Source organism: Pygocentrus nattereri, chromosome 10 (assembly GCF_015220715.1).
Source record: "Pygocentrus nattereri isolate fPygNat1 chromosome 10, fPygNat1.pri, whole genome shotgun sequence".
Classification (NCBI taxonomy): Eukaryota; Metazoa; Chordata; class Actinopteri; order Characiformes; family Serrasalmidae; genus Pygocentrus; species Pygocentrus nattereri.
This window is the reverse complement of record NC_051220.1, coordinates 28,925,695-29,214,052: the sequence shown is the minus strand read 5'-3', so window position 1 is coordinate 29,214,052 and position 288,358 is coordinate 28,925,695. Positions and strand designations below refer to the sequence as shown.

The 288,358-nt window shown below is 38.8% G+C and overlaps 14 protein-coding genes and 1 long non-coding RNA gene across 45 annotated transcripts in view; 9 read left to right on the top strand and 6 right to left on the bottom strand.

Moving 5' to 3' along the window:
* The window catches only part of LOC108428601 (adhesion G-protein coupled receptor F3-like), a 12,222-nt gene extending 6,652 nt beyond the window's left edge, over positions 1-5,570 (top strand). For both annotated transcript variants that reach the window (XM_037541776.1, XM_037541775.1), the window contains exons 8-19: positions 513-571; positions 689-813; positions 1,230-1,445; positions 1,548-1,778; positions 1,890-2,036; positions 2,264-2,460; positions 2,887-3,072; positions 3,189-4,532; positions 4,637-4,678; positions 4,765-4,800; positions 4,884-4,964; positions 5,101-5,570. In XM_037541776.1, the coding sequence (XP_037397673.1) occupies positions 513-571; positions 689-813; positions 1,230-1,445; positions 1,548-1,778; positions 1,890-2,036; positions 2,264-2,460; positions 2,887-3,072; positions 3,189-4,532; positions 4,637-4,678; positions 4,765-4,800; positions 4,884-4,946 (2,646 nt within the window). In that variant the 3' untranslated portion in view covers positions 4,947-4,964; positions 5,101-5,570. The remainder of the gene's footprint in view (positions 1-512; positions 572-688; positions 814-1,229; positions 1,446-1,547; positions 1,779-1,889; positions 2,037-2,263; positions 2,461-2,886; positions 3,073-3,188; positions 4,533-4,636; positions 4,679-4,764; positions 4,801-4,883; positions 4,965-5,100) is intronic.
* Positions 5,571-12,327: 6,757 nt separating this feature from the next.
* Positions 12,328-38,412, top strand: LOC108428712 (adhesion G-protein coupled receptor F3-like). 6 transcript variants are annotated; one of them, XM_017699940.1, is made up of 20 exons: positions 12,328-12,551; positions 21,426-21,468; positions 22,389-22,441; positions 23,158-23,230; positions 23,468-23,480; positions 23,573-23,707; positions 23,897-24,055; positions 25,389-25,495; positions 31,586-31,644; positions 31,882-32,006; positions 33,540-33,764; positions 33,891-34,124; positions 34,256-34,402; positions 34,595-34,782; positions 35,070-35,255; positions 35,383-36,717; positions 36,822-36,863; positions 37,567-37,602; positions 37,687-37,767; positions 37,925-38,412. In XM_017699940.1, the coding sequence occupies exons 4-19, from the start codon at positions 23,180-23,182 to the stop codon at positions 37,747-37,749; spliced, it is 3,105 nt and encodes a 1,034-aa protein (XP_017555429.1). In that variant the 5' UTR covers positions 12,328-12,551; positions 21,426-21,468; positions 22,389-22,441; positions 23,158-23,179; the 3' UTR covers positions 37,750-37,767; positions 37,925-38,412. The 6 variants fall into 6 exon arrangements, with proteins under 6 accessions (XP_017555429.1, XP_037397915.1, XP_017555432.1 ...); XM_037542018.1 differs by lacking the exon at positions 22,389-22,441; XM_017699943.1 differs by lacking the exons at positions 12,328-12,551; positions 22,389-22,441 and adding an exon at positions 21,271-21,288.
* On the bottom strand, positions 24,044-41,893 carry LOC108428713 (ankyrin repeat domain-containing protein 66). 3 transcript variants are annotated; one of them, XM_017699947.2, is made up of 5 exons: positions 41,811-41,893; positions 41,410-41,548; positions 40,321-40,549; positions 40,070-40,201; positions 24,044-24,659 (listed from the first exon to the last, which is right to left on the bottom strand). In XM_017699947.2, exons 2-5 carry the CDS (start codon positions 41,546-41,548, stop codon positions 24,632-24,634), a joined length of 528 nt encoding a protein of 175 aa, XP_017555436.1. In that variant the 5' UTR covers positions 41,811-41,893; the 3' UTR covers positions 24,044-24,631. The 3 variants fall into 3 exon arrangements, with proteins under 3 accessions (XP_017555436.1, XP_017555434.1, XP_017555435.1); XM_017699945.2 differs by lacking the exon at positions 24,044-24,659 and having other exon boundaries at positions 39,832-40,201; XM_017699946.2 differs by lacking the exon at positions 24,044-24,659 and having other exon boundaries at positions 39,832-40,201; positions 41,410-41,553; positions 41,811-41,890.
* A 1,277-nt stretch (positions 41,894-43,170) lies between these two features.
* On the bottom strand, positions 43,171-52,990 carry LOC108428711 (tudor domain-containing 6). Of its 4 annotated transcripts, XM_017699936.1 has the most exons (5): positions 52,627-52,766; positions 52,439-52,519; positions 45,964-52,026; positions 45,290-45,361; positions 43,171-43,421 (listed from the first exon to the last, which is right to left on the bottom strand). In XM_017699936.1, the coding sequence occupies exons 3-4, from the start codon at positions 51,962-51,964 to the stop codon at positions 45,312-45,314; spliced, it is 6,051 nt and encodes a 2,016-aa protein (XP_017555425.1). In that variant the 5' UTR covers positions 51,965-52,026; positions 52,439-52,519; positions 52,627-52,766; the 3' UTR covers positions 43,171-43,421; positions 45,290-45,311. The 4 variants fall into 4 exon arrangements, with proteins under 4 accessions (XP_017555425.1, XP_017555423.1, XP_017555426.1 ...); XM_017699934.1 differs by lacking the exons at positions 52,439-52,519; positions 52,627-52,766 and adding an exon at positions 52,854-52,990; XM_017699937.1 differs by lacking the exons at positions 52,439-52,519; positions 52,627-52,766 and adding an exon at positions 52,854-52,990 and having other exon boundaries at positions 45,290-45,358.
* Positions 52,991-54,693: 1,703 nt separating this feature from the next.
* On the top strand, positions 54,694-59,846 carry LOC108428618. Of its 6 annotated transcripts, none has more exons than XR_001857947.1 (4): positions 54,694-54,895; positions 57,243-57,272; positions 58,733-58,904; positions 59,057-59,846. It is a non-coding gene; the product is annotated as an uncharacterized LOC108428618 (long non-coding RNA). The 6 variants fall into 6 exon arrangements; XR_001857946.1 differs by having other exon boundaries at positions 59,022-59,846; XR_001857945.1 differs by having other exon boundaries at positions 58,733-58,912; positions 59,022-59,846.
* A 6,034-nt stretch (positions 59,847-65,880) lies between these two features.
* Positions 65,881-79,581, top strand: smc6 (structural maintenance of chromosomes 6). 2 transcript variants are annotated; one of them, XM_017699931.2, is made up of 27 exons: positions 65,881-66,041; positions 66,550-66,708; positions 66,799-66,916; positions 67,718-67,823; positions 67,923-68,059; positions 68,136-68,197; positions 68,296-68,376; positions 68,615-68,716; positions 68,820-68,939; positions 69,227-69,322; positions 69,480-69,626; positions 69,767-69,855; positions 70,043-70,210; positions 70,523-70,701; positions 72,314-72,515; positions 73,026-73,140; positions 73,315-73,478; positions 74,735-74,870; positions 75,515-75,595; positions 75,716-75,886; positions 75,973-76,110; positions 76,807-76,952; positions 77,032-77,157; positions 77,332-77,437; positions 77,751-77,903; positions 78,040-78,137; positions 78,220-79,581. In XM_017699931.2, exons 1-27 carry the CDS (start codon positions 66,027-66,029, stop codon positions 78,305-78,307), a joined length of 3,303 nt encoding a protein of 1,100 aa, XP_017555420.1. In that variant the 5' UTR covers positions 65,881-66,026; the 3' UTR covers positions 78,308-79,581. The 2 variants fall into 2 exon arrangements, with proteins under 2 accessions (XP_017555420.1, XP_037397763.1); XM_037541866.1 differs by lacking the exon at positions 65,881-66,041 and adding an exon at positions 66,359-66,399.
* Positions 79,258-100,145, bottom strand: vsnl1b (visinin-like 1b). 2 transcript variants are annotated; one of them, XM_037541867.1, is made up of 6 exons: positions 100,025-100,145; positions 96,957-97,072; positions 94,591-94,694; positions 86,816-86,980; positions 85,269-85,484; positions 79,260-81,369 (listed from the first exon to the last, which is right to left on the bottom strand). In XM_037541867.1, the coding sequence occupies exons 4-6, from the start codon at positions 86,975-86,977 to the stop codon at positions 81,172-81,174; spliced, it is 576 nt and encodes a 191-aa protein (XP_037397764.1). In that variant the 5' UTR covers positions 86,978-86,980; positions 94,591-94,694; positions 96,957-97,072; positions 100,025-100,145; the 3' UTR covers positions 79,260-81,171. The 2 variants fall into 2 exon arrangements, with proteins under 2 accessions (XP_017555422.1, XP_037397764.1); XM_017699933.2 differs by lacking the exons at positions 94,591-94,694; positions 96,957-97,072; positions 100,025-100,145 and adding an exon at positions 90,137-90,513 and having other exon boundaries at positions 79,258-81,369.
* A 1,199-nt stretch (positions 100,146-101,344) lies between these two features.
* afg1la (AFG1 like ATPase a) lies at positions 101,345-108,718 on the top strand. The gene is made up of 13 exons (XM_017699930.1): positions 101,345-101,459; positions 102,319-102,536; positions 102,700-102,751; positions 102,903-103,004; positions 103,087-103,217; positions 103,709-103,808; positions 103,936-103,994; positions 104,342-104,424; positions 105,173-105,243; positions 107,536-107,636; positions 107,734-107,874; positions 107,969-108,076; positions 108,237-108,718. Exons 1-13 carry the CDS (start codon positions 101,345-101,347, stop codon positions 108,363-108,365), a joined length of 1,410 nt encoding a protein of 469 aa, XP_017555419.1. The 3' UTR covers positions 108,366-108,718.
* A 462-nt stretch (positions 108,719-109,180) lies between these two features.
* On the top strand, positions 109,181-123,765 carry foxo3a (forkhead box O3A). The gene is made up of 2 exons (XM_017699929.2): positions 109,181-110,688; positions 119,645-123,765. The coding sequence occupies exons 1-2, from the start codon at positions 110,086-110,088 to the stop codon at positions 120,977-120,979; spliced, it is 1,938 nt and encodes a 645-aa protein (XP_017555418.1). The 5' UTR covers positions 109,181-110,085; the 3' UTR covers positions 120,980-123,765.
* A 2,110-nt stretch (positions 123,766-125,875) lies between these two features.
* si:ch73-242m19.1 lies at positions 125,876-157,059 on the top strand. 4 transcript variants are annotated; one of them, XM_037542178.1, is made up of 47 exons: positions 125,876-126,010; positions 127,173-127,317; positions 127,403-127,475; positions 129,261-129,371; positions 130,120-130,233; positions 130,328-130,495; positions 132,203-132,287; positions 133,189-133,340; positions 134,310-134,462; positions 134,628-134,729; positions 134,874-135,026; positions 135,131-135,201; positions 135,360-135,495; positions 135,676-135,879; positions 137,056-137,248; positions 137,464-137,591; positions 137,680-137,880; positions 137,990-138,114; positions 139,096-139,324; positions 139,716-139,918; positions 140,304-140,456; positions 142,582-142,675; positions 142,774-142,964; positions 144,703-144,814; positions 144,904-144,953; positions 145,060-145,224; positions 145,457-145,574; positions 146,287-146,449; positions 146,572-146,710; positions 147,332-147,479; positions 147,632-147,727; positions 148,176-148,340; positions 148,509-148,720; positions 151,103-151,241; positions 151,397-151,517; positions 151,820-151,929; positions 152,161-152,310; positions 152,388-152,441; positions 153,655-153,822; positions 153,921-154,073; positions 154,158-154,292; positions 154,383-154,535; positions 154,644-154,853; positions 155,623-155,743; positions 155,833-155,886; positions 155,977-156,083; positions 156,255-157,059. In XM_037542178.1, exons 1-47 carry the CDS (start codon positions 125,947-125,949, stop codon positions 156,369-156,371), a joined length of 6,408 nt encoding a protein of 2,135 aa, XP_037398075.1. In that variant the 5' UTR covers positions 125,876-125,946; the 3' UTR covers positions 156,372-157,059. The 4 variants fall into 4 exon arrangements, with proteins under 4 accessions (XP_037398075.1, XP_037398074.1, XP_017555417.2 ...); XM_037542177.1 differs by having other exon boundaries at positions 130,328-130,522; XM_017699926.2 differs by lacking the exon at positions 125,876-126,010 and having other exon boundaries at positions 127,014-127,317; positions 130,328-130,522.
* A 144-nt stretch (positions 157,060-157,203) lies between these two features.
* Positions 157,204-164,110, bottom strand: zbtb24 (zinc finger and BTB domain containing 24). Of its 3 annotated transcripts, none has more exons than XM_017699925.2 (6): positions 164,079-164,110; positions 160,362-161,277; positions 160,084-160,251; positions 159,803-159,970; positions 158,927-159,008; positions 157,204-158,824 (listed from the first exon to the last, which is right to left on the bottom strand). In XM_017699925.2, exons 2-6 carry the CDS (start codon positions 161,260-161,262, stop codon positions 157,924-157,926), a joined length of 2,220 nt encoding a protein of 739 aa, XP_017555414.1. In that variant the 5' UTR covers positions 161,263-161,277; positions 164,079-164,110; the 3' UTR covers positions 157,204-157,923. The 3 variants fall into 3 exon arrangements, with proteins under 3 accessions (XP_017555414.1, XP_037398076.1, XP_037398077.1); XM_037542179.1 differs by lacking the exon at positions 164,079-164,110 and adding an exon at positions 163,409-164,019; XM_037542180.1 differs by lacking the exon at positions 164,079-164,110 and adding an exon at positions 163,466-164,019.
* A 2,576-nt stretch (positions 164,111-166,686) lies between these two features.
* On the top strand, positions 166,687-177,302 carry LOC108428702 (D-aspartate oxidase-like). 2 transcript variants are annotated; one of them, XM_017699924.2, is made up of 6 exons: positions 166,687-166,754; positions 169,265-169,361; positions 173,476-173,659; positions 175,173-175,281; positions 175,498-175,674; positions 175,811-177,302. In XM_017699924.2, exons 3-6 carry the CDS (start codon positions 173,488-173,490, stop codon positions 176,367-176,369), a joined length of 1,017 nt encoding a protein of 338 aa, XP_017555413.1. In that variant the 5' UTR covers positions 166,687-166,754; positions 169,265-169,361; positions 173,476-173,487; the 3' UTR covers positions 176,370-177,302. The 2 variants fall into 2 exon arrangements, with proteins under 2 accessions (XP_017555413.1, XP_017555412.1); XM_017699923.2 differs by lacking the exon at positions 166,687-166,754 and adding an exon at positions 168,090-168,272.
* A 3,443-nt stretch (positions 177,303-180,745) lies between these two features.
* On the top strand, positions 180,746-187,876 carry LOC108428701 (D-aspartate oxidase-like). The gene is made up of 5 exons (XM_017699922.2): positions 180,746-180,837; positions 185,990-186,173; positions 186,307-186,415; positions 186,763-186,939; positions 187,123-187,876. Exons 2-5 carry the CDS (start codon positions 186,002-186,004, stop codon positions 187,679-187,681), a joined length of 1,017 nt encoding a protein of 338 aa, XP_017555411.1. The 5' UTR covers positions 180,746-180,837; positions 185,990-186,001; the 3' UTR covers positions 187,682-187,876.
* Positions 187,877-190,887: 3,011 nt separating this feature from the next.
* LOC108428599 (uronyl 2-sulfotransferase) lies at positions 190,888-198,445 on the bottom strand. 2 transcript variants are annotated; one of them, XM_037541803.1, is made up of 9 exons: positions 198,241-198,445; positions 198,091-198,139; positions 197,070-197,113; positions 196,691-196,846; positions 196,521-196,600; positions 194,804-194,957; positions 193,485-193,582; positions 193,159-193,316; positions 190,888-191,388 (listed from the first exon to the last, which is right to left on the bottom strand). In XM_037541803.1, exons 1-9 carry the CDS (start codon positions 198,334-198,336, stop codon positions 191,126-191,128), a joined length of 1,098 nt encoding a protein of 365 aa, XP_037397700.1. In that variant the 5' UTR covers positions 198,337-198,445; the 3' UTR covers positions 190,888-191,125. The 2 variants fall into 2 exon arrangements, with proteins under 2 accessions (XP_037397700.1, XP_017555189.1); XM_017699700.2 differs by having other exon boundaries at positions 198,091-198,411.
* A 340-nt stretch (positions 198,446-198,785) lies between these two features.
* On the bottom strand, positions 198,786-288,119 carry sash1b (SAM and SH3 domain containing 1b). 6 transcript variants are annotated; one of them, XM_017699917.2, is made up of 21 exons: positions 286,948-288,105; positions 218,651-218,779; positions 218,438-218,488; positions 218,281-218,330; positions 215,396-215,436; positions 214,857-214,943; positions 214,661-214,773; positions 213,957-214,058; positions 211,736-211,868; positions 210,105-210,502; positions 208,615-208,689; positions 207,991-208,131; positions 206,540-206,672; positions 206,258-206,427; positions 204,929-205,138; positions 204,624-204,774; positions 203,889-204,017; positions 202,197-202,610; positions 201,811-202,085; positions 200,698-200,829; positions 198,786-200,582 (listed from the first exon to the last, which is right to left on the bottom strand). In XM_017699917.2, exons 1-21 carry the CDS (start codon positions 287,443-287,445, stop codon positions 200,541-200,543), a joined length of 3,474 nt encoding a protein of 1,157 aa, XP_017555406.1. In that variant the 5' UTR covers positions 287,446-288,105; the 3' UTR covers positions 198,786-200,540. The 6 variants fall into 6 exon arrangements, with proteins under 6 accessions (XP_017555406.1, XP_017555405.1, XP_017555404.1 ...); XM_017699916.2 differs by having other exon boundaries at positions 201,811-202,610; positions 218,438-218,485; positions 286,948-288,119; XM_017699915.2 differs by having other exon boundaries at positions 201,811-202,610.
* Between the last annotated feature and the right edge of the window lie 239 nt (positions 288,120-288,358).

The following is a 288,358-nucleotide window of genomic DNA, read 5'->3' as shown; positions in this document are numbered from 1 at the left end:
ACCACTGACAGTTGACTGTGGAATATTTTGTAGTGATGAAATTTCACCACTGGACTGCACAGGTGGTATCCTAACACGGAACCACGCAGGAATTCACCGAGCTCCTGAGAGTGACCCATTCTTTCACAATTTTTTGTAGAAGCAATCTACATGCCTAGGTGCTTGGTTTTATACACCTGTGCCCATGCAAGTGATCGTAACAGGGATGCAACAAAGTTTTCTTCTAACTTTTTAATAACAAAATTGAAGACAATCTCAGTCTTCTGGCTCTGAATCAGTGCATTCTGGTGTCACTAACTGAGGTTTATAAGTTCAGAAGCATGTGAAAAAGGCTCACTTTGGCAGGCATGTCAGACTAGAACTGCAGAGCAAAACATAGTAAAGCCTGAATTCAGGACTGTTTATAAAAGTTTTAAATTACTATCATGATGTCAAAGAGCAAACACCATAATATCATATAATATATTTAATATAATATGACATGCTTAACTTAATAATTGAATCTCTTTTAGTTGGAATCTGTTTACAGTACTTTGGGCTGGTTTGACTCACTGATGATCACAAGACTCAGGTAGTAAACAATGAACAGTGGTGTTATTGAATGTGAGTGCATAAAAAAAAATATTAGTAACAGTTAATGATCACAGATAGTATCATATAAAAAGTAATTAAAAAATTCTTCTTTAAGAAAGGGCAGTGTAATTGCAGACTTTGTGATGCTACTAACTACTCCATTTGAAGTGGCTCAGTTTGAGCGAATAACAACTCAACTGGAAAAGAACAACCGTGCTACATTCAACCTCACAGTAACAGGTAATATTTTAATATTTAATGGTTGCACTTAAATGGATAATGTAGCCAGATTATGAAAATCTTCTTCTGATATCTTTGGGTATGCATGTTTAAAATGTGTTTTGTAGCTCCTAGCTAATGGTAGTTTGGTAGCTGTCTAGCCAAGACTATATATGCATTCTGACTAATTTTGGTGTTCAAGTATCAGCAATCTAGGTGAAAGAAAAGAAAATTGGCCTTAGTCAGATGTTGATGCACAGTAGTCTTTACTCACAAGCAAGGCAAACTAGTGAACTGCCAGAGAAAAATATGATCATGCTCTACTCCTGTCAAATAAAGCTCTCACAATCACAATGTCCCTGGAAAATTGTGTTTCATTGATTTATTTGTTTAAATCACACCCTGAATCATTGAATCTTCCTCTCTGGGGCTTACAGGAATCACCAGTATACCACAAATCCAGCAACCAATTCCCTATAATAATGATGTCAGTATCACATGTTGTAAACCAGAGAAACTAAGTAAACCCATGTGGTCATTCCAAAAAAATGCACAACCATCACAGAACATTACAAATGGAACTGAGGCTACTGTGATTTCTAGCTCACAACACAGCACAGTGTACATTAGTAAAACTACAGAAGTCTGGAAAGGTATGTTACTGAAAACTAGTGTTTGTGATGATATAGTGCATTTAACAGTTTTATTTTTATTACATTTATTTGGTTGATACATTGTTTTCTATTTAAATCCAGGGACATTTACATGTGACTACAAGTCTGACCAGTCTGACTCTATAAGGTATAGAGCCAGTCTGTATTTGGACATAGCACTTTTGCCCCAAATCCTTATCATCAGTGATCCCCAATTTCCAAGCTGTATAGGCCAAACCAAACTTGACGTTACAGTTCAGTGTATAATCACTAACACTACAGAGAACTATTCAGTGAACTGGATAGGACGTGAGCCTGTAAATAATAAACCAGGTAAGAATAATTTCCTCTCACAACCAGATGCATACAATCAATGCTGCTAAAATATTTTACATTTAATATTTTTAGCACTTTTTATTGCATTTATGTTTAATATGTTTAAAGACCCTCTACAGAATGGACTGATCTCTTATCAAACCCATGTTGCCAACCCTTGTGCAGAATCTTTGGAATGGGTTAATGTTACATGTGTATTTGTAAACAGACTAAATCAGACAGCAAACACCACTTTGTATATTCCTGTCATTCAGAGTAAGTGTTTTGTTATTGTTTTTGTTTAAAATAACAAATACAATGGCATTAATATTAATATAAAATTAGCATATGTAAACTTTGGTTCATCTTTTTATATATATAGAGCTAGAAACATAGACTGTTAGGCCTTTACACAGTTCATTTACTGAAGTATTGATAACAGTTCTTTAGCCAGGAAATACACTTGTATATTATATAAAATGTTATATGTTTTTTTGGACCAGAAAGCTCAACTGTTTGCAAACCAGATAATGGATGGCCTCAGGCAAAGGCTAATTTCACTGCTGTCAAGTTCTGTGACCCTACTACTGTTGGTCTACAAAAGAGAAGCTGCACAGGATATGGCCTCAGTGGAAACTGGGGGAACGTTATCTCTGAGTGTGTGAACCGAAACCTCAGGGACATTTTAAATGATGTTATGGTATTAGTTTTTTCACAATATCTCTATTTATGTGTAACAAATTTAATAAATTCAATCTGGCATTACAGTCACTGGGACCCACTTCTCAGGCCAGTTTTTGTACTTGACTTGTGCAAAATTCTTTGGGACAAAAATCAGCAAGGAACAAAAACATATATACCACCCAAAAAAGAGATTATTAATTTTGGCTTTGTAATGTTTACATGCACAAGTAGTGCTAGACTGAAAATCTGAATTAAAAGTTTATTTTATGAGTTTTTAAGTATGAATTTGTGTAAAATATTGCTATGTAGCCCATTTAGTTTACTTAGCACCACATGAAGAAGTTTTTAATTGAACTTGCTAGCCTTTTTCTACAGAACAGTCTGCCCCTGTTGTTCAGAACTTTAATCATGTACATCTCTGCTTCTCAACAACAAATAACAGGACCTTCAAAGAGGACTTGGGATTGTTGTAAACAATGCAGACAAGATATTTAGCCGATTAAAGCAGTCAACTGAACAGAAAAGCATTAACACTTTTCCAAATGTTAATGAATCTGTGGAAGTTCTGTATGTCATGCAAAACGTATCTAAAATACAGAAGTCTCAATGGAATGATACAGTTTTCCCTGTAAGTACTGATGATTCTTTTCCTATTCAAATAGTGTTTTTAAAATATATGCTAAAGACAGACTGTAAAAATTACATTAAACTCCCAGTAAAATTAATATCATTATATTTTGTCAGTTTCAGGATTTCTTGTCATCGTCAAGCAATCTTTTGAATGGCAGTCTAAATGACAGCTGGAGGCCTGTGGGAAATGTTGGGAATTTGGCTCTTAAATATTTGAGGGCTGTAGAAGGCATCATAGATCAAACAAATCTAATAACTGCACCTATGACTGACATGTCCCAGCTCCAACAAGACAACGTACAAATATTAATATATAGCAAATCTGACCCTTCGACCCCACAAACATTCAGTAGTGATTTTGGTGTCAGTGTCACTGAGATCTCATCCAACATCTCTGTGCAAACTGCATTTAAGAATCTTGGTAGCAAGTTCCCCAGTACTCTGAACAATATAGAAACTGTTCCAAGTGAAACTGTATTATCAGTCATTGGTGACAAAAAGACGAAGATCTCAGTGGAGTATAACCAAGAGAGACTCCCAAACCATGAAATGTACTGTGTGTATTGGGATGATATAAACTCTGAGTGGTCTGAAGAGGGCTGTAAATGGGGTGGTGTGTCCAAACAGATTGTCTGTACATGCAACCATTTGTCTGCATTTACAATTCTGATGGCTAAACATCCGATCGAGTTAAAGTACATGGAAGAGCTGACTTACACAGGTTTAGGTTTCTCGATCGTTTCCCTCACTCTGTGTTTAGTAATTGAGTTTTTGGTGTGGAATGCAGTGGTAAAGACAAACATTGCACACTTCAGGCACACTGTCTTAGTCAATATTGCAGTTTGTTTGTTAATAGCACACTGTAGTTTTCTCGCAGCCCCTGGTCCATCTGCAAGCCCTCCCTATTGGTGTTTGCCTCTTACTCTTATGAAGCATTTTTGCTTCCTAGCTGCATTTTTCTGGATGCTGTGCCTGAGTTTGGGGCTCCTGCACCAAGTAATATTTGTTTTTGTTCACTTGAGGAAAAAGGTATATCTGGGATTGTGTTTGTTTCTTGGCTATATCTGTCCTTTAGCCATTGTAATAGTCACTTTCATCACTTATGACAATGGCAGACCAGGATCATACTATTCTGGTGAAACCTGCTGGCTGATATATGAGGCTGCGTTGAAGGGGTCGATCCATGCCTTCCTTTTTCCTGTTTTTATAATTGTGTTTGTGAACATGTTCACCATGGTTGTGGTCATCAGCAGAATCTTAAAATCCACTTTATTGGAAGTAAGCAGTCATGATGATGCAAAGGAGGTTGCACGAAGCATTGTTAAAACAATTGTTCTCCTCACCCCTACTGTTGGAATTACCTGGATTTTGGGGCTGTTTGTGCTAATGCTTGACCTCACAACAACACCTTATGCCCAAATTGTGAATTACGCCTTTACTTTTTTCAATTCATTTCAGGTATGAATCAATCCAACAATATATTATATGTATCATAAGATTACACATGCATTTCTAGCTTAAACAAATAAATACAATGAATCTCTCACTCAATTTTCATGTAGGGCTTCTTCATACTCCTTACGGGATGTTTTGGAGAGAAAAAAGTAAGTTACTTATTGAATAGAATTAGTATATATGTATAATACATAGTCTATTTAAAACAAGTGACTGAATCCTATTTTCTCTAAAGGTTCGCAATGCACTGCTTAAGCGCTTTAGACAACAGGTACGTCAAAGTGGAAACATTTTATACACAGTTAGACAAGCTGTCAGAAATACTTAGCTTAACTGACAAAATTATCATTTCAGCATTCAGTGAAGTGTAAAAGTGAGAGCTCAACAGGACTTACATCACCAACTAATAAGACATAACTGGATTGCTTTGAAGAGGTATGTTTGTTTTTATTATAATATACTATGTATTCCTGAGCATTTGAGAGCACCGATAGTTCATTTATCACTTAATTTTTTAAATCAATTGTAAACTCAACACTTTAAATGGTTTATAAACTCTTTTTTTTCTTAGGATAAATCACAAGATCTCTCCATACTGAAAGCTGTTTCATATATCCAAGAGATTTACTTGCCTGTGTGAGCACATAACTCTGAACCAGTTTGGTTATTGTTTATCACATATTTTTAAAATACTGATTTTTCTGTAATACAGCATGGCTTGTTATCGGTGAATCTGGTATTTTATTGTTTTTCACATTCTTTAAAATTCTTTAGAGGGTCATTGTCTTGTATCTGTAGTAACTTTTTTTCAGAAGTGAACTAACAATGTAAGTGAACATGCATGTTATGAATTTAAAGAAATGTGGAGGGCAGAATTACGGGTTACAGCTCCTAAATCAGCAAAACATGGCTTCAATGTGCAGCACATATACTGTGCTAAAATTATGATTTTTGACATTACAAAATCATTTTTATCATGTTTTGGTTGGTGTGGAAAATATCTTGAATATGCTGAACAATGTTTTTTTTCATTTAGTAATTAAAACACTGCAATTCCAACAAAGTCTGTCAGATTTTTTTTTAAAGTAGTTTAATTGTAATCACTGACAATCAGTGACAGCTGCACTCAACTGCACTCCTCACTGAATGTATGCAAGAGCTAGTAGCACATTATATTTGAAAGACAGCCTACTTTTTAAGAAACTGAAGTCTTAAGCATATTAAGCAGTCCTGGTTAGCAGTGGTTAAAATGACCTGCTTTTATCTAAGTTTGACTTTAAATTACATCACGGGTATCGGACCTTTTTATAACATGACAGCTTCTAATTACTCCCCCTTTTTTATTAACGACAGACTTGATGATACTTCTTGTTTAGTTTATAATCTGAAGTTTTTTCATACTTTTTCTCTTAAATATATCTTTTTATCTTTTTCTGTTCACTTCATTTTACTTTTATTGTACAAGCCTTTTTTTAAAGATGAAAACATTGCACTTATAACGGGGAGCGAGGAGGTGGACACATATGCGGAGATGAGCGAGATTTATTATGAGCAAATCCAGGGTCATAGTCCAAATGGTCCAGGGTCATAGAGCCAACACGGATTGATCGGTGGACAGACATGACAGACATGACAGGCAAACCAGAATCCAACAGAACAAGCAGAGCAGAACAAACATGACATCCAACACAGGGCTTAAATATGACAACGGGAAGACCAGGGACAGGTGAAAACTTTCAGGGGCGGAGTCACAAAACAAGGGGCAGGACTATGGATACCAAAAGAAAGAAGCACGTGGACTATACCAAAACACAAACACGTACAGGACTGGGATTGGCCAATTGTGACAGCACTGCATGTTGTCAACAACTATTAGGAGCGAGGTGACCAGGAGGTGACCAGACTGGTGTCATGGTGTGATGATAACAACCTCATCCTCAACACGGACAAGACAAAGGAGCTGATAGTGGACATGAGGAAGGAGAGGAGACCTCATCGGCCACATTTCATCCGGGAGCTCGAGGTGGAGAGGGTGAGCAGCTTTAAATACCTGGGTGTCCACATCAGTGAAGACCTCACATGGTCACTGAACACCAAGCAGCTAGTCAGAAAGGCTCAACAGCGGCTGTATTTCCTGCGGAGGCTGAGGAAGTTTGGGATGTCTCCGGTGATCCTCAGCAACTTCTACAACTGTGTCATTGAGAGCCTCCTGACCAGCTGCATCACCGTGTGGTACGGCAGCTTGACCGTGATGGATCGTAAATGCCTACAGAGAGTGGTGAAGACTGCAGAGAAGATCACCAATTCTCTGCAGAACATTTACAACCATAGAGTCCAAAGGAAGGCTGCCTACATCATCAAACCACCCACCCCCAGCACGGTCTGTTCAAACCTCTGCCCTCAGGCCGGAGGTATAGGAGCATGATGTGCAAGAACTCCAGACTAAAGAACTTCTTCCCCACCGCAATCAGAGTTCTGAATCAGTTCTGCCAAACTTAGGTACAGACATGTGATGTGTATCCCACTGGTAAAGAACTCTTTCCTCAGGAATAACCTGCACCTACTGCCACTTTACTGTAGCACATGTTTACAATTGCACTATTGCATTTTACAACTCATTTCTGCTGCAGATAATCATGTTCCCGGCAAGGCACAGCACTAACCATCCATACCACTGTAATTTATACATTGCGTTATTTCTTGATTAATATATATGGTTGTATATATACTCTTTTTGTATTTTTTTTAATGTTATATTTGGCATTCTTAGCAAGGAGCAAAGTAAGCTTTTCATTGTATATAAGGAAACCTGTTTCCTCTGTACAAATGACAATAAACACTTAGAACTTGAACTGAACTTAAACTTTGTTTAGTAGCTTGTTGCAATGAAAAAAGACTCAGTCTAGGTGTTTTCATTATAAACTTTCCTTAAATTGTATTTATTCATTATTTTTATATTCATTATATTTATATTTACATTTCTGAATGGCCTTCTCCTGCATTTTTAAATTTTATTTTATTATATGTCTGTACTTTGGATGTGCATGCTAGCAAGGTCACTCTAAAATCTGTAACAGACTTCCTTGATACCGTACACTCCTGAATCCTGTAGCTCAAAGCTGCTTTGGCAGGTGTTTGGAGCTGCTTCTTTTGTCTCATTCCAATATTAAGACAGATGGCTAGATGGCGTAACAAAATCAGTTTCCAAAAATGGAGCTGGGTCAGCAAAAGTTTGGGGTTTTGGATGCTGCCACTGAATGTTTGAACTCACCAGGTAAATGTGCTTGACATGCTGTTATAAATGAATGCTGCTTTCACTAAATAAATGGTTAGTAAGGTAAGCCATACTTTGCCGTTACAGCAAGATTTACACATTACTTGGTGTCAGAAGTGAGTACTCAGACCAAATTTGCACAAAGAACAAAAGAGAACTGAAAAGAGCCTGGCAAGAATGGCTGATCTTACCTTAGGCTAGTCTTACCTAAAGAGCAGTTCAGTGAAATCTGCACTCCTCTAATGAATGTCACTACAGAACGACACAGATTCAACACAAGATTCCAGAGACCAGGTGAGCCTACTGAATCTTAGGTCAGTGACCTTACACATTAAAGCAAAAGCTGCAACTTCAGTGGTATAAAAGAGGAACTTATTCAAACTAGACTCAAATAATGACTAAGGAAAATTCTGCTGTGTGATCCTAAACTAACCTTAGCTAAGACTAGCAACCTGCCAGATTTACACATTAGAAGCAATAATAAAATAATAATAATAATAAAACTCACACCACAACAGCAGACACACTACTGTTGATAGTGTATGTCTGGCATCAGTGTAAAAACCCAAAGAAAGTCAGAAGCAAATATTTTCACTTGAAACTGCTACATTGTAGATGTAGCCAACAGCTAAAAGACAATTCTTTCTGTTTGATGTTGTGATGCTATGGCAAAACATTCCATTAAAATAGGTTAGAAAAACGAACTACAGAATTGTTGAAATCCACTGTACCAAAGATCGACCCTGCAGCAAAATGATCTCATACAATACATTCAAACTTGTAAGTCAAGGTGAGCAACTCTACAATTAATTTATTTCAAAGTTAACTGAATATGAAATAAACAGCAATGAAATAAACACTCAGAATGAGTAAATCATACAATTTGCAGTTCCATGTGTTATTAAGAGATGCACAACCATTACTAGGCCTGCTAGTAATACTGCTAGACTTCTTATGTATAGGACTCATAATGCTACACAAAGATTTTAATCAGCTTGACACAAATAACCAGCCTGATTTCTCAAACAAAATCCATGTCAAATATAGCAAAGCTTTTAAACAGATGAAGTAAGAAAGCTTCTTGTAACATACTTGATTAAAATAGACGCCACAGTGTAACCAGTTGTATGGCAAGCGACAAATCACAAATGAAGTACAAAACAAAGTCAAAGCAGACTGTCTAAGAATGACAGGTCTAGATATCATCACTCATGCATCTCAATAAACCAAATGAGCCTCTTCCAAAGTGGCAATGCACAAATTATTTCTGACCAAATGCAAACCAAATTTGCATAGACTTGGTCCTGAAAAGACCACAGTGACACTGAGGTGTTCAAAAACTCCAGCAGCACTGCTGTGTCTGATCCACTCGTACCAGCGCAACACACACACTAACACGCCACCACCACACCAGTGTCACTGTAGTGTGAGAATGATCCACCACCCAAATAAATATACAACTACTTCATATGTGGTGGTTTTGTGAGGGGCCTAACCATTGAAGAAGAGAGTAAAGAGGGGCTAACAAAGTATGCAGAGAAACAGATGGACTACAGTCTGTAACTGTAGAACTACAAAGTGCTCCTATATAGTAAGTGGGGCTGATAGAATGGACAAAGAGAGTAGGCACAAGGAAGTGGCTGGTATGTGTATACTGATAACATAGGTAACAATGGCAACATTATAAGAGAGTAGCAGAGACACACACACCACAGTGTTTACAGCCCCAGCTCCTTACCCACTGGTTAAGCTGTGTCCTTCTAGAACATTTGGTTTCCCAAATGTTTTACCTCAGGCATTGAACTTATCGCTGTTTAACCCCTCTTGCTCCTTATACATGTGTATATTGCCATGATGTAAAATATTTAGACTTATAAAATGAATCCATCTTAAGAGGACATGTACACACTATTTGTTAAAGAATCATCAGCCCTTTATGCTAAAACTCTCCACAGGGGGGAGCTATCAGCACTGAAGCTTTGGTGGGTATAATTTACATCATGAAGGTAGGTTGTAGCTTTTTTTAACAGTTTATTAATGTCAGAAATACAAAGGGTGGCCTTTAACTTTTGCATAGTAGTGTATATTTTAGCATGCAAGATCTACTTGCCTTTTCCCCATTTGTTTTTTGTTTTAATTTTCTTCAAATAGTATATACTTCATTCATGTATTCATTAATTCTCACAAGCACTAGAAATAATTCTTATGCAGGTTGTTAATGAAAAGTGAGTTTACATAAATGTTGTCAGATATCTTCCAGGTCAAATAATATTGACTGTTCAACATCACAACAACAATGCTCAACAATATTAATGCTAATTTGCATATTAATTATATAAATATGCTAAATGTAAAATGTATAGAAACAGATACTAGAAAGAAACAGAAGGAAAAGCACCCCCCCACACTTCTATACTATTGAGGAAACTTAAACTCACGGTAAGACGTTCTTGTGCTTGTAGAGTGAAAAGTGCTTTGTACCTTGAGTGTTCTTTGTAGCTGCATTCTTCCTGCACTTTTGCTTAGACCAGGCCACTACAACCACAGTGACCTCCCCTGTAACATGACCAGCAAAAACCGCAACCATCCCACTCAACCCCTGGGCACAGACTACCTTGCTATTGTGGTGTCCGCCATAGGCTCTGCAATTTAAATGCTACTCAGGGGCATGTGTTTCCCCTCTCCGCTAAGAAAGGACATTTGTTGTTGTTAATGTTGTTGTTACTGGGGTTAAGATGTGTGTATTTGTTATTTGTGCTTTATTGTGTTGATCTGTGAGATAGATAATGTGAGTGTTAGTGTCTACCATGGAAAGTAGATGTACGGCTAGAAGTGACCTGCCTGCAATTCCACTGCTATTAAGTAGCACTAAGCTGTTGTCAGGTAAAGCATTGGACAGGAAACAGCTGACTGCCCTCACTGATACTGTCTTGTCAGTGTTGCTGCTATGTCCAGGTGGCACCCCTGAAAAGTGGAAAGTAATGACCACCCAACTCAACTCCATTCCTGGCGGCCGAGTCGAGTACACAAGTCCTGGCTTGTGCCTATGCAGAACAAGTGAGGCTGATCGCAGTGGGAGGCAGCGGACCCGAGGGCAAGTGTCAAGACAACGCAAACAAGCAGCACCCTCACCAGTGTTGATGGTGCCAGGGATGGCAGAGATAGTGGGAGGCAGCAAAAAGGAGTGCCATTACTGCTGTCACTTTCCCCAGTAGCATTGGACTTGATGTGGTGAGCTGAGAGGACTTCCGGTGCTCAGGAAAAGGATGCAGAGCTCACGTGTACCAACAGAGAGGACACCTGTGGAGCTGCAGTTCACCTGCCCTCTAGGCTCAGAAGAGAACAGCACATCCGGAGCAGAGTAAACAGAGGAGCCATTGTGCCAAAGACACAGCCCCAGGAGAGGACAGGGGGTGCTCACAGCCTATGGAGTGGGCACCCTGTGGCACTTGTGCTGGTTGGGACCCCACACACCAGTTGAATGGAGCTCAGGATGTGGCATGCAAAGCTGCGTCTTCATGCACCTCCCCTCTCCATACACTTAACATTTTAACTTGTGTCTGTTTTTTTAGGGTGTGTGCTTTATTGCGTTGGGCTGTGGGTTAGTTAGAGTGGGTGTTAGTATCTGCCATGGAGAGATGACATAAGGCTAGAAGTGACCTGATTGCTATCCTGCTGTTACTTAGCAGTGCTGGGCTGGGGTTTTCCCTTGCTGCCTGCTCAATAAAGGAGCATTGTCCTGTAAGCGCAATGTTTCTAGCATTTTTTTCTATGTTGACACTGCACCATAGTAGTTACTGAGTGGACGCATAGTTTTAAACAATACATATGGTTTAATGGTTTAATACATGAGACAGTCGAAGACTCTTTAACTTGGCTGAGAACTGGAGTGACTGCTATCTAGTTCATTAGTCAGTGCATAACAGAACAGTAACATTAAGGTAGCCATCTGTAGTCTTAGTATACAAGAACTAATTAACTTATCCCTTCTGCACTGCCATGAAATGTAACGGTTGTCAATGTGTTTTTAGCTCAATCAGTGGAGAGAATAATGAAACTCTGACTCAGAAACTCGTTATCAACTTTAGTTAGAAAAAAAAAAATAATCTGACAGACTTATCCAGTGCTACATGGAGTATTAGTATTAACTTAGTGTAATCAAAGCTAGTTACATAATTCTCCATAAATACACTGTAAGGATAATAAATGTAATTTTATTTCTGTGCAGTATGACACAGTATTTACTTTAGTTTCTGTTTCTTTTAGTTTACAACTAGGGTTAGATGGCAGATAATACATAAATATTCTCAATGTCTATTCAAAAATTTGTAATAGTGCACTTGAAATCATGGCATCTGGAAGGCAGACATTTATTTGCAAGTTAAATAAATTGCAGAGTGAATTGGTGAAGGCATTGGAGGACACTTTTGAAAGTCAAATGAAGTTAACACTACGTGACTGTTAAGATGAGCACAGTGTACCTGATTGTTGTGATAGTTCATGAACATTGGTCTGTATGGCATCTTGAGGACCAAACTGGTTCTCTTGGCCTGTCATGCTGTATGTAATATAGTTTCTCGCTTGTGGATAAACTGGTACTGGAACATCTCAGCTCAGGAGGATGTAGTTTGCCTTTTTGTGCGGAATTTTTAAACTTTACTGCTATGCATTTATTTGACACAGCACACTTTTTCTTCAAGAAATTGTTCCAGGCTATTGTAACACTAGAAAAAGAGCTGTTCAGATAGGTAAGAAAATATTTTTTTAAAATACGTTTGTCATTTAAAAATTTCCTTTTAAAACAAACATGCTCACCAGTCAGTTCATTACAAAGCTAATGAAATGAGCTGAAAGCATGCTCTCTCCCTCTAATTCACCCATCTGTGAGGACCAGTTCAAATATCCTGAAGCTCTCATAGCGCTGTTTCCAAAATAACTGCTCTATACATTTTTCCATTAATAAATTTGCTCTCTGGTTTTGAGGCATCCAACATAACAGGAACACAAGAATAAGTTAAGAGTAACATTAAGTTAGTGTACCCAAGATTGTTCTACAATGTGTATGAATGAGCCATTTAGGTGAATAATACAAATAGTTCATAATGTATTAAACAGATAAATAGCTGTTATAAGACAATTTAAAATTTTAATCAGAAACATTTAGAAATGTATGAAAAGGATATCTGCACTGCAAAGTGCCTGTATTTGGAGCAATTGTTTGTCCAGAAAAGCTTGCCCCTGAAGCATTTAGTTACCTCATACCTCATGGCATTATTTAGTTAATAGATATATTGCCTGATTCAAAATGCCTAAGCAAAGTATCCTCTACAGAGATCACACTTCTGAGCACACAGTTACTGTTTAATTGTTGAATTATTGAAAAATATATTGAAAATATATAGGAAAAAACATAAAATGTGGCAATATGTTAAACTCAAATACATATTCATGACTGAAATTTGCATTAAAATGTCATACTTAAGTGTTCTCTTTAGAGGATGTGTTAACTCATTTTCACTTAGGAAACTGACAAAACATATTTGACCTTTGGCAAGGTACTGTACTGTAGACAAGTTGGCTTATGGTTAGCGATTAAAGCTTCTATCAGCTATAATTCCATAATGTAGTAACACACACCCACAAATAGTGCATTTTTGTTCCAAATGACATCATTCTCTCTGCCAAAATCAGCCAATATAATACACTTCAGGGTTTTATTTTCTTAAGCTTGTAACTGGACCATTCAAATGAACGAAACCAGGTTAAACTTGATTTGTGAAAAATATTAGTCTTGTTTTTGTCTGTTAGTAGCCTGTGCAAACCACCATTCCTGCCATTCTAAAATATTTAAAAATTCATTAACATATGGGATTATTTTTTTTTATTTATTTTCATTTTGTTTCACAATAGTGGCTAATAGTGTACTGTAAAGGCAGAGATATTTGATTAATAAAGTATAACCATAATCAAATAAATAGAAATCTATGCGTTGTTATATGAAGAAAAGTCCAGATATTTGCTCCTTTTCTCACTCACCCCAATGTCACCTGCTCACCCTCTCTCGCTCTTTCTCTATATCTCTCTCTCTTGGGGGGAGGGGGGCGCATTTTGAGCTTATTTAAATATATTGTGAGTATGGCCTTGCTCTAGTTGTTTAGGAACATGACACCTCACCGCATTAAACGTAATAATGTAAAACGCTGACACAGGGGCTCTGATAACTAGAGTCCTATTTTTATCTGTCAGTCATGAGTAGATCGGGGAATTATAAAATGAGAAATGGGGCTCTGAGTTTGTAGATTTCATATACAAACACAATCAAAAAACTCGCAAATTCACTCGTTTTAGGCATTACCTGATTTATGAAAACTTTTATCCATTATCATGCATAAATCAAAGAGGGTTTTCAGTTTCTTGACCAAACACTGGCTGATCCTGATACATTTAATCTGCAACGTCAAACTCTACAAAAGCATGTGAAACTGAAGTCAGTTTCTCATTCTCCAGCTTCTCGTTTGAATATTCCTGTTCCACCTTCAATGGTGCAGCAGTTACATTCTAGTGCCTCAGACACCATTTAAGGTGGAATGGGAAAATTCAAACGAGAAGCTGCTAATGAGAAGCAACTTCAGAATGTGAAAAAAGAGACATTTTACAAGAAACTGCTCTACTTTTCTGGAGAGGTTTCCAGCTGGAAAAGTGGCTACAGCTGAGCTCAAGCTTAAAGCAGAGCAAAGTAAGTTTGCGTTTTTGCTTGTATTATTTTTACCCTACACTAAGACATTAGCACATGATGAGACACATGCACAGCCAAGATGGTAAAATGGATTCAAAATGTTGTGGCTCCCAAGATGGTTTGATTTTTGTTGAAAGGACAAAATGACTCTTACTAACATTTAGTTTGCTACCCCTGCACTAGCTTTTAGTGTAGTGTGCTGCCACAGACTGTCCAGATGCTGCACTTCCGCACTTTGCAAAGTTCCGCCTGCTGCATTCCGTCAACATTACAATATCAATCATAACATTCAGAAAATCATTTTTTGACATTTGTCCACTTCCGCATCGCAATTAACTGATTTTTTTTCCCACCACCCCTGCTAATTAAGTCACCAGATCTGTGAAAAATTTCACAACTACAGTTGTGCCTGTTAGTCTTTTATTGACAAGTTTTGGCCCTAAAATATTAAAAAAAGGAGTTTTTGACCTGGAACACTTTCAGATATATACACCACCAGTAACCATGTAAACTCACTTTTGTAGACATTACCGTAGAGAGTTCAGTGTGATTGATTTGCACAGTTCTCTTCACATTTCCATTTGCAACAATAGAGTATTTCAGTTATTAGGTCAAGTGCAATGCATATAACGTGTCAAATAAAAATATGAAAGGAGGCTCAAATTACTTTAACTTGATTTGTGAAATCTTCAACAGCAATGTTTTTGTCTGCCAGTCATTTATTAATTAGCTTCTGTGCTAAATGCACAACAGTTGTGTAAGATTGTGAAAATGGAAAAATTGTCCGTTGTGGTGGAAAAAAAAAACAACCTGCGTCCAAAAGGAGTTTTGCCAGTTTACTGGATGCTGGACAAAACAGTTTTTATAATGAAGGAAATGTGTGTGAAAAATAGAAATTAAGACAGAAAAATCATGCTAAATATGAACAATTTAAGAAAAATGAAATAAAATGGAAATGCAGACTTATTGGAGCCTAAAATGGTACATGACATCTCCTCGTTTCCTTGATAGAAACAGCCTTGAACATCATGGAGATAGCTTCCAGGCACAGAAACATCCAATCTAACTAATAACCCCCACCAGACAGAGGTAGGGAGAAAGACACAGACCCTCATCATCAATAAGCGTCGAAATGCATCAACTGGATTGATAGTCGCCCCTCTAATCTATGCGTGGGTATGTTTTCACATAGGTATGTGTGTATGTGTGTGTGCGTGTATATATGTATGTGCTTGTGTGTGTGCGTGTGGGTGTGTGTTTGTCTATGTGAGTTGGAGTAGAGCCTGACTCTGATAGCTCCCTAGAACCCAACAACCTTGACCATCACAGATAAGCTTTAGGCACAGAAGAAAATCCACACACTGTAACATCTGTAATGATTATATCTCTGATTCTTTTAAAATACCATTTAATAACCTATAGTTGGAAGGGCAAGATCCCCCCAAAAATATATTGTTTGGTGGTCAAGATCCCCAGATTGCTTACAGTTCATTGTATTTAATTGTGTTATACAGCCCTGATCCCATTACCATGTGTACAAATGGGGTATTTCAATTATTTTGTCATACATTGGCACAGTATACCCATGTAAAGAGATGAAAGCAGGCTCAACTGTGAAAATTGTCACAACTACATTTGTGTCTGTCAGTGTTTTTTAATAAGCTTTTACAACATAAATCTGACTAATAGGGGGTTTTAAACTTGGAACGGTATTTCAGTTATATCCTGCCAACAAACACATGAATTCAGCTGTTTTAAGTATGACCTACTTCGTGAGAACTTTTACAGAGTTCTGTATGGTTGCTTAAGGAGCTTTATTCACAATTTAAAACAAATTCAACTGACATATGCATTGCCTGATTTGTGAAAAAGTAGATGTACAGTGGTGTGAAAAAGTGTTTGCCCCCTTCCTCATTTCCTGTTTTTTTGCATGTTTGTCACACTTAAGTGTTTCGGAACATCAAACCAATTTAAACAATAGTCAAGGACAACACAAGTAAACACAAAATGCAATTTGTAAATGAAGGGGTTTATTATTAAAGGAGAAAAAAAATCCAAACCATCATGGCCCTGTGTGAAAAAGTGATTGCCCCCCTCGTTAAAACATACTATAACTGTGGTTTTTAACACCTGAGTTCAATTTCTCTAGCCACACCCAGGCCTGATTATTGCCACACCTGTTCTCAATCAAGACATCACTTAAATAGGAGCTGCCTGACACAGTAAAGTCCACCAAAAGATCCTTAAAAGCTACACATCATGCCGAGATCCAAAGAAATTCAGGAACAATTGAGAAAGAAAGTAATTGAGATCTATCAGTCTGGAAAGGGTTATAAAGCCATTTCCAAAGCTTTGGGAATCCAGCGAACCACAGTGAGAGCCATTATCCACAAATGGCGAAGACATGGAACAGTGGTGAACCTTCCCAGGAGTGGCCGGCCGCCCAAAATTACCCCAAGAGCGCAGCGACGACTCATCCAAGAGGTCACAAAAGACCCCACAACAACGTCCAAAGAACTGCAGGCCTCACTTGCTTCACTTGTTAAGGTCAGCGTTCATGCCTCCACCATCAGAAAAAGACTGGGCAAAAATGGCCTGCATGGCAGAGTTCCAAGAAGAAAACCACTGCTGAGCAAAAAGAACATTAAAGCTCGTCTCAATTTTTCCAAAACACATCTTGATGATCCCCAACACTTTTGGGAAAACATTCTGTGGACCGATGAGACAAAAGTGGAACTCTTTGGAAGGTGTGTGTCCCATTTCATCTGGCGTAAAAGGAACACTGCATTTCAGAAAAAGAACATTATACCAACAGTAAAATATGGTGGTGGTAGTGTGATGGTCTGGGGCTGTTTTGCTGCGTCAGGACCTGGAAGACTTGCTGTGATAAATGGAACTATGAATTCTGCTGTCTACCAAAAGATCCTGAAGGAGAATGTCCGACCATCTGTTCGTGAACTCAAGATGAAACGAAATTGGGTTCTGCAGCAGGGCAATGATCCTAAACACACCAGCACGTCCACCACTGAATGGCTGAAGAAAAACAAAATGAAGACTTTGGAGTGGCCTAGCCAAAGTCCTGACCTGAATCCTATTGAGATGTTGTGGTATGACCTTAAAAAGGCCGTTCATGCTCGAAAACCCTCTAATGTAACTGAATTAGAACAATTCTGCAAAGATGAGTGGGCCAAAATTCCTCCAGAACGCTGTAAACGACTCATTGCAAGTTATCGCAAACGCTTGGTTGCAGTTGTTGCTGCTAAGGGTGGCCCAACCAGTTATTAGGTTTAGGGGGCAATCACTTTTTCACACAGGGCCATGATGGTTTGGATTTTTTTTCTCCTTTAATAATAAACACCTTCATTTACAAATTGCATTTTGTGTTTACTTGTGTTGTCCTTGACTATTGTTTAAACTGGTTTGATGTTCCGAAACACTTAAGTGTGACAAACATGCAAAAAAACAGGAAATGAGGAAGGGGGCAAACACTTTTTCACACCACTGTATGTGGTTATTGCAGGTATATCTATCTGAACTACTGTTCCATTAGTCAAAACCCAAAAGTTTAGTGCTGAAATCCCAATTAAATCCCAATATGTTGAACCATCGTCCAACCATATATCCATATGAAGCTCACGTGCTTCATATGGAACGATAAACATCCTAGACAGAGACTTTATCCACCATATGACAGAGGTTTGAAATGGTATCACTGGGCAGCACAAATACATGAAACAATGTTTTATTTCATGGCAGAACCATTACCAGCTTGGGTATTAATTGAATCATATGGTATAAAGAAACACCCATTAATGCTACATCTCATCTGAAAGTACAATTCTTCAAAAACAAATAGCAACACATTTCTCTGTTTGGTATGAAATTATGTGCTACATTGGAACACATTTTTCACATTTTTCTCGTTTCAGCATGATTTTTGGTAATGATCATTTTTGCCCTGGAAGGTCTGACCTAGGTTTTAGGAAGTGATTAAAGCAAGGCATAAGCAGTGTGTCAGATCTTCATAAGGAAGGGAAACTTATTAAATTTTAAGAGCACATATAATATCCCCTAAAACAAAAAAAAGTTTGTTTTTTTATATCTTCAAGTAAGACACTTTATTCCTACAAAACACCAATGTCAAGACACTGCCATTACCATTACTAGAAAAATAACCTTAGATCATTTAGGAGGAAAAGACCAGATTTCTGTCCTTTAGTTTTATGGTGGGTAAAACAATAGAATCGTCTAACTATAAACTTCAAGCCTGGAAGAAAGACCTACAGGAGGAAATATCTAGGGAGGAATAAAGACTTACCTGTCTGAAAGAAGTAAACAATCAATATAAATTTAAAACTTCTTCAAGTGGCTAGTTAGATGGTACATTACACCACCCAGACAATATCACTTAAACCCAAATATTCCACAAAATTGTATTAAGTCTAAAACAGAATAAAGGGACACTATTCCACTGCATGTGGGAGTGCTGTATATAGTCTCATTGATTAGCAACAATTGATTATCCTCTTAGTCCTGAATTGTGTATTCTGCATATTCAAGTTCATAAAGAAGAATCCTGTTTGATCTAGCTTGTGTGGACGAAACCAGTCCTGCGTGTTCGCTGATGCAAAACAAATGAGACGAGTAGATCAGACTGAAGTGAAACAAACGGTTTTATTACAGAATTCTGGAGAGGTTACAAACAGAGAACATGCATCATGTATCTCCCAAGTAAGCTCTGACCCCTTCTCATCTGACTCCTTTTTTATAGTCGCATGACAGCTCCTCCCTTACCCAAGATATCAGTAGATTCCATCAAGCCTCCAATGTGTGCGTTAGCTCAGCTCACCAATCTATACCATAAAAGTTTAAGTATGTGCTCAGACGTGAGCGCGTCTGCAAGGTCAGCTTAAGGTATCCCCTGTGTTTATCAACTCCCCCCGTTTTCCAGACAATGGCTCTGCTTATCTGACAGGTTGAAACTGTTATCTGACAGGATGAACATACTGTTCATATGTGCAATAACAACAATTGTGTGTGTAGAGTACTTAAATCTGGTGCACATACATACTGTAAATTCTATATATTGTTTTAAATTATACATACTGTAAATTCTATATATTGTTTAAAATTATACATACTGTAAATTCTATATATTGTTTTAAATTATTAGTAAAGTGTTTATTTTTACATAAATGGCTGCAACTGTAACAACTGCAATGTCCCCCTGGGATCAATAAAGGAATCTGAATGACTGAATGAATGACTGAATGAAACACATGTGTGGTGTGCTAAACCCAGTGTCTACTACTATTAGCTTCGATTTATTTCCTGTTATCTGACGTCCTTGTGTATTCCACCGTTAGTCAGCACACAGCCTCATGTGCTGACTCTTAGCTCTTAGAATTGGACAATATGACCATTAAGTTTTCAATGCTAAACATAAGCTTTCTTTAATAAATCTTAAAAGAGCAATATGAACAATAATAAGGCTAATAATTCTGCACTTGTCTCCTTGAAGTCAAATGTATATTAGTTTGTTCCTGGTGTATAACAGTGGTTCAGAAGAACCACTGACCTAAAGCAGCGCATTAGAAAAAAAAAATTGTTTAACTTTTTTGTTTAAAGCCAAAGTGAAAGAGTTCAGAGATGTAAGGGAGGTTTTCCTGATTTATTTAATAAGAGGGAAACTTCTGACTATAATGACTGATGATTAAATAATCGTATTTTGATATTGTGTAAATATAGCTGGAACTGTGTTTTTTGCTTCATTGTATAACTGGGTGAAAGGTGACCCTTTGGGAACCTTCGAGGCCTGGCTGAGAACCACTCCTGCTGACGTCATTAAGATGCGTTTGAGAGACACTATCTTTGTTGGCCTAGTCTTGCCAGTGACCCTGTGTTCAGTTTCTGAACTAATCAGCCTTGTTTATTCCCGTTGATTTTCAGTTTGTTCTGTGTTTAAAGGGATGTATGGACAGGTCATGTATACACAGACATTAGGTTAGAGCATCTGTACTCTGGATAGGGATTTTATTAGACAAACAGCTACTGGTATAAACACAAACAAGTAATATAAATATGACTATTTGACTAATACAACAAGGAAAAGACAATCATATATATATAAACACACACACACACACACACACACACACACACACACAGACACTTTGAACATGCAACTCCACCACTTTTCAGCTTCATGTAAAATATTTATAGCAGTATGCAGATCAGACTAATAATTTTAGCAACAGATAATGGAAATAACACTGTTACAGTAACAGGCAATGTAACCGAATCTCTGAACTGAGTAAATGAATATCTATCAGAATACATAAGATTATTCCTATTACTAATATTGTTTGTCTTCCTTTCTGGTATCGACATATACAGCATTATTATCAGAGTATTTGTCAAAATGATTTTGCATCTCTGAAAGTCCTAAACGTAAGTAAGCAGCTTTAATAAAGCATTTAAAATCATAGTTCCTGGACGGCTGAAAATAATTTGCAATGCAAACAAATTACAGAGTGAATTAGTGGAGGCTTTGAAGGAAATTTTTGGAAGTCAAATGAAGTTAACAGTAGGTTACTGTTGAGACGAGCTGAATGTACCTGATTGTTATGTGGTATTTCATGCAAATAGTTCTGTTGGGCATCCCAACAGCCAGACTCAGTTGGGTATTTACGTCCTACCCTCACCCCACTAATACAGTATCTGGCGTGGGAGCATCTCAACTCAGAAAGGTGTAGATAGCTCTTGGTTTGTGTTTAGAGCTCTTCTCAAAAGAAGTGGAAGAATTCTATAGATATTTTAGATATTTTCATACTTCATTCCTTTGATATTATTTAACAGCAAACATTGATATATTTTTGGGATTCAGGTTAGTAGCAGAAAACAGCCAAGAAAAAGAGTCTTTGAGAAAGGTAAGAAATAATTTTGTGCTTCTATGTTTCTATGATTTTAAACCAATGAAATATTTGTCTCAGCACTAGACAAAATATTGAATGCATTATTTTTTTTTATTTGAAAACTCGAGTTACCCTTTGCAGTATGTTAAAACCGCATGATGAAGAGACCAATAGAAATGGCCAGAATTACTTGACAAAAAATCTTGTTACATGAATTACAAGTTATATAGAATATTTTTCCTTCTCCTGTAAAGTTACAATTTTGGAGGTTTGTACTGACATCAATGATGTACAGCATTAAGCTAGTGGTTATGTGAGGTACTTAACTGACTCAACAGTAAGTAAAGAAGCCAAAGAGAAATGAAAAACTAAGTACTTGGTAGCTACTAATAAAACAATTATATTATAATACTGTTGTCTTATAATATACTTCATATTCATATAATTATTCTGAGGTGTGTGTTCTACTCTTTGACATCCAAATGACGCACTGATTCCATTCAGCATTTTTAGAATAGATAACAGAGACTTGCACAAAATGGCTTCAGGTGCTTCAGTGTTAACTGAAATAGAATAAAAAGTGAAGTACACACCTTAAAATGTATTAAATTAATTTGACAGGTCTGTCTGGAAGTCATAGGACTAGGAAACTGCAGGGGACAAAATGCACAAGAGTGAAACTTAAAGGGGAACTCCACCACTTAAAAAAACTGCTGAAAAATTAAGTTGTTAAGATGTTATTAAAGTCAGTCAGAGTGGTTTGATGTGAAAGGCTACATTGTAAAGAAACTTACACAGTCAAAATTGTCATGAATATGCTGCCTGATGTCTGAGACATTTACAGTAATCCAGTAGAGGATTTTGCTTATTTATGTTCAGCTTATATATATATATATTTTTTGTGTGTGTGTGTGTGTGTGTGTGTGTGTGTGCAGGGAGTTATGAGGCAAAATAGTACCTAAAGAAAAGTCACAAGGTTACATCTTCGGTATGTTTAGTCAGGGAACATAATTGCATCATAATTTATTGCAATTATGTTGTACTGACTCCAAACCCTCTGCCTCATCTCATGGCTTTTTTCATTTTATTGTTCTGTTTCAAATAATTTTATTATGAAAAAGTACAAATATCTACCTTCCCCCTAGGAAAAACATACTTAAGGTACAGATACAGATACAGTTGGACCTTAAAGACAGTGAATTCTCCTGCACTTAACATATCGCTGCTGTTGGAAAACACACCTTGTATCTCCATTTTTGTTGTTTTCAGTTTTTGTCAGAATTTGAAAATGCCTGTTGGTTTTTACATTGTTTGTGAATTTCACGATAAATGGACCAAAAGAAATGGTCCAAAATGACTCGGAAAGATGTCTAGTTCCATTGACTTGTAGTAAAGCTTGTAGTTTTTCCTTCTCCTGTAAAGTTACTGTTTTGGAGATACAAGGTTTTTTTCCCAACAATAGCAATATGCACATAACATTGACTATTTATATTAAATATTTATTCTGTGTGCAATTTATATATGTATAAAATGTATTTATAATTTGATTTGATTGCTTTTTAATAATCTAGTAAATGAGACTAATAAAGAATTTAGGGAGTGATGCCAGTCATAATGGGTGTTATAAATCACTACGATCTCATTTTCATGATCTGTTTTTGATTTGCATTTGTTTCCTTACATGAATGATTGTGATCTTTTCAGTCTCAGAAAATCCTGCCTCAAAATGAAATCCTGTACAGAGTTTATTCTCATCTTGCTGGGATTGTTTATCAAGGTTGGTCCATTTTTCCAGAATTATCTGTAAGAGAGTCTGGTTAGTTCTAACAGCAACAGGGATGGGGTTTATATGAGGCGATGGAAAATAAATACATTGCAGATAAAACATGGGTAACAAATATCACACCACTGAACATGCATCTTTAATCTTGATATATTTAACCAATGTTAACACTTTATGTTACACAGTAAACTGCACCTAACATTGCTAATTATTTGATATTTTTCTTTGTAGGCTTCTTCAGCAGGTAAATGTTATTTGCTTGTCATTGCATTAAGCACACAGCACCAAATGAAATGTGTACCTCTGTGCAACATTCTTTTTTTCTGTTTGTGCCAGAAAATTCAACACAGGTTTACTACATTGAGGTTCACATAGAAGCAGGAGCATACAAGAATTTCACAGACTTCATTGATAACCTGATTCTGGATGTGAATAGCTCAGCAACAGTACAAAACTTCAGCATAACAACAGGTAATTACATACTCAAATCTGAAAATGACAGATGATTATATTTTGGCCAGGATCAAAAAAATCAAGGTAAAAACTAACTAATATAATGTCATATTTTTGCAAATAGAAAAGTTTACTTTTTTCCTATCTTTGCAGTTCACTTGTTTATAGTGCTTAAAGTTATGTATTTTTTCTCTCTTCTGACTGTAGAATGTAACAGTCTGATCACAGGAAATGTGAACTGTAGCTGCAATTCAGGCTACAGTTGGAGTGAGGAAGTGTGTCAGAACTTCAGCCAGTGCTGCAACCAAAATGAGTGCATGTTTAATGATCCAAACCCCAGGGCTATGTGTCTCTCCAATAATAAAGGTAATACATGCTTGTGCACCATTGCAAAATATGAGATTTCTGTCAAATAAATAAATAAATAAATAAATGTCATAATTTGTATCTGACGCTGGAATCAGCCAGTCAAGTTTGCAATGTGTTTTACAAGATTTAAATGTCTGCATTTAATGTGGCTAAAAATGTTCAAGTGACTCACTGTTAGCTTAACATGCTAGAATACCACAGTGATGCTAGTGAAAATTTGCATTATCATGGCTTTTTTATTTGTTTTCCTTTTTCGTGTGTTTTTCACCATTTTTATCCTGATCTGAAGGCGTAGCAGTAATAATCATGGTTTGCTACTGAACCTTATACTACAGAAATATTTTATTTAAGTATCCCAAATTCTGTTCATACACATATGCTCTCCAATATATCTAAATGTAAGAGGTTCAGTATGATTACCAGGGGCAGGGTGCCTCGTAATCCAAATAACCTGCTCCCACAAAAGACATCTTCTAGGAATCTTCCCACAGATTTCAATTTTGATTGCAATTCTGGTGTTCTTCTGGAACTCAGAGAATCTGTTGGTCTGTCTACATCTTGCTTGCTTGCTAGTTACTTCCAGTCTTCTGTGACTTTGTGCCTGAAAAAAGTGAGGTTGAAACATAACTACATTTTATTTTTGATGAACAGCAACAGTGTTTTAAAAGATTGACACTAAAATATTGCTAAAATACTGCTAAAATATTGGATTTAAAATGTTGTTTAGCTGGCTTTACTGGGCTATATGGATCTTCATCTCTTAAATAGATAACGATCATGTCATATTTAGCCAAGCCATCGTATAAACAGTATTTTATATTTGAAAATGTATTAAAGGAAATCTGTGGGAGCCAGTTTGATTGGGCTGATGCAGCTAATAAAACTAATAATGTAACATCTATAATTTCTCAGGTGCTATGCTTAAGCTTGTCAGTGGAGTAGATGCTGAGTCATCAGCCAGTACAAGCACAGAGTCAGCTGATCCGCATCCAGCTTCAGCAAGTGCATGTTGTAGATCTTCATTAAGGTCTCATTTATGCATTTGTACTCCACAATCAGAGGCAGAAGCACACAAGGACAGAACTCGTGCTTTCCTGGGGTTCTAATGGCATTGAGTGAATTATAGCATGAGGAGCACTTGTGTTGATAGCTATATGTACTACTAGGGTGCACAGCCAGAAGTCAGTCTCTGAGCTTCAGTGATTTTTAAGCAAATCAAGTGGAGTTCTGCAAGGTTCAGTAGCTACCGCTAAGTCTGTCTGTGGAATAGCAGTTGCTCTATGCTAAGGGCAAAAAACCCAAAAATCCTTCTCTCATTGTTTTTCTCCAGTTCTTGTCAATGGATCATTTACTCTTGCTGATGTACCATATACCAGTTCCCTTGCTGAATCTGGAAGTCAAGATTATAACGCTTTTGTTGAGAAATACACTGGGAAGGTATGTATTACACTGCAAACAAATGAATTATTCAAAACCAAGCAGAAGATTCAACAGAAATCACTTTTTTACTCTGGTTTCTGTCTGATTCTGCTGCCATCCAATCTGTTTGCGCATACAGGTATTTATACTGGGCATTGCATCATTTAATCTTATTGGATAAATCATCATCAAAAGATGCTTTCTCTATATGGAAAATCCTTCAAAGCAGTTAATTTATTAATCATTCTGACAAATTACTTCAAACTGCAATCCCACATTAAAAAAAACTTTGAAGTATACACCCCTTAGATATTTATAAGGATTGTGTTATGATCTGTTTAAACCCAAAAGAATAATTAAGAAATACGCTAAATATATACAAAATAATCATTTAAAAAGTACTTTTTTCCAGATAAAAAAAAAAGCCAAGAGGTACTGTATAGGTGGAGGCTTATTGTAGCCATACCTCTGTGTTGTAGAGCAGAAAAGGATTCCATTTACACTGTTTTGAAGTAAATGTGTCCCAAAGTCTGAGAATCAGCGTGTAACATAAAGAATTGTTTTCTTTGCACATATTTTCTGCAATTAAGTAAATGGTTCTGTGTTTTAATGTAAAATATTCTGATTTCATGTTTGCTAGTCATGTATTGGCTAGTGGCGGATGCTGGTCTTTCAAGGAGGAGAAGCTCAAATTCGGCCTACATCATAAAATGTGTCGGTTTATTTATACGTAACTTCTACCCTCCGTTCCTTTTCAAGAAAATGATCTGTGACCCTGTCGTACCAACAAGTTGTCTTTTCCAGGGACTTGACTAGTGTCCTCTCAATGGCCAGCAGAGCTAGGCTGCTTAAACGGCCCTGGCCCATGGTGTTGCGGGTATAAGACTTGAGCCGCTTTAAACAGGAGAAGCTCCTCTCTACACCTGCAGATGTAGCTCCAATCGTTGCCACTAATGACAATAGTTTGTACACCTGAGGCACTGCACTGTCCAACTCCATGTCTTTCAGAAACAGCAAGAAATCACATAGCTTTTCCCTGTTGCCCTGCAAGTCCTGGTTTGAATATAGGACTTGAAGTTCAGACCTCAGTCTCCCTGAATCAAAGAACTGGCCAAAACTTTTCAGGACACTTTTGAAATGCCTCCTCTGGAAACACTTGTCTCATCTAATCAAATTTCCCTGGATTGACCAATTCCAAGAAGCGCAGACTTTCCAAATTTGCAAAACGCTGAGGTAGCTGCTCTGTGAGATTGTATAGGATGGCCATGTACAGATTTCTGTAGTGCTCCTTGGCATCCTGTAGTTGTGACAGATGGCGTTTTCTCATTGGATTAGTTTGTGGGTCTGATGTGAGATCTGCTGCTTTGGCATAAACAGCTTGGAAAGCCCCCTATGACCTCTTCTCTTTGACAAAAGCAAGAAGAGACTCAATTCTTTTCTTGCAGTACAGAACATCCATAGCTCTCTGCTGGACAATGTCAAACACTACATCAGTCTCAGAGAAGATTTGTTCATATGTGTACAACATGAACACAAACTCAAAATCCTCCAGTTTCATCAGAAGGCCTTTGGCACAGTCTAATGTGTAATCCATGGACTTATCTGCAATGATCATCTCAAAAGTTTGCAGGAGGGCATCATAATTGTTTGCCACAGTGCTCACTATCCGTGATGTGAAATTCCATCAAGTAGGAGCATTTCTGTGCAACCTTGAGCAGCCTGCAGACTCAAGAAAAGACATCCTCTTTGTGGATTTTGAGAAAAATGTGGCAAACCCAGAGAGTGATGCAAAAAATATTCTGTACTCAGATAAGCATTTAGCCCCCTGAGACAGAACCAGATTCAGTCTGTGTGCATAGCAATGCACAAACATTGCACTGGGGGCTATTGCTTTAAGTTTGGCCTGCAAACCATTGAGAGCTGAAGCCATGACAGCAGCCCCATCATAGGTTTGCGCCTATGATTTTCCCTGAAATTGTAGCCCTGCATGTTCTCATTCAAGACTTCAAAAACAGACTGAGCATCTCTTCCCCCAGAAACATAAAAAAATCCAACAAAGCGCTCCTGAACTGTACCTGTCCTATCCACATAGCAAACAATGACAGAGAGTTGAGCATGGCAAGCTATATCAGTTGTTTCATCCACCTGCCATGCAAAAAAGGGAGCAGCCTGGATTTTAAGAAAGCTCTGTTTTGTTTAACTGCTTCATTATGTTTTGCCACTTGAATGCGAGCGCCTTCATTGACTGCATGCTCAACCCTGACTCTGCCCAGGCAACTTAACCTTGCACATGCACTCACATGTTCATTGCTTTTTTCATGCCTTTTGTCCTGTCAAAGTTGGACAGATCCCCAAAACCCACTTTTGACCAGACAACACATCCCTGAGATGGTTTCATCAAGAGGCATGGCCAACAGTACATTTTATTTGTTACAGCACTTCCAGTCAGCCAGCTCACTTTGTCATACCAGGACAGCTGAAAAGACCTGTTACTTTTCCCCAACTTTTGCACCAAATTAATCTGAGGAGTTGATCTGCCCTGCTGTTTAACTCTAAGTTTTTCTTCGTAAGGAAGACTATCAAATGGCTTTGCCAAAATCCGGTTCACAACATTCAAACTGTCTACCATTATGTCAGACATACCAAGTCTCCCGGAAGTCGCGGGAGTCTCCCGCATATCAATAGTGTCTCACTGATGCCCGGAAGTCAGATAAAATCTCCCGGAATCCAGAAGTAGTGACCCAAGAGTGAACACAAACGCGCGCGCAGGCGACACAGACTTTTTTCCCCAATCGCGTGTGGGAAAGAGGGGGAGAGGGAGAGAGCGGCGCTCCCCTCGTGTGCATATTCATGAAGCGCATGCAAAACAGAAAGGGTTCTGATTGGCGTGTTCTCTCCAAAGAGTCTATGAGTTAGCCAATCAGTTTTTAGTGTGGGCGGGCAGTGTTTTTAACCCCTCCTGGACGGGATGCGTTCAGTGACAGAAGGAGCGTCATGGCGGAGGGAGGGAAAGCGGATGCAGGGCCTTCCAAAAAGAGGAAATATAAAACTCATTTTACCTCTGACTACTCTAAAATATATCCATGTCTGGTCAAAGTAAAGAACAATGCCAGTCTTCCCCGCTGTACAGTTTGTAATACTGATTTCAGAATTGTGATGTAGAAAGTTAGGTAGGCTAATGTCGAAGCCTTTGCTGTAAAAAGACGTTCTGTAAGTCTGTGGAGCTTAAAGCAAAGTTATGTTTGTTGCATAAGATGTATTGTATTTTTTATTTATTTTTTTTTGCAGTGGCCGGGGGTGGGGGGGGGGGGTGTTGGGAGAAGTGTCTCCCTGAAATTAATTTTTGCAAGTTGGGATGTCTGTTATGTACAGCTTGCTACCTAGCTAACTGGCTAGCTGGGACTGGCGCGAGGCTAGTGTGAAGTGTGTCCGCCTGTGAGCGCTTTGGGAGGGTGGAGGGGCTGGACAGAACTGCGATAGAAGTCAGAAAGAGTGATAGAAGTCAGTCTCCAAACACAAGCAGCTAAAAAAGAAAACCACCAGAAATAGAAGCTCGATTTGTCGCTAGTCGTTTTTAACAAAGAAAATGCCGCTAAGAGGATTTTAAAGTCTCCGGTTCAACTCAGAACAGAATGAAATTTTTAAAAATTAAAATTAAATGCTCCCACGGATGTTTACAACAAAAGATCGCTCATTCGCTTATTTCGCTGTCAATCAAAAAGGCATTCAGCCTCAGACAGATCATCCAATCATCATGCAGAAGCTGAGCGTCCGGGCCAGCCGAGGCCAGCCTACTGCCCCATAGACCCCCAGAGACGCTGAGCGTCCGATGGGCGGGACAAAGCCCAGCATTTATCCAATGGCTCCTCTCGTTTCGCTGCACTCTTTGCTTCGCTATTGAACTCTGTAGACGCTCAGCGTCCACACTGTTTAAAGCACTGTGAAGCTGCGGGAATGAGTGAGAGGAAAGCCGCGTCGTTACCAGTGAAAAGAAGCTGATTCTGAACAAAAGTTGAGCGCGTTGTAGCGCATATTTAGTCAATGACATGTACACACAACAGTATATATTTGATCACTTATTTTTTGACATTTTAGGGGAAGCTGAGCTTCCCTTGCAGTCTTAGAGCAATCGCCACTGGTATTGGCTAACATTTTTAAGTTCTACTCAAAATAAGCTAAAATTGCCATTACCAAAACATTTAGTAAAGTTTTGGTAGTGTTATATCTGTTTTATTAGTGACAAAATAGAATATTCAATCATTTATTTTAATGAAATAAATATATTTAAGGTAATAGGGTTAAGTAATTTAAAAACCTGAAATGTGTTTTCAACTATGATTTAAAATCAGGGGACCTTTTCCACAAAGACTCACGATTATTTCCAAGTTAAGCGACAGCACGCTAAAACTTTAAAAATTTGCACTCCATATTACTACTGCAGAAGCGATGTCAATTTGTTATAGTAGTGTACGATAATGCTCAAACAGTGACCTACAACAGCTGCTAGTTTTCCTGCATTGTTGTGACAAATAGTGAGAATAAGAAGTGGATGGAAGCACTGATTTAACTTTAAACAGAGCAAAAATACTGTAGGTGTAGCATAGCCCTGTTTTTACTGCAGTCTGCTGCAGCTGCCTCACATCAAGCAGTCTCTGTGTCTTTGTACAACATGCCAGTGATTTCTGTAATATTTCTGTTTTCAAAAGAAAGAAGAACTTTTATATGTAGCATGAATTTCATAGACTGTTATTTATATTAAGCTAGCTACGCTGGCTAGAATCCATTGCTGACAGCAGCTATTATCCCAAACTGGATTATCCGGCTAGTTGACACATTGGTTTGACCAACAGTAAAAATACTATTGTTTGATACGCTCTCAACATTGTTGCTCCACAGCAAGGGTGCTATATTCTAGAGACCAACCATAGCAGCTGGAGCTTGTAGTCAGTTTGTGGCAATGGTCGCAACATAAGCTAGTGCTGTTGGTCACTTTACTCCAATCCCACTAGTCTTGGCCTCACAGTTAATAAAGGACTAAAAGTAGTGTTACTTGGCGGCTCTAAATGCCACTGGACCAGGAAAAGGAAAAAGATGTATGGCTACGTTACATTATTACACTGCATGATATTGTTAAAAGATCTAAAGCTGTGCATAGATGTATAAGGAACATACACTGAGGTTTAAAACCAAAAAAACCCAAAATCCTTATCTGTTTTTTTCCTCCAATTCTTGATCAATTGATCATTTACTATTGCCGATGCGCCATTTACCAGTTCCTTTGCTGATCCTGTAAGTCAATATTCTAAAGATTTTGTCAGGAAATACACTAGGCAGGTGGATACCTGGCTAACATAAAGCAGCTTTCTGCTTTCAGCAGTGAATTTTGTACCCGTTTGGTACAAACAGCTAACGTTAGCTGGTTATGTCAGAGACCTTACATGGCTCTTCCCAGATCACAAACAACTATAGCTGGCTATGTCAGAAACTGGAAACAAAAATATCACAGCATTAACTGCGATGCCAATATATGAGTTAGCTAAGAGTCACGTTTTTGATTGAGCAGTTATGTTATCTGAAGTACTGCTTCAAAAAGACTAAAAGAATGATGGCTAACATAGCTAGCCAGGTAGCTATAAAGTGTAACGAAAGCTAGCTTCCTTGTTTTGGAATACAGCTACAATTGGCAGTGGCTTCTAGTCTACATCTAAACAATGTAATAATACCAAATTCATACTACATCCAGCTACGCCTTTCTGCCTATTTTTATAGTTTAGCTCTAAAGTTCCTAAAATACTATAATTGTGGTGACAGAATCTACCATTTTTACACTGATCTGTGTCAGATAGGCCACAGCATTAAACAGTGTTAATAATATGAAAACCGCTGATCTCAGGTGTATGGTCCCTTAATTGTGCATTCTGTTGCCATCAGCTAAAGCACCCCCATAGCACACTTTGGCAGCCATGTCAGACTAAAACTGTAGAGGAAAATATAGCGAAGGCTCATGAATGTCAGACCTGTTATAAAATTGCCATGTTGATGAGCTAATATAAATTAACACACTATATGCTTGATTCATATCTCATATGACAAAATTTTCTGTTTTAGCTGCAACAGGTTTACAGTACTTTAGGCTGGTTTGACTCATTGAAGATCACAAGACTCAGGTAATGGTAATAAACAGTACAAGAAATCTTTCAGATTAGAAGTATTGAATGTGCTAACTTCATTGCTTACTTTGCTGCACACATAAAAAAAACAATACTGATTTATTATATACTGTTATATCTCATGACAAAAAGTAAAACTTCAATGGCTTGTGCATATATTAAACCAGATGTAGAGACAGTCATTATTATATAAAAATAGCTGTTATAAGTAAGAAATGTTCGCCTTTTTTTAAGACAGGGCAGCATTATTGCAGACTTTGTGATGACAGTAACTGCTCCATTTACTTCGGCTGAACTTGAGAATACGACCAAACAATTGCAAAAGAACAACAATGCTTCTTTCAACCTCATAGTAACAGGTAATTTTTAATATCAATTCATTCACATATTCTTCTTGCAAGTTTTCAGAGCAACCTAATCGCTTTTAGAGATTATCACCTGGTTTTAGAGATTATCACCTGGTGTCCACCTGTGTTGGTTCATCACATATCCAGTTGTTCCTCACTACTTATCTCAATATTCATTTTGATGTGTTTTTAGTTCAATTTAGTTGTATAAATCTAGTCAAAATATCTAATATTTCTCATTGAGATTGGTGCAAGATCTTATACAAGATTATTTAAAGGACTTATATTCTACATTTTTCTTATGACATTTGTGTGCTTTTATGTACCAGAATCAGCTATAATTCATTTTATATGATCATTTTTTCTCTTTTACAAGACTGGTAACTTAGCTCTGCTCTGATTGGCTGCTTTGTATTTTATTTCATTCAAAAAGCAGTCTAGACTTTTTAATAAAACACCACTGCTTATAATTTAAGCATGAATGGGCGGGATAAAATGCCATGGGCAGTATGGAGTGAAATCTATGTTTTGTAATTGAACAATGTTTACATGCTACTTAACCAGTTTTATTTTAAAAAGGCAAGGAAAATGCGGTCCTTTGTGATACAGACCTTTTAACTTATTTATAGACATTAAGTCATTACTAAATGTAGTGAAAGTATCTCATTACATTGGCAGATAATGTTGCTTTTTTAAAAACATGTTTGAAACAAGCTAAATTATCTTCCAATATAGTGAGATAACTTTATTAAATGACAAAAATATTTAAAAAACAATAATAATAATAGTAAGTAGCAGCTATTTTCAAAATGTATATGCACTTTGAATTAGGTGATTTAACATCAACATGCACAATATATTTAATTTATATTCTAATGAGGGCCCTAGGCAGCTACGTATGTTTGCCTAGTGCAAAAACCACCTGTGTGAAACTGTGCATTCAGATTATCTCTGACTAAAATGTAGATCTCATCTAAAATGAAAAATCCTAAGCACAAAATTGTGAAGTGAAAAGAAAATTACACATAGTTTTCAAAATTTTTAGTACATAAAAATCTTAAAAGTGTGGCATGCATTTGTATTCAGTCCCCTGTACTCTGATACTCCTAGATAAAATCCAATCTAATTGCCTTCAGAAGTCACCTAATTAGTCCACCTGTGTGTAATAAAAAAACATTTCAGCCTCTAGATGTGCAAAGGTGCAGCAAAAGGTGGTCCTACAAAGTATTGACTCGGTGGGGCTGAATACATATGCATGCCACACTTTTCACATTTTTATTTGTGAAAAATTTTGAAAACCATGTATAATTTTCTTTTTACTTCACAATTACTTGCTACTTTGTATTGTTCTATCACATAAAATACATTTAAGTTTGTGTAACATGAAAGAAATGTGGACAAGTTCAAGGGGTATGAATACTTTTTCAAGGCACTGTAAAGAAATATTTCCAGCTATTTATTACAATGTGCAGGCATATACAGAAGGCCCTCACAATTACATTTTTGTCTAGCACACCCTCGGTAATATTACCATTCTTCCAACAGGACTTGTAAAAATCACCAGGATTCCACAATTCCAGGATCCAATTCCTTATAATAGTAAAACTAGCATAATATGCAGTACACCAGAGGTTCTGGGACGACCCTTGTGGTCCTTCCAACAAAATGCACAACCGTCACAGGACATTACAAATGGGACTGAAGCTATTGTGACTTATGACCTACAAAACAGCACAGTTAACATTAACAACACTATAGAAGTCTGGAAAGGTATGTTAATGAACATTGGGCTTATGTAAGGGACACTGAGTTCTTTTAAGATTTCTTACTTCCTCTTTGATTGACTAACCTGTTTACTGTAATTTACCACATAATTTACCACTCCTTCCAATACAGGAACATTTACATGTGACTACATGTCTGAGCAGTCTAACTCCATAATATACAGAGGCAGTCTGTATTTGGACATAGCACTTTTGCCAGAAGCCCTTATCATTAGTGATCCCCAATTTCCAAGCTGCACAGGCCCAAACAAACAGTTTTACATTAAAGTTAAGTGTATAGTTCCTAACACCACAGAAAACTATACAGTTAAATGGACAGGAAAAAAGATTACACAAGATATTCCAGGTAAGAATCACATTCTGTCACGCTGTACCCATGCAGGGCACATGCACACATACTTTGCTGCATAAATATTTTTTAACACCTTGCATTATTTCAATTCTTTATAACTGTACTAATGTTTAGTATGTTTAAAGTCTCCCTAGAGAATGGGCAAACCGCTTACCAAGCCTTTGAAGGAATCTTTTGTGATGAAAAATTGGAAGGGCATGATGTTTCATGTCAATTCCAAAACAGACTAAATCAGACAAAATTATTCTCTCTGTATGTCCCTATCATTAATGGTAAGTAGTTTTTTATTTCAATAAATAATAATATCTAAAGATATATTTACAGGGGTTTTGAGAGTTAAATTTGGTCTACATGGCATCTTTTTAAGAGCAAAAAATGAAAGTTTACTGTAACTTTTAGTGTTTCTTTAGCCAGGAGATACCATGGGGGAAAAAATCTCATTGCACAATTTTCTTTTGAACCAGATGACTCAACAATTTGCAAATCAGAGCTTGACTGGCCAGACGCAAAGGCTAATTTCAATGCCACAAAATTGTGTAATCCTACTGCTGTTGGTCTACAAATGAGATACTGCATGGCAAATGGCACCTGGGGGGATCTCATCTCATTCTGTGTGAACCAAGCCATCAGTAAACTTTTAAATGTTGCTATGGTATAAGTCTTTTTTACAGTGCTTTTACTTTTGTGTGATGATTTCCCAAATTAGCTTAATTTCCCAAGACTTCATCAATTCAGACTAGCATTACCCTGACTGGGACCCATTTCTTAGGCCAGTTTTGTTTTAAGGTCAATCAGTGATTCTCACGATCATAAACTTTTGGTCCAAAAAAAAAAAAAACTTGATACTAACATTTCTGCTACAGCCATATATTGTTCCAGGATTACTGTTGCTCAGAACATTAACCATGCACATCTCTGCTTTTCAACAATACATAACAGAACCTTCAAAGAGGACTTGGGATTGTTGAAAAACAGGCAAATGGTATATTTGTTCGTTTAAAGCTGTCAACTGATGATAAAAGCTTCGAAACTTTTGCAAATGTTAATGCATCTGTGGGAGTTCTGGAAAGCATGCGTGATGCATCTAACATACAGAATTCTAAATGGAATGATACAGCGTTCCCTGTAAGTACTGACATTTTTTTTTTTGCATATTTAAGGACTGAGGTTTAAAAAATGTGCTAATGACAGACAGTAAAAATTACATTAAAACCCCAATAACATTAACATTATTATATTTTGTCTTTTTCAGGATATTTTGAAATCTTTAAGCAATCTTTTGAATGGAAGTCTAAATGACAGCTGGAGGCCTGTGGGCAATGAGGGGAATTACACTTTGGCTCTTAAATATTTGAGAGCTGTAGACGGCATCATAAATCAAACAAAGTTTGCTACTGCAACTAATCAGTTCCAACAAGAGAATGTACAAGTAAAAATATACAACAAATCTGACCCTTCAACACAAAAAACATTCAGTAGTGAATTTGGTGTCAGTGTTAGTATCACTGAGACCGTATCCAATGTGTCTGTGCAAACTGCATTTAAGAATCTTGGTAGCAAGTTACCGAATACTCTGGACGGTAAAGAAACCGTTCCAAGTGAAATTATATTATTAGTTAAAGCTGACAAGAAGACGAAGATCTCAGCGGAGTACAACCAACAGAGACTCCCAAACCATGAAATGTACTGTGTGTATTTGAATGAGGACAACTCTACGTGGTCTGAAGGTGGCTGTAAATGGGGTGGTGTGTCCAAACCGAAGCTCTGTACATGTGACCATTTGTCTGCATTTACAATTCTGATGGCTAAACATCCGATCGAGTTAAAGTACATGGAAGAGCTGACTTACACAGGTTTAGGTTTCTCAATCGTTTCCCTCACTCTGTGTTTAGTAATTGAGTTTTTGGTGTGGAATGCAGTGGTAAAGACAAACATTGCACACTTCAGGCACACTGTCTTAGTCAATATTACAGTTTGTTTGTTAATAGCACACTGTAGTTTTCTTGCAGCCCCTGTTCCATCTGCAAGCCCTCCCTATTGGTGTTTGCCTCTTACTGTTATGAAACATTTTTGCTTCCTAGCTGCATTTTTCTGGATGCTGTGCCTGAGTTTGGGGCTCCTGCACCAAGTAATATTTGTTTTTGTTCACTTGAGGAAAAAGGTATATCTGGGATTGTGTTTGTTTCTTGGCTATATCTGTCCTTTAGTCATTGTAATAGTCACTTTCATCACTTATGACAATGGCAGACCAGGATCATACTATTCTGGTGAAACCTGCTGGCTGATATATGAGGCTGCATTGAAGGGGTCCATCCATGCCTTCCTTTTTCCTGTTTTTATAATTGTGTTTGTGAACATGTTCACCATGGTTGTGGTCATCAGCAGAATCTTAAAACCCAATTTATCAGAGGGAAGCAGTCATGATGAGAAGGAGGTTGCACGAAGCATTGTTAAAACAATTGTCCTCCTCACCCCTACTCTTGGAATTACCTGGATTTTGGGGCTGTTTGTGCTAATGCTTGACCTCACAACAACACCTTATGCCCAAATTGTGAATTACGCCTTTACTTTTTTCAATTCATTTCAGGTATGAATCAATACAACAATATATTATATGTATCATAAGATTACACATGCATTTCTAGCTTAAACATATAAATACAATGAATCTCTCACTCAATTTTCATGCAGGGCTTCTTCATACTCCTTACGGGATGTTTTGGAGAGAAAAAAGTAAGTTACTGATTTAGTTACTAATATAATTTGTGTGCAAAATTCCCTGCACACTAATGGGGATCCCCGTTAGTAGTCCACCATTCACTGGGATCCTACTGATTTGTTGTTGTTGTGCTGACACTAGGGACACATTTTTTTGGGTGTGTGTTTGTTTTTTTAACATGCCCCCACCCACTTTGACTCAGCACCAAAATGTGCATCACACCTATATTACACATGTGGCTATTTGTGGCAGAAGAGAAGAGTGAGAAACTCTCAGAAACAGATTATTCAAAAGGGATGCACTCACCTTTGGCAGGTCTTAGTACATGCAATCTGTGAATAACTGTTTTGTCTGGCAAAAACTCATTGTAGAGCCATGGTGTACTACCTTTCCTTTTGTTTTTGTGAGCCATGTGGCCTTTAGCATGCTTACTGGCTAGCTAGTAAATTGATTAAGTTCAGCAGTAATTAAAGCCCAGTAAATTGAATGTTATGGTTTTGAAATGTTAAGCATTTTAAAGTGCTTTTGAGACTGTAGTAGAAAAGAATATGAAAATAATTAGTAATAATTCTAAACTGGTTAGAAGTAACTGTTTTCTAGTTTGGTAGTAGCAAATTTACAGCTTTTAAATTAAAACAAAGTTAAACAAAGCGGACTGCCACAAAAGGTCTATTATGATGTCTATCAAAATTGAAATGAATCTTATTTTCTCTGAAGGTTCGGGATGCTCTGCAAAAGCGCTTTGGACGACAGGTAAATCAGAGTGGAAGCATTTTTTATATACAGTTAGACAAGCTATCAAAAATACTTGCTTATCTGATAAAATTATCATTTCAGCAATCAATGAATTACAAAAGTGAGAGCTCATCAAGGATTACATCAGCAACTAAAACGAAATAACTGGATTGCTTTGAAAAGGTATGTAACATTTACTATCTTCTGACAATACACTACATATTCCTGACCATTTGAAAGCACTGATAACTTGCTCATCACTTTGTATTTTAAAATTAATTTAAAAAGAAGATTTTCTAGCATCTCTGCTTTAATAATGGATCATAAACTGGTCTTTTAGGACAAATGACAAGATATCTCCACACTGCAATCTGTTTCATATAACGGAGGAACATGGAAGGACTATACTGGCTCATCTTTGTAAACACACTGAACCTGTATGACTTCTGTATGTTTATTATATCACATTTGTAATGTAAAACTATACATTTACTTATTTCAATCGTGAGTCACGTTATTTCAAATATTATATACTGATTTATGTACAACTTAGCATGTTATTAAACACCTAGAATTCCGTAGTGTTTAAGCCTCTTAAAGGGGCAGTTATCATGATTTGTAGATAATTCTTTTTCACAAGTATGTATTAATATAAGTGAATATGCACATAATGAATTTAAAGAAATGTATGCAGTGCCTCGAGAACGACTTAATTATCAAAAGGTATGTGGAAAATCACTGAAACATGCTACGCAGCATTCTGTACTGAAATGACCTTTTTTTACATTACAGTGGGGAAAAAAGTAGTCACCAACTGTGCAAGTTCTCCCACTTAAGAAGATGAGAGAGGCCTGTCATTGACATCATAGGTAGACCTCAACTTTGAGAGACAAAATGAGGAAAAAAAATTCAGAAAATCACATTGTCTGATTTTTAAAGAATTTATTTGCAAATAATGGTGGAAAATAAGTATTTGGTCACCTACAAACAAGCAAGATTTCTGGCTGTCACAGACCTACTAACTGTAACTTCTTCTTTAAGAGGCTTCTTTGTACTCCACTCATTACCTGTATTAACGGCACCTGTTTGACCTTGTTATCTGTATAAAAGACACCTGCCCACAACCTCAAACAGTCACACTCCAAACTCCACTATGGTGAAGCCCAAAGAGCTGTTGAAGGATACCAGAAACAAGATTGTAGACCTGCACTAGGCTGGGAAGACTGAATCTGCAGTAGGCAAGCAGCTTGGTGTGAAGAAATCTACTGTGGGAGCAATAATCAGAAAATGGAAGACCTACAAGACCACTGCTAATCTCCCTCGATCAGGGGCTCCACGCAAGATCTCAGCCCATGGGGTCAATATGATCACAAGAACGGTGAGCAGAAATCCCAGAACCACACGGGGGGACCTAGTGAATGACCTGCAGGAAGCTAACAAAGGCTACTGTCAGTAACACACTACGCCACCAGGGACTCAGATCTTGCAGTGCCAGACGGGCACTTCAAACTTTAGACGCGTCTGAAGTTTGCAAGAGAGCATTTGGATGTTCCGGAAGAGTATTGGGAGAATGTCATATGGTCAGATGAAACCAAAGTAGAACTGTGTGGTACAAACACAACTCGTTGTGTTTGGAGGAGAGTGAATGCTGAGTTGCATCCAAAGAACACCATACCAACTGTGAAGCATGGGGGTGGCAACATCATGCTTTGGGGCTGTTTCCCTGCAAAGGGACCAGGACGACTGGTCCGTGTACATGAAAGAATGAATGAGGCCATGAATTGTGAGATTTTGAGTGCAAACCTTCTTCCATCGGCAAGAGCATTGAAGATGAAACGTGGCTGGGTCTTTCAGCATGACAATGATACCAAGCACACTGCCAGGGCAACAAAGGAGTGGCTTCGTAAGAAGCATTTCAAGGTCCTGGTGTGGCCTAGCCAGTCTCCAGATCTCAAACCTTTGGAGGGAGTTGAAAGTCCGTGTTGCCCGCCGACAGCCCAAAAACATCACTGCTCTGCATGGAGGAATGGGCCAACATACCAGCAGCGGTGTGTGCCAACCTTGTAAAAACTTGCCGAAAACGTTTGACCTCTGCCATTGCCAAGAATATATAACTTTTGTTATTGACCAAATACTTATTTTCCACCATTATTTGCAAATAAGTTCTTTAAAAATCAGACAATGTGATTTTCTAATTTTTTTTCCCTCATTTTGTCTCTTATAGTTGAGGTCTACCTATGATGTTAATTACAGGCCTCTCTCATCTTTTTAAGTGGGAGAACTTGCACAATTGGCGACTGACTAAATACTTTTTTCCCCACTGTATAAGTGATTGATATTGTGTGGACAATGTGGTGAGTTTATCTGTAATTTCCTTTTATTTTATGATTAAAATATTGTTTGTAATGCCAAGAGAATCTGTCAGTTTACTTGCATTTATGGACTTTCGCACTTGTCTTTCTTTTTCGTAGAAACAAAGCATAACTTTTTCTGACTCCTTGCCCTTTTCTGCTGGTCCACTTCTCTTCTTTCTTCCTCCCAGTCATCATCAGTCTCATCTAGGGGGAGACCTTTTAGAAGTGCCATACGCCGGTGGTCCCTGCACTCAGTTTCTGCTCTGTAACAATCATTGACAGCTGCACCTTAATGTTATAGCTTATAAAGTGATTCCACTCTTCATTGAATATTTGCTAAAGAGCTAAAAGGTTTAGTGTATCATTTTGAAAGACAGCTTACTTTTCAAGGAATTGAACACAGTCTCTATGCCCATAGATTTCAGCAATCCTGATAGGTCTGTCTCCAGAGCAGTCCACCATGTCTATGGGGGCACGAACTGAATGCAAATATCGCAGCACTGGAAGCTTTCCTGACTCCGCAGCAAAGTGGGCAGGTGTCCATCCATTATCAGTTCGAAGACAAGATCTTGCTCCATTTTCAATCAGTATCCTAACTACTTCTGTCTGACCTAAAATAAGACATGGTTAAAAATATCAGAATCTGTGCTTCAGATTTGTAATTGTTTTTGTAACAGGAAAAAATAGCATAGTAAACAGCAGTCGAGTCAGTATCATGGGTGGGTGCCGTTCTGTGTTCTGTTCATACATTCTCAGAAATACAGATACAAAACTGTCACTGCGGCAGTACCTCTCTCATCACTGGCGTGGTACCTTTAGTCAAGGAACATAACTTTACCATAATATACTGAAATTATATTTTCTCAGTTGTATTGACGCCTCATCTCCAGGCTTTTAAGTTTATTGCTCTGTTTTAAAACACTTGGTTATGAAATGGTACAAATACGAATTTTTCACCTGGAAAAACGTATTTAAGGTTCACAACTGGACCTTAAAACCACTGTTGTACCTTTGAGGGAACATTTACATTGTTTGTACCTTGATGAACAAAAAATGTTCCTGCACAGAACCTTTATTTCTAATAGTGTATGCCATCCATTTGTCATTTTAAGTTTGCATTAAATAATGATGACAATGGGCTTCTGTCACCAATCATTCTTAAGAGGAAATTCATTCTTAAAGCCCACTTATGCTTCTGATGTTCACCAATGTTTTCTTTGTCATTTCAAAGCAGATATGATCCTGTTCAGGAAAGGTGCATCATATATATATATATATAGATAGATAGATACACACACATCCATATATATATATATATATATATATATATATATATATATATATATATATATATATATAAATATATATATATATATATATATATATATATAGACACACATACATATACATACACACACACATACATTATATATAGCTGAGAGTTGTTTACAGTGTCAGTAGTCCGGCCTACCTTTAGCCGCTGCCCAGTGCAGAGGTGTCTTATTGTTCCAGTCACTGTCCTTCTGGTTGGGATTGCACTTATTTCTTTTCACAATTTCTTGCACGAGATCATAATCTCCCGCTGCTGCTGCCTGATGCAATTCGGTCATCTGCGCTTAAATGGAAAAAATATGAATCGATTCGTTTGATCACACCGTGTTCAGAAAATGCATCAAAACTGTGTTCAAGTTAAACATTTCGGGGAAGTTTAGACTAAAGCACAGGAGGGAACATGGCCGTTTTTCCTCAACACAACAAGAAACGACCTAAAGCGCTTATTCAAAATCAAAAGGGAGGAAAATAATCTAGTAAGCTTGAATTGCATTTATATTCATGATCCTTAATGCATTTTTAACCAAGATGTGCACCTACCCGGTTTAGTTTAACCAACGCAACGCTTGGTGTCTTTTTTCTCTTTGCTGTTTGTGGCAACGCGTCGTTAACACCAAGACGTGCCATGGAAACTGTACGCGCTAACTTAACACACGGTGGGCATTTTTTCCCACCTGTATTCAGACTAATCCCGCCTCCTGCTCTACAATTGGCTGATTTCATAGGCAGTTCGTCTAATGCCCATGTATGAAACATTAATCAGGCCCGCAAACGTATTTTAATGTAAAATCCGTTCACAACGCGCTGCACTACATTCTCCAGCATGCACTGCACCGTAATGTGCGCTTCGACAACCCTTCCCCAACAACAATCCATGGAACAGCGGTTACAGCTCAACTCTACACAGTTCCAAACCAGTCACATCACCAAACAACTAAATGAGGTTCAGCTGATACAAACGGTTCACGTTAGTTCAGCAGCTCAAAAAACTGAGCCCAAGAATTAACTTGCAGCAAAGAAAGGATGCTAAGTGTGTAGTTCAAGCAAAAAAAAAAAAGATTTAAAAGGTTAAAAAGAGGTTCCTCCTGAAAACATTTCTGTTTTGAATATTTCGTGCAATTGTAAGGTCTTCAAGCGCTTATTTTGCAAAAATGAAACGAAATACAGATGTTCTCTGGCTCACGGACATTTTAATATGGCTCATTTTGTGGTTGAGTTTGACACTCCTGGTCTATTCCATAACAATACACTAACACTAACTAAGACCCTGAACGGGTCTTTAACGCTTAGCTAATTTAAATTTCCGCACGAGATTATAGAATTCAAACTGGGTTGTATTTACTACTGTAATTTTATATTAACTAATATTACATAACAAACAACTAATAATATTCTGTTCAAGTCCTGTTGAGCGTCAGTAGTCACAGCTTTCAGATTAGCGGTTGAGCAAAAGCACAACAGCGCACCTTTTCTCAAACGGTATTAAGCGCCTCAGTAAATTTTAAAAATACTGTCAATAAAAAACCATGAACAGGGGTGTCCAGTCTTGCCTGAAAAGGGGCTGCGTGGCTGCATGTTTTCATCTGAGCAGTTGTCAAATGGAGACCAGCTGATCAAACAAGTGGAATAAGATGTGCTGCAGCTTGTGTGGAATGAAAACCTGCAGCCACACCAGCCCATTGCAGAAAATACTGGACACCCCTGACCTATAATGCAAAAAAAAAAAAAAAAAAAAAAAAAAAAAAAAAATACTCCATCATGATCTCACATAAGATACACAAACTATTTTAACCACTTGTTGACAAGTTGCTGTTTACTGTTTCTATTCTGGACAGGGTGCATCATAGAAATAAAGTATGATTGATTCAGGTTTTACAACAAAAGCCAATCACAACTAATATTGCTGCAGATGTCTTTTATTTAGTGTCAATACTAAATACATAAAAACAGATGCAATGACAAGGAAAGTAACAATCCAAACAGTACAGGGCTGCAAGAGAACAGTGGTATATCACAATTCACATGAAAACAGTGATCATAACACAGTGCATAACTACTGCAAGATCTGATACACTGAGTATAAGTGCTCCATGGTGATGCTGTCGATGCTCATTATGTATACACCCAATATCCAACGTCCAGGTGAAGTATCTGCACGTAGAAATAGCCAATGATAAGAATTCTCCGTACATACATGTATGGAGCTGGCTAGCTATGATGCATATACTAAAGCATGCAACTAGAGTGAGAGAACATTAATGGATGAAAACACAAAAAGATACAAACTCATGAACTGTGTCTATATAATATAGACATATTACACAACATGACAAATAACATTAAATGCTAACTTAAATGCAAGAAAAACAGTTTTGGTTGGTGTGGCTCTGTTCTACAGTACAAAGACAAAAACAAAACATTATTATAATTATAAAACAAAATTATATGTTATACATCAGTGACTTGAAGGTATGTATGCCTCGGTCATTCCAAGCATATTTAAATTATAACCCTTTTTTTTAAGTGAGCAAAATTTGGCTATTTCTTGAAAGGTTGTGTATTTTTGTGTTACAAGTTCAGAGTTGATTCTATGATTTGCTAAACAGATTATGTTGCCTCTCAACATGAGGACCACAGCAATGTAGCTGTCAGTAAAGCAGAATATGAGGTTGAAATTGGAATTCAAGTATTAATCAGACATGGCCACAACTTCTTCTGTCGGAGTAACTTATTTGGCATGTTTTAAGAAGCAAGAAAACACTGGCAAGCTTGGAAACAGGCCACAGAATAGCAAAGTGGAAGGACTGCCAGACACACATTAAATCAAGAATATAAATTTTTACTACTGAACAAATGAACTCTCCAGAATGTAGGCACATATGTTTAAAATCACAAAGGAATCAATACAGATGGTTTAGACGGTTCATCACAAGAGGCAAACCATTGGCAAGCTCCAAAAACAGAAAAGCTAACAAAGTGACAGTAATGGAAAGCATTAGAGAAAAAACAGAACAGGTCACAATCCAAAGCATAACAAACCTTATTTGTCCACCTGAAACACTTCTCATTAAAAATTAGCACTCTTCAACCACTTTAACCTCATATACAGCTATTCAGTAAAATGCCATGCAAAACACAATTCATTTAAACTTTTAATAAACCCAAAAACATAAAAATAAACACACTTTTAATAGATGCCAAAGTCCCTGGCCATGGGCTGATCTCCAAGGGGTGGGGGAAAAAAAAAATCTAAACGTCCCTCCATCCAGTAATTCATACTGAAAGTCAAAGAACTCTGACTTCACCAGGAGGCCATTTTTTAATTTATTTCAACAGGAAAGAGCAAAACCACAATAATTAAAAGTCTATATTAAGATTTTAAACATACTTTCAATGTCCTATTTGTGTATGATACGCTAATTGAGTAAGAATGAGCTGGCAAAGAAAATACATGGATAATTGCAAGGTTATGCTGTCTGGTACAAGATTTTTGACCAAATTGCACATTTCATTTTATTTACATTGTACTAACAGTGAATAGACTACAACTACTGTGAAAATAAATACTAAATAATCAATTCTAATTCAAAAGGAAATACTTTAAGAGCTTTTTATATGCACACAGCAGGCAAACAAGCACTAGCGTACTGGGAGTGTTTATTTTTTCTGACTATCAAACAGATGACGTTGATTTTAGGCAGTAATCTAGCTCCTAAATCCATCCTGTATTTTGTATTCACTGTATTCACTGAATTAGTTACCTGAACCACAGATTTAACTGACCAGCCACCTAACATCATACCTAGTAGTGATTAGATCCAGATCAACTTAGCAGTCCTGGATTTTGTAAAGACCTTTGACTTGGGCAGATATCTCAACACTGGTAAGCTGTAAAATGCAGGGGTACACGTAGGAGTTTTTCACAACAGACAGGCTATTTAATTAATGCCATACTGTAATAGAAGTGGCCTTTCATTTGTATGTAATGCATAGGTTGTTTCAAACCCTGTTTATCTTACCTGCAACTTTAACAGCAAAGAGCTACCAGTCCCTCCATTGGAAAAACTCATCCAGTTCTGGTTTGTAGCCTACTAATTAATGAAAAGAAATAATTAATAAAAAGCAGGGCATCCACTAAATTTTTCACAGCAAAACTAAATAAATGCTAAGGAATTTCCAACTACCATCCCTAACTGTGGTCAACACTTGGATTTCTACAACACAATTTTTTTCTACTTGTAGTGGTTTATGTTACAAAACACACACCCACTTTAGATTAAAGACAGTAACAAACAGTAAACATTTAGTCCAAAGACATTTTAATTTACTATTTTCTGCAATGAAATACACACAATCCATACTTTCAAATAGGGGTGAGCAATGTGACTTTTCTTTTGTGATAAATCACATCATAATATGATTTCCTGAACATTGTCAGTACTTAACCAACTTACCAACTGTAATTTTTCATTACAAAAAGAGAAAACTTAGTCCTGTTTAATTGGATTTAGTGTGGTGCAATGTGTAAAATGTTGGCTAAAAATAATTGTATTCATAGTTTTTAATACATTACTAGTTATTCTTGTTTGTTCAAACTGTGAAAATGCCTTCATGTATCACAACATCATATTTTTGCCATATTGCCCACCCCTTATTTAAAAAAAAGTCAAAGAATTAAGTTGCAAATACCCACCTAAATCAGCCTGTGTAGCTGGCACAGTTGAATTTATTTCTTTGACCCCTTCTTGGTCAGGTCCATCGTTTGTCAGTTGACTGGTCTGGTAACACTTGTCACCAGTTCCACTAAATTCTTCCTTGCTTTCTGAAACATTTTCCAATGTAAGGCATGGTGCATCACCACTGACAGCATCAAGATCTGTAGCACTGGCGTGTCTTTCCTCCACCTTAACTTCATTTTTAACAGGCTCTTCATGCAATTCATCATTTTGCTTAAAGGTTTCTTCATTTTCAAAAGGTGAATTACACTGAGGCTTCATGTCACTTGTCCTGATGTTTTCTAGAGAATTATCAGGTATTACATCAACTCTATTCCCAGGAGCAGACTGGCCATTTGAAAGTAATTGTACAGAGTTGGCAATCAAGCGAGGATTTTGAGAGTTCGTTTCAAAAGCACGCGTACAAGCACTCCAAAAACTTTTCATCTGCTCATTTACAACACATTCCTTTGAGTGGACTTTGACATGATGTGAAGGAGAAGGACTGTCCAGAACATTGTGAAGCTTTTTAACTGTCACTTTCAGGGGCTTATCCACTATAAGCTCACAGAATTTGTCTGTAGCGTTATCATTCCAGGACCCATCTGAGAGGCTGAATCCTTCCAGCTGACACAGAAATGCTTGAAGTGGACTTTCCAGCAGACTGAGAGGCAAAGGCTTCATAGAGTCCACTTCAACTTCAAACTCATTTCCAAAATCCACAAAAAGCACATAAAAGGTATTTGGAGATTTTTTAATAACCTGTGCACGGTACCACATCTCATCAGTGAAGCGAGCTATGCAAGTGTCTCCTGGGCACAAACGTTCTATCTGAAGAAGATCGGTTTGTGCAGAGTTTCCAGTTTCTTGAGCAATCACAGAGATTTTGCCAAGTTCCTCAGAATTTGCATGCTGGCACCAGAAGTAATCTGGTCCAGCTATGTATGAAGCATATACCTCTACTGTCTGTCCTACAGAAATCACTGGTCTCTTGAATGGCAATGAGAAGACATCTGTAGTCTCTATCTGTATTACTTCAGAGAGCACTTGCTTTGGAGAGGCATTCTCTAGTCTACTAATATCCAAATCCTCCCATTTTTCAAGAGGAAGATCTTTACATGAACCATCTAATGCACTTTTCTCATCAGCAATTTTGACTTCCCAAACAGTTCTGAGCTCCTTGATAAACTTACAAAACAGTCTCTTTTCACCATCCTTCCCAGATACATTAATCAGTGGAGATGTTCCTTGCTCTGTTCCCAACTGAATACTGACATGATCGTCTGCATTAAGACAGCAATGGATGCTGAACCTTGGAAACTTCAAAAATTGCTCATCAAGCTTGCACACATTTATGACAGGAACAGTCGCCTCATTTCCAAAGTCCACGAATTCTATATGAACATCCTTCTCATTAGTACCTTTGATGACCGCACGATACCAGGAGTCATCATCAGGAAAAACAGCTTTCACTAAACTGCCATGTGAAACAGAATTTGTCTCAATTTGGTCACTGACTGACAAAAAGGTGGAATTTAGCTCTTCTGTTAGAGAAATTAGATCGTTTTCATCTTTTGCTAACTGAACAAAAAAACTGGAGGGGTTATTAATGTGTGAAACATAAACTTCTGAAACAAAATCTTGTCCAATGGCTGTAGGGGGGAGGTCTGTAACTTTAGGAAAACACTGTGTTGATGGACCAGAACCACTCAGACTCATTACCATAGGTTTCAGAGAAACTTCTTTAGTGATTTGTCCACAGACTTCAGTGGTGCAGCCAATCCAGTAATCTTTCATGAGGCCATTTATAAGGCCCATGCTGCACTCAACTTGGACATTGTACTGAGGACAGTTAGAGACATCGGAGGTAATATCAACATTTTGAACACTAACGGTCAGAAGCTTATCCGCCACAAGTGCACTGAATCTACCAGCAGCAGTATCATTCCAATATCCATCTGTGGGTTTGAATCCTTCCAACTGACAAAGAAATGCTTGAGGTGGGGCTTCCAGTAGGCTAATAGGTACTGCTTTGACTGATGTTGGGTGAACTTCACTCTCATTTCCATAATCTATGAAAAGCACAGAGACTGAGCTCTCACATTTATTAATAACTTGTGCACGGTACCACATGTTGTCATCTGGGAAAAGAGCCAAGCATGAATCTCCTGGGCTCAAATGATGTAACTGAATAAGATGTGTTGGTGCAGAATTTCCACTTTCTTGAGCGATCACAGATATTTGGTCAAGTTTTTCAAAGGCTGCATACTGGCACCAGAAGTAATTTGGCCCTGCAATGGATGAAGCATACGCCTCTATTCTCTGGCCTACGGAAACCTCTGGTTTTTTGTATATGCCTGGACAGACATCTCCAGAGTTGACAGTCATCGGCGTATCACAAGAACTTTTAACAGCGTATTCCATGTCTAATAATGACTCAGCCAGCATCACACCTTGATCTTTGATGCTAACCTGCCAAACAGATGCTTTTTCTTTGATAAAGGTGCAAAGCAGTTTTTTCTCACCATTTGTAACAGTGGCTTTTTTAAACAGTTCTGCCTGCTCTGTTGTCCACTCTCTTTTTCCTTCACCATCACCTACAGTAAGACAACAGTGAATACTATATCTGGGGTATTTGAGAAATTGCAAGCCTAGCTGTCGCACGTTCAAAACTGAGAGGTTTGTTTCATTTCCATAGTCAAAGAATTCCACATGAATTGTGCAATCGTTGAGTTTGTTTTTGACAACTGCCCTGTACCAAGCGCCATCATAAGGGAACGCTGCCTTTATCAAGTGACCTGGCAAAAACTGGTTAAAATCAACCAGTGATTCACAAAACTTTGAGCAATTCAGTTCATCCACAAGAGAGCATATTTCACTCTCTTCACTTGCAAGCTGAACAAAAAAGCTTGATGGGCTAATGCAGTGGGAAACATACACTTCTGAGACAAATCCTGCTTCAATAATTCTTGATGGCAGGTCTTTCAGTTTTGAACAAATGGAAACCACAGGTTTGTCAAGATCTGTTTGTTTCTCTGCTTTCTGAGATATGAAGGGCCCAGTTGCAAAATCAGTACACTGCACTTTTTCAACTTCCTTGCCCGTAAAACTACTTGGATCAGCTGATTTCCATGTGTTTCTACAATCCTGGAGTGCTTCAAGTCTGGAGTTAGAATGGTCTCTTCTCCACAAAGGTTCTGTGAATTTAGGTGACATCTTGTTTGCTACTCTTTTGGGGTTATGTTCCTTTTTTTGGATTTCTTTCCATTTCTCTTTCACTTTCAAATTTATGTTTGTTTGGCCATCATGCAGTTCCACTGATAACTTTCCAGTACGACTTTTCCCCATTACAGTGGCAGTAAACGTACAGTCAATGGCATGATTTTCAAACCAGGTGTTAAGCTCTGAGGATTCTTGTAATGTTACATTGAAAAGTCTGAACTGGACAGCCTGAAAGGGGATAGACATGTATGCACATTGCTCAGCAGGAAAAGGTAAAACATCAGATTCATCTAAAGCTAGGACATCACCATAATCTACAAAATGCACAATGATGTTTGGTTTTACAGCTTTGATTTGACCTCTGTACCACTGGCCATCATTATATCTTGCCACACACATCATTTCTGGGGAAAACGAATATCTGGTTTGCTCTGCCACAGCACAATACTGCTGAATGCCTTTGTTCAGTTTTGCAACCAGGTCAGTATTTTGTTTAATTTGACCACAGAAGTGGTTCACACCTTTCACGCAGGTTATCCAAACCTGTTCTTCTGCTCCTACATTGATACTGTGAATTGAGATAGCATGTACATCATCCAGAACACAGGGTGATTCAAGAGATTCCACTGCTGAGATATTTGCTTCTTTTGGAACAAATGCAGTGCACAAATTTGGAGCTAGAGATTCAACATCCACTATATTGAGCACTGCACCTTGGGAGTCATACATAATTGCATTTACAGTGCATTTTAAAGAGACCTTGCAGAAGGACACTGGGGAAATAAAGTCAAAGGAGTCTGACAATCCACTATCACTTAGAGCTGTACCTTCACAACTTCCAGAATGCATCTTGTTGGATAGGCTGCACTGGAAAGCTTGGCATTTCAACTTTAGAAATTGTGGCTCAATAGGACGCAAACGTTGCAACGGCACTTTCAACAGTTGTCCATAATCAATAAGGCGCACATCAGCATGAGGGGTCAGATAGTGGTTTACAATCTGTGCTCGATACCACATCCCATCATCTGGATGATGTGCCACACAGATCCTTGATCCTGTGGACAGCTGGAACTGACTGCACGAATAACATCTTTGGATATCTTCCATTAGCATCTTGAGACCTGACAGACTGCCAGCCATTTGACACCAAAATCTCTGGTCATTTTCCACATGTGACACATTAACCTCAATGACAGTTCCAACTGTAAACAAATGTTCATCAAGTACAGATTCCACATTGCATGGATAAAGGTCAGTTGGCAGACTTCTGTAAATCCTTTCTGCAGGACTGTCTCCTGTAGTACTCAATTCAGTCCTAGGAAGTCCATACACCTTGGAATTCTCAGGAGGCAACAAGTCATGTGGAACAATACAAGAGCCGAGGGAATGAACTGGAGTTGCATATCTATGCTCATGAAAATTTTTGTGAGTTTCTTGGCTTTGAATCTCAGAAGGGGAGTCAAACCAAGCTCTATCAGGAGCTAAAAGACAGTTCTCCTGGGCAGCAAAACTGTTGTTAATGTTCACATGGTCATTTCCATGGAGTGTCACATAGTAAATACCACCAGACAAATTTTGGTACTCAAATTTCCCAACAAAGATTTGATTCAGCAAAACTGATTTCAGATGCTCAATCTGAGCTGTTGTCCAGCCAAAGCCTTTGTCTTTTATACCATATAGAGAGCATTTATATGTAACAACAGGTAGTCTGAAGAATTTCACAGACAGCGGTCTGATGTCTCCCATTTTGACAAAATCTGCGATTCCATAATCAACATGAAACACCTTGGCAAAATCAAACCCAACATTTTGCTGTAGAATGGATCGATACCATTTGCCATCACTTCCTTTAGTGGCACAAGGAGATCCATCAGATGGCCTTGACATTACAGCAGCAGAGTTGCTTTCGCAGTATTCCTGAATCTGCTCACTTAGCTTCTTCAGTTCATGTGAGAAGACATGTAGTTTGCAGAAAATGCACAACGGATTAATTACTTGTGTGACTTCCACTGCCTCAATGGTTCCTGGCAACAATTCTGGGTACAAGTACTGATTGACCTTTTCAAGGTCATTAGCATGCTCTGTTTGAAAATTTGTCAAGGCAGGATGAGGCCTTGCACAAGAAACACTCTCTTTCTGTGAATGCAGAGAATTCATCACAAGAATTTGAAACTCTTCAGATGGTATCTTTTTAGCAAATCCAAATTCTTGCATTTGCTTGAATACAGTTGGAATATCAAGAATGATTATTCTGTAAGGCATCATCACATCTTGAACACAACCACAGACAGTTTTGCCAGACAAAGACTTGAGAAACTCGGAGGCAGTTGGAGACCATCTATTTTCAAGAGACAGTGGTGAGACGCTGGCCATGATAAAAAGCTCCATCATGGGTGGTAGGTTGAAAAAGCTGCTCTGACCCCATGCCAAAAACCTCTTCGATGCCCAAAGTGTTCTACCAACATCAATTAGTAAAACAAGGTATTCATCTGCACATCTTGAGAGTATCCTTGCTCGATGCCAGATTTTTTCTTCTTCGACAAGACATACATCACCTGGGCTGCCTTCAAAACAATAATTTTGCTCTTTGTAGATTTGAATTTCCTTTCTCATTTGCTGATATATTTCCCTCGTCAATTGTCCATGGTTGAAATTACCACCAAATTCCACAAAGGCACAGTGGGGTTGCAAGTTAACCCTTGTAATGTGGACAGTGACATTTGATCCTACTGTTGGCAGCACATGACGTGAACACATCTTGAACAAAAACAGGAGGTCCCTACATCCAAGAGCACAACCCGGGACAATCTAGGAGGGGCCTTTAAAAGGGAACAAAAGGGGTGTATTTTGTGAATTTTGCAAAAACAATGGACCATTTCATGACAGATTATATTGACAGGCTATTTTCTGGTCTGGTTATGCCCATAACCTTCAAGTTTCTAGAATAAAAAAATGAGGAAGGAGTCACACATTCCTGGCCATTTCTGAGATAGGGTATTCAAGAGTGTTATTGTTATTGCATAACTACCCAGACAGCAGGCAGTTCTGGGCCGATTATGGGTTTCATGTGTGAGCATTGGTTGACTACAGATGAAATACAAATGCCATTTATTATTATTATTATTATTATTATTATTTAGCATTTATTTGTGGTCCAATTCTGGCATGAGTATTGTGGGCCAACAATGTAGTCATTGCCAGACCTGTGCCACAATCATTATTTCTACTCACTTTATATTGTTTGGACCAGATCTGGGCTGAGGACCCATCTGTATACTGGGCCATGTTGTGGGACAAAATAGCCAAATGTCCCTTTTAAAAAAAAAAACACAATAAAACAAACAAATAATAAAATCATACAAATAGGCCTAAAGAGTATCAGATAATAAAAGACAAAAAAAATTCTGAAAATTTCTCACATTTTCAGGCTGTTAAGGTCTTAAATAACAGCATAACGAACGACTTCCTCCCTCTTGTACACCACTAAAGAGTTATGTGCTGTGGCCTGTTTAGCTTTGGCGTCAGATGTGCTGTCGTGTGGTAACAGTTAATTATAAGCTTGACTTTCTCCAGGACTGTGCAGCACCGCTCTTGTTAGCGTTTTTAAGCAACATCGTAGTTTAACTCAATGCGTCATTTCACTCACCTGTGCGTTCCTGTAACCTCATCATAACGATTCACTCCGACCCCAGTTGGCCTCTTTCACTGGTTCTCTGTCGAGTATGCAGCGTTACCATCAGAAACGATTTGCCACAAACACGTGACCGATTACGTCGCTGTATCGTTACAACCACGTGACTGCGGATAAAAACGGCACAGTCCACCATTTTAATAGACTCGAGTCTGAAGTTTTTATTTTTGTTAACGTGTTAGAACTGCAGTCATCCTTCGAAATAATGTGTAAAATAATTTTAAAACATTTCAGGAGCAGCCGCTTTTAATGTGTTACATGCACTTCTCGCCTCACACAGCAATTTTCTGGAATAGTTTGAACACAAAAACAGGTTATTTCTCAAAAACATTTTAAAAGAAGTATTTATATTCTCAGCTGCATACTTTTGATTGAAACACTCTTATAAATGTCATTCGTTAAGGGTTTTTTAGTAAAGACAATGAAGACATGCAAAATGTCTTGCTTCCCAGAAGCACACATATCTGTGTGATTACTTTTTATCACCAAATGCCACATTCACTAGAGCAAAGGCAGCAAAGCTGCTTCTAAACGTAACATTTTGCCAGTAGAAATTAATTTTGTACTTACATCTCGTAAAATTAATATTACCAAAAATATTAAATTTTTTAAATATTATGAGCATTTTTGTATGTATCCCATGAATGTGCTTTTCATATTTATGCTCACCTTTTCACTTTCTTTTTTAAATTAATTTTAAATTAGTCTTTTCCTTATGCAATATAATTTGTTTTGCAGTTGCTTTCATATGTGCTTGTATTTTCAAAACTTTGTAAACTCTGTAAACTGTGTGTTAATTCCCCACCAGTAAATAAATAGATAAAAACATAAATAATAATAAAATAAAACCAACAGTGGGTGTGGCCATAGGGTGAGATACCTGCCAGTCATTTTTGACTGCAGTGCACCCAATTTCTCATTGCATTTCTATTGTCCAAATGTTTATTCTACCCGTCAGGAACCAGAAACAAAACATTAAAAATATATAACAGCAGTGAAATAAAACTGAAAATGTTTTTTTTAGTACATACATCTTCAAAACAGCATAGAAATACAAATGACAAAAACATTAACATTAATTAATTAACATTAACGTTATTAAATTACACAATTCAATTCATCAACATACAAGACAATTATCTTTCCAATTAAAAGTTCAGCAGAGATCAGGGGAACGTCTTTTCCCCCGCGAGTGTCCACGTCCACAGTCTTTTGAGTTAACAGAGTATTTGTTTAGAAGCAGTTCCCAGGTAAGTTATCTCCCATTGCTCCATATTTTAATATTAACAATACAAACAGTAAAACGATGAAAATATATTTTTTTTAAGGTAAAAGCTCATTAAAGCCTCTTTTCCACTGCATGGTATGGCTCCACTCGCTTTTGGTACCAGGTACATTGTTTTCCACTGCACCCGCCAACATGTCCAACAGGGCCCCATATGGGGTTTACCTGGGTTTACTGGGCTTAAGCTGGGCTTGGGATCAAAGTGGGCAAATATATGGGCTCTGACTGGGCACCACTTGGGGCTCCCATTAAAACTGTAGAGTATAAGCACAGTTGGGTCTTTAGTGGGCAAATGCATGGGCTATCTTATGGGTTTTCATGGGGCTCCCCATGAGAAAACATTAGCCTTACATGTGCAAGCCCAGGTGGGTTATTTCTGTACCTCCCCACGGAATGTTGCTGGGGCCTGCATGGGCTGTCCATGAATCTAGTTGGGTTTTAAATGGACCTGCTCAATTTACATTGAACCAGTGATGTTTAATGAGCAAACGAAATATTTGGTTGTACTTTTTGTATGAATTTTATAAATATCATTAAACACATTAAAAGAACATTTTTAGCATTTGTACATGACAAGTTTTCAACTAATCTGGGCGAGACCTGGGGAACTGTTTATGGGAAGATAGAGAGGTGAAAGACGTTTCAATGTCGCGCCTTTTTTCCCTCCCCTCACTGCTGACGAACCATCGCCTTCAGAGCGAACGGTTTACAGGTATGTTTTTCTGTGTTACTTAGGTACTATTTCTAAAAATAAATTAATATTATTTGGAATATTACATGAAACCATATAAGATTATTCTGTAAACAAAACTGCATGCGTTTACTTGGCAAGCATTAAGTTAGGTAAAAGTCCCAACACCGCCCAGCAACGGGGTATCTAGCAAACATTTCGAGTGAATTTCCAAGCTAAGTATTTATTGGGGCTTTTTAGCTTGGTAGTCAAGCAGCTTCAAAGCTATTAAGCGACATATTGATTTTTTCAGTTTGTTTCTGAAAGTATTAGGATACTTAGTTTATGAGCACATTTGCCTAGTAACGTTAGTGTTAGCTGAACAATTAGTTAGCTAGTTAGCTAAGTATTTGCTCTTTCTGGCTCATGCTGCTGGCCAATGCTAACACGCATATAATAACACATCTGGTAAATCCAGCAACAGCGACGTAAGTATGAAATAAGGTAGCTATACTTTCAAGCAATGTTACTTTAAGAATTCATGAGTATGTGGCCACATGTATCGGTGCTCACCTTAGAAAATGGCGTTTTTGAGGCGGCTACAAGCTAACTTGCCATAATTATAGCTAATCTTAGCCTAGTCTACATGATATGCCAAGGGCTGCGGTTGCTACTTGACTTGTACGTTTAAATGTTTAAACGTTAGCTTGGCCAATATACTGTTGTGATTGTGGCAGGCGCAGCGTGACCGTCAGAAAGGCTACACTGATGATGGTGCATTAACGGGGCAGCAGTGACCCGTTGAGTTCAGTAACCTAGTTAGTTAGCTAGTTAACTAACTAGCTGTTCGGTTTAGACATAGCGGGAGAACGGCAGGATGTAAAACAGCGCTCTGTTTGTATTTTTCTCATCATGCTCGGGATTTCTTGAACCATTGTTCCGGAAATGCCGCGAATAGGTCAGTCAACCCCAGTAAAAGGTTTGTTTAACAAGCTTTCTGGCATACACAGGTGGTTGTTTGGCTGGAACACACAGAGACACGACGACATGGGTGCGAGTTATTCTGAAAAATGTTTTATATATTGTAACTTGCATCGTCTAGGCTTGGGCACTTAGTTTTGATATTCAAAGAGTTAACGGATTTGGTTGCACTTTATTGTTAATGCATCGTAGTTCTTTCAAGTCTGGTGATCTGGGGTTAGCAGGCTAATCAATCAGTAGCATGAAGGAAACTGCAAGCTGCAAACCGGGGTGTTCATTTGATAACGTCTTATCATTTAAAATGCCCATGAAATTACGTTATGTAGTTAGTGTATGTTAAACCGGTAACGGTTTCCTTGTCTGATGAAGCTAGAGTTATAGAAGCTGCACTGATGAACTAACGCTACTGTTAAAGCGTGCCAACCTTATTTTATTGAGGTAATACTGAGAGTAGAATTTATTTTTTTAGTTACACCTGTCCGTCTCCAAGATAAATCAGGTTAGTTAACCAAACGATACAGCCCACTGCCTCTGCATTCCTAATCACGTCCTTAACAACGTGTCCTGGGCAACGCGCTCATTCAGGTGCACAGAAATAAGAGACCTGGCATGAATTATGAATAAAAACGATGTATTTAATAGTTATTTCTGATGTCCATTCCAAATATTAATGTTTTTCAGTAATCCCTACCCTTTACCCAGTTTGAAGTTACAGTGTTTTTTGCATTCAAGGAATTAAATTAAGCGGTAAACGATGCTGTGAGACATGCATATTTAATTGCAGAACTTCACTCACATTCCCCTACCTCTGAAAGTGAATGTATTTGCTGGGCTTGCCATGCATGTGCGTGCATGCAATTACATTAAATCATAAATACAAGCCAAACAGTTGAATCTGTATGAAAACCTCTTGCCGATTTGCTGACTTTTCGTAATGCTGTGTATTGAAAACCTGAATAGCAATTTCACTACTCAAATTGTGTTATATTTGCAGTGGTTTTAAAAGGGTCTTTAAAAATTGTATTTACTTGAGGATTCCTGCAAACACCGTAGGTAATAATCAGTGTGTTGCTGTTATGCTGTGGCATACTTTTATGTTTGGTGAGGAGAATAATAGTTAAAATTGATGCGATTAGTGGCTGAGTGATCAAGAAATAACCAGGGAAAACTGCATTACTTGGAGGAAAAACTGTGTTTAGAGAAAGCCAAATAGCAAAATGTACCATTTTATTACAAGAAAAAAATGGCACCTCTTCAGCATGCTATAACAATGTTAACTTTGTAATAACGATGCATTTACAATGACATTGTAATTATAAGTGGATTTTTTTTTGCCTAAAATGACATTACTACTGTATGGTTTACTTGTAAAATATGACTGAAATGTCCCTCTTGTTTGACCTTCCAGAGCAGAGAAGCAGCAGGTTCAGTATATAAGGTAAGACAATTTAGGCAGATGGTCTAGTTATTGCAGTAAGAAGTTAAAAATGAAATCTGTTAGTTTTTAATTGAAATGGTGGCACATCAGGAACTCTAAAGGAATTGCACACTAATGTGATTTGGCTATATCACTTGCTGAGTTGGAACTCATTGATTGTAGCTTGATGTACAGAACAGGCTCTCAACCTTGTTCTAGTAGTCTCTGTCCTGTATAGTTCAGTGCTTCCCTACTTTAACACAGCCATTTCAGGAATTCAAGCATGTTTGTTAATTAGCTGATTAGGTGGACCAGGTGTTTTGGAGCATGAAAATGGCCAGGACAGGAAGTACTCCCAAGACCAGAGTTGGGAAAAGTGTTGAAATCATTAATAGCCTTATGCAATTAATGATGAATAATTAATTCTGTCAGAATAACCACACTTAGGCTTTGTTCACACAGCAGGTAAAAGTGGTCCAAATCCAATCTTTTTCTTTATGTGACACAAATGTGCTATTAGTGTGGTAATGTGAACAGATAAACACACTGAATCTGACATTTTTCATTTTGATTGGTAACATAGCACAAAGGCCGAAGCTCTGTCTAGAGTATTTAATGAGGAATGCAGGGAGGAGGTTCTGAAAAAATGCAGGACTTATCCTTCCACCCTCGGTAACACTTGCACACATTCTTTAGGAGCTAGATAAAGAGGGAGAACTAGCTGAAATACCCACACCTAAGGGATGTCCTGAGGGTAAACTTTATGTCCCAGAGAAATTTAGAGGCAGATTAATTACATGGTCTCATTCTTCATTAACTTCTGGGCATCCTGGGGAACAAAACAGCTCATTTTTGCCTGTTACTGGTGGGAATCCCTCAGGGAGGATCTACATAGATTTATAGCCTCTTGTTCAACGTGTGCTCAAAGTAAGACTCCCAAAATGTTACCTGCAGGAAAACTCATGCCATTGCCTCTTCCAGCTCATCCATGGTCACATTTAGGTATAGATTTCATCACAGACCTACCTCTTTCAGAGGGCTACACTACGATTCTCACTATTATCGCAGTATCAAGTTTATTCCCTTTCCATCCCTACCTAGTGTTATGGACACAGCTGTTGCCCTATATACATACATTTTCAGACATTTCAGTGTTCCTGAGGATATCCTGTCAGAGGCGCACAGTTCATGTCAAGGGTTTGGCAGGCTTTTTTCGAGCATTTAGGTGGGAGTATTAGTCTCACCTCTGGTTATCACCCACAAACTAATGGTCAATGTGAGAGAACTAATCAGGAATTGGGAAAATTCCTCCGTTTGTATTGTCATAAGAACCCTAGAGACTAATCCCAGTATCTTCTATGGGCTGAGATAGCCCAGAACTCTGCTTATCTCTATCATAGGTATTACCCCGTTTCAGTGCGTCCTGGGTGCTAAGCCGCCCTTAGCACCCTGGACTGCTACATCTTCTGATGTTCCCACAGTTGATAAATGCATGCGGCGGAGTGAGGATGTATGGGAGGAGACCAATATACACATAGAAGAAGCTTTACGATGTTACAAGGAGCAGGCCGACAAACACCTCCTATCAGCCTGGTGACTGGGTGTGGCTTTTGATTTCAGGTTTGAGGGGGGCTGCAGGAAATTGCAGCTCAGGTATGTTGGTCTGTATCAAGTTTCTAAAAAGTTAAATAATGTCACTTACCAGCTGGAATTACCTGCTCAGTATTGCATTTCCAATGCTTTTCATGTTTCTCTGGACCGCTGGAGGAGGTGCTTCCTGGTGACTTGCTACCCGCTCCCATTAGGTGGATGGTTCTCTTGTCTGCTGTGCGTGAGGTGCTGCACTCCAGGAGACGTGGTTGAGAATGGTAATATGTTATCAACTGGGAGTGTTACGGTCCCGAGGAGCATTGCTGGGTTCCTGTTAAGGATGTGTTGGATTGTGGTCTCAAACTTCCATGTTCAGTTTCCCGAAAAACCTGCTCCAAGGCCAAGAGGTCACCCCAGGGGTTCCATCTCCAGTTCCTGTCCAGTTCGTCACTTGTCCTCGCTCCCTGACTGTGTGTGGGTTCCATCTGCTGGTTCTGCCGGTCCCTCCAGTTGGGGTGTGTGGTTGGGTCACCATAGTCACCCTTGTTCCAGGCCCCCCAAGAGGTGGGGGTGAGATACTGTCACGCATCCCTCTGGCTCCCAAGCCGAAAAGGACTCCATTTCCCATAATGCTAGTGATGCTCTCACATGACTCCTAACCAGTGTCACATGACTTAAAACCCACCCCCTACACAATCACCTGTGCTTTAGCCTATATATTCCCACCCTGATGTTTAGTCCTTTACCAAGTTTTGACTAGCCCACTAGTATTTCTAAGCGTCCATTGTCTGTATTATTTCTTGTGTTTGACCTTTGCTTGTTTTTTGACTCCGTGTTTTGCCTCTCCCATTTTGTACTCTCTTTACTGGTTTCGGATCTTTGCTTGCTTTTCCACTTCGTCTTTTGGTATGCCCCCTTACTACTAATATTTTTTTGCTGGCTTGGACTGTTTTTGACCATCCCTTTGTGTTCAAGCCCTTTATTAAAACCTCCCTTGGTGTCTGATTTCTGTTCAGTCCTGACATTTGTGATGCACCTGCAGGGGCTTATATTAAATGTATCAAGGGACATACAGGGTACCACTCATGTGAATGTTGTACTCAGAAAGGGGTGTGTATCAATGGTAGAATGATTTAAGAACAGATAGCCAGTTTAATGAAATGGAAGACCAAGAGCACCGTACAAGGGTGTCTCCACTGACAGATCTTGACATAGGTTTAGTAACCACATTTGTGCTTGATTATATGCATAGTTAGAAAACTAATTTATTTGTGGCTAAAAGGTCCATTGAAATGCAGTGTGTCTGTTGGTCTTCTTAACATAATTTCAGAATGAATTAAATCTGTATGGCAGTACTTTCCAATGACCTTCTCCAGAAAACCCAGATCTTTATTAGAAGTAGCACAATGGAAAGCCACTGAATTTAAGTGATTTTTGCTTTATACCCGTCCTGTCGTGTTGTGCAACAGCTTACCAAAAGATAAGTATTTAAACTTCTTAGTGTTGTCTGTGTCAGTAAGAATCCTTCTCAGTCCCTCTCTTTGTGTACAGTACTGAGTTTATGTTGAAGATCTGCTGAAAACTTTGCTTATGTATATGGACAAGAATTTGTGGTGTTCAATGTACACTGTTTGATTCACTTGGCTCAGGATGCAAGAAGATTTGGTCTAATTGGATGTCTTAATTTTCCTTTTGATATCTTCTTAGGTAAACTAAAAAAAAAAAAAGGTGAAGAGACCTCAAACTCCTGTTTAGCAAATTGTGCGACGCTTAAATGAGACAAAAAAAAGTCAACAGGGAAAAAAAAACGAAAAACAAAGATGCCATCTCGCTGGACCTGTGCCATCAGATTACGTGAATTGCTTACAATACAAGCAGTATGGGGACAAAGAGACATCACTTGTTCAATGGAAAACAGTTGTTTTGAGCACAGTGGAAGGATTACACTTGTTAAAACCATTCTGCACACTCCATCTGGAACATATGTTGTTTGTAAATATTTTGACAAATGCAAGCCATTCTTTGACCACCCTTTGGATTCCTCATGCCTTGGGATTAAACTTGTATGGGGACTTCTTGATTAGCTGCAAGTTCTTCCAGTAACTGAGCTCACCAGAAAAGTTATTCTTTTACCGTTTCATTGCCTTGCCTTTACTTCACAACACTTAAATCACTTTTTTCTCATTTTTTCCCTACGATTTTCTTCTGTCAACTACATACTTCTAAACAGTGCAATACAGATGTTGGCAGTTGTTGAATTAAGAGGAACAGTTGCCATTATACCAAACAAGTGGCTCTGTGGACCAGAAAAAAATTAATACTACTGGCCAGTTGGATGTCAGTAAAGCTGTCAAGAGACTGTACCAACCCTCAGGAAAACTTTGAGAGGTATTATGTTTGTGTTTTGGGAGAGGTAGGTAAGTATATGTTGTGAAGTTGTCTCAGACTATGTGCTTTATCCTTTTCATTTTATCCAGCCTCTCTTTTTTTAACATTATAGTGTCTGCATCAGCATGAAGAGTCCTTGTGTTTTTCATCACCGCTTTAGGGAGGTATGCCCAAGCCAGGGAAAAACTGAAGAAAGCAGAGTGGACATCAGATCTTTAGACTGATTCAGAAGCCGAGAGAGGACCAAGGAGAAGACGGCAAGTTATGGGCCAGGTTATTTCTCTTTCTCACTCCCCCACACTACACAGTAACAATATTGAAATAGACATCAATTAAGTGTTCTTGTATGTGAGTTACAATTAAGCATCTACACAGAGCAGCAGGGTCACTCACATGTTTATGTGCCTCTTTTTTATTGCATAATTATAGCATTACTTGCATCAAGTCTTTTTTTTTTACTTTTTGATCAAGTTTTTGTGCCCACATGTCTTAATGCTTAATGCTCCCGGCTTGTGGTTGTGCATGTTGTACTCAAGTAAATTTCACTTTGCCCTCATAATTAGAGATCCACTGTGTTAACCAAATTTTAGACCACAGCAGGACGTGTCTGATTAGTAACGGTTACATGTTCAAGTATTGCACCTCTACAGACATGTCATATGGGAAGGCAAAGGATATGATTTTAAGTCTTTAGGCCATAATGTGGGATATTAAATTAAATCCTATTCTCCATTCATAAGGTTTAATGACCATATTTTGCTCAACACTAGAAAAAGGAAACTGCTCAGTTCAGAATCTGAAGACGCAAATTAAGCCTTTAAACCACCACCTCACCCACAGAGGAAGCTGCTCTCTGCCTTTACACAAAGAAATGATACAAGGCCTTCTCCTGTAACGACTCCACTTCGAACCCCACTGCAAACATCAAGGGACACATCTCTCGTTGAGACATCAACTGCGAGGCATGATGGTTTGTTTCTCAGAGTTCTTGCAGTATTTGAAGATATAAAAGACACATTGAGTGTACATAGAAGAATGCTACAGACTCTTCTTACGCAGCAGGACAAGACATACTCTGCTCTCTCACTACCAGAAGGTGCAGCATTTTCACTGAAAACTGTAGATGTCCAAGCTGTGGAACAAAAAGGATTAGAGGATCAGGAGTTTCTCATGAGTGTGGTGATTAATACACTCTCTTTTATTTCAAACATAAAAATTAGTTTGTAAACACACGTGTGCAGTACAAATATTTGTTATCACAAAGATGGCTTTAAACATTCTTTAACAAATTCTTGATTAAATGTTCTCCAAAGTCCTCTAATTCTGTAAGTGATAAAAGAACAAAATTCACTAAATAATAGTGTTGATAGAAATGCATGTGAATTAAAAATTTGAGTGATTGTTTAATTAAAACAAAGTTAAATTTATGAAATATTAATCATGTTTTGTTTTTCATCTCCAAGGTGTTTCTTTGTATGAGGGTGTTCAATATTCTTTGATAAAAGGAAGGTGATAAAAATGCATATAAACTGACATCTGAAGTTAACAATAATTTATCAAATCAAATGGACTCTCTTTAATTTGGTTTTATTTTTTGCAATCCCATCGTCAGTTAATTTTTGTTACTTTCATCCTAATATTTTTCAGTTGTGTGTCCTGGATGAAATAGTTGGCCGAACAGTTGATGAAGCAACATGAAGAATAATGGCTTTTCTCATGGCTAATGAAATGGCTTGTCAGTACAATTTTGTTGGTCGACATGGGAAAAGCCAGTTCCAAGGGCTTCATCGGTTTGAAGTGTTTTATGGTAAGAGCTACTCGAAACTAAAATGTGTAGGGCTGGGAGCCCCCAGAACTAGGATAAATTAAGCACTAGTAAATTCATAATTTTTCAAGTTTTAAACCTTGGTTAGTCTAACACTTAACAGGATTTGTTCAATTTTAGTAGCCTAACAAAGTACTGAACATTATTTTGTTTGATCTGTATAATAAAATGAAAAACTGGTCAGTAGCCTTTTACATTGTCATTCAAAAAGATATTTATAATTTTTGTAATACGTAAGAAATAATAATAATTTCCATTCTTCCAGAGTTGAAATGTATGACATGCTTTAATTTCAGGTTGATAAACCTTTTTACCACCTGCTTCTGTTTTGTCTGTTTTTTCATCTCCCTCAACAACCTGCCCTTAAGAGTAATGCTTTAACACAGAACATAAACTGAAACTGTGAAAATGTGGAAAAGGCAGTTTCTTAAATGGTTCAGTGGTCCTCATGATCATGGAGGTAATCGTTACATCAGAGCACAGCATAATTTTCACAGAAATTCTGAAAACTCTAATGACAATCCTAAAAAAGATCACATGGGCAGCATATAGAATGGCCTGGTAAGTATTATGTTGAGAATTTTGTGCATGGTTTGAGAAGAGAATCTGTCAAACAGATATGGGAATGTAGAATTTACCTTTTGAGATCTGTGAGTGTCAAGGTTAACGGTTGCTGGGAAGTCATACATTGAGGATTTTAGACTTAATGATTTCTGGTTACTTGTTAAATTATAAATACTGCTGCATAAATTTAATTGGATGTAAAATAAAAGAAATGTTTTAAATTGTTTAAACTTAAAGGGTAAATTTGTGACTGCAGAATGGATAGAAAATAAAATTGAGTTTTTTTTTATTCAGATCTTTTTTCAATAGCTGAAAAACAAACGATTTAAATAGCAGTTAAAAAGCTAAATGGCTTGATCGTAACTTACTATTGTGTTTGGCAGTGTAATGAGAATACTTGAAAAACAGTTTTTAAAGGCCTTTGGTTTGACTGCTTACAATCTGAATATATAGTTAATAGGATATAGCATGTTGGATGGCCTGTCTTTAAATTTTAAATGTTACTTCTTTAAGTCTTGTTTTAGGGACTTTTCATACTTGTGCCAGACAGATTACTTGTTTTTGATGGAATTTATAAAATGTTAATGTTTTAAATTTAAACATGAGTTTATGGCTTAATTTGCTGTTGAAGGAGAGGGCAAATATGCAGTACATATCCTTTTCCTCTAGCTGTAACAGTGGTTAAAGGTGAAAAAAACAACCTCAATGATTTTGGTTTTAAGTAAGTGTCATGTGACAGCTAATTTTCTCACCAGAGTTGAAAATGAAGTGCATGTATTACTTGTGAAGTGAAAAGTTTATTGGATTATTTACAAGGTTTTTTAAAGTGTTATTACTTTTTTAAAGAAATCTTCTCTTGACCAGTGTCTAGCTTTGTTTATAATAAATACATTCAAAGTAAGATGTGTTTTCGTTTTATATACTATCCATCCATCCATCCATCCATTTTCTAGGCCGCTTCTCCGTCAGGGGCGCGGGGGCGGTGCTGGAGCCTATCCCAGCGGTCATCGGGCGGAAGCAGGATACACCCTAGACAGGTCGCCAGTCGTTTTATATACTATGTTTGATAAATTATTTAAACATTTATAGTTAAGTTCTCAATATCGATTTTATTGCATTCCTTGCTTTATCAATAGGGCTGCATTGTTAAAATGGTTATTGCGTCATGGGACTCAATTACCACCAGTTCAGTTTGCCTAGGATTGTCGTACTCTATTCACATACTCCAACTATATGAAATCCAACTTCCTTTAAAAAGAATATAGACCCCATTTACTGTCTACCGCAATTTCGCACTGTACCCATCTTACACCCATTACGTACCGATTTTGTGCCACTCAAAGGCTCCTCATGGAAACCAAGGACAAAATAAGATGGTTCTTAAAAGGGCCCTCATGGTACCCTATGATGTGGTGCACATATGGGGACTAGGTGTCCTCAGCCCAGTTTGCCAGCAAACGTCCTGGTCTATGCCCACACTCAACACACATAAAACCCACATGAGCTCCAAATAGACGGCCCATACAAGCCCAACATGCACTACCCATTATGGTCCCACACTAAAAGGCGACGTAAACTTAAGCTAAAGTTAGCATATGTGTTTAGCGACTCTCTACGACCAATAAGGAATCTGTAAATGTTTACGTCACCTTTTGGTATCGGCTCAGTTTGCTTAGAACTTCAACGGAGGTTGTGCTAAAGTAGTACCAGGTACCAGATTTCCCTAATGGAAAACCAAAAAGGAGTAGAGTCGAGTCAAGCCGGTACCATGCAGTGGAAAACAACTTTAAAAATCCAAAATAGTTTGTTTTACTGTAACCAGGCAGCGCACTGCTGATTGGGCACGTAATGGCGTCCTCTACCGGTCTGCATTTTCTCCACTCTGGTTGTATTTATATTTAGCTACTTTTAAAGTTGATCGGCGAAACTGTCCTGTCCGAAACTAATTTCAGACGAGCCTTCACCCGCGGGATCGATATCTAGGCCATTATAGAGTGGGTCAGATTTTTTGTACCGGGATCTAGGCTGCTGCTGCTCTGTTCTTGCTGCATTTCCTGATGATGGCTTAAAGGCAATGCAGTCACTTACTGACAGCGAACTCTCCGTATGCAGTAAAATGAGCGTTATGTATTTCACCATGCTAACGTGTACCGTGTTATGTCACTGAACGCTTCTTATTCCTTGCTTGCTTTGATTATGTGGACAAGCAGAAGTAGGCGATATCAAAACAGTAGTTTCGTTCTTCTGTCTAGACGGAGAGTCTCTCTGAGCTGAGCGAAGGTGCTGAACTAACAGCCCAGCAGGTTAGCTAGCATAGCTTTAGCCACACCTACAGTTCACAACAGTAGCTAACCAGGAAGCAGCCAGCAAATATAGTTAGCTTTTTAAAACAAGACATTCACTTCCACATGCAGGGGAATGGAGTAAGTCACATTAAAATGCTCTTGGTACTGAATGCTTCTGAAATATAAAGTGGGTTAGTTACTATATTCAGCAGAAAAGTTTGTCCCTTGTCTGAAATGAAGTCAGAGCAGCGTAATCGGGTTGATTTGAGTTGACGGACTGTGTTGCCTTCAGCCATGGCTGCGCAGTGCTGAAGTTATTAGCGAGAGAGAGAAAGAGAGTGTGCGCATTTTTAATTCCTTTGTATTTCGCTTATCTCTTATCCAACTCAGTGCAATAATTACAGGTAGATGAGAGAACCCCGTTAGCGTTTGAATACTTGTTTCAGTAGTTAGCGTGAGTGCAAGGCTGTTTTTGGAGCTTTATTCGGAACAAGACGTAAGTTCATAGCTTCTCACCGCACTTTCATTATCGTTATAGCTCAGTTTATAGCTCTATTTAAATTGGCTGTGGTGAGGAAGTACGTGCACAAAGACATCTCTCCAACATCACTCAATAGAGTGATCTAGCTGTTGCTTTTCTCCACAGTTTGAGCATATTTGTACAATGAACAAGAGAAAGTCCAATGTCCAGAGTCTGCCGAAACCCAGCAAAATTTGCAGGACAGAGGACACGACCCATGTCCAAGATGAGGATGACTTTGATGAAGACGGAGGGCTTCATCAGGAGCACTCTTTTTCTACCTCGGTGTGTGAATTGAACCATTAAGTTAATAAACTAACAGAATTCTAATGATCTTGGACTCTGCGCTTAAGCCACCCTGTCTTTCCATTTTAGAGCGCAGGAGATATTGGTGTAATTGAGAGCATCACTTTGAAGAACTTTATGAGCCACCATTTGCTTGGCCCTTTCCAGTTTGGACCAAACGTGAACTTTATTGTTGGAAACAATGGAAGTAAGAATGATCAGAATTCAAGTTACTACATTTTAGCACCCTAACTCTTTGTTTGGTCTTCATCTTCAAGTCATTCAGAATGTTTTTACAGACTCAGCTTTTCTTTACACTGCTGGTGAAGTGGACCGGGGCTGCAATGAACCCACTCCTTATAAGCTTTTAAATGCAATAATCCTTTCAAACAGTAGTGGTGCCAGGGCTGCTGTTTTGGAAGAGGTACTACTAGGGCTGAAAGCTTAATTGTTTTATATTGAAATCACAATGTTAAGAGTGCAGTCTGTCAAACCACAACAGCTTCTGTTTTAATAATACACTATATTATCAATAATGCTGTCATATTTTTAAATTGGGAAATTTAACCTAACACCACTGAGCTTGTGAACTGTCTGCAAATGAGCCAGATCAGTTAGAAGTAACGAAATGTGGTGTGTATATCAACCCAAACCACAAATGGCTGGTGGCATAGTATAGTATGCTCAGAGTTCAAGCCTCAAGCCATAAAAAGAGCATATGCTGGTCTTATTGGCCACAAAACAATCCTGTACATCAGTATATGGCAAATAATTACAATTGAAATCACATTTACAATACTGCTCAGAAAAAAAAAAACATTTTTATTATATTCCCCAAATTGTTCAGCCCTAAGCACTACAAAATGGCAGGTGGGTCAAACCTAGACTTTCATTCCTTTCACTTCATTGTAGGCACTTTCACAGGGAAAGCAAATGTAGAATCCAAGTACTGATGATTTGGCTAATATTTTCCCATTTTCCTTAATATATTTAACTGTGTCAATGTCAGGTGGGAAGAGTGCAATTCTCACTGCACTTATTGTGGGCCTGGGTGGAAAAGCAACTACAACCAACAGAGGAGCCTCTCTGAAGAGTTTTGTAAAATATGGAGAGAGGTCAGTTTATTTTATGTAAAAGAAACTGGTGTTTACTAATCACTTTAACTGTCTTATGATCTTTAATATATTATGTGGTATCTGTTTTGTCTTTCCTAGCTCTGCAGAAGTCACAGTAAAATTGCGAAACAGAGGGAGTGATGCTTATAAAGGTGATACATATGGAGATTGCATCTCCATTGAGCAGCGGATCACAAGTGATGGGTGCAGGACTTGCAAAATCAAAAACAAACCTGGTAATATATTGTACTTTTGCTGGTCAACATGGTCATGTCAATACAAACCCCAAGCTCAGATTTTCTCTGTTTTCAGGTCACATTGTCTCCACTAAGAAAGAAGAGTTAACAGCAATATTGGATCATTTCAATATACAGGTTGCTTTTGCATTTTCTGTAGAGCCAAATTCAGGTTATTTTCATTTACTACATTTCTTTTATGTATTTTTTTTAAGCTGTCGTTTTACTTATTATAGGTTGACAACCCAGTCTCAATCCTAAATCAGGAAATGAGTAAGCAGTTCCTGCATTCAAAAAGTGAAGCAGATAAGTACAAGGTGAGAGCTTTTCATGAAGGAAAAGGAGATTAGGATTAACTGAATGATTTATAGCATGTACTGAACCTTTTTCATATTTACATCAGGTTATAGTGTTACGTACAAACTCACTGCATACATTAAATGCAGTTTTCTGAAGTTGTCTTTCTCTCTTTTTTTAATCAATAATACTGAATCGCTCAGTAGAATTTCATTAGCTGTTTCACTAACAATCATTGTATATCTGTTGTCTTTAAAGTTTTTCATGAAGGCAACTCTGCTAGAGCAGATGAAACGAGACTACATTCATATCAAGCAGACCAAAGCTGTGACTCGGGACCAAGTGGAAAGGCAGGAGGAGGTACACTAGTGTTGATGATTGTATTAATTGTATATATTTATACACATTATCTCATCACTCTCTTCTGATTGATTAGTAAATGCCATGTTCTATGTATTTTCAGTGTCTCAAAGACCTGAGACAATTGTTTTTACAAAAGAAAGAAAAGTATGAGAGTTTATCAGCGCTTGAAAATATGAAGCAGACTCTGGAGGATTTGAAAAAAAAAATGGCATGGTGTCTGGTATGTTTTCTCAGCTCTGTTGCATGTCTTGTGTCTCCATATTATTTTTTCCTTTAGAAAGCTTATATATGATGTGTTTGTAGCACAGTAGTAAACCGCTTGATATTCATGACCTCAAGGCTCTGTATTTAAATGTTTCAAGTATATCAGTCATCACCAATCACCAATATTACACTATATATGTTTAGAAATTCCAGTAGTGTTATGCGGTTCAAAGTTCCTGAACCTTCCAAACAGATTTATCCATGTACCAAACAGTGTCTTGAATGGTGGTTTTACTTTAACAGGTGAGAGAAAAAGAGTGGCAAGTACAGCAGTTGAAGGAAGAAATTGATAAAGAACAGAACAATAGAGCATTTGAAGAAAAGCTTCTGCTCTGCCAGGTACAAACTATTATTAAATTATTGCTCTATTCTTTGCTTACAGAAAACTGAATGTTCCTCTTTGTCTCTGTGTCACATGGATGTAAAGAGTGATTCAAGCGTACAGCCACTCTGTTGATCTGTTTTTAGACTGTGAGGTCTGTGTTTCCTTCTCTAGAGCAAAGTTACTCTTGCTGAAAAGAAATTGCGGGACAATCAGCAGAAGCTTGAGAGAGTGAAAGAGGAGGAGGAACGTCTGGCAGAAGAAAGTAGAAAAATAAAAGAAGAGGTCAAGCTCAAGAGTAAAGCTCAGAAGAGCCAGGAAGTAAGATACTGTCCTGATACAAAGCATTAATAATATAATGAGTTATTCCTATATAATGAGAAACTTTCTAGTCCACACTTTGTTCAAACCTGACTGCTGTCTACACATTTATATTGATTTTTAAAGTGCTGCTTTTTCAGGTGGTGTACTTCCGTGCAGAGAATAAATTGAAACAGTTAGAAAAGGAACAATGTCTTTTCCAGGAGAGAATTCACAAAATAAGTAATAGGTGTGTTTACATACATATGTAGGTGTTTATATAAACATAAACATATATCACATCTATTACACATATATACAAAATATCACATTTACAAACATTTTGTATATATGTGTAATAGATGTGATAGCATAATTATTCTTACAATGTAATATTTTGTGATAACCATAAATTATTGATGATTTTTTTTTGCTAGTAATGGCGGAAGGAATCGTGAGTCGGAGCATGCACAGCGAATAAAGAAAATATCTGCTCTGAGGAATCAGTTGGAAAAACTTGGGACTGAATCTATAGAACTTAATCAGGAAATCAAAGAGAAGCAGCAAGCCCTTTTCAAAGGAAGGGAAGAATATGACAAGCTAAGGTGAATCTGCATTTATTCTACAGTTTTGACACATTTTAAAAGTACTGATAATGTAGCTGTTTCTTCCTGCGTTTGGGATGGATTAGTAAGCCATAAATACAGAATACGACGGAAAGGTTAAAATGTAAAACATGATAGAAGTTGTAAAACATGACAAATGTGGCTGGCCAAACGTGACTGCTTCTGTAAGTAGCTGACTCATCTTTATTAGCCAGGTGATTGTATGCAGGGCCTTTGCCACGCATGTTCTTTAATCATTGTTTTACTGTCTCAGTGCGGTTTAATAGTGATTTTTGCTATGTAACATTTTAGCATGGAAGAAAAGAACATCCAGGTCTCTCTGGAAACCAAGCTGAAGAGGAAAAACCAACTCACAGCCAGCAGATCTAATAGACTGAGACGATTTGGAGATCGCATGCCAGAGCTGTTGGAGTCTATTGACAAAGCATACGCTCAAGGACGGTTCATTAAGAAACCAGTGGGGCCGATAGGTGACAGCTTTATTTATCACAGTACACAGAATTGTGTGAACAATTGGTGCTTTTGTTAGTTTGTTATTTTTCATGTTAATGATGCAACAATATTTTTTTTTTATCATTGACATTGACATTTACATGCATCTGATAACTGGGGAAAATCAGATTTTGTCAGTAATCCAAGCAACATGCGCATGCACTTGAGTAATAAGATAATCAAAACTCCGAGTCTACATGAGTCAGTAATTTGCAACCAGCCAAAAAACTTACAGCAAACATGACATAAATGTAATGTAAAACTCAAACTTAATGTCGTGCCTTTTTTTTCAAACATTGTGCTACTTTACCTGAAAATATGAACATGCATTATTTAGAAGATGAAGAATATTTTAATTCTTAATTGCGTCAAGCATGTAGTTTTTATCATGTGGTTGTTGTCATTACTGCTTGCTTATTTCCGGTACAGCAGTCTTGTTTTCACCCATGCACAGACTGAGAAATCTGAAAGAAATCCAAGAAAGAGTATGCATACGCTGAGAAATCTGATTACAGAGCTGAGATCCAGCTCTCTTTATCTAATTCCTTAATCGTAATTCCAGACCATACTCCGATCTAAGAAATCGTTTGTTTACATGACCATTTGAATAATTGCAGAAATCCCATTATGATCGGACTATTGAGTGCATGTAAACTCACTCAATGTAATGACATTATGCTGGCTTTCTGAGATGCAGTGAAGGAAGAAAATGACACTATTTAATGACAATATCTTTTGAATGTGTACTTACAAATAAGAACAAAAAGTATGTATTCATAAACATAATATAAAAAAGGTTTGGAAACAAAAAAAAAAAGGGAACAAAGTATTCAAACACCACAGATTAATAGCAGTTTTTTTGTTGCCAGTATTTTATTACTTTGATGTCTACAGTAACAAATAATTTGATTTTGTAGCATTGTGGTTGTGTTTCCAGAGAAGCAGTCCCACATCATGATTCTCTCACCTCCATATTTTACAGTGGGTGTACTTCGGATCATATGCACAGCCCTTCATTCTTCTAACATGATGAGATGAATTGATGCCAAGGAGTTTTTATTGTTTTATCTGTGTTTAATAATCAGTCGCAGTTATCACAAGATGCTTTCCATACTTTTTCAATTTTGTTTTTTAATTCACATTTATTTGTGCTTATGAACACATACTTGTTTGCTCAAATTTATAAGTACTAAGTTCAAAGACATAATGTAAATTTGAGGTGGATAGATGCTCTGGAAATACATTAAATAACAAAAACAAAAGTATCTAAATACTTGTTGCTCACTGTAATTACCACAGCCATCAGTGGTCTTAAAACAGGTAAAAGTTTGAGAAGAAATGTTTGGTGATGTCCTGCGAAAATGTATGCCATGTGTAGAAAATTGTTAAGAACAAACTAAATGTTTTTGAGAACCTTGCTTGAAATTATATTTATTTTCTACACTGAAGCGTAGCTTAATTTTCAAGCATTTATGGACATTCATACAATTTGTTTATCCTTTGTTTTATCCAGCTTCCTCTTAGACTTTAACCCTTTCTGTTCTGAGTGAGAAACTTTTGAATGAATTTGAATCTTTTTGTTTTTCTCAGGCGCATGCATCAGCCTTAAGGATCCTAGTTTAGCTGTGGCTGTGGAAAGTTGCTTACGGAGTTTCATGAAAACCTTTTGCTGTGACAACTACAAAGATGAGAGGGTCTTGCAGGAGCTGATGTCTCCACACTTTCCCAGAGGCTGTAGGCCACAGATAATGGTGTGCCCTTTCACAGACTGTGTTTACAATGTTCAAAGCCGGTGAGCCCCTTCTTATTTATTTCCATCATCATAATCGTAGATAATCATAAATCATAGATTGACGGTGATGGAAGAGTTCCTCGAATGTGTGGATTTCCTCAAGAGAAGTAGGAAACAGCACTGAATAGGCAAAATATTCACTGCTTATGAAACTGGCAGTTAAAACCCATTTCCTGTATTTTCAGTGGTGCAAAAGTGGGGGCAGTAGATGTCATACAATGAGAAATATTACATGTGTAAAAATGCTTTCAAAAGTTCAGGACTGCATTATAGAGCTACTAGTAAAAAAAAAAAAAACTTAATTGGACATAAAAATAAGTGTTCAGTTTTACTCTTTGCATATTGCATCTCTATGCCTAAAGTAATATACAATGAAAACGGTTTGGTGCTGATCTGTATATGTTGGAGAAATCTAAAGAATTACTTATTATGAAATGAAGATAAAATGTAATGATGAATGAAAATGTTAATTGGTAAGTTCTTTGCTTGTTTTATTTTTGATGTTGTTAGAGGTGTGCACCACCCGGAGTTCCCATCTGTTTTGGACATCCTCATCATTAACAACCCTGTGATAACTAACTGCCTGATAGATATGAGGAGCATTGAATGCATTCTTATTATCAGAGTAAGTTGATTAAACTTTTTGAGTCTGAGTAAAGTTTCTGTTAAACTATACTTGATTTTGTAATGCATGTTATTATTAGAGTCATTTACAAATTATTTAAATTATTTAAATTTAAATTTGCTTTGAAGACTGAAAGGACTTTATTTTGGAATTGGTTAAAATTGTAAAACACAGGAAAATGCTGTTGCAAGGAGACTTATGCAAGGTGGAAGGCCCCCAAGAAATTGCCGGGAGGTCTTCACTGCAGAGGGTGATCAGGTGTTTACTAATCGCACGTACACCCCCGAACGTGAAGTTATAGTCAAATACCTTGGTGGGGATCCTGAGGCAGAAATTCGGCAAGTAACATCTCAACTATTATACAGTGTTATTTTTTTAGGATTATTTTCCTACAACCCTGCTTCCAGAAAAAGTTGGGATGCTGAGCAAAATGTAAATAAAATCAGAATGCAATGAATCCAAAATATTTAAACCTTATATTTAATTGAAATAATACAAGACAAAATATCAATTGTTGAGAAATGTCATTGTTTTTTGAAGAAAATAAGTGCTTATTCTGAATTTAATCGCAGCAACACATTCCAAAACAGTTGGGACGGGGGCATGTTTACTACTGTGTTGCATTACCTCTTCTTTTAACAATGCTCTGTACATGTTTGGGAACTGAGCAGACTAAGGAGCTGTAGTTTTGAAAGTGAAATGTTTTCCCATTCTTGCCTCATAAAGGATTTCTGCTGCTCAACAGTTCAGGGTCTCCTTTGACATATTTTTCATTTTATAATACTCATCTTTAGCCTGGAGGAGGTTTTCATGATTTCATGAACGGCTTTCATGATTTCCAAAAATGAATTTTGATTTGTCGGACCACAGGAGACTTTTCCACTTTACCTCAGTCTGTCTTAAATGAGCTTTGAACTAGAGAAGGCAGTGGTGTTTCTGGATCCTGTTTATATGTTTTTTTGTTTGTTTTTTGAGTGGTACAGTTTTAACTGGTGTTTGAGGATGCAACAACAAACTCAGTGGTGTCTGAAAGTGTTCCTGAGCCCATGCAGCATTTCCACTACAAAATCACTTTTGTTTTTAATGCAGTGCCACCTGAGAGCCTGAAGATCATGGCCAGCCAGTATTGGTTTTTGGCCTTGTCTTTTGCATACCAAGTTTTCTCCAGATTCTCTGAATCTTTTAATGATATTATGTAGCATGAATGATGAAATTCCCAAGTTCTTTGCTGTTTTATGTAGAGAAGATGCTCTTGTTATACCCAATCATATTACTAACCTGTTGCCAGTTAACTTAATTAGTTGAGATGTTCCACCAGCTGTTTTTTTTTAATAAGCATTACACAACATTAACTACTTCACCAGTGTTGCCCCTGTCCCAACTTTTTTGAAACATGTTGCTGGCATCAAATTCAAAATGGGAAAACCAACTTGTTAATATTGTTATTTTGTACTATTTTCAGTTAAGTATAGGGTTTAAATGATTTTGGAAAAAGGGTTGTATTTAAAGCACAGTTGCCAAGATAATAACAATAAATAGAATAAACTTTCACTTTGAAGTCTTTGTTTGAATTTTCTTTTTCACACATATGCAGTTTGGTGCAGTCAGAAGTGGAAAATCATCAGGCCCAACTGAGCAGGTTTCAGCTTCACTTAAGTTCTGTAAAGCAAGACATTCAGTCCATGGAAGAGAAGCTGCGTAGCGTATTCATAGCATGCAAAAGAAATCAGGTACAGTCATGGCCCCTGAACATTGAAATTCTCTCCTTTACAGTTTCTTTTCATGAGTCCTTTCTATGGATGGATATGTGCAAATATCTGCAACTTGTTGTAGGTGTGGGTGATAATGATTTTGATATTGTTTTCATGATAAATCATGTCCCATTATGCTTTCCTGAACTTGTTGTGGTTGTTGTCACTACCTGTAGAACACTAAATAACAGCATGTTCACTCAAAGATTTAGAAGAGACACCAAAGTGGTATCTCTGTGTAAGATTTCTTCCTAATGTCAGTAGATTGGGAGTCTCAGCAATGTCAGAAGTCAATTTATTTTGAGTGGCATGACTGTCAGTTAAGCTGTTTTTATGTGACATGACATGGCACATCAATTAAAGGTTTGCCACAGTTAACAGGTTAGAGTTGGACGATTACTGAAAAGCCAAATAGCAAAAATGTTTTAGATGTTTGGTATTATTACTAACATGTTTATCAGGTTTATCATGTTACTATTTTCCAGTAATGTAATTCATTCTTTCCTCATGGAATAACTTCTCCACAAACACTGATTATCTTAAAGGCCTATCATGTAAGCATTGTAAACATTATGTCAGTTCTATTCTTATGTGTGTTGTGCATTCTCATTTTCATTGCATAGGAGAGCATAAATCGGGTTAAAGCATCTATAACAGAGCTTGAGAACATTGAAGAGTCTCAGACTGAGGACATCAGTTCCCTGGTGTGTAGTCAGTGATATATTCATGTTTATGCAAATATAGATCATGATGTTGAGTTACTTAAGAAAAATATCACGTCACTGACTGTACATACTCTTGATATATGACCCTGAAATTCATAGGAAGAAGAAGCTCAAGAAAATGAGCAGAAAATCGAGCTGGAGAGAAAAAATGTAAAAGAGGCACAGAGTGAATTGGAAAAGCATAATAAAGTTCTCATGGAAATTGATCGGAAGCACCAAGACATGAAAAATAAAAGGGAGCAGCTCACAGATGAAACGGAGCAGTTAAAGGTTGTTGTTGAAACTAAATTATGAATAAAACATTACAAGTCAACAAATTGTACAGATTGCTCAGTCGTTTGTTTTGTCGTGAGTAGGAGGAGCAAGTGAAAGCTGCGGCCGAGTGCAGTAAACTGGAGCAAAGCCTCAAGATTTTGGAAAAAAAACTCAAAGCACATCAGGATAACATTCAGGCCATGAGAGCTGAACTTGGCCTTAAGATAGAGGAGAAAGAGGTAACATGAAGGGGTCCTTTATCCTGCACTTGAATCATTTGGATACTGTTCTTGCAGACTTTGCAAATAGTTCCCACTTTGCTTTAGCCAGCAGAAAGATTGCAAAATATAAATTCAACATTGGAGAAATAAAGAGCAACAAGACGTTTTACCACAAAGATATACATTTCAATTTTGTTTTCTTTTAAGCTTAGAAAATTCCTTGCCCCTACCACAACGATTCAGAAAGCAAAAGGAACGTGAAATATATTATAGTGCATGACCAACACATGCCTAACTTAACAAGATACCTCAAAGTTAAGCTATCCATGTTTTCATATGAATTGTTCAAAGCACTCATAAGTTAAAGTCAATTAAATTTTGCCTCTGAACAGTTGATTAGCGTGTGGTGAGCATAATGTTAACACGTTTTTGATGGTTATTGATGTTCAAACTTCTGCATATATTTTAAGATCAGTATTGTTAGTATCAAGTAAAAAGCAGCAAACCTTTTTTGTTCAAAATGGACATAAATCCAAGAATCTTGGGAAACATTGTTTGCCCTTTTAGTACCATTTATTGAGAAGAGTTTAATTTATTGGTACCATTTATAAAGAATTTTAAGTTTGCACTGATGGATCATTCTGGAAGTCCAGCCAGAAGGCCATAAATCTGATCGCTTTAGCTTTGTAATCCCCGCTTCCTCTTTTTCATTAGGACTTTGAAGCAAAAGCCAGAGAAATCTGTCCCATTCCTCAAAGACCAGATCGGAGTGCTGAGAGCATTGATACAGAGATCATACGTCTCCGCCAAAAGATCAGTTCACAAGAGAGCAGCCATGGCAACCAGGAGCAAGTGATTAGGTACGTGTTTACCACCTGGTGGATTTTGTGTTCTATTATTCAATAAGCATAATCTAAACAATTTATTATTACTTCACAGGGAATATGCAGAGGCTCATGGTAATTACAAAAACAAATCCGGCCAAGTGAGAGATCTGAAGAGGTTCATTGATCGCTTGGACAACATCATGACTGACAGGCAGGCCCGATATAAAACACTGCGAAGGTAGTTTGTCTGATACTGTGTAATTATGAATGCATATGAGGAAATTATCTCTTTAAATGACAAAGAAGCAGTAGATCATACATAGAGTGAAAAGGATTACCCATTAACATGATGTAATTTAATCAATGACTGGGACCAAATTTACAAAATATCTCTGGTGTCCTTTTATGGCAGATCCCTCTCTGTGAGATGCAAGTTATACTTCAACAATTTCCTTATCAAGCTGCACTGCTGTGGGTCCATGATGTTTGATCACAACAATGAAACCCTCTCAATTTCAGTATGTTTTGTTTTTATTTCCTTTAACTCAAATCTGGTCTCAGGTGACCTTATACTACAGTTTCCTTGCTCACCTAGTTCAGCTCATTAAGGCTCAAATAATTAGTTAATGAGTTAGACTGAGTCTATTTTAGTATGTAGGATTATATTATATTATATTACATATGGTATAAGTAGAGTTGGAAGTCAGCTCCAGAAAAAAATTGGATTCCAGGAATTTGGAAAACATTTCAGATATGGATATTAAAGAGTTAATAGTTACTGTATTAGAACTCTGAAATCTCCCTTCACTTGAGCTAATGTGTTGGGTTTAGGTGAAGCCTCCAGGTCAAGAGAAAGACAACATCAATGACATGAGGTCTTTGTCTGGTGGAGAGCGATCCTTCTCCACTGTTTGCTTTATTCTGTCATTGTGGGAGATCACTGAATCACCCTTCAGGTGCCTGGACGAATTTGATGTCTACATGGTATGCTTGTCAGAGATTATCAGATTTTATGTACACCAATGTTACATGTTTTTAAGCAGAATACTTATTATTTATTTGTTTATCTATCTAATTATTTAGATTTGCCTATACATTGTTTTTTTTTTCTTCTGTAAAGGATATGCATAATCGTCGAATCTCACTGGACCTCCTTCTTGAGCTCTCTGAGCGGCAGCATTTGCGCCAGTTCATTTTCATCACCCCTCAGAGTACCAGGTAAAGAGCTAAAAATATCTCTAGGCATATGATGGGTAAAGCCAACAACTGAAATGCTAAAAGAAGCTCCATTTTCTTGCAGCAGTCTACCCAAAAGTCCACATATTAAAATACATCAGCTTCAAGATCCAGAGAGAGAAAGCGAGGAGGCTTTGCAAAGCACTCAGTGAAAAGATGAGACTGAAGTAAATTTCATTCGAGAGAATGAATGGTATATTTTTATACATGAATTTTATTTTATTTATATTATTTTATTCTCAGTGTTTAATATAACCTGTTAAAGCCTGAAACTGTAATTAACCAACATTTTCTACAAACAAGACAGAACTATTTGTTTAATGCTGCCTGTTTTTTGGGGCCCAGGTGTGGTATTTCCTGTGTTTTAGCTTATTATCTCCTTTTGTATCACCTGCTAACTTCCTGTTACTGTGTTGAAGGAAAGAGGAAAGATAGAAGTTAAAGACTTTTTGCCCTCTGTTTAGGGCAGGTTTACAATACAAAGATGAGTTGAGAGAGCACCTGTATTCTTTTTTGTTGTTTGTAGGGATGCAGCAATACCAATTGTCTGTTCCGAAACAATACCTGCCGATCCCGAGTGCTCATACTGATCAAAACTCGAACCTTAGCTCATTAGGTGCCTATAAATGCTCATATTTATACTGTTCCACTTTTGGGATATTTTATTTTGTTAAAAGCAGTGTTCTGTATCAGAGATAGAACATTCCAAGCTCGAATAAATGCATTTATTGGTTAGATAATTTGAATGATTTCAGAGTTATGAAATGTTGTGCTCTTTGTCGTGTTTAATCTTCACATGCTTAATTAAATTTCTAATTTCTAATTTTAATTAAAATCCTTGCAAGGATCTGCAATACATATTTTGAAGTGAGCACTGTTGTCTATTGCTTGTCTCGAGCATGAAATAATCCCACACTGCCATCATGTTGCTTGCTTCAGTTAAGTTCGGTCTACAGAAATTGCTTCATGGTATCAGTATTCTCTATTGCTGACACCAATACTGTATTTAAGTGGCAGTTTAAATAAGAGACGGATACAGAATCGGATGAAACACTAGTCACTCGGTTCTCTTTAAGTATCACACAGCCAAACACATACCATATGTTCTGAAAACAGCCCATAGACAGTTTATTGATTTGAATCACAATGTTGTCAGTGCAACGTTACATACTGAGTTGAAGACATGCCACAAATAAAACACAAACATCATATTACACAATCAAATGACTTTAAATTTGGTATTTCATTTCCATGTTAGGTACAAATATTTACATGGCAAAGATATACATCTGCAGTTTTGGGATTTTACAAACACAAGATTACTTTCTACAAGGAGGGCTTTGGAGGAAAAAAAAACTGTGCAGCATCCTGAGCCTTATTGGACATACATGGGCTTGATGCTTTTGTGTGAAAAGCAAGAAAACAGGGACACCGCATTTTCCTAGTTAGGCAAACCAAAATTGGAGGGAAACATTAGTGTCACTATGCACTCTTAATTAAAAATCCATTTTGGGGTTCTTTAGCTTGGCCTTGTATGGGGACCCTGCCTAGACTGAGACAGGACCATTCCACAGATGTAAAACATACAGAAACGGTTCTACCCAGTACTAAAACTTTCTCACAGTCCTCTTGTTAGACACACTCATTCTTCTGACAAGACGGAGGCAGAGAATCCTCCAAGCAAGATTTGCTGAAGAACCTTTTCATTAAGAGTGCAAGTAGTGAGCAACGATATATTTGCTTCAAGTGGTTAAAGTAAGTTGTGGCTCAAAGCTCTTGCAAAACCCCTCATCATTTTCCATTAAAGATGCATTAAATTACTGTATAAACAGTGGTTATTTAAATGTCACGGACTTGTGTAGAAATATTTTACAAAAAACAGTTCAATAAAAACTTATCACATTTAGACTGAGGTTATATACCAAACACATTTGTAGCGGATTGCTTCTCGATTGCGATGTGGAGGGGTGTTATTAAAGCCCTCCAAGGAAAGAAAGGACATGATAAATTGCCTTTTAAAAATGAATCGATTTAACCAAATCTACAGGCATCCATACATGCACGCTGTGATATGATTCATACATAAACAAAAAAGGGAATGAGTAAATATATAATGTGGTTTGGCAGTTGTGTGCCACTTGTTGGAAAAGCCTGTGATTCGGTTTGACTTGTCTGCTTGTGACTGCAACAGTACTGAACGACTTACGACACAGGTGTTCTAACCTTTGTCGCTGCAGAGGATAAACCAATACTAGTGTTGAATAAATGCTAAATTTGTCCAAGACGAGATCCACGACATTGTTGTCCTTACAGATAGCTTCTACAAATACACACTGTAAGTTTTTTGGGAGAGAACATGCACCCAAGGGAAGATATCTAATGGCAGGTGAATCACAAATGTAAATCTCACACATCATTAGTATTGTAACTGTTATCATTTATAAGGCCTCCTTCTATTATTTGCCAAGGTTGCCAAAAAAAGAGAAAGGAGCGATTAGGCTTACACTTAGGACATGCATGCAAATAACTTACATTTATAATCAAGTACAAGCACATTTGGGAGGTAGGCTAAATTAACCCCTCTACCCTCCTTGCTGTTTAAGATCAAAGTTGAACATACTGTATTAATAGAAATTGTTACATTTAGTGTGACATTTTGCCTTTAATACCTGAACCACCGTACGCAATACAGCAGCTATTGTGGTAAATATGATCTTTAAGTATCGTAGCCATAAATGAAATAGCCTACTGTGGAGCACTTCACTGACTAACAATGAATGGAAGAATGAAAACAAGTTGACTTATTTTGCACACCTTACATTGTTGCAGGTTTGAAATTAAATGTATATTCTTAACTCTTAGCATTTGACATTCCATGCATACTAGTTTTTCAACCACAAGAAGCAAGTTCATCTGAGTAGTCCAAATATATTTTTGTGTTAATCTTGTGGAACTGGCTGAACATGAATAAAACATTACAACATACTCAGTCCGGAGCATGCTGGCATGCATACCCTCACTTCTGCATGTCACACTGCAAAAGCAGTACGATGGACGGGTCACTCTTCGCTGCTTCTTTAAACTCATCCAGCGTGATCTGGTCATCGTTGTTCTTATCCATCTTGCTAAAGATCCGATCCACCCTCTGCTCTGGTGTCAGCCCGTCCTCATTCATCTTCATCATGATCACAGTGCCAACCATTTTGTAAATAGCCTTTAAAGAAAGCAAACAAACATATCCTTTCTTAGGCTACAGTAATAATGAGAGTCAATACAAGATTGTAGTCTTTCAAAATGACTCCTTTTACTTTTCTTTTTCTTTCATTTTGAAGGCTATCCAATTGCTGAAATTCTGTATGTAATATGTAACATTTCATGTATGCCTTCCTTTCTCCAACTGAAAATGGGCAGTATGGCTTCAGTCTGAACTGTGCCAACTTCCATCCTGGGCCAAGAGCCAAGGGAGAACGCAATTGGCCAGTTTCCCAGATGGTGTTGGGAGAAGCTAGGAGGAGTAGTTTGGGTCAGTCTTTTTTAATGGAATGATATAGTTGTCATACAGTGGTTTGCTCTCTTTTTTGACCTTTGACAATCCTCTGTTACTAGTGGCTAAGAGTCACCTTGTCCTTTGTAGACCAGGGATACAATCATATGATAAGTTGCTGTTTTGCCTCCATATTTAAATGTTTTTAAACAGAACATTGAACTGTTGGATTTAACTCAAACCTAACATCTCACTGGCGAGAAATTCAGTGACATTGCTAATTTCCCCTTTAACTTGCTGAAATCTGCTGTCAGTCATTATGACGCCTGCACGTTCATTTTGGGCACAGTAAAATGGATCAGTATGTGGAATTAAAGCTTTCTGTGTGTTACCATGATATCTGTCTCTATGGCTGCCTTTGGTTTTTCAATGAATTGGAGATATTTTGGGTGCACAAGCCAAGGGACAATCCCATAGGCCCCAAAAAGACAGGGGCCCACAGAGTGCAATTGCATGCAATTTTTAGGCTTCCTGAAAGATTATTAATTAAAATTCTTCATTAATTAAATAATCATTAGAGGTGGATAATTCAAGTCTAGAGAGTATAAAGTAAAAATGTACCCCAGCATTTTGTTCCAAATGCATGACTTCTCTAGTTAGTTTACTGCAGTAGTAAAGGAGTTTGGCAGGCCATGCGTCTTGCATTCCACCACCTGTCCAGTGTCCCCACCCCTCACCATGTAAATGTTTGGAGGTTTAGCCTTTTCACTGTGTATAAGAGTAATGAGAATTGTTTTTTTTGTTTTTTTTTATTCAAATGAAGATGCTGCTAAAAACAACTAAAAGAACAGCAAAAGAAAGGGGAAGAAAGCATCACCTGTTTTTCAGAGGTAAACATGAGTTGGCAACGTACAGTGGAGCCGTTAATAGAAAGGAAGATTGTGCTGTAGTAACTGCAGTTATCAAATGGAAATGAGCTGTGGAAACGGAGCTGTCTGAACAAAACCTCATGTTCTCCTGCAAGTTTATAGTATTTCCAAATTTCTCTCTTAGATAAATATGCTATGGACACACTCTAGTTTCCCCTTCTATGTCGGCCTGTAAGCTACATCAGAATTTCAGCCAGTTGCAGTTCAGCCAGCAACAGTATATTGATATGCAGTCTAACACACAGCCATGTTGATTATATACTATAAGTCCTTATAGAGTCTTTTCACTTGATGGCCATCTTGGCAACGCCCAGGCCGATTGCGTCCAGTCAAACAAGACCAGACTCCTAACCTTTGTTTGAATGGGGAGAGACCTATAAAACTGAAACTAAAAGCCACATTACTGTTTCAAAAACATTCTTGAAATCTCTGATAAAAGCAGCGCAAATAGTTTATAGCGTTTGTCTCAAATAATGTGAAAAAATTCAGGTTTGTCAGCTTGTTCTGGATACTGGGCATATCTCCATAACAAGGCGGGGGAGCTTTTCTCACATGCAAACTAAGCAACAGATTGACTGGCTCATTTTATTGAAGGGTGGGACTTTCCCCGTAAACAGACGCCATGTTGAGCATTCCCATTCATTTTCCAACCAGTGACCTGTCTCCTCCTTTAAAATGTCTCTGCTTATATTCACATTTACAGCTTTTTACATTCTAGTCAGGAGTTGTATAACAGAGTTGTAAAAAGAGTAGTGCTATGAACATTTTGGCATGTTTTAATGTTGTGACAGATTCTGCTAAGGGAAATGAGGCAAAGGGCCCATGCACAAAATATTCATAGAGCCCAAAAATCCTACTGGCCCTGGCATAGAATTCATTCAAAAATATCAGTTAAAACATTAAAACATTTCCTACTCTTTGGTCGTGACAATATCTTATGAGTCATTGTCCTTCTGCATGATTAAGAACTGCTCGCATTTGCTACCAACAGCATTGACATCATCAGTAAGGGAAAGCTAATCAAGCAAACATACCCGAGTCACTACACTTCTAGAATTCTCCACTTCACAAGGAAAGTGTTACCCCACAGCTTACTGATGTAACTGATGTGCAAGTGCATAATTATTGTGCTCAAAAACAAGGAATAAAAGCTGCAATACTGCAAATGGCCATTGGGAAAAGTTTCTACACAGAACAAATAAACACATCTTATTTATAAGAATCAGCTTCAAAACCAACTGTTCAAAAACGTCTAGTGCACTACATTTGGGTGAAATGTGTTATGACTTCTAAATGGTTTATACAATATATGGCCAAAAGAATGTAGACATTGTGTGTGAGAGACTATCACATTTATGTGAGCTTGTTTGACATCCCATTCCAAAGCCATGGGCAGTAATATGAAGTTTCCCCTCACCCCCATTTGTGGCTAAGTCCCCATTCATCTTGGAAGGATTCCACAAGATTTATCTGTGGGAATTTGAGTCTATCCTGTCAAAGGAGCATTTGTGAGGTCAGGCACTGATGTCAGACAAGAAATACTCGCTTGCAGTCGCTGTTCCAGTTTATCCCAAAGGTGTTCCCAAAGTGGGGTTGAGGTCAGGGCTTGTGCAGGCCACTGTAGCTCCTCTACACCAAACTTGTCATTTTGTGCACAAGAGCAGTCATGCTGGAAGAGGAAAATGCCTTCCCCAAACTGTTTCCACAAAGTTGGGAGCATATAATTATCTAAAATGTCTTTTTATGTTGTAGCATTAACATTACCAACACTTGGAACTAAGGGGCTGAACCCTGATAAAGGAGCTAGTATCTCTCCTCAATCAAGCTCTAGTGTTGACAGTATGTATTCTGATAAGAAGTATTCTCCTGGCATCCACCAAACCCAGATGCATCCATCAAACTGACGGACAGTGAAGCATAATTCATCACTCTAGAGAAGAACACATTTCCACTGCCCCAGAGTCCAGTGATGTTGTGCTTTACAAAACTCCAGTTGATGCTTGGCATTGCGCAAAGTGATCACTGGCTTCTGTGCAGCTGCTCAGCCATGGAAACCCATTTCACAAAGTTTTCAACACACAGTTCTTGTGCTGATGTTTTCAGAGGCAGTTTGTAACTCTGTAGTTTGTGTTGCAATGCAGGATGAGCTATTTTACATGCTATATGCTTCAGCACTCTGCAGCCTCACAATAATAGCACTTACAGTTGACTGGGGCAGATCTAGCAGAAATTTCACAAATGGATGTGGCATTGAATGACAGTGCCATGTTTAAAGTCACTGAGCTTTTAATTAAAACCCATTCTATTGACATTATTTGTTTGTGGAGATTGCATGGCTATGTGCTTGAGTTTATACATTTGTTAGCAATGGGTGTGGCAGAAATACCTAAACTCCAAAATAAGCAGTGATGTCCACATACTTTTGGCTGTATAGTGTATGTTAATTATGACTTTTTATTTTGGCTAGTAGTAATAATGGAATTAAGGTGAGCCTCAGCATGACTGATTTGATGCCCTGTGCACAAAGGAAGAAGGCCATAAATCCTGTCATGTCACATTTCTGTGATTTAATTTACTGGCTTATATGTAAAAGTGGCTCTGCTTCCCCAACTGGAAAAGCTGGTTTCAGAACCATACTATCATCTGGAAATCAAAACTAAATAACAAATATTAAACACTATCATTAAAACATCTGCCTACCTCTATAATTTCCAGCATCTCTACTCGGGTGATTTTTCCATCTCCATCTAGGTCATACATGTTGAAGGCCCAGTTAAGCTTCTGCTCGAAGCTTCCCCGTGATGTGATGGACAGGGCACAAATGAACTCTCTGAAGTCAATAGTGCCATCTCCATTCTTATCAAAGGTTCTGAAGGCGTGCTGTGCAAACTTTGATGCATCACCATAAGGGAAGAACTGCAAGAAACACAACTGTGTTACAGACTTGATAATGTGATAGTGCTCATTAGTTTTACGAATGTACTGTTAACATTTATTACATAGAGTGAAAATAATAATAAATACATACCAGTGCAATTAATCACTTTAAGTGAATGCTAGCATTTTAGTATTTCTGTGGGAGAAAGTGATGCTGCCTGGTTTTAAAGGAAAGGGTAATCAAAAATCTAATCTACACAATTTCCTAGGCTAATAAAGGAAGTGTTTACACTTTGCTTGAACTGTGCTACATAACATTGACATAACCATTCCATAAATGTCATGGCAGATGTCATAAGCTATTAAGACTTGTAATGACATGTTTTATTCAGTGATATAACAGTGTCATATTACCATTACTGCTAAATGTTGTGACAGATACCACAGTGTTTGCAGTCATGACAGCTATTTAGAGCATGCTTACCAAAATTTGCATGTCACATAAGCTACCATGATGTCAAACATTATAGTATCTGTCATGACAATTACTGGTAATGGTAACATGAAACTGTTACACGGCTGAACAAAATTTGTTATAGCAACTCTTGACAGCAGGGTTAAAATGGTACTTGTTGGCTACATTATCTACAAAGCTCCTGTGCAAAACTAAAGACGCAACCTTCAGACACCGAGCACCTCTCTGCTAAACAACTACAGGGAAAACTGATTCCAACATCAATGCCCAGAATGCACTTTAGGCTTAGGTATACACATGGACAAATCACCATGATGAGCTTAACATTATGGAACACCACATATGCTAAGTCACAACTGATTTACACTTTACAGTTGCAGCAGAGGGAAATATCTTTTGGGAAATTACTGCAGTCTGGGAAACATCTGAGCTATAGGAAATTATAACAAATCAATTCTATTTTTATGTAAGCCTGCTTACTAATATCTAAATGCCATCGCATAGTTAAAGTTTCTCAGTAAACAGTCCCAAGGCAGCACAGCATGAGTAATCATGTCAGAAGCACGCCTCATGGACCCTCAATATGGTAGGCGATGCAAAAGAACACAAGATGAATTTTCCCTCATAAAGATCCAGCTGAGTGTAATAAAGTGTACAATTCAGCTATGCCTTGATGTTGTGAAATTTATCGCAATACTGTTCTAATTTACAGCTGAATCTTGACTGGGTCAACTGGTGGGCATGTTCCCTTTGACTACATTATACGCTTTGGTCTGTTTGGCTTAAGAAATACTGCTCCAAACTAAACCATCCATGAATGACTAAAACATTGAGTTAGAAAATCTGTTATGTAAGATACACAAGAGCTTAATCAAACACATTAAAATTCACTCACCTTGACATACAGTTGCTGGAACTCATCCAGATTTAGCTTACCGCTGGGGCAATCTTTCAGGAAGCCCTTGTACCACTGCTTGAGCTCATGTTCATTAAACTCTGTGTTCTTCACCAGGTCCTCCATCACCTCAGGGGTTAGCTTGCTGTTCTGTTTCCCCATGATCTTTGCACAAAAGGGAAATATTTTTAGACACATGACTAATACCTGTTCAAGGGTTAGAATAAAAAAAGTCTTTTGAAAAACTATTCATCATATAATATATGCCCCTGCTCTGCACTATAGCCATGCAAAGCTCTGAGAGCACATGAGTTCAGATCAGATGTGGATGAAGTTTTTAACTGTTAATACAAAACGTGCACCATAAAGGGGTTCTTTAAACCTGTACTCAAAGAACAGTACTTTAAGTTTCCTTCTGAGGTTTAAAAATGAAATTTTTTTTCATTTCCTTTCCTGGATCTATTAACAGGGAACCTTGAAGTCTAAAGGGCTCGAACTTAACTGTGTTATGGTCTGTGACAGTGGCACATTCATTACCGGCAGATGCAATCAGTAAAGGGGGCAATATGACAATACTGTTCATTATCATGATAAATTACATAAAGATGTGCTTTTTCTAAGCATATTGTGAATGCCAGCAGTTCTTGAACATCGACAATTCCATGTTCCATTACAAAGAGAGCATAATTAATTCTGAGTGCGGTGCAGAATGTGAAATGAATAAAATCATGTATCATCAGTATTTTTGACATTAGTGGTACACTGTGCCAGTTCCAATTTATGATACAAACACAAAATACTGTGATACATGTTGTGTATAATAGAACTGTCTTTAAGTACTGAGATGTTATATTTTGACACATCACCCACCTCTAACAGGAAGTGCAATTATGTGTCTGATGTCCCTCCTTCTATATTACAGTAAGTCTGAATAACCACAAGCACATTACACAAATAATCAATAATACATTAGCTTACATTTAGCATATGCTCTTCATTTCCGATACATTAGAAATGTACAGACTGACATTCGTACTAGAGAGAATATAAATAGTAAACTTGTTTGCTGACAATTATCGTCATGTTCCTGCAACCTTAAGTACTGACGAGCTGTGCATGATAGATATATGCAGGACAGGCCAAAAAAAACTATAAACAAAAAAAAAAAACATTTCTGGAAACTAAGCTGCAAACACGGCTGTTTTCAATACAATTCTTGTGATTTCACAGCATATATATATATATATATGTATATATATATATATATATATATATATATATATATATATATGTCTATTCAATCTAGAGCACTTTAAACCCTTCCATTCAAGCGGAAGCATTAGTGTTTCTGCCAGGACTGATTTTTGGATTATTGCATATTTAAAGTTTCTATATGAAAACCAAATTTACCTGACTACCCAGTCCACATATAGAAACTAAGCTACAAAAATGGCTCATTCTGAATTCACTGTTTTTGTGATGTCATACATTCACTTATTCAACCCCACCCATTCATGCTGAAGTTATAAGGAGCAATTCAGCCAAAACCACCTTTTGGATAAGGCACAATACAGGCCAGCTCTGTTCTATTTACATATATCAAATTAAAGGTACAGTAACAAAAAAATTGTCTGTTTGATTCTAAAAGCCATAAATAGATGGGAAAATAATAATGTAAATTATTTTTAGCGCATAAATTCACGAAACTATATTAAGTGAAAACAAGAAGAATGTAAGATGTGGGCCTAAGGGATAAAGAAAGGTTAGAAAATTACACTGTAAAATGAATTATGGCTGTTTTTGGGATATACAAGCACAGAAATGTGGGATGTGGAATATGAGCCCTTTAAAAGCACCATCTTCACACATAAATTACAATACTTATTAAACAGCAACAATAGTGTTATCATGGTGATGATGACTGATAATGATCTTTACCATTGTTATTATTATTATTAGTACTAGTAGTAGTTGCATAGTGGCTTACAGTAATATAATTCACTCTTTTATTAAGACTGCATTTAAAGACTTTCTCTGTTCCTCTGACTCTGAAATGACAATATTGGCCTCATGGTCATCAGAGCTGTGATAAAATAAAGAGCCACTGACAAGTCTTTGCCTGTTCGTGATGAAACCTGTCAGAAGCTGGCCATGTCACTCTGAGCAGACCAGTTTCACGCTGCATCGCCTCGTTTCTAACAGGACCCACACATGGTAACTTGTAATGTTGTAATATGTGCGGAGAGGCGGGGGGAGATGGGGGGGGGGGCTCTCCAGCACCTCCTCATCGTTTCACTGGCTCCACTGGGCTGTTCTGTAGGCTGTCTCGTGCGAGCACTGCGCACCAAAAGCCACAGTAGCAGACGCTTTTTCAGTGATAACGTTGGCTAATTAAAGAGACGCAGAAATGGTTATTTAATTAGGCCGCATCGTTAACTAACCGCCAGGACTGTTATGTAAGAGCGCTGAGAGCTCCTCCAAGCTCCAACCCCTCACTGAATGACCTTGAGAGAGGCAAAGTGCTGGGAGACCGTCTTCCATTGCAGTCTTGCGGTGCAGCATTCAAAGCTACACTTGGCTGCTCGATGCCGTGGAGGGAAAACGAGTAAATAGAGCGGCTCGTTCAGGCTTTGCCATGTTTCGGTTAAGCTGATATATTAGCCCATTCCGCAGCGCCTGTGAGGCAGATTATGAAGGAGATTCCATTTAGGACATCCAAGTCAACACAGGCATGACAACATGAACAGGCTATTTATCACCACATATGTCGTCTTCCATTTTGGAAACGCTGGCTCTGCCATCCCTCTTCAGGAAAAAAAAACAATACAGACGCAGTGATATTGTGTCTGTGCTGGAGTGCCATCGTCCTAACATACTACAGCTGTGGCTGAAGCCCCCCCACCCACTCAGAAAAATGGCACTAAACGCAAATGCAGTTTCATGAGCAAGAGCACAGCAAGACCCTCCTTGAAGGCTGCTGCGTGCGTCCTGCACCATGTCTGCGCCGCTCATCACGAACCACAGGCTCATTTCTTTTCTATAAATCCATCTCTCCTTCTTTCACCCCCACCTCCACTGATAAACACGCATGCATGCATGCAGAGCGCGCTGAAAGCAGGCCATGCACCACGGGTATGTCATGCATGTGCGAAATCCTCGCTCATTCACACCTTCATTCATCCGTTCATTCACCCGTTTGCTGCAGGGAAACGCAACTGAGCCCCACGAACGAACCAAAACCAGACACCAGCCCGTTTCCCCCGTTTTTTCTTTCTTTCTTACTTTCTTCCCAATAGCTGCCTGTTAGCAACCGCCTCTTACCTTGCAGGAGTTTGGGAGAGGCTGATGGGGAGGGTGTGCGCGTTGGTGCTGAACGAAAACGGTCAGAAGCCTGCCCGAAAGCACGCGAAGCTGAGCCCCCCCTCACTGAACGCTTTAGCTATGTGTCAGCGCTGCTCCTCTCCTCTCCTTTCCTCTGCTGTGTTTCTGTTTTGGTTTATTTGTTTGTTTTAGGTGCTCCTCAGCTCCTGGGAGGTGGCTCTCCTCTCCAGCTCCTCGGAGGTGGCTCTCTCCTCTCCTCTGCGCTCGGGATCGTGCTGCAGCTTTGGCTCGATGGCGCGGCTGCTTGAGTTTGCGCACACGGGCTCGTCTCCTTCTCGCGGCTCCTCATGTGAGCAAGCAGCGTTATATGGGCACGCAGTGCTGAGGCATGCTGGGCTGTGCACAGGAGGCAGTCCGTGGGGGGCGGGGGGTGTTTGGGGGGGGGGGCGGTATGGCATGGCATCAAAATCTATGTTATTGTTTTCAAAAGATGTTCAGTTCAGAAACACACATTTGTCTGAAAGCATTCCTCTTTTTGTGCTAGTTTAAGGTGCATCCATCACTGACACAGACAATCAATTCAGCCTTTAATCTCCATAGAAAAGCATGGCTGATAGAATGGGACATTTAGCCATGCATGAGACTAAGGTCACCATGCTTAATACAAAGCATTGGCTTAAGGGGTACAGCACTGGGCTGTGGACTGTGTTCTCTATTGATGGAGCACTAACCAATACCTTTGGGATGAGTTGGAGTGATCCAGAACTGATCATCCAACATCATCCAACATCAGCATTAGTGAGGTCAGTGTCTGACCTCACTAATGCTGCTGTGCTTGATTGTAATCAAATCCTCACATCCAGCATCTAGTTTAAAGCCTTCCCTTAAGGGTAGAGACCATAATAGCAAAGAGGGAACACATTTCATATTAATTCAGAAATTTTGGATGAGCAGGTGTCTACAAACGTTTGGACATGTAGGATATATTGGCAGTTTCAGTAATGCTATGCATGTGGAAGAGATGGAAGGGATTTAGTGGTATTAAGGGCTACAAAACACAGGCTAAACTTGCATGTTACGCACAAGGTATCACACAATATTATTGTCTACAACTGTCTATATGATGTATAGTATCAATACATCTATAACTATAAGGGATAAATCAGTAACTATTGTTAAACTACATACTAAGTTACGTAGATATGAGGGTGAGGGACTAAAGGGTGGTCACACATACAGACCTTTGGGTTTTCAAGGATGAAACTCCTCATCCCCAATTCTTTCTATCTATCTATCTATCTATCTATCTATCTATCTATCTATCTATCTATCTCTCTCTCTCTCTCTCTCTCTCTCTCTCTCTCTATATATATATATATATATATATATATATATATATATATATATATATACACACACACACACACACACACACACACACACACACACACACACACACACACACACACATATATATATATATATATATATATATATATATATATATATATATATATATATGTAAAATATAAAACACACATTACCCGCCTTTACATAATTAGCTATCACACTATTGGTATGAGTACAATATGTCCTAAAATACATTAATATTTCTGATTAAATGCCTTCATATATGACAACTGGATATTAAAGGGCACTTTTATTGAGAGCATTGAGTACCACTCATTCAAAAACAATGATTTACAAAGTTATTTTAAGGGTATTACATGTTAATCTGATCACATCTACCTTCAAAAGGAGCACTGATTTCCTGTGGGGGAAAAACCCAAAACAGATTATCCTCCCAAAGCAAAGGAAAAAAGCAATTCTGTTAAATAATATTGTCTAACTAATTGGAACTGGAAAGAAACAAAAACGTTTGAGGTGAATATATCATTTATTTAGGCTAATAGTCATGCATTGTTGAAGAGAAAAGACTCACATGCTTCCTGAGCATATCAGTTTGAAGCCCAAACTGAATTTGCCAGCATCTTTCAATCCATGAATGATTTTCACATTACTTGAGAAATCACTAAAACAGGTGGGCTGCTAAAAGTACTGGGAGCTGAGCTGCTGCATAAGTCGTGACATGGAGAGTAGCTACATTCTACATACTAAATACTACAGGATTTGGACTGATGTGATGAACTGATAGGATGGAGTGATGGGATCCACTGAGTAGTTTTGAAGTTAATGCATCAAAACATATTGCTGTGGTTACAAAACCTTGTTCTCAAAAGGAGGTTTAACAAAACCTTGTACCCTCTCTCAAATGGTTACTTTATAGGGGAAAGGAAAATGCTCCTAACAATTAATACAAGTTGATGTAAGAAGATTTTATTCCAATAAATTGATTTCAACCATTTCTATTGGTCCATCTATGATGAAATGTTCGCACAACTACAATCTTTACAAAAGAAAGAAAAGCATATTCTGTGCTGCAGAATATGTCAGAGCATTGGTCAGTTTGACACTTTGGCATCAATGTCTCTTATCTCTCAGTTCAAGGGCCAGTTACCCATACACTGAGTAAGAAAGCCCTAAATGAAATACCCCCTTTCAATACTACAATAAACAGGGGTGTCACAGCTGGGGCAGTAATGTAAGTCACTGTCCAGGCCCCAAGGAGAAAGGAGTCCTCAAGGTGCTTGGGCTTCCTAAGCTTAAACTTAGGAATGGGAGGAACAGAGACTGCATTTGCACAGCACAAGCAAACACATTATTCACTAAGCTATTTTATTCCTTGTGATTTAAAGGGGGGCACAAGGTAATGCAATCAAAAAAACAAAAAAACAAAATCAGAGCCCACACCCCACCCCTTGTAAAACTACCATTCTCCCTTTCCATCCCCTTTGGATTAATGCTGTTATATCACCTAATTCCATCTGTAGTTGGAATTTACACACCAATTTGTCTTGTACAATGCATGAACTGTACCAAAGCCTATGAAAAAAAATACAAATCACAAATGTATTGTTTGTCAGAAGTTTATAAAAAAAACATTTAATCCAAATTGAAACTGTCTTTATAGTAAATCTAGTATGAATAGAATGTGTCTTGCTTATGAGCATAAACGACAAATAGCATGATCTGTTATATTAGCTTTGGCAGACAACACTGACATGTCCTGTATTTTCTCCATAGCTTTACTGTACAGTTATATGCTGAAAGGTATAGACATGCAGAAAATACAGGATATGAAAATGCTGATATTTATTTTGCTTTTCTGAGAATGGAGGGACACCTAGATTTAAATTTAGGTAATTTGGTCGGTTTCACAGACTGCAGTAAGGGGATATATGTAACACGGAGCGAGAAGACGGACGCATATGCTGAGATAAGCGACTTTTATTGAGGGCAAATCCAGGGTTGTGTTCATGACAGTCCAGGTTCAAAAAGCCAACACGGAGAGACTGGGGTTCAGACATGACAAAAGAAACATTGAATAAAACAACAATTAGAACATCTAACATCAAACAACACAATCACACAGGCGTACAAACAAAGACCAACCAAAACTATGAACAAACACAGGGCTTAAATAATCACAGGGATGAAGAGGGACAGGTGAAACGAATCAGGGGTGAAGTCAAGAAAACAAGGGGGCAGGACTGAACCAAAACAAATGCATGTGGAATGTCCAAAGGTAAACAATAAGCACATGGGGGAGCAGGAGGAGCCAAGCGTGACAATATAAGTGTGGATATTTGTCTATTTAAATATATGTATCTATTATATCTATACATATCTTGTTTCTACAGTACTTATTTCAGTATGTTTTAACATTTATGCATTGCAGTTTGAGTAAAAAAGAAGTCATTTTGTGATTCAGTAACTTCATTGTATGCTTTTAACATTTAAACATATATCCAATTCTACTTCCAGGACCTAAAAGAAAAAAAGCAGTCATGGGCTGGAGGTTAGGGAACCAGCCTCGTGACCGGAAGGTCGCCGTTTCAATCCCCAGAGCCCCACATGACTGAGCTGTCCTTGAGCAAGACACTTAAGCCCCAACTGTTCCCCAGCCGCTGCGGATTGGGCTGCCCACCGCTCCGGGCAAGTGTGCTCACTGCCCCCTAGTGTATGTGCTCACAAGAGTGTATGTGGTGTTTCACTTCACGGATGGGTTAAATCCAGAGGTGAAATTTCCCCGTTGTGGGACTAATAAGGGTCTATTAATCTTAAAAGTGCCCATAGTTGCATAATAGTTATATTCATAGTAGGTTGTAGTAGATATCCTAAAAACTGTTGCTGTCTAGGCAATCCAATCACAGTGCCAACAGAGGAGATAAATAAACTGGCTTATTCCTGAAAAATGTAGCTGTAGGTTCTTACATCCCCCTCCACTATCCACATTGAATTTTTTGTAGTTCGACCACTGAATGTGGCTTTAAATATTCTGATGTAAACAATGGAACAAAAAAAGGTGGGAACTAATATTTCAGTTTACTTACAACGTAGGGATCTGCAGTCAGCTTGCTAAGACGTTGTGTTGTGTTGTGCTGTGCTTTTCAGGAAGCAGAGCTCACATTCACAAGGTGCTGCTTTCCAGCCATAGCTGCCAGGAGAAAAAACAATGGATTTGAAATAATAAAGCTTCACAAGAAATGAAATAGAGCAGCAAGATCTAGGCACAACTTAAGCCTATATCTACACTATAAATTATTATGAAACCAAAGAAACCCAGAAGACCAAGAATATATTTAAAATACTCCTCTTAATTTATCTCCACAATGATAAATATCATTCATGCCTCTGCAAAAACCTTGGGTCTTCATTTTTGTTTGTTTGTTTTTTGATAACACCAGTTGAAAACTGCAGTTAACCTTTACATTGGTTTAAAATTTCATGATGGACAGACTGATAGACATGGTCCAAAAATCTTCTTATAATAAATTCCATTATCAGTTAAGCTTATTTCTATCTTCTCCTTTTTGGTGTCAGGCTCTGTCTATGCACTATCATCACATATGTATCATCACAGACAGAATATATTGTAAAAGAATATCACTATATAGAGTCTACATGGAGCACAGTATATGAAGTCAAATGATCAGTTTTGGTATTTTATAGAACCTTTTAATAGTGTAATGTTTTACTGTTGAAATTAAGTACTTGTGCATACTGGTGCATGAAATATCAAAGCATCAATGTGGTTACTGAACGCTGATTTTGAAGGCCTGAGGGCCAACCAAGTGAGGTCCTGTAGCTGAGTTATGCAATAAAAAAATTTGTTTGGGAACAACAGAAAGCTGCTATCCAAATCCAAAGATTATCAATTTAATTCAAATGCCCATTGACAACAACTCATTTTCAAGAGATATTTCTTCAACTAGTGTTTTGACAGTAGTGGAAAGTGCTGCCTAACACATCTAAAATCTCCTTAAAGCTATTTAACTATTTATATGACTTGAGATCTGGTGACTGCAAGAGCCATAACATATGATCATTTATTGTTACTATTTTTATCTTCATTACTTGATTGTGTCATGCATATATATTTGCATTCGACCTGTTTCTCATCTCATTTATTCAGTTTATTCCTTTAATTTGTCATCTACCTGTAACTGTACATACCATCACTGCTATAAATGATAACTAAAAAAAGTTTTCATCCACTTTAAGATGCACCCATTGCATGTGTGTATAATCTCTTGTATAATCTCTATAAAAGCATTGTCAATAGAGTGGGACAGTCTGGAGCAGCTGCATACAAGCCCAAGGTTACCATGCTCAAGGCCAAATGTCAGCTAATTGTTTATAAAGCCTCCCAACACTGGGCTGTGGAGCAGTGATGGGAGTGATGAAGCTTCATCCAACACCTTTTGGATGAGTTGGAGTGATGTTTGTGATCCAGAACTAATCATCTATCATTACCTAACCTTACACGTACTCTTGTGGCTGCGTGCAATCAAATCCTCACAGCAATGTCTAGGGTAAAGCTCCTGTGCCATGAGCAATCATCCATTAGTGGGCATCCAAATATGAGATGCAAAACTAAGAACCACAACAGTTTATGAAATCCACTGTAGATAAAAATAATAATCTGCCTGATTAGATTGAAGACTTACAGTCAGACTGGCCATTTGTGGATAAGGTGATGGTGTAGAGAACAATGGGATGCTCTGCTACATCAATTTTCCTGAGGACATTCCATAATTGTACGTTGTCAAAACATAAAAAGGCTGTGCTGTAGTCAGTGAAACACATGCTGACTTCTTTCTTGAATTCCTCATTATGCAATCGCCCAGGATACATCAGTAATGACATCACTTGTTCCTCTGTCCTTCCTGAATCCTGCTTGCATGTTTGGCAGTTATGAATCTGTTTAAGGCTTTAGTCTGTGTTATGATCTTGAGCCTAATTTTACTGGTGTGTGATATAAGAGAAATTATATAAAAGTTTATACATTCTTTCTGGACTCTTTCTTCAGTATTGGGATATAAACCAACCTCTTCCAATCTACAATCTTCAGATCTAATGGCTAATGCTTGTTATGTTCAAATTTCATGAAGGATGTACAAATAAAAATGGTTCAAAATTAACTGGAAAAAATCTACATTAACATGCATCGACATTAAGTTACATAAACTTCCATTCAAAGTCAAGAAGGATGATTTCCTTCTCCAGTAAATTTACCATTTTGGAGATTTTGTCCTGATAGCGATGAAATATTACACAATTTGTGTCTCTCAACTGACCTTATATGGAATTATGGAACTGACCTTAAATCCTGGTTCCCTCTTTTCTTTGCAGTCTTTGTATGAGGTAATGCTTTGTCATAATGCTTTATTAACTTCTTGGTCATATTGCCTCTCACCCAGTCTGGTGCCTTCCCCGTTTGTCTATGGATCAATGAGGAAGTCACAGCAGTTGATGGTGTTTCATTTCTACTGCTTGTCTTGTGTGCTGTTGGCGCAAGAGCACTCATTCAATCTAAAAACAGCAAAAACATCATGTTTTACGTAAAGTACGCTTGAATTTTGCATAAAGCTAATAATACATTCATTAGGTCTCTTTACAAGCATCTGTCAGCAATTTTAGTTCTAAATCACACACTAACACACCACCGCCATGTCAGTGTCACTGGAGTGCTGAGAGGCTCTTTTGCAGCTATCAAGGAACATTCCCACAACTTTGTCAGATGTCATCTGTAAGTTCTAAAAATATTTTAAAGAAAACCATTTAATTTAATGCTCAAAGAACTAAAAAAATATGTTTATCATATCAAATAATGTTCCTACATGGTTAAATGTTAACTTGTATCACATTTTAACAGCAACATTCCAAGGTTATCAGGATGATTATGTTACATGATGAGGTTTTTAGTAATAATAATGCAATGAAACATGGGTTACATTCTGCTAGCATTACTTTTAATATAGACAGCTACAGTGGTATGTAATTAATCAAAAAACAAGGAATCAATGGCAAGTTACCAATTACTTCTCTCAAATTGTAATGTCATTATGTTGCTTATTACTTCTTTTGAAAAATCACTAATCATTATTTAATTTCTATATTATATTTCAGGTTATATTGGCAGATATGGCATATTTCTTAATATAAGTAAAATTATCTGCCAATATAGCCTGAGTTGTATAAATATACTTAATAAAATTGGCAAAGACAAGTAGAAATGTCTAGAAGAAAAGCAATCTTAAAATGCAAAATATTACATGTATCAACTACAATACTTAATTTAAGGTTATTTAATTTGCACTTTAATTTTTAATGTTTTAATGTTTCAACGTGTTGCTTGGGAGCCCAGGTCTTCAACTAGTCTAAAAATATGCATCCAGGGGGCCCGACTCCTGTTATTTGCTTTTATATACAGTGTCTCACAAAAATGAGTACACCCCTCACATTTCTGCAATTTTTTTATTATATCTTTTCATGGGACAACACTATAGAAATTAAACATGGATATAACTTAAAGTATTAGTGTACAACTTGTATAGCAGTACAGATTTACTGTTCTCTGAAAATAACTCAACACACAGCCATTAATGTCTAAATAGCTAGCAACACAAGTGCGTACACCACACAGTGAACATGTCCAAACTGTGCCCAATTGTGTCCTTGACCCTTTCTGGTGTCATGTGACTCCTTAGAGTTACAAGATTTCAGGTGTAAATGCAGGGCTGTTAAATTTGAAGTTTTGGGTACAATTGCAGAGTTTGAAGAAGAGGGAGGTCAGCCTGTCAGTGCTCAGACCATACCCCGCAACTCTGTTTGCATGGCCATCGTCCCAAAAGGAAGCCTCTTCTGAAGCTGATGCACAATAAAGCCCACAAATAGTTTGCTGAAGACAAGCTGTCCAAGAACATAGATTACTGGAACCATGTCCTGTGGTCTGACGAGACCAAGATAAACTTGCTTGGCTCAGATGATGTCCAGCATGTGTGGTGGCACCGTGGTGAGGAGTACCAAGCCAGCTGTCTCTTGCCTACAATCAAGCATGGTGGTGGTAGCATCATGGTCTGGAGCTCCATGAGTGCTGTCTGCACTGGGGAGCTGTGGTTCATTGAGGGAAACATTAATTACAACATGTACTGTGACATTCTGAAGCAGAGCATGATCCCCTCCCTTTGGAAACTGCACCGCGTGGCAGTTTTCCAACTTGATAATGACCCCAAACACACCTCCAACATGACAATTGCCTTGCTGAAAGTAAGGTGATGGACTGGGCAAGTATGTCTCCAGACCTAAACCCAGTTGAGCACCTGTGGGGCATCCTCAAGCGGAAGGTGGAGGAGCACAAAGAGTCTAACATCCACCAGCTCTGTGATGTCATCATGGAGGAGTGGAAGAGGATTCCAGTAGCTACCTGTGCAGCTCTGGTGAATTCCATGCCCAAGAGGGTTAAGGCAGTGCTAGATAATAATGGTGGTCACACAAAATATTGACACTTTGAGCACAGTTTGGACATGTTCACTGTGAGGTGTACTCACTTGTGTTGCCAGCTGTGTTATTTTCAGAGGACAGTAAATCTATACTGCTATACAAGCTGTACACTGACCACTTTAAGTCATATCCAAGTTTCATTTCTATAGTATTGTCCCATGAAAAGATATAATAAAATATTTGCAGAATATTTATATATATCTTTAACTGACAATAAGGATCACTTATACTCTTCATACATCAAGTTTCATTATTAGGCAGTATCTTCTGTTTGCATGTAGAGCTCAAAGATTTCTTTAACCTTTTTTCCCTTCTAGATCATATTCGGTAATTGTGCTGTCCAAGGAGTATTTGTCTGCAGGGCTGATCTTCACTACATATCCTGCATTTCTCTATGTCAGTAAGACATTGAGATTACACTGGTAGCACACAGGCGGATATCTCATTAGATTAATGCATTCGACAGTTGGGTGGGGGTACTCGCTTTGCCATGACTACACACAGATGAATTACCATCTCGCTCACAGATTTCAGCATGATTCCCCATTAATCAGCCACAGACCCTGACCCATTCTGCACTCCAGTTATCTCATAGCTCTTCACAATGGGGGCTGATAAAAGAGATAACTGGATGCTCACAGTAGTGTATATACTTTGTGTATATTTTGTGTATATTTCTAGATATTTTGTGTATATTTTCTTTATATTTTCTCTATGTTTTGTGTAAATTTAATATATTGCAATTTGTCTATTTTACTTTTACTTATTTACTTTCTGTAGAGTGATTACCTGAGCCTCACCACAAGCATTTAAATGCATAAATGTACATGTTGTGCAAATGACAAATAAACTTGAAACTTGAACTTGAGTCAAGGACTATAACTGTTCAGCTTTGCTTTCACTGTCATTAAATCAATTACTGGATACAGTAATTCAAGGTATAGTGACCAGTATTGTTAAAAACAACATGCATCTTCTTACCCTGAAAGGTAAAGAAAAATGAAAAAACAGGTGAAAACCCAGCTGAAGGAGAATGAGTTCAGTCCTCAGCAGCTCAAATTCCCTGTAACGCTGAATCTCCAAGCTAGTCGTATTCCACAACCTCACCGTAAATGCATGATGACTGTGTGTGGGTGTTTGACTGTGTTTGTCAGAGCATGCACGCTGCACTGTGCCTTAAGACACCATTGTTGTCATGGCAACAGACATCTAGTGCCCAATGTATTTTTTGCACACTGACACAAAGTCAATATCATATAGTTGTTACTGTATATAATAGTAAAGGAATGAATATTATTAGAAGTCATGCCTGCATACTGCTGTAATTTACATATATTACATATTCAAAATGTGAGAAATTTAGGAGAGAGAGAGAGAGAGAGAGAGAGAGAGAAGGGAAAGAGGGATAAAAAGAAATCAGAGAGAGGGAGAAAAGAGCAGAGACTGAGAAAGTGAGAGTAGGCAGAGAAAAGACAGAGAGAAGGCGAGAGAGAGAGAGAGAGAGAGAGAGAGAAGGCGAGAGAGAGGGAGAGAGAGAGAGAAGGCGAGAGAGAAAGAGAAAGAGAGATAGAGAGAAGGTGAGAGAGAGGGAGGGAGAGAGAGAGAGAGAGAGAGAGAGAGAGAGAGAGGCAGAGATGGAGAGGGAGAGAGAGGGTGATGGGGAGAGTGATGGGAGAGAGAGAAGAGAAAGAGAGATCAAGAGAAATAACAGCGATAGAAGGAGAAAAGAAGGAGAAAAGAGCAGAGACTGGGGAAGGGAGAGTAGGTGCAGAAAGAGAGAGAGAGAGAGAGAGAGAGAGAGAGAGAGAGAGAAAGAGAGCAACAATAATAATACAACAATATTATTACAACAGTAATAATAATATTACAACAACAATAATAATAATATAACAACACACACACACACACACATATTGTTATATTATTATTGTTGTTGTTGCTGCTTTTGATATTAAGCGCTTTGGCGCTAAACAGTTGAATTTAAATTTAAGTTAAACTGTAAATTGAAATTAAATTGAAAATTAAGGACGAAAGAGAGAGAGAGAGAGAGAGAGAGAGAGAGAGAGAGAGAGAGAGAGAGAGAGAGAGAGAGAGAAATTACACAGCGGAAAGGGATATATATATATATATATATATATATATATATATATATATATATATATAGAGAGAGAGAGAGAGAGAGAGAGAGAGAGAGAGAGAGAGAGAGAGAGAGAGAGAGAGATCGTCTCTAGTGAAGCCACGCCCAGAACTTGATTGCTCTCGGTACTGTTCCAATAAAGTTTTCAATTCCTGAATGCCAAGATGGCAGCCGGCAGAGCGTCCTTGGTAGCTGTCAGTGTTCGCGGTCTATTAAGTAATCAATTAATAACGAAAACGACATTATGCCTTCCGAGCATCCACAACACTACCAAGCGAGGTGAGTGACTGAAACGGGGTCATTTTTAAATCTCGCGCTGACAGACACTTACATAGCGGCTTTGCTGCCCGTGCAGTAGCTGGTTAGCCGGCTAGCTGGTTGTATTGACTTGGCTGATGGAGCTTCAGCTGTCAGGACAGACTGCAGGGGTAATTTAACGCATTCGACCTTCTGCATTACATATTGTTATATATTACAATTAAAATGACGTCTCATGTCTCATTGTCCTCCTGTGAAGTTGTCTTTGTAATGGTTTATGGTGGTGAACTGAGACAGCGCTGATATAAACCGTGTTATCTGATTCTATTCAGTGGCCTGTTGATTGTTATATCTGAAATTCAGTTAAATAGTCTAAAGTCATATATGTAGTCAAGAGTCTGGGCAATATATGTTATCGTTATAAATGACGTCACGATACGCTTTGTTGAATATATTGTAGGGTTGGTTCATCAGTATTTTTGCACTCATGAAAGGACTTTATTATAGAAAGCTTATAAATAACAACCAGTACAGTACCTGCATAAACTGCATGGTAAGTAAGTAGGTGTTTGAATGTCAGCCCATTCTTCAGTGTAACTTATTATTACCATATACAAATTGGCTGTTAGTTATTACTAATTACCTACATATTTCTTCTTGAGATATTTGAGACATTAAATGAGAGAATTAATCCTGTTGCCATAAATGCCATTAGGTAATACTGGCTTCAAGTTAGATTTAAGATACTCTATTGTGTCTTTGTTGGCTTGACAAGTCCCAAAAATCCAAAAGAAAAGGCACCCTGTCCAAGATGACCCAAGAAAGCAAAAAAAAAATTTCTAGACTCTATGTCATCTGTAACCATTCTCTCCACCCACAGCATTTGCATCAGGTGTACTGTCTCAGCCCATTGAAGACTCCATCACCACAAACACTCCAAGCACCACTTTCAGTGGACCTTTAGAACATTACAACAGTCTCATCCAAAGAGGATTATTACATGAGGACCAGCAACAGAGAGCTGTTCTGCAGGAACTAGATCGAATGCAGAAGAAATTTAAGGGATACAGCAACCACTCTGCATCATTCTTTTCAAAAGTAGGAACCTTAACTTTTATTTTAGTTTTTACTTTTTCACTGGGCAAAACATGCTGATTTTTTTAACAGTCTGAAGAAAAGGTTACTGGGAAGGGAAATATTGAAAGTGCTTTGTGCTCTTACAAATAGTTTTTCACTCAGATGATGTGATTATCTCTTACAGCTATTCTCCAAACAGAAGCCCCCCAAAGGCTGCTACATTTACGGGGATGTAGGTACGTTGTAAAACAGTGTGATACAAGCTGCAGCAAATGCTTAGTACTACATTCTCTGGTTCGCCATCCTGTACTGCATTTGTTCAGCATAATTTTGGTTGAACGATCATGTTTCTTAATCATAAGTATTGTTTGAATGCTCATATTACAGGTACTGGTAAAACAATGCTGATGGACATGTTTTACAGTCATGTAGAGATAACAAGCAAAAAGAGGGTCCACTTTCATGGATTTATGCTAGATGTACACAAAAGTAAGTCTGATCTCAATTAAGGGACTTTTGTTGCACCTGAACTTTTAAAGTATATAATATTATATAATAATGTATTTCATAGGAATCCATCGCCTGAAACAGAGCATGCCCAAGAGAAAGGCAGGAAAAATGGCAAAAGCTTATGATCCTATTGCACCTGTTGCAGAGGAAATCAGTGAGGAGGCCTCCCTGCTATGCTTTGACGAGTTTCAGGTAAAAGCCTTATTTTTTTACCTTATTTGAAAGGGCCTATTAGCTACAGTTGTTTCCAACCTTTCTTTATCTCTTAGAATTAAACAGGCTGTTGTTACTGTCCCTTTAAGACTGGTATATGTAAATGTTCTGATTGGCTGTCCTGTATTTTGCATCATTAAAAAAAGCAGTCAAGACTGAAACATTCCTCAAAATGTCAGCATGAATGAGTGAAGCTGAATTTGTTGGTTGATGTGTAAAAAATTTATCACAGAAACAGTTCATTCACAATGGGCTGTTTCTACAGCTTAGTTTCTATATATGTACTGTATAGTAAGTTTCTGAAACTTTGCGTTTCCTTTATTTTTATTTTTAAAAAGTGAGGAAATTGTAGCTTTATGATATAGGCCATTTAAGATGGTTGATACAGCTGAGCACTGGGTCGTGCTGCAAAATCCTGCAGCATAGATTTTTTGCGTCAGTGTAGCTTTATTGACTTTCTTTATACATAGGTCACAGACATTGCAGATGCCATGATTCTCAAGCAGCTTTTCGAAAACCTCTTTCGCAATGGTGTTGTAGTTATCGCCACATCCAATAGACCTCCAGATGGTAAGAAGCAAAGCAAAAATGAAACTTTCAAAATTTGACATCACATGCAGATGTGCTAATCAGCTGTTTGCTTGTCTGAAACAGACAAGATTTTAAATTGTGCTGAGTACAAAGTCCTGTTTTACAGATTTGTACAAGAACGGATTACAGAGGGTGAACTTTGTGCCATTCATAGCTGTGCTTAAGGTAAGTGTTCAGCCAGTATAATTTTATATTACCGAACTAAGACTAATTCTTGGTCACTTATATCACTTTGAAAGTTTTGCTTGCAAAGAAGATAGAGCTTTATGACCGAGATCTTGCAAATGTGCTTTTACAAGGTATATTAAAGTATATTAAAGTTGTCTAACTTGTTTATCTAGACATGACAAGAAGAAACCAAATTTGAGATGTTATAACCATTCTGCTGTACACATACACATTTTACATCCAAGTATTATTAGTCAAGGGTTTGGCCTTATTAGATCTATGAAGATTTGAAGGGACTTTCAAATGTGGAATAAATTAACTTTTTTAGTTTTTTTTCCTAATAGGAGTATTGCCAAACAATTCGTCTAGACTCTGGGATAGACTACCGCAAAAGAAATCGACCCGCAGCAGGAAAACTCTTCTACCTGTAAGAAACCAAAACCATGCCTTGTAAATATGTCTATGTAGTTGAGGTATATAACCCTGCTTAGACCTAGTATTAAGATGTGTATCAAATCATCTGAGCGTGAGTGGACTGTAACACGTATAACCTTTCCACCTGGCATTCCCATGTGCCTCAAATGCATCTCTAGTGAACATGTGTGATTTGATTTCATGTACCACCCACATTTACTACATCAGTCTCTTGCTGCAATTTTTGTCACCTTGTTGGTATAAATGCAAGGGCTGTTACATGGTTTAGATGGCATGGATTGCTAATAGAACTTGTACACAAACAAGTGAGGTAACAAAAGCAATTTTTGTCTCTACTGTAATGGCACAATTGATTAAATGGTCCTTCAGCACCTTCAAGTCACATCAAGACATTAACATATTTAAATGTTATGTGGTCACATGTATCCCTGCCCTGACCACCTCCAAATGTGGTTTGAGTGATTGGATCACAGAGTGTCTCCAAGACACATTGTACCCCGTTCACACTTGTACTCAGTGTAGTCCACTTATGATTGGCTTATGTGGGATGCATGCTAATGCCTGGTGTAAATTAGGCCGATGACTGTGCACTTACCTTAGCATGTCTAAAAGTGAAATGCAAAATTCCAGGTACAGCTGACAGACCTTTTATACATTTCACTTATATAATTTTAGAGACAGTCCTATTTAAATTATTTTAAATATAATTTAACTGAACTCATTTTTGTTTTGTGCATTAGTTCGAGTGAAGACAATGTACAGGAAACATTGGACAAACTCTTTGATGAAATGGCATTCAAACAGAATGACAGTAAGTTTCTTTTATGGATAATACTTCTTGTGTTAAGTTCGAATCTTAAGAAGCATCTACAGAAGAGAGATTCAAAGCAGTTAAATTGGGATCAGGGAATAGGGTTATTGGGGGCATAATTAAAGTATTTTTGGTTGTAGCTTAATATAAAGGTGGCCAATATGGCAAAAATGTGCAGTCATGTAAAGAAGTAAGTACACACCATATGTGGACATCAGTATTTGCTCTTCAGCAAAACAGTGTGTATACATAAATGTTATGTAACAGTACAAAAAGCAATAGAAATTTGACTTTGCAATCATTTATTTAAAAAAATAACTGGATGTCAATCTTTCTCTGAAAAAGACAGGAAAGACTGAAAAAGGAAACCTGTGGCTTCAGTAACAGGCACTGTCTATTTTGGCAGAAACAACTTTATGAATTCGTTTCCTATAACTGTCAATCACTTTCTGACATATTTGAGGGGTTTCTTGCATATACAGTTTCAAATCCTCCCACACAATTTCATAAGGATTCAGATCTGGGCTTTGACTAGGCCATTCCATAACCCTCAATTCCTTCCTTTTGACTATCCCTTGGTGGATTTACTTGTATATTTGGGATAATTAGCCTTTTGGAAGGTCCACTTCTTCAGCTTAAACTTTTTTTACAGATGGTCTCATATTCTCCTCAAGCACTCTCTGACTGTCTGGGTATGAAAGAGAATTCATAATCGATTCTATGATTGGCCAGCAAAACGACTCCAAACTATAACATTTCCACCACCATGCCTTACAGTTGGTATGAGGTTCTTCTGATCATGGCTTTTGGTGCTGTGTCCACACTATTTCCATCTTTGACTTGTCTGTCCATAGCATATTGTTCTAGAAGTCCTGGTCCTTGCCTAGATATTCCTTAGCAAACTTAAGTCTTGCCCTGGTGTTGTTTTTAGACAAAGGCTTTGTCCTGGCACACCTCCCCGTAGGTCAAATTTGTGCAGTTTGTGATGAAGTTTTTGGGTTGTTAAATATTTCTTTTAGCATCTTACAGTCTGCTCCGGGGTTAAATTTCCTGGGGTGGCCTGGACAAGGTGGCAGTGGTTTTAATCTTCTCCACTTGTAGATGTTCTTCTGAACAGTGAAATGATTGATTTCCAGTATGTTGGATATCTTCTTAAACCTCAGAAAGCTCTTTTGTTCTTGGCAAGATAATACCACACACTCCAATGTGTGCAAACCAGACTAGATATCTGAGGTTTAAATAAGATGGGTTCCTCCAAGGTATTCTCTAATGGTGTTCTAATACTTGGCATGAGATTGGGTGCACCTGATTTAAATTTGACTTTCTGAAGTAGTGATATATGTAGGGGTGTAAACTGCACTACTGTCTATTTCAATTATATGAAGAATGACAGAAATCAACATGAACATCAACAACTAACAAACAAATAATACCCAGCTAAGCCCTCATGAAAAGGACCAGTTAGCTCCTCAACCAGCAAACATGTTATTTAAACATGTTCACAAGGTTTTGTTGATGGTATTGAAGGTACTGTTGATATTCTGTAATAATAGAAAAAAAAGTTTGATTTCCAGTGACCTCTTGGGTTTTGAGAACAATTTCCACCTTACCCCATGACTAAGACAAAACACAGACACTTAATTTACAGTCCTGAGACGTAGACCAGACTTGAATGCTACTCCTTTACAGTGAATATCCAAAACTGTGAAGACAGTGATTTTTATTCAGCATTTTATGCACTGCATAACACTAAATCAAATTAAACAGGCCAAATAATGCTTCCTTTGTTATGAAACATTCAGTGGGTTCTTTAAATATTTGTGCTACCCACAATATGCTTAGGAAAGTGTATTGTGACATAATTTATCACCAATAACATCATCATATGGCCCTCCCATAGCTGAACTAATGAAAGAAAAAACATTCTGTATAGTTCACACCTCTGAAACTGTTGGTGCTGTAAAGTGCAAAATAAAGCTGTGCTGGTAACAGTTCAATTTCTGTATAATAAATAGATTATGAAAGGGCTTTGTGGAGCATAAGTAGAATACCTCCAGAAGAAGGCTTTGATTCAGCATTCCATATTGATTTATGTCAGCTAAAATATTTTTTGTGGAAAATTTCTTTGTGTGTATGTGTATATATATATATATATATATATATATATATATATATATATATATATATATATATATATATATATATATATATATATATATATAAAAAAACAGTGTATGTTTTAATTACATTTTTGTTCAGCTGTATCTAAAGTAAATACATTAATTTCTTCAGTAACCCGCCCCAGGTCTCTGAAAGTACATGGTAGGACTGTGACACTGAGCAAAGCATGTGGGACCATCGCAGACTGCACTTTTGAGGAGTTGTGCGATAGGGTGAGTTTGCTGTTTTCATTAATAGTCAGGGCATTACCCTCAAAAGGAAGTCTTTTCAGGCCTACTAAACAAGTTTGTTTTGTTGTTTTATTTTTAGCCTTTAGGAGCCAGTGACTACTTGGAGATCTCTACAGTGTTTGACACAGTGTTTATTCGGAACATTCCAATACTGACCTTGAATAAGAAGACCCAGGCCAGGCGCTTCATAACCCTCATTGATGCGTTCTATGACCATAAGGTAAATATAAACTAAATCTGCTGTTCTGACCATATTTCTTTTTTTATAAAATTCTCAAACGAGACTCATGCAGTCAGGATGAACAATTTTATAGGTACGAGTGGTGTTACAGGCTGAGGTGCCATTGGAGGAGCTGTTCGTAAATGAAGGACACCACGATGATGAGAGTCACATTTTGATTGATGACCTGGGCTTAAAAAGGGTAATGAAACTATACTTCTGCTGATAACCACGAGAATGAGTTACATACTGCTTTAAAGTATAACATTTTAAAAGGATGCTACATTATCTTGTTAAAGAAGTATTTTTATATTACAAAGGCATCACTTACTCTGTTTCTCACTGTTTGGTTGGATTGTCAGGATGCAGCCAGTTCACTATCAATCTTCACTGGTGAGGAAGAAGTGTTTGCCTTCCAGAGGACAGTGTCGCGCCTTACAGAGATGCAGACGGAGGAGTACTGGGTCGAAGGGGATCGGAGCACTTTATAACACACATCATTTCCAGCTCCATGTACAGTGGATTCATCTCCTTTTTCAGAACTCTGTGGAATTTCTATGAATATTTTAATCAAAACTCTTAACTATTCTGCTGCACTTTATCTTTTGAATATACTTCTCTACGAGGTTGGGGCATGTAAAAATATGTCTGTTAATGGAGTGCATTCCATTAATGGAGTGGAAGAAGTGTCTTCTGCCAATTAAGTGTTTGAAAAAAGACTTGCCTTTAAGAATATGTATCTTTGTCACTGCAGCTTATTTTATTCTCTATACACTCTCATGCCAGCACAGCCAATAAGCATCTATTTAAGAGAATATGCATTAAATTATTTTTTAAAAGGTGACTTTTTTTATTAGTTATTTTATCATTATTTATTATTGTTATTATAAAAAAGCAATGAAATTCTATTTTTCTTCATATGAGCTGTATATCAAGTGCACAGACAGCCTAATGCAGGAGTCACCAATTTTGTCCATAAGGGGGCCAGCGTGGCTGCAGGTTTTCATTCCTTTAGAGAATGAAGATTCTACTTGTTTAATCTGTTGGTCTTCACACAACTGATTACATTACTGAGTTACATGAGGTGTGAACTTTGAACTTTGTGTATGCAGCTAAGAGTTGATGTAAAAGTTAAGGTTAACAGTGGTTGTGTGTGGGAAAAATTAAGGGGTCCCAGTTGTAACTTACCCAATGTTTTGTTCATTTTCTCTCTGCCACTTATTCCACATAAGCCCAGTTGCACCTCTGATTCATATTAGGTGGATAAAACAGGATTTTTATACCTTTCCTCAGAGTGGATCGGTCTCATTATTTTGGCCCAGGGCCATGAGTGGCCCCTTTAAGAGGCACTTCCTCCCGTGGGCTCCAGGGGGCAGAACTTTGCCTTCAATGTCGCCCCCCTCCCCTCCTTTCTTGTTGCTGCAGAGGACTCAGCAGGCAGCGCATTAGCGAGGCTTTTTTAGTTGCATCGGATCGCCCAGGATGTGGGGCGCGGAGTCCTGCTGCACTCGGATCCGCGCTCATGGAAGCGCGTACGGGGGAAGGCGAGCTGCGGAGAGGCCGCTAGGCGCTGCTCACTGCGGGCAGGGGGTGGAGGTAATGATGGCTTGATTCGCTCCTTTGAAAAACGCTGCATCCACCATGAATTCGCCCCCGCTTTCTGGGCGCTGGGAAGCTGGCTTCTCTTCACTCCGCTTGGGTCGTAGCAGCGAGTAGCGAGAAAGGCTTGAAAACGCTTATCAAGATGGCAGCTGCATTTGGAGATAATGTTCCTAGCGGTCTGGTGTTGGTGGGCCAATGTATTTAGCGCCTGTGCGCTGCTGTCGTCGATTCTCGGTACTCCTGGCTATTTTGCATTCAGCTTGCTTTAATGAGTATCTCTCCCAGAATGAAACCCAGTATCAGCTAACAGCGCTCAGCAGCAGCAGCAGCACACGTGGAGAGCAGCAGGAGGGCAAAAAAACCACGTCTACTACTTTTCGCGCAAGTTTGCATGTAATTCTGTGAGTGGCAGTTAACATTAGCTTTAGTGAGCGTGCGCGTTTTAATTCTCCCCAAGAGTCGGAAGAACAAAGTAAAGTTAAGCTGTGTCAGAAACGTTCACTGAGGAATCCGTCCATTAATGGAATGCGAGGCGACCCTGCAGCTGCTGCTTGAACCGTTTCGTCTCAAAGCCCAGCACACAAAGCCCCCGGAGAAACTGGAGGAAACATGGCAGAGGAGAAGCCCGGAGCCGTGGACGTGGACATAGACCCTGACTTCGAGCCCCAGAAGAGGCCGCGCTCCTGCACCTGGCCGCTGCCTCGACCCGAGTCCAGCGCGGGCAAAGCAGAGCCGAGCGAGGCGGACATTATCCCCGAGGAAGAGGATGATGAAGGCGTTCTGGAGTGCCGTGTGGTCAGCAGCAGCAGCAGCGGCGGCGACAGCAGCACGCACGCAGTGGAGATACCGAGCTATCAGCAGGGCGAGCAGAAACACAGCAGCGCTGCTGCTCCTGCACCACAGGCTAATAACGCTGCTTATGCTGCTGCTGCTTCCTCTGACAGAGGTACTTACGGCTCCCCAGTTAGTGCCCAGCCACTGGCCCCTGCAGGCAGCGACTCCAGCCTAACCAGTCTTGGGCCTCAGCAGCCCAGAAAATCATCCGCCCGCAGAAATGCATGGGGCAACTATTCTTATGCAGATCTCATCACTCAAGCCATCGAGAGCTCGCCTGAGAAAAGACTGACTTTGGCCCAGATATATGACTGGATGGTCAGATCTGTGCCATACTTCAAGGACAAAGGTGACAGCAACAGCTCTGCGGGTTGGAAGGTAGGTCCACTGCACATTAGACCTCTGGAGTATTTGGTTGTTGTTGTTGTTGTTATGATTATGGTTATTATTATTATAACTATGACTACAACTATTGAAATTGATTATTATTACTACTACTACAACAGCTATTATTTTTAGTAGTAGTAGTAGTAGTACTGCTTCTACTGCTATATTACTGCGTTTTCATTCCAATAATGGCATGCATATTATCTTGTAATATTGTTTTTTCTACTATGTGGAAAGTGTAATGGTACAGTGCCAGGAAAATGAATTACTTATGGGGTTGTGGGGCTTGCTGATTAACTGGGTGATGTCAGGGATACGCCATAGGGCGTTTTAGTAACACTAGATAAATAGAGCAAGGTTGCAAATGATAACCCCCCATTTCATTTGTTCAGATGAGTATTACTTGTATCTCACACTAACATATAGGGGTTATAGGCACAGACAGCAGAAATGTAGCTTTGCGAAAGAGAACACCCTCACCAGTATTGTGGGCTGTTGTCAAGATAAAGAGCTATGATCTGCATGATTTAAAAAACAAACAAAAATCAACATGCCTAAACAGCAGGACCCGGCTCCAGTCTAAACTTACCTGTCCCTCAAATGGCGTCATGCAGTTATAAATGGGGAAAAAAACAAACTCACCGTTGTAGGTACTGTAATATGATCAAATCAGTAGAACTGCAGAGCACAAAGCACAGGAGGTGAAAGCATGTCAGTACATCAGAAATGCCTCCTGTTTGAGTACAGATGTCCATGCAAGCTACTGTATATTAGACAGTTGTATGTATCTAGAACTCTGGGAGGTGTCCTGTTTTTTCTTGTTATGCACATGATTGTGCAAAGAGCTTTCATTGTACTTGGTACTCTCATTCTTGTTTGATTTCAGGGATTAGCTTGGCCAGGAAAGCAATTTATCCAGCATGGGTTCAAGTCTAATGAATACTTGGATTTGAATTGGAGGCAAACCTCTTGAAATCTCTTTACAGTCCTGCAGTTTTGAGAGCAGAAAAGAGAGGAAATCATGTATTATAGTAGATGGAATTCTACTACGATCATGCACCGATAGCCGAAACATTAAAACCACTTCTTTGTGTCTCCATTCCTTATCCATTTTATCAGCTCCATTTATCATATAGGAGCACTGTAACTTTACAGTTACTGACTGCAGTCCATCTGTTTCTCTGTATACTTTTGTTAGACCCCTTTCACTCTGTTCTACAATGGTAAAGACCCCCTCAGGACCACCACAGGGCAAGTATTATTTGGTATTGGTCTGTGTTGCACTGGTCTGAGTGGATCAGACACAGCAGTGCAACCGGAGTTTAATAGCTGCTCTGTGGTGGTCCTGTAAGGGTCTTGACCATTGAAGAATAGGGTAAAAGGGGGCTAACAAAGTATGCAGAGAAACAGATTGATTACAGTCTGTAACTGTAGAGCCACAAAATATTCCTATACTATATGTGGTATAAAATGGACAGTGAGGGTAGAAACAAGGAGGTGGTTTTAATGTTATGGCTAAACAGTGTATGGTATTTGTTTTAAAACAGGAGAGGGCCAAAGAGTATGATCATTGATTTACAGCTGCTCATTTCACCATTATGTTATGTGTTTGAGGAAGCATCATCATTCTAGAATGAATTCAGTCAGCATTTAATGGGACACATATATATATATATATATATATATATATATATATATATATATATATATATATATATATATATATATATATAAAAAAATTCTGTTATAATAATTAGGCACTGTAGTGAGATATGCCCTGGAGTTGAGTTGGTATTTATCATCTGCATGTGCCACAGAGCTTTTGCATCTCCCTGCATCTGAGTGAGGGGGAGGGAAAGCAAAGAAAAGCCAGGAGGATTTTGTTGGTGCAGGCTTTGTAATTGGTTGTTCCAGCCCCACCTCCGTTTCCTATTGGTTGGTGACTTCAGCATAGGAATCAATCAGCTGACTGGAAACTATGTAGGTCAATGTGTAGCAAAATGTGAGGAGCTTGGTGTTTGACTCTGAGATCGAGCTTTGTGTAAACTGGCGGCGCTCCAGTCCTCTTCTGAGTGGTGCTTTGCTGAAAAGGGACAGCAGCATGGCTTCGGGAGGATGGGGGAGGGAAGCACTAGAGATTGCAGCCCATTATTAGAGCCATTTTATTTATAGCTAGTAGTCATTCTGAAAGGAAGAAAAGGAAGACAAAAATTTAAGCAGGAATTTCACCAGTTCTTTTTAAGTCTGTAGTGTTCAGGAACTGATGAATCCAGTCAGCTAACAAAGTGAATGTAAATGTTGTGCTGAGCTCTGACCTTCGAATATCTTTTCTATTGCCTTTTAACAATGAGATTGTTTAAAACTTGAATAGTCGATTATAGGCCAAATGCCATCCTGGAGTCTGATTATTTAAATTGTCTTTCTTTATTAAATAAGCAAAGACAGTTTAAATAGGACTCTAGATGACACTTTCTTTGCCACATGAGATGGATTGCTGCATTTTCTGTTTGATGACTAAACCATTATTATGCACAACCTAGTATGTTATGCTGTGCTTCAAATTTATGCTCTTTCATAAAGCAGTGGGTCGGTATAGTACCCTGTCTAAAGATGCTCATCTGATCAAGTACGATGAAAAAAAAAAAAAGAGCTGTCTAACAGACTAACAATTTTTCTGTCTTTGTAATACAATAAGAGTAAAATTGAGGCATAGGCTGTTGCCAGATAAGTGAGAGTTGCAACATGCTGCATTCATTCTGGGGAATTTTTGCAGATCTTGACTGTTTTGTCCTGTAGCTTTAATGTGGCCCATATTTGTCCAATACTGTTGATCATACCTGGACCTAACGTCATGATTACAGGACTAAGCTATGTATTTACATGGGCTAGGCTCATACAGAAAATCCTCTGAGAAAAATGTATATGGCATTATGTAGGTGTACAGTCTCTGAAGTAGGAGTGGGGAATCTTTACCATCAAGCTCAAAGGGAAAGGCAGTAGCTATATTTTGTGTACTTTGTTGGTGGGTTTAGATGAAGGCCGCTTTAGATAAAGTACATGTAGTGTATATACTATATTTGAGATATACTTAAAATATAGTAGGTATACTCAAGGTATACAAAGGTACACTCAAACTCTTCACTCTTTCTATTCGGTATTTGTAAAGGAATTCAGGATGACCTTTCATGATGAATGGACCAGCAGAAATGCTCAAATTGAAAACAAATCTCTAAATTAACTTGTATCAAAAATGAAGAACATTATTGCTTTCTACTGGAAAGCTGCCATTTTGGAAACACTTATTACGATTTGGCCAACACCAATTTTAGAATTGGTTAAAACATCTATTTACTGTAGCACATCCAGAGACAGCTTGATGATCGTTTTTTTTTTTTTTTTTTTTTTTTTTTTTTTGTTTATTGAAGCCATTTTATTTACAGCTGCATCACCTTTGTTCTTGAAGGTGATTACTGTTATATCCTTTGTTAACACAGAGCAACTTGTTACTCCACCCCGAGCTAAGAGGTGAGATATTTAGATTCATTTGTTTACAAACCATGACTTTATACAAAACAGTGACGGCTTAAGAGACTAGCAGTTAGTTCTGGTCTACCACTAAGGAGGATGCCGTTTCTTTCATAGTAGATGGTAGATGATGGCTGTTTGTTGCCACTGAATCATAGAATTAATATATATATATATATATATATATATATATATATATATATATATATATATATATATATATATATATATATAAAAACTGATGAAGAAAGCTAGATTGCTTTGGCTGTGGTGCTCTTATCCAGATGTTGGCAGCTGTAGCATATTGTTGCTGTCATAACTCTCTGAACCTCTCTGAAGTGATATACTGCAGAGACACTCTGGTCAAACTGAGAACTTCAACCATGTCTACATCTGCTCCTGTTTTCATAAAGCATGCTTACTTGCATCCTACAGCAGTACTGCAGTAGTCTGAAGTGAGTCTTTCTGGTTTAAAGTCAGGAAAGCTTCCTTCTGATGGTGTATCTTGAAGATGGGAACTTTTGGAAAGACTACACCTGCTTTGGGGCTCCTAAAGGTTGTATGATGTAAATGTAAAGCATACTGTAGTGTAGAAAGGGCAGCTTACAAATGGTGTAAAAACTAAAATTAATTTTAAAAGAAGGAGAGTTATGAGTTTTTCAGTCGTGTAATTGTTTTGCACATTGAATTCAATGTGGATCTTCAAATTTAAAAATGTTAATGTTTGTTGTTTTAGTGCTTTTTTTGGGGCTTGTCAATCTCACTCACTGTAATATTCCGTTTATTGTTGCTTATTTTGTGTATAGATCATCTGTGATGTCTATTAGAATGATTACAATAATTTGAGATCAAAATGCTGCTTTTGCTGAATTATATTTTTCTTGTATTCTCAGAAATATAGCTATGATAATGTCACTGGGGCAGTATCCCTCTTATCACTGGGGTGGTACCCACTCTCACTATCTTTAGTCAGGGGAGATATTTATACCATAATCCACTGAAGTTAGTTTTTTTTTTTTTTTAGGTTGTATTGACCCCATACACCAGTGTAGAAAAGAGGTGAAGAAGAGGGTGCAGGCAGGATGGAGTGGGTGGAGACGGGTGTCAGAGCTGATGTGTTACAGAAGGATAGCAGCAAGAGTGAAAGGGAAGGTTTACAAGACAGTATTGTGCCCTGCTATGATGTATGGTTTGGAGACTGTGGCTCTGTCTAAAAGACCAGAGGCTGAGCTGGAAGTGGCGGAGATGAATGCTGAGATTTTCGTTGGGAGTGACAAGGAGTGACAAGATTAGAAATGAGCAGATCAGAGGGACAGTGAAGGTGGAGCAGTTTGGAGATAAAGCCAGAGAGGCCAGGTTGAGATGGTTTGGACATGTGTTGAGGAGGAATAGTGGATATATTGGTCAAAGAATGTTGGAGATGGAGCTGCTGGGCAGAAGGAGAAGAGGTAGACCTCAGAGATGGTTTATGGATGTAGTGAAGGTGGACATGGAGATGGTTGGTGTAAAAGTAGAGGAGGCAGTGGATAGGGCAAGATGGAGGTAGATGATCCGCTGTGGCGATGCCTAAAGGGAGCGGTTGAAAGAAGAAGACGAAGATTGACTCCATACACCACGTCTCATCTCTTTTTATTTTATTATTATATTTTGAAATGTTAGGTTTTGAAAAGTTAGAAATATGTACTTTTCACCTGGGAAAACATATTTAAGGTACGCAATTGGACGTTAAAACACTACTGTACAGTTCAGGGTACATGTTTGTACCTGCACTGAAAAATGTATGTGCACTTTTTTCTAACCATCTACGTATGACCACAATATTTGTCCAGGCATTGTTCTTCATGATCTGAAAAAGTTCAGCCACTTAACAAACAAGTGGAGGGGAATCAGATTAGTTGTTAAATCCAGTCAATATTGGCCTGCTTAGCTAAGTATAAAAGGAAAACTGCTCACGCATGTTAAGAATGACATGTGAGGTGTGTTCTCCTCTGAGAGCAGAAAGTTCCCTGTGGATTAAATCCAGTAATAGGCTTGAAGCAAAGGCTTTAGCGAAGGTTAAGTGTCACCATGCCAGTCCATTCACTCTTTTAGAAGCCTGGGCAGGGTCACGCCAGAAACAATCACAACACAGAACTTTACCAGTGAATTGGAAGTATTTGAAGACAAGATATGCAGATATGCACCATTATTTTGTGTGTTTCTGGGGCTTGATAAGTTAGAAGAGACAGAATGCACGCATAGTGTTACATAAAGTATAAAAACATTTATATTCAATGTTTTACATGCTGAGCTACAGTAAAACCAATTAAACAGAACCAGTAAATGATCTTTGTAATGAGACATCCGGCTGGTTCAAATCCTGTAAGTGCATCATGATATCCTCAGTATGCTTATAAAAGTTTATTGTAATCTAGTTTATCATGATGCAATAAAATATTGTCATTGTCCTCCCTTGAGGGAAGCTGTAATGGATAAGTGTGGGAGACCGACAGAGAGAGACCGACAGAGAGAGCGAGAGCGCGCGACACAGAGAGAGAGCGAGAGCGCGCAACGGGGAGGGGGGGGGTCGACGGGGAGGGGGAGACCGACAGACAGAGAGAGAGAGAGGGACAGACAGGGGGAAGCCGACAGAGAGAGACCGACAGACAGAGCGAGAGCGCACAACGCAGAGAGAGAGCGGGGGGGGTCGACGGGGAGGGGGGAGACCGACAGAGAGAGAGAGGGACCGACAGAGAGAGAGAGAGAGAGGGACCGACAGAGAGAGGGACAGACAGGGGGGAGACCGACGGGGGGAAGCCGACAGAGACGGAGAGAGACCGACAGAGAGGGGGGTGACCGACAGAGAGAGCGAGAGCGCGCGACAGACAGAGAGGCAGGCAGAGAAAGAGAGAGACCAGGTGAGAGAGAGAGAGAGAGAGAGAGAGAGAGAGACTGACAGAGAGAGAGAGACAGCGAGAGAGAGAGCGACCGACCGTCAGACAGAGAGGCAGGCAGAGAAAGAGAGAGACCAGGTGAGAGAGAGAGAGAGAGAGAGAGAGACTGACAGAGAGAGAGAGAGAGAGACTGACAGAGAGAGAGAGAGAGAGACTGACACAGAGAGAGAGAGAGAGAGAGAGACTGACACACAGAGAGAGAAACCGACCGTCAGACAGTGAGAGGGGGGGGAGACCAACGGGGGGGCGGGTGGAGCGAGAGACTGACCGTCAGAGAGAGAGAGAGAGACAGCGAGAGAGAGACCGACCGTCAGACAGAGAGAGAGAGGCAGAGAAAGAGAGAGACCAAGTGAGGGAGAGACTGACACAGAGAGAGAGACTGACACAGAGAGAGAGACTGACACAGGGAGAGAGAGAGAGAGAGAGAGAGAGAGAGACTGACAGAGAGAGACTGACAGAGGGGGAGAGGGAGCGAAAGACTGACCGTCAGACAGAGAGAGAGAGACCGACCGTCAGACAGAGAGGCAGGCAGAGAAAGAGACCGACTGACCGTCAGACAGAGAGGCAGGCAGAGAAAGAGAGACCAGGTGAGAGAGAGAGAGAGAGAGAGACTGACAGAGAGAGAGAGAGAGACTGACAGAGAGAGACTAACACAGAGAGAGAGAGAGACTGACATACAGAGAGAGAGAGCGAGAGACCGACCGTCAGACAGTGAGAGGGGGGGGAGCGAGAGACTGACCGTCAGAGAGAGAGAGAGAGACAGCGAGAGAGAGACCGACCGTCAGACAGAGAGAGAGAGAGAGAGAGAGAGAGAGAGGCAGAGAAAGAGAGAGACCAAGTGAGGGAGAGACTGACACAGAGAGAGAGAGAGACTGACACAGGGAGAGAGACTGACACAGGGAGAGAGAGAGAGACTGACAGAGAGAGACTGAGAGACTGACTGAGAGACTGACAGAGAGAGAGAGACTGACACAGAGAGGGAGAGAGAGAGGCACAGGCAGACAGAGAGAGAGAGACCGAGTGAGAGAGAGTGACCAACAGAGAGGGAGAGCGAGAGACCGACTGTCAGACAGAGAGAGAGAGAGAGAGAGACTGACACACAGAGAGAGAGAGAGACTGACACACAGAGAGAGACTGACACAGAGAGAGAGTGAGAGAGAGACTGACACAGAGAGGGAGAGAGAGAGAGAGGCACAGGCAGACAGAGAGAGAGAGAGACCGAGTGAGAGAGAGTAACCAACAGAGAGGGAGAGTGAGAGACCGACTGTCAGACAGAGAGAGCGAGACAGCGAGAGTGAGAGACCGACTGTCAGACAGAGAGAGAGAGGGGCAGGCAGGCAGGCAGGCAGAGAGACGGAGAAAGGGAGGAAGAGAAAGAGAGGGAATGGGAGAGAGGGAGGGAAGAGGGAATGGGAGAGAGGGAGGGAAGAGGGAGTGGGAGAGAGGGAGGGAAGAGGGAGGGAAGAGAGAGAGAGGCAGGCAGGCAGAGAGACGGAGAAAGGGAGGAAAGAGGAAGAGAGAGAGAGGGAAGAGGGAATGGGAGAGAGGGAAGAGGGAGTCGGAGAGAGAGAGAGGGAAGAGGAAGAGAGAGACAGAGGGAGGCAGGCAGACAGAGACCGAGGGAGAGAGGGAGGCAGGCGGACAGAGACAGAGGGAGGGAATTGGAAGAGGGAGTGTGAGAGAGATGGAAGAGGAAGAGGCAGAGAGAGAGAGAGAGAGCTGGAGAGAGGAAGAGGGAGTATGAGAGAGATGGAGAGAAAGGGGAGGAAGAGGGAGTATGAGAGAGACTGAGAGAGGGAGGGAAGAGGGAGTGTGAGAGAGACGGAGAGAGAGGGAGGGAAGAGGGAGTGTGAGAGAGACGGGGAGAGAGGGAGGGAAGAGGAAGAGGGAGTGTGAGAGAGAGAGGGAAGAGGAAGAGAGTGTGAGAGAGAGAGAGAGAAACAAGCCTCATTTGTGTATGTTCATCATCTTCAGTCATGCCTGAAGTACTGCACAAAATTGTGTTGTGCATCTTACTGTTACTGTTCTTGTAGAATGGTGGCGATATGCACATCATTGTAAATTGACAACATTTTTGCAGCATGATAAATGACATCCTGATGTTCATGCTGCTGAGAGATTTTTTTAGCTGATATTAATTTTAGCAACATTTTCATTTCCTGACAGTCAGAAAGTTCACAATTCCTGCAAATATGAAATATATGAATGAATATGAATAATATATGAATAGATCTATTTTGCAAAAAAAAAACTCAGTGGTTGAATACAGTAGCTCAAGTATTTTATATATCTTAAAACTGGCCTGTTTCCTGCCATGCATGTATAGCACACAGTTTTCAGTTTTGTCTCGGGCCAACTACTACAGTAGCAGGCAGTTTAAGATGCTGTAAACACTTTCCAGCTTATTTATTTTAGTTAATTTATTAACTGCTATATTCTCATGTTAATTTCAGTTGAAGGTTCAACAGCTATCCTCTCCTGTTTTACAGAACTCCATCCGACATAACTTGTCACTCCACAGTCGATTTGTCAGGGTCCAAAATGAAGGCACAGGGAAGAGCTCATGGTGGATGGTCAACCCAGATGGCGGGAAGTGTGGCAAAGTCCCACGCAGACGTGCCGTTTCCATGGACAATAGCAACAAGCTCATCAAGAGCGCCCGTGGCCGTGCTGCAAAGAAGAAAGCTGCTCTTCAGGCTGCTCAGGATGGGAGCTCTGAGAGCTCCTCCAGCCTCTCCAAATGGACTGGGAGTCCTACATCGCGCAGCAGTGACGAGTTTGACACCTGGACAGACTTCCGCTCCCGTACTAACTCCAATGCCAGCACCATAAGTGGCCGACTGTCTCCAATCCTGGCCAACCTGGAGGTGGACGAGGTTCCTGATGATGATTCGCCTCTCTCTCCCATGTTATACTCCAGTCCAAGCAGCATGTCTCCTTCCACTGGTCTGACGGAGCTTCCCCGACTAGCTGATCTTGCAGGTACCATGAATCTTAACGATGGCCTCCCTGACAACCTAATGGATGACCTTCTTGACAACATCAGTCTAACAGCTTCACAGTCTCCAGGCCAAGATGACAGTGGAGCCAGTCTACAAGGAAGCCCCGTGTTTACTTTCAGCTGCTCTGGCAGCAGTCTTGGGGTTCCCTCTGGCAGCTATGGTCCCAACTCCATGTTCAGCACGTCCTCGGTCTCGGGCCTTCGCCAGTCGCCCATGCAAACCATCCAGGAGAACAAGCAGGCCACTTTTCACTTCAGTAAGCAGAGCCTACAAGATCTGCTCAGCACTGAGCCACATAGCCACAGTGATGTCCTTCTCACCCAATCTGACCCATTGATATCACAAGCCAGTGCCTCCATCACCTCTCAGAGCTCCCGCCGCAGTGCCCTGCAAGCAGGGCCTGGGGGGCAAGCTGGGCTCAAGAAGTCCTCGCTGTCTGGATGGCGAGTGAATGGAGTCTTGGGATCAACAAGTGAGTCAGACTACCAAAGCTTGATCAAACAGCATCTCCAACAGTCTCCCTCCAGGAGCACATCTATGCAGCTCAGTTCTTCTGATTCCTTGTTGTCAGGTCTCAATGGTATTGTGCCCTGCATTCAGTCTGCATCTCAGGACCGATTTTCCACTGACCTAGATCTCGAAGCTTTCAGCAGTAGCCTTGATTGTGACATGGACACCATCATCCGGAATGATCTGATGGATGCTGAAGGTTTGGAGTTCAGCTTTGATTCTCATCTCGTTTCCAGTCAGAATGCGAACCTGAATTCAAGTAGTCTCTCGAGTACCAAACAAACCTCTTCCCAAAGCTGGGTACCAGGCTGACCAGCTGAGAACCTGGAATGTACTTACAGGGCAGAACAATGCTTCACAGACTGTCCTGTCCTTTCAACCACTGTCCTGTGCAAAGGACGTGTACAGTAAGCCCTAGAAATGCTATTTGAAAACTACTGGAATGAGTTTATTCATTTTACTTACTTATACAGTTGCTGTTGTGATGGTTTTGTGGCCATATGTTGTGAATCATCATGATCTAGGTTTGGAAACAATGGGCTTGAAATCTAGAAGTGCTTGCATTGTGACTTTGTCATCAAGGACAAGGTTTAAAGGGACCCATCTGAAGAAGGACTGTGGTGCAGCTGGAAAGTTCTCTGAAGATTTTAATAAAGATATAAGAAGCCTCCCTTTTTTCTTTATTAAAAAAAACAGGCCTAGAGAAATATATACAGAAGAACAATGGTTAGGTTTAGCTGATTATTTGTAACCCTAGTTTAGGAGATTCATGTTCTCGCCATTGACAGAAATTGACAGAAATGTTGACAGAAACACTTGTCTTCTGCCAAACCGGTCATCATTTTGTAGATTGATGGCCTGTTTACAGCACAACTCCAGAGAATGTTACTGTTGTTGTCTTCACAATTATTGTTTTTGTTGAGCCTTCATACTAATTTGTAAACTATAAAAAGGGAAGAAAGGTATCATGTACGTGATGTATCCTTGACTCCTTTCAAAGAAGAGTGAAAGAAGACCAGTTGATGAGCTGTATTAATGTGATGTATAAAACACTCTGTTCTTTCTCTGGTGCACTGCATTAACATTCTTTTAAACACTCAATTGTGCATTTTGTTCAGCTCAAAGTACTTGATCCTGTCCATTTTCTCCATCACCTCCATTCTGACCTCACCTGAAAGACTGATCATTTTAAAGTAGTTTTTGTGAAGTATATGTTGAAATGTTTAGCATATTTATTCCAGAGGTTAGAAATTGTACAAATACAGATAAGGATTTCAGAACACTGATTTAAAGGCCACTACACATTTGTGTATAGCTGAAAACCACCATTTATAAGCTTATAAGGCTGCGAAGGCACATTTTAGCCTTTTATTTGTACATATCTGCACACTAGGTGGTGCTTTGACAAAAGAGCATCATTTCTGCTCTAATGGCAATATGCAGCAAGAATTTTCACTACGCAGACCCATTTTAGTATTGTAGACAAGTTAGGATGCTTACACGGACTGTATTTTACCTACTCATGTTGTTGAACATGCAAACCAACCAATTTTGTTCACCAACAGTGAGGCTACAGTTTGTTTGTTCAGTAGTAGTGCCATTCAGGGATCCCCATCACTTGTTAACATGGCAGATTTGCAGTTGTTACTTTATTATGGTTGAATGTATATTTGTTGTGTTCAGTTCAGTTTCGCACCCATCACTCCAACATGTAACATCTCATGCACTGATGTTCAGTCTTTTCATGACTTGTGTTGAGTTAGAGTGGCGTTCATTGTTTACATAATTCCACTGTGCTTTTACAACCATACACAGTATTGAAGTTCAATCACCAGAACTTGGGATAATTTGAAGTTTTTATTCACAGCCCTTTGGAAGATGTGTGCTGATTTCATTGTATGTTGTTAATGCATCGAGAGGAAATTCAGACAAATGCAAATTAGAAAAGTTTTAATTTTAATTTTTTTTTGTACGTATCATATACTCTACATGCCTCGCTGTATTGAACCAATTTATTGATAGTTACACTTGGGTGTGTAAAATATCCCTCTGCATTTCCATTTTGAATAAGTTAGATAGTACAAGAAGGTATGGTGCATGTAAATAAAGCTTTGTACAGCACTATGATTATCTTGGGTCCTTTTTGTCTTTCAGTAACTATGGAGTATTAAAACAAGTGCTGGAGTCCTCCTGGAGATGCATAGCTCTGCACAGGCTGGCATTTACGATGCTCTAATGTACCTGATTCAATTCATAAAAGGCTATAGAATTACCTAATGACTTGAATCAAGGAAAATGCTGTACAGTGCAGTTTGAGAACCCTGGTAAGAATATGAAATTAAATATTTGAACATTTATCTTGTGTACACTGCCACAATTGTACTTACACATTTACTATGTGTGTTGCAAAAAATGTGTAATAACAAGGTAGATGCCATTTATTAGTCTTATCATGTGTAGGTGCATTTGAATGTGCGCCAGCTGGTATTCTGTGGAAATGTGAAGGTGTGTATTGGAACAGTCAGTCAATACAGAGAGTGCTTAATCAGCTCATTAAAGCTTTCTAACCATGATGAAGGCTTCAGCTTGAAAACATCCACATAATGTTATCTATCTGGTCTTGCTGGGTAAGCCTGTCTATTGATAATGAAGAAGTAAGCCCTAGAATGCTTAATTAAAACCTGCCTGTGCTCTTTAGGCCGTGTCTGATGAAAATGTTCATGAGCCCAAGTTTTCCGCTGGCTTTGGCATTTCAAGTGGCCCTAGGATCACATCTTAAATATAGCATATTGAACCCCAGCCAAAAAAAGGGTGAATGAACACTGTGGTTGAATTTTCCACACAAATTTACAGACCTTATAATTTTACTTCCTTTGTTATGGTTTTTATTGGACCACTGTTTACCAGCTCTGAGGTGTAGTGAATACTGCCTTGTAATTCAGTACACTGCTTTTCACCCTATCTCTACCCAGTCATGTCCTTGTGTGTCTTCCAGTGCGTTGTCCTGTTGCTCTGGCCATCAGCCTGTATGTGATCTGCTCTGTTTCGACACTTTGATCTTTCTTCTGTGATTAAAGCAGTTGTGGTTATTCAAGAAACCATGTAGTGCACGTCGTTATTTCCTGTTAGCAGCATCCACTCAGGGGCGGCTGTGCTAGCTTTAGAGGCTTAATAAATGTCAGATCTGCCTGCAGAGACTGCAGAGAGATACAGCATCGCTGCAAAGGACATGCTATTAAATGGTGTCTTTCTGGGTTTGTTTTGTAAATAAGCGCAGGGGAACGTTAATGCACATTTGACGCAAATGGCATTCATTCACAGCGGTGTGTTTGAACCGAAATTCATTCACAGCGTCCTACAATGCTTGTGTGGCTCTGAAGTGTCCTGTAGGGAAGAAAATGATGGGGAGTATTCCCACCCTCGGTGACAATAGATGTAAAGTGTGCCATATGTCCTTGTGCAGTCATTGGTGGGCACCTTGGTGATGATTTCTCATTGGATATAGGCTACCTTTGCTGAGAACCAATCAGTTGTGCTGTATCCAAGTGAAATGGGGATGTTGAGCTATTTAAAACCATACTGGGGGAAAGTAAGACGAATGTGATGAATTTGATTTTAAAGCACTATACCATATAGCCCAGTACAAAGCCCCAGGATTTTACATATTTCAGCTTTTTTCCTGCGTATTGATCTAATTAGAAAAACCTAACCGTATTACATTTAAAATCATGAAGAGAAAGGAAGAAAGTGTGTGAAATCTGTTGAGAATGACAAAATGTTAGAATAAAAATATAAACAAAATTCTTGGCTATTGCCCTTTATTAACATAATGTGCATATTCGTTATAAATGTGCAGCGCAAAATGAAAATAACACGCAGCCCACTGACCTAGATTTCAAACTCATAATCTTCACTCGGTTGTATATCCTTAAATAGACTGGTTAATTTAATATTCAATGAATTAATTAAGAAATGGGATTTACTGTGTGCGTTCTGCTTTAACTGTTAGGCAGAAAGAGCCTTAACGTCTTCTGTCGTCCAGAATGGAAAATAAACTTACCTGTATCAAATGTTTTTTTTTTTCTCCGCTCAGCTTTAATACAGGGTGAATCGGTAATGCCTTTAAACGTTAGCTGTCTAAGTTAGTCTGTCCGCCTCTGTACTAACCTATAGACCTACATACGTGACCTCGAATAGGTCCTCCGCTCTGTTCTGGAGGATGAAGAGGAGGAGAGGACATCTCTTAAATCTCTCTTTTTTAATCTGTGATGTGTACAGAATTGATATCAATGAGCGTCCATCTCCCCCTGCAGGTAGAAAAATGAACAGCACCACGAAGAAACGACTATGAGTGCTAGCAGGCTAAAACAATTCGCCAGGGATTGTTTTTATTTGTTGTTTTATATGAGGTTTAACTATACGGCTATACGTACAAGTGCAGATCAGTGCAGTTACAATGATGATGTGCAGTTAAAGGGGAAATAACACCTATTTTAAACGTTTTAAAAACGTTTTTGCGAAAATCACTGAGATCTAAACCGCCATTATGAATGGTTGGATGTTGTTCATTGTAGACATTCAATGTGAAATTCCACCAATTTTTCAAAATGTATCATGAATTCAGTCTTTGAAATGTAAACAGTCATTGAGACTGGTTTGATGTGAAATGGTTAATTGTAGAGAAACATAAAACTGATTTCTTTACAGCGGCGATAGGAACCAGGGGTCAAAATGTCTTTAACAAATATAGCCATTTTATTTACTATACAAAACCACCTTTAACCTACACGTGGCTTCTGAGTTTTATATGTAATTTAGATGACAAAATCCTTCAGGGACTTTTGCCAATGCGTTCAGTGCATGTATCCTTCTGTCGTGAAAGCTTTAAAATAAAAGTTTAGCACAAAACTATCATACAACAGACATCAGGCACCGTATATCCCATATCATGTAATTACTTTCTGTGAGGGAGCTTTCAGATGTGTTAAACTAGATGTCTGGTTCCTATCACCACCACTGTGAACAATTATGACTCAGCAATTTTTTCTAAAACGGACCATTTCACATCAAACCACTTATACGACATTTTTTTACGTCTCAGCCATTTAACTGGACAGACATTTTGAACAATAAACGGAGTTCTCCTTTAACTTAATCTTTTTAGTGGTGATGAACAGACGTCGCGACGTCTGACACAAAAGCAGACAACCGAAAACCACCAGAAAACCTGCACGCAGACCGAAAACCACCAGTAAACCTGCACGCAGTTTTTATTTGAAATGTTGATAATCCATGGATGGATGGATGGATGGATGGATGTTGATAATGGTTATGATAACAAAAGTGAGTATTTGTGGCTAATTTGCCTTAGAACACCTTTATCTCTATGCATTTGATTTGAAACTAAAATACCTGTTTGGTAATTCAAAACTGGAGTAAAACAATATCTCAAGACATCAGAAACGTTCTCGTAATCATCTGATGATTTCTGTGAGGCAGGGAGGCTGGCAGGCGTTTTGCGTTGGGTTGGGTTGCTGAAATGTCAAGCAGCGTATACGTAATGCGAACGATAACGTCATGCAAAATGATTTGCCTTTTTTATTATTAAAAATTATTTTGTATCTAATTTACATCTAACAGAACTGTAATACATCAAACAGAACAGTAATAAAGTGCTTTCATGAGGCGAGAGATGACAACATACACGCTTCACGAGCACATCAGACCTGACTCACACCCTCTCTCTGCTCGGAGGAACGTAATGCAAATGAGCTGAGTGGTGACCAATCAGATTGTTAAAATGTGGTGCGGTAACTAACTGCGTCACGCCCACAGTCACACAGTGGTATTTAACACTGAAACTCACTCTGAGTGGGAGATTTAACGGTTGATAAAAACTTCATTATTACATTAAATGAGTATTAGGCTGCTTTGGAGCTCTGGCCTAGAAGTCTGCTTAGACTTTCTCTCTCTGCTCACTCCTGAAAATACAGAGTTCACTTAAACAGTGGAGGGCTGCTGCAGATTTTTAGATCATAAAAATACTCCACTCTTAAACAAGCGCACATGGGTATTTAGTTTGTTCAAATTGCTATGAAGTCCAGAATGTTCCATAATTATTGTTCTTTTTTTAAGGTTACAGTCCTGAAATCATTCAATCAAATCATATCAAGTCGCTCCAGATGACTGTTTTATGTCTTACCACTATGCTGAAAATTTTGAAAAATTGGTGGAATTCCCCTTTAATGGGTAGTAGGCCCATGTGTGTTATTTGTGTTAGCCATTGAGCTGCACTGGGTTGCTCTACTAGGGCACATTGTCTAGTCTCCATGGTCACGATAGGACAACACTGCACCTCTTCACTGAATGGACAAAGAACAGTAGTCAACCACAGAGAGGCTGTAGGCATTTTGACGACATTACACATTGAAGTAAAAGAAGAAAAAAGACTACTAAGACTGGATAAGCAAACAGTACAGACTTACTCAAATCTGAATTCTCTCAGACATGGTCAAAGCCAGGACATACAAAGTCTCTTCCTCAGTGAAGGTGGAGCAGCTTGAGGCAGAACTGTTTTCCCAGCTCCAGGCTCTGAAGAGTGAGATTGAGAAAAAAGAAACTGTGCACGGAATATCCACAAAGTCTCACAGGTGAGAGTAGCCAACACTATTACCAAAACTACTGGACAATCATATAATTTAGTTTAATCTGATGTTTACACTGTTACTTCTACAGCTCTGTTCATATTCCAAAGGATGTGTCTTATTTTCGCATGGAAAGACAGCAAGTTCTCCACAGAGGACTCCAGGTGAGGTTTATTTTAACGATTTCCATCAGATTGCACTGATACATTTCTACAAAATTACATGGCTAAGATTCAAAGAGTGGTTTGATATTTAATGCTTCATCATAGAGAAACTTACCATGTCAGAATTGCTCACAGTAGTGGTGATAGGAACCAGATATTTGAAGTGTTTACTTGGCAACAGTAGTGGACAGTAACTAAGTAAATGTAATTTGTTACTGTACTTAAGTAGGTTTTTTTCTGTACTTGTACTTCTTGTATTGAAGTATTTCCATTTTGGGCAACTTTTTACTTTCACTCCACTATATTTCAAAGTCAAATATCGTACTTTTTACTCCACTAAATTTTGCGAAATCTGTTATTCCTTTTGGTTTATGTGTGTATAAAAACGTAACATGTCAAACCGAAAGAAGCAGAAAGCAAGAACACCAATCAGGGCACAGTGGCACTTTGAGCTTTGGTCATACCGACCCAGTGCAAGCACATGGCTCAACATCAGTGCAGCAGTGTAAAATTTTGGGAGAGCCTATTCAACATAAATGATGGGACTAACCTAACTTTGAGTAAATAGACCACAATATAGAAATATGTACACATATGCAGTTGTGACTGATATGTCTTTTTTCTGAATTTATACAAACATTATTTCATTTTATAGTAAATTAGTTTGGGCTAGTTTATGTTTATGAACAGAGACCTATAGATCAATACAGTAAAGGAAACTCATTTGTGAAACTGAGTTTAAAGCAAGTTTTTATTAAACTTAAACTTGTAAGTTGTAAATAAATATTAAACTGAAGCTTTGCTTGTTCGCAGAAAGTTATTTCAGAGCCACTCGGTTCTACCTGATGCAAACTGTTTGCCTTCAGTGTTTTGTGCTTATGATCATTTTAATAGATGTCAGCATCACTAATTAATGACATTCTATTAAAAGACTGGTTTACCAAGAGAGACGCTGGAGGATTTTCACCTAAAATGAGTTTATGAAGTAAGAGTTTTGTTATAAAGATGATAATAGGACATTAGGGTCATAATTAATCTTTTAGTACTTTTACTTTTGATACTTAAGTACATTTAAAGGCAAATACATTTGTACTTTTTCTCAAGTGGAGGTCTAAAGGGAGGAACTTCTACTTTTGCTGGAGTAATATTTTACCTTGAGTAACTTCTACTTTAACTCAAGTACATGGTTTGTGTATTTCTTCCATCACTGCTTGGCAATAGAAGCTGCATCACAGAAAGTTGTTATGTGAAATGGTTATGAATATGTTGCCTGGTGTTTGAGACGTTGTTATGCAATAGTTTTAACATAAGGTTTTGGCTTGAAACTTATTTTAAAAATCCATTCATGTTTAAATGCAAGGTGGAAGGTAAATTCCCTAAGAAAACCTTTTTTTTTCAGATTTAGCAGATTTTATCATGATCAGCATTACATATATAAACACTCAGATAATGTGTGGAGGTTCATTGGTCAGGTTTGAAAACTAAATAAAATGACTAATATGAATATTTGGATCATAGACATCACAACCCCTGGTTCCTATAACCAACACTGTATCAAAATTCTAGTTTGTAAATGTCTCTACATAATAAACTATTCACATCAAACCACTCTAAATGACTTTGTTTACATCTTGTCATTGAATTCTGAGAAACCTTGAAAGGTCGGAGGGATTCTCCTTTAGGACATAATGCAATTATGTATTTTTTAGGTTTAGTTTTTCACATTTTTTTATGATTTTGGTCAGTATTTTATGGGAGTGTAACCAGGATGTGCATTAACTATAGGTTGCAGGTGTGAAACCTGTAGTATCCCAAGCAGAGGTCATCCAGAGAGAGCTGAAAAGCTGCCTTGGCCAAGAGTACACACCTGAGAGCCTACCACTGTTACTGCACCAGGTAGACTTTTGTCCTGTTGTGGTCCTGGACGGCAAAAAAATCCTGAAAGTGCAATTTGGTGATTTCCCTCTTCAAACACACCTACACTCTTAAAAATAAAGGTGTTGAGAAGAGTTCTTTGGAGTGGTGCCCTAGAATAACCACTTCTTACGCTTAATTGTGAGGAACCTTGTTCTTCTTTTTTTTAAAGAACCTTTGCATAATGTAATGATTCTATGCAAGATGGAGGCCCAAACCAATGGAAACCTTTGCTTACTTTTAAGAAAGTGTTAAACCTGGTATCTGCTCAGATGAATTCAGGTATGAGGATGACAATAAACTGTGCTGGTCTTTGGTCCTCCAGTAATGATCTGGATGCCTATGAAGTGAAATATGGATTTCTTTTTCAATATTTCATTGTAAACACTCTTTAAAGAGTTGGTGTCATTCACTGGAGCACAGGAATAGGATATCATGTTAACTTTTTCTTTCTGTGCCGTGACACATTTTTGTGTGAAACTTGGTATCAAGGAGGGTCTCTGAGCTAGCTAAGCTGGTGGTGGAAGGTGGAGGTGAAACATGATATAACTGATTTATTATTGGTGACAGTAATAAGATGTTTTTGAGGAAGTCAAAAATCATTACACTTTACAGTAAAACAAAAATTTAGTCTTTTAAATGATATGATAAATTGTGAAACCTGAAAAATTCAGGTTTACTTTAATGCCAAACAGTTTCTACAGATTGCTTATGCTCACATACATATCAGTTCTTCACAGACCGAGCATATCAGCTGGCCCAGTATAAATACCAGCTTATGTTGAGATGGAGGAGATTCTGTCGGCATTCCATCATCCTGCAGCAATTATATCCTCAGTATAAGGTAATCTAAATTATATAACTTACTTTGTGCAAAGTATGATCCCTACCTGTATATGTTGTATATGATTGAATTCTTCTGACTTGGCATTGTCTAGGAGCACATGACTCAATTGGCAACTGAATTTGAAGATGCTCTGCAGAGGGCTCGCAGGCTTGCTGTGTCCAGAGAAAAGGCTCTTTTAGGCACTGGCTACCCCGTCAATGTGGTTACACAGGAAGATGTGGTCATCTATTTGCAGTGGCTTATTTGCCACCTACACTCAGTTAAGACTATACACAACTTCCTGCATGTGAGTGTATGTACAGACCCTGTATGCATAAATACAACCCCAATTCCAATGAAGTCGGGACGTTGTGTAAAACATAAATAAAAACAGAATACAATGATTTGCAAATCCTTTTCAATCTATATTCAATTGAACACCACAAAGACAAGATATTTAATGTTCCAACGGATACATTGTTGTTTTTTGCAAATCTTCACTCATTTTGAATTTGATGCCTGCAACACGTTCCAAAGAAGCTGGGACAGGGGCATGTTTACCACTGTGTTACATCACTTTTCCTTTTAACACTCAATAAGCGTTTGGGAACTGAGGACACTAATTGTTGAAGCTTTGTAGGAGGAATTCTTTCCCATTCTTGCTTGATGTACAACTTCAGTTGCTCAACAGTCCGGGGTCTCTGTTGTCATATTTTGTGCTTCCTAATGCACCACACATTTTCAACGGGAGACAGGTCTGGACTACAGGCAGGCCAGTGTAGTACCCGCACTCTTTTACTACGAAGCCACGCTGTTGTAACATGTGCAGAATGTGGCTTGGCATTGTCTTGCTGAAATAAGCAGGGACGTCCCTGACAAAGACGTTGCTCAGATGGCAGCATATGTTGCTCCAAAACCTGTATGTACCTTTCAGCATTAACGGTGCCTTCACAGATGTGCAAGTTACCCATGCCATGGACACTAACACACCGTCATACCATCAGAGATGCTGGCTTTTGAACTTTCTGCTGATAACAATCCGTACAGTCCTTTTCCTCTTTGGCCCAGAGGACACGGTGTTCATGATTTCCAAAAACAATTTGAAATGTGGACTCGTCAGACCACAGGACACTTTTCTACTTTGCGTCAGTCCATCTCAGATGAGCTTGGGCCCAGAGAAGCCGGCAGCATTTCTGGGTGTTGTTGATATATGGCTTTCACTTTGCGAGTTTTAACTTGCGAACTGTGTTCACTGACAATGGTTTTCTGAAGTGTTCCTGAGCCCATGTGGTAATAGCATGTAATAACAGAATGATGTCGGTTTTTAATGCAGTGCTGCCTGAGGGATCGAAGGTCATGGGCATTCATTGTTGGTTTTCTGCCTTGCCACTTACTTGCAGAGATTTCTCCAGATTCCCTGAATCTTTTGATGATATTATGGACTGTAGATGATGAAATCCTTAAATACCTTGCAATTGCATGTTGAGAAATGTTGTTCTTAAACTGTTGGACTATTTGCTCACGCAGTTGTTCACAAATTGGTAAGCGTTGCCCCATCCTTGCTTCTGAACATCTGAGTCTTTCAGGGATGCTCACTTTATACCCAATCATGACACTCACCTGTTTCCAATTAACCTGTTTACCTGTGGAATGTACCAAACAGGTGTTTTTTGAGCATTCCTCAACTTTCCCAGTCTTTTGTTACCCCTGTCCCAACTTCTTTTTGGAATGTGTTGCAGGCATCAAATTCAAAATGAGTGAATATTTGCAAAAAACAATGTTTATCCATTTGAACATTAAATATCTTTCTTTGTAGTGTATTCAATTGAATATAGGTTGAAAAGGATTTGCAAATTATCGTGTTCTGTTTTTGTTTATGTTGTACACAATTTCCCAACTTAATTGGAATTGGGGTTGTATTTCTGCCAGTTTGTGTTGCTTAAAAGTGTTTATGAAGAGCTTATGTTAAAGGTTTGATTTGATATAGGTGATTCATTATCTTCCTTTGTGTGAGAGGAGAGAAGCAGACAGCAACAGTACACCAGACTTAAGCTCTCCTGGGGAGTTTTCAGGTGAGATTACTCCACAGTGTTGGACTATAGTCAAGACTTATGCTTAAATAACCCACAAGCTCACACTAAGGTAGAGCACAGTTGACATGGAATGTTAGTATGAGGTCAATAAGAAAGGAATAGTACACTCATAAATCTACTTTACACAATTTTCACTTTACACCAAATGTAGTCAGTTAACTAAGATTTGTCTGAAGTTTACTTCTTTAGTTTTGCTTTTAGCCACAAGATTAATGTCACTAACAAACAGTGGAAGTTTATACCCCACCAACTAGCAAACTACCTGAATCATCACATGTTATCTAACTGTGTTCAGGGGAATTTCACAGATTTCTCAAATGTTTTACATCATTAAATCATTAAGGTATAAACAAAGTCATTCAGAATGGTTTGGTATTAAACATGCCATTCAAGACAAGATTACTGAGTCAGATTTGTTGTGTCAGTCAGTAGTGGTGATAGGAACCAGACACCCAGAGTTAAATGCCTCTGAAAGTGTTTTAAGAGTTTAATGCCTCACAGAAAGTTATTACATGAAATGGTTATGAATATGCTGCCTGAGGCCTGAGACATTGTTTTATGTTCTAAAAAGATTTTGTCATCCAAAATCCATTCTTGGCAAAGAAATACATGCAGGGCAATGTAGAAATCACAACAGACCTCAAAATAATGTGTTATCTCAGTTAAGTACTATACAATGTCCTTTTGTACATATTAAGTTTAAGCTTTTATTATTTGTTGCCTATAGTGCAAAACTAGAAAAGCTAATTTCGGACATCAAATGACATTTGAGATAAGTGCAAAATTCATTTTGCAGAACTACTTCAACCCCATTGCTTGATTTGAATTGCGCTCTATGCCTTTGTTTTGTCACAATAATGTTCTCTCATTGTCTTATCAGGGATGTTTGTATCATCATCTAAAGTGCCCCGACAATCTGTAAAATTAGACGAATTCCAAGATCAACTGCAGCACTTACTTTCACATTATAACATCCAGTACAACGTGCAGTCCATCAAGACTTCTGCTGATCAGATGGAACTCTTCAGCATGGTATTGGCAAACGTATTATCAAATTGTAGTGTTCAAGAACACTATTAACAACACGGTTTGTACACACATCATAACAGGAGCCTACATACAGTACTGTGTAAAGTCAGAAAGTGCCCTTCATTTACTAAATTTCCAGTCAAAATAGACATCCAGTGCAACTTATTCATTTTTATATGTTAGGTTGAAAAAACAGAAAGGACATGTTTATAAGAAAATTACATAGAAGCCAGAAATAAATATTATATCATTTTTTTAGTAATCAATGCCCACCCTTTGCCTTTATTATAGCTACCATTCCTTTCCACACTGCCAAAGTTCAGTTTTTGAAGTTGGGTGCATTTTCTGCTTTTCACCAGCCAATTAATCCCAATCACATTTGAAGATGTTTAGATCTGGACTCTGTGATGATCAGTCCATTGTTCTAAAAAGACCAGCAGGGTATTTGTTTGATTTGCAGGTTTTCTTCTTTTGTCTGTTTCCTTTTACTGGCTTCTTGACAGCTATACATCCTTTAAGACCTATAGTGTTAGGATGGACAGAAACACCTGTGGATTTTTTCAGATCTGAAACGAGAATGGAGCTTGATTTTCTCCTCTCTCTCTCAAAGATGAAAGCTGTTCACCATCAAGCTGTGAAAGTGCTGTTCATCTGATGGTGACAGTACTGGTGGTCTACCAGGTCTTGCAGTTGTTAGGAGTCAAAGTTTCTTTATATATTTTAATTATTTCTCCAGTTTTGAAAACTGACTTTTCACTTACTTTCCTTTGATGTTTGCTTTCCTTATAAAAATGAATTATCAAATGTCCATAGCAAAATCTCTTGAACAATGAAGAACTGGCATGCTTACTTACTTAATGGCAGTTTTTACCAGAAATAAAATAAATAAGGAGTGGTTTCTGACTTTTTGGTTGTACTTTAAATTGGGAGCAGGTTTATTTAGCATTATGCTAATTATTCTGTTTTGCTTAGGTCACCTATGAGTTTAGGACCATCTTCAAAGATCAAGATTTGATGAATACCTTTCTGCAGTATAATAGCACTGAGGCTATAGACAAGAAGTGGGGAAGGAGAAGCCCAAACATGGCTCTCAGAAAGGAGTCCAACTGGATTCCCCATATCCAGGTGTGTCACTGACCCTGTAAATCATCCCTCAAATGTCAAGTACTTCTAAATCATGTGATCTTTGATCTATTGTGAAGCCATGTTTTGAAGGTGGGCAGTTTTTACATAAAGTTTAGTGTGTGGCATTTTTTTTTTTAAACTTTTTTTTCTTTGGACTAAAAACAGGTGAAACCAAAGAGAGACCCCTGGCAACAGAAACAAATGTCCAAACTGGAAGAGTTGAAATGCGTGGATGAATTTCTTCAGCTGCACTACAGGTCCTGCGAGGTGAATTAATAAAGGTGTTTCAGATGGTGTTCTGAGTGTTATTTGGTGATGTTTTAATTTATGGAATCTCTAAGCAATCATTGTTTTTTTTCAGTCCTTGAACATGTATCATGCTTTGTGGACCCTGAATTGTTTCTTTTTAAGGAATCAGATGTCCAGAGAGTAACTGAAATCCTGAAGCAGCATGCAGTATTTGCCTGTGAGCCGGAGTCCATGGGGCTTTTAGCAATGACCTCAAGGCTGACAGCAGCTTCTGCTGCCTCTAACATATGGAGAAGCATCTATAACATTGCACAGGCATGACGCTGGTTGAAATTCTAGATGAAAATGTTTCATGCGGTTGATGCAGTTGCGATTCATTTCTCTTTTTCCATTCAATGCAAATGATTTTAACATTTCAGGAAACCAGTGGCAAAGTGTCTGATGTGTCTGAGCAAGAAAGATGGAAAAAGGCTAAAAAGAAAAATCTAAGGTAATATTTAGAATTTTACGCATACCTTGGGATTTCTCATTATTTCTGATATTAGCAGTGCCATATCAGGTTAGAGCAAATCATATAAGGCTAGTTTAAATTGTAAACTGTAAACCACAAACCAAATGTAGACCTTCATCATAGATGTTATGCTATAGTTACAGCTACAGTAGTAGTGCTCAGCTGCTCGGGTTGGATCAAGACCTTGAGGATGGTTCAAAAGATCCTGTTGCATCCAGAGGAGCCTACGTGTCCCTTCTGTATCTGCGTTACCTCAGAATCAGGGAGCTGAAGGTTGAGTGTAAACCTCAAAAAATTATCTTGCATATTTGTTTAATTGTTTGTATGTTTCTTTCTTGCACTTTTTACTAATTTGGATCAAAATTTAGTGGTAATTTTAACACCTTAAAGTGGCATGACGTCCTAAAAAGGTAATATTGGTCACTGAGCAATGCTGCCCTCTTGTTGATGTAGCGCACCTGTTTGAGTATGCTGAACTACCTGCGCTCTGTGGAGAGAAGGCTGACAGTGGATACTGCAGGGCTGCAGGTGGTGGGGGGTGTGCAGGTGAGCAGTGCGGAGGAAAGTGGCTGGATGAATGCGGCTCGAGGATGCAGTGGCTCTACAGGAGGCCCTGGCTCACAGCACTACGTTTACAACACCCCCGCTGACTACAAGGTAACAAACCAGCACGCTTCCCTGTGGGTGGAGCAGGCCGGCGCTAAGGAGACTTAATTTAGCAGTCTTGTAATATGAATTAACTTTGACGTATCCTGTAAGTTGCAGTGAAGTGTTGCATGGTTCTGCTTTGGATGTAAATATAAAAAAAACATCAGAACAAGAAATTCACAGAGAATTCTTGAAGGAATTGAAGGAACTTGGGTCATTTTTCCGTTATGTTATGCATGAAAAACAACTTTTCACTGCACTAGAAAGTCATAAAAAATAGGCTGGTTTTTCTGATTTACTTCTTGTGTGGATATCTCTATGGAAGAAGCACAAAGTCTGAGAAGTTAATGAAATCACTTTGTATATTTCTGATAATTTTGGCTAAAATACTGATCGTTTTTAAAATGGTTTTAAAATTAAAACTGAATAATAACATGAATGCAGTATTTATCATTTCTGACACACAATGTGGCTATAAAACTAAAGTGGCTGTGGACCCTAATGTAGACTAAGACTTAGACTTAGACAGACTTTATTGTGATTCAAATTTACACCATACAGTACACATTAGAATGCAATTACGTTGCATTGGCTCAGAAAGGAAAAAAAATAGAAGAGCTCAGATTTGATTAATTACAACTTCACTGATGCATTTCAGTATAACAAACTACATTTTACACTTCAGTCACATGTCAACATTAATATTCCATACAGACCACTGCAATAGTTGAATGACCCACTTGTTTCTTTGATGTTTGCTTTACTGTATTTTGCAGTATTTTTTTCATAAATGTATTGCCCAAATTTTGATTTCAGCAAATGCATTATTGACACTAAGAATATTAAATGTTCTTTTGTAACTGAAGGCATAATCATTCCTCCATGTAACATGTGCTAACAACAAGACATTATAACATGATAAATGATGATGTTTTTTTTTTCAAATTTGAGGCATGCTGGATATTGAATTTTATACTATATATTGTGTTATACTATATACTATATAGTGTGCTACACAGGTTTCTCAGAATCATCTCGGCTCCATTCATCATTAAAAATCTTTAATCTTTACATTGTTTGAAACTTGTAGTGTATAAGTGTCATATTAAAATAGTTTTATCCTGAGCAGATTTTGAACAATAGTGCATGTCGACAGTAACATTGTTTTTATTTGTTTATTGTCAGGTCCATTGCACAGAGTTTATGGAGTTCCCTGAGGTGGAGAATCTTAGTGACTTCTACAGCACTGAGGGACAATATATCCACGTCCAGGATCAGAGAGGCCTTTACGTTGTGTATGATGCAGCCATGATGGACCTGAAAGAGCTTGAAAACACACTGCTGCTCATAGCATCCCATTACATCTGCAGAAGCAGAGGTCAGAGCAGAAAGTAGTGACTGTCTCAGATTAATTCATGCACAGGTTATAACCAAAATACCTCTTCCAGAATATATGATCTATGTACCTTTTCACTTGGTTGAGGCACCTTTGCATATTAGTTATTTGTTTATGCTGAGGTTAAGCCATCATTTAATGCTTGTTATAAAATGATATGTTTATATTATCATGAATCAGTGTTATAATACTGACAGAGATGTCCAGTGGTTCATTAAAATCTGCTGAGACCCCTAAATCCTGGGCTGGAATGGATGTGGATCGAGTGGCCGTTCTGCTGGATATCTGGACATGTGAGACTGCTTTCCTGGAGCACAAAATAGAGGTACTGTTGTTAAAAATGTGCATTTCAAGATAGACTGCAAATACTATAAATGTTTTCACCTCTTATTTATGTACTTATATGTTCACAGCTCTTGAATTGCTACTTTGAGGCGTATCAGCATGTCATAGACCTAGAGGAGCAGTTTAGTTTGGCTCAGGTGATTACAGACGTAATGCACAGAAGGCCTCGCTTGGATCTGGGAACAGAGTATTTTGTACAAGGGTACAAGCAGGAGGTGGTCTGCCTACAAAGTCATCAGCAACTTATTAAATTAGTTCTCAATACTCAGGTAATTGGGTTTTTGGGTTCTGTACTGATTATTAGCCAAAGTAACAGTAGACGTTTGCATATTCAGTACACAGGAAAACAAATCTGCAACCACATTTCCTTTCTGTTAGATTGATAAGCAGCGTCAGTATCTGGAGAGGATATGGAGAGGGAAGCAGAGCAGGAGCTGTCTTCTTGAATACGGCTTCCCTTTAAACTATGTCCCTAAACAGCTGGTCTCAGTAGGTGGAAGTAGGTAAGCATTCTGATAAATTCAGAAAGATGGAAAAAACACACTGAATGCCATACACATGTAGTCAATGCACTATGATGCATTGATGAGAAGGTGGTGATTCAACTACATCAGTTTTTAATATACAGTATTTTGCAAATGTTTTAGGCATATAAACACATTTATCTTGGCAGTATTTGTGTTTTTTGTATGTATGTGTGTTTTTCATGCTTTGTTAATTTCCTGAGGTAAAATAAGTTAATGCATTATCTACAGAGAATACACTTCTGCACATTATAATGCACAGTTTTAGTTTTTTGCTGAATTAAACATTTGCAATAATAAAACATAAAATGTATTTTCATCTTATATTTTATGTTTCTTCCCCAATATGTTAAAGTAAATAAATGGAAAAGGTGCACTGACATTGGCAAGACAATATTTAAGTGTGTTCTCTGTAGAGGATGTATTAACTTATTTTCACATGAAAAAAACAAAAAACAAGCAATTTGACCAGAGGTGTTTAAACTTTGCTTGAGCTATTTTCAGACATAAAAACTGTTGTTTTATTGTTTTAACTGTCCATTATCCACTAAAGTGTTCTACTTGTACATTTATGTGTTCAGAGTATTTTTAATAACATGTCATTTGAATTCATAACAATAAAACTGAATTATCATTGTTTATGTGGCATTTACATTTTACATGTATATCTTGTGACACAACTTACACTTTAATTGTGTATCAAATGTATAAACATGAAGCTTTAGGAGTCTTGCTCAAGGACTCTTACTGTTATAGCATAGTGTGCTTGCTTACTTGAAGAATCACTGCCAGGTTTGTCTTGTGGAGGGCAGCAGTGTTACCCACAATGTTAACCAACTGCTAACAGAAATGGTCGGTATAAGCCCTGTTTTGCATTTCACTACAGCAATGTGCTGTCAATATGTGCCCTGTTAATGCTTTGCTTTAATGTTTTTTATCTTTCCACATTTGTTGCTGCAGCCCCACCCTGAAGAGTGTGTATCTGTTAGAGCTACACCCATCGCTATGCCTGGCCTCTGATGTGTACAGGACCCTGGAACAGGCCCATGTTGAACTGTGTGAGCTGCATGGGGTCAGGAGTGCCTCACAGAGAACCAGGCTGGAACACACAATCCTGAAGCAAGCTCTGCTTCATTGGTACACAATGGCCACACCTGGAGCCTCTTATAGTCAACAGCTCCAAAGAGATGTATGTGTCTTATTGGACAAACCTAGTAAAGACATTACAACTACGATATAATACAAACAGAGTTATGCAGTGACTAAATCAACTGTAATAAATATTTTTAGATAATTTATTAAGCTTATTAAACTGCTCTTGCAAGCACCTTAATAAGAGCCTCCAGGATGCTTTTCCAGCAAACCTGAAGATGTTCCCAGTATGCTCAGCACTTGTTGGCTGCTACTTTTAAATGGCCATTTTAGCAAAAAAAATAAAAGCATACAAAGCCATCAACCTGGCTGTCCATATGTAAACAATCCATGGAATAAAAATGTCTTAGATTATGAAAAACATAAATTATAGCTGTGTCCAGTTTAATTTACATTGTATATCTATTCACTGCCTGTTGTTTCTGTAGCTGTTTTCAGAGGAATTTATTGAGGACCCAGTCATGGTCAGAGAGGTCAGCTACTCTGTTCTGAGGTCAGCCGAGGAGCATGAGAGGAAGCAGGGCAGAGAGAGACAGATATTCACAGTGGAGATATTCTCCAAACTTCTGGAGCTGGTCACTCTTCGTCATCGCATTGTTGAATCAGCCTCAGAGACTGAGCACCTTTCACAGTTAAGTCAAGCTTTACTGAAAGATTAACTGATTGAATAGTTGATTGAACATTTGTGTTACAGATCTTTCTGCAATTTACATTAAATCGCTTTTCTCAGATGGAAAGAATCTTTTGCACCTTTCTTAGTCATCAGTCACGCTTAGCAGGCTGAAAATCCTCTCCAAGGGGGCCTATTAGCAATGAAAATGAGCTATTAGTGTTTAATTAGAGTTGTACTTCATATCAGTGAGAATGTGTGTCCTTTTTTATAACTTACATAAGGATAAGCCTTAACTAAAAGATTTATTTTGTTACAGAAGGACAAAGTCTTAATAAATGTGTAAAGTGCTGTAATACTGATCATTTTGTAGTTATTTCTTCTCTCTGATTTTTGTCTATTCCAGATTATACAAATCACTAACTCAGGAGATGGGTTTTGATGAATTCCATCTATATATGCGACCAGTGCAGTTTGAATTTGCAGCAAAAAAAGAGATCCCAAAACAGCCCCCACTGTTCATCTCGACGCACTTCCAGGACAGCAGTTGTGTTGACAGGTAACTAACAGGATTAGTTGGTGCTTGTATTCTTGCAGACTTTTAGAGCAATAAGAGCAATAGAGCAATAATCCTCTGCTTTTTACCCCTGGTCAGTGATGTGTGTAGTGGGGGTGCTGAAGGTTCTGCAGTTCTCTTAAGACCAGTGTAGTAAACAACAACAAAACAAAAAAAACAAAAAAAAAATATATATACACTGCTCAAAAAAATAAAGGGAACACTTAAACAACACAATATAACTCCAAGTAAATCAAACTTCTGTGAAATCAAACTGTCCACTTAGGAAGCAACACTGATTGACAATCAATTTCACAGCTGTTGTGCAAATGGAAAAGACAACAGGTGGAAATTATTGGCAATTAGCAAGACACACTCAATAAAGGAGTGGTTCTGCAGGTGGGGACCACAGACTACTTCTCAGTACCTATGCTTTCTGGCTGATGTTTTGGTCACTTTTGAATGTTAGTGGTGCTTTCACAATCGTGGTAGCATGAGACGGACTCTACAACCCACACAAGTGGCTCAGGTAGTGCAGCTCATCCAGGATGGCACATCAATGCAAGCTGTGGCAAGAAGGTTTGTTGTGTCTGTCAAAGTAGTGTACAGAGGCTGGAGGCGCTACCAGGAGACAGGCCAGTACACCAGGAGACATGGAGGAGGACGTAGGAGGGCAACAACCCAACAGCAGGACCGCTACCTCCGCCTTTGTGCAAGGAGTAACAGGAGGAGCACTGCCAGAGCCCTGCAAAATGACCTCCAGCAGGCCACAAATGTGCATGTGTCTGCACAAACGGTTAGAAACCGACTCCATGAGGATGGTATGAGGGCCCGACGTCCACAGATGTGGGTTGTGACAGACGTGACAGAGTCTGGAGACACCACGGCGAGCGATCTGCTGCCTGCAACATCCTTCAGCATGACCAGTTTGGCAGTGGGTCAGTAATGGTGTGGGGTGGCATTTTTTTTGGAGAGCCACACAGCCCTCCATGTGCTCACCAGAGGTAGCCTGACTGTCAATAGGTACTGAGATGAGATCATCAGACCCCTTGTGAGACCATATGCTGGTGTGGTTGGCCCTGGGTTCCTCCTAATGCAGGACAATGCTAGACCTCATGTGGCTGGAGTGTGTCAGCAGTTCCTGCAAGATAAAGGCATTGAAGCTATGGACCGGCCTGCCTGTTCCCCAGACCTGAATCCAATTGAGCACATCTGGGACATCACGTCTCGCTCCATCCACCAACGTCACATTGCACCACAGACTGTCCAGGAGTTGGCGGATGCTTTAGTCCAGGTCTGGGAGGAGATCCCTCAGGAGACCATCCGCCACCTCATCAGGAGCATGTCCAGGCATTGTAGGGAGGTCATACAGGCACATGGAGGCCACACACAATACTGAGCCTCATTTTGACTTGTTTTAAGGACATTACATCAAAGTTGGATCAGCCTGTAGAGTGTTTTTCCACTTTAATTTTGTGTGTGACTCCAAATCCAGGCCTCCATTGGTTAATAAATTTAATTTCCATTGATGATTTTTGTGTGATTTTGTTGTCAGCACATTCAACTTTGTACAGAACAAAGTATTCAATGAGAATATTTCATTCACTCAGATCTAGGATGTGTTATTTGAGTGTTCTCTTTATTTTTTTGAGCAGTGTATATATATATATATATATGAAACCTCTCTGAATGTAGTGGCAGGGTGTCAGTGTATGACTGTCAATGTATGTACTATGGTTTCAGTATCGTTACACCCCAAAGAGATATAGGCCAGTTCTGAGCAGCCTGTAAATCTCACAGTGAGACTGTGGGCATGACACAGTCCCTTACAATGCTGCATAGTTCAGTTCATGTGCATAAAAGTTGTACAGAATGAGTGAACAGAGAAAGTATATGCATCAGCGGTCTGATGCATCAGTTATGTAAATATATTGTCGTGTCTCGCCTCATCACAGCACAATATGACACTTTCAGGTTGATGTAAATTACCAAAAAAATTCAAATCACAAAAGGCAAATAAATTAGCATGACATCATCTTTCATGCCATGTATATGCTGATTACAATTTCAGCACCTCCAACTTAAAACACTTTCTCTATGGTGTAATTATGTTTTGTCTTATTCACAGATATTGCCCATCCAGCCTTCCTCTAGGCATCCAGGAGCTTGATGAGAACCAGATAGGAAAATTCAGCTTCCGGTCTGAAGAAGCTGTGCTTAATGTAATGACTTGCAGAACAATTCAGGCCGTATACTGTTCACTCTGCACCTTATGTATATAAGCACTAATTGCTTATGCATCTTTTATGGTTGTCTTTAGCTCATGAACCAGTCGAATTTAGAGAATCTGCAAGTGGTCTTGGCCTGCCAGGTTACACAGAAGAATGCTCTTCTTGGTGCTCTGAAGCAGGCCTTAGTTTGCTACTGGACTGAGAACTCAGTCAAGTCCCCACAAGACCAAGAATGTGTAACTCTGAGGGCATCAAAAGGTGCCTCACACACTCGAGGCAGGTCAGTTTTAGACTCACTATACACCCATAATGTATAATTGATTTGATTTCCTCTGTTCTGTCATACATCATCGCTGACATAACACAACCTTATTCATAATTTTCTGGGAGAAACAAAAAAATATTCTTAACTTGGAAATACATTAGTAGAAATTATTTTATTTTAGCTAAATGTAGGTAATTTCTGTTGGTACATTTATCATGTAATGTCAAGTGTAACATATATGGTTTATCCTCATGTGAGAACTAATACCACCAAATCACACACCACCAAAGCAAAGAATTTACTTTCAACTTAATTGTAGTCAAGTATGTTTACATACAGACCCTTTTTTTACTTCCAGTAAGCTCAAGTGTACAGTACTGTGTAGAAGTCAGAGACCACTCTCATTCATGTGGCAGCCATTAAGTACAAGTTATTCATTTTTCAAGTGATATTTCTGAGGAAACTAGATATAAGATAATCCACAGGCATAAGGAAGAGGAAAGTCAAAGTCAAAAAATAAGTGAAAAAAACAAGTTTCCAAAACTGGAGTTAACCCCTTCAATGGCCAGCACCCACCAGTGGGCCAAAACTTTATTACACACTTCTATAGCCTAAGAATACACACACTTAAAATGCAAAGAAAATGGTTCTGTGTAGAATTATGAATATTCAAAAAACCATTAGCATGATTAAATTGGGCTCTGCATTATGAAATGGTTCTTCAGATTGATGGAAAATGGGCAGTAGGGTTTTTGAAAAGGGTTCTATATAGCACCATAAATATGAAGTTTGTAACAAAAGAAGAACCCTTTTTGGTGCCTTTCTAGAACCATATACAACACATATATTTAGTCATGCAAATGGTTCTTTGAGTGTTCATAGTTCTATATAGAACCATTATTTTTAAGAGTATAGCTCAAGCAGTTTGCATTAAGGTCTCTGTAGTTACTGAATAATAAGAATTACTATATAATAAGCCTGGGTTTTTAAGGTGTTGAAAACATGATTAAAAGATACAGAGAAATTGGGCTCTGCAAGACCTGTTAGACCACAAAACAGTCACCATTAGATAAGGATCTCTCATCTATAAGAGAGAAGAGAAACTCAAGCTCCACTCTTGCTTTAGATCTGAAAAAATCCACAAGTGTTTCTGTCCATCCTTCAACTGTGAGAAGACAACTCAACACTAAATAAACAAAAAAAAGCAAATCAAACAAAGAAGTTGTCAGTGTTCTCAGGGGACAGTCGACCCTCTGAACTCAACATCATTGACTGTGTTTGGGATTGCCTGAATCATGAGATGCAAAATATGAAACCAACCAAAAAAGAAAAAAATGTTTTTAAGATTGAAGGTGTGAAAAAATATCCCTGCAGATTTGAAAAACTGAAAGCAAGTCTGCTGAAAACAATGGAAGCTGTAATAATGGCAAAAAGTAGACTTACTGAATACTGAAGAATGTGATATTATATTTAGTTGCTGAGGATTTCTGTGCAATTTTCTGTTTTTTTTTCTGACACTGATATAATAATAATATGTACTTAATGGTCTCAAATGAACTCAAATAAATGAAGGGGTGATGTCTGACTTTACTGTACTGTATTTTTGGACATACACATCCATTTTAAACTGAATAAGATTTTGACACACTACCCTGTAACTCTCACTTAATTATAATTCTCTACATTTTTCCACCCCTTGCTATGTTTATAAATGAGCACAATCCACATGATAACAGAAAAAAAATTGATTTAGGCTTGCAGATGCCTTTGTGTCCATTCAGCTGGAGAAGGTCAGTCCTCGGGATGAAATGCTGAACTCTTTTATAAAGAAGAAGGAGCTGATGAGCTCTCTGATATCAAATCCAGTATGTAAAGCCAAGTCTTCAGTAGGATTTTCTGATGCACAGATGGGCATCTGTAGGAGTTTACCAGCCTGTTCTTTTTTTGTTAACAGGATGAGGTAGCCAAAATCAAGAGGAAACTGATTTTGGATTTCTGCCACAAGTATGTTTGTTTGGATCTCAGTGTTCAGTGAATTATAATTGGTTCAGATATAACTATAACAGCATATACAATAGCTATGGCCTATAAACATGTTGTGTCTCTTTAGATTCAGCCAGGTGATGTCTCAGTGTTGTTTGAGAGGTCAGATCATTGCCCTTTGCTACAGTCTAACCTCTCTGCTGGATAAGCTTCCTGATATTGGCCAGACTCACTTTGTTGTTGGACAAGCCAATGAGAGCCGGAGTGAGAAGGGTTTTCAGCCTGATCCTAGGTGAGAGCATGCTTTCTCCGTCGAGAGTAAGAATTTTAGTTGATATGTTCAGTTCACTGCAGTTGATGCAGTCCAAGGGCCTGCTGTGAGCCCACACTTTGGATCCTCATTCTCATAACTACATAACTTGTATTAGTTTCATAGAAGTTACATAACAATCTATGATACCTAATGTATTAAAAGTGTAATCATTGTTCAGATTAAATGCATTTTATTGTGTTTGGATATTCAGGATTTTTCAACCTCGTCCCAGGCAGCTGTTATCAGCTGATGGAAAGACTCTGTTGAACCTCTGGTTCATTCCTCACTTCTCTGAGGTGCTCATCATGTTCAAGACACTGGAAGAGAAGGTGAGAAATGCAACAGAACTTCTTCATTTTATTATAGAAACGCTCCTGTTTTTGATAAATGATAATGTTTTCTGTTTAACAGTATAGATACACTGTTAAACTGACATACTTTGTGATTGCTCTTCAGTTTTAGCCAATTTTTCCAACAATATATTTAGCATGTATTTACTAAATGAGCATTTTGCTCTTTATATAATGTCCATAAAATAGCGGTGTTCCTTTTTTTTTTACATTTTTCATTATTTTTAGTTTTTTAATTCTGTCTTATGCACTTTGTTCATCATATTCAGGTGCTGACACTTAACTCAAGTGTGTGCAGTTGGAAGCCCATAACAGTAATAAGTTTGCTTTTTAGACTTGGCTTTCTGTCTGGTTAATGTTTACAAATTGCATAGGATTCCCTTTTTTGTGTTTTTATGAAGCTGTTAGGTTGCAATACATTTATTTTGCACAGAATACCAGCATTTAGGCAGCATGGCTTCATTGAGTTTATTTATGCAAACTTAAAATGAATTTTGTGGTGTGATTTCGTAATAGATTTGGAAAACATTGTCTTATTGAATTTTATCATTATCGCCCAGCACTAAGTAAGGGTCAGATTTAAGTTTGGAAAATTCTATATATACAACAAATGGTATGGGTATGAGCTCACATGCTGAGACAATAGAAAGACAGATGGGTGCGTGTGTGTGTGTATGTGTGTGTGTTGTAGGCATGTTGCCAGGCTCTTCAGCACACCCTGACAATTATATCAGCTCTTCATGATATAGTGTTTTATCTGGTGAGCCTTGCTTCCCTGGGGAATCCAAAAAGTTCATTTGGCTGCAGTGGTGAACTTAAGCTCACTGCAGACTGGGGAGGATCAGAAAGCATCAGTAAGTAATAACAGCTTCACTTACTGAGATTTGTAGCAAGAAAATGTTTACAAAATTGTTTAAGAAAAACATTTCAGCTTTATCAGAATATTTTCTGACCTCTGTTCTGTGGTCTTGTACAGGAGCTGAGCTCTGGGACATTCAGCAGCAGATGGACTCTCTTACTGAGCCTCATAGTCCAGAGGTTGTAGGGAGACTGCTCCAGCTGCGCAGGGAGGTGCTTTTTCTGCGGTTTGATATGGCAGTACGCTGCATGATTCGGTGAGTGTGTGGTCGTAGTTGTTTTTATTAGGGACCGACGTGTATGAACATTTAAAAAATGTCCAGACTTTTAATAGTTTTAGTCAAACAGTGCTTTACAGACATATATCATTTATCTACTGTGAATGTCAAATATGGTCAGTTCTCACTTTTCTTAAACTCAGAAACACGCAGTCTTAAATAATGTCAATATTGTATTGGGGTTTGGGGGGCTTCCCAGAAATCCTATCAATCTTAGTGGTTTCTTTTAATAAGCTCTTAGTTTTCTTATTTATCATTAGAAAACACAATTGCCAGCCAAACTCACTAGATTGCTCTAACATTGCATATGCAATGAACACTGCAAACAGCGCTACATTACATCTAAATGGGCAGTCACAGGCCATAGCGAGGGCTGCTGCAAAGGCTCACGGGAGATATGCGCATGACCTAGAGAACATAAAGGGTCAAAAACCATCAAAATACCAACTGATTTATTGACCAAATTATATGTCCATCTAGTGCTTACTGATGGTGCTACAACATGTTCAGCCCTGTCAGATTTCATGTACCGGTGTTGGAAAAAAAATATATATAAATACCTTTTCGTAGTTATCTAATATCTACCTCTTTTTCCTTCAGAGAGGCTTTCCTGTCCTCTGGAAACATCAATGCCTATCAGAGTGTGAGTGACAACATGAGTCATGCTCTTTCTATCTTGAGTGACAGCCTAAAACGAGATGTCTCTCAGTTTCCTCTGCCTCAGCCCCTGGAGCCATTCTCCACAGAGGTAGGTGCTCATGTACATTTTTCAAATATAAAAGTACCACCAATATGTTAGGTATAACATTTGAAGATAGTCATGGTTTACCATGGGAGTTGGGGGGCATGGCATTCTTTAAAGGTCCAAAAACAGCGTACATATTTACATATTTTTTTCAGAGTCAAAGAATTTATCCATGGAGATCATTTCTTGCTTGTCATGGGTTGCACCCCTTGGTTGTGTGGGATGTTCTACCCATAGAGTTCTGCATGCAGGTAATGTTTCTGAGATTGCACATGTCATTACTGCTATTCTGGTTAAATTGATAGTTTGGTGAAAAATAAAACTTACCTTATGGACTGGAGCTATGAGGCTAATATAGCTTACAAATAATGGAAGTTTCTACCCTGCATGCCTAATCATCACACTTGCCTCAAACCATGTCAAGTTGTTAGCCCTTTGAAGCTAATGCAAAAAAAGTTGTAAGAGTTCAGCAGCAGTCAGACGAATGCAGATCTAAGTGAAAACATTTGATTTATTTACGTGAGACAGAGGCAGGCTAATAAAGCCAAAAAGTCATAGATGTTTTTTTCAGTTTTTGTCACAAATTAACATTTTGAACAAGACGATATTGATTTCTGGCCAAATAATCACTTTTCAGTCCTCCATCTTCCATTGTCAATGTATACAAATGAGATCTGATGTTGTAGTGGTCCTCCACAGCTCTGCCTGTCTGCCCTGAATGGCCGCAGCAGGATGGAGGCTAATGGAGCGATGCTGGGTGTTTCTCTTCTCCTTGATGACATGCTGAGGAGTGAAAGAGATGCAGCTCCTCTGCAGCTTCAGGGCCAGGCAGATGCTGACATCATCATGGTGACTGATAGAGAGGTACTGTGATTAATGCAGACTTGCAAATTATAACACTGTTACAAATTCAGAATCATGTTTGAAGTTATTTATAATTATATTAATTATTTTTCAATATGTGGTAAATTAATCTATAGCTAAAGCTGAAAAAAGCCCTGAATTTTTCTTGCCACTATTTGCATGCTCCAGGACTCCACAGATGACATAGAAAATGTGAGTAAAAACCAAGACGAGATTAAGCCTAAAGCCCTCAATTCCATTCAGTGCCTCACCCAGCAGAAAGGCTTCTTACTGCTCTGGAAGCAAATGGAAGTCTTCAAAGAGAGCTGGACACGACAGCAGCTGGGAGAAGAGCAAATGAATTCCGCTTCATCCTTCAAAATGTTTTCTCGTCTGTACAGGTTTTTGGAATCATTTATTACTTTTATATTTTGAAAAAAAAAACATCTTGGTCTTTTCAGTTTTAATAGAACTGTTACAATTCTAAGTATTAAAGGGGCCGTATTCTTCTATTTTAGGTCCTCTTACAATGCTTTTGTGGTTAAGGTTAGGGTTAACCAACCATTTTCCAACCTCTCTTTATGCTTTAGAATTAACCAGGCTATTTTTCTTTTTGTTCCTTTAAGACTGATATATGTAAATTACCTCTGTTCTGTTTGGCTGCCCAGTGTTGTACTTCATTCAATAAGCAGTCAAAGTTTAAAGGCCTCTTATGATTTTTGTGTGAATGTGTGAAGCTAAAATGCTATAAGCTGAATAAGCAGGAATATGTAAATATGTTGATTTACAAGATGTCACAAAAACACTAAACAGGCTGTTCTGTTTTTGCAGTTTGTGGACTGTATGGACTTGGGAGTGAATGTTACATTAATGTACAGTGTGTACTTCACAGTATTTCACATCCTATTTTTTATCACTTTTTATTATATATATATATATATATATATATATATATATATATATATATATATATATATATATATGCCTTTAATTTAATTTATTACAGGTCATCTTACTGTCCTTTTATGACCTATTTAATAGGACTTAGTACAGGGCCCTAGATGCTAAATACAAAACACTTTATTCACAAAACATTTTTCACAAATTTTAAGCAGTTTATAACAGTTTTTAGCAGTTTTTAAATGCGGCACTGCTAATGCTTTGTGCCTGTTTCAGCACATGTCGTAATGCATGTCTTGTGTCAAGAAATTGTCTGCAGGTATTGTGACATTATGTTATTGCTTTGTCACCCACCCCTAGACATCATACACAACCTGGTAGTAGTAAAAACAGGAGTAAACAGTATGTTTTGCAATTTGAACAATGTATGCCTAGTACATACACACTTTTCTTTAAAAAACAAAGCTAGAAAATATTTTTTCAAGATACAGTGGGGCAAAAAAGTATTTAGTCAGCCACTGATTTTGCAAGTTCTCCTACTTAGAAAGATGAGAGAGGTCTGTAATTTTCATCATAGGTACACTTCAACTATGAGAGACAATATGAGAAAAAAATCCAGGAAATCACATTGTAGGATTTGTAAAGAATGTATTTGTAAATTATGGTGGAAAAAAAGTATTTGGTCACCCACAAACAAGCAAGATTTCTGGCTCTCACAGACCTGTAACTTCATCTTTAAGAAGCTCTTCTGTCCTCCACTTGTTACCTGTATTAATGGCACCTCTTTGACCTCGTTGTCTGTATAAAAGACACCTGTCCACAGCCTCAAACAGTCAGACTCCAAACTCAACCATGGCCAAGACCAAAGAGCTGTCGAAGGACACCAGGAAGAAAATTGTAGACCTGCACCAGGCTGGGAAGAGGCCCGTCTGAAGTTTGCCAGAGAGCATACGGATGATATCATGTGATCAGATGAAACCAAAATAGAACTTTTTGGTAAAAACTAAACTCGCTGTGTTTGGAGGAAGAAGAATGCTGAGTTGCATCCCAAGAACACCATACCTACTGTGAAGTATGGGGGTGGAAATATCAGGCTTTGGGGCTGTTTTTCTGCAAAGGGGACAGGACGACTGATCCGTGTTAAGGGAAGAATGAACGGGGCCATGTATCGTGAGATTTTAAGCCAAAACCTCCTTCCATCAGCGAGAGCATTGAAGATGGAACGTGGCTGGGTCTTCCAGCATGACAATGATCCCAAACACACCACTCAGGCAACGAAGGTGTGGCTCCATAAAAAGCATTTCAAGGTCCTGGAGTGGCCTAGCCATTCGCCAGACCTCAACCTCATAGAAAATTTGTGGAGAGAGTTGAAAGTCTGTGTTGCCCAGCGACAGCCCCAAAACATCACTGCTCTAGAGGAGATCTGCATGGAGGAATGGGCCAAAATACGAGCTACAGTGTGTGCAAACCTGGTGAAGCCTTACAGAAAACGTTTGACCACTGTCATTGCCAACAAAGGTTATGTTACAAAGTATTGAGTTGAACTTTTGTTATTGACCTAATACTTATTTTCCACCATAATTTACAAATAAATTCTTTAAAAATCCTACAATGTAATTTCCTGGATTTTTTTCTCATTTTGTCTCTCATGGTTGAAGTGTACCTATGATGAAAATTTCAGACCTCTCTCATCTTTCTAAGTAGGAGAACTTGCACAATCAGTGGCTGACTAAATACTTTTTTGCCCCACTGTATTTGGCCCTTTAAAAAGAAGATGTATTGGGTTGATAAAAGGCTCTTGTCATTGTCTGACAGTTTATACAAGCCTGTGTGCTTAATTTATTAGATGATGTATGTGGCTGATGTGTGATGAAATATTTCAGAATGGAGATTTATTACCCCAGTATGCGGGCTCTAGCACAGCAGTTGGACAAGGAGCAGGAGTATGAGGCTCTGCTGTCACACAACCAGCCTTTCCAAGTCCCTCCAGGAGCTGCTGAGGTTGATGTCAAGACATGGCAGGTACAGACGCCCTTGTTCTTGTGTCATTGTTCCATTGATAATTGTATTTTCTAACACATTTTTTTCAGGTATTCTCATCGCTTGCCTGTGCTTTTCAATCAAAGAAATCATGAGAAGCATGTTTTTGTCCTTTCCTGTTTGTGTATGTGGAGCAGCTGCTCAGGCTGTTGGAGAGCACAGAATGTGACATGATCAGAGCAGTTCAGAGGAGGATTAGCAGGGAGATGACTCTGGTGATGTCAGAACAAGCTCGGCATGACACGGCCCTCCCCACAGGTAACCCACACGCTCTTCTGCTGTGCACACTTATCAGAGAGCAGCCCCCCCTGCAGGAAACCGGGAATCGAGCCTGAAATTCACATCATTCACATATCAAAGCTATATCATGATAAATAGCATGTTTATTAGAAAAAAATAGCAATGTGTTTTCCCTTCTAAACATGGCAGATTCACTCTCAGTAATTATTCATCATTTACCTTAGTTAATACTCATAAGCATTGAGATCTATTTACATTTTATTTAATGAAGTGCTAATGTTCCATAGTATTTTTTATCTGTTCTCACTTTTTGTTGAAAGAGCTCTGGAAACAAGCCTCCATGAAACACTGTCTGTCTCTGGAGAGGCCACAGATAGTGGAGAACTTTGTCCAGCAGTTGATGGGTGGAGGAAAAGATACAGAAGGACAGGTCAGTGTACCTCTTTTCTGATATACTCTCTGCTAATGAAACCGTAAATGGTAAAAAAAACAGTAAAAGGCTGCCACGCTAACATGATTACTTTGCGTTTACCAGTTACAAGTCATTACATGTCTTGTTCAGTGAGGAGTCTCTGATGTATCAGTTTTTAAGGGTACCATATTTAGGTGTATTAAAGGCTTATTTAAGGGTATCATGTGGAGCTGATGATGTTCCTGGCAGGTGTGCATCTCCACGGCTCACCTGCAGGAGTGCGTGACTGAGCTGGGATGTGCTGTGATGGCACGTGAACGCAGCAACTTCCTGCTTTACTCTCAGTTCTATGAGCAGCTCCTACAGCAGCAGGGTCAGCTGCTCTATCAGAGAGAGCAGGTACATCTCTATTCACCTCACTTCTCATTCAGTGTTCTGTCAGAAGTGTTCTTATCATTAATAATCTGATCTTCTAGGATGTGAAGGAGCTTGAAGTTGCACAACTACAGGCAAATGATCCCTACAGCAAGGTATGCTCAACAAGGGTTTCAAGAGTTTAAACAGGCTGATAGATTCTTACATTGTAGGGCTACACAATATGAACAGTATTCAAGCATTGAAATTAAGTTGATGCAAACTGCTGTCACAGTGTGCCTTGCAATATATTAAAAAACACACTGGTTAAGCAATAATGCAACTGATTGCTCTAGTAAGGGTAAAAAACATTGCAGCTGGTTGGAGGACTGATTTGCATACTGCAGTCTTCTGTGATATTAGTGTTGTAAAGGCCAATATTGGAAACAATTATATCAGACAACATATTGTGCAGCCCCCATAGATAGATCAATACAGTACTGTGCAAAAGCCAAAGACCACTCTTTATTTATTTAATTTCCAGTCAAAACAGCTATTTTTGACCATGCCAAGTTATTTTTCTCAGCATCAGGACAAACAGCAGAAAACATAAATTTAACAGAAAAGTACTCAAATGCCTCAACAACTAAATATAGTAAAATAAATAAATAAATAAACATTTAGTGGGTCCCCACTTTGCCTTTATTACAGTTTTTTTTCATGAGACTAGTTTTCCAAGGAAATCTACAGGGATATTTTTCCACACCTCCGAAGTTCAGTCTTAGACGTTGGTTGTATTTTCTGCTTCTTACAATCCAAATAATCCCAAACACATTCAATGATATTGAGGTCTGGGCTCAGCCCATTTTTCTGAGAACACTGGCAGCTTCTTTGTTTGATTTTTGTTTTTCTGTTTCCTTTTTTGAGGAATTGTTTCTTGACAGCTAAACATCTTTTCAGACCCACAGTGTTGAGTTGTCTTCTCTCCGTGGAAAAATGGAGAGTTTCAGATCCAATAGCAAGACTGGAGCTTGATTTTCTCTTTAAATACTGTTTGGTTTATCTGGTCTTGCATAATTGTAAGGATTTCATTTCCACTGTATATTTTATCATTTTTTTAGATTCTCATAATTCTAGTTTTTACACTTATTTTCCATTGACTTTCCCAATACTTATGCAAGTAGGTTATTTTATATTTAATCCTCTCAGAAATATCTCTTGAAAAATGAATGACTTGTACTTAATGACTATTTTGACAGGGAAGTGAATAAATAGAGTTTCTGACATGTGCGAAGTTCTGTAGTTTTTATCCCTAAGGGAAAGTTTGGATGCTACAATAGAAACAAAAAGGTGTAGCTCTAAATAATGACAGATAAGCTTTTATCATAGGTAGCAGAGCTGTGCCATGGAATGATGACTGAGGTAACAGCTCTTCGTGCCCGAGTTACTCAGCTGGAAGAAGAGCAGAAATGCACCCGACAGCAGATCAACCTTGAATACAGGCAGCATTATGACTCACTGCTTCACCAGCTCTTCTCAACCTGCATTCAGCTGAAGGTGTGAACATGCACTTATCTAAATTCAGAACAAATGTTTGGCTTTAACTCACATTCTCTTCAAGGTTACTTAGCTGTCCAAGTCTTTATGGTGTACAGGCAAGGCTTGACAAATATCATGTCAAAATGGACCAAGATGTGAAGCAGCTAGTCAGCAGGGTCAGGCATGAAGGAGTGGACAAGATTATTAAGCTGAGGAACAAGCTTTCCTCCACTAAAAACAATGATGACGTGACAAACAAGCTCTCTGAGGTTAGTCTCACATCAGTCACATTAAATCACAAATAAAAGCCCATCAGTGTTTTACATAGTGTTATTCCTATATTTCTTCTTCAGAAAGAGATATTAGAAGATCTTTATTCAGAAAATAGTCAACTGGCTGGTCTTCTCTGTAAATTAAGAGCCTTTCACCACTGGAGGCAGGTAGTTGGGCAAGCCAAGCTACAAAAGGAGCTACTTCAGTGCCAACAGGTCTGCTAGACTGAGATTCAGGTAACATCATAGTATTTACACCAAAGTCTTTTACCATTTTACCAATATTTGTCATCAACACATGTTTAGAGTGAGATATCTTGTAAACTGGAGGCTTTGAGAGTGAAGATGACGTCACAGGAAGGGGAGATGGTACTGAAGCAGGAGCTTGAAGCAGTGAAGGCAGCCATGCAGCAGTGTAAATCTGAGTATGAACACGTTAAGCAACAGATTGTTAAACAGGTACAGTCTCACTTCCAGAATACAGGCCTTGTTTAACTGCTCATTCAATGTAATGAACTATATACAAATCACTGATAGAGCCACTTGTTTTTTTTTTCATGACTGCAGACCCAACAGCTACAGGATGTGGAGCACCGGTCAGTGCAAGAGGCACGGGGCCGGCAAGAGCTGGAGAGCTTTCGCATGCAGAGTGTGGAGCAACTACAGGAAGACATGGAAGAGAGAGAGAGTCAGCTCAGAGCCCTCAGTGCCCAGCTGGAAAAGAACAGCAAAGAGAGTGAGCTCCAGCAACAGCGCAGTCACAACCAGATGAAAAAGGTAGTGCAGAGTTCATGCTGGAATATCAAACTTCTTAATGAAACCTTCTTTATGATGAACTATAATACACATACAATTCTCTATACCTACCACCATGTATGTATGCTTTAGGCTTGCAGTTTGCACAGTGCTAGTTGATAGGGTTTATATTTCCACCTCTTGTTAGCTACATTAGCCTTCAAATTGGGTCATTCTACCTTTGCAGTGCAAATGGAGTCCCAGTTTAAAGCCATGAAAATGAGCTTAAATTAAGAATAAACCACAGAAAGTTCTGTGTATTGTAGTCTGTGTATTCTGTACCAAATAATCAACAATAATCTTTATTTTTATTTATGTTTAGTGCATGAAAAAGGTTTTTCTGATCTTCCTCAAAGGAAGAATAACTGAGTAGTCTACAGCCTGTAAAGTCTCTTTTATGTTTCTGAATAATTTTACTGAATAATGTCACGGAATATTTAATTTTGTACATATAACATGGCTTTGAAGCTGAAGTGGCAGTGGACTATATTTTAGAAAAGGCTCAGATTTGAGTCAGTGGTGTAATGGCAAGTGGTGTTAAAACTTTAGTGATATTCTTCAATATAACAGACTATATTTTATATCTGAATTACATATCAGCATTCACATCCCTTTGACACAGCAATGTTAAAAACATAAAGAGGCAAGCCTCAGACAATTCCTGATTAACTACATCTGGGGTAACAACATGTTTTGCTATATAGAATCTATGTTATAGCACTGTAATACTCTGCTTTGTGAACTTTTTAAGGTTCGGAACCAGCTCAGTCATGAACGCTGTCTAAAACTGGAGGCCTTTCATAGAGTGGACAGACTACAGCACCAGATCCACAGCATTGAGACAGCACTGTCTAAACGTCTTTCTCCTTTAGGTGCTCACAGTGATTTATTCACATCATTCTGGATTTATTTGGACACACTTAATGTTTTAAACTAGACTGACTGTCCCTTTTTTATTCAGGATGTAAGACCACTTCTTCCAGCAGAGCCAGTGACAGAAAAAAATCCTCAGCTGGTGAGATTAATTTCTGTGGTGATGATATGTGATTGTATATTGCATTTTCAATCAAACAAACTCATGGTTTGCTTTTCTCTAATACAAAAGTAAGTGGCTTTATAGACAGCACATCTGAAGATTCTGATATTGAGGCTGCACCTAGACTGACAGCAACTAGAGGAGACTCGGGGACACTACTCGAGAGACCAAAAACAGTACGTTTATTTTCCCTGAAATTATAATTTACATAAAAAATGAACCTGCATTACAATACCACCAAAGCCCTGAAAAGTCCAGAGACTAGTTATGTTAATTAGACTGCTAAGAGGTAGAATTACATATCTGAGCTGAGGCTGGTTTAAAACCTTTATGCCCCTACTTCACAGGCCCAACGCCGCCTGCGTATGGAGATTGCAGACATGCTGTTACCCAACCTCCCTGACAGAACGTTCACACCTCTTCCTCAGAAGTCACACCAAAATCTTAGACTGTGTCATAAATAATTTAATGCTTTTCTCTGTTGTTCAATTTCACAAAACCCAGCTGCATACACACATTCTGACATTTTCACTACTTTTGCTCACATGACTTATATAGCTTTAAATGTTAAGCAGGTTTCGTTAAATAAAACAGTTGTTTGACAATTTATATAATGCATGTGCTGTTTCGTGCTGGTGTGCCATCTTGTCACAGGCTCCCCAGTAAATAAAATGAACACTATATTTCTAATCCTTTGTGCTTCGTTATACATGATCCTTTAGAAATCTAATGATCATCTCATATACTATGCCATTAATAAACTAATATTTCCATTTCAACATATTCTCTTTTCTACTTTTATTGAACCAAATCATCTAATATATTACATAAAAAATAAATCATTTTTGATATGCTATTGATTGCAGTAATAAATATACTGAAAGAATTGTTTGGTGAATTTTCAACATTGGTGTACATCAAATTCACATTTGTACACTGGTTCCATATGAATGAAGTATGTTGCCAAAAGTAGAACAGCAGGACAGTATTCTGTGAAATCATAATATTGGGACATTGCTTCCACAACTACTCAACTGCTGTCAGAAGCAGGTGAACCGTACGGTAACTGTGATGCCACAATGTGTTGTTCATATGGAGTCAGTGTGCATGTATCGGTTTCACATGAATAAAGGTATCTTACAGCAATACAATTATTGCTAAAAGTAGGTAAACTGAAGGACAATAGAAGAAGACAAAAATGATCTTATTCTTTAATGTAGATTAAAGTAAAGAGCTTTTATTCCAAGTTATTTTGGAGCATTTCTGTTGGTCAATTTATCATGAAATTTTTACAAAAAAAAAAAAACTAAAATAAAAAAGAAAACTGACAAAAACAGAGATAAATTGGAAGGGGGTGGCAAATAATCTAATTCATCAACATATTCATCTGTTTTCTATGAATAAAACCAAAAATTCACACACGTATTGCCAAGTAAACGAAGGACAATATGCAATAGTTTGAACCCCTGGACCTGATTTTCTAAGTCAGAATAAGTTCACACATCCTCAACAGGAACAAAATTATATATGGCATATTATTGCATATTGTAGTGTACAATGTCTATTTGTGTTATGCTGGAAGAATAAAACATACAATATGACAAGTTTTACACAAGGTGCATTTTATGTTTGATTTATAACCAATATGTTAAATTCAGCAAATAAACAGTAACTGTGCAATAAAAAGTGTAGAAGTCTGTAAAGTCTGCAGGGGTTGTGTTAACTTATCTTCACTTTGCTGTTTCATCAACAAAACATTAATTTGACCACGGTACCTAAACTTTGCATCCAACTGTAATTGTGATGTAATAGTCTTGTTCTGTGGAATCTGTTTCAAATGTGTATATGTGTATGTGTGAATACAGCACCTCAACACAATTACTGCAGGGCAATAACTGATGTTATACCATAGATGAGGAATCAGTGTATACATTTGAATGAAATGTACAATGATTCCATCAAATTACAATTGAAAATACAGACCAGTAAAATAAATGAATCTGTTTAGTCTACTCATCAGTTCTGTGGAGCCAGATTGGTGGTGTAAAGGTAGGAAACGGTTCCTGCTTGGATCTGAAATGTCTGTCCCTGGATCTGACCACTGGGGATCTGCTCGCTGGTTTGGCTGATGGAGATGGGCTGGCTGGTTTGGCTGCTGATATGGATGGCACCGGTGTGGCCCTGGCTATGCTGCTCTCTTGTGAGCTCCACCTCGGCAGCAGGAGGCTCCTGAGTGATAGAAAGCTGTGGGATGGCTTGCTGGATCACCTGCAGCTGCTGAAGGGGCTGTGGGCTAATTTGTAGCTGTTGTGGAGCTCTGTGGTGAACCTGTAGCTGCTCCATTGCTTCTTTGGTCAGTGTGATGACATGCATTTGCTCTGACTGGCCACTGCTCACCTGGCCCTCTACCACACTAATGGTTTGGATCTGGCCACTGGGGTCTAATCCATCCTGAGTGACCAATGCCAGGTTCTGGACATGCCCCGAAGGCTGGGTGAGGAGAGTGAGGCTGGAGTGGGTCTGTTCAGTTGCAGTCAGCTCTTCAGGGGTACCTTCAGTGGTGATGATGCTGATGGCCTGCTTCTGGCCCTGGACCAAGTTGATGTCGTCCACTTCGCTGGTGACAACCAGCTGGATCTCCTGTTCTGGGTGATACTGCTGCAGATGGAGGATGCTGTGCATCTCCTCAGTTTCTGCTGTGGTCTCCACCACGGTTGTTTCAGTTGGCTCTGTAACCAGACGCTCCTTGTTGTGAGTTTTAACGTGTGCTTTCAGGTTGTCCATGCGAGCAAACGACAGACTACACACAGAGCAGGTGAAGGGCTTTTTCCCTGTGTGAGAGGCTACATGACGCCTTCTGGCACTGGGATCAGAGAAGGACTTGTTGCAGATGTTGCACACATAAGGCTTTTCTCCTCTAAAGAAAATATAACCAAGAAAAAAAGTCAACCACCATATGCACCAGTACTGAAAACAGAAATGATCTGTCAGGATCTAATGAAAACAGAAGACAGTCTACCTGTGGATTCTGATGTGTGTCTGCAGTGTGCTCTTGGCTGTGAAACACTTCCCACAAATCTCACAAGTAAAAGGCTTCTCACCTGCAAAAGCAAAGAAACTGGTGTGAATTCTACCTGTAAAGACGGACAATATGCCCTGTTTTAAACTGGCATAATGTAACTAAAGGAACTACAAAATAGTAGCTTCTAATGTACCCAACAAGTAATAAACCACCATTTAGCATTTAGCAAACTGCATACGTCAATTATTAAACTTGCCTCAAACCATGCCGAGTTGTTCAGTAATCTGAAATAGTAGGATTGGGAATCAATTCCAAAAAAAAAAAAAAAATGTTATTTGTTCCCAGGAATTTGTGAATTAGGAGTCAACTCTGAAGCTATGGACTTAACATCTGAAAAAATGTATCCTTTCACAACACATACAACAATAGACTGGTTGTTGTTCCTTGAGGAACAACTGAGGTGGTAGCACATTAAGTTCCTATGTCAAGATACGATTATACTAAGAGGGCATTACACATTATTGCACTTTTTATTTTGGCAGATCTCCTTCCCTGTGTCATGATTTTTGGGATCGTGAATTGAGAGAACTATTGTGTGAAATTGAACCTTGGAACCAATTATTTAGAATAAATTCTGTCAGCTTGTAAATGACTGGAATCAAACAGCCCTTTCAAAAAATTTGTTTAAATGGTCTCTGATACTGTATGACATACTATTAGCTATAAATGTGGAAGTACAATGTATCACTTAAAACAGTAAAAGCAGACACTTTGAAATGTGAATAAGATTCATACTATTGGTTACTTAACAACTCTGTTGTTTCTGAGGCAATAAGGCATGCAGTTTGGGTTAAGACTACATATCACCTTTACCTGTGTGTGTTCTCAGATGCTTCTTCAGTTGTGCTGCATCCATAAACCTGTGATGACAATGTGTACATTCAGGCAGTGCCTTGCCGGTATGAACACGGTAATGACTCTTCAACTGCCTCTTTTGACTGTAGGTTTTCCCACACTGATCACAGCTAAAAGATTTCTTTTCTGGAAAAAAGCAGACATATATAAAAATGTAGGTATCTATAATGTGACGGTGCATGACTGGGGATTGTAATGACTACGGAAATGCACTGCAATGTCAAAATAGTTTTCCATACCTGCATGCAGATTCATATGCTCCTGCAGGGAATGTTTGGTGGAAAGAGCTTTAGAGCAAATAGTGCAGACAAAGGGCTTCTCTCCAGTATGCATACGCTGATGAACCAATAGTGTGTGTTTCTGTGTGAAGCAGCTCCCACAAATGTGGCACTTGAAAGGTTTCTCACCTGCAAAAGAACCAGAAAGTATAAATTTACTTTAATATTTTAGTGATAAACCAAATTTATATATATGCAAATGAATGAAAGATGTCAAGAAATTCTATTTAACTCTTCACCTGTGTGGGTTCGCTGATGTATTTTTAAAAACAGATGATTTTTAAAAACTTTGCCACAGTCATCGCAGCGTGGCTCTGTAGCTGGATATTTCCTTTTTCTACCCCTTTTTCCTGGCACTGTTTGTTCATTAATCTCATTTCCTAGCTTGTAGCTTTTTAGTTTTGCCGGCTGCCTGATTTTACGTTTGCTGTGGCGTTGTTTTTCCTCTTTTGGGTCATAGTCAGCATCATCTGAGTCCCTGGGAAGGGGATTAGAGTCACACAGATGTTCTGCAGTCTCTGGAGAGACTACAGAAGAATCCAAAGTCATTTGTTTTGTGGTCTCAGTCTGTGATTCAGCAGGAGGTCCATTCTCCTTTTGGCTCAATTCCTGAACCACTGAGCCTGATGTTGGGTTATTTGTGTTCTTCTTTGGCCGCCCTCTTTTGCACTTCGGATGGATTCCAGCTGTGCTTGTGTCACCACTTCCTCCCTCTGAGGAAGCTTCCAGTACTGTGGCTGAGCTCCACAAGTGAAGTTCTGCATGAGCTTTCACCAAATCACTGATCTCCAGCAAACGCGCCACATCAAGCAGCTGCTCAGTGTTGCTCTCCTCTACAGACACTTGTGCACTGTAGATGAACTCAAGCACAGTTGCAAAGGTCTGCGCAGCAATACCATCTAACTTGTAGATGGATTGGCTGGCCTGGTCTTCTGCAGTGAACATTAATGAGAAATATTCACTGCTTGCAGCCAATAGAGCCTTATGTGCCTTAAAGTGCACGTCCTCCACAACAAGAGTTATGTCGCAGAGTATATCTTTCTTTCTCAATGTGTCAAATTTATTCAGGATGGAGTCCTTATGGGTTTTTGAATGGAACGCCAGGAAATTAGAAGCATGACTTTGTGGATGCTCAGACATTCTGCTTTGTATGACCTAAAACAGGAATACAGAAACAGAAGTCAACATACAGAGATTCAGGATGTTTGTGCCAATCCTGCAGTTTGACACTTCGACCTAAATAGAGCAGAGAGAGCATAATTAGTACTGGTTAACTGGATTTAGTGCACTGCAATATGTGAAAGCCTGAATAAAAATCCTTTTATCCTTTTTATAGTTTTTGATAGTATTTTTTTGAATTGGTATGTCTGTTCTCACCCATCTAAATATCACGTGTGTGTGTGTGTGTGTGTGTGTGTGTGTGTGTGTGTGTGTGTGTGTGTGTGTGTGTGTATATATATATATATATATATATATATATATATAAATTAAATTTGGACATAACTTAAAGTAGTCAGTGTACAGCTTGTATAGCAGTATAGATTTACTGTTCTCTGAAAATAACTCAACACACAGCCATTAATGTCTACATAGCTGGCAAAACGCAAGTGAGTACACCTCACCGTGAACATGTCAAAATTGTGCTCAAAGTGTCAATATTTTGTGTGACCACCATTATTGTCTAGCACTGCTTAACCCTCTGGACACCATCTGAGCCAAACAAGTTTAAGAAGTCTCATCAGACCACAGGACATGGTTCCAGTAGTCCATGTTCTTGGACTGCTTGTTTTCAGCAAACTGGTATTCATCAGAACTGCACAGGTTGCTATTAGAATCCTCTTCCAGTCCTCCATGATGACGTCACGGAGCTGGTGGATGTTAGACACCTTGCGCTCCTCCACCTTTTGCTTGAGAATGCCCCACAGACGCTCAGTTGAGTTTTGGTCTGGACACATACTTGCCCAGTCCATCACCTTACTTTCAGCAAGGCAGTTGTCATCTTGGAGGTGTGTTTGGGGTCGTTGTCATGTTGGAAAACTGCCATGCGGTGCAGTTTCTGAAGGGAGGGGATCATTCTCTGCTTCAGAATGTCACAGTACATGTTGGAATTTATGTTTCCCTCAACGAACCACAGCCTCCCACTGTCGGCAGCACTCATGCAGCTACAGAACATGATGCTACCACCACCATGCTTGACCATAGGCAAGAGACAGTTGTCTTGGTACTCCTCACCATGGTGCCACCACACATGCTAGATACCATCTGAGCCAAACAAGTTACAGTGGCCAGTATGAGTGAATTGTACCCAAAACACCAAATTTAACAGCCCTGCTCCCCACTAACATCTGGAACCTTCTAACTCTAATGAATCACATGATACCAGGGAGTGACAACAACACAATTGGGCACAATTTGGTTCACTGTGAGGTGTACTCACTTGTGTTGCCAGCTATTCAGAAATTAATGGCTGTGTTTTGAGTTATTTTCAGAGGACAGTAAATCTATACTGCTATACAAGCTGTACACTGACTACTTTAAGTTATATCCAAGTTTTATTTCTATAGTGTTGTCCCATGAAAAGATATGATAAAATATTTTATGTACGTCAGTGTGTTAGCTTAATCATTTCCAACCTCTCCTCAAAATAGTCCAGAAATTACAGTTATCATTCACTACCTGCTTATTAAACAGCTAAATTAAATCAGGGTATGCTGCTGATGAAGTCCATACAAAGGCTGGAGAGCAAAGAGAACTCATGTACCAAGACTGTGTTTTGGTAACTGTTGTTACTAATTGTTACTGCATTTATGTTTACTTACATATATTCTAATGTTACATACCCTTTTAACAGGCTACAATAAAATACTAATGCTCAAAAGAAGGAGGTGAGAGTACTACCAAACTAAATGTAAGAAATATATGGCCTGCAATAGGTGATGTTTGAAAAACAAAAGCTAAATATATTTAACTGTATCATTTTTAGTATACTGCTCGGCTACATTGAAAATGAGGGTTGCCATCAATGTACTTCCGAGTCAAAATAAAGGTTGATTGATTAGTATTTAAATATATGCAAATATACACATGCACATTTATGTCCATATCTCAAAATATATGTATGTTTTTGATAGTATCAATCTTTAATATTTACAGGTACAAACATTACAAACTTGACACATATTAGGTATTTCCTTTGCATAAGGGAAAACAGTTAAGTGCTGTCACTAACAGATCAGAATATAATTAAACGGTAAAAAGAATTAGGAACTAAATGTGGATGACTAACATGGAGTCGTGTAAGAGTATAAAGACTCAGAAAATTGTGAGCCCGTATTCAGCTCACATCTGGGATTTGCTCCAGTCAGTAAAATGGTCTAAGAAGTCTAAGAAGAAGAATTTGATCCTGCTAATCGAAGAAGCTTTGTGAATACGCTTTGACAGCGTTCCGGTGGCTGATTTACTATCCACTTCTGGCGAGAAGCATCCATTAGGACTGATGAAAACAGCAGCAGCGTGTGATATTATTAGGACATTATAGACACGTATTGAGTAGTAACGTTAAACAAACCAAACAGCAGCCATTTCTAAGATGAATACTACAAAAACCGGACTCTGGATTACGCAGCACTCCGAGCAGGGAGTGGGTGTTTTCTCTACAACTATAGGATGTAAGAATCACAGATAAGTTATCCCGCTGTCCTGTGTGCTGCAGCCTGTCCCACTTCCAGCACTGAAAAGCGTCGAGTTTTGTAGAATACAGAGCAATGCCTGTTTGACTTTAAAACGAGCGCCATATTAAACGAAGAACAAAAAGCTCCTGTTCTGGACTTTAGATTCGCATGTAAATGACACGGTTAGCTACAGCTGCTCTATTTCTCCGCATTTATTTTTATACATTTCTATGAGCCTGCACAAAAGCCGTGCTAACTTTAAATATAAAGCTTTCAGGACCTTACCTTAGAGAAGCTGCAGCAACCTAGCAAATATCGCGAGATTTGCAGGATCTTAGAGGAGATTGGTCACCGGGCGGGGCTAGCTCCAAATGGACAGACCATGCTTCACTTAATGTCAATGTAATGTCTCGTGACTGGTTAAAGAGTATCTGCTGCTCGTTTGGCGCATAGACATATTGTAAATCAATACACTTATTGACTATTTATTACCAAACATCGTAACTCTGTCTCTTTGTGATTATGCCAGAGAACTTGTAGAGTGGAGAATTACCACGCTGCAATGTCTTCCGGTTTTCGCAAACGCTAGAGGGCGCTCCGCTCCCGAGTCCAAATGAATGGGTTGATAATGGAGCATTTGAGCAAAATCATAGTTTATAAATGCTTAAACATTTTTTATGTAAAATAATCCAATCATTTCCTGAACAATGAATATCATAAAACATTTTAACACCGCTGTTATATTTTTAAGAGCTTTTAAACTACAGGAGCTGTAGGAATTTAAAACGGCGCCTCATGTAGGTCCATGACGTCAGTAAGCGCGAACAGCCAATGAACTGCTCTGCACGCCAATCATCCTACTCTAGCAGAAAAGCCCGCCTCCTGCTGCCCAAAACCCGTTTGCTGTAGGAAAAATGAAATACATAGGTAAGAATTCATGTTTTTTTTTGTGTGAAATAAAATATATCCCCCAGAGGCCATCTCAGAAAACGGTGAGCGTGTCAGTGTAAGGGGCCTTTTATCCTCTACGTGGAGTTGTAATACATTACCAGCCCACAAGGGGGCAGCAGCACACTTTGGGAAACGGTGTAGCTCATGTTTAGACTTGAAACTTTAAAACGGCGTTGAGACGGTATTACAAGTAAATACATTTCTCCTACACATGATAAAAATTCACGTCTGTACACGTATTTGTTTTACTTCTGTACAGTGATGATATTGCAGTCTGCAAGTGAAAAGTCTTGAGACGTTTTGACACCATTAGCCTCCGATCATTTACAGGCGTGCAGGTGATTGGTCAGCAGGCCTTTTGGCACCATGTGCAGGTGTGAACTTTTAAAGTCTTAACACGTTATAAAAGACTGGGCATCTCATACTATCTGACTGTTTTTGCAGATTTTTTGCGCGACTGCAATATTGGGGATAATACACTACTGAACATTTAACCCTTTCAGACGTTCATATAATGGAAAAAATAAAAGAATGTGTACTCTGTAGAATGAATATTTTTCATCCAACTATACACTGTATATTATACAGTATTGGTCTGAACATGCTGTCATTGCAAAGAAAAATTTGAACACTATATACACACTTATATATCCAGACCCACTGTCCATTGTGATGGACAATAATGTGGTAGGGCTGCCGGTAAGGAGCTTAGGCTGCCCTCTGCTGGAATTGAGAGTGCTCTTGTTACTCTGAGGCATCACAGGACGCCAGGTGAGCTCAATAAAAGTCCCGGTAATTAATTGTTACTCCACTTCTGTTTGGGTATACGGGGCGCATGTATGTTTGGAGTGCACGCTGCTGCTGGAGGAATTGAGATCGTTAGGTCTCCGTTTGGTCTCATTTCTGTGTTTAAATGGCATGTTTTGGACCTAAAGGCAATGTATTTTAAAAGGGTACAGCCCTAGCACTACAGCTGATCCGCCGGATTAAACGTTTGGATACTTTTTAATCTAATATTTTACTTCACTGCCAAATAGTAGCAAGAGTGTGTGTTTTATATATGTACAAGTGAATGTGGTGGAATTAGTGTCTTTTGTGAATGTGCTGTGGTTCTTTCTATTGTTGATCTATTTATAGTTACACTTAGCCGAAATTGGAGTTTTGTATATTGATTGATTGTTTTGTTTTATTATTTTCATTTAGAGATTGTGAATTTGTAGCACTGAATTTGAGATTATTTCTTGGTAATTACTTTGTGTGGGGTGTTTGGTTTTCTTTGAACACATTTATTTGTTTTTGTTTTGTTTTTTTTTCATCCAGTGTTTTTTGTTTCTTTTTATTGGATGACGGCTATTAAGTGTTAAACTATTGTATAGATTCCACCATTGAAGTTATGGCATTATTCATCTATGTTGACTGAGGCTAACCACCGGCAAAGATATTTTACAGTACCCACTCGTTTGCTACTCTGAACCAGCGCTGGCAGTTTTTTTTGTTTTTTTTTGTTTTTGTTTTTGTTGCTTAATTGTCACACTAAATAAAACTTGTTCAATTGTGACAGTTTGTTTTACTCATTTAGTTGAGTGCCTAAGCGTGGGATCCCCTACCCAGTAAATTGGGGTGGCGTAGTCTATTCTATTGCGTGTAAGGAGGTGTCGGAGACCGGTCACAAGACAAAAAAAAACTGTGTATAAAGTTATGTATTGATATTAACCTTATCTCACAGTTTATCACTTAACAAACACATAAAATGACAGTAATGCAATGGGAGGGGCTAAGCTGATGTTTGATTGGCTGTTAAAGGTCTTTTCGGGTGGACAACAGGTCTCAAATATTGTTGTGTGCAGGAAAGCATAATATACAAAGAAGAAAACACGATATCCATTGCAAAGGCCGCAGGGTCTGAAAGGGTTAAGCTCTTTCCTGGTTACTAGGAGACACAGATAAACAAACGTGGAGCGGCTGCTGCTGTTTTCTGCTGGTTGCGCAGACACAGTAAAGACGCAGGAGGTAAACATTTAAGGGTCATGGATTTAAAAATGTGATCAGTGTGGTATTTTTAAAGATTTTTAAACGTACATAAATTCGATTGTTATGGTGACTTTAACTCACCTTATTAAAAAGCTTCGCTCCACACACGAGTGACTTGTCGCCATTTTTCTTTTCCTTTTTCTTTGTTAACTTGCAGTTTTTCTTCTTTCGTGCTCTCAGTTTGGCTGTTGCAGCTGTCTGTTCAGATTGAGTCGCTGACCAGAGTACACTACTAGATTACCATTCTCAGAGTCTTGTCGAAAACATCAGACGTTTGCTCTACTACGACTGGTCTGAAAGACGATCGGGAGGCCTGAAATCTGCGGCCTTGGCCTCACCAAAAGTCGACTCAGAAATCTACAGACTAAAGCCAAGTCAGCCAGACAGAGAATCGAGACTAAGTTCAGGGGGGAAGTCGTGTAGTGTTACTCGATTCTGATAAAATACATAAATATTATGTTTGTTCATAAAATTAATGTAATTGTGATTTTGAACATTTACATCACGTAATTGTTTAACCTGTAACTACATCACTTTTTCTATTCATCTTCTACTATATTTCTTAAAAAAAACGTTTTAGTATCTGATATTTGCAGTATATCTACTAGGGGGATGTTTTGTATATAAATAAGTAATAAAGAGATGTAGATTATCTTTTCTTTTAACTATTTTGCTTAAGGATATATTTCTTACTCTGAGGAGTAATAGTGCTTTGGTCTATGTCGCTGTGAGGCTTGTGCTATGGTCCTGTGACATGAGATAAGCCCTTTATGCCCATCTCTAATCTATCCTGCCAGACATGGTGATGGTCTGGTACAGGAGCTGGAATTGGGTTTTATCTAACTCCGTGAAAGGAAACCAACCTTCAAGGATTTTGGCCTGAATGAGAGTCACTCTTGCTGACGTCATTTGGATGCGCATGAGGGGCCAGTTCAGTTCTACATTCTAATGGTTTTGATACGTGACGATGAATCAGAACTGGGGTGTCTGTTTACGCAGAATTTAAATAAAGCGAGTGCTTTGATCAAGTCTGTGTTAAATGGAGAGGACGCCTGCGGGTGCTCTCATCCCCACCACTTTCTTTTTTCTCTCTCTTTCGTTTTATTTCGTCATGCTTAGTAACTAAGACCGGTGCGACTAAGCGGTTCGAAAGCCTGGTTTAAAAAGACAAGCAGTTCCAGGACCTGTGATTCCACGACCAGCTGTAGGTTTATTTTTAGTAATGGGTGGGTTTAATTTTAGAAATAAATGTCAACGGGCCCTGTCACGAAGGAAGCCAGGTTGGCGTGAGCATAGTGCGTGTTGGTTTGCTGAGCCGGTTCAGTCCCCGGTTGGCATCTGACATCAGTAAATGCCAACTCCACCGTCCGGAAATGGCGCGTACTGGCATGTGCCATTCGCTAAGTGGGACAAAGCAATAACTGGCAACGAGTGGCGCTCGCTGCTCACGCCGCTCTGTTCGTGGCATTCGCCGTTGGCACCTGTCACTCGGAAACGGTATGTGCCACCCAGAATAGTCACGTACCAACAGCTCCTGTGAGTAAAGCAGTGACTCTGACAGCAGCTACTCGGCTAGGCTAACTTGCAGCACATCGTAGACCTCCATCGGCCACCAGAACCTGGGAAAAAAATAATGTCGAAGACTTTGTACAGATAGTCTGTCATTTCGTTGGTTCGCTGGTTCTGCTATTGGGCAGAAGATTCTAAGCAAAATGCTTTATTTATTTATCATCGTATTTATTGAACAACACACGAGAAAGGCAGGCTTGTGATCTTGTTTAATTTATTATTTTTTGGATAATTTACAGTGATTCTTCGGCATCTGCGACGGACTGATAGACAGCTGCACCCACTGTTTAAGAAGTGACCTCTATCTGTAGCTGTGACAGCAGCGTTCACACACAGATTTCTGTTAATATATATTATATAATATATAATTCAAATAATTTGACCATAATTCCCTGAACAGAGTATGAACAGAACTGTCAACGGAACTAACAATTCATTTTATCTTAAAATCAGCAATTTGAACTTGTGTTATAGTTCTGCTTACTAAATACAGCAAAGTAATTGTAAATTAATTTCACTGCTAGGCTAAGCTAGGTAAACATTGCAACATTCATATTATACAGCAGAAACACAATCACAGTCGTTGATACCCAGTAAACAAAGCACATCCATAGACGTCCAAAATGTGTTTAAAAATAGTCAGTTCATTGGTCACCTGTTAATAACGTTAACGGTCGTTTCACTGTAACGCAGTAATAATGAGAAGGATCATGATAATAACAGCAGCAGTACCACTGCTTCTAGCCTACTGCTACTACAACAACTACTACTACAAATAATAATAATAAGAAGATGAAGCAGAAGTTCTGTTTGTAACTGCCAATTTCCACTGTCAGCAAGGCAGTCTTGTCATTTAAGCGCTGTGGGTTTGAGGGATGTGTCGAATGCTTTAACGGAACACGCGTTATCCGTTTGAACAGGCACCAATCCGAGCCCCTTCGGAGGGTACTCGTTTGAGAAAGTCAGCCACCCAGGAGCCGCCCACAGCACATGGCTTTACTGTCGACATTGATCCAGGTGAGTAAACGATAGCTGGCCGTTTTAGGTAGATATTTTGCCACATAGGGATCAGCAAGCTTACAACGATTCTTTAAATATTAGTATTATCGTTTGTTTATGAATAAACGGTATATGTTAGCCAGCTAGCTAGTTAGTATTTTATACAAGGGCAGAAACTGTCTTGCTAAGGTTTGCTAGTGCTAGAAAACTCATGCTAACTACGGGAAACAGCTGTCAGTGGTGCACGTCATTAACGTAGCTTAGATTTCAAGAATTGTCTGTATTGGCTGAATATAGCGAATTAAAAACTTATAGCGAAATAAAAACCTCTCAAACAACCTGAGTATGTTTTATTCTAGATTTGACAGACATGATTTTAGTGATGAGTGTGATTCTCTCTGTGCTGGAATGACACCTGGTCTCATGACACTAAAACTAGAAGAAGTCATCTACGAGTCAACCCATATAAAGTTAATGGGCCTGATGGGCTTAAGGGAAGGGTCTTAAAGGAATTTGCCATCCAACTGGGATCTGTTTTTACCCGGCTATTCCAGATGTTTCTTAATACCAGTTTCGTTCCCTAAGCCTGGAAAACGGCAACAGTCATCCTAGTGCCAAAAATAGCTCGCACAAAATCGTTGAATGAATTCAGACCTGTTGCTCTTACAGCATTATTATGCAAATGCATGGAGCGCCTGGTGAGCAGGGATCTTATATCACAAACAGCTAAGCACATGGACCACATGCAGTTTGCCTAACAAGCTGGTCAAAGAGTGGAAGATGCCACACTGATTCTTCTGGATAAAGTATTTGGCCACTTGGACAAGGCCAACAAATATGTCCGGGTACTTTTTATGGATTTTTCCTCTGCTTTTAGCACAATTCAGCACCATCTCCTTCTGCAACGTCTGTGTGACCTGAATGTCAGTAGTAGCCTTGTCTTGTGGATCATGGAGTTTCTGAGAGAAAGGCCCCAACGTGTCTGTATCAACAACACTTTTTCCAACTGCCTTGTCTTGAACAGTGGTGTCCACAGGGGTGTGTTTTATCTCCCATTTTATTTTCCATTTACACAAATGAGCTTAAACATAACAGCGAAGACATCTGTCTTGTAAAGTACACTGATGATATGGTCCTTGTTGCCTGTCTGCAAGATGTTACCAGCCCCTCCTACTCTCAGTGCATCAACCATCCAGCCACTTGGCTTGATGGTAGCTTCCTTGATCTTAATATCAGTAAAACCAAGGAGCTATGTTTTGGAGGGAGGGTGGCAGCAGGCAGTGTAGGATCTGGCTTCAAACCAATCACCATGAAAGGGGAGGAAGTGGAACAAGTCGTTCATTTTAAATACCTGGGAACAGTTATCGACAACAGACTCACTTTTCAGAATAATGTAGTTTATGTTTATAAAAAAGCAAGGCAGAGACTCTCTCTCCTCAGGAGGCTGAGGAGTTTTAACACCAGCAAACACACTCTGACCATGGTCTACAGATCACTTATAGAGAGTATTATCAGTTTCAATATTGTGTCTTGGTTCAGGAACCTCTCAATAAAGCAATGAAATAAATTGACCCAGGTGGTCAACCAGGCCAGCAAGATTATTGGAGATGAACAACAGTCACTACATAACTTATACCTCCGATCCGCAACCATTAAGGCAACCCAGATTTACAAGGACCCTACCCACCCCCTTCATTCATCATTACGTTTTTTTTTTTGCCATCGGGCAGGAGACTTAAGGTCCCACTAGCCAGGAAGAATGGGTACAAAAAATCATTTGTGCCCACTGCTGTGAACATTTTGAATAAGGACATAATAAGTAATACTCAGTTCATGTGCACTGTTGCTATAAGTGTTTTTAAGTGTTTTATGTGTCTAAGAATGTAATTTCTGTGCCAGACTGCCAAAGACAAACTTCCATTTTATACAAATCTAATGGACAATAAAGTTTTCTTATCTTCTTATCTTAACCATGCATTTATTGGCCTTGCTTTGTGCACTGGGACATAGTCATGCTGAAACGGAAAGGGCTTCCGCCAAAACTGTTCCCACAAAGTTGGACACAATGCAGTCAGATAGGTATGTTCTTTGCAACACCCAGACTCGTCCATGAGACTGCCAGGTAGAGAAGTGTGATTCATTACTTCACAGTACACCTCTCCTGTAGGTCTCCTTATTGGAAAGTGTTCATCAAAATTACATAGAATTACATAAGAAGCTGCCTTCAGTGTGAGGTCGGGAGGAGTGGAGTATTTTGTCCAGTTCATCTGTGAGTAAAACAAAAGCTAGAAGCAACACCACTAACACTTAAATCGGGGTTAACAGTTATACAAATGACAAGTGAGTGTTTCAGTGGCGTTTCTCGATTTTTGAGAGTGGTTAACCTACGTTCAGTAAACAACCACAGCATTGATGTTGAGAAACACTGTGGAGCTGAATGTTTGTTGCTAGGTTAATCCAATGGACAATAAAAGAAATTCAAAGTCATTGTGGAGCATCATGGTACCAAGATTGTTGGCGCAACCACTAACAAAAAAGTTCAGTACTTCTGTATACTTTCAGTTGTCTTGAGTAGAAGCATGGTTGGTAAACAAGGTAGTTGCTTATATCCACTGCCTCAATAGCCAACAAGTCTTTAAATTCAGGTGAAAATCCGCTCCGCTTCATACCATAACGATCTCGCTCAACATACCCTGTAATTTTCTGTTTGTACTTTTCTCAATATCATCCATTCTACTTTTCACTTGTTGCCCTCCAGCTGGAATTTGTGTCATTGCAGTCATGTGACAGTAGAAAGCATTTTAGACATTATAGTCCATCTGTTTCTCTGCATAATTTGTTCATCTCTTTACTCAATTCATCAATGATCAGGACCACAGAGCAGGTATTATTTGCGTGGTAGTTCGTGCAGTGATAGTTACATGGTGATGTGTTGCTGTGTGTTATGCTGGTGTGAGTGGACGAATAGGACTAATGGGAAGCTGAATTTCTAGGTGGATGTTGAAAGCCTTATTCACATCAGGCCAGAGAAATTATATATCAAAGATAGAAACCCAGTCCGCCACAGTGAGGAAAATCTGCTTGTTTTTAGCCTTCATATTTGCATAATTGCACAGTTAATCTGTGTACTCGTCCATGTGGAAATAAGGACTGATGTGCTGTGAGTGAGGTTACAGTGCATGTCGGGGACATTTTATTATGGATCTGGAGGAGTGGAGCTGTCAGGGAGGCTGTTTCTTTCTCGTCCTGCTTTCTCAATCACGTTATGACCTCCAGGTTGGAGTCAGTGCTGTTGTGTTTAAACAGAACACAAAGAGCATGAGAGCCCAGGCTGCCTGATAACATCATGGAGCTTTAACCCCTAAGCCTGAGTGATGAGACTCACTCGCTGAGAAGGTAAAACTATTTTGAAAAGGTTCATATCATTGGAGCTGTTTTGGTTTCCCTCAGGTAATACATTTTAAAAAAGAAGAAGAAAACATAGTGCTAAACTTTAAATCTGGTGGTGACTCAGAATGAACGCTAGTATATCTGTTTAAAAGAAAAAACTGTGGTTTATACTTAACCTGTTTTAAAGAGCACATTTTCCTTTTTGTATTTCTACTTTTTCATGTTCTTGTCATCCTAAAAACATTTACATTTTAATTTTATAATCTGTTTTACTTTTGAAGTTTTATGTGTTGTATTCTGTTCTTAGTTTGAGGTATATTGCATGTTACATCTCATAGGGGTAAGACACACAAAGAGGAAGCAAGACTGACCGCCCAGACACCAGACCAGAACAAACAAACTTTATTAATAAATAATAAACACATCAAATATAGATTTGACCATTTATTTGATGCATTGCACTTTCATTCAGTCATCAAAATTATTCTCAGCAATCCACTGAAGCAAAGTAACCAAAAAATAAAGGAAACATAACTTCAGGGAGACCCAAGGCCCAAAATAACAGAAGAGCCTAATAACAATAATGTCTTCACTGGCCCATAGGTACCTGTAGGCCAGTAAATCAACAATAACTGATCTGTTTACTGGCAGGCAGTCGGGAGCGGAACCATGTGAGGCCGGGTAAGGGTTGGTGCCGGGAGTGTATGTAATGGTATCCTAACTGTTTTATTCATTGTCTCAGTGAAGTTGTAGGATGAACACTGTAAAGGTGGCAGTTATTGGAGCAGGTGTGATTGGGCTGTCTACAGCAGTGTGTCTAGCTGAGGCTCTCCCATACTGCTCTGTGAAAATACTGGCTGAGAAGTTCTCTCCAGACACCACTAGTGATGGAGCTGCTGGGATCCTTATGCCTAAAGTGTTTCCAGGTAGGAAAGATTGTCATTAATTGTTACATAAGCAACAAAACTGTTCATAATTCAGTTTAGTGATCATAGCATTTTCTAACTGTAGAGTTGGAAAGAGGAGCCAATTGTTTAATTGTCCTCTTAGCAAGGAAAAATGACAGAAATAAAACGACTAATCCATATTTCAAGATGTCTCAGATCAATTGAAATGATAAAGATGCATCACAAAGAACTGTGAAGTATCACTTCTCAGAAAAAAGTGCTCTTGTGGCTCAGCTCACCAAAAGACATGATTTGGTTCAAAATTATATTTAAATGTCTGCCATTTAAATGACTAGATGATTATATATATATATATATATATATATATATATATATATATATATATATATAGCCCTTCCTGGATCGGGGCCTTGTTGTGGCGGAAGGGCTTGTGTGGTCTAGGGATCTTCAGAGCCAAGTCATGGGGAGCAATGTATAGGGTCTCCCAGGGCGAACAGGTCTGGAGTGAAGACCCAGACTAACACGATCCAAAGTTTATTCTCCATGAATATGGTACATAAAAAATCGTGTACCCTGCCCGGGAAAGGGTCACCGGGACCTACCCCTGGAGCCAGGCCTGGGGGTAGTGTTCCACGGCGAGCGCCTGGTGGCCGGGCAGCCCACGTAATCCGGCCGGGCTCAGCCCGAAGAGGCAACGTGGGGAGGCCATGTGGGCCCACCACCCGCAAGGTCCAGCATGGGGGAGCGGTGCAGTGCCATATTGGCGGGGAGGCCCTAGTTGGCCTAGGCCCCTGCAGCAGAAACTAGCTCTTGGTACATGGAATGTAACCTCACTGGGGGGAAGGAGCCGGAACTTGTGTAGGAGGTTGAGAGGTACCAACTAGATATAGTTGGGCTCACCTCCACCCACAGTGTCTGCTCTGGAACCAAACTCCTGGATAGGGGTTGGTCTCTCTCCTACTCAGGGGTTGCACAGGGTGAGAGGCGCCGGACGGGTGTGGGGATACTCACAAGTCCCCGGCTGGTGACCAGGCAGTTGGAGTTTGTCATTAATTGTTACATAAGCAACAAAACTGTTCATAATTCAGAGTTTAGTGATCATAGCGTTTTCTAACTGTAGAGTTGGAAAGAGGAGCCAATTGTTTAATTGTCCTCTTAGCAAGGAAAAACGAGACAGAAATAAAACGACTAATCCATATTTCAAGATGTCTCAGATCAATTGAAATGATAAAGATGCATCACAAAGAACTGTGAAGTATCACTACTCACTGCCCCTTAGTATGTGTGCATTCACTAGTGTGTATGTGGTGTTTCACTGTATGGATGGGTTGAAATGCAGAGGTGAAATTTCCCTGTTGTGGGAATGATAAGGGACCCTTAACTTAATATTAGAAAGGCAAATGCAGTGTTAGGAGTCTTGCCCAGTAACTTATCAGTATGATACTTATCTGTATTCTTGCCTTGACCAAACGTGCACTCCCCTACACAATGAAGCAGTATAAATATTTGGTTTTCCCTGGTTGACCAACAGATATCCCTGTGGAGCGCCAGCGGCGTTGGTTCAAAGAGACGTTTGCTCATCTGCAGTCAATTGTTGAATCACCTGAAGCCCCAGAAGCAGGAGTGTACTTGAGCTCAGGGTACTGTATGAACTTACAGTGTGAACTTATTATGTGTCAAGAGCAAATAATAAGTAAAAAATATTGTGAAACAAAAAATTATAATGCTTAAAATTTTAAATGGAAAAAAAAAAAATATATATATAATTTTATTTTTTTTTTAATACCGATAATCACATGTAGTATAAATGAATCTCTGATGATTGCTGTTTTTTTTTTTTGTTTTGTTTTTTAAAGATACCACATATTCAAAGAAGTGCCTACTGATCCAAATCCCTACTGGACTGATTTTGTGTTTGGATTCCGCACCATGACAGTTCATGAGATGAAGAGATTCCCAAAACATAACTTTGGCCAAGCTTTCACAACAATAAAATGTGAGTGTTCCAGATACCTGCCATGGCTGGAGAAAAGGTAAATTATTTCCACTTTAAAAGCTATTATTCAAAGAAGAAAACAAGCCAAGCAAATAATATACTTTAGTAGTACAGTGCATTGTTCAGTGGCTGTGGCAGTTACCAAACCAGACCCAGTCTATTATCTTTAACAGGTTTAGGAAAGCTGGTGGTCAGATTAAATGTGAGAAGGTGACTGACCTTCAGCAGCTCATCCCACACTATGATGTCATTGTGAACTGCTCAGGACTTGGTTCACATCACTTGGTGGGAGATGAAGGGGTCTACCCAGTGCGAGGGCAGATTCTCAAGGTTCATGCTACTTGGCTGAAGAACTTCATTCGGGATGGAGATGGAAAGACCTACATCTACCCTGGCATTGACCATGTCACTCTAGGGGGTACTCGGCAGAAGGATGACTGGAGGCTGGAGGTGGATAAAGGAGACAGCGAGGGCATCATGGAGCGCTGCAGTCAGTTGGAGCCGTCATTGCAGAAGGCTCAGGTGTTAGAGGAGTGGGTGGGTCTCAGGCCTGGCAGGAGGAACCTGTGTGTGGAGAGGGAGTGGCTGCAGGCTCAGGACCACCAGGTGCTACTGGTGCATAACTATGGCCATGGTGGCTGTGGTATTAGTCTGAGCTGGGGCTCCGCACTAGATGTAGTTGGGTTGGTGAGGAAGAGTCTGCATGAGAAGCCACTTCGCGCAAAACTGTAAATGCACTAGTAGTTCTGCATATTAGTCTCTAATGTCATTACTATGCAATGACCGGTTATGTAATTTTCCATTTGTCTTCTTAAGGGCCTTCATAGTTTAATGGTTTTAGCCACATAGTGATTTATGTTGAGAAAACTATGAAGGTAGAGAGAGGAGAAAAAAATAAACTTCACTGTTTATGGTGGCATTAAAATAATGAGTTGCTATTTTAACATTTTGATATAGTTTTGTGCAATAGTGACTTATTTTCTTGTGTTTATCTCAGAATAATGAATTGTTTTATTGTGACAGAATTTTGATGTATATGTCTAAAAATACTGATTTAGTTATCTCCAATTAATTATCTAATTAATTATTTATTGTCTCAGGATTCTGACATAGTATCTCAGGGTAATGACTTAATTTATCGAAATAGTATCTCAATAATGACTTACTTCTTCAAAATTTTGATTTCCCTTTAGATTTGAAGGTATTAAGATGAACTTGATATTTTCATTGTTATTTCAACATAGCAAAGTCATAGTATAACATGATAACAAGAAATTGTGAGCAAAGTCTTTTGAATTAGAATCAGAAAGTCAGAAACAGAGAAAGTGAATAAAGATGTAGGCACATTTTTTTTCTCCTGTACCTGTCTGGAATAGGCTGAAATAGAAAAAGACCATTTTTTCAAACTATGTATTTCTGGTTTGTTTTATATTGAGCTGTATATTTTTACAATATAAATTTACAATCACATTAACATACTAATTACATATTATCATCCATATTTGTTGTACATACATTTTTATTTAACTTTTTTGTAGTAGTACAGTCCTTAACAAACTTGACTCAGCATAAATATCAATGTTATAATAAATTGGTACACACAGTTATGTGTATTCTCAATCTTAATTTCCAAATACAAATCATTATTGGAAAGAGCTTTTAAGCAATTAATGCAATTAATTTCCGGAGTGATGAACCAAAAGTTGTCACAGTGTGGCTGGGTATTTCCTTTTTCTTCCTCTCCATCTGTCCTTCTTTGGCCGCCCTTGTTTGCACTTCGGATGGAATCTAGCTTTACTTCTGTCACCACTTCCTCCCTCTGAGGAAGCATCCAGCACTGTGGCTGAGCTGCTCAAGTGAAGTTCTTCATCATCTTCCACCAAATCACTGATCTCCAGCAAACGCACCACATCAAGCAGCTCCTCAGTGTTGCTCTCCTCCTCAGACACTTGTGCACTGTAGATGAACTCAAGCACAGTTTCAAACATATTCACAGCCATGCCATCTAACTTGTAGATGGACTGGCTGGCGTGATCTTCTGCAGTGAACATTAATGAAAAATGTTCACTGCTTGCAGCCAGTAGAGCCTTATGTGCCTTAAAGTGCACATCCTACACAACAAGGGTTACGTTATGAAGTATATGTGTCTTTTTCAGTGTCAGATTTATTCAGGATGGAGTACTTATTGATTTTTGAATGTAAGGCTAGGAACTTTATATGACAAGATGTCTAAGTCTACATGCTCAAAATATGAAAACAGAAACAAAAAGCACAGTATATCCACATTAGATATGTTCGTTATACAGTTATATATATACGATAGACATTCGACATGTTTGTACCACTGACACAGTTGGTAAAGTACTAGTACTTGAGGTTGGGTAAAGTAGCCAAAACGATCTTAAAGTAAAAATATAGTAAAATAATATAGTAAGACTCCAATAGAGGAAAAAGCCACTAATACAAATTGAGTCAGAAGTATCCAAAAACTCTAGTCCCTACAAAACTGCGCTGTGGACCTACTTAGTACATCTAGAATCTATCAACACCGGTAATTAAGTGATATTTTAGGTCTGAAATGATATACAGTCTAGATTCTTCTTCTTTCGGCTGCTCCCTTTAGGGGTCGCCACAGCGGATCATCTGCCTCCATCTTGCCCTAGCCACTGCCTCCCCTACTTTTACACCAACCATCTCCATGTCCACCTTCACTACATCCATAAACCTACTCTGAGGTCTACCTCTTCTCCTTCTGCCCGGCAGCTCCATCTCCAACATTCTTTGACCAATATATCCACTATTCCTCCTCAACACATGTCCAAACCATCTCAACCTGGCCTCTCTGGCTTTATCTCCAAACTGCTCCACCTTCACTGTCCCTCTGATCTGCTCATTTCTAATCTTGTCCATCCTTGTCACTCCCAATGAAAATCTCAGCATCTTCATCTCCGCCACCTCCGGCTCAGCCTCCTGTATTTTAGACAGAGCCACAGTCTCCAAACCATACATCATAGCAGGACGCACTACTGTCTTGTAAACCTTCCCTTTCACTCTTGCTGCTCTCCTTCTGTCACACATCAGCCCTGACACCCGCCTCCACCCAATCCATCCTGCCTGCACCCTCTTCTTCACCTCTTTTCTGCACTGTACATTGCTCTGAATGGTTGACCCAAGATATTTGAAGTCATCCACCTTTACCTCTACTCCTTGCATCTCCACCTTTCCACCTGCCTCCCTCTCATTCACATGCATGTATTCCGTTTTGTCTCTACTGACCTTCATTCCTCTCCTCTCCAGTGCAAACCTCCACCTCTCCAGATTCTCTTCCACCTGCTCTCAACTCTCACCACAGATTACAATGTCGTCTGCAAACAACATGGTCCATGGAGCCTCCTGCCTGACCTCATCTGTCAACCTTTCCATCACCATTGCAAACAAGAAGGGGCTCAAAGCTGATCCCTGATGTAACCCTACCTTCACCTTGAAACCATTTGTCACTCCAACTGCACACCTCACCACTGTCTCACTATCCTCATACATGTCCTGCACCACCCTAACATACTTTTCAGCTACACCTGACTTCCTCATACAGTACCACAGTTCCTCTCTTGGCACCCTATCATATGCCTTCTCTAGATCCACAAAGACACAATGTAGCTCCTTCTGACCTTCTCCGTACTTCTCTACCAACACTCTCAACGCAAAAATTGCATCTGTGGTAGTCTTTCTGGGCATGAAACCAAACTGCTGCTCACTGATCTGAACCTCTCGTCTTAGCCTTGCTTCAACAACTCTTTCCCACTGTTGAACCTGCCATAGAAGACCAAAATGAAGATAACCTACTCTTTCAGTGAGCCAGAACAGTTTGTGAATAATAGGTTTGAAACTGAAGAAAACTTTAAATAAACAAACAAACAAAAAATTACTTTAAAATACTACGTAACTCTGCCAACGTGTCTCTTTTAAGGTCACTTTGCCATCCCAAGCCCGGATAAAGGAGGAGGGTTGAACGTAGAACAGCAGTTCTGCTAACTGCTATTCTTATGCTAACATTTAACAACACAGCAAAAAACTGATTTATTTCAAAGGCAACAGAAGTTGTTCATTTGTTCTGAGTTCATTTGTAGTTCTAACATATCTCGGGTGTTGTTTTTTTTCTCTCCCACATCAAAAACATATATTATGCAAAGTAGGCGAAGGCGTCATTTAGCGACTTCTAGCGACTTTTCGGACAGCCAATAGCGACTTTCCTTATTGAAGAGTTGGCAACACTGCTCTTTCCCATACCTTCATGGTGTGGCTCATCAACTTTATACCTCTGTAGTTACTGCAGTTCTGCACATCACCCTTGTTCTTAAAAATGGGGACCAATACACTGCTTCTCCACTCATTTTGTTGAACAACCTGGTTAGAAAGTCCATTGCCTTCTCTCCTAAACATCTCCATACCTCCACAGGTATGTCATCTGGACCAGCTGCCTTTCCATTCTTCATCCTTTTTAAAGCTGCCCTCACTTCCACCTTACTAATTCTCTGCACTTCCTGATCCACTATCTCTCCCCCGTTGTCCTCCTCTCTCGTTTACCTCATTCATTAGTTCTTCTAAGTACTCCTTCCATCTACTCATCACTCTCTGTTCACTCACTAGTACATTTCCCTCTCTATCCTTTATCAGCCTAACCTGCTGTACATGCTTTCCAGCTCTATCTCTCTGTTTAGCCAAATGATACAAATCCTTTACTCCTTCTTTACACCATGATGGAGCAGTTTGAATCCACCTCCAATGTTCCTGGCCTTGCTTCCTTTCCATCTGGTCTCCTGGACACACATATCTACCTTCCTTCTCTCCATCATGTCTGCAAGCTCTCTGCCTTTACCAGTCATTGTCCCCATGTTGAGAGTCCCTAACCTCCACACTCCTGCCTTTCCTTTTCTCTCACTGCCTTTTAACCAGCCTTCCTCCTCTCCTCTTTGATGGTCTTCGACCTACAGTAGTCCAATTTCCACCGGCAACTGTAAACTTGGCCAAGGTTGATTATTACAGTCCGCTTTTTTCGAGGAGTCAAAATAAGGTGTCCAAAAACACCACAGAAGCACGTGATCCCACCAGTGCGCATGCGCAGTGTGCCGCGGCTGAACTCTGTTATACAGGAGCTGCTCCGAGCGCACAGTGGATTTTTCTCTACATCTACTCCTAGAAGGTGAGCCTCACAGATATCCCGCCGTCCTGTGCACAGCCAGAGGGGTGAGCGCAGTCTGCCGATCTGTCAGCGTGGAAATGTGTCGCGTCCTGAGGGGTATAGAGCAAAGCAGGCTTGACTTCAAAACCAGGGCCAAATGAAGAGAAGGACAAATAACGTCAGCTGTGGCTTTGTGGGTTTGGGTTTATTTGGTCTGTTGCTGCACCTGCTGGATTTCTGGAATACATTCTTATAGATTTCTGAGAGCCTGTAAAGGACATCGCGATAACCTTAGACTTAGGCTGCGTCAGAGAAATTGTAGAGGAGCATTACCACTCTGTAATGTCTAAGGCATATGTGTCAAACTCAAGGCCCGCGGCTTGCAATTATATCCGGCCCGCGAGATCATTTTATATTATTGCACTAATGGCCCGGCAATGTGATGCGCTGGTAACACAATAACAGTAATAATAATGGTAACAGATCCCATAATGCAGCGCTTCAGCTGCCTTTCGGAGCGCTTTCCGCGCCTATCAAGTCTAGTGTCTGTTGCTACAAGTTATTGCGAAGCTAGCCCCGCACGATGCCGAAGAGAAAAGTTTATTCTGAAAACAGAGCCTTTCAAAACCGATGGGAGGCTGAGTATATGTTTACTGACATTGCCGGTAAACCTGTGTGTCTCATTTGTGGCGCTATTGTGCCTGTATTCAAAGAATATAATCTAAGACGGCACTATATGACAAAACATCAGGATAACCTGAAAGACCTGAATGCAAAGCAAAAGATACAGAAAGTAGAAGAGATAAAAAAGAAGCTGACATTTCAGCAGGACGTTTTTTACCCGTGCCAAATCACAAAGTGAAGCTGCTGTGAAAGCAAGTTTTATCGTGGCGAAGGAGATCGCTCAAGCAGCCCGGCCGTTCACCGAGGGAGAATTTCTGAAGAGCTGCATGATCAAGGTCAAAGGACATTTTTGAAAACGTATGTCAAAGTGTAACCGACATGAAACTGCCCTGGGACAAACTTATTGGACTTACAACTGATGGAGCACCGGCTATGTGCGGTGAAAGAAGTGGACTAGTGCGAAGGATGCGAGTGAAGATGCAGGAGGAGAACTGTACTGGTGAGTTAACAGCATATCACTGCATCATACACCAGGAAGCACTATGTGGCAAAGTCCTGAAGATGGACCATGTAATGAGCACTGTAACGCAAACCGTAAACTTTTTCCGAAGTAAAGGTTTAAATCACCGGCAATTTCAGTCCTTTATGCGGGAGATAGATTCAGAGTTTGCCGACATCCCTTATGATACAGAGGTGCGTTGACTAAGTCGGGGAAAAGTTCTCAATAGAGTTTTTGAGCTCAGCAACGAAATCTGTCAGTTCATGGACAGTAAAGGAAAAGACTCCACCTTTGCAGGATGAAAAGTAGAATGTGAGTTGGCGTTTCTGGCTGACATGACCGCTCATCTCAATGCGTTAAACCTCCAGCTCCAGGGACGTGACCGCATGATCACTGACATGTATGACGCAGTGAAGGCATTTCAAGTGAAGCTGCTTTTATGGGAGAAACAAATGCACCAGAGCAACTTGCCTCACTTTCCCTGTTGCCAAGTAATGCTGTACCAAGTCGGCACAACGTTGTTCATAAATACGCACTTTGCTGACAAACTGAGCGCAGTGCGCACGGCGCTTTGGTGAATTTTGAGTTGCTTCGCAACCCATTTGCCGTCTACGTGGAAACTGCACCTGTGCAGATTCAGATGGAGCTGATTGAGCTGCAGTGTAATGAGACACTAAAGGCAAAGTACGACACTGCAGGGCCCACAGAGTTTATTCACTCCATTCCTGCAGCAATGCCCCAGCTCCGTCTACATGCGGCTCGAACCTTGTGCATGTTTGGTAGCACATATCTGTGTGAGAAGCTGTTCTCAGTGATGAAGACAAACAAAACAGCACACAGGAGTCGTCTCACTGACGAGCACCTGCAGTCCATCCTGAGAGTCTCCACAACACGGGACCTCACGCCAAACATAAACGAACTTGTTGCCAAAAAAAGATGCCAAGCGTCCAGCTCTGATAAAACAGCACAAGAGCAAAGAAAACGGAATGTTTCGATTCGTTATTTGTTGTTGCTAAAAGCACAAAATGTATTTATATTTCCAGGTTTTGTTTTGTTTTGCAGCATGTTCATATTTCTAACTTGTATCATTTTGAGTGGATATATTTTTATGGAGAGCAAGAAATTTGTTATTTAAAGTTTAAGTTTATTTTTTTATTCCAGAATAACATTCCTGTCTATTTTTATTCATATTTATGTTAAAAAAACATGTAGTTTGAGTGTGTTCAATAAATGTTTATTCTGTTCGGATTAAAGTGTGTTTTGAATTTTGTCCCCCTGTGCAATTGAGTTTGACATCCCTGGTCTACGGGGTCTCTCAAATGCTAGAAGGCGCTCGAGAGCGAGTCCAAAATGCATTGGTTAATATAGAGAATTTAAGCAAAGCCAACATTTATATATGTATAACGAATACATTAATTTCCACAGAACAGGATGCGACATTTTAATCCCGCTGTTTTTTTTTGTTCAAGCGCTTTTGAACTCGAGTTTTAGGAGTTTAAAACTGTGCTCTTGTACATTCATGACGTCAGTGAGCGGAAACTGCCGATACTCGACAACCAGTCGACACTCAGTAGCAATAACGCCGTTTAATCAGCATTCAGTAGCAGCCATGCTAGCGTCCTTCTGCCCCAAGCCCGTTTGTCAGGGCCGGCCCTTCCATTAGGCGATATAGGCAAATGCTAGGAGCGCCGTCTGTCCAGCGGGGCGCTCGCGTGCATGTTTTTTTTTTCTTTTTTTACAAACGAACAATTAATAAATATGAAAACAAGCAAACTCCACATAACCATAACTTCATTGTTTAATAATATTAGTCAAATTAATAATTATTATAATAACAACACACAGCACCTATCACCCGCCCCCCCCGCCCCACCTCGTTACTGTTTCTCTGTGAGGAAAAAGTCAACGCCACAGAGTGAGCGCCATCTCCCCGTAAAGATGTCTAAAAGGCAGAAGTCCTCTGGTGCCCAGGGCAGAAAAAGGAGAAAAGAGGGGAAGAAAGGCGGCAAAAAACAGAGATAATATAATATGGTGAATTAACCATATGTATGTTGTACAGTAAAAGTAAAGAAAAATAGTAACTAGCTAGCAAGTGATAGCGTCAGTTACCCCCTTCCCTAAACTCATTAAAGAAATTTGAAAAGACCCCCCAGTTTCACTAAATAAGCAGGTCTTAATCCTCCTTGATTAGAGACTCTCTGCAATAAGCAGAAAGTTGTTCTCTGCACTGCTTTATGTAAAATAGTTTTAACATTTTTTTGTGCAACACCTTTATATTTATTTATTTATTGTTATACGGTTATATTTATAATTCATTTACTTTTTGTTTCTTTAATACTGATTTTACTGTTTTACTGTTGTTTTCGTTTTAAAATAAAAAAAAAACCTCAAAAATATAAAGATTTGCAGTGTCTCTGTGAGTGTATAAACCCGATGATTGATGATGCAGGGGGCACCTACCAAAATCTCGCCTAGGGCACCACATTGGTCAGGGCCGGCTCTGCCGTTTGCTGTATTGAAAAGGAAAGATACAGATAAGTTTTCTCTGCTTATTAGTGAAATGCATCCATCTTCGTTCCAATTCTAAAGGAAGGTCCCGGCAGGTTTTCACGAACTATTTTACTTCTCATTTTAGCCGTTTAGCTCCATTCAGCCCCATTCAGCCCCGTGCATTCAGCCCCGTGCAGTACTCATGTGCGGGCGCCCTCTGGTGTTCGGCAGTCATGTTTTGGATACAACGAGGAAATACGAAGTGGCCAGACTCTTCTTAAAACAGCCCTGGCTGCATCACCACGATAAATAACACGAGAGTTGCGGTTCTGGCTCTTGTACCGGAGACTAGTGCCCTCAAGCGGTGAGACATTTACAAGGCCACCTGTCATAAAGTCTAGTGGCTCCACAGAGAAAAACCTGTGTGACATTTTTTGAGAGTGTTTTGCAGCATATTCTTAGTTTATTCGGTGTGTAATGTGATATATATATGACAAAGAGAAACATTATTTCACTGTTTTAATGTTCCATTCTCAAAATCCTCTTTGATCTAGACTAGCAATTGAAATTATGGAAAACAGTATTTGAATTTATGCACCAAATTTCATATTTTGTATGTTTCAAAGATTTTAGCTATAATTTCTCTCAGTATTTGCTCATTCCTGCCTTTTCTCCAACACTATCCATTCTGTCCCTAGGTGAACAATGTGATTTTTGATACTTCATCACCACCAGGTCATTTAATTTAAATCAAAGTCTTCAAATTAAAAATGAACTTGACCAAGACACTTTGTTTAAAGTCAGAATAGCTCATTAGAACATCCTCATTAACAAGCTTAACACTATAACAGGGTAAGGGCTGGTGTTCCAGTGCTTGTATCCTTTATGATGGTGCTGTCGTGACTCAACACTTGTTTGACCAACAAGACTAAGTACTATTTATGGTTTGTAAAATAAAACGAATTCAATTGTTTGTTGAAAGAAAATAAAAAGAATCGAATTAACTAAAAAATGCAAGAAGACTCCTCAGAATTCAGAAGTGCAGGTCCTTTATTCCTTTTGAGCATGGAGAGTGTATTCCCAATGGGCCCTTGGGCGACACTCACACATATACAGAGTTTGTACACGTTTTATACCCTCGGTGAATCGGCGATGTCTCCCCACCTCTTTTTGTCATCTCCTGATTTCATAAAACCACCATTATATCCAAATTGACCTCCATACGTCTATCATATAGGGTCTTGTGTAAACCATTATCTCCAAGTCTAGTCTGAATCATTTTTAAAAAGAACATTGTGCCAGGCACATTCTAACACATTCTAGCATAATCGCTGGCATTTCTCCATCTCGGTTTTTGGCCTTGAAAAGTTCACAAATTTCCTCGCTCCCTATAAAGTGTCTGTCTTCTCTCTTATGCCCTACTGAGGAAGCTTGTTTTAGGGCACTTGCGCCAATGTGCTAGGCCTTTATTTATGGTTTATCCTGCATAATGCATGGCATTTTAATTTTGAGAATCTTTAATTTACATCAGTGCCCTAACTGTTTTATTCATTGTCTCAGTGAAGTTGAAGGATGAACCCTGTGAAAGTGGCAGTTGTTGGGGCAGGTGTGATTGGGCTGTCTACAGCAGTGTGTCTAGCCAAGGCTCTCCCGTATTGCTCTGTGAAAATACTGGCTGAGAAGTTCTCTCCAGACACTACTAGCGATGGAGCTGCTGGGATCCTTCTACCTGAGGTGTTTCCAGGTATAGTGGACCATTTTACATTTGCATAGGCAACAGAGATGCGCATCATTCCCCACAGATATTCAATAGTCGTGGCATCTTCCAGACTATACAGTGTGATGGAGTATAACTACTTGTGTCTCTGAATGATCAGATATCCCTCTGGAGCGTCAGCGGTATTGGTTCAAGGAGACATTTGATCATCTGCAGGCCCTTGTTGAATCACCTGAGGCTCCAGAAGCAGGAGTGTACCTGAGCTCAGGGTACTGTATGAACTTGCATAATAAACACAGCCATATCTCACACAGATCAGTGCATACTGCTGCCCTGGATCAAAACCTTGTATTTTCAAAATAGTAACTTTATAGAGAAGGAAAAAACCTACTTTTAATGTAAGTTAATGGAATCAGACTTTTTTCCATGTCATTTTGGGCCATTTCTTTTGGTCCATTGATCATGAAATGAACACACAATGTAAAGGCTAACAGGTGCTTCCAAAGTAATTAAAAAACTGAAAGATGACAAAAATGGAGATATAAGGTTTTGTTCCGACAGCATCAACATACTATAAACAGTGTTAATATCTGGCAATTGCTGTTCTCTTCTAAAGATACCACGTATTCAAAGATGTGCCTGCTGATCCAAAACCCTACTGGTCTGATTATGTGTTTGGATTCCGCTTCATGACAGATCGTGAGATGAAAAGATTTCCCAATCATAAATTTGGTCAAGCTTTCACATCAATAAAGTGTGAATGCCCAAGTTACCTGCCATGGCTGGAGAAAAGGTAAATTATTTCTCTATGCAGTGTCATTTGCAAGCATAATTGAAAATTCCTCCTCACAGTATGTTTTGAAACCTCGTTGAGCTTTTTTGTATATTACCTCTGTTGTTCTTCCATACCTTTTGGTTTATATCTTATAAACTAAACATGAACCCAAACATTCTAATAGTCTGTTTTCATTATTAGGTTTAGAGAAACTGGAGGTCAGATTAAATGTGAGAAGGTGACTGATCTTCAGCAGCTCATCCCGCACTATGATGTCATTATGAACTGCTCAGGTGTTTGGTCCCATCAGCTGGTGGGTGATCAGGGGGTCTACCCAGTGCGAGGGCAGATTCTCAAGCTTCATGCTACTTGGCTGAAGAACTTCATTCGGGATGGAGATGGAAAGACCTATGTCTACCCTGGCATTAACTATGTCACTATAGGGGGCACTCGGCAGAAGGATGACTGGAGGCTGGAGTTGGATAAGGGAGACAGCGAGATGATGATGGAGCACTGCAGTCAGCTGGAGCCCTCTTTGAAGAAAGCTCAGGTATTAGAGGAGTGGGTGGGTCTCAGGCCTGGCAGGAAGAATCCACGTGTGGAGAGGGAGTGGCTGCAGGCTCAGGACCGCCAGTTGCTACTGGTGCATAACTATGGCCATGGTGGCTGTGGTATTAGTCTGAGCTGGGGCTCCGCACTGGATGCAGTCGGGTTGGTGAAGAAGAGTCTGAATGAGAAGCCACTTCACGCAAAACTGTGAATGCACTTGTATGGTAGTTTGCAAGTCGTGATTGTCTCCATCATCACTGCCCAGTGACAGGTTAGTACACTGGCTATATACACTGCTCAAAAAAATAAAGGGAACACTTAAACAACACAATATAACTCCAAGTAAATCAAACTTCTGTAAAATCAAACTGTCCACTTAGGAAGCAACACTGATTGACAATCAATTTCACAACCCACAGATGGGGGTTGTGCTCACAGCCCAACACCATGCAGGACGCTTGGCATTTGCCAGAGAACACCAGGCAAATTCGCCACTGGCGCCCTGTGCTCTTCACAGATGAAAGCAGGTTCACACTGAGCACATGTGACAGACGTGACAGAGTCTGGAGACGCCGTGGAGAGCGATCTGCTGCCTGCAACATCCTTCAGCATGACCGGTTTGGCAGTGGGTCAGTAATAGTGTGGGGTGGCATTTCTTTGGAGGGCCGGACAGCCCTCCATGTGCTCGCCAGAGGTAGCCTGAATGCCATTAGGTACCGAGATGAGATCCTCAGACCCCTTGTGAGATCATATGCTGGTGTGGTTGGCCCTGGGTTCCTCCTAATGCAGGACAATGCTAGACCTCAAGTGGTTGGAGTGTGTCAGCAGTTCCTGCAAGATGAAGGCATTGAAGCTATGGACTGGCCCGCCCGTTCCCCAGTCCTGAATCCGATTTAGCACATCTGGGACATCATGTCTCGCTCCATCCACCAACGCCACATTGCACCAGACTGTCCAGGAGTTGGCCGATGCTTTAGTCCAGGTCTGGGAGGAGATCCCTCAGGATACCATCCGCCACCTCATCAGGAGCATGCCCAGGCGTTGTAGGGAGGTCATACAGGCAACATGGAGGCCACACACAATACTGAGCCTCATTTTGACTTGTTTTAAGGACATTAAATCAAAGTTGGATCAGCCTGTAGTGTGTTTTTCCACTTTAATTTTGTGTGTGACTCCAAATCCAGGCTTCCATTTGTTAATAAATTTGAGATTTTATTGTCAGCACATTCAACTTTGTACAGAACAAAGTATTCAATGAGAATATTTCATTCATTCAGATCTAGGATGTGTTCCCTTTATTTTTTTGAGCAGTGTATTTTCTTAAAGACAGCCGAATATAAGGTCATTCGTTTAAAACATTTTCAAATTAAGTACTTCTGGTGTGTTTCACAATAATCTGGAGACATTTTGCTACTTACAAATTATTTACTACATACAAATAATATTACCACGTGAATATAATTCATGTTTGAGTCACTTTTTTGCAATATTTGCACTAATCCTAGACTACCTAACAAAATCAGCACACATGATCAGAAAGTTATGCTCAAGACATTTTCCTCTGCTAACAAGTATAGTATAACAGGATTAATATAAAATTCCTTGTTCTGGCTTTTACAAAAACACAATTAGTACTCAAAACATACTGTCAATTAAAGCACAGGCACTCAAAAAAAAAGATAAATAATATGAAGGACCCTATAGTATTTTGAGGCAGTCCATGAGGTGAGCAAGTACTGCTTTGTTTTTTGAAAATACCCAGTTTGGCTTAATAGAAATATTTTTTTATTTTGATTTGTGGAAATATACAAATATACAATCAACAGGCAAAAGAACTGTTTCCACCATTTTTCAATTTGCAGAAAGAAATAATAATAATAAATAAATAAATAAATACATACAACACACAAATTAAAATAATAATAATAAACAATTAATAACAAAATAGTAATAAGAGTAATTTTAAACAAAATAGTAATTTCTTATATTTACCTGGTCAATTAAAGAAGTAAAAATAAAAATAAGGTCAGGTCATGGTTGCTAAGGTCATTATTGGTCATATTCACATGGATAGAGGAAGGGTGAGCCCAGGTGTTTGGGAGTCTGTAATTTTTCAAAATACAAGATTACTGGGTCCCATGTCATATAGAATTTTTTTGCTGAGTATTTACTGGAAAACCTGATCTTCTCCAAGCCAAGGAAAAGCATAAGGTCACAAAGCCATTGTGAAATGAATGGGGGGGATGAGGTGATTTCCAATTAAGTAGGATCCTTCGTCTAGCAAGAAGTGAAGCAAAGGCAATAGCTTCTTTAATCCTGTTTGGTATATGAGTGTCGCCACTGATCAAACCAAATATAGCAAATTGAAAATTTGGTACTACTCTTTAATTTAAATGCTGCTGATAGACATTTTGCAATTGTGAGCCAAAAATGAAATAACATTGGTCAGGACCAGAACATATGTGCAAGATCAGCTTTAGCAGTGTGACAGCGATCGCGAAATTCATCTACCCACTGTACATTTTTGACAATTTAGTCTTGCAGTAATGCAGTCAATGGAGTACTTTAAACTGGATGAGATTAAGTTGGGCACAAGATGATGATTTATTGATCATATTCAGAGCAGATTCCCAGGTTGTATCTGATAATACTACATTTAACTCTGTACCCCACGCAGTTTATATTCGTTCCATTCGTGCATTATCAGTATTAATGATCATATTGTAAATCCTTGAGCTCAGACACTTGCTAGGTATTGATGATTCAAGAATTTTCTCCCAAATGTTTTTAGAAGGTAAAGTTGGGAAGTTTGAACATTGACTACGTATAAAATTCCGTGTTTGAAGGAAACGATAAAAGGATGAGGGTGATAACTGAAATTTAGATGAAAGGTCAGTGAAAGATGCAAAAACTCCATTAATGTACAAATCTGTGAATCTAATTATACTCTTCCTGTGCCAGGCACTAAAAGTTTGATCCATTTTTGCAGGAATGAACATGTGATTATTACATATAGGACCCAAGCTAGAGAACTTGTTGAAGCCTAAATGATATAGGAATTGAAACCATATTTTTAAAGAAGATCTAACAAATGGACATGTGTTATTTGAGATGGGTAAAGGTAAATTAGAAGTAATTAGGGCTAACAGTGAGGTATTAATACAGGAATTTGCTTCTGAGATACACCAGTCTAACTGAGGGCACTGATACCATAGAACTATCTTTTGTGCATTGGCTGCCCAATAATAGTGTAAAAAATTAGGAAAAGCAAGGCCTCCTATACTTTTGTCGCTGAAGAAGATTCCTATGTATTCTAGGGGTCTTACCTTCCCAGACAAATGATAAAACTTTCTATTCCCTAGATGAAGTTTTGTTAAAAAAAACAGGAAGAGTTTGAAATAAGTACGTAAACCTTGGTAAAGTCATCATTTTAATACAGTTTATTCGGCCTTCTAAAGACAGACGTAAAGCATCCCATTTCTGAAGATAGAAATGGTTTTCTTTTTTAACCATGGATGAGAGGTAAGAGAATAGGTAGTACTTTTCCCTCATCCTCAAGACATCTTCAACGCAGTCAGCTCTGTCATCTCAAGAGGAACTGCACTCTTTGTACAAATTCTGCTTGCCTTGAAGAGTAGGAAGAACAAAGCTTCTATCATCTTGGATGTTCTGCCCACTTCTCCAACACAGTTTCACTCTGCTCCTCCTGCTGCTCCCTGTGTTGTAGACTTGTGTGGTGCCGTGGTGAACGAGGCCATGTCCTTAGACCAAACTTCCATTTTGTGAGGTGGAACTGTGCTTTGATGAAATTATAGAAGTCATACTCATACTTCATACGCTGGTACAACACCTGCAGGGACTTCAGACTTGGTGTCTGCTTGTGAACAGTTCCTGTCATATTGCCCAATTTCCTGTATTCTAAAGGGTTAAAAATAAATAAATAAATAAATAAATAAACAAACAAACAAACAAATGTTCTGTAACTTTTTTTTTGTTCAATTGCTTGTTAACAAAAATAGCTAATCAGCCAATCACATGGCCGTAAATCAATGCATTTAGGCATGTAGAGGTGGTCAAGACAACTTGAAGTGCAAACTGAGCATCAGAATGGAGAAGAAAGGTGATTTAAGTGGCTTTGAACGTGGCATGGTTGTTGGTGCCAGACGGACTGGTCTGAGTATTTCAGAAACTGCTGATCTACTGGGATTTTCACACACAACCATCTCCAACATTTTACTAGCAAGGTGTACCTAATAAAGTGGCCCATGAATGTACATCTCCATACATTTTCAAAGTAGGTGTCAAGCTGGTAATATATTTCCATATATACATATTTTAGCTACATATGTGCATATATTTTAATATATTGACATTTAAATCTATTGGTATAGACAAATATTCAAAGATGCAGTACAATTTATTAAGCACATACTTGAATTTGCACATGTACTTCATTAACTACACCTACCTCACATCTATGCTCCCTGTCCATTTTATCAGCTCTACTTATCATATAGGTGCACTTTGTAGTGCGACAATTACAGACTGTGGTACATCTGTTTCTCTGCATGCTTTGATAGCCCCCTGCAGTAGCATGTCAATTGTCAGGACCCCCTCAGAACTGCCGCACAGCAGGCATTTATATAGATTTATATAGGTGGTGGATCATTCTCAGGACTCCTGTGTTCGATCCACTCAAACTAGCACAACACACAGTATCACATCACCACGGTGTCAGAACTGAGAATAATCCACCACTCAAAGAATCCCTGCTAATACCTGCTCTGTGGTGGTCCTGTGAGGGTCCTGACCATCGAAGAACAAGGTACAAGGGGAATAAGAAATGCAGAGAAACAGATGGACTACAGTTGGTAATTGTAGAACTACAAAGTGCACATCTATGGTAGGTGTACTTGATAAAAGGGACAGTTGTTTCAGATATAATACAACTGCATATATTTTTAATACGATCAAATATATGTACATATATTTTTCTTCTAAATGGGTGTACAAAGTTTAGGGTTACCCTGTTTTTTTTTTTTTTTAAAAGGTTTAATCTTGTTCAAAAGCTCACGTTTTCTCCATTAGTTTCAAATAACCTAACATATTAAAGGCAGGTTTATTTGAAAGAAAAACACTAACACATATGAACAGATGTGAAAATGGGTGCACTCCATTTACCTGTGCTGGCTTGCCACTTTTTACATAGTGGCATTGGTGGAAAAAACTGTTTATATGGTGTGTCGGTGGCACTTATAATGGCTCTTAGTAATTTGGTGCGTAGTCCATCTAGAATTAAAATGTCAGTGTAAAGGCACCCAAAAAAATTACACTGGCTCACACACCTCTTATAAATGGAGTGGAAGCCATGCCCATGTGGCACAGCCAGTACATGTGCCATGCGGATACTGGAGTGCACCCAGTATACCTTGGCAGAACTGCCATATCCTGTGCATTTTATACCTTTACTGTGATGTCATCGCTCAGCATTGCTTAAACCTTTTAGGTTTTAAACCACCTTTCATGTATTAGATAAATAGCTGGTTTATGTTAATGAAACCTTTAAAAAAGGTATTTCTTAATTCATTGAAAGTAACAGAAAAAAAACAAAACACTGATTAAAATGTTTGATGGGCCCTGTGCATAAAGTAACACTGCTGACTAAAGCTGAGAAAGAAAGGATTTTACCTGGACTTTTGTAGATGTTGAGGACATCAGAAAAGAAGTGAGGCAGAAGTCTCTCCAGCAAGAGCAGCACATCCTCTAGCTCTTCCAGTACCCCCACCAGCAGATAATGTTCCAGAACATTCTCCTTAGCCTTCTGCAAAGCCCACAAACTTGGCTCCCTATCCAAAACCCATAAAAATGACAAAGGATGGCCATAGCGTTCATCAGTAACCAGGTTACTTTTTTCACTTTGAATGTTCCTGATCAACAATCAGTCTATAAGCTACCAAAAGAGAGTTAAATGTCATTATTAACCATTTTATGGCTCAATACTAAAGCTGTCTCACCTGCACTGAGGATGCTGACCGCAGAAATAAGGGATGATATAGAAGAGCCGAGGGTTGGAGCACTCAGGGTAGCTTTCTAAGATGCAAGTGTTAATGTCCTGAGGCCAGCACAAAAACAATAAAAAAAGTCTGTAAAAATGAGGGTCAATAAATCATGTTTTTTTTTTTTTTTTCCAGTGAAACATAAATGGGTTTCAGTAAACTTCCTTGTGAACAGAAGTGTTTATGTTCATCCACAAGGGGGCTAAGCACACAAATCCTCGAACTATGGGGGCATTCATATCAGGCAGCCTCCGGCAGGGGACCCACGCCTATCTATTTCCTGCCCCAAAGCAAACATAACCTGAGCATTCCACGTAAGATATATACGATATTGCTTTCACAAAAGAAAACTGTACATATATAATGTGCATGAGAACTTCTACCATATTATTTACTAATGCACTGTATTATAGAGGCAAAACATGACAAATCACTTAACATGAATTTAATTTCCACTTCCCAAAACAAGTATAAATATGCAATTTAATAAATATCCACAGCTCAAAAGGGAAAGACCGGTGTGTCAAGGCATCAGGGTAAATAAAACTAGCTGTAAAACTTTGAGACTGATGCATCACAAGAGCACCTACCAGAAAAACTAGCAGTGAAGACACCACAGCTGTTTCTCATTCTAAAAATAACATGACTGTAGAGCTTAATAAAACTAAGTCTGCTGGCTGAATGGTGAAAGAGGCATTCATGCAAAACTCTAAAACACACAAGAGGGAAAAGTCTGGCAGATTCAATTTATGATGCTGCAAAGCTGTACAGTTACAGTACTCCTGCTAGTGTGAGTGGCGGCAATTACACTGTAGCGCAGCCAGTGCACTGCCACCAACTTATGCCAGGAACCCAAATCCAAACTTACACTTTGGCAACTGTAACAAGAATATCTTCATTCTTCCTAAACACAATAAAAACAGTTGTGCTTCCAATAAAGTGGGGGGCAAAAATGGCATTAACTTCACTTTCACTGAAGTTAAAGACTAAATGATAAGAATTTCTCATTTAATATTCATTCATCTCACATGGCTCTTTAGCTACAAACATATAAGTTACTATTTAGAGGAGGAAAATCAGATGTTATGCAGACCAAAGTCCAGTTATAAACAATGCCAGTCCTTTAAGAAAGGAATGTCTCAGAGCCTTTACACATTTTAGGCATGGACACTCACAGCCTCAACCTCTGATATCAACATTCTTACACATTTCACATTTATAAATGATCGAATATACCTAAAAAGGATACCTAAGTGAAAAGATTTCAAAATCCTCACTAAGTATCTCTCATCGTCCTTCATTCCAGGAGTGCGGACAACATGATTTTCTTCTCCTCTCCAGTCTCCAAAGCGCCGGAAAAAGTAATTGGACAGAAAACGGTTGATTGGATCTCTAACAATGTTGATGTATACAGGCTCATCTATTCTGAACCTGTTTTAGGAGAGACAGAGACAGGATTGTTAGCCCGAGTCATTTTTAGCTGTGTAAAGCCCAAAGCACACTGACCCAACGTTCTCCAACAAACACCAACAAACCCACAGGTTGAGTTGGTTTGCCGCACCTGTGAGTGACTGTTGGGAAAGTTTCCACCCTTTTTCAGTAATGTCTTCCTCTCTTTCACACTCTTCTAGAATGTTTCCCTCCATTTCATGCTTACTAGCATGTTTCCTCCCTTTAGCACTTTCTAGAATGTTCTCCCCTCTGTTCTGTAATGTTTCCCTTTTTTGACACTTTTCTAGAATGTTTCCCCCCTTTCACACATTTCCTAGAACGTTTTCATCTTGCTCACTGTTCAATAATGATTTCCCCTCATTTACACTGTTCTAGAATGTTTTCCTCTCTTGCTCACTGTTCAATAATGATTTACCCTCATTTACACTGTTCTAGAATGTTTCCCTTTTTGACAGTTCTAGAATGTTCTCCCCTCTGTTCTGGAATGTTTCCCTTTTTTGACGTTTCTAAAATGTTTCCACTGGCGACCTGTCCAGGGTGTATCCTGCCTTCCGCCCGAAGACTGCTGGGTTAGGCTCCAGCACCCCCCCGCGACCCTGACGGAGAAGCGGCTTAGAAGATGGATGGATGGATGGATAAAATGTTTCCCCCCTTTCACAATTTTTCCTAGGATGTTTTCCTCTCTTGCTCACTGTTAAATAATTATTTCCCCTCATTTACACTGTTCTAGAATGTTTTCCTCTCTTGCTCACTGTTCAATAATGATTTCCCCTCATTTACACTGTTCTAGAATGTTTCCCTTTTTGACAGTTCTAGAATGTTTTTGCCTCTTTCACACCTTTTCTAGAATGGTTTCCCCTTTTACACTTTTTTCTACATTTTCCTCACGAACACTGTTCAATAATGATTTCCCCTCATTTACACTGTTCTAGAATGTTTCCTCCTCTTTCATTTTCCCCTATTGCGTACTGTTTTCGAATGTTTTACCCCCTTTCATACTGTTTTACCATGTTTCCCCCTGGCACACTGTTCTAGAACATTTCCCCCTTTCACACTACTCTAGTGTTTTCCAACATTCTGAACTATTCACACTGTTCTAGTTGGGGAGTGTTAATTCAGTGCTCCTTGGGCATAAAGGGGAAATCCACTGATTTTTCAAAATTTCTTCATAATTAAATGTCAACAAAGTCATTCTGAGTGGTTTCTTCACAGTGGTGGTGATATGAACCAGTCGATTAAGTGTTTAATGCCTCTAAAAGCTACCTAGGTGACAATTATTACACAAAAAAAATTTACCAATGTTTCATGACATCTGAAATACTGTTTCAGTGATTTGAGATAAGATTTAACATATCTTTTATAACATTTTCTAATATACGTTTCTATTAGAGAGGTACATACAGGACACTGCAAGGCAAAACAGTACCCACAGAAAATGTTTTGAATAGATTTACCACTATTTGACCACACCAAAACACAGAAGATAACTGTAGATTAATTGCTTGAAACAGAAACAAAAAAACAATAAAAGTGTAATGTTACCTGGTAAAATTGAGGAAATGAACATGTCGAGTGTACAGAAATGGCTGAGGAACAGTGCTTATGTTAATCATCAGATCCATCTGCACGTCAAAGAAAGGGATGAAATGAAATAACTAAACATTTTGTAAGAAATTCACTTTGCCAACAAAGGCATACATCTGGGACATAACCTGTTCATGCTTGCTAAGTCTGGTCTTGTTGTGGATGTCTGATGAGATGAGGGTAAACTGGTTTCTTTCTGCCAGAATACGAAGCAGCAGGACAATGGTCCGACTCCCACACTTCCCAACTCGATTATATACAACTTTACTTGGGAAAGGTAAGACCTATAACAGAATTAAATGGCCCATTATAATAATGGACATTAAATGGCAATTCAGTCATCATATGTTGAACTGATTTGCATGTACAACAGATAAAGCATATAACGTGACTAACCTACATGACTGAGCTTTGGTTACCTCAAAGTGAAAGACGATTTACTGTTAAACTTTTTTCACACAATTTCAAAACCAAAATTCACTGGGTAACAAAATATATCACACTTACTCTGGGCACTAAGGGTCCATGGTCATCAAGAAATGTTGATTGTCCTAAAAAAAAAAAAAAAGACATAGAAAAGAGAGAATGTATGTTCAGACATAACATACAAACTCTATGTAATGTGTAAATTACCAGTGTTAAGTGTGAATATTCAGTGTGAATATTAAGATCACTCGTGTAAAACAAATCACACTACAAGCACATTAACTAAATCAAGGAAATGGCTGGCTGTTCTCTGCATTGTCAAAAGTGTCGGGACCATAAGGAACTCTTTCATGCTGCTGGCACTCTCAGACACAAAGGCCTACTTGATAACTGCTTACTGCTTTGCCCTCTCCAGCACCTCTGTTTGCTCATGCTGATGGCACAAGACTGTGGCTGCTACAAGTGAAATACATTACATATAAAAAAAAAACAAAACAAACTATGTTAATGTTGGGCCCATGCTAAGCATAGATGCATGCTGTGCAAAGTGTATACACATGCAAAGGTACTGCTTTTTCAATTAAACAATGACAAATAAAAGTAAAACTATTTACTCAAATCAAAAAGTAAAAAAGTATCACATAAAAATAACTCCTCAGATACTTCACTCCCTTCAGAACTGCAGTGGTACTCTTGGCGCATCCAGCAAAGGGATCAGTGGTTGGCTAGTTCTGTTATTCTGCTTCTTTTGGGTTCTTTTTGGTCTGAAATAAAATGCTAAAGCTCAAAAGAGAGAGCTGTGAGCAGCAGCAAAGTAGTCAGGGTGCTGTCACCAACAGAACAGAAAGGGAATGTTCTGAGGGAGTCATTATTGACATCTATGGACAACCCCTGTCTGTACACCATTATGGTATAAACCACTTATAGTCTCCTCTTCCATCACATATCAATTAATAGGCTTATAAATTCATGATAGCCACTTGGTCGTCCTCAACACCGAATTACTACAAATATATTCTTGACGCCTCCGCACCGGTAGATGTAATGAATCAGTATTAACGGACGCTGCTCTGCTCCAGTGAGCTTGAGTCCTGATTCTTACCGAAGTAGTAACGGACGTGAAGGAGAAGCTGAGGTGGTCCACCATTTAACTGCCACAAAACGGAGCCCAAACAAAACACAAGCAGCGTGGTCAAGCACAGTCCAAAATCCCGGCGAGAAACTCTCAGCAAGATTACGGCTAACCAGTTACCCCTCCTGTTCTTCCCTCGGATATAACTCTTATGGCAGTTATTTCCAATGTGCTTCGCCATATTCTCAGCACACGGCAGGAATGGAGCTGACCCATTCAACGTTATGTATAGTCTTTCTGAAGAGAGGTTACTCCATGTGGGCACCAACAGCTTCTGTAGGGGTTGCAAGAGAACCTGGTGCCTTTTTGAAACTGAAGTGTCAAATTACAAATTATAGAGCTAATTTTTTGTGCCACATGAAGCGCGTTGGCTACACCCCCTTAATCCAGCCCCCTCTCATTTTCAGCCTCAGCAGAACTACTTTCAGCTGTGCAGGAGTGAGTGAACATTGAGTGAGTGGGCTGAACATTGTACTGGCTTTTATTGTGGAAAACGTGTGAAGTAATGGTCATATAATTAAGAAACCAAACACTGTGTCACTCACTGAGGCGGTTCGGGCGAAGTTAGGGAGACACTCTGGTGGGGCCAGACTGTTATATCAGAGGGCAAAACAACCGCATCGGTTGGTTGGGTTTTATTAGGCTAAGAATCACCTAGACTGCAGCACTGTTGACCTCTTTATTATTTTGTTCCAGAGAAGTCCATTTTATAACCCACACACTTGTAATCAAAGGTCAGCAGATGTCTTTCTACATATCAAAGGTATTTCACTGGATTAAAATATGTAATGATAGTATCATCAAATGCTATATTACAACACAAAATAAATATTCAATCTGACAATGCCAGTTTCAGAAAATATATAGCAATTTTACAACCTTAAAGACAAGGCCAGCAGACAACATGCTTGTCAGCAGAATAGTTCCAACATTTAAAGGCATATTCCAATGATTTTTCAAAACTTCTGCATAATGAAATTGTGAAGATGTAAACAGTCATTATGAGTGATGTGAAATGTGACATTCTAGAGAAATGTACACAGTCAGAAGTGTCCACAGTGGTTGTGATAAGATTTCGAAAGAGTTTAACACCTCTAATAAGCTACATCACAAAGTTATTACACAAAATTGTTATGAATGTTGCCTGATGCCCGACATTGCTTTATGTTAGCTTCAAGAAGATTTTGGCCTAAAACATTTTTTAAAAACCAAGCAAAGACTATGAATTTACCTCTATTTTACCATTATCAGCATTACACAGAATAACTCACACATGAAGGTTCAGTGGTCAGTTTGGGCATCAAATAAAGTGTCAGTTTTTGCATTATGGCAATATCAGTCACTGTGACCCCTGGTAACCATCATTCCCAAGGTAAAGAAATCTGAGCTTGTAACTTTCTCTACAGTGCACCATTTCACATCAAACTACTAAGAATTAATTATTCATTCTAAAGGAACTTTGCAGATGGTTTGAAATGGTGGAATTGTTTTACAAAAAAAAGTCAAATTGAACTACTTTAATAACAAAAATAACTTCCCTTGATTTCAGTAGCTATGTATGCAGTGGTCCTCAATCCCAGTCTACTGTATGGCTGATGCTTACACTTATGTTATAGGCTTTCTATACTCTAGAAACTGTTAAACTTTTTTAATATGTAGCTCATAAATTGAACAAGGTCATGTTATATGGGCTGCTTTGCTGAGACTGAGAACCACTGGTTGAATCATAATCAATAATCATAAAATCACAGTCATCATTCTATAATTTTCAAACCAAGTGGAATGGAAGAACACATTTTAAAACAAATGCAAATTCACAATTCATCATAGAGAGCTCCTCTGTATTTACATTGACAGTCATAGTTCACAATTCATAACATTCTCCTACACAGTTAATATGAGATTTAAGGAAGATTCAGGTCTCTGGCATAAAAATCACTGCCTAAACACAATGTTGTTTCTTTGTCTGAATGGATTGTAAACTATGCAACTATATAAGATTCAAAATCTTGTGTCAGTGTTGGCACACTTCTAAAGCACACAACACCTGCACATCTGTTTGAAAATCTAATACTAAAACATTAAAACTACAGGTTAAGTATAATAACATTAAACAAAAGACCACCATGCTCTTCCTTTGCTAATCTTAATTGGCTTCACTAGTGCTTGAAAAGCATACAGCTTTCCTTCACAACAGTCAGTGACATTGTAGTCCCATTCAAACATTCTGGCATCAGTCTTTCTGCAGTTTTTTCCTTCATGGCTGGGACTGCCATTGTGGTCTACCAGTGGTTGAAATATGTATAACTTCGTGTATGATCCACTCTCATTTGTAGATGTTGCTGTGATCATCAAGGCATCCATGCCAGAAACTATCAAGATGGTCTGGCATCCAGCATTGTCCCGGTGTGCTCAAGGAATTACAGCTTTATGCAAATTGATGCTAAACCTCTCAATGGAATCTGAGGGACAGAATAAAAAAGCAAGCATTTTAAAAATGTTAATTTTTAAAAAACACAAATTTTGTGAAAATTGTAGGGTAAAAACATTTTGTTTTTGTATTTATATTGCACTCACTGCCATGCGGTGCTGTTTACGAAGCTGCTGGACTCTTGTCTGATCCATGACTGTTGCAATATCGCTCAAAGGCTTGTTCAGATCTTCAGAGTACCTCTGGATGAGGGAGAATGGGACCCCATAACGGCCATGCTGTAAGAAAAAGGATAATTTTGTATATATAAATTACATAATACAGAACCTCTTATCTCCAAAATGGTCATTTTCAGGAGTTATATAACTTATAGTGGAAGTTAAAGTAACATGTTTGGACCATTTATATTGGCCCATTCATCATGAAATGTTCACACAATGTAAAGGGCAGCTTGTGTTTACAAATTATGTAGCAAACAAACAAAAAAAAGGTTTTATCCTGACATAAATGACATAGAATTGATGATTTGATAACAATGACAATGCAATTTCACAACAGCACATGTCCTGTTGTAATAATAGGACATTTATGAAAGAGGCTACTGGAGGCATGGTATGACCATAAAAAAAGTTACTTCAGCACACTACTGAAAATGATTGTATTTCAACCTAAAATTCATTGCAAAAGATATGGCAGTCTCACAATACATTTCCATCATGATGTATTTCTGACTGTAATGCAATGTCAAAGAATGTAATACAATGTCTGTTTTGCTCAGTGAGAGGTGGGAGGTTGAGGCGAAACATGATATTATTGGTTAATGTTATTTTTCCCTGCTTGGTAGTGCATAATGACAGTCAAAACTTAAAAGGCATTTTAGAGGCAGGCAAAAGTCATTACATTTTGATGTAAGATTATGTGAAAACAATAATTTAGTCTTTTAAATGACTAATACGATGTGTTGTGCTTAACATGACCACAGACAACTAACAAGGTAATCTCAAATTTGCTTGCTTATATGGTTTCTTACACACTTTCACATGGTGTTTACAAGAATATGCTGCACATCTAAAAATAGTAGCACCAGCCATCCTGAGAGTGTGAATTTTGTCCTGACATTTGCCTATTTTTACAGATAACAGTTTATCAAAGTCAAACAACACAGAGGGCAAATTAGACACCTATTTGAACCATCACTTTGTATATAATAGACTATAAAAAAATAAAATAAAATTCAAGAGCTGGATAAAGTGAGATACCTTATCAGAATAGGGCTCCTCTGTGAGGTCAATACCATCCAAGCTCAGCTTTTCCTCTACAAGTGACTCCAGGTTAGCCGCTTTGCCATGCTGAACCTTCTTTCCAATTCTATAGATAAAAGGTTTACTGGATCCAGGGGCATTGTCAGGGCTAATCTCCTTGCCCTTTGCAAGGCACACTGGCAGAGGTTTGGGAGGAACTGGTGGCTTCATATGATGTGTGCCTGTACCTGCTTCAGGACCATCTACAGGTAGCTCCTCGGCCTCCACTACGGCTGTGATAGAGTCAAAAGAAGGAAAAGTAGCAGATAACTCATCTCCTGTGGCTAGCTCTGCAGAGTCATCCTCTGGGTTGCCACATGTCTGAGGCTTTTCTGGAACGTTACCTTCAGTTTGAACTGGGCTAGGCCTCTCAGCAGGGATGTTTGTGTGCAGTGCACTGTCACATCCTTCTGAATGGGTGGGCCTCAAATCCTCTGAGTCCTTTGTGTGGAGAATCCGATCCTGCAGAAGGTCGTCCAATGAAAGGCAACGTTTCCACAGCCCTTGAGGAGCAGGGAGACCAACTAGTGCATCACAGCTCTGACTGAAGAGCTTTGCTCTGAGCAAGCAGGGGCTCATACCATTGCTAAGTCCTTTCACGTTGGTCATTTGGAAGGGAAGCAGGAGAGACTGTGGATCACGACTGCTGGCACCACTGGACTGGCTGAGGGGAGGTGTTGGATACTCGGGAGATGGGAGGTGACTGGACTCAAAGCCTGATGAGGACCTGCTGAAATGAGATGCCTTTTTGTCTTTTCCTAAAAAAGAGTCATGTGAGATGTGACTTATGTGAAACAGTAAAACCAAGTATTTACCTATATAATATACTGATATTCAACAAATACTGTCACTTGGAAAGAAAGCGTCCATGCAAACAGAGACATGATAGGCGCTATGTATCTGAATGTGATTGTGAATTCAAAGTAAAATGAAGCACAAATGAAAAAAAAAAAGCAGAAATAAAAGAAGTCCAAAGAGCAGATCACAGAGCAGTTTATTCCATAGCCTCTGTTACAGCTGGACACATTGACAAAACTGGCCTTGTGACAGTTTTTTCATGAGTAAACGATAGTGAACTCCATTAAACATGGATGCTATATTTTATTTAGTTCCAGTTAAAATGAGCAGACATTGTTTTCTTTTATTCAGAGATGCATTTTAATACCTCTACAGTTACTCAGGATCAGACTTGTTATGTCTGACCAAATAGGAGAAGCACAGTGGTATAATCTCTGTAAATATGTCTATTTTAACTTCTGTACTTTGCATATAACAGAGGTTTTAGGCACATAATATATTGTGCAACATTATATCATTTTGACTAGAAAAATATACACAGAGAATGGCAAAATCTCAAGCATGGAAAATACTCCTCACAAGGGCTGCTGACATTCACAAGGGCATGTCATGATCACTACTTTTTGTAAGTTTAAATCAAAGCAAAAACGTAAAGATCTGCATAATTATTTTGAAGCTCTAACACTGAATACTGCAGGTTAAGCACTGAACTTCTCCCAAACTACAACTTTTCACGCTTTTGGTGGAACACATTTTTAGGCAAGTGCAAAACCATCATGCAATGCCATAGTAACAGACAGAACTAAATAGTAGATACCACTTCCACTACAGAAAAATGTTGCCACTTGCTTCTCAGTATGAGCAATGTCATGATGAACGCAGATGAGAGTGTGTTCTTGCAGAGAGAAAAGGTACTGGTCCCTTGTGTATTTGGTGGAAGGTGTGACTGACATGTCTGAGGATGGACAGTAGACAAGAGATGAGGGCTAGCAGCGGAATGAGAGAAAGTCCGGGACAGTCTGGCCCTCGTGGAAGAGGAGTACAGAGCGAGCAATAGAAGGGACAGAGATGGCGGCGAGATGAGCACAGAGAGCTAAACACCAGAGTGATCTCGTCACACACTGGTCGCACAGTTCAGTTTGTTTGGCTTGACTCTGGAGCATGCAGGGCCCGGCAGCCCACAGAGAAGTGGTGGAGCAGGGCTGCAGAGAGTCACAGGCGAGGAAGGCTGTTATTACCGTTCTCCAATGTCTCACTGCTCTCATAGCAGCCAGAGTCACGGGGGGAATCTGGAGGGGCTCCACTCTCTGACAGAACCTTCTCCTCAGAACCTCCTGAAGAACCTCCACGCTCAGGCTCACTGTTACCTACACGTATACAAAATATAGCCACATTTATAATGCATGACATCACTTAATGAGCATGGTGACATATTCTATGGCCGTCGTTTCCAGTCCTAGTCTTGGACGCCCCCTAATGGAAGGTAGTAATGGAAGCTATGCCATCAATTAGCACTGAGCAAACTGACATCTGTTAACAATAAAAATGGACAAGCATATGCTGTGTAACTAAAATCAGCTGCACAGTAGTAGCAGATAACGTAGTATCACCAAAGTCCAATAGAAATATGCTTAATCTGTTTTGCACTTATCCATGATGAACATATTTTGTGGTTTATACAGTCAAATTAAGGAACTTTCAAAAACTAAGAAAAAGATGACAAATCTATAGGCACTTTTTGCAAGTTATAAGAGCCCCAATGGCCTCCGATACTGGTAACGACCTCTCAATATTAGCTTTACAGCTCCAGTGCAAAACTTAAAAAAAAAAAAAAAAAAAAAAAAAAAAAATTTCAAATTCAAACTCTAGACATTTGGTTACGGTAAGAGGGAAAACTGTAAATTGTTCAAACTGCTGCTTTAATACATGTGTTCCAAATGTCTGTGTATGTCTCTCAGTGCAGGCTCACTCACTGTCATATTCTTGCAGCAGCTCCACTGCAGTCAGCAGTACTGCTCTGTGCTGGGGGTCTTTAATATTCAACTCGTCCAGGTCCTCCTCTTCCAGCAACTTAAACGTGTCCAGATCCTCATAGCCATTAAACAGGAATGTGGGCAAGTGCTCCTAAAGCAGCAGACAGTACAAGAAGATTTGATACAACTACTAACTAGTTGTACTGTACTAGAAATGTACAATTACTCTGTGAATACACAACAGTGCTTCATAAATGGGTAAGGTCAAAATTGGAAAGTGGTGTGCTCCTCATAGAGGTCATTACTTTGAGATTAATGCGCTCCAGAAGCTCTTCCACAGATGTGGGTTTTGGTGGCCGGCTCTTCCGCCTCTTTCTGACACTGCGTTTGGGCTTCTCCTCTTCCTCACTCAATACATCCACATAGATGAATTTAAAGGTGCCCACCTTGTTATTCAGCAGGCCCATCCATGTACCCATGGGTGGCTTACTGATGATGTCTATTACATCTCCTTTCTGGAAAAAGAGTGAATATTTAGTGAAGAGTTTAGTGCAAAGTTAAGTACATGTGAACAACAGTTCAGCTGCCACTATCAATTATATTAATAATCAAATAATTATTTTTATGATTAATTAAATAATCAGTTTTTAACAAAAAGCCAAATGAATAAATCAGGAAGCCTGAAAATGAATGGAAATATGAAATAACTGAGGTTTGGGAGGAGGAATGTGTATGAAGCTCATTCTAATGTCCCATAAACTTTCATTTCAAGTTTTCTCACCCGATTTACAAACTACAATCTCCTCCCTGTTATTTTTCATATGAAAAAAGTGACTACCCCCAGTCAAATGACATGTTTTGCTGTTTTCCTGGGTTAACACAAATTAACACATCCTCAACAGGGAAAAAACTTAAATATGATACTACTGCTATTAGTATTAGTACCACCACCACCAACAACAATAACTTTATCGTGCCTTTCATAAAAATATATGAAATTTTTATATTTCATAAAAATATATATATATATATATATATTTGCACAAAATTGCCATATATTTTTATGAAAGGCACTATATGAATTAAAGTTATTGTTGTTTTATATATATATATATAATTATAATATATATATATATATATATATACATATAATATATATATATATATATATATATATATATATATATATATATATATATATATACACATTATAATATATATAATATATATATAAATAAAAATAAATGTTCCAAATGTTTGCACAGGCCACATAAGATTGTTTATTTTTCTCAATGTTACTTTCTGCAAGTACAAAAAGAACAGTAACTGTGCATTAAAATGTGCAGACATCTGTTATCTGTAAAGAATTTGTACTTATTGTTAATCATATAATAAAAAAACATAACTTTTTCCTAAAGTTAAATAAATGAGAGTATTTCTTACTGTAAGAGAGACCAGTATGAGATTTTAAAACTGCCCACTCATACACAGAAAAAGTAGCTTTGTTATGTAGTTTATGTAATCACGGCAGCCCATACGATAAAACATTTCACTACATATTGCATTAACAAATATTATTATATTTATTATATTTATTATTATATTTTGTTCCTCATAGACACCAAATGTATTACCTTGAGTTTGAGGGAGTCTGTGTCATAAGGGCTGGGGATAAAGTCGGTGTGTACAAGGGCTCGACCACAGAAAGGCCCTCTGTATGGCAGCTCGTCATCATCACCGTCCTCTGATTTCACGCTTTCTCTGTTACTGGCTGAGGAGTCTGTAGTGCTCACTGTCTGACCACCTATAAATTAATGTTCATTTTAATGCAGATTTAAAAGAGTTCGGCCATGTGATAGTGAGATTGTGGAGGCATTTGATCTCTCATACAGACACACTTATGGAAATATACTTACTCATTGAACTCTGTCCACTCAGTGAGCTCCTCAGACTCTCGACAGAGCCTCCAGCTTTCAGTTTGGGTTTCTCCAGAGTGTCGTTGTGTGTGTGTGGGGACTGGGGGGAGCCTGTCTCTCTGTTGGGGCTTGTCTGAGTGGAGCACACAGAGACATCATTGTTTAATACAAATATCAGCACGTCACTGTAACAGCCAGCAGGGGGCACTCAACACTTGTAAATAGACAGATCACTGCGTGACAAGGAGCTAAAATGCCAAATGTTGGAGATACAGTACCCAGTGATGAATTCCTAGAGTTCATGCATTTGCTGTATTTCATAAACCCAATGATGCTGTATGTTTGAAGATGTGCCTTGTGTGCTATTTTTTCTGCGATTTAAATATGACTGAATAAAATACTGCTCTTGAGGAGTGGGCAATGTGATACTTTATTATCATGCTAAAGTTCCTCACAATATGCTTTTCAGAGCATCGACAGCATCAGTACTTAAAGGGGCCATACATATATACATATATATACACACAGATGCATACAGCAGTCCCCTTGCCTATCCACTCCCCCCTGCCTACCAGTTTGTTGTTTGTCCTTAGAAAGTTGTGCAACAACATTATTATAGCCATAATGAACTTTCATCAAAATATTGTGAGAATCCTAAATCATGAATCCAGCACTGCTTTTGAAATTGTTTTTAGTTCCAACTTCTTAAACCTCAGAAAAATTAAATGTTGGTATACATAACATGCATCATGAAATTGTATTCAAGTATTATGATTTTGTATTTTTTGCCATACTGTCCACCCCCTACACTCAGTAGCTTTTTTATTAGGTTCATCTGCTCCCAGTTGTACCTAATAGGCTAATTAACCTTTTACAGTTAAACAAACGTTGCTGACCACACTGAACTGTTCTGCTTCAAGTGCCACTGTCTGTGTACTGCAGGGGTGTCCAATCTTATCCATAAAGGACCGGTGTGGCTGCAGGTTTTCTCTCAAAACAAGCTGGAGCACTGGTTTCAGTTTTTAAACTGATGAGCAGGTGATCTCCTGCTTTGTTCGAATGCAAACCTGCAGCCACATCGGCCTTTATTGGATAAGATTGGACATCCCTGGTGAAGCGCAAGGTAGGATGTTTAATAAGTTAAAAAATTAAGTCTTTAAAATCTAAGCTTATTATTCAAATGTTTATCATAACAACATTATTGGTAATTATTGTGCATTATTCAGTAATTACTAGTTACATAATTACTAAGGAATGTAAGTATGCCTTACAAACAGTTCCTTAGATTTCATGAGGTACAGCACATAGAGCTCTGATATCATGTAGTACAACCCGAAGCCAACCATTTTTTTATATCACAGTGGTTTGCAATACTGAGAAGCGGTACCTCCTAAGAATATAAAGCAGACAGGTTTGTGGTGCAGAATGACACGATACAAAAAAAATAGTACCTGTTCAGACAGAGCAGAGTTGTACTTTTTGGATATACGTTTCCTCATTGTCTCCTTCACTGACTTCACCTTCTTGCCCAGAGAGATGCGGGACGGGGTAGGCGACCTCGCTGCCTCTTTCCTGCTGTCTTCACTCTCATTCTGCAAAAGGCATCACAAAACAGTGCACCGATCATAACATCAGCTTCAGTTTAATGAGAAAGGCGCAGATAAGCTGTAATCACAAAATAAACCCAACTATTTACATACTTCATACGTTAACCCCAGGCATTCTATTAAGTTGTTGTTCTTAAAAGGGAATTTTTAGAAGATGTGCAAGTTCACTGGTTGTGTTGAACAGTAAGAAAATCTGTCTGGTGTAGACATTGTGACCCCTGGTTCTAATCAAAACAAACTAAAATCAAAATAATTTCCCATATAAATCTACAATGGATCAATACTGTTTAGTGAATACTTATAAAAATCAACAGGCTAATGTCTGTATGGGTATGTATTAATTGAAATGAATATGCAACTGACGTATGATTTGAACTATAAAGGTTCAAGGGGATAAACACCATATAAAGCGCCTCTATACTTTGTCATTTGAAAGTATTTTGAGATGACATTTTCTTTAGTACTTACATTAGGGTCACAGCTGCTCTCTCTCATGTATATAGACCGGTTCACAAGGTCAAATCCTCCAAAGCTACAGGCCCTCTGCAAAGCAAATTATATTACCAAAGCATTAACATATGAATGAACATCTGCTTGAAATCCCAAAGTTTCTTTTTAAGGTAGCACTTTGATTGCGGACATTAACACAGAGGTAAAAGGACTGTGAGGCCTTCTCCACATAAAAAACAAAGCTGCATCTTCTGTCCCAATAGACGCACAGATTTGGGCTGAATAATAAAGAGCATGCCTCTGCTACAAAAGCTCAGTGGCGGTTTCTTCCTGCTGACCTTCCCCTTTTCCTTCTCTGCCAAGCTGACTTGGCCTGACCTCTACTTGGGATCAGCTAGGCACAGCATGAGGATGTGCTGCGACTGCACTTTGCCACAACCAAGATGCCAGCAGGATAAAGGGGAAAAGGACATAAGGCGGTGTATACACAGCTCTCTGTCCTCAAGTGGACATGTTAATGAAATGAGGGTCAGAATGAAAGTTCCATTAGCCAGGAAAATTGACTATAAGAAATCATCATGAAATCAGCTGAGGCTATATTACTAAATATATACCAAGGAATTTTGTTCTCTTATTATAAATGTACACATCATTCAGCATTTTTGCATTTTGTCTATTACTTTTGCCATGTCATCAACTCCATGGTGGTTATTTGTGAATCAGTTATTTGTAATATTTATTTTACCTTAATGTTTATGATTACACTCATCAATATAATGTCAACTTTGCAAGTGAGACCTAAACAATCAGGCCAGACCTTCTTTCTGAGCCTGTAATATGTAAAGATGCATGACACGATCTGAAAAACTCTGACCTGAAGCCACACGCCCACCATACTTTAGCTTGTTTCTTTTCTCCTGGCTCAGTAATGCTTCTTACTTCAATTTTGCCAAAAAAAAAAAAATCTTGCATTTTGATTTACAAGAAGAGGCACTAATTACTGATTACCAATAGTGTGAAGTGGCCAATTTATTAAGATATTTACTAAGAACCTCCATGCAAAGGAACATGGGCACAGCTATACAATTAACATATGACCAGTGCCAAATAACACGAGCTTTTCACAGGCATTAATCGGTGCACCATCAGTATTTAGTACCAGCCATTTCCCAGTTATTTGCGCCTTGAGAGAAAAATTCCTCTGAATGCATATGCAATGAGGCAAAAGCACCCCTTTTGTCTCATAATGGGCACTATTTAGTTAGGGCACTTATTTTATAAATCGCAACAGTCACTTATAATTGCCAAATTAGAGTTTGTGACAGCGCAAACAGTTAAACAGTAAATCTTTTCCATTATGCATTTTAATATATTAATATATTTACATTTTTTACATTTATAATGAAGTATTCTCATAATAAAGAGGACAGCTGGCATTTCTAAACAGTGTAAGAATTTGAAAATTGGGGCTTCAAAGTGATGACAATAACGATGTGCAGTGCACTCACCCCGTGGTAGTTGGAAGGGCTCAGGGCACGTCTCATTTCACTGTCTGTCACAGAGCGGGCCATCCTGGGCTGATCCTCACAGCAGCCCTCTGCCTCTGAAAAGGAGGAGCCGCTGCCTGCATCAAGCCCCGGAGCAGCTCCACATGGGCCTGAGGAAGTCTGGCCCAAACCCTGACTGCTGCTGGACTTGCTGAATGCTTTGAAGAGCTTGTGGCTGCTGTACGTGTCCAGGCTGCTAGAAGAGGGTGAAGTTGTCAGGCTGTCCGAATCTCCATCCACAGACAGCTGCTCCTGCAGAACTGAAGCCAGTCCATCACCCTGGACAACTCGCTTCTGCACCCCGGAGTACAGAGAGGTGTTATCCTCACAAGTGGGAGACACCTCAGAGCCCACTAAGTCTGAAAGAGGAAACAAAATATTCACGCCTTTACATTTTACTTACAACATTTAGCAGATACTCTTATCCAGAATATATAAGTGCTTTATAGAAGTGCTTTGTTGCTGTCTACTAGAATTTACACTAGTGCAAATGGACTAAACCAGTGACGTCCAATCTCATTTGCAATTGTTGTGGCTGCAGGTTTTCATTCCAACCAAACAAATGTGCACCTGATTAGATCAGTTAGTCTCAGTCTTTAACAACTGAACATGAGTGATTTTGCTTTGTTGGAATGAAAAATATACAGAATGATGAAACTCCAAAAACCATTTAACAGCTCAAATGGTTCTTGGCATGATTAAAAGGTTTTGGAGTTCTTCTTGTATTTTTTTAAGAACCTTTTAAAATGCTTACATTTAGCAACTGGTCTGCTATTGATGTGTAAATGAGATTACAAAAAGTATTTACATTTTTTTTGTTTGTGATTACAGATATCTTTAGAACACTAAACACATAATGTCACTCAAACTCAAAATTCTGTTATTGATTTTTTAAATTATTATTATTTGAAAACACTAGCTGTCCTTTACATTGTGTTAACACTTCATAACTAATAGGCCGAAAGAAATGATCCAAAACCACTTGGAATAAAACTTGCTAACTTTGAACTTAAAACTTCTTTCCATCACTTAAAAAGTTCCATTAACTCTTTACTATATAGTTCTGTTCTTAAGACTAGATGGCACCTACATAAGCTGTAATGACAGCTAGCATAACCCCATATAAATGGTAATAAATACTTTTTCCCAATACGCATCATTCACTGTAATGGTTACACTTGCCAATTCTAATCAAAGTTAGCTAAAGTAGCCTTTATCTCAGATGATGCCTATTGTAATAAGCTTTTATAAACATTTATGTAGGGTTATATCAGCTGTCATGATGAGCTTATGTAGGTGTTATGTAGCCTTATGAACAGAACCCTACAGTAAAGTATTACCAAAGTTTCTAATTTGAAGACTGGAGGTTTTGTTATAATGTCAACAACAAACAACAAACAATAAACAATGATAATCAGTCACCTCAAACATGGGGTCCATGTCAGTGGTCTACAATAAATTACTAGATCAGTCAGCTATCCTTCTCCAGACATTGTCAGTCAGCCTACAGCTATGCTACTATTATAATTTTCTGCCAATATTATATATGATGTAGATATTTCTCTGAAATTTTGAACATGTGGACTCTTCACCTTTTGTCGTAGGTTTTTTGTTCTCGTCTATTTTGATTAGCTTCTTCCTCACACGCCGAGTTGAGCTGACCAGTTTGTGCAGTCTGCGAAAGGCCAGCGACTCCTCCAGTTCATCGTCTGACTGTTCCCGTGACTGTGGGCCAGGAGGGAGAAGGAACAGCTTGTGTTATAGGACTTAACAGCTTGTGCCTTTGGACATGTTTTCAAATAATCACGAATGCTGTTTTACATCAACAGTGAATAAAAATACAACATTCAGGAGTTTACCAGGAGAAGTGTGATCATGGATAACAAAAAAATAAGACAAAAAAAATCCATCAAGAGCTATGACATAAGGGGACTTTTCAGCTTTTTTTACAATGAAGTGTTTAAATATAGTTCCAGGCAACCACGGAACTACGTGCTATCCCTTATGTAACTCATGAAGCGCTAACAAATTAGCTGAAGAATTGAACTGGGTGTCAGGTAAGGCCATACAGCACTGCAACTCAGCAACACTGATCTGCATAGAAGAACTACTGAAATAATAGCAAATGTATAACAATGAGAGAACAGTGAAAATACCATGTAAATGTATGCAAATTTGAGTGTCCTTGGTCAAATTGTTTTTTTTTTGTTCTATGTGAGAATTAGTTTCTACATTATCTACAGAGATAGACATGTGTATTTGCTCAATTTAGTATATATGAAAAAAAATAAAACTATCAGTTTTGTACTGTACAAACTAGAATACTGTACTTATTAAGACTGCAAATGCAAAGCAGAGCCCAACAGAAAACAGCAATGAGTCATGCTGGTTTTAACACAACACATGTTTCTCAGAAGTGTGTGTTTTAATAGCTGCTTACTGGTGAAACCAAATGAGACAAGCAGCCTGAAACCAAAGAGATAATTGTCTGTCTCAATAATTTAGCATACCACATTTTAACCTCAGGAGCCTACCATATGTGTACTAACCACAGTTTGTTTTTTTTCCATTAGGGACAGTAGCAGGCTGGAAATAGTGCGGATGATATGTCAACCACATGTAGCTCTGTTTAAAACTCTGTTCACAGGTCAAATCTATTGTGCTTAAAGCGTTAGTGGTTGAGTGTCTGGTTCTGTTTCCTCTACCTGAAATGTGGCTTCACACTTCGTCTAGAACAACATGTGTGTATTGTAAAGTATTTAGAGGGTTTTATGTATCCACTTAAAACATCTCACTCTGATAAAGAAAGAAGGATTGCATTTACACTTGACTTTACTAACAAATTTTTGTCATTGTATTGTACTAGTCTGATAATGTGGTTTCATGGGATAGAATTGAAAAAAAAAAAAATTCCAAAATAACTCTTAAAAATGCCTTTTCTGGCTATGGTATTCATAATAAGAGCTTAGTTATGATTCTTGACCTTAGTTATGATTCTTTAGGAAATGATGCAGTGCACTGTAAACTCACAACTTTTTTATATTTTATACATTTGATAATAGCCTAGGAATTTTTGTTTTGGCCACCAAAACATGAACCATACTTCACCGAACATTATTACACTTCATTATAATCATTACAAAGCATTTAAAAATCCTTGCCATTGAATCACCACCTTTAGGTTGATGCATCAATGCATATTTAGACCCTTAAAAGCGAATATAATGCAGATCGACTGCCCTAGCATGTATGAGTCATATTTCTTATATTATGGAAGAAATACACATAATTAAAGGAAAAAGATGAAAGAGGAACAGAGAAAGACTGTCTAGTGGAATTGGTGGAATGGGCCCTGCAACTGAGCCCCCTAATCACACCATCCCTGCACAAAAGAGCTGCGGCCTGCAGAACCCAGCTCAGGCCTGCATTCAACCGGCCAAAGCACCACAATGGGGGGTTAAAGTATTGAAGGCAATGAATAGAGCTTGGCCTGGAGGCCCGGAGGGGTGTGTGACAAGGCCCTGGGGTGGACCGATGGGATTCACACTGGGGGGGAGGGGAGCACAGTGGTTCACATCCAGGACATGGAGGGGGAGGGGCATCAACAAATGCCTGGCAGAGTGGGTGACATTCCTGCTGGGAGCATGCCTGAGACCAGAGGATGTGTCGCAGCCAATAAACAAGCTCATTACAACAAACAAGGATGTAGCACGGCTCATAATATACAGCAGCTATTTACTCCTGTCCACTCTGGGGCTCAATAAAGTGTGAGATGACTCAATGGAGGAAAGAGGAAAAAACCATGCTACTCACGTTGCAGTTGGAGAACTCGTTCATAGCTGGACTGGAAGGGTCAATCCACTCTGTTGTGTCTGTGTTGCATGACTGTCGGCTTTGAGTCTCATACTCTTTCAGCTGGAAAGAGAATATTTCAGTGAGTGTTAAGAGATGTAGGTAGGTATCATAGACACCATCTGACATACCTATAGCACGCAGTCCAGTATTGTGGATAAAATATTTCCTGGACACACACAAAAAACCCCTTTTCAGGCATGTGCTGAAGGTTTTGAGCCAAGGTTTTTCTGTCCTACATGTGGGCCCACACTGCAATTCCACGCTCTCATAAATATACAATTTACAATTTTTGTGGTAGTTTAATATGATAATAATGTAGTATTTTACAATAATTTAGAATAGTGTCCTATACATAAAATATAATTTATAGTAGCCACTAAATAAGTGTTAAGATGAATAACATGTAGGCCAGCAGTTAAAAGGGTTAAAGACAAAATCACCAAATCTAATGGAGTTTCCTTGCTAGGGAAATCTTGTTTGGGTTAGAGGAGATGGCCCATTTGGTGGACGAACACAGTTCAGATGGAGTAAACTTAACGGACTTTATCACCAAAGCAGAAATAAGGCTTAGTAAATAAATAAATGGCATGCCATCTCAGGACTGTGCAAAGTGCACACACAAAAAGCCCTGCCCATCAAAGAAGGCAGGAACAACAGCTTACCCGAGCCAAAGCCTCCTCTACAGTAATCATCTTCTCCTTCACCATCATCATCAGCTGGATTCGCTCTTCATCACTCATTGTGATCTCACTGGCAACAAAGCCCAGGTCTTCGCCTGCACACAAGGGTTATACATTTAGGAGGACAAAATGGAGATAGGAATAGGTGTCCAGTTGTGTAACAAAATGCCTAGCATACCTTTCGATGTCTGACGCATAGTGCCTTTCTGTGTCTTGCGAAAATTTTGCCAGAAGGATTTATTTTTTCTTCTAGAGTCCCATCTCCCTGCAACAGAAAAGAGTTTCAAGAGAACATACCAGACTGATGTACCCAACAACTACTAGTAAAGCCACACTCAAGTGTTTTTCAACCTAACATCCATCTCCTACATTTGTGATGTACAGTCAATTACCATGAATAATCATTATAAGGTGCTTCCCTGCACTTCTCTGTAAAAGAGCAGAAAATCAGATGACTCAAAATGTGCTAATAATAGAAGTTAGTGGGCAGCTGCTTCAGCACTGCTTCCTCTGCTCTTTATTTATTAAGTGTTTGTTGAAATTATTGACTGTGGTAATTGACTACGCTACAGATGCAAAAGAAAGATTATGTTGAAAAAAGCTGCTATAAATCAGTGAATACAGCGCTAATAGGATCCAATAATGGGAGTACTTGGCTTTGCTACCAACATATTAAGCAAACAAATATACCTGAATTATGACACACAGCATACGTACCTCCAGATCCATCTTCCGAGCTCGACTTATGCATTGACAGCCTAGAAACAAAAGAGTCAGCATGAAGCTCCGCTCTCACTAAAGCAGCCAACACACTCTGAACGTCTCTATCTCACCTGGTCTCCCACATTATCTTCTTCATCTTGTCAAGAACTATTCAAACATTTCCTACAAAAGTATTATTGTCTTTACATATCTCCAGGAATCAGCAGCTTGCAGTGTCCATAATGCCTACAGGCCAGTGCTATAGTGACCGATCTCCCTGATGAAGATAAAGTGGGGCAGGTCGCTGGCTCCTGGGCCAAACACACCTCACCATAGCTCACACTAACAATGGAGGCTTTTCACATGCAGTTGAGCTTTTGATGCAACAGTAGCGCTCACGTGGCCTGTGCATTCCTGTCTGTCTGTCTCTTGCTCTCCCTCTCAGCTGACACTTGCTGCTGATGTTAGTTAATAGCAGTCTGTGCAGCGACACAGTCTGTGTCACCATGTAAGAGTTCATTACATGTAATGCAGAGTACTGACATCAACCTCCTGCTTGTTTCTGCAATGATGGAGTTTCAAGTTCTACTTCAATATAAAACTATCACTGGTAGGGAGGTAAGGAGTAAAGAACTGAAGTTACTAGTGGTGCACCAACCATTTTTATGGACTATTTTTATAGCAACAGATAAAGACAGTGGCACTGAAATCTCTCACTTTTCAGGCTAAATTAATTCACAGATATGAAACATACACAGGCATACAAAAAAGTCAAAGACCTCACTTGTATTTAATTTCCAGTCCAAATGACCATTAAGATATTTTCAGAAGATTGGATACAAGATAACCCACTTGTATAAAAAAGGGGAAAGTCAAAGCGAAATAAGTAAAAAAAGGAGCTTCCAAAAGTTCAAAAAACGATTAAAGGATACAGAGAAAACTTGTCTCCTAACAACCACGCAAGACCCGGTAGACCATCAAAAACGTTCACCATCAGATAAACAGCTTTCATTGTTGATACAGAAGAGAAAATCAAGCTCCACGGAATGTGTTTGGGATTACTTCTATCATTACAAGTAGAAAATGTAACCAACTTCTAAGTGGGGAAAAACATTTCCTGAGTATTCCTGAAAAACTGAAAGCAAGTCTCCCCATGTCACGATTGGCCCCTCCCAGTCCTGTCCATGTGTTCATGTTGTGTTTTGGTCTAGTCCACGTGCTTTTGTTTTGATACCCTTGTCCGGCCCTTTGTTTTGTGACTCCGCCCCTGATTCTTCCCACCTGTGTTTTCACCTGAGTCCTGTTTTCCCTCGTTAGCCTTCTTGTATTTAGCCTGTGATTTCCCGTGTTGGTGCTGGTCTTTGTTTGGGATGTTGTTTGATGTATGTGCTGTTGGTTTTGATTGGTGTTCGCTCCTCCAGCCCCTGTCGTAGTTTTCCTGTTTTTGTCATCACGTCTGATTCTCCATACATCCGTATTGGCCATTTAAACCTGGACCATTATGACCACGACCCTGGATTTGCCCTTAATAAAAGTCGCTTATCTCCGCATATGCGTCTGCCTCCTCGCACCGCATTATACCCAAAAAGAATGGAAGATGTAATAAAAGCATGAATGCACTAAATATTGAAAAAAAAAAGGTTTGTTGTTAAGGCTTCTTTGTAATTTTGTGTTAAATATATGTTTACCTACTTTTTTGTTGACGCTGACAAATCAATTACTTGGATAACATACATAACAGTTGTTTTAACTGGGTGGTCTCTGACTTTTGCACAGTACTGCAGGCTGGTGGGTGGGTTGCCAGTCCATCCCAGGGTAGACAGACATATACATTCATGCACACACTCACACCTAGGGGCAATTTAGTTAGTCCAGTTGGCCTGGTCACAGGAAACCGGAGCACCCAGAGGAAACTGGGGAATCAAACCCTGCCCCTTATTGCTGTGAGGTGACGGCGCTACCCACTGCATGCTGCCTAAAACCATAACCTGGATCAAAAATTAAAATAAAATCAGCCAACTGTCATTATGCATTAGCAGTGAATATCAGTCGATTCTGATCTTGGTCAGTCACCTAGCAGCTGCATACATGCATGATATGTTACACGTTGCTTCTAATGACTTCGACACTCATCACCGCCTTTGCTTCCACAAATTCAATCGTAGGAAGGAAGTAGACAGGAGGAAGAGCAATGGGTCACCAGGAAACACATGAGGCATCACCTTCAGCTCACATGACTAGGTAGGCTTCACAAATGAGCAAAATACTAGCATTGAGAATCATTCACGAATATCCTCCTAAGCATTTTTGTTAAATTTGCTTTTGAGAAAGGTATGAAAAAGTATACATCAGATTCATGATCCTAAACCGCAGAACTTTTTGTGCCTTTGTGCTCTTGAGTGCGTGTAGATTCTGTTCTTACTTAAGAAGAAATTCAGAATGAGAAAACATTGGCAAATGTCAGAATCTTAGTGAAAACCGTGTTTTAAGGGAAAAAATTCTTCTTAAGAATGATATGTGAATGAGGTCAATGGTTCATCACACTACATCTCTAGGAACACAAAATGAATCAAACAGGATACAACACAACACAGGAAGAGATGACTACAAGATTGGAAAGGCATGACACCACTTCTTCTGTTTTGATATCGATACTGATATTACAAGCTTGAGTATCAGCCAAATACTGACACTAAATTGAATCAGATTCATTCCACCCCCCACAATATTTTATCCAGTATTTCTGCTGATATCAACACAGTATAAATACTTGCTATTGGATCAGTGTCACCTCTACTGGAAATGCATCTGAATAGTGAAACATCACAACATCCTCATCAGTTATTAATCCACATACTCACATATTCACTTAAAACAATGTGAATATAAATGTTTCCTACCTTCTCTCAACCTCAGGAGTAGACACAGCACTGCTCAGGCCCAGCGACTCCTTAAAAGAACCAACAAGTCAAAAGGAATACTGACTCTTTAAGTCCAACAAGTGAGAAATCAATGTTCATCTGGAATGTGAAGCTCCAGGATTTCACAGACGCCCACCTGGATTTCTGTGCGCAGCTGAAGTGATGTGGATGTTGATTCAGCCTTCTTCTATGAAAAAAAGGACAAAAAAATCCCAAGACATACATTACATTGAATCCAGTGAGTGTTGTTGATGCATTACTTCTCTGCGAACAAGATGAACATTTTAAAGTTGTTTCTCAATCATCACTTCAGGATGAAGCAGAAAAGAATAAAAGGTACGGTACTTACTGTTTCTGCCTCCTGAGCCACTTTGCGCTTTCGAAGCTCTTCCATCCTCTCACACACGTCACTGTAAGAGGTGCTGTAATACTCCGAGTACTCCTTGGCCAAGTCCTCAATGTTTCCCAGAGAGCCATCCTACAACAGGCAAGAGCACATACAAAATTCATTCACTAGCATTTGTACATATAAAAAACGGGAATAAATGTGACAAATCATCACCGTCAGAAGAAAAAGAAAATCAAATGTTTTCAATAGGGACACAGTAATAACCCAATATTGACAAATGTTTATGTATTGACACTGGCAGAAAGGTTATTGAATCATATAAGATATCTGTTTTGGCCACATTTTCCCCTACCAGTGCATCCCTATTTATCCGTGTTTGCTTATTATTTTTACACCACTGGAAATTGCCAGATGCCCTTGTGTGTGCATTTCATGATGAATGAACCAACATAAATTCTGAAAAGGAAATCATAACAGTTTTCTTAAAGCTATATTAGACATTAATAGATGTAAAATTAAGAATAAAGTGAACAAGTTACCCATAAAGTTACTGTTTCGAACGTATGAGGCAAAGAAATGTTACAGGCACTGTATTTACTTGAGATGCAACATGTTCACAAGCTAGTGACTAGCTATTCTTATAAATGCAGCCATAAAACATCAAAGAATGTAAAGCTCTTCTCACTGAAGTCCAGATTTCCCCTCTCTACAACCCAACTCTTCAGTCCCACTTGACCTCAGCTTGACTGAGACGAGGAGAGCTTGTGTATGACGCAGCTGCAGCCAAGAGAGACCTCGACTAAATCAACTCAAACAAAAGTATGAAGGGAGGAGGCAGAGGTCGAGATAAACTACAGCAGACAGCACAAGTCTCCAACCCTCACTGACAGAAGAGTGACTTCCAGCTATTGTTTTAGGCACAGAGAGTTGATCCTTGTTTTGTGGTCACAAAAAGGCAACACAACCATGAATCATCTAAGTATTTGCAAACTCATCCCCCAAAATGCCCCTCAATTATTACAAACATCCAGATGTTTCAGTGAATGGTACTCGATGATGTACACTGTTTGGTAATAATTCATAACTAAAGAATGCACCACAAGTATTCAGGTCACACGCTAGGATGTCCTGGATGCACTCACTCAGCCAATATGTTTCATACAGGAAAAGCATTCACAAGATAGTCATATGTGCCCCACCATTACGCATTCAAAAAAGTCTCCATTTGTATAAAAGGCAACTGTGCGTGTCAAGAAAGCCATCTGTGGTTGATGAGGGTCATTAGGCAAAATGAAGAAGATACAGTGATTATGATACTTCTGAATACAAACATTCACTGATGTAATTTACAAGCTCATTAAAACGATATCATATGAAAACCATACAAATGCACCTTTAGGCAGTTCTAAAATCTGAAACAAGTTCATGTTGATAATTATGGTAAAAGCAAGATGATCAAGATCATGAGAGTAATTCACAGGAAAAGATCCACTCCACTACAAAGATAAACTAAGCTGAACAGGCTTCTCACTGTGTTATCTTCATTAAAAGCTTTTTACAAACATAACATGAAATAACAGACATCAAATCAAACAGGTGATCATGAAAAAACTGCCTCAAAAACAAATATATTCCAACTTACCAATATGCTCATCAAATGCGCCCACATACTAGAGAAATTACCAACTTCTCTGGCATCCAGATGAAAAACCTCATCATTATTGGCGCTGTCTCTCTCCATGTCAAAAAAAAATTAATCATCAGTCAAATCCAGATTATGCAGAATTCTTGGGTTTGCTCTAAACCTCACGGAATTCAAATATGTCTCAATGAATCTCCATTTCGCTGTAAGACAGTTTGCCAGTAGCTGTTAATCGCTGAAAGTTTGCAGCAGATCCTCATCGTGCCACACTGCTCACCCATTTTAATGAGCAGAGCATAAAGGGATTTCCATAGGAAACACTACAGTTGCTCTGTGCAGTCCTCTGCTGTCCAACACACGCCATGGTTTCATTTCAGTATTCTCACTTAACAACTCCACTTCTGCACCAACAGATCTACAGCCACAGTAGACGTAAATCAAGGACACGACAGTGATGAGCCTTTACAGTACAAAGACTGCTCCCAAGACATATTTTCTGCATCACTGACTGTAATGAAAATAGCAAATTTGTCAGTCCAATTCGATTAACCAAAAAAAGTGTGGCTCAGTAGATAGGAATAGCACCTGCAAGGTTTATTGCTCTCTCACAGACACAGAATGGCTTATTGGTCTTGATTAATATTCCACAGAGAAGGCAGAGCAGTGGTGAAAGAAGTGGCATTTGAAAGCCCGAGTTGGCTTTAGTCGTAGTAGCATGATGCGCACATCAATGGCCCTCTCAGAGTATTCCATTCAGCACAGCCTGCACCCTTAAGATGCACAAAGATAGCCACATAATATAAAAACAAACGACACTAGTCAATAAACAGATGAGTCCATTCAGCTATGTAGTAAAACAAATTTAAGCAAGAAACTTGAATTCGAAGCTTTAGCTTATTAACATATTTTTTCTTGAAACTTAACACTAATGACTGCAGCATTACAGAGTGACAGAGCTAAATATAAATAATTAAATAAAAATGTAAGTGCAGCCTTGAAAATGACAGCAAATATTATAAATATAATAAACATATATTATTAAATATATTATTAGTCTAAATAACCACCAAGTTAATATTCCCCAACATTCCACTAATGTCCTTTTTTAGATGCAAAGCACCTCATGGACCTGGCAACCAACCAAACAATTAAATATAAAAACTAACAAAGTTAGTAACAAAGCAACTAAACAACAAACAAACTAACCAGCCAACCAACCAACCACCAAGCAAGCAAACTTTCCAACTAAGTAACTTCCCTCCAATACCCCTGTGTCTACATATTTAGCAGTTTCTCTTATCCAGACTGATGTACAGTGGTAGGGGAATGCAGTGTTAGGAGTCTTGCCCAAGTACTCTTATTGGTGTAGCCACAGCATTCCTAACAGAACAGGGAATCGAACACCAGTCTCGTGCGTGCAGGAGGGTATAATAGTACAATCTGGTTAAATGGCTGTGTGTATCAATCTAGATACAAACAAAACGGAGCCTCATAGAGCACTGCTTTAAGTAAATTACAGGTTGGCAATAAAAACCCACACTGTAACTTTTAAATAATCAGCAACATAGTCACATGCATCTCAACCCAAGACTGGCTGGGAGAGGAAATTTAGATGTTGACATGCCAGCACAATCATCAAATTTAAACCCCACTGAGGACAAATGGGGGACTACACTGGAAAATGTGGAGAAGAAAATTTCAAAACATTCTAGATGGTCTCTGGCCAGCAGTGAAGAATGCATGAGAAGCAGTTCCATTAAAAAATAAATCACAAAAGTACGACTAAGCAGTGTGAGGTCATCACCAAGTCTAAAAATGAAGCCACAAAATACAAATTGCAAACATATGTCCATGTTTGCATTTATTTTGTGACCATTACTAAAAATCTTTCTGGAGAGAAAGCAGAAAATGTCAGATCTTCAGACTTTTCACTGACTCTTAACTCCTATTCCTGTTCAAAGGGATCTTATTTTTTTACCAGGCAATTAAAAACATCCTACTAAAATGTCCAAGAATGGCAGACATGCTTCTTTCCGGAAGGAAAATGGTGTGATTTAATTTAAGCAGATACTAAGAGAATTCAGAGAGAGGCGTGGAGAAGACATCTTTCTTCATGAAGCGCAATGAGACGTTTCCTTCATTCCTTTCACTGGAAGCATGTGCATTCCTCCTCAGAGAGGCACAGGGGTCTCGTGGTGCCATGCTCTGTGACTAGCTCAACTGTCCTCTAAAAGAGAACCGTTCATTTGTTAAGTGACATGCCCTTGAGTCAAAGCTGCCCAAAATCTGGCTGCTTTTCATCAGTTAAGAAAGGCAGCGGCGGCCAAATGAAAAGCACTGTACTGAGTGCGGCCACACGGAGCTGCCCAACACAGACGCCCTGTGATAAACACTCCATTATGGCCTGATCACATGATCAATTCAGTGCCTGAAATGTGTAGCTCTTTCTTTTGCATGCAAACACCAAGAGGAGCAGAGAGCTAAAAAAATGAAAGTGCCGCATCAGATTAAAGAGCTGTATTTATGAGCAGCACAGATGCAGCCATAAGGGTTAAAATGCCACTAAAGAGACTATATATCTAAACATTATATAGTGGGCATTTGTGCAGGCCTCACTGCTTGTCATCATCTGCAATCGTGCATATCTGTTGACATGTAAAATACGTGAACGGAAAATAAAAGCCACTTCTGAGCATGTCCAAAACAACCTTTTATTTTTTTTTTTACATGTTTTGTTGATTTGTTGACTGAAAATAAGTTTCCACATCCTCTACAGGAGGATCACTTTTGCATAGGCTGCATTTTTTGTTTTATTTTTCTTTAAATATGTTAAATTCAGCAAATGATAATTAAACTATTAACAATTAAAATGTGCAGAAGTGTGTTCTCTTTAGAGGATGTATTAATTTACCTCCACTTTAAAAAAAAAAAAAAAAAAGCCTGCGTGCATCTATCAAGTATAGCTTTGATTGGAAAAACACCCCGGTATGGAAAGAAAATGCTTAATTATTTCTGATTCACGTTGCCTTTTAGTTTCTCATAAGTGTCCAATAAAATCCGTAAATGTTCTAAATCTTTGTAAAAAATTTATTATTTGTACAGTTCTGTTGTTGTTACTGCTGTAAACCATGGAGATTAACCAATGAAATGTGTACATTTCTTATGAGATGTGCTCTGTCAAATCTAGTCTTTAAAAACTGACTTTAAACAAAATAATAGGTCGGACTGTAAATAAAAGCCTGGAAATGAAATACTATCTATCTATCTATCTATCTATCTATCTATCTATCTATCTATCTATCCATCTATCCATCTATCTATCTATCTATCTATCTATCTATCTATCCATCTATCCATCTATCCATCTATCCATCTATCCATCTATCCATCTATCTATGATTCCATGGATGAAGAGTAATCCATGGAGGGCATGACATGCTGGTTATAAAGCTGCTGAAATGAGAAAACCCTGTCACATTAGCCTGGACAAAGGAGTAAATTGAGCATAGCAGAGGCATGAGAAGCTGAGCAGTCGCGGCTGAGCGAGCAGCTCATTTAGACACCCCCCACCCCCGAGCAGGGGTGACCCCTCACCCCCTAAAGTAATCTGTTCTGTTAGATCTTCCTCACTGGCTCCTCATCAGCTGATAGAGATGATGAAACCAGCATGGTCTGGCCCTCAGGAGAGCAGCTGTGGAGGACATGGACCTGGAGGAATCGCATAGGCCTCTTTCACTCCTTCAAACCACATAGAATCGAATCATGATGAAATGTGAGATTTTGTGATGCATTTAAATCATTTTGTAACAAAGAGGAATCAAAATCACTGTGCCGTTAGAAATTTACACTTCTATTTTCCACAGTCTCTCACATACAGCACCTCCAGCAGACAGCAGTCACACCATGTTCATGCTCATCAGGTTCTCAATGAGGGGGGCAGGGTCACTGATTGGAACAGCTCTGACTCACTGATGAGGAGTCACAATGAAATGCCCTCTACCTGATTCCCCACGTCCCCTCAAAGAATCTTCCATAAACACAACGCATTCAAACTTAGAAATCAATTTGAATCAGAAAAGCTGCTTTGAGCATTACACATCTCAAACATGCCTTATGTACCTGGTCTGTCAAAAGTTTGGGCAGATCTAGGTTTTCAGTTAGTTTTTTATCAAAAATTGCAGGTTTTTTTTGGTTTATATAAACTAATCTGATTTATTTTGAGGAAAATACCATGTGCAAATATTTATAACAGTACTACTTTGGGAATAATGCCAAAGCCCTTATTTCATCCTCTTGACTTTATTTAATTCTCTTGTCTCAGACCTTTTTAAGCTACTTTTGGGGCAAACGAGGTCAATTATGTGGCAACAGCCTGGAAAGAAACTCATTATTATTAGGAAGAACCTACTCTTTATATCAAAGAGCTGTAGTGTCGTATGTTTTTGTCCATCAGTGTTCTTTCACTACAATACAGCTCAAAATCTCAAGACTGCAAGTCAAGACTAATAAATACATCTGTGGTGCTTGGCACCTTCAATATACATTCCTGGGCAAAAAATTGTCAAGCCCAAAATGTCAAAAATGTAAGCTTTTGGTGGTCTTAATAACATTAACCATTAAACAAATAAACAATTAAACAAATCAAGTAACTTAATATACTGTAGGTTGCGTTTACCTATGACTTCTTTAAGTGCTGAAATTTTGTGTGTACATTTGCACAGAACCTTTTACAGAAAGGGGAGTCAGTATTTTTCCACTCAGCACTGATGGCTGAAAAGCATTCACAAGCTTGCCTGTGTTTAATGTGAGAACAAATATCTTCTATAGTGTTTCAACCTGGACTCTAACCAGTAAACCATAGGTAAAAAGCATTATATTTTGCACATGGCCTAATTTTATTGCCCAAGAGTGTAACATCAGAGGGGGGCTTCCTACTCTTCGAAACAGGAAATCTCACTACTAAACTCACTACTGTAGCACTTCTGTAAAAGGCAAGCAGGCATGTTTACAACAGACGCAGCAACGGTTACATTTTTCATTTTGGCTGTTGTGTACGCATGTAGCTCCAAAACAGCAACTTTGCAGGAGAAGACAAAAACATTCTTAACTTTCAATGCAAGTTGATGTGAAAAGATTTTATTCCAAATAAATTTGGATCATCTGCATTGGTCTATTCAAAAAGACATGCTCACAAAATGTACTGATGTGTTCAAATGACATAAAAAATAAAAAGAAAAAAATGGGGATAGAGTGACAAAATAACCCTTAACAAAGGTCTTCTTACTTAGCTGAAAACCTAGAATGAAAAACCAACCACAACACAAAAAAGCTGTCCCCAAACTTTTGAAGGCCAGTGTATGAAAGCAGATGTTGAGGAGCGTGGAGTTTTGGTTTTGGTTAGGATTTTATCTACATGACACCTCAAGCACACTGGACTCCCTTTTGTTTCAGGAGAGACACAGTGAGGCTATCAGCTTTCGATGAGTACAGAACCGTCTCACACACTCAGCAAAACCCCATCCTGCTGAGTGTGAATCAGTGTGAAGAAAGCCAGAGAACCCTAATCATTGAAGAGCACACACAAAACAGCAGGAGAGCACGGTTTCACACCCACACACACACACACTCTTCCTCTGTGTGACTTCCACTTCCATCACACACGGACACATCCCCTGTGTCATTTCCAGCGGCTCATCTTTCATCCCCAAAGCCAGAAACACTAGCCTGCGTGCTTCAACAAATCAAATGCTTTTTGCTTCTGACATGCAGGAAATGATTCAAGCGAGGATCCTCAAGGCCGAATTCCAGTCTCTGCTGCTGATTAGCTTGAATGAATGAAAACTACGGAGGAATACACGTTTTAATGTCTATAAGATAGGATTTCCTTTCCCACACCATGAGAGGAAATCCACATTCAAACTCCCTGCAGGAAACACAGACTTCTTGAAATATTTACGCCAAAGGAGTTCCTTAATTAAGTGCATGTGTTCTGACCCGTTTTCTCTTTTTCTTAAGGATACACCCTGCCCATACATATGCACAGTCATCTTTGTCTCTTGATTGTAAAACACTAGGATACATGTTTTCATTGATTATTTCAACCCCTTAAAACTGTGAAGGTTTGTATGGGGATCCATACAAACAAACATTCTTTAGACTTATGTATTAGTTTATAGTGGTTAGTGAACAATTCATAGATACTAGATCATTCACAGCAGTTACTGAGCATTTTATAGTAAATACTTGATAATGGCCTGCTTTTCCAGACTTAGATTAAGCCTAAACCAAGTATAAGTGGGATGTAAAAGACCACTGACGTTGCATTTTAGGCTTAATCCATGTCTTGAAAACAGCCAATAGGTCTTAAGCTTTAAAGCTGAATAATAATCCTTGAAGAGGTTAAGAAAGAAAGATGCCACGAAAGCACAGACTGATCTTCAAATCTTAAGTTATTCTTAGAGTCTTTCAAGTTACCACACTGCTAACCCCACTTCTAAACCAGAGCGGAGTTGAAGGACTACAAGAACACTAACAAAGCCTCCCACAAAGCCATGGGAATCAAGGTCTTGTCACCCAAACAAGCATAAGACAAGGATGGAAACAAAGGTACTTACTTAGCTTAAAAGTTCTACTTGTTCAAAGCAATTCTGAAGCACTTTTTCCTTTTAACTAAAAAGTACCTTCAAAACATAAGAATAATGATACAGCTCTGTAGCCACACACTGCATTCCAAAGCACTGTCCAAGAAAACATTCTACAAATCACATCCTTCAAAATGCAGTTTGTGTTGTCTGTGTTGGGAAATTGAGTTTTTAGAGCTTCTAGACCAACTTGTTGGCATTCACCCTCAACAGAATATGTTATTCAGTGAACTACACTCACCACTGCTTGAGTCTACCAGCGGAGCTGCTCTGTCATGGTTCCACTGTTTGAATCCTGTTTGAAACTTTTTCTCGGCACTCTCTGAGAACAATGCATGCTGGAGGAGAGCAGAGGGGGAGTGTCCCGCACACATTAATCATGCAGGCAGCTGGCCAGCGGTGGGGAGCAAATGACGCTAGATGGACTCAAGGGTGGAGCTCTCTCTCTCTCCCTCTCTCTCTCTCTCTCTCTCTCGGGCACAGCTCAGCTCAAACTAGCTGACTGGAGGCAGATGCCACGACCGCACTTTAATAAACTTCCGCTGACTTTCATTCTGAATATGCATCTGTGGGAAGCATGACTAGGAGCATGAGGAGGGAGGAGATTAGATTACCCTGACAAAAGCTGAAAGGACTTTTTTTTTTTTTTTCTTTTTTTTTTTTTGAAAGTCGCGTCTTACTTTCCTTGATAAGCCACACAATCCATCTGATGCTGACTGGTACAAACTAAAGAGACTAAAGCAAAACACGAAAGAAGACATTAGGTTTAAAGCAATAAACCTTCGGTCTTGAACAGTTGGCTTTTATGGAAGTAGATACCAAAGAGAATTTATCAATTCAAATCCATTATCCGTGTACCAAATTTCAGTTTCACTGCATGCACTACTGCTCAAAAGTTCAGAATCAATATTTTCAATAGAAATTCTGTGTATTCACGCTCAACTTTATAGGTTTAAATTGTGTAGAAAGCTATAAAAAAGTCATTTAGAAGTGAATGAGGTTTCAAGTGCAATATCCACAATGATTGCAAATAGAGTTAAAATTTGGTGAGAAATTGCTACAAATACCGCAGATAATATTATAATTTATAATTAAATCATGTCTTGCAGTAGACATAATTGAAATAATCAATAAAAAATCTAAAATGCCTTTTGGTGTCTGAATTACTACATTTTTGGACTGTATTGTATACAGTGTTTTAACCATGTTATGACTCTATATCTATTCTAATACAATCTGCCACTAGATGGCAGCACATAGCAGACTACGTGACTACACTCAGTGTAGAAGGTACTGTATGTGGTGGGTTAATATGTGTGAATATGTTGCAGATCCTTTTAAAACAACTTCATCAGCAGCATTTGCTGTAGTTTCTTTGAATATAAAATACTTTGTCACATGTACCACAATGATCAATCTGAACAGTCTTATTCAACATTCAAATGTATATTTACTCTTTTTTTTCTGTGTAATGCACAGCTACTTTGTAAGTGAGGATAACGTCAATGTACACCAAGTTTAAATAAAAGTTGACTGGGTGGTCAGTTGTCGTCATTGCTAAGCTGTTTCTACCACAGTCTGGGAGGTACACATTCGTTTTCTATATCACAGCTGTTTGTTTCACTAACAGCACGGCATCTTGTGCGTAATCTGTATTTAAGATTAAGGCTGCTGTGATACATCACGCATATCCACAAATGCATAGATGGTCTATACATGACCTCCTTCTACAGCTCTGCCCCCCATTTGTTGAGCTGAGATTACGAGTGAAGGCTTGGTAGTGCTCTTAGTCCTGACGTAACCCCAATTAATTAAGGAATGATGGACATTATGATGTCAGTGGCTGTGAGTGCAGATGGGAGCCGATGAGAGCAGGTAGGTTGCAGGGTGTGTGTGTGTACACGTGTACGCAGTGGGCACATACCATAGGGTTCAACAGTGCCAGAAAGGGCTTTTTTTTCCCTTTCTTTTTTTCATGGTACACTGCGCTGGGTCTTACCTCAGCACTTTCTCTAACTCTCTCCCTTTGTCTGACCCTTCCTTCACATGGCACATTCTTACTTCATCTGGCTGGACACTGGCTCTTAGATGTTATGTGCTCCGCAAGAAAGAGAAATGAATATCACATATATTCTGCTAGCCCCATGATACTTGTGGAGCCTATGATGTGCAGAGTGGCTTCCCTGCTGCCTATAAGAAAGCAAAGAAAATAAAGCAACACACTAGAGCTCTTACTCTTTAAAAAAAAAAAAAATCAAAAAAAAAAAAAAAAAAAAAAAAAAAAAATCAGCAAGTCAAGCATGATCATAGTAAGAACAATGCTTCCAGACAGCCTGTGTTTCCAGACAGGTGTGTGCTTCCAACCATACCATGAAAAATATTGATGGTGTTGCAAGATTATCATTCAGGCTGAAGAACAGTAGTTTGTTTTGCTTGGTCCAGTACCTGGTTTAAAATGTATAATTCTGTTAAGGTATTTGTGAATATTTAACTCATTGTTAAGTCATTACAGGCTCAGGCCAGCACAACAGTACAGTGTACAGTACAAGTGTCCGTCAGATTTTTCTTTAGTTTTAAGTAGATCTAAACTAGTTAGTGGTTGACAAACCACTGAGTCGAAAGTGAAGCACAATAAACAGCAAAGCAGTTTTTCAGCAGACAATACACTGTCTTTTCTCCATGCAGCCTATTATATCTATATCAGTCTGTATCTGTCCTCATAAAAATATATTCAGCTGGCTACACTGCTGGCATTGTGACAGGTATATGGAAAAATAATTCAATACCCACTGAGGTTTAAGCAAGAAATATAGTACATATAGCACCTAAGGGTCCATATCCTACAACCCCAATTCCAATGAAGTTGGGACATTGTGTAAAACATAAATAAAAACAAAATACAATGATTTGCAAATCCTTTTCAATGTATATTCAATTGAATACACTACAAAGATAAGAGATTTAACGTTCAAACAGATAAGCTTTATTGTTTTTTGCAAATATTCACTCGATTGATGCCTGCAACACATTCCAAAGAAGTTGGGACAGGGGCAACAAAAGACTGGGAAAGTTGAGGAATGCTCAAAAAAAACACCTATTTGGAACATTCCACAGGTGAACAGGTTAATTGGAAACAGGTGAGTGTCATGATTGGGCATAAAGGGAGCATCCCTGAAAGGCTCAGTCATTCACAAGCAAGGATGGGGCGAGGTTCACCACTTTGTGAACAACCGCGTGATCAAATAGTCCAACAGTTTAAGAACAACGTTTCTCAATGTGCAATTGCAAGGAATTTAGGGATTTCATGATCTACAGTCCATAATATCATCAAAAGATTCAGAGAATCGGGAGAAATCTCTGCAAGTAAGCGGCAAGGCAGAAAACCAACATTGAATGCCCGTGACCTTCGATCCCTCAGGTGGCACTGCATTAAAAACCGACATCATTGTGTAATGGATATTAACCACATGGGCTCAGGAACACTTCAGAAAACCACTGTCAGTGAACACAGTTCGTCGCTCCATCTACAAGTGCAAGTTAAAACTCTGCCATGCAAAGCAAAAGCCATAGCTCAACACCACCCAGAAACGCCGCTGGCTTCTCTGGGCCTGAGCTCATCTGAGATGGACTGACGCAAAGTGGAAAAGTGTCCTGTGGTCTGACGAGTCCACATTTCAAATTGTTTTTGGAAATCGTGGACATCGTGTCCTCCAGGCCAAAGAGGAAAAGAACTGTCCAGATTGATATCAGTGCAAAGTTCAAAAGCCAGCATCTCTGATGGTATGGGGGTGTGTTAGTGCCCATGGCATGGGTAACTTGCACATCTATGAAGGCACCATTAATGCTGAAAGGTACATACAGGTTTTGGAGCAACATATGCTGCCATCCAAGCATAGTCTTTTTCAGGGACATCCCTGCTTATTTCAGCAAGACAATGCCAAGCCACATTCTGCACATGTTACAACAGCCTGGCTTTGTAGTAAAAGAGTGCAGGTACTAGACTGGCCTGCCTGCAGTCCAGACCTGTCTCCCATTGAAAATGTGTGGCACATTATGAAGCGCAAAATATGACAACGGAGACCCCGGACTGTTGAGCAACTGAAGTTGTACATCAAGCAAGAATGGGAAAGAACTCCACCTACAAAGCTTCAACAATTAGTGTCCTCAGTTCCCAAATGCTTACTGAGTGTTGTTAAAAGGAAAGGTGATGTAACACAGTGGTAAACATGCCCCTGATCCAACTTCTTTGGAACGTATTGCCGGCATCAAATTCAAAAGGAGTGAATATTTGCAAAAAACAATAAAGTTTATCCGTTTAAACATTAATATCTTGTCTTTGTAGTGTATTCAATTGAATATAGATTGAAAAGGATTTGCAAATCATCGTATTCTGTTTTTATTTGTTTTACACAACGTCCCAACTTCATTAGAATTGGGGTTGTACATTTCCCTTTTTTTTTACCCCCTGGGGTCAACTTATGTCCCAAAAAACAGCTATCATGTTTACATGACCATTTTGAAACCTCTCTATATGCTTTAGAACTAAAATAGGCTATTTATGTTACTGTGCATAAATAGCAGACTACACAGTAGACTGACTGAGTCCTGCGCAAATGTCAGAAACCACCTCTCATTTACTTGATTACAATATATTCATTTTCAGGAGGTCTTCTGAGGAGATTAACCCCTTAAAATCTCAGGCTTATTACATACTAAGACTTGTTATTCAGTAACTACAGGGACGTCAATGCAACTTGGCTGAGCTATTCTTAGGTTATTAAAGTGTGTAATAAATCTTTGGGTCCAAAGGCAGGCCAAAGGGGTTAAGTATAAAATAATCCACTTGCTTAAGGAAGGCAAAAGACAGCAGAAAACACACGTTTCTAAAACTGGAGGTGGAAAACAAATAATAAAAGTTATGCAGAAAATCCATGACAAAAATCCAGACAACCATGCAAGTTCTGGTAGACCACCAAAAAAGGCACCATCAGATAAACAGTACTTAAAGCTTTCATCTCTGCGAAAGGAGATGATCAAGCTCCAGTCTTACTTCAGCTCTGACACACATCCACAAGAAATCATGAGTCTGAAGAGATGTGTAGCTGTCAAGAAGCCAGTACAAGGAAACAGACAAGAAGGACGTTTGCAAATGAAACAAAGATGCTGGTGTTCTCAGAACAATGGATTGACCACCCCAGAGTCCAGACCTCAATATCATGAAATATTGTTGGAATCACTTGGATTGTGAGAAGGAGAAAATGCAACCATCATCTAAGACTGAACATTGAAGATGTGGAAAAATATTCCTTCGGATTTCTGTGATAAACTGAAAGCAAGTCTCTTGAAAAGACACAAAATACTGCAATTTACTTGTTGAGCTTTCATTGTGGTTTTGTGTTAAATGTGTTTCCTGGTTTTTTCTAATACTGCAAACTGAATAACTTGAAATAAATTGTTATTTGTGTAAATTCTTTTCTGAATTGACTTCCCTATTACTGCGCCTCACGGGAAAAATGGGAAGGGAAGGGAAAAAAAAAAAAAAAAAAAAAAAACCACAACAGTCCTGGCTGAAACACTCGCTGGGCTAAAGTGCTGTAGACTGAACTAGAAAGCTTATGTAAATGTATTTATTTTCATGACATCACAAATACAAAGAATTCAACCCAGGCTATATGTACTGTGTCATGAAATGTGCCCAGTGTTCATTTGAATGTTTACATACTATACAAATTATTTTAACACTTTTATTTACAGAAAGTGATGATCCATGATACAGGCCTAAAAAAATTAGTAAAATGTTTTGCGCCAAATGCTGCAGAAGCAGTGACCCCAGCAAAGACAAAAGCAGCGAGGAAGAACTATGCTAACCTTGTGCAAGCAGTGAATTCTGTATTATAGCTGACCCTGTAATCTGCATAGAGGCCTCAGAGTGCCCCAAGTAGTTCAACTAGACATGAATTCTGACAGGTCCCTGCAGACAAGTAAGATTAAACTGAAGGACGTTTTTGTGTGGAGCTGTCATACACACCCTCACACAGCCTGACACACTGCCCCACTGAGGGGAACTGTGACGCAGAGTGAATCACATGAATGATTCTATTTCTTCCATCTCATCTTTTTTAAGGCACACCAGTCCATTTTCTCTGTATGTATGTGGATCCAGTGCCAAGAATGATGCAAAAGGAGGGCTGGAATTGAAAACAAGTTAGATATAGACACGTTGTAAACTGAGATATATAGCCTGATATCGCTGTAAAATGGGAAACTCTCAAGCATATGGAATGAAGCTGATGTTAGTCATATACTGCAGCTCTAGTCACACTATCAGCTGATGGGTTGCTTTTCTAAGAAACAGAACAGAGCATCAACTTGATGAACCATAAGAGAGCACCCCACAGAAACATCATCAATTTGTAATGGGCTGTAATTTCTTCAAGAAACACACCAGAGTTCACTGCATTTTAAAAACCACTTTCCATCTCATTTGCTGACACAGTGCTCCTCATGTTTATTCATCCATCAACAGGACCATGTTTTTCAGACCTCATCAAACAAAAACGGATCTTTCCGGCTCTTTACATTAATAGCTTTATTTTTTGCCAATACTTAATGGTTACATGTACAGAAAGAGTAGATAAAATACAGGAATCTTTCCTCCTGTGAAATAAAAGGAGGCAGAATGTCATTCTCAGTCTCTGGTAAATATTTCATGCAAAAGAGCAGGAATCATGTCATCTGCTTTTGTGTTCGCTTAATTATCTACAGCTGACTGGACGGCATTCCCCAGAGAGGTTAACGGCGATCTGCCACATGCTGGAGCTTCATGTCTAACAGCTAAGGCACACTATCACTGGGTCTCCTTCTCCAGAGCTGCTGTCAATCATACTGAACATGCAGTGACCCTGCTGGCCTGATGAAATGGCAGCAGTTTAGCCCTCCCACACACTGAACTCTCCTCAGGGAGGCAGTAATGACACGGATTCATCACTGTAGTCTTAATTAACATCTTTCAAAGTACTGTAAAAAGCAGAGGTTTCTCCTGAGAGCTTAGTTCACTTTACCAGACCTGATCTGGAGATCTGACTAAGCTTAGCAGAAAGAAGGATTATTTCTCCGCAAAGCTGAGCTATCCTACAACAATGTGTGTAAACAATGCTGTACAGAACATACAATGACATTCAAGTACAATTGCTCTGAAACGGTTTCTTCTTTAATGATCACTGATACACAGCACAAAACCTCAAACAAGTAACAAAGCAGCATTCACTCACTAACAAAGATCATTCCATTATATGCACATGTGATCCTCATTTTAAAACAATAAGTGCATTTTAAATAGACATTTGATTTCATGTTCATATATATTAAGGGGTGTCAAGTATGGATTTGAGGTAACTAAAAATGCTGGATTGAAGACGGATTAAAAAAAAAAAAAAGATCTTGTTTAATCTGGTAACAAATCCAGCCTGAAATATCAATCAATCATATTGTGTGTTGTGATGTTGACTGTGTATTTCTTCCTGTGGGCTAGTAGAGTGTTTGAGATGCTCATCTCAAGTGAAGAGCTTAAAATAAAAAATAGCTCAGTTTAAAGCTTTGTAGTTATTATATAACTACTATATAATTATATAGTGGACTGGTATCAGTACTGACCAATAATCAAGGTTTCAATATCAGTATCAGAAAAGAAAAATGTTATTTTGAGCCACTTCTAGTCACCGCTATTTCCAGTCTTGCAGGGTCAGTTGTGAACTTTAAGCTAAATATAAGTGTAGGGGGAACATAGACTTATTACAATGAGAACAAAGAGTTTGAAACTTCCAATCCCACACTCACAAAAGCCCCAAGTAGGAGACGATTGTCAATACTGTCACAGACAGCAAGCCTGTCTTTAGCTCATGGATGTAATGTAAGTTAGTGCAGCTCATTAGTTGCACGAACTTGGTGCAATAGCATTCCGCTAGCTAACTTGCTCTGCTTGTGTTATTGATCAGAAGTGCCATGGCTAGAGGAATGTGGTGGTGGATATTAGAAAGGCTGTACCTTTCGCTGCAAGTTGTCCCAAGATGTGTATTCTAGTTATGAGATCACGTCTGGCCTTGTGAATCTAAATTATCACTTGCAATAACAAAAGCACGGTGTGAATCAGCAGTATTTTTTACTCTGAGATCATTGAAATAGGCCAATATATTTTTCAGAATGCACTGTAAACTTTCCACCATTTTTACCTTTGTTTTTAGAAAATCGAAGAAGAGATATTTTCTTTGAATCAGATTAAAACTTGTGCTTACAGTTTTTATTCGTGGAAAAAAACAAAAAAACATTCCATGCATTTTTGCGTCATACAGGAAAAAGATGAAAACTATGATACAGAACATAAATTGAACATAAATGTAATCATTTGAATAGTGTAACCACATAATCACATGCTACTGAATAGTACAGCAAAAATTAATAATAAAATTAATAATAGCAATAACTCAGCATCTAAGGGTTAAAACCTTGACTTCGTCAGCTGTGGATTTTTCTTTTAAGTGAAAGAAAAAGATGAAACACTTCCAACACATCTTAAACTAACTCTAACGATCAGTGTTTGACATTAGCCTCTGTGCAGTTCTTTTTCACAATGCATTTGTCTACTTCAGATCTGATAAACTTCTGGGGCCAAAGCTCAAAAGCTTCAGTGACAGCATGATTCATGATAGGATTGCAAAACTTTAAAACAAAATTAGAACCCTATATGAGAAATGGGGCCCTATTTACTCAGAGTAAGATGATATATTTAGACAGTTGTGCCACTCACCCTATACGATCACAGACCCTGAGAATTGGCCCCTGACAACCTCAAGCATGTCAAAGTCATATCGGACACAAAACCCTCCTTCTGACAACTGCCTGAAAGATGACTAGTGTAAACGACTAAAACTAAGCAGCAGTTCGTTTGTATACCAGAGAGAAGGAGTCTCTCTGCAGGAGCGTGTGTCAGGCTTGATATCTTCCATAATTATGAGCTGTGGCAGGGTGATTATAGGTACATCATTGTAGGCCTCTTCAAATAAGAATTGTGCTGATTATCAGGCCTAATTAATGAATGTCCTGGTGTAAAACCTCCAGCCAGTGCTTTGTGTTGCAGCTTCTACACTGAGTAATGAGCACTTCATCAGTGTCTCGCTTTGTCAGACTGCAAAACTGTGTGAAAATGAATAACACCCCATATAATTACAGTGATGGAGCGCCATTCTATAAAACAATTAAAAATCTGTCATGGGACTGCAGGTTGAAATAGCACTGTGTGATATCCAACAAGGCTGAAAAATGAAAGATTCTGCCACTGTTGTCAGATACATAATTATACTGGCTGAATAACCCAAAAATTGGGAGTTCATGTATCCTTTTCTTAGACTTCAACTGTGATGACAGTTCTAAAAACGTAAAGGAATACTCGAGTTTAGGGAGGTAAATGACTGACACATTAACCGTTAACCGACAAATAATAAATTGTTCGACCAAAAAAAAAAAAAAAAAATACATATACATATATATATATATATATATATATATATATATATATATTTATATATATTTCTATATCATTTCAAACATGAAACTGTTCTTGAATTGGATGCATGAGAGTTCCGCCAGATAAGCCTACTAAAAATTAAGCACCTAGTTAAAAACAATTGTGTTCAGGAGCACATTTTGAGAGGAAGACACAACTATTTCACTCATGTTCTGAAAGAGAAAGTGTGGTAAACAGCAGTGTGAGGAAAGGACGCAGTGAAAGGTGATTCTTTTGAGAGCCATTGGCATTACACTGAGTTAAAGCTAGCTCCAGTCATATGTTTTACCTTGGGCTAGTAATGAGGGGTAAATATAGCTTTAAAATATAGGACATTCATCAGTTTATCATTGTCTATTAATCGTTTGTCAGTTTTCTAGTTTTTTTTTAATTACTGGTATGAACTGGGCTGTTTAATTCATATGCACATTTTGACCTGATGCCACCTATCAGCACTACTTTCCATGGTCCATACAGTGCATACATTTTAATGTCTTGGTGCATTAATACAGAGTTGTGTATGGTAATTAACCAAGATTAGTTATTTTGATATAATAATTTGATATAATAATTATATTTGATATATAATTATCGTTTGATGATAAAAAAACATATGTGGCAGACAGAGACTAGGCAAGTCCTTTAAATTAACATTAACAAGCCATGAATAGAAGCGCAGCTTATTTTTGTTTTGGATGTGCTAGAAATAATTTAGTTACCCTTGATGATGTTCTCATTTCAGTATGTCTACACAGCCGATCTCAGGCATCTGTCTTTTTAAAAACTCATGCGCTGCTCCCTTGCCCCAGTCTGAAAATTCTCACCATTGTTTGGCTGGGGAACTGCTGGTTGTTCTAAAAAAGGGCCTCTCACTCTCTCACGGTGGTTTTGGGGTCCTCATGGGGCTCCCTTTTAATCTGTCTCTAGTTCCATAAGCCGCCTTAACTCCACTGCTTGTTGTTGTTCTGATACAAAAATGGCCCTGCTTTGGTTTTCTCTTCTGGACTTTTTTCAAGCACACGGTCTCGGACACCTTGATGTTGCATTAAAACTGCTTACATTCCCAAATATTCAACACGGGCTTGTCCGTTTCTGCTCTCAGATAGTATATGACTCCCTTGTCTGTCCTTCTTAGCTGCACGCAGTTCAGCTAGAGTTAGGCTCAAAGAGCACTAACTAAAGACTAGGCTATATAAAGGGAAATGTGGCTGTGGTAGAAAATGAGATCTGAATGATTCAGGGGGCCTCACTCTCTATTTTCACCCTTTTCTTTTAATGCTGGAGCAGAGTTCATTCAGGCATAAAAGCGTCAGTAAACTTTTTACATTTCTTTATGTTTTATATATATAGAAAATATATATGTGTGTGTGTGTGTGTGTGTGTGTGTGTGTGTGTGTGTGTGTAAAACATATGTATATGTAAACATGTAGGGAGAAAGAAAAAAAAAAACTGTAACCAGAGTTCAAAAAATGATTAAAGGATATACATAGAAGCTGTTAGTGTTAAACACAGTGGACACACAAGTATTGAAAAATAGGATATGTTTAGTTGATGAGTTTTTGTGCAACTGCTTGTTAAACAGACAGTTTCTGTCTGACACAAAACTATGAGTAACTTGTTAAAATATCCATTAAGTACAGGAACTCAAATAAATGGAGGGTGGTCTTTGACTTTTGCACAGTACTATATAATCCACAAAAGATCAGAGTCTGGTCAGTTACAATAGTATATAATTTAAATTCCAAACCTGCATCATTAGAAACATGTTGAGAAACATCCCTATACCATTCTACACATGACCAAGTCATTTAAATTCCATAAGTATAATTTAGTTCTACACATGTGTAGGGGTAGGATACATTAGCAGGAGACAAATGCATCATGATGGGCCATAATGAGGCAGCACAGTGCTGCTCTGATTGAATATGCTTCATGAATCATGAAACAGATTGATTTTTCCATCAATACAGTGCCACCCATTCCTTCCCATGTGGGTAATTCACAGTGGACTGCCCAAGTGTCAGGTTTAAACAGCCAGTAGGGCCAAACTCATGGCTGCATCAATACCAGAGCAGCGGTCACTGCTCACACCTAGATGAAAAAACTGCTGATACAGAAACCCGCAACAGATCTTGAGGCTTTCTCTTATGACACATTGCGTTACAGCAAATACAGAAGGGTACACTGACAGTAGCAAATAAAATGTAATCCATCTTGATCACCTCTCCATAAAAAATATATTGCAGAAGTTAATAATGCATGGTCCTAAGGAATCTGACCAAAAAAAAGTCAAAGTTAAAATGGAATCATTAGAGTCATGAATTATCCATCTCCATTTAGCCTCTCCAGCCTGGTGTGCACAGATTAAATGGATGGATATGGGTGCTAAAATTAAACTGATCACAGGGAATTCAGGAAAGGTGAGGTACTTTTAAATAAGAGAAACACTGATTTTAGTTGTTTTTTTTGGGGTTTTTTTTTTTTTTTTACACAGGTCCACTTATGTCTGGTTTTATGTACCAAATACAGTCATAATCACTGATACAGGACCATTTTCCAACTTTCCTTTATCTCTTAAAATTAAACACATTACTGTGCCTTTTAGATATACAGAATATACAGAAAATGCCTCTGTTCTGATTGGCTGTCCTGTATAGTGTATATAGTGTATAAACACCCCTTATACTTAAATGTCAATAGGCAGCTACTCTGTTTCTGCCCAAATAAGCAGACACATTTAATTGCTTTTTGACATCACAGCATTTACTTCAAAATGGGTTGTTTTTGCCGTTATGTTTCCATATACAGTCGTGTATTTGTACTTCCCTTTTTCTTTTGTTTTTTTGCATATTTACCACACGTTTCAGATCATCAAACTACTTTTATTATTAGACAAAGATAACCCAAGTAAGCATTTGCTGTTTTTAAATGTTTTCATTTATCAAAGGAAAAATGCTGTTCAGTCATACCTGGCCCTGTGTGAAAAAGTAATTGACCCTTAGCTACTAAATCAATCAACCAAATTCAAGACTAGTGGGTTCAACTTCACTGCCCTCACCCAGGCATGATTATTGCCAAACTTGTTGAATCTAAACATACCTTTAACAGAACCTGTCTGGCAATGTGAACAGGCCAGAAAGTCTCAAAAAGCTGTCTGGAAAGGGTTACAAAGCCATTGCTAAAGCTCTGTAAGACTCCACAGTGAGAGCCATCATGCGCAAATGGGGAAACCAGAGCACAGTAGCGAACCATCCCAGGAGAAGTTGGCATAAAAATTTTTTTTACCAAGAGCACAACCACAACTCATCCAGGATATAAAAGAAACCAGATGAACATCTAAAGAACTGCAGGCCTCACTTGCCTCATTCAAGGTCAATGTACAGGATTCCGCAATAAGAAAGACACTGGGCAAAAATGGCATCCACGAGAGAGTTGCAAGGCATAAACCACCAAAAAAAAAAAAAAAAAAAAAAAAAAAAAAAAAAAAAACAAAAGCTCATCTTGCATTGTTCAAAACCATATGGATGACTCCCAAGACTTTTGGGATAATATTCTGCGGACTGATGAGTCAAAGGTGAAACGTTTTGGAAGACATGGATCCTGTTACATCTGGCGTAAAGCTAACACTGCATTCCACCATAAGAACATCATACCAACAGTCAAACATGGTGGAGGTAGCGTGACGGTGAGGGGCTGCTTTGCTTCTGCAGGATATGAATGACTTGTCACAACTGATGGAATCATGAATTCTACTGTCAGAAAATCCTGAAGGAGAGCCCATCAGTTTGTGACCTAAATCTCAAGCACAGTTGGGTTATGCAGCAGGACAATGATCTGAAGCACGCAACCAAGTGCACCCCTAAATGTCTCAAAAGAAACAAAATTCAGGTTTTGGAGTCAAATTCCTGACTTGAATCCCATTGAGACACAGTGGCAAGACCTAAAATTGGCAGTTTATGTTGAGAAACACTCCAGTGTAGTGGAATTCTGCCAAGTGTAGGCCAAAATTCCTCCACAGTGATGTAAAAGACTGATCGCAATTTATGGCAAACTTTGATTGCAGCTGTTACTACCAAGGGTGGCACAATCGATTACTAGGTTTGGGGGGCATTTATGTTTTCCTATGGGTGATATAGGTTTTGAATACATTTTTATCTTAAATAAGTAGAATGACCATTTAAAAGCTACATTTTGTTTTTACTCATGTTGTCTTCTATTAAAATTAGTTGGATGATCTGAAACATTTAATTGTGACAAATTAGCAAAAATAGAAGAAATCGGGTGGGAGCAAATACTTTTTGACAGCATTGTATAGGCTTTATAAACTGGGGATGTAACTGCAATGTTTTAATTTCCAACAATTTTTGCAGTCGTATAAACTCTGATTTCAAAAATCTTTTATCCCTTAAATCCCTGGCTTTTGTTATTTTACCTTTAGGGCTGATAAAGATGATAAAGTGTATATAAGTAAATAAAATAGTTTTAATGACATCACAAAACATACTAAATTCAAAACAGGCTGTTTTTGCAGTTTAGTTTCCATATATGCATTGTATGATAAGTACGCCTCATTTCAAACTGTGTTTTCCACTATATGAACTCTTTAATGCTTCTGTGTCCGACAATTATAAAATGGTGCCCTAGAAACACAATAATTCATTTGAAACTTCAAATAAATTACCGTGAAGATCAATTCAGGCCTTGTGGGAATAAAAACACTTTAAAGGTGAAATAGGTCATCTGAACTGCTTCATGGTTGCAAGGAATGCACTAAAATAGAGCAAAAATTAACACACCTCTCTTCACCACATGTTGTATCCTAAATTCTGTATTTGTGAATCACTAAAGCATCTGCAGCTGACTGTGTGTACTGAATCACACTGGTGACAGATAAATGATTCTCTCCGCCCTGAAACATGGAGCCTGTCAGTGACGAGCGCTGGGTTGTTGCTCTACACGGTTTGTCTTTTTATAATGAGTCTCTCCGTATGTGCATCCCACCAACACTGAGAACACAGGGGAGCGGCAGAGTCAAGGCAGATTGATATCTCAATTAAACTACAGCAGGCCCTTCATCTACCCAGCCCCATTCTTCCACCTTACATACATAGCCCCCTTCTCTCTTCTGTCAGCTCCCACATCTTATTGTGTGTTCAAACGAACTGTTACGTCCAAAATACTGCTGCTGTCATATGAAAACTTGAAACGGTCACTTTGTAGAACAGGCCAAATTTGATCATTTTAAATGTACAGGAACATGAGATTTAGTGATTTTTCAAAATTTCTATTGGTCCAGTCATGATGTTCACACAATGAAAGGTATCTGCCATTTTCAAATGGGATAGAAAAAAGGCTATGAGGACAGTGACGATATATTCCAAAAAAAAAAGGAAGAGCATGAAGAGATGATGAAACAGATGCGCAAAGTGAGGGGGCTGAGCGTTAATTTAAGTAAAGGCTTTGCAGTAACCCCCAGAGGGCAATCCCCTACTGTGCAGGGATAGAGAATTAGTCTTTAGCTCTATTGGATCATCATGGATATACAAAATCATGCCGGGCCAAAGACAAGAGAATTCTCGGCCGGTCAGCCTGCCAGCCAGGTGCCCTGCGGAGAGCGCTTAATAACATCTCTGTCAGGCAGATTCCTTCAGCTCTCATAATATAAATGCTCATTCAACAGTTCCTCTGCATCTAAGGCATATCTCCAGGGCAAATTCCATTTGAAATAACTATTAATGCTGAATCGGATAGATGTCAGGGCAGTCCAAACAAAAGGTTCTCAATCTAGGGTAAGCTGGGAATTACCAAGGGGCTTATACAGAAAATATAGCCAGACACAATTAGAAATATTTCTAGGTAGAAATACTCACAATGCTTCTGTACACAGACAGTAATATTAGCGCTAGGTAAAAAGTTTCACATTCTTCAGTACTTTCTTGTGCACCTTTGTATTTTCAAGTGATAATTTTATTTGAGTTTACAGAATATGCTTTTTGCTTCACTTCGAAGTCATTTACATTTGGTTACTTCCTGTTTGGGTTTAATTTTGCTCTGTTGGTCCGAATCCTGTATTGCTAAAAAGATCAGAACCTAATTTCTATGCTGAAAAATCCTGGATGTACAAAGACGTTCCACTGCAGCTCTATAGAACACTGAGTACTCCAGAAGTGCTTAATTCCTACTTATGTTAGGTAAGGGCATTTGATGTGCAACAAATACACACAGACATATCATCACCTCACAATGTTCAGCTTTGCAATATCACCTCTGACCCTTTGGAAAGTGTTATACTGATACTAATATACTACTACTTTACTAGAAATTGAAAATGGGTATGGCTGAAACCAGAAAGTGTGATGTGTTAGAAACGGACATATTTAATGACCACAACAGTTTGCAGATTAATCAGCAAATGCTGACGTTAACAGCAGGCAGAGAGAATTTAATTTAGACAGATTTTGGAACAAGCATGCTTAGCTCTCATAGGCTCATGGATGCTAATGAGACGGACTGCCTGTGTTTTGAAACTTGGCCCTGAATGCTTCAAAATTTTTGTATTGAAGTACTGAAGTAATTTGGTCAGCACCAAAAGAGTATCAAAATCTGAAACTTGCCTCAGTGCATTGATGTCTGGCATATATTTTAATGAAAACTAGAGTACCGACAGCGGAAACACTCATCTACACCGAATGAACACCCAAATCAACAATACCAGGTATGGTGAGACTTTCTGTAAATGAGATGCTTCAAAGCTCTTTTTAGTTTATTTTCATTCCACTGACTTTAGACCAACTCAAGCTGAATCAGTTTTACATGGGGATTTTTTATGTTTTTCTCCTAAAGGCCACTTGTAATATTTGTGTGGTTTTATTAGCCAAAAAAATCGTAATTGGCCATTTTCCAATCTAATTTCTAAACAGAATAAAACAGGCTGTTTTTGTTACTGTGCTTGTAAGACTGATTCATCTAAACAAGCTTTGTTCTGACTGTCTTGCCATTTACACAGGTAAATGTGCTGCTTTCATGTCCTTACAATAATCAATCAATTCAAAACATGCTGTTTCAGCAGTTTAGTTTCCATGTATGGACTCCATGGGCTGGTGAGTGAACTGTATATAATCAAAGACTTGGTAGTTTTTGCAGGTATGACATGTAACAATTCCAGAGTGAATTACCTTTTACAATTGGCTGAACCCAAAGCACCCTCAGTAATGGTAGTCCTGTTCAAGCTGAACAGGACTGAAATAACTGGAATAACAAAATCTGCTAGCAGACATGATCAAGCACCATGTTGTTTTTGCTTTTGAATGTGGTGCCTGTTGTGTAACGCTGATGAGTACAAGGGCTACATGTGGGCTGTATTTATCTGGGAACATTAATCAGATGCATTTTGACTCTACACTTGTCCTTTTTTCAAGGGGTTTGTCTGAGGTTTTGATACAGTGTGTAAAAAGCACTATTTCAGCTGGATTCATTTTGGGAGGGTCTGCATAAGTTGTTGGGATTTGATTGTGCACATTCCAACAAATTACATTACAGACCCTCTTAAAACAAATCCAGCTGAAATAGTGCTTTTGACACACTGTATCAATATTCTTTCCATGTGTTCCTGGAAAGACACCAATCAGGCCAGATGCCCTCAGACAGACCTCTCAGAAAGTACAGGTGTAGACGCTGGGGAATAATGCTGTCTGTCAGAGGAGAAAATAGAGCATGTTGTACTTGCACCATAGAGTCCTGAGGGGAAGTTAGACGAGGAGAACAAAATCAAGCTCTAGCCCAGTGATCACAGCACTGGAAAGACAGTGAGGCCACAGCTGTGTAATTATAACTTTTCCACCAGGATGCTCACGCTGATTAGCAATCAAATGAAAAAAGCAGTCACAATCGCTCTGCGCAGAAAACAAAGCAAAAAAACAAGAACAAGGAAGAGCTGATGGCTTTCTGTGACCATTCATCATTCTGACACTGCTGTCACTGCGACTGTTTGGAGAATGAGTCTTGAGGTTACCTCAAAGTATCCGAGTGCAACCACAAGAGCAGGCTTGCTCCCAGGACAGCTCCAACCCCAAGCTTCCAAAATATAAAGAGAGAGAGGAGGGGAAAAAAGGATCAACGACTCTAGGCACGTCTCATCCTGACACATCTAAATGTATGAGCCAGGAATATGGAGTAAACAGACTGGACTAGAACAGTGGGCACTGTGTTGATCAAGATTTTGATGATCAATATATTGCCTGCTAATCATTTTAGTCAATTATTAATTTTGTTTTATTAAGTAACACAATACAGAAGAGCACAATATGCAATTGACTCTGTAACCAATCACTGCACTGTTGTGTGCTGCAAGTTTCCTGGCCAGTTACAGGCATTCTTTGGGTGTTTGAACAAACCAAGACCCCACATGCCCCAACAAATGTAACCTTTTCTGTCTGCAGATATTTAACGTAGGTGAATCTTTAACTATATCACCAAGGGTTCACTGGCATATTGCACAGTGTTTTCAGTATATAGCACAGCAAATTTTATTGGCAATATGTAGCAATATGATCACAGCATGTTATTTTATGCAGCTCTACTTGGCACAGAATATTCATCTGCACCAGCAGATGTCACTTGCACGTGGATGCATGGAACACTTACCTAAACAGATCCATACATACAAACAGGAGTGTTCAGCTTTGTATTAAGATTCATGCAATACATTTGGTCCAACACCCTCCCTTCACTCTGCCAATATAAAGACCTGCTATAATAAAGGATTAACTGCATGGTGAATAATAAACCTGAGGCCGTGCTCGTGGGCAAGTCTAGCATATTTTTAACAGGGCACAGAGGAGTCATTTGACCTTGAGTGTTAACGTGAATATCCTGCCTTTAGGGTTCCTGCATCACCACTCTGCCTGTTAAGTGCTCTCTGGCCTGTGATAGAGGTCCTCAGGAGAGAGATAGCGAGCTACGCCAGCCCACTAATGCAAAAACAGAGCCCATATCTCCTAACAGCTATTTTATCTCATTTAAGTTTTAGTTCTGGGAGATATAAAAGGCCCTCTCAAAATGAGACACCAGAACCAGAGATGTGTAAAAGAAACAAGGGTCTTCAAAGTTTAATCACCACGATAAATGTATGCAAGATGACACACCAGTCTCAATTTTCAAAATGTACCAGAGAAAAAAAAAAAAAGGTCACAAACGAATGAAAGAGCTTAGTGTGCACATAAACAAAATGCTCGCTTATCAGTCGGCGTTAATGATGCACAGTATTGCTAGATGATCTATTATTATTATTAGTAGTAGTAGTAGTAGTAGTAGTAGTAGTAGTAGTAGTAGTAGTAGTAGTAGTAGAAAGCTGAAATATCCCAGAATTATAATCAATAATTTACAACCCAGTTTGTTCCAGTATTGACACACATATGAATGATCAGATGTCCACAATGTTTTAGACATATATCTATAATAGTTACAAATAAAATCAATTACTCAGTTTAAAAAAATTAATTAATTTAGTTCACAATTTGAAATGGTAAGCAGGAAATCTACAGGTAATTACAAAGTTGTATTTAGTAGATTCATCTAAAGCAGATTGTCTTTGAGCCATATTTGTGTGTGCATCAATGAAGCTAAAAATGTTGAAAACTTTAATTAGATCTAAACTGGACATCTATGACAATAGCTAACAGGCTAACAGACTGTAGACGTACTTCAAAACTCCAAACTACAAAGTCAAGAATTTATCACTTCAATGCCTATTAAAATGTTAAATGTTTTGAATGTCCATGTCAGAGCTGGCCTATGGAATAATACATGCTGTGTGGGAAGTGAATATGCACCACTGCTAGCTTTGCACTAAGATAGCATTAGTGCGAGAATCATAAGCAGAAATCTGAATGGCCTTAGCTTGTACTTCATACATTCTTTACAGTATGAACTTGATTTAAAATGTAAATTATTGATATTGGCCATAACAAAGTGTCCATTATCAGCGCAACGTCAGTTGGTGTGCTGCTTGATTTTTTTATGTTCCCCTCACAGATTTTTTTTCTTGGTTCAATCATTCCAGAAGGATGCAGCAGCAGACAGAAGCTAAATGTCAGTCGATCAGACATGTTGCCAGCTCAGCTCATCTCAGCCTCTGCTCTGTCTACCTGCATATGCCAACTAATTCTGAATGATAAATTGGAAGTAGCATCTTCCAAAAGTAAGAGACTCTTTTTGTCAGAACTGAACTTAGGTTCAGCCTCAGTTCTGCACAGCAGAGTCCAGAGTTACCTTGCAGATCAGTCTGTACACCTACATTGATGGAGAAGACAGATGCTGCTCTGTGCTCTTGGCACAAACCACTGCTTACTCTCGATCTACTGTAAACAACTCATACTCTATTAAAGATGCATGTCATGAATATGATATTATTCTCTTTGGGCCCTGGAGCCCTGAACGCATGCACATGACTGGGCTGCTCTTTCCTTACTCTGAGCTGCTTAAGTCAAGGCCTTGACTCAAACACTTCCTTACTTACAGCTGCATCGCTAAGCAAAGAGCTGAGGTGTGAGAATGGTATGAAGGGAACTGGCACCATCTTGACAGTGTTGAAGAAACTGATAATTTTTTTTTCCATTCAATCAAATTATACATGGCTGTGCAAACTGCCAGATTAGAATAAAAACATTAGAAACTTATGTGTTGACAGGTTTTCCACAGAAAAATCACCTAACAAAAATGTATGACTGTGGTTTGGTTTTGTGGCTTATATATTATTTAGACACATGAAATAGATTTCCTCAAATATAATCCCTGTGCAATTTTACAAAAAGCTGACAGCTGAGGAAGAACCACACTATTTTGGTTCCTGAATGAGCCAAGAAGATATCTAACTCTGATGCCTCCTTCACCAATCTTGATCTTATAACAGAGGAATTGCTAGTGAGTGGTTGGGATCTAATTTAGACTGAATCTCCTCAGTACCATAAAGTTACTTAAACACACTAAGATTATTATAATCATTACAGCAGTGCAGCCTCTTATCAGTGTGAAGTGGCAGAAATCTGGCCAGATCACTATCATTCCGAGATAAATCCCTAAAAGAACGCCATCGATCTCCTGTCAAAAGCATGCTCTGTCCACTGGAGAAAACTTCCAGTACAACAAAATATAAAAGCTTTTTTCCACTTCCCAACTTTCTCAGACACATTCTGAAACATGGGGAAAATTCCAGAAACTATAATGCTATACAAGCCAAAATACAACCAGACTGTATCACAAAATAAAACATTCCCAACACAGGAGATCACTTTTCAGTGACATTTTCAGAACAAATTAAAGCCAATCATGGTCTACTTTCTATTGACCAAATCACTGAGGTTAAGCTGCCATCAGCATATACACACACACACACACACACACACACACACACACACAATATTATATTATATATATAACAACAAAGAAAGACAAAGAGACAGAAAGAAATAAAAACAACAGACACATAAGTAACTAAAGGTTCTGAAACAGTGGGGAAATGCTCACACTGATCTCACAGACCAAAAACAAATGCATGGAGTGAAGAATTTGCTTCCTGAATTTTAACATTAAAAATCTGCTGGGTTTCAGTTTTCAACTTTGCACTGTACACTTCTCAGGACTCACAATGGAGTGAAGACATCAGCTGCGTCCCACCATTACTCTATGTCTGCAGTCTTTCACTAGTGCTGTATGTTTGCTTTCTTATTACCGAGCAGTAAAGTGAGAGAAGCACACAGCGAGAAGGACAGAATGAGGGCAGGGCATTATGTGCTCATGCTCATAAAGACAAAATGGAGAGAGTGACGGAGATGAAGGTTTCAGAATGTTGAGGCACACCAGAGGCTTCTGTAGGAGAAGAGGAGTGTGACTGAACTGAAAACACCACAATTACCCTCAGCAGGGGTGCTGAACACGCTGTACAAACAATCAGTGCTCAGCCCTCAGGTTTCAAGTTTCAAGGACAAAAGCAGATTTTTACACTTTATATATATATATATATATATATATATATATATATATATATATATATATATATATAGAGAGAGAGAGAGAGAGAGAGATAGATAGATAGATAGATAGATAGATAGATAGATAGACAGATCTTCCACACAACATTTACTTCTATATAATAATTTCAAATCCTCTGCTGTAATTGAAGAAGCTGGAGTGGAAATAAAAGAGTGCATAAATATTTATACTTTATACTCTAATTAAGGCAGACAATGAGCTCCACAACACAAATTCAAATTGCATGGGAAAGTAAGAGTCATTAAGAAATGTTTTACATTCTCCTCCTGTAATGAATGCAGAGCAGACTGGGGTCACTGGAATTAAGATATAACAGATTTCATTCAGGCAGCAGAGACAGAGCATCATGAATATTTAGCACTGTAAATATGGACCTCTGGGAATACTGCGCCTGCGGATTTACACATGCTCCTCACAGTATGAGATGACGCAATAACGAGGAGGAAAAAAAACAGGAAGAAGTCTTATCTTTTCCATACTTTCCCTTTCCTGTAGGTGTGCAACAAAAATAAAGCACAACATTCAGTCAGATGTTCACAGAGATTCCTTACTCCTGATGTGAAATGATGAGACAGGACATGTAATCTGAGCAAAGCACATTAGTGAGTGATTGTCCAGCTCATTTAAAATGCCATTACTTCCAGCCACATGTGAAATTTTGGGCACCCCAATCAAATTAGGTTTTGTAGATTTTGTGAAAACATGTTCACATTCACAGAGAACACATACACAAAAACTGAATTTTTAAATCTTTTGTAAATGTATTGATTTTTTTTTCATAGCTCTCCAGAGATGTTCGATTGTCTTCAAGTCAGAGATCCAGCTAGGCAACTGAAGTACTTTCACAGAGTTGTTGTTAAGCCACCCCTGTGTTGTCTTGGCTGTGTGCTTAGGGTCATTTTATTGTTGGAAGGTGAACCATCAGCCCAGTCTGAGGTCCCCATCCCTCTGGATCAGATTTTCATTAAGAACACCCCTGTCTTTTGCTCCATCCAGGTTTCCCTTAACCCTGGCTAGTCTCTCTGTCCCAGTTGCTGAAAAACAACCCCACAGCATGATGCTGCCACCACCATGCTTCACTGTAGAAATGGTATTGGGCAGGTGATGAGCAGTGCAGAGTAGATTTTCTCCAAGCAGGATGCTTAGAACCGAGATCTTGTTTCTCACAATCTGAGAGTTCTTTAGGTGCTTTTTTTCACAAACTCAAGGCTGGCTTTCATGCATCTTTTCCATAGGAGAGTCTTCTGTCTGGCCACTATGCCGTAAAGCCCAGATTGGTGGAGTGCAGTTATGGTTGTCCTTCTGGAGGTTTCTCCCATCTGCATATAGGATCTTTGGAGCTCAGCCAGAGTAACCATTGGGCTCTTGGTCACCTCTGTTCCCAAGGCCCTTCACCCTTGACTACTTAGTTTGGTGGGGCAGCCATCTCTAGAGTCCTGGTTGTTGCAAACTTCTTCTGTTTAAGAATTATGGAGGCCACTGTGCTCTTGACAACTTTCAGTGCAGCATCATTTTTTTGTCTCATTGTCTCTTTTTTTGCCCTATTTCTCATTTAATTCAAATAGTATTCTGGGATGAAAAAAATCCTTATAACATTATCATAAGTGGCCGGTAACAGTTATTTCAAAATGAGCTGTTTTCAATTAATAACTGGAACAATAATTGGATTGCAGGGACTGGGGATTGAAACATAGCCTGCTAATATTTTCAGGACACAATTAAGTGTCTTAAAGAGCAAAAGATGAGAAAATCTCACTGGATGTTTGCTGGAAACGATAGTTAATTAAACAACAACAACAACAACAACAACAACAACAATAATCACAACAAACACCATCATTTTCTTCAAGCATTACTTCATCAGCTAGTGTGATCCATCATGGAAGACTGACATGTCGCATGCTGTGATATAACATTGGTATGATTTACAGAATAGTATCCACTTTCCACTTTCACTTACCCCCACTACCTGTACTTAAACAACCCAGAGAGAGCGATGCTCTATAGTGGAGGAACAGATGAGCGCTGTGTGAAAAGGTTTCCACAGTTGACTCATCATGGCCTGCAGGCAGCATTTGCGTCAGTGCTGGGCTAATTCCAGCAGTGCAGTATGTGCTTTTAAAGAACTCATCAGCGGTCATTAAGTCCAGTGCCCCAGGCCAGCCGCCACTCAGGTCACCTCTTCAACCCAGCGGAGCAGAGGTGAGCTCTGGGCAGTGTGGGCTCGTGCAGCTGTCACAGGCGTGCATCCTGCTGGGAGAGAGCAGAGTCAGCCGAGGGCAGCAGCAGGGTCACTGTCTGGCTGCCTGTGTGTGCTCTGGGCACTAGTGGCCCTGCTGAAGGCGATCAGGTCATCCCCTCCCCCCACCCACCGCTTGCCCTCTGTCACTGAGCTAATGAGTGCCCACAATGCATCAGTGCGCCACTGCTAGAAAGGCCAGTGACTCAGGTTCAGAAAAACAGAGGGGGCAAAATCATAAATCATGCTGCGGTTAGTCATGCTAATCGAGATATTCAGTGAACTGCCTGCTGGGAAATGCATTAAGGCTCTTTCGCCCACATTGCTTTATATTATATAGCATATGTTTCATTCCACCATCTGAAAAAGACAAAGATGAAAATCTGTATTTCCATTTATGATGCATCACGGCCCTCTTTAGACCTGAAAAGGGGTAACATGATCATCCATGTATCAGGGCTTAATATTCTGGGTTTAGCGGTTAGGACGGATTTAAAGTGTTTGGACAGTATTACATTTACATTTACAGCATTTAGCAGACGCTCTTATCCAGAGCGACTTACAACAAGTGCTTTGTCAATCTAGAGAAAGTATCTTTGCTAGTTACCAATAGCTTAGAGAAAAAGACAGTCCTGAGCTCAGATACTGCTAGAAACAAAATGTCACTGCAGACACCGAGAGAAAAAGAAACAGAGTTGAACGCAGAACTCTGTGCCATTCAATGCAATACAATAACAATAAGATACAATACAATAGACTACAATACACAGTGCAGTACAATAAAATAAGTGCAGCTTATAATTCAGTGCTCATTTAAGTGCTGTGTAAAGAGATGAGTCTTCAGTCTACGTTTGAAGACAGCAAGAGACTCTGCTGTTCGGACAGCCAGTGGGAGTTCATTCCACCACCTGGGTGCCAGGACAGAGAACATTCTCAAAGCTTGTCTTCCGTGCACCTTGAAGGATGGCGGGTCGAGCCGAGCTGTACTCGAAGCTCGAAGGGTTCGTGGTACAGTTCGAGATTTCACCATTGCCATCAAGTAGGTAGGGGCTGGTCCATTTTTGGCTTTGTAGGCAAGCATTAGGGTTTTAAATCTGATGCGTGCAGCTACAGGAAGCCAGTGAAGGGAGCGCAGTATTAGACAGATTCTGATGATATATAGGGGAAAACTGAAACTGGCTCAGGCTTCACCTCTAAAAACGAACCACTGACCGTTTATAAGCTTTTCTTTAAAAAAAAATAAAAAATGTACAATCATGCTAAGTGAAAGGTGATATAATACTATGTGCATAAATATTTCTAAGTTATCCAAGAAACAAAAGTAAGTGTAAAGCTAGTAGTGGGAAAATGTATATAACATAAAAGTCCAGACTTTGATATAATTATATGGGGATACTATAAACACATGTATAAACATGTTCTGTTAGAAAATAGTAGCAGTAATAGTAAGGTAAAGACCTGATAGAGGTCAATTATAATAAATATATTATTTTCCACAATACATTACAAGGAAAAAAAAAAAGATTTAGTAGAGAATAAATACGGCTTTGATTACTACACACATCTAAGCGCATAATCATATATAAAAGCAGGGGGTTCCAGGAGTGCACATTTTTCTACTTTAGTATAACAATTTTCCACATTTACACTGCTGTGCACACACACACCCCACTAAAGAACATGCAATAGATGGACTACCTAGAGAGCACTGGTCACTGGTCACTTTGGCAATGTAACTGAATACAGCAGTTACTGACTGAATAATCAAACGGAAAAGCAAACATTTAATTCAGTTACACAATGTAATCTTATGGATACTTTGCTTCATTTTTAATTTTCTCACAAATGTTTCATTACTTTTTCAATTATGTAAGAAATAACACCTGCTAATTGGAATTGGCAGATTTATGTTCCAAACATGTAAAATTCCAAACATGTAAAATTTATTTATTTATTTAATGTTAGCTGATCTGTGACGCAATTTTATGATTAATAACATAAGCCAGGTAAATGCACTAACATTGTATTTGAATTCTGCTGTTACATCTGAATACCAAAATGTCATGGCATAAGTATGCATGACTCTCAGCACTATGTATGTTTTTTTTACGTTTTGTTAAAACTGAAAGAAGTAGCATTACCAAGTCAGGAGGGAAAAAACCCTAAAATGCTGCGAGTCACCCTGTAAAGCCTCAAATACTAATTTAAAAGTCAGAGGCATCAGATCAGATTTTTGTTAGTTTTTCAGACAATGTCATACGTCGTACGACATAATAATTTGACTGAAAAAGAGGATCCTGCTAAATGTTTGGGTCTTAAAAGCAAAATCGACATTATACTGATGAAGATATGAGAAAAAAAGCAGATAAATTACTCACATCAGAAGACGCATCCTTCACCAAGTTTAGAGTTCTCTTTGAATACTCTTTCAACATGCTCGCAATCATCACATTCATCTGCTTGGGGGAGGGATCCAAAGCACAAAACGCGTTATGAAATGTTCTTCTGCACATTGTTTGCTATGATAAGTTTCCCAAAAACGTACTTAGTGCAGCTTTAAAATAACAGTCTTGTATATTAAAGAGCAACTAATGCTATTTATTTTAACATTAACACAATTTGAGCTAATGCAAAAAAACTGGAAATTTATTAATGTGCTCATATACCCCACACAGGAAAAAGGCTCCAAAAAAATCTGCACATTGGCCAATTCAGCCATAAAAACTCATAATTGGTGACTATATACTAAAAGGTTTCATTAACATAAAGGAGTTGTTTGCTAATATTTTGGGTATATTTTGCAAGCTTCATGTTCATTAAACTGTCTTCCTTGTTAAAACTATTGTTAAAAGCACATCATTAAATTAATTTGGGCCCAAAGATTGAACAATCTTTTCAACTCCAGGACTTTACTATGAATTACTCAGTTACTACAATGCAAGTAATGTGCATGTAGTTATAAGATAAAGGAAGGGATATCTGGATCCTTGGAGTTGAACACAGTTAATCATCTAAAAAGGTCTGAGTACAGACAGCACAACAAATACTGACACAAACATTTACACAAGTGACTGTTTTCTGTTCAAATAAACCAAGGTAGCTTGAATATTACTTTAAACCTGATAAAGAAAATACGCTCATTTGTATTAAAATCATTTTGGAAAAGTTAAGCATTCCCAGTCTTGAATAGCATGACCTGCATCAAGGTTATAAAACTAATGGGAATCAACTCTTAACAACCTGAGCTAACTGAAAACTGAGCCATCTTGACGTAGATGTTATCTGACGTATCGGAGCACAGTTCATGGCTAAGCCACGCATCGGCTTCACTCTAATGCCTGTTTAATTTGTGCTGACGTGAGATAACCTCCCTCAGGGGCTGAGCAGTGTCTTAACCGCTGATAAGCTTTCATTTATCACCAATTAAAGCAGCTGCATGCCGGCGTCGCCCTGTGCTACACATGTCTGTCACTACACCAGTGAGCATGGGTGGCCCAACAGCTGCCCATCAGAGTCCAGCAGCAGTGTGCACATAAGACAATATCTGCTCCAATATTCATAAAGCTTCAAAATGATGGATGAGTTACAATTTCAGATTCAGGTTTAAGATCATATCCTGCAGACAGATGGGAGGTGTAAGAATGGTGTGACAAAAGGTGGGGATGGATTGGGGGACAACGAACAATGTCATACATGTAAATTCAGCTGCTCCCTTGGGGAGAGAGAAGCAGGGCTGTCAATTAGAGCATCAATAATTAAAATAGTTGTAGGTCCCATTAGCGGGGATGTATTTCCATGAATAGTTAATGATCCTTGCAGGCACTTTCTGTGACACACACCAAAAGGAGGTCTCAGTGGAGCACCAGCAGGTCTCCAAAAGAATGCCTCTCGGACACGAGAGACACACTCAGCAGAAATCAGGACACATAAGAACATGTATGGAGTTCTCCAGAAAGACTCTTGACACTTCAGATTACATAATAATCGTGAATTATTTATTTCAAAAAAAGCTTTTTCAGGAACAAAGGACCAATACTGACACATCTAGATATGAGAAGAATTATTTTCAGTTATTTTCTTTAATAGTTCAAGTTTTGGGAACAATATTATAAATTGGAATTGTGGGTCAATGCCATTATCCAGGATTTACTATGTGCAGGTATCCCCCCGATGCTGACATATAAACATTTGTAAAATACAAAAATAGCGACTAAATATACATGCACTAATATTCCAGAAAAAATACATCATTTACCACTGTAGGACTATAAATGCAATGCAATAAATAAAGCACACATATTTTAGCATATTTGCCCAGCATTCCGCTCTTCCAGGGGACAATAAACGTGTCATCAGAGATCAGTTTGAAGCAGTCAAATATAAATCATCTGTCCAATGTTGATACACACCAATTAACAAACACATTAAAACCACCTACATTCACGGTCCATTTTAATAGCTTCACTTAACATATAGGAGCACTACAATTACAAACTGTAGTTCATCTGTTTCACTGCACACTTTGTTAGCCCCCTTTTCACCCTGTTCTACAATGGTCAGGACCACCATGGTGTTACTTAGGAGGTGGACCATTCTTAGCACTGCAGTGAAACTGACATGGTGGTGGTGTTAGTGTGTGTTGTGCTGGTACGAGTGGATCAGACACAGCAGTACTGCTGGAGTTAACAGTCCACTAACCAAAAATATCCAGCTAACTTCATCCTCTGAGCAGCATCCTGTGACCACTGATGAAGGACTAGAGGATGACCAACACAAACAGCAACAGATGAGCTTTCGTCTCCGACTTTACATCTACAAGGTGGACCAATGTAGGTGTGTCAAATAGAGTGGACAGTGAGCAGACAGTGTTTACAATAGTTTCCATAGTGTTAACAGCATTACTTAGTAGTTACCACCCCATTGTATCCTGCTGCATCTGAAGGAGTCTACTTTGTTTACAAGGCAATGAACATTAAGGAATGGGTGGACTTTTGGGGTTAGGTCTGGCCTAACATGAACACCAGAATGAATGCTGAACCATTGTCTACTCTTGTAACACCTGAGGTGCATCCTTACTTGGTCAGCTGCATCAAACTGTGGTCTGTGGAGTTTGAATGACTAATATTTTCCAAATTCAAGCAGTGTCTGATTGTCAGTGGCAGGAGTGTATGTTCGAAAAAGCTGAAGTTGCCTGCCTATTTGAATTTCCTGTTCCACCTTTCAGGCGCCTGTACAGTTGCCAGAATGTAAAAGCTACATCATTTAAAGTGGGAAAAACAATTATATATATATATATATATATATATATATATATATATATATATATATATATATATACATACACACACACACACACACACACACACACACACACACACACACATATATATATATATATATATACATATACACACATACACAAGTTTACTTAAGCACCTAAAATGGTTTAATTTGAAAATAAATATATAGAGTGACACCCTGAAACTGTCAAATGTTTATTATATGGTTACATACATTTTCCACCATACTCCTCACTATCAGTGTTGCACTCCTCTCCAGTCCAGACTTAATTTCACGTTTAATTGTGTTTCACAATTAAGTTTAAAAAAAACAAAAAAAAACAGCTGTTTAATAAATATTGCAGTGGAGGTGATGAGTTTAATTTGATATCCAACAGCAGGAGTATCGAGCTTGAATGTGGAGCAGTCAAGTGATGTCAGTGTGCATAAATGTACACACATCAGATTACGCTGTACTGTATTTTGACGCTGTGTTGAATATTGACATCAGTCAAAAGTGGGTCGTTCCATCTGTGGCCAACAGTGTGTCCAGACACCCATCTGCTGTTTCTGCTGAGGACAGGACTCCCACACAGTATGCAGTAACAGGATGGGTGGAGATGTGGGACTAATGCTCAGATACAGAAAGGAGGTTGGGGGGGGTATATGGTGCAGTTAATAGAAACAAATAAAAGGGAAATGCACAATGGAAACATTATTCTCTGCTAGTGTCACTTTATGCTTGTGTGCTGATGAGATAAACTGCAGTGCAGCATGTGACTAACACCAAAAACTCAACCCTGAAATCTTTTCCAGCAATCTTTCCTTCCAGTGGATATATATTAAAAAGGTAGGGGACAAGTCTTGCATACAACCAAATCAGCTTTGTTATTTTTCTAGGTGTTTAAGTGGGCGACCATTCACCTCTCTAACTGATCTTAATCTTACAACACATGGAAAGACAATTTATTCCTATTCCTCAGTCTGCCTATGAAGCTTTTCTTCACATGAAATGGATTAGAACTTTTTCAAAGAGAAAAGAGGATTCCACAGAATCCCACATCTCAGAGGCGTCTCCGGTGCGAGATTTTCATGTTGAAAAACTGAAAACTTTCAGCTGGTATCAAATGACAGCTTAAAGTGGCCTTTTTCCTTTTTCCAAGTTGAATTCTAGCTCTTTGAAAATCCTTGAGAGCTTGAATATTATTTCTGACTTATGAATGGCTTCTATGTTAAGAGAGTCCATATCATGTATAATTCTTTTTTTTTTTTAAGATGTTGATGTAGTATGTAAACATTATTCAAGTTTCAATGATTTCTTCCCTAGTCTATACAGTCCATATGTGGAAACTAAGCTGCCCATTTTCAATTCATTGTTTTTGTGATGTCACAAAAAATAACAAATTTACAAATTACTGCCTAAATACGGCACAATTCTGGGGAGCCAAACATGATGGAGCTCAATTTACATATAGCAATCTTAAAATCACAGTAAACAACATGTTTACATCTAAAACATGGGTTGAAAAATGGTCATGTAAAAAAGAATGAAGTTTTTGGCATGTAAAATTACAAATGCTTTAAGTGGACCTCATGGGGGAAAGAAATAAAGTTTAGGAACAATAGAGGATATGGGCCCTATGTGGTCTTTCCTGTGATCAGGGGCACTAAAATCAATGAAGAAGAACCTTTACAGGCACTTTCCCAAACTGTGACACCTGTAGGTTTAAGAAACTCATTTTATTTGGTTAGCAGCACTCTGCTATGGAATGTTCATATCACTGATACCACAAGTTCTACACATGAGCTAATGTAATGTACACTGTCTGGATTTATCAATCATCTCATTTGATCCCTCCAATCTTATTATACTGACCCAAGAAGGGAAGCATTTAATAAGCTATTCCATACATAAACAGAAAAGAAGTGGTACAAGCTCAATCATTTGAACACTATTTAGCACTCTGGAAGGCCTTATAAAGACTGAGGACACTGGGATTACGAAACATGCAATTTATACATCAAACATTTAAACATAAATTCATGATTTTTATCTAAACTGGGTGATAAAGTACTGCATATTGGCAAGTACCTAATTTCTTGCACCAAAAACTCCAGAAGCATGTGAGTAGGAGGGTGTTGGGAATAGATGATGGTCAGGGAGTGGGCTGACCCATGTTTGGGCTATTTCTGAATGGCTGGGCAGCCTGCCAGCTGGATGACGGGATTAAGCCCCCTCTGGTCGAGCGGCCCTCACTAATCCCTTCCTCGACTTCCCTGCGTTATCCAACACTACCAAGACAACTGCCACGCTATCAGGCCTGTGCTTTCCACCTAAACAGCCACATTTCCCCCCCATTTTCACATTATGCTCAGAAACATTACAACTTAAATTTTCATTATCTGGACAGTTAACCTTAATCCAGCTGTATGTCACATGCAACAAATAAGAATCTAAACTAAAATCATGACCTTGGTGCAATGTCCTTGTCTTCATATATTTACACAGTGTATTCTGAAAAATCAGAGGCCACTTATTCAGTTTCCAGTTAAAAGTCATTAAGCAAGTTATTCATTTTTCAAGAGATATTCTGAGGACACAACACAAGATAATCCAATTTTATAAGGAAGAGGAAAGTCAAAGAAAAATGAGTGAAAAACAGGACTTTCCAAATCTGGAGTTCATGAAAAGATTTAAGGACTATCAATGTGCAAGACCTGGTAAACCATCAACACCGTCTCCATCAGAGAGACAGTACTTTCATCTTTGAGAGATAAGAGAAAAATCAAGCTCTTGTTTCAGATCTGACAAAATCCACAAGTACTTATGTTCATCCTTCCAGTGTGAGAAGACAACTTAGTGCTTAGTCTGAAAAATGTGTAGCTGCCAAGAAGCCCTTACTGAGAAAAGAAAATAGAGAAAAAAGAAGAACATTTGCAAATGAAACAAAGAAGCTACTAGTATTCTCTGAACAATGGACTGACCACCCCAGAGACCCTATCACAACATCACTGAATGTGTTTAGGATTTAGGACTCTAGTGTGAGCTGTAGAAAATGAAACCAACTTCTAAGACTGAACTTTGACCGTAAACTGGAATTAAAATAAATGAGGTACAGTCTTTTTTGCACAATACTATATGTATAGTTTCAGGTTAACATTTTTCTATAATGTGCTTTGTAAACTTGTTTCAGGAGAGTTCTGGAAATATGCTTTGGCCCTAAAGTAGAGCTACACTAGCTCCCATAAGACAAACACACCCATACACACAAAAAGATGTTTTCCCATTGAAAATGAATCAAGTGTACAAGATATTCAGAGCAGAGACACACATACTCTCACACACTTCTCTCTTCCTCTCTCTATTTCAGCAGCTGTTGGTTGTACTCCAGGATTACTGGCTCTCGGTGCTGTATTTGCATTTGTTTACCTCCCTGAATGGTAATACAGCCACAACCCTGCAATCAGAATGCAAATCCAAATTGATATGAAGCGTGACAAATTGGATATCCGTGCGTAACACTGGGGAGGGGTAGGACAGCCAGAGCATGTCTGAACTAGGCTATTTAAAAAAGGCTTGAATTGTAATGAATCACTTGTCCATCACACATCAAATGGAATCTTCCTCAAAGCCTAATAGTGCAAGGATAACCACTGGCTCAGTGCAGTCCAAGTTCAAGCAAAATCGTCTTGTACACTTGAACTGTAACAAGCTCAACCCTGATTTGCTTTTCCACCCTGCTCTATTCTTTGTCTCAAATTAAATTAATAATTTCACTCCGGGGGGCATGTTCCATTAATAGCACAAAAATAGGTTATTAGCCCGAGACTACTCAGAAATTATGGGTAGTCTTTGTGAATATGACAAAGAAGCTATACAAGATTAAAACCAAGAAATGGTGCAGTTGCTGTCCCAGATTCTGTTTTTAATCATTCATAATACAATCTGCATATTTGAGTCTGCATAATTGCTGAACTCAATAAACATTAATAACAATAATAAACACTACACATCAATAAACTTTCAAAAAGTTGATACAGAAGTAGCATGAACTACAGTGACATTTTGTTTAGTGGGACCCATTTAATGTTAGGAGCTGATTTAAATGTAAAAGCTCTGCCTGTAGCTCTTATGAGAGTAAGTGTCTCACCCCACATGCTAATGCGTCCAACGCTAGCTTAGACCAGTTAGATTCATTTGCATAACTGTAACCAATTCCTATAAACTTTAATTAATTATGAGCAACGTTAGTACCGAGGCTTCCTTTAAAGGGCAAAAAGAGCATGACAAATCTTCTATTAAATCAAACAATTTCTGTATAAACAATTCAAAGTTGTTGACCCAAATTTGCACTTAAAACAAGATACACTGATGCATTCTTTGCTGTCTCTTTGTGCTTAGCCCCCTTTAAGGCCCCCAAAAATAGGGCCTGCTGGACAACGTTGCGTTCCTACTTGAGAGACAGAAATGGTCCTCACAGCACAAACAACAGGCCTTTGACGACTTTCATTCCAGCACGGTGGAAGCCAAGTCTGTTCCAACTGAGCTCGATACTAGCCGTCAGCGTATTTGCAGCCTGCACCATGCATGGGTATGGATGGCCATACATTATTCAGCTGCTGGCTAAATGACCTTAGCTTTTCAAACACTGGGTGCTGGAGGGGGGAGGGCATGTAGCAGAGAGGAAATCCCACTACTCTCACGCAGGCTGATGAAAAATCAAGCAATAGGTCATGCGTCTCATCTACATCCATAATTGTGTCAGGACCGTGGGACGACATCTGGAGCATTTGCACAAGTCTCTGAGAATCATTATAGCTTAATTAGAAAGCCTGAAATTGAAATAGACATGGAGCTGGGTGGTGAAGGTGGAAGATGATTAAAATGACACACAAACTTAAAGGCTGATTGCACTCTGATTTGGTCGGAATGATCTTCAAGTGCTACCGAGAATTACTCTGAGAGTGTCTCACACATGCTTGGTTTTTAAAAAGCATGTATTGCTTTTATCAAAACAGCAAAACTGGGGACACTTCAAGGGTTTTCCAAAATACTTCAGATGAAGAAACAGCTCAGTCTCCAAACGCTTGCACTAATTGATCCCAGATGGCACAGCTAAAGGACACGGCTGCCTGGGTGTAACAAACTGGGGTTCAGGTGTCCATAGGGTAAATTACTCTTCATACAGTTCATATAATAATTCTCAAACTTTGAACGTATAAGAGCATGAATATTGTAAGAATGGAATGACACCGAGGCGATGCAGGTATCCACTGTGTTTATGTATGTATGTATGTATGTACGTACGTACGTATGTATGCCAAGTCTGATACATGAAAACGAATATAGCTCATTGTCAGTTGAGCGAAAACTTCTCATCCAAAGCGCAATTTCAGTCGCTGCCATATAGTTAGCTCACTGCTGGTTAATAGAAAGTTTCTCAGTTGAAAGGAGATTTTCACTGTGCCACAGACTTAGCATTATAGAAAACGTTATTTCTACAGAGATACAAATGCAGTAACACTAATACAATGCAGACATTTTAGCACAATATCACAGTCTCTTAAACATTCTGCCCTTTGGGAGTACAATGTCATCATAGACCAGTTTGAAATACTGGTCAAATGCAAACGTGCCTCATGGAGATAATCTTTTAAGCAAATATGATTCCAATATCATTGTGCATCTCTACAATCTGGTCAAATTTTTTTGGATGCTGACTGATTTTGATGTTGCCTTTTTTTTCTTAGTATCCCTCTGTGCCCGATTACCTTTGGATAAGGTCTTTGTCAGATTGAGTCAGTTTATATGGCTGTACTATGCGTGTATGCTTGCCTGCACACTGAATGTCATGGCTGAGAGGGCAGAGAACAGCTGCTGTCGATCAGACAGTGAAGCAGCCCGAGGATTTGGGTATGTTGTAGCTTGGAAATGCAGCACAAGCTGTGTTATGTGATAGCAGCAACAAAAGGTGTTCAAAGACAGTGGTGCTTTGAGTGCAAAAAGTACCATCTGAGAGCTTTAGGGATGTAGCAACAAAATGACATTAATCAAGAAACAAAAGTGCCTGACATTTTTCAGTCTTTAAGAAAAAAAAGAACATCTGCTCTTAGCTTATGTCAGAATTGTTTTATACTAAGATCAAATCTAAGACAAAATCACATAAATGCAGGTAACGCACTGAAAACTACAGGCCACAATCGTGCAACTGTTTGCAAGTCTCCCAAATCTGTGCCACAGGGAGGAAGGATCAATCTTTAATGGCGCTGGGGTGTATGAAGCTGCTCCACTCACTGCACGAGAGGCAAAGCCCCCGGGCCATTCATCTCAATTCACTGCAGTACCGCCAGACATTCCCCTTATACGACACTGACCACAGACTATAAATCCTGTCAACATTGGAGTGTGCACGGGCTTCTATGTAAACATGGCCAATTTAGGATATGGGCAGTGAAAGCAGGGAAACAGCATCTGAGGTGAGACAAAGTGCAGGAACTGAATAGACACCAGCTGCTCCACTCAGTGCAACAATCAGCACTAATGAAGTGTTTTCACATCTAAGCAATCACATGTGGCAGAGCTGGCTTAAATTAAATTAAATTTTATACTGCACCAAAGCAACGCTGAGCCAAAACAGTGTTTCCAACAGAGCTATCCAATAGCGTCGCCTCCACTCTGCCATGACAAGTAGGAAATTCTCTGCATTCTGTTCCATATGGCCTCAAAGTGCAACGGCTACAATGAGAGCAAGGAATGTCTCTGTTAGTATTTGATAACTTGACTTGTCATGTGACACTATGGCTTAAAGACATGTAGAACACGGAATGGACAGGCACAATCTGCTGCCCCAGAATTTTGCTGGTGACACAATAAAGCTTTGATCGTTTTGCAGCCGAAAATATCCCATAATGACAGCAAACCATAAAAAAACAATTAGGGATGTACCAATATGGGAATTGTGGACCAATACTTATTCCTTCATCCATTCATTCATCATCTAAGCAGCATGTCCTCCTGGGTCACAGGGGGTGCTGGAGTCTATCTAAGCGCTCCCTGGGTGGAAGACAGGAAACACCCTGGACAGGTCACCAGTCCATTACAGGGCAGACACACAGACATACACATTCACACATAAGGGCAATTTAGTTTTACCAGTTGGCCTGACTACATGTCTTTGGACTGTGAGAGGAAACTGGAACACCTGGAGAAAACCCATGCAGACAAAGGAAGAACAGGCAAACTCCATACAGAAAGGACCCCGGTCATTCAGCTGGGAAACAAACCCAGGCCCTTCTTGCTGTGAGGAAACAGTGCTACTGTACCACGTGTTGAGCCACTAATGTTTAAATCTAATATTTTTCATGTAAACTTCTACAGTTACTAATACACAAACATTTATAAAATGTAGAAATTGGAACCTAGATCTAACTGGATAAGCATTAAAAAGCTTTGCTGCATTTCAAGCACATACATGTTGACATCCTGACCTCTGGCTTTTTGCTCATGTAGCTATTTCTCGCATGCCTTTGGGGAACAGCTGTGTATGGTGTCATCGGGAAGCCTGGGAGTGTGTGGATGAGGACAGCCCATCTCTGGGCAAAGTCTCAGAATGCAACATCTGTGCACTCCAACAACTGGGCAATAAATGTGACATGTGAGGAAGAAAACAGGCATCTACACTGTGCTGACTCAAATACCCTGTGTAAGAGGAACATGCAAGCGTGAAGGGCTGGTATGGCATGCACTCTGCTAAAGAGGAACATCGGGTCACTTTTGCTGAGGTTTAGGGATTGATTCTTCTCATCACAAACCACTTTAAAACACATGTTGTGACATATTATAAATTAGACTGGTCACAACTGATATGGCATAGGCTGTCTGAAATATCAGTGTTCCACACTGGTAAGTTTAAGCTCAAATTATTTGAAACTTTTATGGAGATCCTCGTTCTTATACAAGTGCATTAAAAGACAAAACATTTCACATATTTTCAGCTAATGAAGTTTATTAAGTAGAGTGCACAGTGCAGGTCAACTTTATAGACAATATGTGAAGGAGTATTTTTTGTTTTATGATCGTTTTGAAATAAAACTTTTGGCCTAAAATATATTTTTGTAAGGCAAAAAAGAATAATAATGTTTTACCATTATTTTACCATCATCAGCATTAAAATCATAACTGCTAGTTCATATCAGCACTGTTGTAAACAATTTCTGAGTAAGTTTATCTAGACTTTGTTTACATCTCAACAGCTGAATTATGAAGATTTTTTTTAAAGTGTTTCCTTTAAGTAATCTGAAAAAGACTTGCTTATGTGGTTTCCAACACTGCACAACATGCTTTTCTCTACAAAAATGGACAAAATATTTCATAGATCAGTGAATGTCATCACTTAAATATATTGTATGAAACTAACAAAGCTGTACAATCCCCTGCAATCCCTTGTCATAAAAGCAAAGGGCATATGAAGATGAAAACTGAAGAAGAAAAAGATTAAGGCTGACATTGATGGGTTCCTGTCACAGCATACACATTCAGCAGAGATATCTAATGAAAGTTAAAATCACTGGCCTGCAGCCCAGCACACGACACTAGCCAGAGCGTCACGCAGATGGGCTGAATCTGAGGTTTAAGCTGCGGCGGATGCCTGAGCCAGTGTCACATTACATCTGAGACATTCTCTCCTTCCTCACCGTCACCCTGCATTAGTATACCGTGATAAGCATCTATCACATGACCTGCAGAATCAGAGAGCAGGGCAGCTGGAGGAAAAGAGGCATCAATCTACAACGTGATCATTCTGAAGTGAAGTCTGTTACATATCTAACATTCAAGGGAAACAAAGCTCTTATCAGGCCTTAAGTTCCCCTTCTTTCTTTTCTTTCAATTTCATCTTTGCTGGTAAGTAGGACCTGTAATTGAAGGCAAGGATTCAACACAATAGCTATTTTCAGGTGTGAACCTGTGATCACAATTCTACATAAATAGAACTGTGATCTGGATTGTAATTATAGGCAAACCAAAGCAGTGGCTGGCTGATACCGTCACTCGATGTTTAAGTCTTACAGATTTATCTGGATCAGTGAAAATCCTACTCATAAAGCACTGATATTTAGTGGCTTTTTATGTTGTAACAGACTGAAGATTTACTTCTGCAAAACTGCTAATCCAAGTATCAGCGTTGGTATCAGGATGTAGAACATAAATACCTTTCTGTGAAGAGCACAATTGAAAAATAAGAGTTAATTAACAAAAATCAATACAACCACTGAAAATTCTGGAAAGCTAAACTGGCCCCCATGACCCCACGCCATGACCCCACTCCACAAACATCCCCAAAACCTCAAACCACTCAAGCCACATCCAATTCTTAATTCAGATCATGCAGACAAGTTAATGTGGTATAGAGTGACCCCCTAGACCTACCGCCAAGTCCAGGTACAAAAGTAGCCTGGTGGTGAACTTGCTGCAAGGCGCTAGCTAAGGTAGAGTGCGTTCTGCTCCTTATTATCGTAGGTGTATCGTAATTGAATATGTAACTGCTAACTCCTACAGTAAGCAAGCCTTAGGTATTTACCATTCATACCAGCATACTGATGTTTGACAACACATGTGTGCTCCAGTCTAATAGGGTTTAAAGGTGTAATAGTACCAAAAAGTGGGACATTAAAATTAGGTTATCATCTAAATTAATTTAGTTTCAAAGTGTAAATAAGATCTATCAATGCCAATGTATGAATGCACTGTTTTTAAAACAAGCGTATGTAGCTTACGGCTTAAATTACATAATTTGAAGCACAATCTGCTTGGGTGACTACTCACATCCAACACCAGCAGTTCTAAACCGAAGTAGACAAATTTGGACGTGAAACATCCAAATCTTCGTGGCTGATCAACTGCATTTTGGGGGCGAGTACAAAGTCATGTAAATTAAATTTTCTGTCACATTATTGCTTTAACATTATTCGATTAATATTAAATTACTTGAACCAATTTATCAGTCATCAAGATTTTAAGCCCCTTAAAATCAGTATCGGTCACAAAATGTTGATATCAGTTGGGCCTTATTTCTAACTCAAACAACTGAGGTGCTGGCTATTGATCCAAGATCTCAATGCATCTGCTTTTATATACAACTCAACTCTCACGTGTTGAGAGGAAAATGTCATGCAGGAAGGGAAGACGTGAGTACAGCTTGTAAACAACAGCAATAGACTGCCTACCACTCTCCTGTGACCTGTCCTGAAGTCCAGTGCATCATCCAGGGCATTCATGTCAGCACCATTACCTACACGGCAGCCTTATAAACTCACAGCACCTTACAAACTACACTGAAACACTCTATAAAACTGCAGGTTATATTAATAAATGCTGGTTTATAATGCACATGAGGGAGCAATCCGCTGCTTTTCCCGCTGCCTCACATATGAATCTACCACTTGCCTTTTATGATGAGACCACCCAACCCCCCACACTTTCACTGCTCTTCAGATCAACACATGAAATGCACTGCAGACTGGAGATCAAGAGGAAAGTGTCTCAGCAGAATGCAATAACAGCAATTCATTACCAATTCAGTGCATACTGGCATCTCTTACTGAAGCCCACCATTGACGTGATGACATAATGGGGCCGTGTTTAAAAGATATGTTAAAATTGTATGAGCATTTTTACTGCGTTTACACCACCAATTTAAATGCATATGCTCTCACACAGTAACTTCAAAATGAGAAGAAGCAAAGGCCTGGCTGGAGATATAAAAAATGACTTGACAGCAAGGGAAATGAGCAAATTTCAAAGGCTTCAACACAAAGAGTTTCATAAAATAAATACACTTGTAATTTGTGACAGCAAGCACATCAACTGATAGTGGATCAATGTTGTTTGACCTGGTGACAAGACAAAATATATAAAATTTATTTATTTACTTAAAATCATTAAACATGATAAATAACAAGCAGCTTAGCTAGCCAAAAGGTCAGAGGCTGCTGTGGAACGAGATCCTGCCAGCACTAGCTCCGTCTGGTTTAGAGGATCCTCTAACTAAAAACAAGACTATGAATATTCCAGCACATGCAAATATGTACATGACTGGCTGTCTTGTATCATGCCTCATCCAAAAAGCAGCCTGGGAGGAAATACTCCTTATAACTTCAACGTGAAAGAGCAGGACCAAACTGCTGTACGCCTGATGGGCAGATATATGTAAATGCATTGGTTTTCATGAAATCACAAACACAATGCATTCATATCAGGCTGTTTTTGAAGCTTAGTATTCAGTTATGGATTGTACTGACTGACAAGTGAATGATACATTTTAAAACTATCAATATTTATGTACTACAACAACTGTTCAATTTATATATATAAAAAACAGTTTACCATGAAATTAGCAATATATGTGCTGATTGAGTACACTATGCTTGCTGTGTAATTGCCCAATATTTTCATTAAATTTGAAATATGTAATTCATAATATTGGTGTTTCTACTATAGTGATATCATAAACTGAAAAAAAAACCACAATGGATATACAATAATCCTATCAGTCAGTACTCTTCATGAAATAGCTTGCTAAAGGTTGCCTTCAGAGAAAGACAGTATTCTAGCTGGCACTGTAAAAGATTTATGTGCCTTAGTGAGTGTGCTTATAGCCTTACAATTTAATGTAGAAATTCTGTGCTTCTCTACAAAACCAGAAACAGCTTCACAAGTATGTCAGGACAGTGTACACCATCCGAATTCATACCATCTGCAAGCAGTCAGAGCTCTTCATCATCTGCTCCCAGCCTTCATCATGTGACACATCTGTTTTACTCTCTGCCTGTAACACAGGAGAAGCTTAGCAGAAGCTAACAAAGGGCCTCCGAAAGCTGTTTCTAATAAATATTGGGTGATAAAATAATATGATCGATTCTCCTCTCCTCCAGGCATGACAGCAATGACTTCTCTGCCAAATTCTAAACATGTGTAAGTGTATAACGCATCTTGTGTACTCCAATCTGAGATGAAATATAGCATTATTTAAAATACCATTCTATTGTAGGTACTTTCACACTTAAGAATCATTGGTCATTTCAGTGATTGCAACAGGCTTAGGATGAAAAAGTGAATAAACATAAAAGTAATACAGACCAATGTTTTCTTCTGATCACATGTGTTTTAGATAAGGAGCCTGCAAAAGGCCTCTCAGCAAATGACACTCTGAATTCCATAAATCCTCCGCATGTTCGACTGCTAATACACAAACAGTTTACCATGACCTCTCATACAAAAGGCAAAACAGGCTGCAAGTTAAAATAGCATTGTTCACACATTTTCAGGTTTGATTTTCAATTCTGAAGATAACATTTGAATTTTTTTTTTTACATATACTAAGTGTACAAATCCTGATTCTACAGATCTCTAATAATACACTACTCAGATTGATTTAACGGCACCAGCCCACTAAAATAAGCACCAAAAGCCCCAAAAATGATTAATGACTTTAAAAAATGGTAACAACTCCCAGTGATGGTAAAAACTAATTTACTGCTAGTTTTTTGAAAAACTTATAAATACTTATTATTTTTATTTCATTTCATGCTAACAATAGCAAGACATGAGTATTCCCACACACGAACACAACTAAACTTTGAAACATTTCCCTATATTGTACCCAAAATTATTAAAATAATTTTTACATGTCCATTTTCCAACTTGTTTATTCCTTTAGAATTACACAGGGTGTTTTGGCAACTTACTTTTGACTATGTAAATTAGCTCTATTCTGATTGGCTGCCATTTTGGCTCTTTCAAAAAGCAGTTTAGGCTGAAACATTCCTTATAACTTCAGCATGGGTAGAGCTAAACTACTGTAGGCTGAATTGCTGAATATATATAGCCTATATGTGTTGGTTATCGTGAAATCATAGAAACAGTGAATTAAAAAGACATTGCAGTTTAGTTTTCATAAATTGATACTATGGACAGAAGTTTGAAACTTTCACAATGTTTACATACTATATCAAACTCTTATATTTCATAAAAGTAAGGCAAATTCAGTTTTCCACAACATGAACCCCCTTTAATAAAAAATCTATTGTACCTAACATGAGACTGTCCTAGAAACACGTCTGTTGAGCTGCACTGGTCAAACATGAGCGGGTATCATGCCTGCACAAAAAGCCAGCCACAGGCCATTTTAGAACATTTTAGGCCATCCTCAGACCACTGCATCAAAACGTGCAGGGAAAATACTGTCAAGCTCTCCAACAATCAGGCTAAGCTAAGCTGCTACAGACATCATGACAGTGGATAGCAAAGTTTGTGTGATATTTGCAATACTGTTCTTTACTATTACAGTACACAATTACACTTTTATGGCTAAAGTAAAGATGACAATAAACTACAATCACTACATTACTGCACTGTTACGTTCTTTTATTTAATGCTATCACTGTTTTAGTATCCATTTTTAAGTCTCTTAAAATGACACAAAGAAAATTATTATTATTATCATTATTATTATTATTAGCAATAGTAGTTGTAGTAGTAGTTGCAGTAGTAAAAGTACGTGTCTCGGTAAGTACCTTTGCAGATGCTAGAGGTATCATTAGTGATGTTATCAGCAGATGTACTTATGGAAATAATGACAACAAAAATAGTAATAATAATAATAATAATAAATACTTTTTCCTTTCATAAAGTTTTAAATGAAAGTTCTGTAAAAGCATGAGCCAAATACAGCACTGAGGCATAAATAAATCAAAACAGAACCTGTAGGCATGCAGTACTCCAATGGCCTAAAAGTGTTTATCCCCCAGTGCACTGATGGCCCTGACTCCTGAAGCATCTCTACTCTGTTGGAAGACTCATTCTGCTGATATGGCCTGCAACACCATATAAAAATAGCTCTGGCCAGAATCTGAGTGTAAGAACATGACCAAGGTTAGTGAAAGGCAGCAGATAGGCCTTTCTCTAACCCCGGGTGGCTGTGTGAGACAGGTGGTGAGGGCATTGCTGGAGTGTGGGAGATGAATGAGAGGAACGTGAGGGGCAGGCACTTGATACACAGTGAACCGCATTAACCCGCATAACCAACCACAACAAGCCCAAAGCATACATGCTTACATGCGCACACTCAGATACAGTGCTGGGCACAATACATAAATACATACATCCACACATAAATACGTTCATTCTTTTCATTCTTTCATTCTTCTAAACCGTTTATCCTGGGTCACAGGGGGTGCTGAAGCCTAACCAAGCGCTCACTGGCTGAAAGGCAGGAAACACTCAGGACAGGCAATTTGGTATCTCCAACTGGCCTGACTGCATGTCTTTACAGAAAGGAAATTTACTATTTATTTAAGTAAAGAAAAAAAATTTCATTTTTCTTAAAGCCAGACCTACGGTTGGGCAGTGAATACTTCTTTCATAACCAGGCGGGGAAGGTATGATAACATGGAAAAAAAACAGCTCTGTTCACCATAGAACAGGCTTGACTAAAGCCAACTAAAGCACTGAAAAAAGTTTGGATGACAGCAATTCAAATCTGAGGGAGTGAATTCAAGCATCTTGCTTTGAAGAGAAAGAAAGGCAAAACTAAACATGTTCCATAGTTTTTGGAACTGTAGCTTGATGAGCTAACTTAAAGCTAGCTTAGCAGTACAGACCCAGACAGTGCCACACATCACAGTAAAGGTATGATTCTGCCTAACCATTGCTCTGCTGAAACAAGAGTAGAGAGCAAAAGTTGAGTGGCTGGTTTTAGAGTGACAAAGTGGAAATCAAACACATTCAGGGTTGTTGGGTTGTAGCGTTTTGGCTTAGCTAAGGCTAGCTTTGTTAGCAGGCCAAACATACCACAGCACAAGCTTGGTTACAGAGAACTGAAGCTACAATAACACCCATTTAGAGGACATCTGATAGTATTAATTCAGGTGACTGGTGTTGGAGTGCCAGAAAGCCAAAATCAAATGCGTAGTGTTTAAGGCTGCAACATTTTGACTATGCTAACCATAGATTTGTTAGTAGGCCAAATGTGCCACAGCACAGACTTGGATCCAGCAAATCTGAGAGCACAAATTTATGTGACTGGTGTTGGAGTGAAAGAAATTAAATGCACTCTGTGATGCGTCTTATTCTTAGCTGTCACTGAGCCGTTTTCTTGCTTAGTTTATCTAGTTCTGATTTTTCCCCTCATTTGTTCAATGCAGTGAATTGGTGAGCTCCCACACCACCAATCAGTAAACCTTCTTATATATATAAAAATAATAGGATTGTTTGGCAGTTTAGATGTGGAAATCTGTTTTTAAATACTGCAGTCTACTTTTATATTGATTTTAAGGATGTAAAAATTCCAACAACCAAACATTAGCTAATTTTTCATTAGATATAACTGTCAGTGCCCAATTGTTACACTTCTTGATTTCAAATAATCAGCTGAAACCCACAGTCTTAAATAATAGAAATACTGCGCAATTGGGTGGAGTCCATTACTATTTGTAGTTTTAATTATTTTTCATTAGTTCTCTTAATGAGTGTTATGCTACTCTCTTTCTAAAGGTTAGGTTTAGACACATTTTACATATTTTTGTTCTATTTTATATTTAAATTGGGCGAACCCTCAGGTGGGAGGTACCACCTGTCTACAGTTTTGGCCTATTAAGATTGTGAGTTTGAATCGCTAATTATCAGTGATGTTTTCAGCAATACTGATAATACTGAAGGTCAACAACTTCAGTCACTAATATACAGGTCGGGAACTAGGTTTCACATATTTTGAATGGTTCTTTCAAAACAATCGGATGCAAGTGACATGCAAAAAAAAACAAACAAAAAAAAAAACAAACAAACTACTGCTTAGGGATAGCAAAACCTTTTAAGATAAAAAAAATGATCATGATCTATCAAGCACTGAAACTCAATGTCACGGTGTGACACCAATGCTGCCATACGGTTATTAACCATATAATCAAGTACCACACACACACCCCATTCACACACTGTCACAGGTACATGCCTTCCTTTGTTATGCTCTAACGACATTACCACACAAGTTTTGCAACCCACTCGTTCCCTGAGGTACCACAAATTACGGCCCTCCATAGTGCTCTGAGGCCCTTGAAGAACAAAGCACAGGAACGCCTTTCTTTTCAAGTCTTTCAGGCTCAATTAGGAAGCCCTGTGACTAGCATGTGGCTGTGATGTGGCAGCAGGCACAGCCATTCTTCTGCGCTGATTGAAATTCATTGCACAGCGCCTGGACTCTAGGACCTGCTCGAGCATTGTTTGAGAGCAGAAAGGCTACAGGATGTTTCAGAGAGGGTTCAGGGAATGGAGATGACTGGAAGGAGACAAGTGGAAGTGCTTAACAGTAACAGCAGGATAAGGAGAGGATTTTCAGTTCTGAAGTACAGAGACAGTACATGCCTGGATAGGAATGCAGATTAAAAATAGCATAATTTCCACACGATGTAAACAGCAGCTGGCATTTTCACATGAAAAAAAAATTATGAAAAAAATTTGATGAAAAAAGTTATGATATTTTGATATGACATTAATAATTTATTCATACATGCATTTATTTTGCAGTATTGCATGCTTCACCAAGTATGATTTGACAATTTATTCAAATGAGGCAACATAATATAAATCTTGACAAAACCAGGTTCTTCACAAAATATTGTATAATATTTGACTCTGAGAGATGCTGAGATTGGCTCTAACAATCAATCTTCATGAGGATTAATAAACAGTTTTGACATTCTGTCAGTGCTTTGTACACAATGCCTCTAGCAAACAAGGCTCATCCCAGTGCTCAGTGCTTATTTTCTCAGAATGATGTGCAGAGCAGCTGTGAAAGGTTAGTATAAGCAGTCCAACACAGTCCTTGCTCTGAGGCCCCAATGTCATATTAATCTCTTGAGTGGTCTTTGCTGGGTAGCCATTCTAACCCTGCAGACAACATCTGAGTAAAAATCTCCCAACCCTAACCCACTCGCCCCCCAACCCATAGCCGTTCTTGTCCTTTTATTTTATATGGACCAGCCGTGCAAATCTCTCTTAAACCCAACACCCCCATTAAAAAGCTCCCAATACATCCCTTTAGTGGCTGGAAATGAGATGCACAGCAAACAGACACATCCTCCCTGCCAGGATGTTAAACATCATGGAAACTTTCAAATACGAACAACAGCTTTAATGTCTGCTTCTTGAAAAACATTTGCATGTAAATAACAGACATTGTTATGTATTTTTAATGAAATGTTCCTATGTTGAATATTAAAAACAAATCGTTTGGTGAAAAATTAAGTTTATACAATTTCCCCTCTTACTGAAAAAAATAGTCAGTCAGCCAAGACACAGTTCATGTCTTAAGTTTGCTTCTTTACTTTTACACCAGAGCTATAAGTGTAATGTAGCTAACTACTAGTAGATTACAGCACAGCAATTAGTATCAAACAAGAGGCATGTCTGAATCACGCACATGCCTCAAACTAGGATATAAAACTGAATGAATGGACTTCAGCATGAAAATTTTGGCTACTGCTGCTACTAATACCGTTTTAGTCTATGTGAAGTTTGTTCACTTTTATAGACAACGGTATCATCTATCTATTAGTATCTATTCAAGTCTATTTGTCTTTTTTTTTAATTACTTAAAAACGTAGTGTAGTTTAAAACAAATGTGTTATCATTTAGGCATACAGATTAATTAGTGAGGTATAAGCTATATTCTTCACTTAGCTACATTAGCCTCGCAGTTCAAGAACACAATTAAAAAAATTAATGAGCAAACTTAAAACACCAAGCAAGACTTGGCTGATTGGCTGTGTTTGGGTTAAGGGCAAAGCTGTGCAAATTAGATTTTTTTTTTTAGAATTTAAAAGAGGGAAAAATGTTTCTGTTAAAATACTGGCCTGCACCATATCAGGCATATTTGAGTTTTAAAATGTATTTAGCGTTCAATGTATTTCAGTTTTGAAATCTAATTTAATTTACATTTCAATGGTTTACTAACAGTTGTAGTTTTGCCCCATTTTCTGAAAATGAATAGTTTTTGTTTAGTTTTATATGTTGTTTGTTTGTTAGTACTGTCATGAATGTTGTGATAGTAGGTGTTTTATAAGTTTAAAATAAAATTATAACAGTAATCTGAGCTCAGCTCCAGCTTTTCTTAAATACAGCCAAACTCAGACGAGATCCATTTCTAAACTCTCATTCAAGCACTGAAAAAAACAAACACAAAGAAATTCCAGTTCATTCTAGTTACAGCACTGTACTGACAGCACATGCTTTAAACTGAGAGCACATGAAAATGAAAACGAAAGAGCAGCATTTTTCTGTTCCAAATGACAAGATAGACACAATCATCAAATTGGAAAAACAATGGGGGGGAGACAAATCGGTTCAAGATGTGAGAATAGGGGTCTTCCTTCAGTGGAGAGGTGTGGAAGTTAGTGGTGGGGGGGAAGCTGAAGAGGCCAGGTGGCTGGCTGAGGTCTCCTGCGCTGTGGAGGTGTGAGACAGGCCCGTCTGCCTGCCAGACGGACTCCATTTAGCCAGACTTAGCTTCCAGTGAGGAAAGTGATTGGAGGAGATGTGTATGCAGGTCCCTCACTGTGAGAATTGAAAGGTTCTGACAATCGCAGATTTGAAAACTGCCTTTCGTCCAAATTGTTCATATGCGCTGAAGCTAGCCCTGCCAGACATGGTCCAGCCAATCTCAAAAGCAAACGTACCGTCAGAGATCAGCTAAACTGTGTATGGACCTCCGCTAAAGTAATAGTCCTAATCCCAGTCATCACCAGGGAGAAAGACCAGGGCTCCACCAGTACAACAGCACAATCTGCCAGCCCTCAGGCTAAATAATAGAGAGACCCTCAGGCATTTGTGTTGCCATGGTTACGTGGTTTAACCAGCAGGATGAGAGCACATGAGATGGCTAAGATGTGTGAGAGCACATCCCCCATAAGAACAAACACACACACACACACACACACACACACACAGTTTTATACAATATGGGACACAAGTTTAAAAAAAAAAAAAAAAAAAATTAAACCCAAGTTTAAAGGAATACTCCAGCATTTGCATCCTCATCTTGATTAGCCTTGGACTGATAATTGATATCAACGAATATCACAATAATGTGAAAAAAAAGTGCTGACATTACACAAATTATAGTCCTTTCATTGTCTTTCATGAATCACATGGTTTAACTACACATATACATAATTTGAATGGCTCTTGGAAGATTATAAAGAAGATTCTTGCCAGTTTAGCAATATTTTGGCTTCTAACCAATCATGACCACTTAAAAACCACTAGATAACATGTTACATGCTGTCTGTTAACAGTATTCTATCAGAACTCTATTCAGAATAGAGTTAATAATTAGGTTGGAAACGTTCTTCAAAACTCTAACTGTGTGTCCAGTTGACAAAAGTTTGGCAAATATAGCAATTCTAATGTGACAGCACTGTTGTGTCTATTCCATCTCAAGCCTCAGAAAAACGTGATGTAGCCTATACTGTGCATCAAGAAAATGTTTCGTGACTCTATATTTTTTGCCACATCACTTTTGACACTCTTTGTCTGTCTTTCTCTGGTTTTCCAATAAAATCAGGCCATTTCTGAGACACTCAGCCAAGGCTGTAAGGATGAAAAGGTGTGAGAAATAAGTGTCGGACAAAACAGATTCTTTCACTCTTTCACGCCTTTGCCACAGTGATGTGAGAGAACTGGCTGCAAATGTGAGCCGAAAGTGTTAGAGTACACACCTCAACTGCAGCCGTGTCCTTCACACCACAGGCAAGGTTATTACATTAAAGACTACTCTCTGTGCGTACAATTTTACTATAGCACTTCCTTTACATCAAAAGCCTCTGCATTGTAGCAAAGTGATGTCAATGAGGAGCTGCTAAATGTTTGGTCAGTATTCATCAAAGGTGGACTATTATAAATCAAATTGACTCAGGAGTGGCAGCACTGCAGCTTAGTGCCACCTGAAAAGAGAAACAGGAAAAAGTTTTTTCTTTGCTGCCAAGATTGATGTTAGACCAAGGGGTCAGTGACATGGCAAAAATATCATATTAGGATACTTGAAGATTTTCAGAATACACAATATGCTTCAAGACGTTTTTCTGAGGTTTGCGAGTCTGAAAAGAAAAAAAATCCATTAAGAAAAAAAGTAATGTCTCAATAAAGACCATGAAAAATGTTATTTACAGGTTCTATAATTGTATAGGCCTGGCTTTACATGGTCAAACATTCAAGTACACTTGTTGCACTTTGTTTCCACACATAAAGCAAGTTTAAAAAAAAAAAAAGAAGAAAAGAAAAAAAAAGTATAATTAGCAACATCATATTGTCTGGTTAGATGTGTTTAGATGTATTTTTGAATCTTTTTATTATTTTTATATCAAAAGAGGGGAAAATGAACAACTTGGCTTTGTAGATCACGATACAGCTAGCTAACAGAGCAGAACAAATGCAGGCACAACCAGCTTTTTGTGTACCCATGAAGTATTAGTAGGTATCTGTAATGGGAAGATATCAGCCAAAAATGCTAGCTCAGATGTCAGGGAAAAACTAATGAATCTGGTCTGATCCTATAATCAAATTATCCTGAAATAGCACAACCTCAGATTGTGTGATGTGATTTTTTATCTGTGTGTATTTCTTCCACTTGAGTAGTACAGTGTTTGAGTAGTTGAGCATGATAGCCTACTTTTAAACATTCATCTTAAGTGAAGTGCTTCAATAAAAAACAGCTCATTTTAAAAGGTTAGTAGTTTGTAAAACTGAATCCACGTTAGCTAAAACTCAAGGTTCCAATATCGGTATCGGGAAATAAAAAGTAGTATCATGCTGTCTCCGGCATGATATGGCTGTTTTGATTGGCTTTTAAAAAACCTTTCACAAAGCTGAGACAGTTATAACTTCTGACTGAGTTTCAACAAACTTTAAAAGGTAGTTAACAAGGAGGCTTTACATTATACAATGCAAGTGAAGCTTATTGTGACAAAATAACACAATATCACCAGAGCCCTCCAACAAAATGGATCTGGAGTCAGAAACTGCATAAAAGGAACTTTAAATCTCAGCACACAGCCAGCCGTTACAATGACAGAGGCAGCTGTCAGCGTGGAGCTGAGGCTGCACAAAGCCTATTCAACTTTATTCAGGGCCCCTACTGCCTAAAGCCGACTGCTGCAGCTCCAGCTCGTCCTGACGGTGGAGAGAGGAGGAGCAGAGCAGGTCAGCCGTCTCCAGAAGAGCCGTGAGGGAAACCTGATTGTTCCCGCTCAAAGCGCCTGGTACAGTGCGGGCGACAGAGCAGGCCATTGTTTTGGCGGCAACAGCAGGAATTGGTCACATCAGGGGTTTTGTATGACAAGACACTTCCCCAGAGCCTCGCCTCGAAGTGACAAAGACAAATATTTACATGTGAATTCGGCGGAAAAGCACATTACGGGCATTGTGCTGGCTTGTCATCTCTGCTGAATGTGCACACTGTCTCATGCGCTTAACGTCAAGAGCAAAAATCACACCGGCTAGAGGAAAGCAAGCTCCTGACATGAACTCAGGAGAGAGAGAGCATTTCACATTTCAATGTGCTAACACAGATTATTTCTGAAAAAACTGCAAAGTGACTTCCAACAGAGCCACATTTCCAAAAGACACCGGTAACTCTTACAGGTAGGGCTGGGCAATATGAATATTTATCATCATCATGATCATGTAGTGGATATTATCCAGCACACTGACCAACTTCATCAAAAAGACACAGTTGGTTTAATTGGATTCAATGCAGCACAGTATGAGGGAAATCAATATACTTTGTTTTTGATAGTGTTCTTAACTTTTATCTTATCCAAAAAGCCACACCGACTAACAAGTGGCATGTCAAAAGGGAACAGGCTTCCCTTCTGTAATTTTTTTCAAATTCTCTTCTGAACCCACAGTTCTTCTTTAAGAACAAAAATATAGCTTTCAAATGACCAATGATGTAAGGCTACAAGTTCTTCAAGAGATTCTACTAGATCTCCTACTAATATTGACAAATCAGCCAAACCATCAATTCCCACCATTATGCACCCAGGGCTGTTGATGACAGATTTATGCCCAAACTCTTCACCACAACATTTCATGCAGATTAAACCTCCTTTTTTGTTAAGGGATATAAGTAACATCATTATAACATCATTAGTAATAACAGACAAACAAAAGCCTCAACAGACTGAGCTGAGCTCCAGTATTTTCAAAATTGAAGAAAACAGCAAATGGTGAGTTTTCAGAAAGCTACATATCAAACTGCTCATGCCCACCATGTTCGCCTGGACTGGATTGTACCAGGCTTGCGTAACTTTATACTTAAGTTTAGGCATAAAGCCTTTACTATGTTCTGAGTCAACACTAGCTGGTTTCAAACAATTCTTTTGCTAATCCATAAGTCATGTTTTAACTAGTAACAACTAATTCATGTGCATGTTGCTTTAACATAGTGATGACATGTTCTTAAATAAGAGTTTAGAACATGTTCACTAAAGCTGCTGCTATGAAAACGTGAAGACAGCTGCTCTGACTTTTCTAAGGAAAAAATATCCAGCATAGAAGAGAACAATGTGCATGTGTAAATTGAATAAAACTAATTTTCTATAGCCATTCTATATATATTCTTTAATATTTCCTTAGACAACCAAATATGCAGCTTTTAAACAACTCTCTCTGGCTAACCGACACAACAGCAGCCTCAGTTTAGATGTTTCTCTGAACTGGAGCTGTGGGTGTTTAGCTTCATGATTGGAGTGGAAACCAGAGCAATGATTAGAGCTTCAAAATCACAGTGTATAGAGTTTCTAATTTTTAGCTTAGTTAAAAAAACCATGTCTTTGTTCTTATTATGCTTTCTATGTGGTTTCTCATGGTTTCTCAAAAACTTACACCTTCAGAGAAGAAGGTGTAAATATTTAGTAACTACTAATCTCAATGTTAAAACTAGTGTATGGTGCAACTCATTTGGATTTAGTAACGTATAAACCTGAACTTAGTAAACACTTACGCTACAACTAGTCTACATCTGAACTTGTGCACAGCTGGTGCAATCGGCCACAGATCACTCTCACTCTGATCAAAGTTTATGTGACTGAGCTGAGCGTTGACCAATCAGATTCTTGAAATGAGGATTGGTAACATATTGTGCTACACGCCAAGAAACAATAGTAGGCCACCTTTTGCCTCGGAAATGGTCTACGACTCTGCATACTGCTTGCACTTTAACAACACGCTCCATAAGGATCAACAGAGTGGGAGAAAAGTGATGTGGTTTGCTGCATGACTACTCTAGATTTTGAAAAATTGCTATATTGTCCATCCCTGGTTTTCATAGCTTGTTTAATGATAAGGACTGAAAGAAAATAGGCAGAGTGCCAGTTCTGGCCAGTGTAATAGCTGTGTTGCATGGCAAGGCTGGGAATTAACAGTGGATTTGGCATGAGCTTAGCATTAGAGCCCATTACTTCTGAGACGATTCTGCGTTGGCTGATGTGGGCCACATCCCAATGCTGGCCTTCATGGCTGTCTGCCAGCTCACATCCAGTGGTTACTTCATGATAGAGCGACCTGTCAGTACTAAGGAGATAATTAGCAGTTTTCACACTCTCACATATTCCCTCAGACACTCCACTTAAATGGAAAAGCTGTGCTGTCCCACAAATAACAGCATACACAGGATCACTTTTCAAACGACTAAACAAAGTAGATGTTAAACTGAAAGGACACTATTCTCCTACAGGCTCTTTTTCTGCTAACATGGCAAGTCTCTCCCCTGTTCATTATAAGACTCCTAATAGAATCTGCAATTACTGTGCTTAAAAATGTCTGCCCTCATTTTACATCCACAGACCATGAAATTCATTGATGTTTTCAATTATATAAAGTCAGTGCTTTGGGGGGGAGGGGTTATTTCAGGCCTGGGCTGTATATTTTTTTTTGGTCACATGAGTCGTGCATTTTAGAGCATCCTTGCCCACTCAGCAGAGGCAGCAGTTGGGTGGACAGCTGTGTTTGCCCCTCTAAAGCATTTGCATTAATGAGATCTAAATCCTCTCCGTCTGCACGCAGACAACTCGACAAAAAGACAACAAAATGACCCATATGCATTTAGATCGATAAATCATGTATTGTCCATTTTTGTCATTTCTTACTTTTTCACATGATTTGGAAACTACAGCTGGCTTTAACACTAATTTAAAGGTGAATGGACCAATAGAAACTAAATTTCATTACATTAACTTCTATTAAAAGATAAAAATTTCATCATTTTGAAAATACAAGTTTTTGCTCAGACAAAATAATGATAAGCACATCCCAGTCTCACAGTATAAGAAATATACAGTAATGTGTAGTGTGAGCAGAAAATAACGACCTTATAGTATATGTAAATGTAGACTGGCAAAAAGAATTGATGAATTACCTTGATTGCAAGAGTGTATGCGATTGTCTTAGTAACATCGGCAAATATCAATATGCATCTCACAAACTCCATACTAAATTGCACCAACACTGCAATTTATAGAAATTATAGTGTAGAGGTCTGGCACCATTTAAAATCATCTAAAGGCTACTCTTGAAATTAGAAAATGTCATTTTAGCCATGTATGATATCAGAGTCAGATCGATATTGGCAGAAACTGCTTAACAAATACTGGAATCAGACAGATGCTTGCATTTGACTAATATTTCAAACTGATACTTGATGAAGAGCAGAAAGTACAGAAAGCAGAAAGTGATGCTAGATTACTGTTCATTGTGCAGTTGTAAAGGTCAGACACTTAAAATGTTAGCTGTATTTGTCTATAATGCTAATCCATGGAGATGTAAGTTCAACATATTGGCATCAGGAAACATGCACATGAAAAATATATTGGCTTTAGCCCTGAACTCTCATATCACTGCATCCCTATGTAATACATTGCGTGGACTGCACTGATTAGGTGTTGGTCCATATGCACAGCCTGAAGCTCAAACTCAGCTTAATAAGTTAAGGAACAAAGCACGCTTGATACATGTTATACCTGTGGGACCGTATAAACAAAGAAGTACTGGTCACATTTCTGCAGAGTGATCATGGTGCCCCTTACTGAAAACAATGCATCTTTTTCAACTCAGCATTAACCAGTCAAAAGGCACAGCATGGCTGAATGATGTGTTGCTCTGTTTTACATTAAATAAATACTACTGATACTCTTCAAACAAAGTTCACTCTAATTACGAGTGTTTTCTTCTGAATTCTTCATCACAAGGCTGCTCAAACAGCCCTGACCACAAGCCTTATCTAGCAGATTTCCAAAACCAAGGACAGATGAAAGGCACGCGCAATTTGCATGACTATTAAACTGAAAAAGTCAAATGGATATAACGTGAGCTGCTGTTTTCATTTGAGAAGTAAATATACAATGTCTGTGAGAAATAAAATGAAAAGTTCTGCCTGTTGAAGCCCATCATCAGGAAACAACAATCTTCTAACTTAAGAAAATAACAGGAAAGAACTACATATTGCGCTTTTTGGGCCTTTCTAATGTCTAGGTACAAAAAAAAAAAAAAAACAACCATGGTGACATTTCTGACAGAGGTTTTTGATTCTTTCTGCCATACTTAATATAAATTCTGACAACAACAAGGTAACTGAGCTCTGGACAAACAATGAAAAGCACACTCACTATAGTTCTCTCCTGAGTGGAAATGTTTTCCCACTTAAAAACTAAGCTATGTGCTCACAAGCAACCCAGTAATGTGTAACTGGCAAGTGAAAAACAAGGAAAAAACACTACTTGTTTCTTTTGTAATACCCCAGGGCTTATTTAATTAGGAACTCAGTCTGGCAAAGAAAAACAAATGCATTCTGACACTGTACATTTAAGCACATCTGCTGTTGATGGGAAAGATATTATAGGGCAAACATTGAATGAATGACTGAAAAGTAATGATCAGTCTCCTGCAACTTTTGTCTGAAGCAGCTTGCGCATACTGACCTACAGCTGAACTTCTTAGTGGATTATCTAAATGGAATTTAACACAGTATATAGAGTCTAATTTATTCTCAGTGCAGTCTAATTTATTCTCAGTGCAGTCTAATTTATTCAGTCATATTGGGTCTCCATCACTGAAGCATGCTCTAAACTCACATTATCAGTTAGTTATTAACCAAAAAGCCTTGTCAACAATCACAATATGACATCTGTGGGTCAGAAAGAACTGTCTACTATAGCATGTATGTGGAGCATCATCATTCCATCGTAACATGAGTAATGTCATAGTGTTCTGGAAAATGTTTTACTGGAAAAAAAAATCCAACACAATTAATCTGTTGCAAAATTAGGATATACAGTATAATTAAATAACGACAGCTATGAAAGTCAAAGTCTGGACATGATCTCATGGTTTGTTCATGTACTCAACAGTTACCTGAAGCTGTCCTGACCAGAAATTGTTTAGACATGACTCAGTGAAGAAAAGGAGAGTTTTAACTAAATGCTACATGTACTCTGTTGTTCCACTGCTTTCAACAGAGGTCCTCTCAAAGGAGGTTAGCCCATGAAAAAAAAAGCCCTCTGTAAACCACAGACCATCAGGCTGTCAGAGCCTTTCAGAAAAAAAACATTTATGACAGCACAGAGAGGGTCTAAAAGTGCTTCCCATTTCTGCTGCCAAGCTGTTCTTTGGCCAAAACTGACAGGGAAACATATTCATTCAGATATAAGAACAAGCTAAGACACCACATTAGGTCAAAACGTTTAGTGATTTGTCCCTAGAAGACTTACTCTAAGCCACTTTCTAAAACTGCTCTGCTCCAACCGCCATGCAAAAACCTGAGAAAATCAGAACGTGAAATGTTCCAGACGTACTCAAAGCAATCCGCCTCCCTTAGTCTGAATGAAATAAAAGGTCAGCCGTGAGTCACAAAGTGCTTCTCCTGCACTTTGCAGTTTGTAGAGTCTGAATCTTTCATGAACATTATACAGCGTTGAGTGTGCACAAGGTATTTCTGTTTCAGAATACTCAGTAGGAAGAGTATGAAGCTTTACAGAGTTAATCCTGTTTTTTGGCCTCAGGCCACAACCAGCAAGGACTGTTGCTGATTATCTATAATAATGATCATTCAATGCCTAAGCAGCAGAATTTGAGAAAGGGTTTGCTTAGTACAATGAGGGAAAAATCAGACAAGACTCCTGACTGCAAACCAACACCACCACACTGCGTTCTGTGATTTATCAGTCTCTGTTACTCCAGCTCAGCACACTGACAGTCCAGACGGCTCCAAAATCACTGTTTACTGAACACCCTCAACAGGAACCCGTGGCTTACAAATTCAACAAACACACATTAGGACTACTGAGAATATACAGAGGAACATTTTGAACTTCAGGCTGCATAAAAGCTTGGTTAGACTATAGTATGTATTTCACTGTTACTGTCAATATGTGTCAAAGTCCAAGGCTTCTTTCTGGAGGTACACAGTAACATGAGGAGAGGTTCTGCTAAAGCTCAGATATGTTGAATGAAGAGAATGAACTCACAGATGCAACAAAACACAGACCTTCATGCAGTCTTGATTGTCTTGATTCATGATCAAATTACACACATTTTAAATCTGACAAGCATCCAATACATTCACGGCATTTGGCAGACGCTCTTATCCAGAGTGACTTACAATTTGATCATTTTACAGGTAGGCAAAAGTAGTGTTACAAATCTTGCCCACGGTCTGGAATAGTGTAGAATGCTTCCCCAGGCGTGGGACCAAAACCCAGTCTACAGGTCAGAAAGCAGAGGTGTTACCCACTACATTACACCAATCACACATCCACTACATTCTCCAAGGGGAATTCCACAATTTTTTCAAAATTCCCTGATAATTCAATGAGATAAGGGATGAATTTTGGGGGAGTATCTAAATGATTTTTCTGACCAATATTGCGACTGTGACTTAAAAACAATTTTTTTTTTCCTCAAGAAGACCAGCACATCTATTCCTTCAAGCTTGAGGCTGGAATGCTGAAGGTAGCTTGCCAAACTGTCAATTGTCATGTTCTGTGTTTTTAGGTTAAATTTCCCCACTTAAAACTTGAATAACATGTAACAGTGAATAATGTTGAATATAATTAAAATAGCACCTCTTGCCATTTGCACTTTCATATCACAATTTCAATATAAAAGCAATTAATTGTTCAGCCCTAGTTCAGATGTAATCATAATTATTCATAACAGTTTGATGTAGAGAAACTTACCAACTGCAATTATTTGCAATGTTGGTGATAAGAAACAGAGGTTGCAATGCCTCCAATGTAAGTATAGCCATCATACTTACTAACCAAAGCCACCAGTGAACCTACACATCTTTTTACATGTATAAAAATTACTGGTGATTCTGAACAAAATGTACTCTCTTGGAGTACCATTTTACCTTACAACATCCTGCATGTACGTCTCCATCATGAATGCATTAAAATAATACATTTCAGGCCAAAGTCTTATTTCAAAGCTACTGTAAAAATGTCTCAGGCATCAGGCAGTGTTTTTGTAACCATTTTAAGTAGTAATTTTCTGCGAGGGACCTTTTAAAGGGATAAATTCTTCAGACATTTGAATCCTAACATCACCACTGTGAGCAATTCTGACTCAGTAAGTTTCTCTAGAAAAGAGCATTTCGCATCAAACAACTCTGAATGACTGTGTATACATTGTAAGCATTTAAGTATGCAGAAATTTAGAAAAAAAAACACAGTAGAATTCCTCTTTAAACAATCGCCTGAGAGTAGTTTTGTTGGTCTGAGTCACCTTGTGGAGACTCAGAATGAGATGGTCCAGTGAGACGAGGCCTGTGTGAGTCCTAAAATGCTGCCAAACAGCCGGATAGCTTTATACTAAACACAGGGAACAAAGAGACAAGAATGTTACAATAGCACGTCAGAATGGTGTTAATCAAATTTTTTGTCAAATATTAATATTTAGACTTCCCTTCCAGATAACATTTTTTTTTATTAGTGGCTAATGACATGAAAAGGAAGGACAGCTATAGCTGATGTATTCTCTCTCCTATCTCCCTCTCCTTTTGCCACATGCTAGCTCTTTAAATAGAAGACGTGAGAAGCTATAAACCCGGGCCATAAACGATTCATTCGCCGTGACACGCACTTCAGCTTTACTAAAGCTTTCTGAAGAGAGGGCGATGCGTAGCTAGTGGAGCTTTTGTATTCAAGGACACCAATAAGAACTTCCATCTGCTCATGATTAATGCAGGTTAGGCCAATCTCCTACATTTACCCACTATGACAGGAGGATACTGAAAGAGCATAGAGCATTTAGAGTCAAGTTCCCACTGCCAAGCTCTATCCAAAAAGACATAAAACAGAACCTCCATTCTTCTGCTTGTATTACCTACAAACCTACAGAATACACTCATAATGCTGCATCTTTGAACAATATCAACAAATCAAGTCAAGCTGTCAAAATACAGCAAAGTGTCTTTAGATTAGCCATCTCAGTTAATCCTTTTGTGTGGTGCAGAATACAGTTAAAATGTGAGGCCTCGAACCACAAAAGCTTACGAAACAGAACGCAAATCAATGAAGCGGATAAAGCGCTTGAGACATGAGCTACTCCTAACAAATGCAAATTGAGGTGATAATGAGGACTGATGAGTTTTGGGTGTCTTTGGCATCCCATGTGAGGTTTAAGTGGCTCTCTGGGCTGCGCTCAAACCCCAATGAAGCCATTCACAGCCATCTGTCACCAGAGACCAGCCACTCAGATAAATGCACTGATAAGAAGCCCAGCATGGGCACAGCTCTGGCTGTGAACAAAAGCATGGGATGAGTCCATTGACAGTTCAGCCTTGCAGCATGACACGCAGTCAGTGAAGAGTAGGCTGCTACAGGTTGATATCATTTAAAAGGCAATGGTTTATTTAGCCCACTCACTAAAGTGATGAGTTTCGGGTGAACATAAATAGCTAATGGGTCCTTAGGCTCTGGGTCTGAGATAAAAGCATAATTGCATTATGTCTGGTTATTTGACATGCCTTTCATATCATAATAATAAGACAGTAGCTTTAGGTTAACAAACAACAGGCACAAGAATACAGCCTAAAATATTTTCCAAATTTGCTTTATATTACTTCTAATAGTTCAAGACACATTTGCACAAGTAAATTAACCAAACAGTACAGCCGATTAGTCAGGCTAGATTTTTTCAACTAGGCCTCTCAGAAAAAAATGACTTTACTGCAACTCAGTAGGCTATTCATTAAGCCCTCATTGTCTTAACCATGTTGTGAATCTCTGTACCGTCAGTAGTAAATGTGCTTAATGGATTATTGTCTTTGTCCTCCAGGTTATTGATTAGGGCCGAGCCAATGCAGCTCTTAAAACCCCAGAGTCCACTAATGAATAATGGCCACAATTTAGACTGTCTAATACCTCCAGCCTATGACTAGACATTTGTCTTGCACACAGCCAAAACCTAGGTATATGCATGCAGCAGCATATAAGATATGCTAAAAGATGTACAAAAACCTTGCATTTATGGACCAAGTATACCAGCAGGTGTGGTATTGGATGACTGCATAGCTCTCTACACATCTAGTCTCCTGTAACTGGTTGTTGAGAAATGAGGCAATCTTTTACATCGGACCACATTTTGCAACACCTTTAGCAGGACTTGATCAAAATCTTGAACGTGATTTAAACAGTGGCTAAATGACTGCAAAACACAGGTAGCCAAATGAGTGAACCACCATGTTAATGATCCAGCCAGGAGGCTTTGTGGGTATTGTATTTTTTGGTTTAACTGATGGGCTACTACAACAGGCACACAATGATATGGGCTTATACACACCTTAAATGAGTAGGGGGGCTTACTCAGGTCGATTCCATCCTTGACAAGCTTGTCCCGTATCAGAATCTTCAGTTTGAGTTTGGGGTAAGTCACTGGATCCATAGATTGTTCAAGAATTAGATTGTTATTGGACAGTCCAAAGCTTGGGTTCAGTCCTGGTCTTTCCCATGCAGGCGAGATCCATGACTTTGAGCCATTGGGTGTAGGGTCACACAGTTGGGAGGAGTGTAGACCTACACTGGAGACACCTGGAAGTGGTTCTAAGGTGAAGTAAAGTCCAGGTGCCACCTTCTTGTCCTCATCTCTCAGCCTCTTAACCGCACGGAGAACCTTTTGCCGGTGATGAGGGATGAACACTCCGATGGCATCCAGGTCAGGGTCCCCTATCTGTTTACACACTTCCAAGTCATCGTAGCCATTATCCACAAACGCTTCAACATACTGGCAAAGCTGGAGGGTCTTCAACCACTCGTAGACTATAGTGGGGCCGCTGCTCATCCTTCCAAAATTACACCAATAAGTCCATGTATCAGTTCTGATGATGGTTCTGCATTCTCCTCACCATCCTCTGTTCAACTGCCAGCCTCTCTGCAAAGCTAACCTGAAGCCTACAGGTCTAATAGGTAGATCTCTGGAAGTAAAGTGTTCTTCCAAAAGCACTGAAAACGAGTTCATGGCACTTGTGAATCATAACATGGACTTAAAGTGCAGTAACATATCGTTCATCTACATGTTAAATACAAAATTGCAAACTTTAAACACAAACGTCCCCACCTTAAAACCAGCGTTAGTACTTTGTGGAAACTTCTAAACGTGAAGGTTTAGTCTTGGTCGCAGTAGCGGGTAAATAAGTTCTCCAGTTCGACTCGGGCGAATTTCCTCCACCACTCAGTGCTTCAGCTCGCTAGTGTTTCGAAGGTGTGAGTGAACGTGCGGCTCTGCAGCTTAAGTTGTTCCTCGGTGATTTTCACCATCCTGAGGGCTTCACTGCTTCTTCACCGCAGCTCCCACACAGCCCTGCTGGAGAAAACCATGCTCGCCCTCTTCCCTCTGCTCTCCAGAAGAAAGCAGCCGCCACCGATTGTGCTCTCTTGCTCACTCGTCGCTAAATTGAAATTCCCCCTCTCTGTGTTTCTGCTCCTCAACTCATCGCTACGTAAAGCCGATTTTCGTATTACATTTTTCGCGTTCGGCGCCACCTGCAGGCCGCGCAAGAAGGTGCAGGTGGAGCTGCAACAGCCTCAATGAGCCTCAAGCCCCAATTACTGACAAAACCAGTCAAAAACAACCATCTGCGTTTAAGAGACGGGGCTGGTAGGCTTCACTGACCTCTTCGACTGCTTTTACTTTCTAAAATGTTTAGCCTGCGTTTACATGCCTCACAAAGAGGTTTTCTATTCAGAATACTACT

Excerpts from the sequence above, each read along its gene's own strand:
- vsnl1b (XM_037541867.1), bottom strand. The coding sequence starts at position 86,977 with ATGGGGAAACAGAACAGCAAGCTAACCCCTGAGGTGATGGAGGACCTG. Across the intron at positions 85,485-86,815 it reads TCCAGCAACTGTATGTCAAG|TTCTTCCCTTATGGTGATGC; the intron begins GTGAGTGAATTT and ends TGTTTCTTGCAG. Across the intron at positions 81,370-85,268 it reads AGATGCTGGAAATTATAGAG|GCTATTTACAAAATGGTTGG; the intron begins GTAGGCAGATGT and ends CTTTCTTTAAAG.
- LOC108428712 (XM_017699938.2), top strand. The coding sequence starts at position 23,135 with ATGAATGATTGTGATCTTTTCAGTCTCAGAAAATCCTGCCTCAAAATG. Across the intron at positions 34,125-34,255 it reads GATTACACAAGATATTCCAG|TCTCCCTAGAGAATGGGCAA; the intron begins GTAAGAATCACA and ends GTATGTTTAAAG. Across the intron at positions 34,403-34,594 it reads GTATGTCCCTATCATTAATG|ATGACTCAACAATTTGCAAA; the intron begins GTAAGTAGTTTT and ends CTTTTGAACCAG.
- LOC108428701 (XM_017699922.2), top strand. The coding sequence starts at position 186,002 with ATGAACCCTGTGAAAGTGGCAGTTGTTGGGGCAGGTGTGATTGGGCTG. Across the intron at positions 186,416-186,762 it reads GGAGTGTACCTGAGCTCAGG|ATACCACGTATTCAAAGATG; the intron begins GTACTGTATGAA and ends TCTCTTCTAAAG. Across the intron at positions 186,940-187,122 it reads CTGCCATGGCTGGAGAAAAG|GTTTAGAGAAACTGGAGGTC; the intron begins GTAAATTATTTC and ends TTTCATTATTAG.
- smc6 (XM_017699931.2), top strand. Across the intron at positions 73,479-74,734 it reads GATCCTGAGGCAGAAATTCG|TTTGGTGCAGTCAGAAGTGG; the intron begins GCAAGTAACATC and ends ACACATATGCAG. Across the intron at positions 76,953-77,031 it reads AACCAGGAGCAAGTGATTAG|GGAATATGCAGAGGCTCATG; the intron begins GTACGTGTTTAC and ends ATTACTTCACAG.
- afg1la (XM_017699930.1), top strand. The coding sequence starts at position 101,345 with ATGGCAGCCGGCAGAGCGTCCTTGGTAGCTGTCAGTGTTCGCGGTCTA. Across the intron at positions 103,995-104,341 it reads CATTCATAGCTGTGCTTAAG|GAGTATTGCCAAACAATTCG; the intron begins GTAAGTGTTCAG and ends TTTTCCTAATAG. Across the intron at positions 105,244-107,535 it reads GGCATTCAAACAGAATGACA|TAACCCGCCCCAGGTCTCTG; the intron begins GTAAGTTTCTTT and ends TAATTTCTTCAG.
- si:ch73-242m19.1 (XM_037542177.1), top strand. The coding sequence starts at position 125,947 with ATGTTGATAATCCATGGATGGATGGATGGATGGATGGATGTTGATAAT. Across the intron at positions 145,575-146,286 it reads TCAAGACACTGGAAGAGAAG|GCATGTTGCCAGGCTCTTCA; the intron begins GTGAGAAATGCA and ends TGTGTGTTGTAG. Across the intron at positions 151,930-152,160 it reads GAAAAGATACAGAAGGACAG|GTGTGCATCTCCACGGCTCA; the intron begins GTCAGTGTACCT and ends TGTTCCTGGCAG.
- LOC108428711 (XM_017699934.1), bottom strand. The coding sequence starts at position 51,964 with ATGTGTTCACGTCATGTGCTGCCAACAGTAGGATCAAATGTCACTGTC. Across the intron at positions 45,362-45,963 it reads AGCTACACAGGCTGATTTAG|TAGGCTACAAACCAGAACTG; the intron begins GTGGGTATTTGC and ends TTCATTAATTAG.
- LOC108428713 (XM_017699945.2), bottom strand. The coding sequence starts at position 41,548 with ATGACCGAATTGCATCAGGCAGCAGCAGCGGGAGATTATGATCTCGTG. Across the intron at positions 40,550-41,409 it reads GCACTGGGCAGCGGCTAAAG|GTCAGACAGAAGTAGTTAGG; the intron begins GTAGGCCGGACT and ends GTCTTATTTTAG. Across the intron at positions 40,202-40,320 it reads TGTGTTCAATTCCTTGAAAA|AGCAGAAACTGAGTGCAGGG; the intron begins GTAAGCTGTCTT and ends TGATTGTTACAG.
- LOC108428599 (XM_017699700.2), bottom strand. The coding sequence starts at position 198,301 with ATGGCGAAGCACATTGGAAATAACTGCCATAAGAGTTATATCCGAGGG. Across the intron at positions 193,317-193,484 it reads GGTCAGCATCCTCAGTGCAG|GGAGCCAAGTTTGTGGGCTT; the intron begins GTGAGACAGCTT and ends GGTTTTGGATAG. Across the intron at positions 191,389-193,158 it reads CAACATCTACAAAAGTCCAG|AATACAGGAAATTGGGCAAT; the intron begins GTAAAATCCTTT and ends TTAACCCTTTAG.
- zbtb24 (XM_017699925.2), bottom strand. The coding sequence starts at position 161,262 with ATGTCTGAGCATCCACAAAGTCATGCTTCTAATTTCCTGGCGTTCCAT. Across the intron at positions 159,971-160,083 it reads GCATATGAATCTGCATGCAG|AAAAGAAATCTTTTAGCTGT; the intron begins GTATGGAAAACT and ends GCTTTTTTCCAG. Across the intron at positions 158,825-158,926 it reads ACACACATCAGAATCCACAG|AGGAGAAAAGCCTTATGTGT; the intron begins GTAGACTGTCTT and ends TATTTTCTTTAG.
- LOC108428702 (XM_017699924.2), top strand. The coding sequence starts at position 173,488 with ATGAACACTGTAAAGGTGGCAGTTATTGGAGCAGGTGTGATTGGGCTG. Across the intron at positions 173,660-175,172 it reads TATGCCTAAAGTGTTTCCAG|ATATCCCTGTGGAGCGCCAG; the intron begins GTAGGAAAGATT and ends GTTGACCAACAG. Across the intron at positions 175,282-175,497 it reads GGAGTGTACTTGAGCTCAGG|ATACCACATATTCAAAGAAG; the intron begins GTACTGTATGAA and ends TGTTTTTTAAAG.
- sash1b (XM_017699915.2), bottom strand. The coding sequence starts at position 287,445 with ATGAGCAGCGGCCCCACTATAGTCTACGAGTGGTTGAAGACCCTCCAG. Across the intron at positions 218,780-286,947 it reads AGCCCCCCTACTCATTTAAG|GATGGCTCTCTGGGAAACAT; the intron begins GTGTGTATAAGC and ends TGCCTGTTGTAG. Across the intron at positions 214,774-214,856 it reads TATGCGTCAGACATCGAAAG|GCGAAGACCTGGGCTTTGTT; the intron begins GTATGCTAGGCA and ends CCTTGTGTGCAG.
- foxo3a (XM_017699929.2), top strand. The coding sequence starts at position 110,086 with ATGGCAGAGGAGAAGCCCGGAGCCGTGGACGTGGACATAGACCCTGAC. Across the intron at positions 110,689-119,644 it reads ACAGCTCTGCGGGTTGGAAG|AACTCCATCCGACATAACTT; the intron begins GTAGGTCCACTG and ends CCTGTTTTACAG.